The 278,832-nt window shown below is 45.3% G+C and overlaps 14 protein-coding genes and 1 long non-coding RNA gene across 35 annotated transcripts; 7 read left to right on the top strand and 8 right to left on the bottom strand.

The window, feature by feature from the left end:
• Positions 1-10,323: 10,323 nt before the first annotated feature.
• Positions 10,324-55,883, top strand: LOC147272427 (muscarinic acetylcholine receptor M4-like). Of its 2 annotated transcripts, none has more exons than XM_086216337.1 (7): positions 10,324-10,792; positions 40,795-41,393; positions 42,683-42,837; positions 43,213-43,414; positions 43,486-43,563; positions 45,065-45,334; positions 49,611-55,883. In XM_086216337.1, the coding sequence occupies exons 1-7, from the start codon at positions 10,738-10,740 to the stop codon at positions 49,854-49,856; spliced, it is 1,605 nt and encodes a 534-aa protein (XP_086072463.1). In that variant the 5' UTR covers positions 10,324-10,737; the 3' UTR covers positions 49,857-55,883. The 2 variants fall into 2 exon arrangements, with proteins under 2 accessions (XP_086072463.1, XP_086072386.1); XM_086216260.1 differs by having other exon boundaries at positions 43,486-43,575.
• Positions 55,884-61,352: 5,469 nt separating this feature from the next.
• On the bottom strand, positions 61,353-75,926 carry LOC147272426 (midkine-A-like). Its single transcript, XM_086215955.1, has 5 exons — positions 75,800-75,926; positions 66,795-66,871; positions 64,665-64,832; positions 64,065-64,226; positions 61,353-63,556 (listed from the first exon to the last, which is right to left on the bottom strand). Exons 2-5 carry the CDS (start codon positions 66,868-66,870, stop codon positions 63,528-63,530), a joined length of 435 nt encoding a protein of 144 aa, XP_086072081.1. The 5' UTR covers position 66,871; positions 75,800-75,926; the 3' UTR covers positions 61,353-63,527.
• An 8,183-nt stretch (positions 75,927-84,109) lies between these two features.
• LOC147272424 (diacylglycerol kinase zeta-like) lies at positions 84,110-166,073 on the bottom strand. Of its 5 annotated transcripts, XM_086215583.1 has the most exons (38): positions 162,685-162,789; positions 152,554-153,761; positions 149,746-149,854; positions 148,514-148,609; positions 147,299-147,376; positions 146,792-146,854; positions 145,555-145,611; positions 145,140-145,208; positions 144,965-145,036; positions 144,755-144,871; positions 144,596-144,667; positions 144,072-144,170; positions 143,671-143,753; positions 143,520-143,580; positions 142,743-142,856; positions 142,100-142,237; positions 141,371-141,449; positions 141,177-141,232; positions 139,887-139,949; positions 139,674-139,747; positions 138,168-138,279; positions 136,853-136,939; positions 136,616-136,728; positions 136,429-136,529; positions 132,921-133,000; positions 132,637-132,681; positions 121,795-121,861; positions 118,615-118,655; positions 117,144-117,286; positions 114,435-114,515; positions 106,413-106,511; positions 105,794-105,850; positions 104,131-104,180; positions 96,136-96,176; positions 95,635-95,755; positions 95,479-95,515; positions 94,859-94,958; positions 84,111-87,072 (listed from the first exon to the last, which is right to left on the bottom strand). In XM_086215583.1, exons 2-38 carry the CDS (start codon positions 153,558-153,560, stop codon positions 86,956-86,958), a joined length of 3,999 nt encoding a protein of 1,332 aa, XP_086071709.1. In that variant the 5' UTR covers positions 153,561-153,761; positions 162,685-162,789; the 3' UTR covers positions 84,111-86,955. The 5 variants fall into 5 exon arrangements, with proteins under 5 accessions (XP_086071550.1, XP_086071633.1, XP_086071709.1 ...); XM_086215664.1 differs by lacking the exon at positions 146,792-146,854; XM_086215424.1 differs by lacking the exon at positions 132,637-132,681 and having other exon boundaries at positions 84,110-87,072; positions 144,755-145,036.
• On the bottom strand, positions 87,102-88,767 carry LOC147272425 (uncharacterized). Its single transcript, XM_086204832.1, has 2 exons — positions 88,686-88,767; positions 87,102-88,475 (listed from the first exon to the last, which is right to left on the bottom strand). The coding sequence occupies exons 1-2, from the start codon at positions 88,765-88,767 to the stop codon at positions 87,361-87,363; spliced, it is 1,197 nt and encodes a 398-aa protein (XP_086060958.1). The 3' UTR covers positions 87,102-87,360.
• Positions 166,074-181,793: 15,720 nt separating the features above from the next.
• cryaa (crystallin, alpha A) lies at positions 181,794-183,926 on the top strand. The gene is made up of 3 exons (XM_086215847.1): positions 181,794-182,175; positions 182,497-182,619; positions 183,120-183,926. The coding sequence occupies exons 1-3, from the start codon at positions 181,978-181,980 to the stop codon at positions 183,327-183,329; spliced, it is 531 nt and encodes a 176-aa protein (XP_086071973.1). The 5' UTR covers positions 181,794-181,977; the 3' UTR covers positions 183,330-183,926.
• A 719-nt stretch (positions 183,927-184,645) lies between these two features.
• Positions 184,646-190,778, bottom strand: hsf2bp (heat shock transcription factor 2 binding protein). 9 transcript variants are annotated; one of them, XM_086215118.1, is made up of 10 exons: positions 190,690-190,733; positions 189,838-189,920; positions 188,404-188,539; positions 188,139-188,242; positions 187,638-187,787; positions 186,935-187,082; positions 186,639-186,756; positions 186,143-186,246; positions 185,575-185,774; positions 184,663-185,479 (listed from the first exon to the last, which is right to left on the bottom strand). In XM_086215118.1, the coding sequence occupies exons 2-10, from the start codon at positions 189,886-189,888 to the stop codon at positions 185,465-185,467; spliced, it is 1,026 nt and encodes a 341-aa protein (XP_086071244.1). In that variant the 5' UTR covers positions 189,889-189,920; positions 190,690-190,733; the 3' UTR covers positions 184,663-185,464. The 9 variants fall into 9 exon arrangements, with proteins under 9 accessions (XP_086071433.1, XP_086071244.1, XP_086071298.1 ...); XM_086215172.1 differs by having other exon boundaries at positions 189,838-189,917; XM_086215241.1 differs by lacking the exon at positions 190,690-190,733 and adding an exon at positions 190,425-190,616 and having other exon boundaries at positions 189,838-189,917.
• On the top strand, positions 188,421-199,921 carry LOC147272421 (ankyrin repeat domain-containing protein 10-like). 2 transcript variants are annotated; one of them, XM_086214773.1, is made up of 6 exons: positions 188,421-190,420; positions 191,393-191,545; positions 191,865-191,956; positions 197,876-198,114; positions 198,374-198,436; positions 198,546-199,920. In XM_086214773.1, the coding sequence occupies exons 1-6, from the start codon at positions 190,226-190,228 to the stop codon at positions 198,917-198,919; spliced, it is 1,116 nt and encodes a 371-aa protein (XP_086070899.1). In that variant the 5' UTR covers positions 188,421-190,225; the 3' UTR covers positions 198,920-199,920. The 2 variants fall into 2 exon arrangements, with proteins under 2 accessions (XP_086070899.1, XP_086070979.1); XM_086214853.1 differs by lacking the exon at positions 188,421-190,420 and adding an exon at positions 190,640-191,032 and having other exon boundaries at positions 198,546-199,921.
• Positions 199,914-205,102, bottom strand: ccdc14 (coiled-coil domain containing 14). Its single transcript, XM_086214651.1, has 11 exons — positions 204,322-205,102; positions 203,393-203,448; positions 203,244-203,319; positions 203,031-203,103; positions 202,737-202,841; positions 202,016-202,555; positions 201,772-201,904; positions 201,584-201,669; positions 200,982-201,125; positions 200,620-200,716; positions 199,914-200,551 (listed from the first exon to the last, which is right to left on the bottom strand). The coding sequence occupies exons 1-11, from the start codon at positions 204,343-204,345 to the stop codon at positions 200,095-200,097; spliced, it is 1,791 nt and encodes a 596-aa protein (XP_086070777.1). The 5' UTR covers positions 204,346-205,102; the 3' UTR covers positions 199,914-200,094.
• Positions 205,103-205,204: 102 nt separating this feature from the next.
• On the bottom strand, positions 205,205-212,356 carry ddx4 (DEAD (Asp-Glu-Ala-Asp) box polypeptide 4). The gene is made up of 23 exons (XM_086214526.1): positions 211,945-212,356; positions 211,189-211,215; positions 211,051-211,093; positions 210,839-210,886; positions 210,705-210,755; positions 209,936-209,953; positions 209,780-209,842; positions 209,430-209,477; positions 209,297-209,323; positions 209,136-209,180; positions 208,969-209,004; positions 208,851-208,886; positions 208,719-208,760; positions 208,498-208,640; positions 208,115-208,267; positions 207,631-207,785; positions 207,391-207,520; positions 207,124-207,290; positions 206,887-207,032; positions 206,591-206,690; positions 206,246-206,516; positions 205,742-205,846; positions 205,205-205,633 (listed from the first exon to the last, which is right to left on the bottom strand). The coding sequence occupies exons 2-23, from the start codon at positions 211,204-211,206 to the stop codon at positions 205,562-205,564; spliced, it is 1,917 nt and encodes a 638-aa protein (XP_086070652.1). The 5' UTR covers positions 211,207-211,215; positions 211,945-212,356; the 3' UTR covers positions 205,205-205,561.
• A 1,264-nt stretch (positions 212,357-213,620) lies between these two features.
• Positions 213,621-222,273, top strand: dhx57 (DEAH (Asp-Glu-Ala-Asp/His) box polypeptide 57). Of its 3 annotated transcripts, XM_086214122.1 has the most exons (25): positions 213,943-214,252; positions 214,582-214,604; positions 214,688-214,852; positions 214,960-215,235; positions 215,319-215,543; positions 215,665-216,530; positions 216,816-216,982; positions 217,072-217,193; positions 217,300-217,495; positions 217,769-217,893; positions 217,982-218,115; positions 218,205-218,259; positions 218,336-218,544; positions 218,626-218,742; positions 218,816-218,909; positions 219,094-219,267; positions 219,437-219,637; positions 219,767-220,043; positions 220,135-220,230; positions 220,323-220,406; positions 220,515-220,652; positions 220,906-220,980; positions 221,068-221,202; positions 221,291-221,491; positions 221,586-222,273. In XM_086214122.1, exons 3-25 carry the CDS (start codon positions 214,692-214,694, stop codon positions 221,727-221,729), a joined length of 4,272 nt encoding a protein of 1,423 aa, XP_086070248.1. In that variant the 5' UTR covers positions 213,943-214,252; positions 214,582-214,604; positions 214,688-214,691; the 3' UTR covers positions 221,730-222,273. The 3 variants fall into 3 exon arrangements, with proteins under 3 accessions (XP_086070326.1, XP_086070178.1, XP_086070248.1); XM_086214052.1 differs by lacking the exon at positions 214,582-214,604 and having other exon boundaries at positions 213,624-213,970; XM_086214200.1 differs by lacking the exons at positions 214,582-214,604; positions 220,906-220,980; positions 221,068-221,202; positions 221,291-221,491; positions 221,586-222,273 and having other exon boundaries at positions 213,621-213,970; positions 220,323-220,448; positions 220,575-220,641.
• Positions 222,274-222,427: 154 nt separating this feature from the next.
• Positions 222,428-223,765, top strand: smkr1 (small lysine rich protein 1). Of its 2 annotated transcripts, XM_086214320.1 has the most exons (3): positions 222,428-222,785; positions 222,908-222,955; positions 223,029-223,765. In XM_086214320.1, the coding sequence occupies exons 2-3, from the start codon at positions 222,953-222,955 to the stop codon at positions 223,275-223,277; spliced, it is 252 nt and encodes an 83-aa protein (XP_086070446.1). In that variant the 5' UTR covers positions 222,428-222,785; positions 222,908-222,952; the 3' UTR covers positions 223,278-223,765. The 2 variants fall into 2 exon arrangements, with proteins under 2 accessions (XP_086070446.1, XP_086070525.1); XM_086214399.1 differs by lacking the exon at positions 222,428-222,785 and having other exon boundaries at positions 222,802-222,955.
• A 1,661-nt stretch (positions 223,766-225,426) lies between these two features.
• On the top strand, positions 225,427-233,547 carry LOC147272416 (ubiquitin-protein ligase E3A). Of its 4 annotated transcripts, none has more exons than XM_086213933.1 (11): positions 225,427-225,591; positions 226,355-226,399; positions 226,929-227,187; positions 227,290-228,542; positions 228,659-228,803; positions 230,210-230,415; positions 230,533-230,697; positions 230,864-231,019; positions 231,096-231,169; positions 231,884-232,027; positions 232,693-233,547. In XM_086213933.1, the coding sequence occupies exons 3-11, from the start codon at positions 226,998-227,000 to the stop codon at positions 232,811-232,813; spliced, it is 2,454 nt and encodes an 817-aa protein (XP_086070059.1). In that variant the 5' UTR covers positions 225,427-225,591; positions 226,355-226,399; positions 226,929-226,997; the 3' UTR covers positions 232,814-233,547. The 4 variants fall into 4 exon arrangements, with proteins under 4 accessions (XP_086070059.1, XP_086069896.1, XP_086069811.1 ...); XM_086213770.1 differs by having other exon boundaries at positions 226,883-227,187; XM_086213685.1 differs by having other exon boundaries at positions 225,427-225,720; positions 226,883-227,187.
• A 3,979-nt stretch (positions 233,548-237,526) lies between these two features.
• On the bottom strand, positions 237,527-245,499 carry LOC147272415 (cyclic nucleotide-gated channel alpha-3-like). Its single transcript, XM_086213479.1, has 8 exons — positions 245,384-245,499; positions 242,705-242,758; positions 242,506-242,604; positions 242,336-242,386; positions 241,341-241,490; positions 240,946-241,047; positions 240,759-240,865; positions 237,527-240,681 (listed from the first exon to the last, which is right to left on the bottom strand). The coding sequence occupies exons 2-8, from the start codon at positions 242,752-242,754 to the stop codon at positions 239,324-239,326; spliced, it is 1,917 nt and encodes a 638-aa protein (XP_086069605.1). The 5' UTR covers positions 242,755-242,758; positions 245,384-245,499; the 3' UTR covers positions 237,527-239,323.
• A 1,061-nt stretch (positions 245,500-246,560) lies between these two features.
• Positions 246,561-248,908, top strand: LOC147272414 (uncharacterized). The gene is made up of 3 exons (XR_015117867.1): positions 246,561-246,766; positions 248,284-248,464; positions 248,597-248,908. It is a non-coding gene; the product is annotated as an uncharacterized LOC147272414 (long non-coding RNA).
• A 4,073-nt stretch (positions 248,909-252,981) lies between these two features.
• On the bottom strand, positions 252,982-259,308 carry atp1b1b (ATPase Na+/K+ transporting subunit beta 1b). Its single transcript, XM_086213359.1, has 6 exons — positions 259,070-259,308; positions 257,083-257,211; positions 255,272-255,427; positions 254,979-255,163; positions 254,531-254,614; positions 252,982-254,410 (listed from the first exon to the last, which is right to left on the bottom strand). The coding sequence occupies exons 1-6, from the start codon at positions 259,158-259,160 to the stop codon at positions 254,150-254,152; spliced, it is 906 nt and encodes a 301-aa protein (XP_086069485.1). The 5' UTR covers positions 259,161-259,308; the 3' UTR covers positions 252,982-254,149.
• Positions 259,309-278,832: the final 19,524 nt, after the last annotated feature.

Here is a 278,832-nt window from a genome sequence, read left to right as displayed (position 1 = left end):
AACTGTAGATGTTGACGGGGGAACTGGTGGACCCCTATTGCCGACTAGGTTCGGCTGATCCGCTCTGGCCTCAGATTGTGCAATCCTGTGAAATGGCAATTGCCGAATTACAGTCCAATCGCGGGACGGGCGGGAGGAGTTATGGGACCGACGGGCAGCGAAGTTGAGACAGTTGCCATTAAAAACAAAAAACAAAAAAAAAACACTTAAGATGAAAAAAATCCTAAAGTAAAAAAGTAGTCCAAATCTTTAGAGAGAGTTTCAATCATTCTTCATCAGCCCATCAGTGAACACCACCCTCCTCGACACACACATCCCACGCTCCAACAGGTGAATTGACTGGATGGCGATGGGTGTCTACTTGATTACAACAACAGATGTTAGTTTAACGGCCTTGTACCTCCATGATGTGCGTGTAACCGCCACACGTCTTACGCTAAACCGTGTCAAGCTAGCTACCCCTTATAGCACATGCAGGAGTGTCAGCGCGAGATGGGGCGAAGGCAAAAGGCCTGTCCCAAGATACTGAGTAAGAGAGTCGGTTCCATTTTACTCTGTAGAGAACAGGCGAATGAATTTCGATGTTCTGATGAAATATTATCATAAGATCCAATCGTCTTTGGAAAAAACAATCATGATACATTCATTCAGTCACTGACTAATGATCTGCCGATCTGTGGCAGACTGTTACTGTGGGAAAGGAAACATATTTGGCTGTTTGTTAGCTTAATATTCGGGAGTAAATGTCATGGATCACAATCAAAGTGAAATATTCAATAACTAGCGATGGTTACTTTCACCATTGTCACAAATAATGAATGTCTTTATACCTTCATATTTTTGTACTCTGCCAAAACGTGTCAAATGTGGGTTATTATGAGCTGGCGGTCCATCTGCAGTAACAGTGCTGGTTTTATGTTCAGCATCCATTGTTTTGCTCGCCGTTGTCGTGACATTAACGGTAATTTACAGGCATGCAAGTGCTGTTTCAATATTTAGTTGTTTACTTCAAATGTCATCTCATAACACGTATTGGTCCTAATAAAGAAGCATGAGGGAGTAGCAGGGTGAAAACCTTGAGTTTTACTTCATCTGTGCATTACCACAACCACAGGGAGTCCCCGTCGTCCCCAGGCTTCATCCTCTGGTCACCATGCATGTCTGAGGGGGTAGCATGATCCACACCCCCCTGGTGAAGTCCCTCACTGTCAGGTGAGACAAAGCTAACGAAACGTTAGCATGCTGTAGCCCTAGAAAAAAAGTGTTTCATCCCAGTCCCTTTCTTTGTAGCTTCTCTATTCACCTTAAATTATCCATTACATCACCCCAATTATCTCAACCTTTCTAATTTGTCTAATCACTTAATTGGCCTGGAATCATTGTCCTGCCCTCTGTGAGCTGAGCCGAGAGCCACGACCAGCTCTGTGTGTATGTTGTATAAATACTGTCGTTACTGGTGTCAAAGCCTCGTCTCCTTCCTCTTTCTGTTTTCCATTTCTTTGCACATGGTCCTCCTCCTCTTCTAATTGGATTAATTAACATGTTAGCTTTGAAGTGACAGCAGCGGTACACAAGAGTGTACTCTGTGTGTCGGTGTAAATGGCAATACTTTAGCAGAGTGCAAAGTGAGAGGCTGACAGAGAGCAGGAGATGGAAAACACTAATAAGGTTAAACATTCATCCGCATTTTATGATTTGGACTTCAATTTATTTGTGAAATTTTGCCCCAAGGTCTCCACTGATGTAGAATTTTCTATTTCATTGTTGTCTTTGCGGTCCAAACAACTTTTTGTGTCAATACTTTGTCTTCAGAATGCAATAAAGTGAATATTTCAGGGAAATGAATAATAATGACCCATTCCCTAACCTCCTAAATATGCAATATTAAAATATTACAGTGACAGATTTGGAACTCGATAGAACAGCTTGGAACTTGAGGTTGAGAGCCCCTATGTTTATTTTAAGTTGCCAAACAGAATGAAAACTAAAGCGTTACTCTCGTCAAGAGGTTTTTAGGGGTAGGAATGGCACGAAGTGTGTGTTGGTACCACCAAGCGGTGTTGCCTGATGTCACATCTACTGACGTTCGTTGTAAACACCAACAAACACAGAGCAAGCCTGCCCCTCCCCCCGTGTTTCTGTTTATGCAGTGAATGCGCGACGACGCGGAAAGTGGATCTGTGCTGCGCTAACGTCGCTGAGATGACTGAGTAAACTCCAACTGTTTGGCGAGTAGATTTCTATTCTAAGTCTTCATACAATATCTTTACGGTATCAAGTTCTGAGTTTCCACTATTATATTGAAAATTATTCCATGAGTTCATGTGAAAGAGACACCTCCTGTAGGACTTGTCCTTCCTTGAGTCGATGCTAGTAAGCTAGGAATAACAAACTATTACATTGAAAAATGGCTCACAAGTGTCATAGCAGGCGGCACGGTGGTGCAGTGGTCATCACTGTCGCCTCACAGCAGGAAGGTTCCAGGTTCTAGTCCCGGCTCCATCACAGGGTCTTTCTGTGTGAGTCTCCATGTTCTCCCTGTTCCTGTGTGGGTTCTCTCTGGTACTCCAGCTTCCTCCCACAGTCCAAAGACATCAAGTGGGGACGAGGCTGATTGATTCTCTAAATTGACCGTAGGTGTGACTGTGAGTGTGAGTGGTTGTCTGTCTCTATGTGGTGGCCCTGTGATGGACTGGTGACCTGTCCAGGGTGAACCCTGCCTCTCACCTGAAGGCTGCTGGGATAGGCTCCACCCCCATGACCCTTAACAGGAATAAATTGAAGAAAATGGATGGATGGATGGAAGAGTCATAGCTACCTCGCTACTCAATCGACTCTGCTTATTCCCCAGTGTATGCACGCGCACTAACGCCCCCATCCCCTACCATCTTGTCGGTGATTGGCTGGAAAGTGGTTTGTTATGTCTATGTGCACATTCTGTGCACTCAGTGTTAGTTTTCTGTTGGTAAGCCCTGTGTTGTCTCCAGAGACCAGACTTTTTCATGGTGGATTCAGGGGGCAGGCAGCTAGCAGGTGAAGGGGAGACGCCTACAATTTGAGACAAAGATGAAATCGCGCTGAAACCATGCAACAAGGCTCAGTGCACCTTTAAGACACCTTTGCAATGCAGTAAATCCAGACTTAAACCTGAAGTTACCTAACTAACTTCTTCATCCATATCATTCCCGCTTGTGTTTTGTGTGGATAAAAACGCACAATGGAGACAGCAGAGTTCTCACCGGTGTAGCTACAGCAGCAAGGGCGTTAAAGGGCTTGGACATCTTACGGATTGTTTATGTGGCTCAAGCACGGCGGAGTTTAATGCTACGGTCTGAAATAAAACTACAGCGGATCGAAACGACACCTTGCTGCATGTGCTGCCGGAGTTTATTTTCAAATGTATTGATTACACTGACGCATTATGGACTGTTGGATCAAAACTGATATTAAGAATCGTGTAATTCTTTTCCTGACTGACGCTATTGTCAAAACTTTATCCTCATGAAGTGTATGTACTGAAATTGTCATTGCTCAACAGATACAGCAGGTGTGTCATTTCTCTTTGCTTTATTACATTGTTATTGTCACATTTACAGGTAATTTGATATTTTAAAGTTCTCACAGCACCTGTAGGCTAGTTGAGCTGACATATCCCCAAACTGGTAAATCCGGCCGGATCAGGAATCCACTCTGTGATTTAGCTTGGATTTGAGACCAAAGACCGGGTACTTAACTTGGACTTGCAAGAAGAAAAAAAAAAGAGTCTTGTGAGCATCTCTGATCCCCTGGACCATTGTCTGCTCTGACAGAGGGTTCTCAACCACTGGCGATATTGTGACTGCAGAAAGGATCTGCCTCAGTCCACGGCATTATGATCGGCTCCTTCTCCGGCAGAGAAAATCTTCAAAGAATAATCACCAAGCAGTGAGACAGCAGTTATGAAGGAGATTCGGTTTCATGCGCTTCACAGTTTACAATGTCCAGAGATTTTTTTTAAAAAATGTCCCCCCCCCCCCCAAAAAAAACCTCAGATAGATTCCACCACTTGCAGGTTTTTGCAGTTGTTCCATTTCCTAATGCAAATCAGCTTTAGCAATGTTTAATTTACACTACAGCAACGGAGGAGTAACCTTCATCCGGCCAAATCGCGTTGGTCGTGTTCCATAAAATGTACATTCATTTAGTCGCTTTGGAGGCGGGTCATTTAAGAATCAATATTACGTTCATGCGCAAGGGTAAGATGTCAATTTTTTGGATTAATCCATGCAAATTTGGTATTTTAAGAGAAATGTCCCTCGCTGATGTGATTCTTAAAGAGATACTTCGCCCAGAATGTCCTGAGCTCACAAAGGCTTTAAATAACCGCGGCACCGCTTCTTTATGACTCCAGACTACGAAAAGAACACAGTTTATTTAGCTTGAAGCTGATGGAGCTCCACGAAAACTACAAAACAACTGCAGTTCTACAAAAAAACAACAACAAAAAAAACCCCAACGAATCATCTGCTATCATCACCGTCTTTTTATGCCCAGGAATCCACAAACACTTTCATCAGAGTGATAAACAAACTACATCAGGAGCGTGCCAGTACATTTTTAAAGGGTCCAGTTTGATAAAATGGCCTGAAGCCAAAGTCTGGTGGTAATACATACCTTCGTTATGTTGCCGTGCAATATTTATGTTAGGATGAATATGCTGTAATTCCCTGCAGCGTATGGTCAAGAGCAAAATCACTATGTTGTTGGGGAGGGAAAAACTGGGTTGGATCCACGTGGGTCGATCGTTCCGGGCTCTTAGACCGGATGTTTTCCGTCCCTCGTTCTGATTTCAGCATGTAGTTTTTTTGATCAAAGGCTTTGTTCATTGTTTGGTGAAGCTTTACTACTACTTCTTTTTTTTTTTTATAAGCGCCAAGATTTCAAATATAAGAGACACACAGGATTTGAACTCCCTGTGGGAAAAAAATGAACCTGAACAAGTCTGTTCATTCTTGACCGAATTGGCTAAAAACTGATAAACTGGTACCGTAACTGCTAGAAAACCTCTGTGTAGGGTAGTGTAGCGATTCTCAGGAAAAGTACAGCTTCCAGGTTCTGGGTCCGGACCCATTTCTCCACATATAGGACCATCATCCTCTTCACAATCCAGGTTCAGTGCAGGCTGCCGCTGGATAAGATGGTGGTTGCTATCGCACAGAAAATGCATGAGAAAAGCGTATTGTGTTTTTGCAAAACCATGGGATCAAAAGGTATGAAAATGAATAATTCAGTGAATTTCATCTGGGTTGTCAGTCAAAAGCCCAAGCTGACATTCTGGTAGTTTAATAGGGGGTTGTTCGGGGCACTGGTTGGACCAAACCAACACCTCCACAAGGACACTTGGATAAAAGTCCGTCACAGGCCTGTTCTTGGTGAGGAAGTGCCAGATTGAAGAATGTACAAATGAACCATTACCAATGACAGATGAGAGCCTTCTCAACAACCAACATGGATCCATCCTCAGAACTAGCAGTTCGACGTCTGTCCACTTACGCTGACAAACCCTTCACTTTTCTTTGTTTTCTGGCCCTCTCTCATGGTCTTGATCAGCACACCAGACGTGTCCATCTTATTGCCCGAGGAGCTCAAGTTCCTCATGATGATCACTGGAATAGAGGGTTCATGTCTCCTCTTTTTCACTCTCTGCTTAATTCCGCTACTGCAACAGCAACATCGCCTTCGCAGCTCCTCCGGGACTTGAGGCCTGAGGCAGTAGTGTGCAATCAGCTGGTAGTAAACAATGTCTATGTCTTGTGAAGTGACAAAAACAAAACGGGAAAGTTTGCAAGCCAAAGACATCAGTGCTCGATGGCCAAAACAAACCAGTCATAAAAATGCACACGTACAAGAAAAATAAGGGATAGAATGATGAAAAATGATCACAGGAGAAGGTTTATATCTCCTTTTCAAGCTTGGCTCAGTCGCAAAACGTCACTCGGCACGGCGCCAATTTGGTCAAAGATAATGGCGTCGCGACTTCAGCGATATCTTCCAGGGAAATTCAGATGGTGGCATGGGGCGGGCTGTTGTGCAGCCAAGTTTGTTGTGTCCTCTTACAGGCACCTCTGCCATTAGTACATGAACGTGTGTGTGTGTGTGTGTGTGTGTGTTAATGGATGAAGGTGATAAAGAACTTAAAGGGGTCTGTAGATAAGAAGAGTGGTATACATGTACCATTTTACATTTATGTGACTCGTATGTGCTTTTTTTCAAAGGTGGAGATTCTATAGGGAGACTCTCATCCAGTATCCCGGGGGGGATTTGTTTCAGCCTCTGACCCTGTGAAGGATAAGTGGTACAGCTAATGGATGGCTGAATGGAGACATGACGGAGTGATTTGCTCTTACATTAGAACATGGCTTGCAGCCTCTGCCATACTGTCATAGTATTGTGACCTTGTACGGTGAATGATTTTGAAGTTCCATCGAATAACGTAGGAGTGAAAATGGACAAAGCCAGGTCGGAGGGGTTTCTACGTCAGCGCTGCGGCGGCGGTGCATTTTGCCCTGTTGACTTGTTCGTGTCGTGCTCTTTTCTGTCTGGTTTTGGGATCTCTGTGTCATTCGAGAGGGGACTTCCTGTCTTGCCCGATCTGTTCTCTGGTGGTAGATGCAGCATCTATCAAAAATAGACCCGCTGTGTATTCCGTGAGAAGACGTGTGCCGAGTTGGTTCTGAGATGAGCCTGACGCGCATTTGTGTTGTAAACCGAGTCATTGGTTGGGGTGGCTGTGCCCTGGACAAATTAGAGGTATGAACCTGTGGGGTAGAGTAGAGAGGAAATCAGTGGATTCATTACTTCTTTCTATGTCTTTGATCATCTTCCCATCTTCAGCCAATCATTTTCTATCACTTCAGTATCAAAGCAGAAAGTCGCTCCTGGTCTGGCCTTTTGACACTGAACAGACAGTTTCTGTAGAGTTGAAACGGTCCTCTGAAAGAGTATTGAAAACGCAAGGGCCACGGCCACAGCCGAAGATCAGCCTAACCGAAAAACATTCTTCTTACGCTTCACCGTTTAATGCGAAAAAGACGTCACTGTCAAGGATGGCGTGGCAGGACCTCGAAGACCTCTGCCTTGAGGCACTACTTTCTCCATGGACAGTTGCATCGACTTTGGAGAACAGACATGCTTGGACGTCTCTCCAATCTTTACTGGACACGTTTGGTCTTGAATATTTGCAAGTGGCACAACAACCCTAACTACTTTCTGGATTCGCTTCGGGTCTCTGTAGATGTCTCTGTAGATGTCTCTGTAGATGCGCAAGAGTTCTTCAGCAGTGTATGGTAACTGTCTATGAGGCCTCAGACTTCGCCGCAACCCACAAAGCAGAATTTTTCCAAATTCATTTCATAATCGCTGAGAATTCTGTTCTGCACATGAGGGGAAATAGCAGAAGCGGGCAGGAGTCACCTCTGTTGATGCTGCGGGGACTGCAGTTCCCAGAGTTCTGTGTGGATTGACGTCAACCCAAACCACGGTGACTGCTGTGTTCGCCGCTTAAGTAGTAGATGTCGGGGTTCTCAAAGTTGAAGGGAGGCGTCTGTCTCACTGAGGAGGTCTGAGTGGTGGAGACTGGGTCTGGCAGGTGTGATTAGGTCACAGCAGAAGCAGAACCAGACCAGTTCCTCTGCTTGGATGGACATTCTTTAGGGCTGGAGGAAGGAACACAAGGAGGAAGTGCACCCAGGTCCTCATCCTGAAGGGTGAGAACAAAAAAACAGACAAAGATCTTCAACTGGCTCCCAAGGAAGCGATGTTGTGGCTACAGAGAGCATCGCAAATCTTAATCACCAGGTTTTTAATCATTGGAGAATCTCTAAATGGTGTCAGACCGAGGTCCGTCTCTCAACGCTGGTTAAGCCTGCACCTGGTCCCTATTGAAACCTTTAAGGGACAACATTACCTCAGCCGTTTCTCAGGCCAAGGGTAGTTTGGGCAGTGGAATAAAATGAGCCATTTTAGAGAAACCAAGACTATTAAAAAATTCTTACTATCAGTCAGTACCAGAAAAGGATGCTCCGCCCCCTCCAGCAAATGCCTCCACTCCTCCAGCACTATTTAATCACCAGCAACTCTGCAACCAATGTTGTAGTTTCTGGACAGGAAGGCTAGCAGATTCAACTTGCTGTCCACTGGGGAGTGAGTCAAGAAAACTGCCCCAGTGCAGAAGTGCGAGGCATCTTCCTCCACCACGAACTAGAGAAGAGGATGCAGGAGGATGACAATGAAGACGTGACCTCCCTTTCCCTGAAAGCAGCATTTCTAAGGAGTCTTCTGTAAAGGTTAAACCAAAGGAAATACTCGTTCTTTTCTAGTGGAAGTAGTCATCCACTTTGGCAGAATCAATCCATCCATTTTCTACCGCTTATCCTGTTAAGGGTCACGGGGGGGAGGGGGTGGAGCCTATCCCAGCAGCCTTCAGGCGAGAGGCGGGGTTCACCCTGGACAGGTCGCCAGTCCACCGCAGGACCGACACATAGAAAGACAACCATTGGCTGTCCCAGCCACGCCTACAGTCTGGTCAACCTGGTCCCCTCTTGATGTCTTTGGACTGTGGGAGGAAGCTGGAGTACCAGAGAGAACCCACGCAGGAACAGGGAGAACACGCAAAAAGACTCAAGAAAGACTCCAGCGGGGACTCAAACCCGGACGGTTGAGACACAGAATTGACGTTCCACAGCTTTAACTCCTTGTTGATGGTTGAGGAGGCGATGGAGAACCTGATGAACGTGCTCAGTGTGCGTCTCCTCATCCTGAGAAAAAATGAAAGCGTCGCCCAGATAGACAACGTCAAATCTGTGAAGAGGTTCCCAATTCACCAGGGCCCGGAACACAGCTGGAGCAGTGGTGAGTCCCAACAGCACCCCTGGATATCCGTAGTACCCACTGGGTGTGTTAAAACTGGGCTTCCATTCATTCCCCCTCCCTGATCATCACCAAGTCATTTGCATTTCTTAAGTTGAACCAGGTGAAACACTCAGCACTCATTCTGATAGTTCAACAGCCAAAAGTACAAGTTAGTTGGGATGTGTTTAGCCCCCGGGGACGCTGTCTTTTTTTTCTCCACAAAGAAAAATCCAGCCCCAGCTGGAGAGGAGAAAGGTTGAATGATCCCAGCTGAGAAGTATTTATTCATGATGTGCTTTCTTCTGTGGGAGCGGACGCTTCACCTCGGGGTGACGCGCCTTCGAAGGTCGATAGCACCATCGTACCGGTGAAGACAGGGAGGGTGGGGGCAAACAATGGTGCACCCTCCACTGGTCTACCTCCATGAGCCAACGCGATGAAACGATAAAGTGATCCTGGCACTTGGACTCTGAAGCTACATGTAGAATTTTCTGGATACTTTATTTATTTAGTCATTTGTTTATTCGCTAATTATTTGGGAAACACGACACAAGTCCGTCCAGAGATGGACTTTTAGGAACTAGAGATGTCCTGATCTCAAGTATCGGGTATCAAACCCATCGGGGCCTTTTTTTTAAGGTGTCGGGTCAAATTGGAGGCAAATTCACCTGATTTTGTTGCTGTTGTTGTTGTTGTTTTTAGTTTGAGAACACTTTTACTTTCAGCCTTGGTCTCCAAGCTGGGGGGGCTCTTTTATTGTACCCTGGGCATCAGATTCCTTTGCTCCGGCCCTGTGGCGCCCTCTGATAAACTACCCTCACATTCTTGTCCTCTAGATGTTATGTTTATCTGGAAAAAGACTGCGTGGTTGTGTATCGTTGCATCTCCACGCCAGGATTTGTGATGTGAAGGTAAGAGCTAACAAAGGAAGTGCAGGTTACTATTATTTGCTGTAGGTCTACCTACGCGGAGCAGAGGACCCATCGCTCTGAATCACAGAAGTGGGTCGATGGAGGTGGGGCGGTGTGGCACCGAGCCACGGCCTGATCCTCCGTGAGCCCGCCGCCGCCGATGTCTACAGGTGTCCTTCAGGTGATGATGGAAGGTGTCGCTGCCAGGGGAGGAGCTCGTGTTTGCTCGCCAACCCTCTGCCAGTCACACATCCGTCACATTGTATTGTTGTTGCTTTGTTTGTTTGTTTGTTTGTTTGTTTGTGTACCAGAGAGTAGAAATCTCCTCAGTGTTTATGGGTTCAATTAATGAGAAGTAACTGTATTACTCACCCAAAAGAGATTCATTAAGGAGTGATTCGCTAAGGATTGGCTGAAGAAAATGACATCACTCCTCCCCCTCTCTCTCTCTCTCTCCCTCCCTCCCTCTCTCTCTCTCTCTCCCTCCCTCTCTCTCTCTCTCTCCCTCCCTCTCTCTCTCTCTCTCCCTCTCTCTCAATGAACGCATCCTGCATGGAGCGCGGATTAACCATGCGGCTGAAGCCGAGCGCTCTATCATGTACAATGTCCTATTCCTGAGAATTGATGAGTTCTTAAGAAGTGGCGAACAGTCTCCCGGCGTCACGATGATCCACGTCCAGGTTCCGATGTGACACCCTGACATGATAAACCCCTAAGAGGCGCAATTAAAGGAGCAACTTCGGCGCGAAGAAGGCAGAAGAAGAATCCGCGGTAAAATAAACGCGCACGCAGAATTAAGGAGAGGTTTGGGTCAAACTGAGGAAGGAGGGAATTTTAGTGGACAACTTGGACAACAACAACAACAAAAAAAAGGACGCGGAGGAAATAAGGAGCGCAGATCTCAGGTCGGCTGTCGGTGCTCCGCTCGCCATGCAACATGAGTAACGACAGTAACGGAGTTGGAGGGCTTCAGCCCCTCTGGAACTTTAACGGTGAGTGAAATGAATTTGATTTTCTCCCAGGGTTGATCGGAACGCAGGTGGCGTGAGATGAAGGTTAATGACGCCCCTAAAATAAAGGAGGGAAGAAAGGAAAATTAAAAAAAAGAACAAAAAAATAAATAAAAAAACGTCATAATTGACGGCTGCAGTCACACAATAATACAATTAATATCATTTAATAAACCCGGGGTAGATTATTGTCACTTCATGGGTCATCCCGGTTTAACCTTCACTGTTAATTTCATTCATATTTTAGGTTTGAAAAAAAAAAAAAACAATGTAGGTGAAAATATTAAAAACTTAATGGGGAAAAAAATATATTTCAAAATAAACACAACCAGCCTCAATTCAGGCTGCTTTCTTTTAGAACGCAGGAAATAATTCAGCTTTTTTTTTTAATGTATAAATGTATCAGCAGGTAAGTGATAATTTCATATTTTAACATTTTAATGGAGGGGTAAACCCCCCCCCCCCCCCCGTAAGGGTGGAAATTTTTGAGAAAAATTTTTTTAAGCATTAAAAAAGCCTCCAAACTTGCCTCCTCCTCTTTCCTCTCTTCGCCCTGCTCTTTCTCTCTTCATCCCCCCCCCTCCTCCCCGCATCATCCCTTTTTTTTTTTTTGGAATATAAAAGGTTTATCTCGGCTCGTGTGTTTTTTGCGTGTTGTGGGGATTTGGCGGTGTTTCGCCGTGTCCGAGTGATGCTGAGAGACAGGAGGGTGGAGGAGAGGAAACATGACACATGGGGAAATGCAGTTCACTAAATGGCTTGATAGAGGTGTGTGTGTGTGTGGGGGGGGGGGGCTGAAGTATCACTCAGTAAATCCTAATGTAGAAAAGCTGCTGTGTCCAACTTTTCTGCTGTGTTTCCATATTCAAGGAAGGGTTTGCAGCCAGACGCCGCGACTGAACCACACGTTGAATGCACAAGAGAGTGACTGGCAGCTCAGAGTTCTAGATAAAACATCGGGGGGTTGATGTAATGTTCTCCCTCTCCTCCATTTTCTGTGACCCCCCCACCACCACCCCGTCTCCTCCCCCTCATCAGCAACTCCTCACCTCACCTCCTTCTCTCCAGCTCTCGTCTCCTCTCGTCCCCCTGCTCTCCTAATTTTATCCTATTTACATCCCTGCTCCTGCAGAGAACAGATCCCTGCGGTGTGTGTGTGTCTGATGAGTGTGTGTGGGGGGGTGTGTGTGTATACATGATTTCATACTGTGGACGGAAAATGTGTATTTGTATTCTGTTACTGTTGAGAGGTTTACACGCTTGCATCTCTCTGGCTAAGTCCTCAGACGGCGGTCCAGCATTGTGGTCGATCCCTGGCAGCTCCGCTCTCCTTGATTGGCTCAAAGGAGGAACACCATTTTTTTTTTTTTAATTCTCTCAAGGCAAATTTCAAACAAATCGTGAGACAAAACTGATCGAGTTCGATTTTGAAGGTCGTTTTTTTTTTTGGTTTTTTTTTTTTTTTTTTAACTTAGTGGAATTTCGTCACTTCATTAAAAAAAAAACACAAAAAAAACAAGGTGATGTATGATTTTTTTGGAACGCCGCGGGTCTCAAGACTTGCCGCGCATTTAACAGATGAGCCATGTGAAACTAAGCCACAGTGAGACTGACAGGGAGAGCCGGCTGGCCGCGAAAACAGCACTGCGGCGGCCAGATATGAGCCCGGGAAGCGGTCACGTTGCTAATCCTACTAGCATGGATGCTAACCCCAGAGGGGTCCTTCTCCACATCATTGTGGCCCTGAACTGAGAGATACTGCCCTGCTTGTTTCCTCCCAGTGATTCTCCTCTAATGACTGAGCTGCTCTCTCTCTCTCTCTCTCTCTCTCTCTCCCTCTCTCTCTCTCTCTCTCTCTGTCTTTGTTTTGTTTTTTTCTGAAAGAAACTCCTTCTAATTTACCAAGTCTGACTTCAGGGACAGATCTACCTCAGGCACAGTTGACTCAGGGGAGGGGCCCAGACCCCTGTTTACCCCCACGCTGCTGGGTATGTGCCATGTTGTATTTACCAGTTAGGAGCCACCATGAGTTGATTTAACAGTTACTGTAGTGTGTGTGTGTGGGGGGGGGGGGGGGGGGTGTTGGCTGCAGATAGCCCCCCAAGCACTGGAGAGCAGATGAGCTGTAGATAACTCTCATCAGTCTACCGAGCACTAATTAAGTCTCTTGCTTCCAAGTAGTTTTCCAAAAGCAATTCTTCGTCTTCTTTTTATCCAAATCACAACACGAGAAATATTTTTTGTTGTGCTTTGCGATTCGCGTTGAATGTTTAGCATCGCCCACACTTACAGACGTCGGTGACATCAGAAAGCCTTTTAACGCAGGGGGAAAAAAAGACACAATGGTCGACACAATGCTCATTTAAAGGACGTTCCCGCATCGACGTGTCTTTGATAGCGGCGTGGTACTTTCTGTGTACATGCGCATCACACATGGTGCCTTTAATTGCCTTCCGTACGATGAAAGATTCAGGAGGCACGGTTGCAGTGTTGCTGCTCGTAACTGGAAATTCCAATTCTGCTCTTTGGATCTTTGATGTGTTCGTCTGATGGGTTCTGACCCGACTAATGATCCATCTGCTTGTTCTTCACTGGTATTTACACGCAACTTCCTCTGAACATATTCCATAATTTGCGCATCAGTTTCCGGCTTCTCGTACCTCGGGGCTGTCTTTTTAATGTCTGTATTTCATATATAAAACTGCAGTTGGAGAAAAAATATCCTGGCAAAGCCTCAACGGTGTCACCAGCAACCCCTTTGCAACCTGTAGTCACGCTGTCATCCCTCCACCCTGCCATGGCCTAGTTTTCGAGGCTACCGCATTTGCCATGTTGTATGTAGCGTGTGATTGTGTATGCGTGCGTTGGTCCCTGATGAGTTTTACTGGCGAAGGGCCTGTGAATTGGCATCAAAATATGCACAGAGGGATGTAAAGTTGGAGAGAGAGAGAGGATGCAGAGGGGCGATAGAGGAATTAGAGGGGGGGGGGCGGTTGTTTGAGGAGCGGCACATGAGGATTCAAGGCTAGAAAGAGCAACGGTTGTGCTTATGAGGCTGATATTTTTGTTATTTCCATTACTTTTTTAAAAAAAGCAAACAAACTCTGAGAAACATTATAAGAAAAGAGAGAAAACGGTCTGAGGGTGATGCTGTAATACCCCCCCCCCCACACACACACACACACTGAAAAATAAATAATACAAAATACATACATGCTTATGCAGAAGCTGGTAAATGTCATAAATTAGCATACATTTATTTTAATGACAGTGTTGCGACTTGACAAATAAATAAGTGTGAAATGCTGGTGGACAGATTTCATCAAGCATGTGCTTTGTGGGCAAAATCTGAAGCGTCATAATAGTTTATTTACAAATGTAGGCGGAGCCTATGAAATCCCCCGCCTACATTTATCCATTGTTGCAGTCCTGCAGTATAAATATCTTCGGCGTAACGCACAGGTCAAGATTAGTTCATCAAAGTAGACGAAAAACTATTATAGGGCAATCTGTCGATCCAGTACTCCAATACTGCAGTACTGTCAGTTTATATTCATACTTGGCAGCCCTGCACAATGCTATTAACGTCATCGTGCTACCATAACTTTAAAGTTTCCGTCCCTGAGCTGCAGCTGAACAGACTGGAGCGTTTTCATTGCATCATAATCTAACGTGACTTTAATGAGCTTTCCAGGTGTTAGTCAGACCCCGACATTCGCGCGGAGACTTGCGTTATGGCTCTTTTTTGATGCCGACTGCAAAATCCTTTCTCTCCCCTACGGGTAGGGACAACGTGGGATAATGCCCACAGAGACTTCCAGAATCAGGAATTACTGGACTGCAGGGACCATCGTCCAACATACACCCCCGCCGCCCATTAATCCCTGATAATGGACACCTCCTCAAGCATCATCCCTTGCTTAATCCACAGTGGGTGTGGGAGAACATGAGAATGGCTTAATTTCTTTTTATTATCATTGAGTGTTGGAGTACTCATACGTATAGAAATATGCACAGACAGCTTTGGAAGACATTTGAGGACAGACGTGCCATATTTCCACATTTTCTGGATGAAATGAAGATAAGGTCAGTTTCACAGGAAGTGGATCTGTTTATCTCATGTGGAGGTAATGCCAGGGAGGAAACAATTAGGCAATAACGCAAGCAAAGATAATTCAATTCTAGTTCCATCACGATCTGCGATGATCAAACTGATAGCTCTGAACGTAGTCACAAGCGCTTGCTGTGCTCTCATTCCGAGTTGAAACTGAAATTTTGGGCAGAGAAATAAAGAAATCAAAAGTTTGTACCTCCAACATGGTGATCTCAGTCAAAACCAGTCACGAAATTTAATGTTCTACGGCAGGGGTGTCCACACCGGCCCTTGCTGGACCAGTTTGGACACCCCTGTTCTACGGTGAAACGTCACGATTGGTGGCTTCGCCATGGTTACAGTGTAAGGACAGTCTTCAAAGTAACCTGTCACCGAGTTCTTAAGGTGTTCCTGATTCAATTTCAGTTGGATCTGGTCGACCCGAAAGGGGGAGTACATCAAAGTCTAAATACAAAACATGTCATTTCCTGTTGCCACCTGGTGGCGCAATAAAAACCTTCCCCCAAGCGAAATGGATTCTCCTCAATACAGCTGTTTTCTAACTTTGATTTCAATTGTCTTTGGTAACAGTGATTATTTCCTAGCTACTATCAAAATCAAGTTAAATAGATTTGATTTGATTTATTATTTAGTGACTCCAACAACTTAAACTTTGGTCTGAATGAGGGGGGGGGGGGGGACAAAAAAATGTCACGCTTTATTGAACCTTTCACTGCTTGTTGAGCTGATCACTAAGGGCGCGTTTCCACTGGCTCACTTCGGCTCGGGGACGTCCCGCTACGGGCGCGTTTCCACAGGCGCCGGGTGCCACGTCAACATGGGTGGACTCACCAGCCTTGAGTTCCCTGGCGTAATTTGTGTGCGACACAACAACAACAATGGACAACATGGAGGCAGTGTGATGCCTGTTGCTCAGTCAGTGGTTCTTGCCTAAATAGACTCTGCTAAGCTATGACCAGTATTCCACGAGGCGAAGATGGTACGAAGTAGATGACGTAAGCGGGGAAGTTACCCAATCAGCACCCTGCTATATGTTTATGTCACGTTCGTCCCCGCTCGGCTGCGGTTCCAAGCTAGCCGAGCGGGGATGAAAATGGTAACGGTTGGGGCCAGTGGAAACGAGTTGACCCGAGCCAAAGTGAGCCAGTGGAAACGAGCCCTAACTTTATTTTGACTGTTTCCCTTTGAACTGAAAGCAGTGAATTCAGATTCATCCTATCCAGCATCATTTGTGTACACTGTGCTGTCTACGTTTGTTCAGTGACACTGACATACATCACTGTGTCGTCTGCATACAGGGGAAGTTTTAAAAGGGAGCATAAAAAGCTCAAATGCTCAATTAAAAGATTGCAGTTGGACTCCGCGCGTTGCTGTGAGATGACGAATATGTACCAGCTGATATAGAATAATTCAGGATGATGGCGAGGAGACCAAAAAAGGTCAAATAACCCAAGTTCCGTTCAAAATAAGGTCCTTCACGACAGCCTCTGTTATAGTGGGAACTCAAGCTTAACTGGAAATTATCACCAAGTATGGAAAATTGCCGAGTGACTTCAGTAACATCAGGGCTTTCTTCTCACGTCTTTTTTCATTTCATTTTTCATCTAACTATGTAACAGTTTATTTTCATTATTGATTCATTAAGCACGATGAATCTGAGTATTCAGGTATTCTAGGCTTTTATCAAGTTTGATTCCGCCGTGTTGCCCTCTTGTTGTTTTGGTTTACTTTGACCTTTGCAAAGTTCTCAGATTTTACTTTCGAAGTAAACGATAAAAAAAGATCGGAATTGATTCGGTTAACATATACGATGAGTAAGATACGTGAAAATACAAAATGCAGGCTTGTGTTTTTTAATCTTACTGAGTGTAAATGTCATTATGACATAAATTGTGTTCTATTTGGAGACCAACAGCTCCTACCACAAATCTCACCCAACATTTCTAGTGGAACTTCATTTTTTCTTTTCAAAGTGAACTCCTTTTTCCTATTTTTTTTTAATATTATATGAGTGTTAGAAATATTATAAATTTCTATAGTATGGAGTCAGGGCCGCAGCCCTAGAGGACGCTATAATAAAAGCCAATGGGGCAACTGGCCACTGCCAACCTTCGCCCATTTAAAGTGCATTATTTTCCAACTTTGACAGGCTCAGATTGTTACAATTATCTGACAGCTTAATGGAAAAGAGGTCCAGCGTATGTCCATTAATGTGTGTGGGACCAGACGTGTTGAACAACATTCAGAGATTCAGGGATTTTGAGCATGATTCAAAAGAAGAGAAAGCTCCTGTACCCCCTCCCACTTGACTCTCAAAGCAGGCCTTGAAGACCACATCCAGTCCTCCACCACAGAACGAGGTCCTCTGAGTGCAGATAAATGTAAAATCAAGCAGAGGCAGTTCAGTTAAAGAGCTGTAATGTTCGAGATTGTAATGCTTTGGTCCCAAAATCAGATTGAATAGGTTTTATTGGACTTAGTGGGTAGGAGTGGCTCAGTGAAACTCCGGACAAGTCATGGCTGTTGCAGAGGAAGCTGGCAGGCAACGCCGGGAGATGAGCGTCATTAACTTGATCCGTTACACTTGTGCTTACCTGCCATTTCCTATCAAAATGGCTGCTGCAAAACAGGCAACTGCAAATACCGGTGAGCCTGAAGATGATGTCATCATAGATACTGTGTGCTGATGAGAGGCGGGTGTATAAGGGCCGCTAGGTAAAGCGTCACACCTGCTGCATGGGCTGCGTCCGAATTGCCAAGTACCAACCTACGTCCTACTGCTACGACCTACCGCTACAGCCTACTTCTCCAACCTAAACACGGCAGCACCATTCGGACACCCTAGAAGACTGGTGGTGAAGCATGACCTCTGCTGGCAGAGCACAGATACCACAATTAGGTAGACAGCACCAACGAAAGCCCCCACCTGCTGGCCTGACTGTGGTACTGCACTCCACTCTGAACGCACCTTTCAGTCATTCTCTATTATTAAGCACATTAACGCACCTGTAAAGGTGTGTTCACACCGCGTCACGTTTGGTGTGAACACGCCTTTAGTCATCAACAAGGACTATAAATGTTCGTGTTGCATAAGAATGGGAGACTGTTGGTGGCGCACACTTGGCTTGTTGGTCCACAAGTTTTTAGGGGACGAAGAAGAAAACTGCAGTGCATTGTGGGCCATAGGTTGCTCCATAGGATGCACCTGAACCGACCTACAATGTGGGCGTGTTTAGGCTGGAATTTAGGTTGCAAAGTAGGTCGCTACTCGCGCCAGTTGTGGTTTCGGACAGCCTACGACCTACTCTGAGACCTACAATCAGACCTACTTGGCAATTCGGATGCAGCCGTGGTCTTGTCGTTGGTGGATGTTTCTAGTGGGAACCAGTGGGGTCTAGCGACAAGGTGAGGGGGAGCGGAGAGAAAATTAGGACTTGGGAGTGTGTGCATGGCAACTGTCAGTCATATGAGAGGGCCGCACAGCATGCTAGAGGTTAGCAGCTAGCATGACGCCATGTTGGGTACGCTCTCCTAGGGCCAGTGAATATGCTTGCATTCTTTGCCGTTTGTTACACATTCATCTCCTGCTAGACCAACCAGAACTGTGATAAAGAGCAGGAAGCCCTGGTGCGAGGGGAGATTTGGGGGGGGGGGGGTGCTGATGGAGTAGATATGGACGTGATTGCTTCCACAGCCAATGGGGGGGGCACTTTTTTTCTCCAGCTGGAGATTATGCGCAAGTCGGGAGATGGTTGGGAACTGGAAATGTAACCACCCTTCATGTTCTACTACAGGTTTCCTGATGCATTTTGTTTACATGGTTCTTTCCACTTCATTTTCTCTTTTCGGCCATGAATTTATTTTTCACTGTTGTTTAGTATTCATTAGCAAGATCTCAAAACTTATTTTTGAAAGTACACGAGGAAACTCCCCACCATGCCAGGAACTAGCATTTTGGCTGTGAGGTTAAGTAGCGTGAACTTGCAGAAGTACAAATGCTCGCCTATTCCCTAGGTCACGTGCTTAGTCGGTTGCATAGGATCCCACGTAGACACAAGTACAGTGTGTCCTATCCGAGGATCAATCGGGATGCTGATCAGAGGAGGGTTATCGGCAACAGGAAAGTTCAGGGGTGCAATTCTCTGAAGAGAGACGGCTCCAGCAGTAGGACAGGGTACAGTAGCACCAGGCACTCAGGCACAGTCCTTGTCTCTCTGCACTGGACTGAAGGTAATGGTATCCATTAGCAACTTGGCTTTCTAGATTTGTTAGAGCGTGGAAATTCTCCCTTCCAGCTCTTCAATCTTTTCAGCCAGGCAGACACAGCTGAAGGTGAGTGGTTGCCATGAACAATAAAAAAAGAAACAGAAATCAAATAAAGGAGGTCGGTCCAAGGCTAAAAGTGCATACAAGTGCAACAAGCAGTTGGAACTAACTTATGTTCCAACTGGAGGACCGGACGTGTAGATTAGGCTTCAGTTTGCATATCGCAAGCAAGCATGTCTTGCCCCTGTAGCATAAATTAGCACTGCTTTAGGTGCTGGGGGTAACAGAGATTCAAACTAGCCACCCCCTTTGTTAGAAGGCAAAGTCATGGACGAAAACGCTGCGTTGTCGTTGAGGTAGCGCCTGAGGCCGGTCTGCTGCAGGAAACATAAATCAGAGTGACCGATGACTAAAAGTTTGTTTCCATATTCGACCAATGTGAAAGTGGCACATAAAAGGCAGTGACATTGAGAACGACCAAGAAAAGAGAGGCGGAGGGTCTGTAATGAGTCAGTATTTCTTCATTTCTGAGATGGAAGTTCTTTAACAAGCAGCCGGCTCTGTGCGATCGGCCGTGAGGGGTGACTGTCCCGTACAGAAACGTCTCTGTTGGATAAACTGCCGACTCAAGTCAGTGGGTGTTGTTGACTCACCATAAATGTTTAGAAATGTGTATGTTGTGTAAGATACTCCAGAGATGCTCTAAAATTCAAATCACTGGTTGTTTAGGGCACCATTTTGACGCACGTTGAAATATCTGCCTTTTTTTTTTTTAGAATCTTGAGGCAAATCATGGCTGGTGACTTCGACAGAAGGCAACGAAGGAAAAAGAACCCGTAAACTGCCACTTATGATCGATGATGGACGCGTGACGAGATGGATTCATTCATTTTATGCTCTTCCACATTCCAGGGGTTTTCTGACCACGTGACAGACGGATACACGAAAATGTCTTGACAGATATTTTCGTGTATCCGTCTGTTACGTGGTCAGAAAACCCATAGAGGTGGAAAAAGCAGCGAGCAGGCCAGTGGTCAAATGAGACAGACAGAAGGAGAGAGAGAGAGAGAGAGAGAGAGAGAGAGATTCCATTACATCGTCACATACACATCCAAACTCACACAAAACTTTTCTGGACCTGCACTGCGTTGTATGGATTGGCAGGACTTTGAAATGTGAGAGAGCAGACTCTTGGCTCCCTCTATTTCATGCCTGGCACACACAGAGGCACCTGGTGAAGTAAAGGTGTCATTGCTAGTTTTCGGACTGATGCAGTTGTCATTTTGTCTTGTGCACTGCGTGCACAGAGTGCAAAGTGTACCCGCCACTGTCATACCGAACCCAAGTCTAAAGTCTAAAGTCTTTCCTACTATTTAAACAATGCAATGTTCTGACAGTAAGCCCGGGCGGGTGGAGACGCACATTCTGCTTGTTAGACACACATTGATGCTGCACAACACACACAGTAGACCCCAACTGAAACATTGCAAAGTTAAACACCATCTCACGTCCTCATCTCGAGGAGCGTTGGAGCTTCCCGCCTAGATGTTCTGTCAGGGCTGGGTGACGCTCATCGGGCTTCCTTCCCGTCAACGTGGCTAATTGCGCACGTGCGGAAGTCCAGTACATCCAGAGGCACTGTGAGAGGCAACACCCCTGTGTTGGTGGGAAACTCAACAGGCTGCTGGGCGCTGGACGAAGCTGGAGGACAGGGGGAACTCCCAGGGGACGAAGAATTCGAAAATCTGTAAATTACTCAAACTTGCCAGTACACAAAATAATGTCTCCTGATCTATGTATGCATCGGTGTGTGATACAGGTCCTGTGTTACCCAGTTTCAAACCAGGTGCTGGCTGTTGTTTTGAGCTTTTCCTTTAGCTTGATAAAGATTTCGAATCATCGGATGCTGATCCTTTGCCGTTTTAAGGACTTGAATTCTGCAGGTGTCCATACAGAAGCTCAAAACCCAACACCTGCCAATGTCACTCTCGCGGGTCCTGGATTACTTTTTAACCTTGATTTGTTTCCCCAACAAGTTTGTGCTTGGGGAAATATTCCTGTTCAGATATAATGACTGTGTGTGTGTGTGTGTGTGTGTGTGTGTGTGTGTGTGTGTGTGTGTGTGTGAGCAGTACTCAGTAGAGGGAGAACGTGGAGCACCCGAAGTCAGAACTTCAAATGAGGCCATCCATCCGGCTTTTAGCGCCCAAGCAGCCCACGTCACAGCGGGTTTCAGCCTCTGAGACCTCCTTTGCTTGGCTGCCTTTAGTTTATGCTGGAGGTTCATGGAGCCAAAGTGAGGGGTCATTCCTCAAACCTCTTACTGGATCCACCAGCTGATGTGGACTAGATAATCATGGGGTCCAGTGGTCCTGGAATTAGGTTGTTTGCACCCAAAGGAAGGACTTGATAAGAACAAGAGTTTTTCCATTCTCTCTCTGACCGCTTCACACCCCTGATGGATGAGTCTTCGGTCCATCCAGTTTTCTGCAGTCCTGCCTCAATCTGAGGTAGTGGACTCCACTCAAGCAGTGGCCCCTCCTGTCACCACTGTCACTGCCCCCATCAGACACTCGTGGTGTTCCTCGGGATGAACCACCCTCCTGAGCTGTAAGTCTCCTGCCCCAGGGCCACATTAAGCTCCCATCATGCTTTGTAGCATTAGCAGGGAAGGTTCCAGAATCATGGGGAAATGTGTTTATTCTGGTACTCAAACCACAGCAGCCCCTCCCCCCCCCTCCCGCCTCCTGCTGAGAGAGGACGAGCTGACCAGGATTTACTGCAGTCGAGAATCTGGGGAGGTCTTTTATTAACGCCGTGACAAGGAACACCTGCGTGGTGATCGTGGCACTGGATCAGGAAGCGCTCACTTACGTGAACACGTTTTGCAAAATTCAAGAGCAATAAGATCTTCAAACCCACAGAATAACAAATCTTTAAGGTATGATTTAATGATTGGTTGTGCACTTATGTTTTCTTTTTATATTCATTGAATGATATTTTGAGGGCTGCGAGGTTCAATCCACTGGCTCCCCATGAGACCAAGTGTCCTTGGGCAAGACGCTAACCCCTAACTGGCCCTGATGAGCAGGCGGCCTGCGTGGCGGCGTCTGCCATCGGCGTGTGAGTGCGGGTGTGAAGAGCCGAATGAGGTGATTATAAGGAGCTCTGAGCACCGTCACGTAGAAAAGGCACCATATAAATGAAGCCCATTTACCATTTAATGCGCTTTGTGTTCTGTCCTGTGTTGCACTGCTGCATGATTTATGGCTCTTTGGCGATAGATTAAATAATTCCTATATGTTCGTTTTTTTCCATGATCATTTACATATAGATTATTTCTCATAGAATTATGAAGTAGACGCGGGGACTAAAGGGATCTAATAGGTTGTTTTGTGTTTTTTTTTTTATCATCGCACACTTACACACACACACACACACATACAGATTTGTGCAGATATCCTTATTAGGACATACCATTGACTTCCATTCATGTTGACAGCCCTAATCCCATAACCCTAATCCTAATCCTAACCCTATCTAACTTCAACCAGGAATTCAGAAATTATGTTGTGCCGCATTAGGACCGGTAAGGTCTAGAGATCTTCATATGGTTAGAGTTTATACCAGAAAAGGTCTTCAATGTGTAACAAAATCCGGTACACACACACACATTCAGTCAACGTTTTGAAATGCGTGTGCATGGCGACACCTTGTAAACAAATCCAGAACTCCATGGTGGTTTGGTCCTGCGCTGACTCACCAATGCCTTGGGATGTTTTGAATGAGCTGCTGGATCTCCAGAATAAACTGTGGCATTGTAGCATGGACGCATACTCGACGCTAATCCATCAAGTATACACGGAGGAGGAGGACTGTAAGATTTGTTGTTGTCCTACTGCTTTTTGTAACCTAATTAGGTCATCGTAGTACTGATAATTAACTGTGTAAGAAGCAAAAGTACCCAGTTTTTGCGGACTCAGTCGCCATCTTGGCCAAAGGTACTTGTGTTGGCATGAGAATGCGGAGCCGGAGGAGCCCGGAGTACCTTTGACCGAGGCTAGCCGTTAGTGGCAACGGTGACAAATGAACCACAGTGCTGCTTGTTAAAATGATCAACATGCGCACAGTGAAGCAGATGACGTCGGGGGAAAAAATACTGCTCAGGACCAGGAGGACTTTCCTGTTTTAAACCTCGTAGATTTGGAAAAAACAAAATACACAATTGGCATGCACACGGAGCCGGTGTTGCACTTGAATAGCACTTCTACCTCGCCGTTGTGACGCGCCACACACGTGCCCGGCGTGTTCAGACGTAAGAGAGCGGAGGATTTATGCGAGGTGGTGTTGCTCGGACCTACTCGTGGATCATCTCACGGCGGAAAACTCGGACGGTGTCAGACCTGATCTACTGGGTGAAGACAGAAGGGGGGGGGGGGGGAGGAATAAAAAGGAAGGAATTGGTTTACGTGTCAATTCGGCCGAACTCCTGAAGGGAAAATTCACCGCTTTTCTATGTCCAATCAGTGTTGATGGTAAATGAGGTCAGTTGAAGCGATGCATTCCTCTGTGTGTGCTGTATCGACCGAGAAAGCGCCTGCTCCGGTCCTGCTTGATACGCAGCACAGCTACTATTTATATGTAGAAATCCTTCCTAATCCCTCCGATATCATAAAAATACTCTGTTTAGAAAGTTTCACCTCTTTATCTTAACATCACACAAATAGTAAAGGGAAGCTGTTGCGCTGCCTCCCTCAAATCCTCTAGATTCCTTTTACAAAAGCAGTAATTTAATCTGACGGACAGCTAATTAAACAGTAGCAGTACACCAGCTGCTACTGCTCTGTTCTGATACTTCAATACGTCACAGCAGTGGATATTCAGTGTTCATTAAACATGTCACTGTCATATTTGCGGTAGAAATACAAGTCGTTCAACCAAAATGGAACAACGCCTTTGCATTTATAAACCTGACAAGCAAAGTGAGCTGTCGTCAAGTTCCTCCTGGATATTTCTAGTCGTACATGTTCTCACGGTCGGTCAAAAACTCCAGTAGCGAAGGCGAAGGGCCCTACCAGGTAGTTTTTGGAATCATTTTCCTGGGCTCGTTATCTGCGCCCCCCTCAGGTGTGGTCAGGGTATTGTTGGCCACAGTGCAAATGGTTTGCATTACTGACCAAAATGACCGTCCTCCTCTCCTCCAAGAGGAGGGTTGCCACGGGATCTTTGAGTGAGATCCCACGGCCGACGCACCCGTGACGAACAAAAGACACGCAGGTGGAGTAGAGCCCACAGCGGTGCCTATAGGCTCTGGCAAAGCAGTGGTGATGATGCAGCTGTGCTACACATTTCACTGACATCTCTTTACAGCGAAGCACCGACGCGTCATTTTTATTAAATCCTTTCTCCTAACGCCTCCTCTGCTCGCTGGCGGCCGGGACAAAGGCGTTAAGGGAGGAGGGGAGAGAAGGGAATCGAGGATGTAAAGAAAGTAAGACATGAGAAGAAGAGGGGCGGGTTTAAAGTCAGCGGTATTGTATTTGAAATGTTTCATTATTCACACAGCAAAGCCCCATTGCCACCGGCTGAAACACCTGATCACACCCATCTTTTTCCTGTCATAGGAACACTTGGTATTCAGTCCCGGGGGAGTGAAGCCCCAAACCACCACGACTTTCTACCATCTCACCCACAAATTCTGCATCCAAGCAGAGATGCTTTAACTGTCGGTGCTGAGTTTGAGAAACTTCCTCAATAACGCCGTCGTCCGCGCCGCTTTTACCGCTGATGCAAGACTGTATACACCAGATACTACACTCAGGTGTGCATCCTTCATGTTACACACAAAGGGACCAGCAGCGGCACAAACAAACATAAGATTACAACTAAAAATCAAATATTGTGTCCATCTGCAGCTTCACCTCAGGGAAGTTTTTGTATCCTCTGTCCCAAGTGGTATTCAATTTATTTGATAACAGGGTAAAGTAATACCTAATACATATTTATGAAGTAGCTGCAGCTCATCCTCGCAGAAATTAGATGCACGTTTCCTCTTTATAAGAGGCTGCGCGCATTTATGCATGAGGCGCAGCAGCGTAGCTTCATCATTTAAACCTCAAACAAGCCAAAAGAACGGGTCAGCATGGGTGATAAATAGTCCATATTCTACACACACATACACACACTCTAGGATAACACAGAGAAATAGTTGGGAGTGAAGCAGCCGTCCTCCCGGTGTATCCTGAGCTCCATTATGTAGGACTGCGAGTTTTCCAGGTGATTAGCGAGGCTGTTTGCAGTCTCTGTAAATATCAGATTTTTTTCAAATGTTGTTTTTAAGGCCTGAAATCACAAATCAGGATTTGCCCGAAGAGGCGTAACAATCTGTATGAGATGTGACCTCCGTCCTCAGAGCCTCGATCCTGGTGAGGAGAAACTTCTCACTAATGTCTCTGCAGCAAATAACAAAGCAGAAACACTAACAAACTGTAGTTTTACTCAACTTGTCGGGAAAGAGGGGGGGGGGGGGGACTCCCCAGGAGAAGATAAATGTGACTTGTGTTTTTTTTTTTATTTTAAGACTACCCAGATAGCAGTCACATTAGGGCCCCGTTTGGGCCTTGTTTGGGCCACATTTGGGCTTCGTTTGGGCCACATTTGGGCCTCGTTTGGGCCACATTTGGGCCTCGTTTGGGCTGCATTTGGGCCTAGTTTGGGCCACATTTGGGCCTCGTTTGGGCCGCATTTGGGCCTAGTTTGGGCCACAAGTGGGCCTAGTTTGGGCCACATTTGGGCCTCGTTTGGCACTTCTGGCTCTGATGTGGGCCTGTTGTCTGGGTAGTGAGGAACAAGTTTCAAATGTTTCTAAATCTTTCTAAATCCATTGATTAAATAGGCATGGACCGAGTTGCAAGAGCGAGAATGGAGGTCGGGATGCATTTGTAGTCCCAGTCCAAAAGTCAGAGTTCTGACTGACACTGACAGACGCAGCTAACGCAAGCAATGCAGTCGACAGCACAGGTTCGCACACAAGTTAGCACAGTTTAATAGTTGCAACACGCACGCTAAAAACACATGCTATGCTAATTACCTGAATTCACGCGAGCTTCAGCACATTTTTACTAGCTAGCTAATTAGAACCACCAAGCATTTACTGTTTTTATAGTATTTTTTTGTTTTTTCAATTTGAAGAAATAAGTAAGTCCTGGGATTCCTGGGCATACCAGATGAAGGTGCTCATGTTAGCACGTGGTTAGACCCAATTATGTGTTGCGTAACTAATCTAAGGGGATTGCAAACACTACAAACTGACTTGCTCCACGGGGTTGAGACTGTGTCCTATTTAAATCAACCCCTTTGGCTTTTATCTCGTGTAGAAAGCTGCTCTTATCCATACAGTGCATTTACCAGCTGTATTTTGGATATTAATTTTTGCCAAAAAAGTGTAAAGGGTTGTGGAAAATATACATTTTCCAAACAGGAACAGAAAACATGTGATTAAACCCTGCAGATACACTACAGTACAGTAGAAGAAAAAATAAATTCAATGCAATTTGGGCTTGAATGATACTTATTACTGTGGAAAGGTTTGTGTTTTGTGGTTATTAAATTTCAGGAAACATTCTGGTTGTCAAGAGACCTGCCAAAGTTTACTGATTGACTTCCAGGTTTTACTTTGGCCTCTGACTCTTGTACTTGTACGCTCAGTTTCCCTGTGCAATGCTGGATTCATGAGCTCTGTCTCGGCACAGGCGTTAATTGCTACTTTTGGACGTTTTCTCACTCTGCGCCCACATTGTTTAGCGAATGCACCTGAGCCCGTGGGTGCATGTTAATCTGAAGTATGGTCAAGCCATTTGCCTTCAGGCACCACAAAGCTTGAGCACAATTAACCAACCGAAAAAAAACAGGTTTTTTTCCTGCTATCTACAGGGTGCCGTGTCCAGACGGCCAGTCGCGCTGACACACAACCGGACCCCCGCGCGTCTTATCACCTCAGAGAGCTTTGCTGGATTCCTGCATGTCCTGTAGGTGGTCTGAACGCTTCTGTCCCCCCCTGGCACATAGGATTAGTGAGTCTCCCCGTTAAGACTGACCCTGTGAACATTCAGGCACCAAACACAGCTGAAGAACTTCATAAACATCATGACTTTGTATAATTTCCTTTCTAATTTCTTTGTCAGTCAGAGAGGCGTAATCAAATTTGATCAAATGAGCCAAACTCGCCTGAACAGCGACGTGAAGGTGCAGGAAAGGCAGTGACGCCATGATGTAATAGGTGTTGATTTCATGAGCAGAAAGGTTCTCCGTCAACAGCAGGATTCATTTCTTATGTCCAGCGAGGGACAGACTTACTGGGTACCGACGCGTCACCAAAACCCCTCAAACGAGGTCATTCATGTGTTTTTAAGAAGGAGACTGGGCCTTTAGCAATTGATCCAAAGCATGCTTGAGGTCAGCCAAGGTTTTCTTTGGTTTTCCCTCGTGATTGGTTAAAATCATATTACACCCAAAACACAGCAGTGATTGATTGCAACTAAGTCGCTTTGGCCTTGTGTCGGCCTGCACGTCCAGGCCCTAATCTGAACTAGACACCCCCCACAGACAGGGGGTCAGTCTGAGGTGGTCCCGTGACTTCAGCAGATTGTCCATAGCATCTATAACCAATTAAAAAAATATCACCATTTTTTATGCTCTTTTTTTTGGGTTTGTCTGGAACTCTGGAATATTTTTTGTGTGTGTCGTCACGATAATCTCATCTCAACAAAAGAGCCTTTGTTAAGTCTTAGTGGATTCTTAGCCTTAACGAGCGCACAAAGAATCCACAACGGTCCAATAGATAAGGAGCCCGTAGGTTCCAGGGTGGGTCTGTGCTAATCCGCAAACACGAATACAGAACCCACAAGGGGCTCGTTCACCATCGCACAGCCGCGGTCGAGAAAACGCCATCCCAATATTCATGTGTTTCCACGTAAAGGTTTTTTTTTTTTTTCCTCCGAAATGTACCAAAGTAACCGGTGAACATCTACACTCGTGTAATTTTGAGAGTGCCAGGTGCTATCTGTTTTGTGTGTGTGTGCGCGTGCGCGCGTGTGTGTGAGGGAGAGAGAGAGAGAGCGAGAGAGAGAGAGAGAGAGAGAGAAATGTTGCAACAGCGTGCTGAGCTCTGTTGCTTGATTGCTCTTCATGCATACATGAGAAATATATGAGCTGATGGTGATGAAATCGACGGTAACGCGCCTCTCGTCTGCCTCGTTGTGTATTTCATAGAGAAGTAAATACTGTGTCATTCAGACAGAAATAACATCTCTTCATATTTTTAATAATTAGACCCAAACCATCCACTGACGATTTAATGGGACGTTAACCGACTCGCGCCTACTGACGCATGAAAAGTTGCGCTGATATTCAATCCCGCGCTGTGAACGCCTCTAAAGTGTGAACTCGCTGACTTTGTCATGTCGGCAATGAAAGTAAAATGAAACAATTTCCTCACACACACACACACACACACACACACACACACACACACAGAGTCAAATGAGTTACTGAAGCTACTGTATAGAGATGACAGAAAGTTCAAAGGGCCAACGAACCAGGAATTTCCCTGCTAAAGAGGATTTTTCGGGTTGTTCTTCTTCACCTCTCGAGGGTAAAAAAGACAAAGATGTTTCATAATGTTGAACAGATTTTAAAGCCTCTTGAGCCAAAGTGTGATTTCAGTAGATATCGATACAATTTGAACTGGATAGAACCACCACCTTGGATAATTTGACCATCTGCCATTGATGAGACAACGCCGGCAATTAATTTTTTCACGATCACGTCTGAAAAAAAAAAAAAAACGGTGAAGAAGAAGCAGAAGTGGGGAAATTGGAGGGTTGCGGGAGATAGTTGGATGTTCCGGTTCTCCAGGGGGCCTGTGGTGCTGCTCCAGGCAGACGTAGGAGCACTTTATTCAGGCAGAGGAGGCGCGTGAGTGCACTGGTTGTCTGGGTGTTGTTGCAGCTCCGCCAGGTCTATTCCTCCTGCGTTATTGTAGCAAATAACTGAGGTGACAATACGGGAGTGAGGAGAAAAAGCTCAACTAATAAACAAAAATATCAAATTGTACTTAAAATGCGTTTTTTTTCTGCTGTTTGTAAAGCAGACAAAATGTAAAGGGACCCTTTATAAAAACATATTCTTTCTTTTGATAGGTTTACTTTTGCGTGTTCACTGCAGAAAATAACCAGTGGGTTTGGGACACGGGGCAAAAACATAGGCCGATTTTGATGGACAGATGTGGTTATTTTAATCCATTTGTATTTATTGAAATCATTTCTCATCAATCTCACTCATCTCATGCACACCGCAGCTGGATGTTTGGAGCCTGTAGTAGGCGGAGCAGTGTAGCGGCAAGCTGCAGGTTCCGCAGCCATAGGCAGAAGCTGCTGCTCCGAATCTGAGGTTGACCCAAAAATGTTGAGGCAGATTAACAAACGGCTACTTGCGTTATAAACTTGACGTATATTGGAAATATCAGCGGTTCACATCGTGAAAAACGAATTCAGCAGAGCATTTTTTTTTCCAAAATCTCTGCTGTTTCTGCTCCAAGTTGCTGTGCTATTCATCACGGACCCTCCAAATTCCTTTAAAATGCGGCAGCAGCTTCTGTCTTCCTCCTAGCGAGCAATGCCATCACAGCGAAATCCAAGTTGGAAGCAGAAGTTGTTGAAGCAGTGAAACTCACTGTGCCTCTGACATATTTGGGACTTTTCTGAGTATTTCAGCAATGGTTGATGATGGGAAGAAATGGCACAAAGCAGCGCTGTTGGTATCCTCATTTGCAACACCCAAAAGTCTGTCTATTTGCATTTTACTCTTCTTTAGCTGTGAATTTTTTTTCTTTTACGAACGTTTCACTGCTCGGAAATAGAACACGGACACCCAGAGGAGCCTGATAGACACAATTGAGAATAATACAAGCCATTATATCCAACTATTTATAGCATATACAAGCAGTTATTCATTATTCAACCATTAACAGTGGAATATTCATAAGCACATAAAGTTGTGTCTTTTTGCCATCCAGAAAGTACGAGAGGAGCTCATTTTGTAATTTTGTCACATGTGTTGTGTTTGGAATGATGACAGCTGTTATGTGGACATATCCAATCAGGTTAGGAAGTAATCAGAGTACTGTGAAGAAGTAGTGTTGACGTTCTGCAGGAGCAGGATACGCATACATGATTCAGACGCTGCGGATACATTACATACATGTTTAATCACAGTCTTGCTAACAGCAGGGGAGCGTGTGTGTGTCCTGTGTGTGTGTGTGTGTGTGTGATACATGTGTGCCTCCATGTGGTTTACAGTGATTTGCTGGTCAGCTACTTTACTGCGTATGTTTGAGTATTTAATGCATCGTGTTGTGTTACATAACATTGGTATTTGGCTGTATAAGGTTATTTTGTCTGCGTTTCTAGATTCACTAGGGGACCAAAACAGTTGTGGGGAAAGTTGCGCTGGTGTAAACGGCACCGTGTCAGCTCTGACATCTCAGCTTTGCGAAGGCACCGTCTCATCTAGTTGCAGCGCTAGTAGCACACGCAGTTGCAGGTAGCAGGCAGTTGCAGCTCTAGCAGTTACAGGCAGTTGCAGGTAGTTGCAGGCAGGTGCAGGTAGTAGCAGCACTTGTAGTTGCAGGCAGTTGCAGGTAGTAGCAGCGCGAGGAGTTGCAGGCAGGTGCAGGTAGTAGCAGCGCGAGGAGTTGTAGGCAGTTGCAGGCAGGTGCAGGCAGTTGCAGGTCGTAGCAGCACTTGTAGTTGCAGGCAGGTGCAGGTAGTAGCAGCGCGAGGAGTTGTAGGCAGTTGCAGGCAGTTGCAGGTAGTAGCAGCGCGAGGAGTTGTAGGCAGTTGCAGGTAGTAGCAGCGCGAGGAGTTGTAGGCAGGTGCAGGCAGTTGCAGGTCATAGCAGCACTTGTAGTTGCAGGCAGGTGCAGGTAGTAGCAGCGCGAGGAGTTGTAGGCAGTTGCAGGCAGGTGCAGGCAGGTGCAGGTAGTAGCAGCGCGAGGAGTTGTAGGCAGTTGCAGGCAGTTGCAGGTCATAGCAGCACTTGTAGTTGCAGGCAGGTGTAGGTAGTAGCAGCGCGAGGAGTTGTAGGCAGTTGCAGGCAGGTGCAGGCAGGTGCAGGTAGTAGCAGCGCGAGGAGTTGTAGGCAGTTGCAGGTAGTAGCAGCGCGAGGAGTTGTAGGCAGTTGCAGGCAGGTGCAGGCAGTTGCAGGTAGTAGCAGCACGAGGAGTTGCAGGCAGGTGCAGGTAGTAGCAGCGCTAGGAGTTGTAGTCAGTTGCAAGTTTCAACTAGTCTTATAGTGAATCTTTGGGCTAAATAGGGCTCTACAGGTACACGGTATGTTAAACCTAGACTTAGGCAGACTCAGTATTATGGGCTACAGCTAGAGAGCAGGATACCCGTTTAAAGCGAGTGTCCGGTACAGATGTAGTTTTTACGACCTTGGGTGTCATCCATTCTCATCTGGTGAGTGATGCCGACGCCTACATCCACCGCTCTGCTCTCCGTCCTCCTCGGAGAGTTTTCATCCCATAACTTTCTTAACTTCCTCATTACTATCCTGTATTTTAATCCACCAGTTTGCCTCTACTTTGCCTCGGGCCCGCTCCCGAGCCCACCCCCCCCCCACACCCCCCATCTATTCACTTTACTCTTTGCCTCGGGTCGTTGGGTGCAGCTGAGGGGCGGCATGTTAAACAGTTTAGAAAAAAAACATCAAAAGATGATTTTGTTTAAATATAATTATAAAAGAAAATTGAAAAAAAGTTAGGTTGAGTGAAAAAAAAAAAAAAGTTGAGATACAGATAATTAATTTGAAAAGAGAAGAAACAGGAGCGTTGCTGGTGTCCCTCAAACCACCGGTGCTCATGGAGGGGAATAGTTCTAATTATAGAAAATGGAATTATGACCAAATATGGTCTGAAAAATCATTTCAATGGGCTTAATTTATGAACAACATCCCAGCGCATGTCAGCTTGTGGCTTCTTCAGGGTGTGAAGAACCAGCACAGTAATTATACTGCAGGTGTAAATATGTAATTTTCTCTCTGCAGCCGCTCATCCGTAGCTGCACCATCATCCATCACTGATGGTTACAGTAATGACCACATGATTTAGGTTAAGGAGCCCCGCCACAAGTATATTACAGCTCACACTAATAAATAATACAATGTGTGTCCACTCAAAAGCCACCTCCTGGTATTCCCCCTCATTAAAAAAAATCCTGACTATGCAAATTTCATAAATTGAACTGTTCGAGTTCACCGTAAAGTCCATTAAATCTAAGAATTCATGAGCAGTTCGAGGCGCGTCGCTAACGGAAGTAGGGGAGTTGAGGGCATCCTCTCGCTCGCTCGTAGCCCCGCCCACACGCGGCCCCGCCCTGCTGACTTATACACAGGCGGGACCGTGAACCGTAAATGACGTCAAACGCGGTAAAGACACAAATGTACTCGATAAGCAGCTTAAATGTAGCCTCAGATATACTTGAATACCTGCTTTTCAATGGGGAAACAGTAGCAAGTAGTATTTTGGTACTTCTGTGTTGTGAATAGCGCATCAATAAACGTCTACTGTTACTTGTCAGCCATATCAAAGATTCATTTTTGCTAATCTTTCCTCTCTGAGCTTCTTACGTTCCATTCTCACTCTCTAACAAGCTGCTGATGTATTATTATTATATTATTATTTTAGTTTTGGTTGTTAGTTCCATGAATTCTTTATCTGATATAAAAATGAATTTGCATCAATATGTCGGCTCTTTGAAATTTCACACGCAGCTTTTTAAAGTGTCTCACTATCGATGTAAAGAATTGTTTACCAAAAAAGAAGCCAGCCACCCGACAGAATCCAGTGTTCAGTAAATTTACATGGATTTGTCTCCGTCTTCCTACTTATTGTTACATTTATGAATAAAAGGTAAAGAGGAAGAGAGAGAGAGAGAGAGAGAGAACACGGTGAGACAGTGGACTTTGTTATAATGGTGAGGTTTTCCTTTGTCCACATTCACTCCAATGGACTCAATGTATTTATGTGATAAAAAAAAACAACTTGCTTTATTCATTTATTATCGGATTATATGTCATTTTCTAGCCGCGTCCCATTTGTTCCCGCGTGATTGTCAGTAGAAGGAAGGAAGAGAGGAATAGATTTGGGTTGTTTTCAGCCTTTACTTTCATTTCTCCTGCAGTTCTGCTTCATGGTTTCATCTGGTAAACCTACATTTATCTAAATTCAAGCCACTAATGGGAGTTTTTTCAAGGTCTGGAAGGATTTGCTGACATATTTAAGGCTGAGTAGCGGAAAGATCGCCACCGACATTACCGGGAAAGCTGCCGCTGCTATGGAATTGATCAGGAAGAGACGCGCCATGAGCGATTTAGAGACTGACAGGTTCAGCGTGAATTACTTTAATCAATCACATCCAATAATCAGATCCATTGTTAAGAAGCCTATTGATGACATAAGAACCGCTAGCTATTTCTCACCCACGTAACGGTACTGAAAGGACACGGCGGCGATTGCTTCCGGTGACCGGAGACTTCGTCAGGGGTTTGAGGTGGAGGTCCTTATTTTATTACTGCGCTTACCAGCTTTAGTTATGACAATTATACTTCCAGATCTGTAGAGGGATTATCAAAGTACTCAGAGATGCTTCACGTTACAAGAGTGGACATCAAATTCGACAAAATGCAAAGGAGTGATAATCAAGTGGAAATAGGATCAAGTGGGGAGGCCAGTCCAGGTTCTGGGGTTGGTCCCGATGGGTTTTTTTTTAGCGGCTAGATGTCCCCCGATCTGAGGGAGGGGACGTGATGGTGAAGGAGGTCAGAGAGGTAGAGTGGCGAGGGAAGGGGTCGGTTTTAAACTCCTAAACCGCCTGCACCTGAACCTAGCGGGTTCTCTGCTCACCTGTGACCAGTGATGAATCGCTGACGTCACACCTGCGCAAGAGTGTTTGGCAAGGGTTCCATGTTGGCCGGGTTTTTCTAGTTTGGAGCCTGGAAGACGGGACGGGACTGAGGCAGGTAGAGGTTTCCAGGGAGGCTGGACCTGACAGGGTCTGAACGGGTAGCAGGGGGGTGAGGCGAGAACCGGAAGAGAGTTTAGGTGCCTGAACTGATATTGGACCAAGATTTCGATTGAGCTCAGAAAAAATGTACATCTCTCCGCGCATCCTGCGTATTATTCCACCATGTGTACTGACAAGACGTTGCGTTATTTGCGCGTCTAAAGAACGTTCCGTATTTGTGCGTGATTCTTAACAAACCCCCCCCCCAAAAAAAACAAACAAACAAACAAACAAATCAGAACCTACATTGAAAGGAATGTCAGTGAGCTCCTAATCCAGCGGGAGGGAAGAACTTCCCAAAATTCACCTGGGAGTCCTCGGATGTCTCCGGTTTACTGCATGGGTTCATTCATCAACGTGCTCTACACAGCCCTTAATTTTAAGTTGTTGAGTTATTTAGGAGGTTCTTCATCAAAGATTCACAAACTGTCAAAGCACATTCCTCACTTGCGCATTAATAATAATTTTGTGTTTTGTGTATAAATCTTAGCAATGCATTTGTCATTCAATTTGGAGTACTTGTTGGTGACTTTACATTGACTTCTTCAACGTCGATGAGAAAACCACCCCATAACAATACAAATTCACTTTGTACATCATTTTCCCAAAAGCATTAATTCACTGGGGATGCAAATATAAAATTTGCTCTTGAAGCATTTACGGTCGTGCGAAACACATTTATTAAACCTGAAAATCAGCCCATAATGTCCGGCTACCACAATGAATAATCTCTCTCATCGATGTAATGAAAAAAGTCATGCAAAAATGATGAGTTCTGCTTTAATGTTTAAAAAATGAAGCTCCCCTATTCCCCCCTGCACTCCAGCTCTTGCTTTCTTTGTTCTACAGCGTTTATTTCCTCCTGCACTTAATACATCCAGTGAATGTTATCACAGCAAGCCAGTGTCTCTCAGTTAAATTAGTTTGAATAACTTGACTCAGCATGTTGCTGAAAGAACAATACACTGTATATTTAAACTGTGACCTAAATTCAATTCACAGCCCAGATTTGGTTGAAGAGTCGCGTTCGGCTTCGACGCGCTGCTTTGAAGTAGTGCCAGTAATAAACGCTTGCGCAAATATGTTGGATTAACGGTCTGTATTCATGTATCTAAAGGTGTCTGAGCATTTAATATAGGTCATAAACTGGTTTATGCTATCCTTAATTGTTTCGACGATAAAAACGTTTTTTTTTTTTTTAATTTTATTCTGTGTCTGGGTTCTAACCAACTTTCTCCCGCCAACCAAAAACATGCAAGTTTGGTTAATCTGAGATTTTGAAATTGATTTTTAATGTGAGTGTGAATGGTTTTTCTGTGACTAATGTGTTATCACATCATATTTTGCACCCTGAATACATTTAGATACATGTACTAAACCTGACCCCAACCTTAGCCCTAACCCTAACCCTAGCACCAACCCTAGCCCTAACCCTAGCACCAACCCTAACCCTAGCACCAACCCTAACCCTAGCACCAACCCTCACCCTAACCCTAGCACCAACCCTAGCCCTAACCCTAGCACCAACCCTCACCCTAACCCTAGCACCAACCCTCACCCTAACCCTAGCACCAACCCTCACCCTAACCCTAGCACCAACCCTCACCCTAACCCTAGCACCAACCCTCACCCTAGCACCAACCCTCACCCTAACCCTAGCACCAACCCTAACCCTAGCACCAACCCTAACCCTAGCACCAACCCTCACCCTAACCCTAGCACCAACCCTAACCCTAACCCTAGCACCAACCCTAACCCTAACCCTAGCACCAACCCTAGCCCTAACCCTAGCACCAACCCTAACCCTAGCACCAACCCTAACCCTAGCACCAACCCTCACCCTAACCCTAGCACCAACCCTAACCCTAGCACCAACCCTAACCCTAACCCTAGCACCAACCCTCACCCTAACCCTAGCACCAACCCTCACCCTAGCACCAACCCTAACCCTAGCACCAACCCTAACCCTAACCCTAGCACCAACCCTCACCCTAACCCTAGCACCAACCCTAGCCCTAACCCTAGCACCAACCCTCACCCTAACCCTAGCACCAACCCTCACCCTAACCCTAGCACCAACCCTCACCCTAACCCTAGCACCAACCCTCACCCTAACCCTAGCACCAACCCTCACCCTAACCCTAGCACCAACCCTCACCCTAACCCTAGCACCAACCCTAACCCTAGCACCAACCCTAACCCTAGCACCAACCCTCACCCTAACCCTAGCACCAACCCTAACCCTAACCCTAGCACCAACCCTAGCCCCAACATAGCCATATGTATGGGAGCTAATGCAGTTAATGGGGACACCAGTTAGCTGAAATCTATGGATGGTTGAATGGATATTGGTTGCATCTCTGTCATTGACTCAGTGTGTGAGAGTAGAAAATCAGGATAAAAATGGAGGTATCACATGGATCTGCGGCAACCAATCAGAATGTAGAATTACCCCCCCCCCCACAAACACACACACACAGCAGTCAGAAAACACAACCGCCATGATGGTTTCCCACTTATTTCTTTCTCCATATTTACACACAGCTGGTGTGATGCTCAAAGTGGCGCGTAAAGGAATGAATGACGGCGCGCGTTGAGTTTGATTGAAGGGACGGCGTGCACGCAGAAGTCATTCTTCAACATGGATTTGAGATTTTATAAGACTGATAATGATGGCAAACACGACGCCTTCACACAAAAAGGACTGGTCCTCAGTGTGAGGCATTAAAAAAAAAGAAAAGAAAAGCATCATCGGGATGCTTCACCGTACACATGAAAGCTGTCGTTCTCACATCTGAACTCTTCTTGCATAATGAATCCGGTTGAGGGGAGGCTGGGATGAAAGATTGATCGAGGGAGAGAAAAGATAAAAGACGTTTTCTTTAGCGAAAATAAAAATTTCACGCAACCCAAGTGAAGTCACGATTGGCACTGATCATCAGTGAGACTTTTTAAACAGAACCGGCTTGAATCATTTAATCTTGAGTAAAACAAACTTGGCCATCAGGTAGAGAGTGAAGTTTTTTTGTTTTTACTACTACCTGTCAATATTATAGAATATTTCAATGTTAATGACAAAAACTCCTCTCACTGTCCAGGGAGGAGTTTTATGATTATTCTTATTATTATTTCATACTGTGAAAAACACAAAGTCTGCATACAAATACTCATGAAGGGATATTGTCTCATCCTTTTTTTGCATTTAACGTGAAGTGAAGTTGCTTTTTATGTCTTTTTTAAAATTGAAAACCAACAGAGGCTAATGGACCGAAACGATCCTATTGACTTTATTGACAATACCTTCAAAACGTTCTGTCTAGCAGCCACAGGAAGGAAATCCCAGATATACTGGGATAATCTGGGATTGGTGAGTAGGGATTGTTGTTTTGGCAATTCAAGATCCAGATTCAGGAGTAGTCTGGATCTGGACTTTAGCGGTGTGAGTGCAAATGTGTCCTGGCTCGCGCTGAAAAACAGCCTCAGCAGCTGATGTCCTTTGTATAAGCGGGTTTGGTTTGTCAGGAAGACGCAGAGGAACAGAACCAGTCTGTATTGTTGAGGTCTCTCTCTCTCTCTCTTTCACTCTCTCTCTCTCTCTCTCTCTCACACACACACTCACACAATCCATAGCAACATGATACTGTATATACTGAGTCATCTCCACTATTTGAAACTCGCATCTGTAAAAATTACTAATACCCCCCAAAAAGTGCTGCAAGTGCGATGCAGGCATGTCCTCAAGCTACCCAGCCAGAGCAGAGCTTCAAACCAGGTCTAAACAGTTGCTTTAATTTAGATTATGAAAGGCTCTGGAGAAGATTGGGTGAAGGGTCGTGCATGGAGGGATGATTGGAATTACGAGTTTAACCCTGGTGTGGACAGAAGGAGGCTTAGCTCAGTGGGCGCTACGGTGTATACCCGTTCTTTTCCCAGGTTTTGTAACGGACAAACATCTTTATGAGTCATACAGGAGTGCACAATAGACAACGGAGACCTTATATAACACCTCAGCTTTTGTGTTTAGCAGCCGGTTGTTGTCAGATGCTGGTTCCGATGAAAACAAGCCTGTTGATCAGTTGTGAGGGTCTCATATGAAAACAGCCTCCTTAAATGTACACATCGCTCTGTAAATTCACCCAAAAACGAATTGCTTTTTTTTTTGTACCGCAGTCTTTAAAATTGTCTGTGGCGTGGAGGAATGGGAGTGCGCTGGTAATCCCAATCTCTAAAGTACACCTTTACTTTTTGAGCTTATATTAGCAAAGCTGAAATCATCACAAATACATGAGTCATGACCAGAAACTTCACTCAGGCTTATATAAACTGACACAGACGTCCTCAGAGGAAAACGTTCTCACTTTATCATTTGGTGACCGTTTTTTTTTGGTGTGCAGCACAAGCACAGCGGCTCTCTAGTAAGCGGGAGGTTGTTGGTTCTGATTCTGTGGTCGGTACCATGGTGCCCCTGAGCAACACTTGAACCCCTAATTGTTCCCGAGGGTTGGTTAGGCAGCGACTGCAGCGACTGCAGCTACGTGCAGCTACGTGCAGCTACGTGCAGCTACGTTCAGAAATCTCACTGTGGAGCCCGATCGTTCTTAGAAATTCTGAAATTTTAAGGCGCGTCTTTTCTCTGTCAAAGGACAGCAGGAAGTGCGTCATCATCGATGGCCTCTTTTTTTGAGGTGGGGGGGAAGGACCTAGTCCCTTGTGACTTGCCTCTTCGGGTGCTGCGTAAACCTAGCGCCGGAGCCTGGAGGCTGTTGAACCAGTTGACCTTGAGATGCCTGCTGGTTGATGCAAAAAAGAAAAAACAGTGCAGGAGAAAGCACGTTAAACGCAATGGGGGTCTTTAGACCAGACTTGAGCTTTAATAGCAATGGGACACACAGGAGCAAGAACTGGTGGAACTGCAATTTAGCACTGAACCAGCGTCCCCCTGCAGGGGGAGCTAAAGGCCCACCCGCAGCAGATTGTAGGTCCTATGTTTGTTTGGACACTGTTTTGTCCGACTTCCTTGTCACAGGTTAAGTAGAAAATTTTTTTTTTAAATTATGTAATCCGACTATAGAAAATCTGGGAAGTTTTTTTAAAGTTATCTGTGACATCATGAAGAAAAAAAAACACAATAATTGAGCTCATGACGTGACAAAAATCGTAGCGTAAGTTCAGAGATGTCTTTTCTAAGCACGGCAACAAATGTGCATTCTTTCTCAAAGCAGCAGGTCTCGGAGCTTCACCTGTGACATCACCTCACGGCGGCGACGCGAGGCTCCGCACGGTTCCTGATGTTCTCCGCAAATGATGACGATTATAAGTCTGAAGTCTTAATTTTAGATCCTTTTATTGCGACAACGTCTCATCTCACCTCTCAGCAACCTTCCCCTCCTTTCAAACAACATGAATAAAAAATGATGTAAATATAAAAAATATATATATTTATATATATAGCATAACAAATACTTAAATTAACATAACGTAAGAAATACTTCGATTTTTGTAACATAAATACCAACTGAGGGAAGTCACATGGTTCTCTGACCTCTTTGCGCTGCAGGGCCATTTTAGATTTCTGCTGAAGTCACCATTTGTAGTTCCTGCCTGGCTACAGAGCCGTTTGATATTTGGTTTCCTGTAGTTTTAAAGTACGAGTTAAAATTCTACCAAAAACATCCAGAAGAAGAAGAAATAGAATAAGAAATATTCCAACTTCCTCCTAACAAGATGTTTTGGGAAAGCGCTCCTAACAGACAGCATTTCCTGTCTTGATCTGTTCAAAATAAACCCGGTTCGCCTCTGCGGTGTTTGCAACACCACCCCGCTGCTCCTGCCCGTGTCCTTTTACAGACGTTCTCGCTGTGTTTTGACTTCAGAGGCCAAGCTTGTCTTCTTTGAAAGGATTTACAGCTGAGGTGGAAGACGGCTCCGTCTCGTTCAGATGTCGGGGGGTACCTTTTGTGTCAGTAGCAGACACGCGAGGAGGGAGAAACGGTGTAACTATCTGCCGGCGGCGTTATTTCACGTGCCAGGACGTATGGAACGACTGCTCTTGGTTCAGTTCTTCTGGTGATACTACGACCCGGTTTACTGAAAGTCTTCACTGGCGCGTTCCATGAGGAATACATTATTAGGAGAATGAAAATATACTGTACAGAGTTGATGTTTTGGTGTCTCCACTCTGCCCTCGTCACTCCCTAAAAGGAAACTGCAAGTTCAGCACAGCTGGGATTTGTGGCGTGTGATAACGATGATCCCAGGCTACAGAAACACGCTTTTATAAAGTTAGAAGACGTCTCAACAGTCGCAACTTCCCCTCAAAAGCCAGAGTTTAGAGCCGCTTTAAATATATGAACCTGCTTTAACACATTCTTACTCTGTTTCCAGGTAGAAGTACACGATGTAGGAGTACTAACAACTACCATGACTACTATATTCACAGCAACCCTCTCCTTTCCCCTCTCTCTCTCTCTGTCCGTCCTCAGGCTCATCGGTCAACCAGTCGGGTGACCCGTTCTCCAATGCCTCGTGCAACATATCCACCAACGACTCAACGTCCTGCTCCCCAGCGGATGATGGAGCGGGAACAGGAAGTCCTTATAAGGCTCTGGAGATGTTTTTCATCGCCTTGGTTACTGGATCTCTGAGCTTCGTGACTGTTACGGGAAATATATTAGTCATGCTCTCCATCAAAGTCAACCGCCACTTACAGACTGTGAACAATTATTTCTTATTTTCGCTAGCATGTGCGGACTTGATCATCGGTGTTTTCAGCATGAATCTGTACACTGTTTACATCATCGTGGGCTACTGGCCGCTCGGGCCGGTGGTCTGCGACCTGTGGTTGGCGTTAGATTACGTCGTCTCGAACGCGTCGGTGATGAATTTATTGATCATCAGTTTCGATCGTTACTTCTGCGTGACCAAACCCCTCACGTACCCGACCAGAAGGACGACTAAGATGGCGGGGTTGATGATCGCGGCGGCCTGGATTCTGTCCTTCATCCTGTGGGCCCCTGCTATCCTGTTCTGGCAGTTCATCGTCGGACAGAGAACCGTTCCACCTGGCGAGTGTTACATCCAGGTATGAGGTTTAGATCACATGATCACGAGTTTCAAACTGGGGATTTTTTTGACGTGTGGCAGAAGTATTTCTCAAGGTCACAGAATGAGCTGCTTTCAATGATGAATTTTAATTTTAAACGGATTATAGAAAGGCCTCTTTTTTTTTTTCTGCTGCACTGCTAAAGAATATGTCTGTAAACCTATGACCCCCTTCTGGGATGATTAGCCACACACACACACACACACACAACCTTGTACTTGTGTCTTTGTGAGGACCTTCATTGACTTTCATGCCCTTTGAAGTTGTGAGTTCTGGATACAACGTCCTCACTTCGTCGCACATATTCTGGTCCTCGATGTGTGACAAGAACAGATAACAGACTAAACACACACACACACACACACACAGCATTGTACTTACATCTTTGTGAGGACTTTCGTTGACATCATGCATTCCCTGGCACCTGACCCTAACCCGACCATAAAACCAAGTCTTGACCTTCAGAAAGCCCTTTAAAAATGTGAGGACCTGCTAAAATGTCCTCACATTCCAAAAATTCCTCACTCCGTTGGTTAAATATGTATTCCCGTCCTCACTTTGTAGCAAAAAAACACACATACACACACACAACATTAACTGCATTCAATTAGGAACCTCTCACAATTTTCTGTCTATATTTCAGTATAATTTATTGACTTAAATCACATGTTAATTAAGACTATGTATAATGCACCAAAACTTTGAAGAGCAGTAAACTGGTTACTGGAAGGTGTGTGTGTGTGTGTGTGTGTATGGGGGGGGGGGGGTCCTGACAAGGACATAAAAAAGGACATCACGTAGAACAGCATGAAGCTCTGTGATGGGAGACACAGTCGACCGTCTACGTGCTCAAATCGTACAACAAAGATCCTACACGAGCATCCAGGGACTACATTTTAGTAAGATAAGGACGGGAAGTGGGGGGGGGGGGGTCGCAGACCTGCCATCTCCAGTGCAACAAGAAGTGAAACGTTGCTCCTCGTCCTGACCACACGTCATGTCAACCACAAAGAGAAGATATCTGACTAGACAGGAAACGTTCCCCTCTGTTCTCACCGCCGACAGGTATGAAGAAACGGGTTCACATACGGTTTCTTCTTCTCTTTGTGATACCGCCCTCACGACGTCCCTCCCCGGCTGGGGCTGTCAACGTTCCTGACACGTGTCTCGTACCGATAAAAGACGAATTGGGCTGTTTGCTTGTCTGCTCAACTCTTTTCTTTCCATGTGTCTTTCTTTTCTTTTCTTTTTTTTTGTTCCCTCTACAGTTCCTATCTAACCCCGCGGTGACATTCGGGACAGCAATAGCGGCGTTCTATCTCCCTGTCATTATCATGACAGTCCTGTACATCCATATCTCCTTGGCCTCCAGGAGCAGGGTCTCCAAACACAAACCAGAGAAAAAAGAGAAGAAAGGAATTAAGTAAGACATCAAAATCACTGACCTTTTCTTAATTTGTCCTGTAGTTCGTTCAAATATGATTAACTGGAGCAGTGAATTATTATTATTCTTTTGTGTGACACATTTTCATTTCATTTAACGTCTTTTACTATTCAAATCTTATTTATCCATGTATTTATTAACCTTAAAAAAATGCCTTTAATAAAAGAACAAATTTGCTCAATTTGAGCACATTCCAGTAATTAGCTCTTATTAATGCTGGAAGAATTCTGGTTAAATTCCAATCAGAACCAGACGCTAATTACTTATCGCTCAATAAACCATAATATATGCACAAATTGGGGATTATTTGACGAGTAGTTCCTTAATGATTTTTTTATGTATTTTTTTTACCAGAACTCCCAGTTTAATTAAGAGTCACCTGCTGAAGCAGAACAATAACAACGAGACCAGTCCTCAGGCGAGTCCCCGCTCGACTCCCAAACTCAGTCTGGACTCAACCACCACTGCGGAGGAGGCCGTAAAGAACGGCAGGGTGGAGGAACCAAAACCAGAACAGCCGCAGCTTCTGGCCCAGCCCAGTCCGGGACTCACGCAGGTACCCTGCAGGATCTGGCGCTGAAGCTTTACGCTGCTATAATCCAATTTGTGTCTATTGTCTCTACCTAGGAGGAAAAAGAGAGCTCCAACGACTCGTCTACAGCTTTTATTCCCCCCACCGAACCCAAGGACAAGGCCAGTAACGAGGTGATAACGGAGGTACCAGCACGCAGATGTGGAAAAATGAATATTTATCATATTTTGTATGAATACAGAAATATCCTGGGATATTGTTTCATGCCAAAATTTGTTTTTTCCAAGACAACATGATAAATATTGAAGTCATTTTTATTAAAAAGGCCTCCTCCTCCAGCAGTAGGAGATAAATCACTGATGCAATCACGACAATTAAGAGGTGTCCATGTAGTAGTCGCAAACTGTGATTGGCTCCTGTGTATTAATGGGTGGGTCTTCATGAAAAAAACCCTCCAGGGGGAGTTTGGGGGCCTGTCACACCCACCAAGTTTGGTCCAGATCTTTAGACCTTTCTGTTTGGTACGAATACCAAACAATTGAAGACCTGAAAAGTTGGTGTGTTTGCTAGTGAATTTACAGATGGATGAGCAAAACCAAAGGCAACATAAATACCAAAAAGTTTGACATCCACCCCCCCCCCCCGAAAAGTGCATCTTGGGAAATGACCCAGCAGTCTAGGCCACTTTGCATTGTAAGCAAGGGATGTATCAAGGTCCTACATATGGGCCGGTTTTTAGTCCCCGTTCTGGATCGACCCTGTAGAGAATCGCAGGAGCAGCCTGATAATAACAAAGATAAGTAAAGTTAATAATCCAGCCTGGAAGTCAGAAATGCATGAACTAGTTTTCCTGCATCTTTCTGAGAGCGTCCAATATTTGAGATGTTATGTGGGTTACAAAAAAAAAAAGGCAATGCTTGAAGTTTGTTTTATGCTGGAGTTGAAAGACAAATCTCGATCAAAGACGGCGCCGAGGTTGCTTTTGATGGAGCCGGAGGGCAGAGCGATGCCTTCTAGACCCATTAAATCATTAGATCGTGTTTCACATGTGTACAAAAACTTCAGTTTTATCTGAGTTAGTAATCAAAAGGTTTGGGGTTCAATCACCGAGCTCCACCAGGAACGATGTCACCTTAGAAGATACTGGTCTAGACTCTCCGCCCCCCTTTTATGAAGTGGTCAGCTGTTTCTTGCTGGTCCGTCGTCTCAATGTGCAAATATAAGTCAAAAGAATTCATACAGCTTCCTTGGTTGTTTGTTTTTTTCACTAAATTGAGGACTTTTTCCACAAATTTAACCGTTTTTAGCACAACACTTCAAAAAGGCTTCATATAAGCGGGAATGACAAAGTACAGCTCTCAACTTTACTACCTAGATGCACTTTTACAGTATTAACCCAGCTGGTATGGGATGTACAGGGGAGGGCAGTGAGAATATTTGCCTGAAAACATACATATCACTGAATGAGAAGTACTGGTAATACTAAATACTGCATGAATAAGCAGTCTTTGTGGAAAAGTATTCCAAACAAACAAAAATAAGCACTCTGTGGCCCACAATGACTGGATGCTAATCCCCGAGTCGTTGGATTTAATGCACCAACGGATCAAACTGTCCATGACAATTCCCAAGAAAACAAAACAAAAACAAAAAAACCTCTTGATTTTATTCCAGGCTGCGACAAATCCCAATCCACTTACCATGACAACAGCCAATCCCTCGGTGGCAAAGATCAACCCCGCCTCCAAATGGTCCAAGATAAAGATTGTAACAAAGCAGGCCGGGGATGAATGCATCACAGCCATAGAGATCGTCCCACCTGTGGAGGGGGCGGAGCGCCACTCCATCCCCATCAGCAGACCCAGGACCGTTGCCAGGAAGTTCGCCAGCATCGCCAGAAGCCAAGTGAAGAGGAAAAGACAGATGGCTGCGAGAGAAAAGAAAGTACGTGTTTTGAAACGACCTGTTTCTGGATGGGAAATATGATTCGCATCGGTGATTCCGATGAGTTCGTTCTGATTTTGTTTGTAGTATGACGGCGTTTCTCGTCGATGGTTTCAACGCTTGCGTCAATGACGGATGTCGCACTTTTAATCAACAAACACAAAGCCTATCACGTGTCAGCAATATTGGAAAAAAAAAAATCAATTTTTACACGTATTTAAAGTATTAACATTTCTTTACGACCTCTTCGAATTAAGCCTTTACTCACAAAACTTCTAACAGAATCAAAAAGACTCAAAGCAACTCTAAATTTGTTGATTCACGGAAAACTCTTTCAAAGTAAGAGCATGTTAGTTTTCCCATCTGAGAGTATTTCATAAAGCATTTCCTCTCCTACATGTGTCAGAATGTCATTTTTGATTAAGCACGTCGTACTGCTACGGTATAATTATCTTTCTTTGATACAGATCCCAAAAATAAATCGCATTATTAGCATTTTAATGATTTTGGGTTTTTTTTTTTTAAGGAAAATGAGAGTAAAGATATAAAAGTGAATATTCTGTCTATAAAGACTCATATCGGAATAAAAATCAATCGGATTTTTTTTTTTTTTCTAAACTGTGCAGCTGATTGCTTTGATATTATTCCGGTTCCAAATGTTCCATTAGCGAAGTTCCTGCTTTTATCCACCACTTGTGGGAGATAGAGACGCTGCTGGGTTCTCCTTCATCGTAGCGTCTTATCAGCTGTGGTTCCGGTCCTCAATCTTGAGGCTGCTGACTATTACGGAGCTTATTGACGAGTCAGCAGGTTTATTCTGAGTTACTTATTGTGGCAGTTTTTATTGTTATTATTATTTATTTGAACGTGGCAACTCGTCATTCTCACTCTTTCCCTTATCAGCCAATCACTGCGGAATAGCTAGTGAGCTTTAGTACTTTTCACTTCCTACCAAGCTCCATTTAATCATTTACCCTTTAAAATATGTACATGTGTACAGTAAAATACAAATATTCTGCAAATACTCTGCTTATTAAGGTTTAAATATGTCACTGTTAAAAGATACCTACACTTATTTCAGCAGGAGAAGGACAGAAAATAAATCAATAATTCAATAAAACAGAAATAAATAGAAAGGTTTTCCAGGGAAGTGTAGCAGCGAGAAATGAAGCTCCAGTTGTTGCTGCTCACAGACACAGAACGAGTCTCATTTACCAGAGTTTAGCTCGGAAATTCTCACAAGACTTCCTCTGTACTGTAGTAGTAGTAGGTGTAGTAGTAGTAGTAGTAGTAGTAACAGAAGTTGTAGTAGTAGTAGCAATAGTTGTTGTTGTTAAAGTAGTAGTAGTAATAGTAGCTGAAGTAGTTGTAGTAGTAGTAACATTAGTTGTAGCAGAAGTAACAGTAGTAGTTGTAGTAGCAGTAGTAATATTAGTAGTAGGAGTAGTTGTAGTAGTAGTAGTAGTAGCAGCAGCAGCAATGACAGTAGTAGGAATAGTAGTAGTAGTAGTAGTAGCAGTGGTTTTAGTAGTAGTAGCAGCAGTAGTAGTAGTAGCAGTAGTTATAGTAGCTGAAGTAGTTGTAGCAGTAGTAACATTAGTTGTAGTTGGAGTAGAAGTAGCAGTAGTTGTAATAGTAGTTTCAGTAGTAACTGTAGAAGTAGTAATATTAGTTGTAGTTGTAGTAACAGTAGTAGTTGTAGTTTTAGTATCAGTAGTACTAATAGTAGCTGAAGTAGTTGTAGCAGTAGTAGTTGTAGTAGTAGTAGCAGTAGTTGTAGTAGTAGTAGCAGTCGCAGTAGTAGTTGGAGTAGCAGCAGTAGTAGCAGTTAGTTGTAGTAGTAGCAGTGGTTGTAGTTGTAGTAGCAGCAGTAATTGTAGTAATAGTAGCAGTGGTTGTAGTGGTCGTAGTAGTCGTAGGAGTATACTAGCAGTAGTAGTTGTAGTAGCAGTAGCAGCAGTAGTCCCTCCAGAAAAACGTGATTATGCGATCACATAATTCAACGCATCATCAGCCACACATTTATGAGGGGGCCACATTTTTTTCAAAGACGCCACACTTTCACTGCATAATTTGCTGATTTCCACACAACATGCGTGTGTGGAAATCATGCACGGCTTGCATGATTTCATAATCCCCACATAATGTTGAAAAAAAGGTCACACATATCCTTGCAGAAAGTTGAAAAAATGTTGCGTTTACTTCACACAAGAGCAGCCATTTTCCTCCTGTTGCCTTGGGAATGTTGTGAAGGGACATCACTCGAAAGCTGCAAACCCCGCGAAGAAGTCATGATGACGTCCACATAAACATAGCAAACCACGTTCAATCACAGACGAGATGGTTAGGGATGGGGGGAGGGGTTAGTGCGCGTGCATACATTGGTACTCGTAAGCCATTTTTCAATTTCATCGTTTGCTATTCCTAGCTTACTCTGTAGATCCTAGCTAGCACTAGCATTGATTCCAGAAAGGACAAATTCTACAAAAAGTGTCTCTTTCGCATGAGCTCATAAAATAATTTTCATTATATCAGCGGTAACTCATGACCTAATATCGTAAAGATATTTTAGAAAGACTCAGAATGTAAGTTTACTCACCAAACTGTTGGAGTTTGCTCACTCATCTTAGCAACGTTAGCATAGCACAGGTCCACTGTGCCATCGATAAAAGGGAGATATCAATACAGTTCATGCTTATCCAACCTGCTGGTGTGTTTACGTACTCAGACAGTGAAGTACTACTTCAGTACCTTTTTAATTAAGTTACTTTGACCTCATAAAAACACATTTTTGACCTTTCAAACACAGCCTTTCAAGAAGCTGTACTCAAGGAAACTTTTCAACACTTTCTTTGACTGCAGAATGAAATCAAAACGATGACGTGGCGTCTGACTTGTTGAGGACGCTACAGGATCGGTCGGGTCTTGGAACCGTGAATCTGTGCTAATTTCACAGTAACGCACCTCGTGTATCAAGTTTACACTGAAGTAGAGAGCCGCCGATGACAGAAGCGCCGCCGTCGAAGCCGTCGGTGTGAATATGTAGCTGTCGGAGTGACTCCCGCCGCAGGCTGCGTTCAGACAAAGTTGAACCTCTCATCAGTTGTGCAAATTGCGCTCGACACACCATTTATTTGCAGCAGCCAATCTTCTCTTACCAATCAAGCAGTGTGTGTGTGTGTGTGTGTGTGTGTCTTTATTTCAGCTTAGCCTCTGCCTGAACCCAGAACAAACCACTTGCCTTTTTTTTTCTTTTTTCAAACTTTTCCCTCTGCACGAGGCGTATTCATAAAAGACAGACGGGAAGTTTTAGTTCAACTTAAAACACGTTGGACTCTCTCAGACGCGTCCTGGTCGGGTTCTCATCATGTCGCTCTTTTCATTCATAATTCCACTGATGGCATTCAGGCACCGTCAGTTTTGTGGTTGTTGTTGGGTTTTTTTTAACACCAGCAAGATACTAAATGATGACTATCCATTTGTTTTAATACTGTAAAAATATATATTTTTATATATAAAAGATTGAGATTGAGATGATGGCAATGTGAATTTATTATACGCAAGAAATGAAATTCTGTTCATATTTATTTACCTGAAACATCACAATCATGATAAGAACATCGACTTTAAGCTACCGTTTCAAAAACGACTGAGTCACCAAAGACTCACTCCAGACTATAGAATATTATAATTATAATTATTTTATATTGATTTTCAATATTTCTAGCCAGTAATAAAACACGATGATAAACTACAGTTTAGTTCATAAAGAGCAGTAATTTAATAAACGTAAAAAATGTTGCTAAACTTTACGTATCTGGAGAAAGAAACTTCATTGAGGAAAAAAAAACTTAATTTAAATTTCATTTTTCAGATTTTTGTTTTTGTATGACTCAACTTTTATTGTGTAATTATACCGTTTTTTTTTGCAACCTCGATATCTTCCAAAAATTGAGAAAACTCGTCTTGTTTTACATGTAATGTTTTAATTTCCTCTCCTGTTTGTAATGTGTCTTTGATGGCGATTAATGATTTAAAAAAAACTTCGCTAAATTCTTAAGAGATAAATAACCGCGAGCTTTTATTTTTGTTGACGTGGCATCGCAGTTGCGTGGTAAAGTTACGAATCAGTCCGCTGTCGCAACCGCGGCGTGAAATATTAACATTTTTCGACTGGAACAATGCAGTATAAGATGTTTGCGGATGTAGTAGAGTAGAAAAGATGGGTTGTTTTTTTTCCCCTGGTCGTCTCTCTCATCTTCCTCTTTCTTCACAGGTGACCAAGACTATCTTCGCCATCTTGCTGGCCTTCATCATCACATGGACGCCGTACAACGTCATGGTGCTGATCTCCACCTTCTGCCAGTCCTGTGTTCCTGACACCGTGTGGGCGATCGGTTACTGGCTATGTTACGTCAACTCTACCATCAACCCGGCTTGTTACGCCCTGTGTAACGCCACGTTCAAAAAGACCTTCAAGAACCTGCTGCTGTGTCAGTACAAGAATATAGGCACAAGATGAGATGGGAGGAAGAAGACTGAGGGTATAGGATGGATGGGGAAGGGTAATCCAGTGCAAGGAAAATAAAAAAGGGGGGATAAAGGGAAGAGGAGAGGAAATGAAAGCTGAGGGAAGAATAGAGATGGGCTGAAGAAAGGAGGATGGCGGGAGAGGGGTTCTGCGGGGGATAAGCAGCTGTCTTGCAAATGAACGCCAGTTATATCAGTACTTATAGACTCAGAGCAAAAATGTGAGTGTAAACCAGGGAGACCTTAACCTGCCCCGTTTCCCCTTAAGATGGAAAAAAATAATCAATCAGCGGAAAAAACGTTTTCAGAGACGTGGGGAAAAGAAGCAGCTATGACGGGACGAAGCCATGAACGAGGAGGGAAAACGGAGTGATGCAGGCGGGAAGACAGATAGATGAGTAAATTAGCTTTAAAGATGGTGGCCACGAAGAAAATTTTCAGAAATCGATTTTTACGGAATCAGAGGAGGTAAATTTATAACAAAATTCCCTCAGGTGGCAGCTACTTGCTACCCTGCTCCTCTACTATTCGTGAGATGATTCCCCAAAGGCTGACAAAGATTATATTAAATATACACATTCAGACATAATCCCAGGAGTTAAGCTCAGATTAAGCAAAAGTGACCTGCGGTTTAAGGTAGTTCGACCAAATAACTCTGAACTTCTATCCTGGGTCTCTCGGGGACAGCGGTCGTGGTTGTGGGAAACGGTCAGGCTTCTGTGCGTCACCGAAGCTGGTACGTAGTTTAGCTGCACTCGCCATTTTCGCTCAGCGTGTTTGTGTGCTTCGATAAGTTTGCGTTGTGCTGACCACATAACAAACATCATTTGATTTCCATGAAATTTGCAGTTGAAGACGGTCATCATGGAAGATGCGCGTCAAAAGTCTCTGACCAGCCGGGAAGTTCCTGGTTATTGAAGAACGACTTTTATCACATTGATGTGACTTTTTTTTTTAGTTTTTCACCGCGGAAGTTGTTGAACTGCCTTTAAACCACTTATTTTGATATACTCATGTAATATCGCAGCATTTAATCCCGCCCAGATTTGTCTTAATGCTGCAATCCTGCTGCGATCTGACCACCTTTCTCCCATGACGCATCACCACTATCCTCACAGCTTTTAATAGCACGTTGAATGAGTGTTAAACTGATTTTACTTAAGGACATTATCTGAATTACTTCAAATTTGATCTCTCAAATTAGCAAGTACTACGTGTCTGACAGTAAAACTGCAGAGCTGTACTTGGGTCGGTCATGGCTGTTGTTGCTAGTCAACAGGAACATGAATAACTCAGCTATGCTTGATGGAATGATCTGATTGTTCCTTCGTTAGCTTTCGTTAGCACTCGTTAGCTCGTTGCTAACTGAACTAGACATTGAGCGTGGAGGAAGATGTTCATATGAAACCTCAGCAGAGCTCTTTCAGGCTAGAACGTTCCAGTCTGAGCTTTTCCAGTTCCTTATCGGAGACACCACTCTTATTTTATGGTGAATAAATATACGTATTTGGGTAATAAAACACACTATAAAACAATATAGGTAAGATAGGTGGATGTGGGATTAAAAGAGGAAGACTTCTTTATCTGGCCCTCTTTTATTTTTGAATCTGCATCCCATGTGTTCTTTTATTTGACTTCCTGGAGCTCTACAACTTGATTTTTCTTTTTTATCTTTTTGCGAATAGATCAGTTTGTATTTTAGTTTTCTCGTCAGTTGAGTCAAGTATTCTTTTTATTTGGATCCAAAGTAACTCCTCACACCAACACTGACGACCGGGAGAATTACAGATTAGGACACAGATTAGCAGATTGAGTGGTTTTAAGTAGCATTCCAACACATTATTGCAACTATTTGTGCCTTTTAAAACAACTTAATACAATGTTAAATCAGTTAAAAGGCCTAAATGTTGTGTATCCAAGCTGCTGGGGTGTTTGGCAAAATAACTCACCGTCAGGTTTGCTGAATTTTGTTGTTGTTGTTGTTGTTGTTGAAAATAAAAAAAGCAAAGCGAATGAAAGTGTGATTTCAAGAAATATGAAAAGGAGATCAAGACGGTCCTCTTGATTAGTTTCCTATCTGAGAGAAATCCTCGTTAAGCTGAGAAATGTATGTGTACCTTTTAAAAATGTAACAATATGAAGGAAAATTAGGTAGTAAAGCTGGCCTTTTTTTTTTTGGAAAGTTTGCCACTTGATTATTACATCACGCAGGCTCCGCCCCTTCTGCCAGGCTCATGGGGATTGACTCAGGTTCGGCCTCTGGTGGCCACTTGGGTTCACTTTCCACTTCTTGAGGTTGAAACTTGTTTTAGACGCTTTTCCCAAGCATTGAAAGATCTGACAATAGTACAGAACTGACTTAGGCAGCTATTTTACACGGATTATCAGTCCTACATTGTACATGATATTTATTTTAGTCATATTTTTTGCGTCGCTATTTGTTGTTGGGTTCACTGTGCAACAAGTGTAAAAGGTAAACAGGCACAAAGATCCAAAGAGACAGCTGGTTGCAGGGCAGGGGCAAGAGTTCAAACGTGAAAATTAGTGTCATCTAATAAATTAATTTAATTACATCACATTAGATTACAGCATAATTAATTGGTGTAATTAAATTAATTAACTGGGAGCTAGTGTGTGGACTCTAATTTTCATGTTTGAACTCTGCAACTGAGCCGTGGGAACTTAAGTGTGTATCGTTCAAAAAGTGATGTTCCGGACATTCTTGCAATTACGGTAATTATCTGGGGAGGAAGCACAAAATGTGGTTAGCAGGTTAGCATTAGCCACACTGGTACAGGAGTGCGGGACCTGCACCAGTTTTTTTTTAGAGCCCTCAAGAACTTTTATATGCCACAGAAAAGCCTGCATGCATTTAGATCTATTCTATCTATAATTTTGGTGTCATTTTTAAATATCTTTTAGATTCATATTTTTTTAATTATATGCTAAGTTTAATTTTTTTTTGTTATTGTTATTATTTCCAATTTTTTGCAATCAAATAGTCACTAGTTACATATACATTCATTCATAATATATCGTTAAGCTATCATTTATTTTGGGATAATTGTCTGGTTAAATTCATTTTCTTGCCACATTTTAGTAACATTTTTGCCAGAATATTCACAATTTCTTTCAAAAATATGGGCAACTGATCATGAGAATACTACTACTACCAATAATAATACAATACTAATAATAATAATAATTACAACAAAACAAAAGAAGAAATGAAAACCAGTTTTTAAGTTACATGTGTCTAAATAAACTTAAGTGAAAGTATTCCTGAATTTTTTAGTAACGTACTGGTTGAGGTGTTGGTTCGAATGTTTCCGTTGACGCGTCTCAGTGTTCGGGTTGAACCAGGACAGGTTCTTTCGCAGTCTTTAACGTGTGTATTTTTTGCTGTATCTGAGCCCTGGAGGAGAGAGAGCAGAGGTGTGCTGGAGTAGTGAAGACATATCAGGCAGAGTCGGAGCCAAAGGGACGTGAAGTGTTTTGAGGCTGTGGGCGTACGGTGGGCCCGGGTCGGACTAGTATGACTGAGGTTCTCTCAGCTTCCGACACTACTGAACTCATTACCTCCCACCTCCAAATAGCAGGTACACTCCTACACAGTACACTGCATTCATGTTTGTTTTATGTTAATATCTTACAGCTGCTTTTATTTGACCACGTTATAACGTCTATAGTTTTTAATTTTATTGCCAAGTTTCACTTTTCTGTGACAAAACTCAGGTGTTGCTGAAACTGGTCTCTGCCCGCGTCGTAGGCTGAGGTCTCAATTCAAGCAAGGAGTATTATGTTTTTGTGTGTGTGTGTGTGTGTGTGTGTGCGTGCGTGCGTAACCAAATCTTTGCAGTCTGTTCTGTGGGGTACAGTGCCGATGGGGGGCTGGAGTCCATCCAGACTGGGTAGCAGGACAGGTAGCCAATCCTGAGACAACCATCCATCTATCCTGTGCGTCTATTTAGAACCCGCGCAGCCAGAAAGCTCCCAAACCGGCCGGAGCCAGAACCTCCTTGTTGTGAGGTGACGGCGCGAACCACTGTACGCAACGCCAACACCTTCGCAAATCAAGGCCAACCTTAAAACGCGGATAATCTTTGTCAGCCCTCCGAGAATCGTGTTTTTGCACTGTTACATACACTGGCTAACTAGCTAGCTAGCTAGTCGTCGAGTAGCTCAAGCTAGCAACCGTGTGCGCACCTCAGTGGTGGTACATAACCAGCAGTCCCACAACGACAGCTGATGAGCAGCGGAAACGCAGGCCTGGAGAAAATGTTCCTACGATATCACCTTCAATTTTGTTGTATACTTTGAAACTTGGTCCAAATCTTTCCAACCTGCTACAGAGAGCTCGTGTAATATATAACACAAAAGGTGGAGACGTGTCACGAGCTTCCAATTACATCCGTTAGCACGTGTTCAAAACATCAATTCGAAACACATTGTGGTTAATAGACTTGACATGAATAGTTCCGTTCATTCCAAACCGAATCAATCCAAAGAGAGGAGACGTGTGTTCTATATATGAAATATCTTTACCTCCCGGTGTACAGAGCATGTACTTATAGTGATCTAAAGACATTGTGAATTGTACTCTTCTTTTTTTTTGTCTCAATATGGCTGTTCGAAGTTTCAATGGCATCAGTCAAGTGACAGCAAAAGATTTTCACCGTATCGAAGAGCAAGTAAACCGACTCATTTTTGTCAAGGGTACATACCTGCATTAACACATCAGTTTTGTATCGGGGGCGGGGAAATCTGTAATATATATTTCAAAATAAAGGAAACGATCTTTATTAGTAGTGTTTCCTTTATTTTGGAAGCCATCTGTATATGTACTGTATATGCTTTGTATTAAATATGCCAGAGCTGAGTTCCCAAAAGCATACAAGAAGCTCCAGAGTGACTGTTTAAAGGGTAAATCAACACTGACTGCACCTTAAGTTGAAGCCGTGACTCCCTGTAAGTGACAACAACAACATTGAACTTTGTACATACTTAATATAATCTACTGTAATCCACGCGGTTTCAAAACATCCGAGTCCTGTTCTTTCACCACGCAATGATTTTAAAAGGGGGGGAGGGGCAAAGTGACGTTAAATGGCGATTCTGTTTAGTTTCGGGTGTAAATGGTCACCAAGGAGGATAATTAATAGAAATGATGTACTCATGAGTTGGAAGGTTACAAGAGAAAGCAGATGGTTGTCGTCAGACATGACTATGGAAAGGGTATGTAGCCGTTTTACAGTCGCTGTCCCAAAGTTCAATATTGGACAAATTCTATTAAACATTGTCCCTATTAAACATTTAGACCAAAAAACACGAGATTGTTGGGTGAAGATTCAAAAATACCGACATGATCGCGCTCATAACTCGGAAATGTCTTGATTTTCACCTCGCGTTTTAACGCGGAAGCTAATCTGCAACCTGTTTTTTTTAATTTATTTATTTCTTTATGGAATAAAAAGCAGATTATACGGAAAAAAACTCACATTGGAGTTTTGCATTTATTTCCCATTTGGCGGCGTAGAAGCGAAAGAGCCATTTACTGCGAATCAAGATTGATTTACTCTTTAAAACCCAGAGTGCCATTTTACACCCTGATTCTTTCTTTCCTTTAGTTTCCAGTTGTAGCTTTTGGGAAAATACCTTTGATGATTTGTTTGTCTGTGTAATGCTTTTAATGCCGTTTGTTCTTTGCCTTTTTAATTTGTTCTTTTTTTTTTCGTGTATCATTTGCATAGGCATCATTTTCAAGCGCATTATCTAGCATTGCCTGGTACAATAAGCACCTAGTATTAATTTTTAAAAGAAAAACATGTACTAAAGAAATATATATATATATCACAAGCAACTTGTGTTACTACAGAACTGAAATGCTAATAAACACCTTCTGTTGCAAAGTTATAGAACGTGTTTTGTCTTGACCTTGATGCAGGTTGCAAGCTAACGGTATGACGATGAGAAAGTGTTACACACACACACAGAGGTTTATACCATATATATGATTCAATAACCTTTTGAATCAGAATTTGACTCTCCAATTTATTCAATTTTAAGCAGCTCAAGTGAACTTTGATAACCAGAAGTCGCACAGTCTTTCAAAGTTTACGCCGAGAACTTAGCGTGTCACTGCACCCGATTATTTGGAAGAATTTCAAGACAGGAAGTCGTATTTTTTACGTCCGTAAAATAAAAAAGATCATTTAAAAAGGAGATAAACGCACACAAGATGAATATCAGTTCCCTGTTCCGTTGATGTTTCATCATCGAGGTCACATGGAAGGTTAAGCCAAGTACCAGTGAGCGGACTTTGTTTTGTACGGAGTGGGTTTTTGAACGCTGTCGCCTAGGAAACGAATCAAAGCAGATGACGGCACTCGAAGAGCAGTAAACTACATTTTCTGTATTGTCATTACTGATATTCAATTCATTTACAGTATCTTCCCTTTAATTATTTAAACAACCTCAGAGACGGACACGCCTCCCGCAGACACTAGCGGTCGCAGACATCATGCTGTAACCATGGTAACACGGATAGAAACTACACACATCTTTTTTTTTTTTTTTTCCCAGTGTTGATTTCACTGAAAAGGAACACAGAGATCAGAACATCAGAGCTGACCTAGATTGGGAGGAGCTGATCTCCAGGAGTCACAATAAAAAAAATGGATCAAATGGGTGAAAAAGATAATTACACAATTTTGAGCAATGAAATAAGAAGAAATTGTCGCTCGTTCAGTTGAGTCCAAGTCAAATATTTTGTCTTGTAGCGTTGCTAAAGGCAGATGCCGCGTTTCGTCACCTGTCTGATGGAGAAGTTGGAGAGAAAGAAGCGACGCTACAATAAATCCTAACATTGGAAGTCACTTGTCTTTAGCAGTCCTGTGGATGCTCGCACAGAGAGAAGCAGAGAGGTGGTGGGTTGCCATGGTGAAGATGACGATCGCCATCACAGTCAGCTGAATAACTGCTGTCTTGTTAGGAGAATGAATAATCACCAGCAGGAAATAGTAACACTGAAGCGTTATACACACATGCACATAGTTCCACAGAAGGTCACAGACCCCGAGTGTGGAACTGCCGCACTGGCAGAGCGTCATGTAAAAACACACATTTGTACCTCCAATGAATTGCTTTCTTTTTTTATTCCTCAATTATTGAAGCTGTACTTTTCGCAAGTGGCTGAGACGCGTGAGGCGGAGGTTGGTTCAGACATCTTCTGCCTTTTCTTTTCGATGCGAGTATATATGACAGGAAGACAGAGAATAAAAGAACAAAAGACCAACGTGATGAGAAGAAGATGAATGGGTGCTGGAGCCCCTGCTCTCTGTAGAGCGGCAGGTGGAGCAGGCTTTGTGGAGCAGGTAAAGACTGAATTCAAAGGCTCACAACTTTCAAATAATTGAGTTTTATTTAAGTTTGACAATTAACACGATTAATACCGTTAAAAACGCGGAGCGAGCTAATGCTGTCGGCTAAGCTAACGCGTCCTCGTGAAAATTCCGCACAATAGCTGACAAAAAAAAGTCTCGCGTGGCTCTTGCTAATCTGCATCCGTGCCTCGAATCTCTGCCACTGGGTTCAGTGCTTTGTGGCCAAAATGAAACCAGCATTATGTTGGGGGATAAAACAACTTTTGTACACAGTTAAACAGCCACTTAATATTTAAGTTACAATGCAAAACATGGGGTACCCCATGAGATGGTCTTACCTGTTTGAATCATGTTTTTATGCTTCATTTTAAGTTGCTGCCAAGTGCGTTTCTCTTGCATCTAAACGATATAAATTAATGCGCTACCATGTAAGCAGCTTCCTCCGTAATAATCATTATTTCAAAGGACTACAGCGGCATTGCACTTTTTTTTTAACGCGTGTTGGAACTCTTCACGTGATCGCATCAAGATTTCCAACTCCACTGACGTAAAAAACGAAGCTCTCCTCTTCTCTGTCGCCACGGTGACTCGGTGAATCGGGGCTCCATTTATGCTGGCTTTTTAGAGTTGTTGTGATCGCGCTTTACCCCAGGTGAACCTGAGTTGATCAAACTGGATTAAATCCGCTGTTCTGAAACCGAAAATTCCGAGTTTTCTATCTCAGGGTAGATCAACTCGGAGATCAGGATTAAACTCAGGGTTTGATGAACCTGCTTTGTGTAACGGACCCCTGATGAAGTGTCGAAACAAAAAAATAAAACAAATCTGTTTATATGACATGAAAGAAAAGAATTACGGTCAGCGAGTATTACTCAAGAAAAACTCAGGCTGGCGGGGGGCGGTTGCGCCGTCGGCAGTGCTACCGTTAGCCGGCAGTGCTACCGTTAGCCGGCTACCGGCAGACGCAGCAGTCAGCAATGCAGACACACTGAAGAGGAGCCGTGCCAGTGACAAATGTTAGCTCAAAGGGATTTGAGACTCCATATTAGTGTGGCAACCTCTCATGTTGTAGTCATGAGCTTGAGCTCAGTGTGGCAACATGCTTGGTTACACACCAGAGATTAAACCTGCTTCTGCTGGAGATTCCTTTTTTTTTTTTTTTTCTCAGTGGAAAAATGCAGTATTTTTAGAGTTCTGACAAGCTTTGGTCTCAACACTTGGTTTGGGTTTTTAAAAAGAAAAATGTGTCAAAATGTTCCGCTTCTTGCTGAAGAAACAGAAAAACATCTGAAAGTGTTCTGACAATCAAATGCCATGAGTACAAGGATTTTACACAAATGACGGATTGTTGCTTTTCATAAAATCTTGTGTTGATTCGTACGAGTGCAGTGCCGTTAAGGCCGGGGATGCAGGAGCGCTGCCGTACTGAACAGCAGCAAGTGGAGGAAGTCGAGGAAAAACGATAGCAGGATCTCAAACCTTTCTGAAAAGACCAGACTGACAACAACAAGGGCACAACTGCGGGATCAATGTAATGTGTGATGTCACAATAAAGCACACGCGATGGCGACAAAGGAGGGGCGACTCTGGCGGAGGAGACCAAGGAGAAGCCCCCACCACCACCACCACCACCACCAGGGAGGCAGGTAACAGAGGTCTTTGGGGGTCAGTGACAAAGGCGGACCCCCTGTGGAGGATGGCGGCGAAGGATTGCTTTAATATTTCTGTTCGGTTGCTATATCAACTGAGAGCATCTGGACCTAAAATTGAACAGCGATAACCTGATTTAGTATCAGTAAAATGGGTTTCGGTAACTGCACACCTTATGAAAGTGTTTATTTGCCCGTAAACTTGCAGGTCCGTGAGATCAAGTTTACAAAACGTACTGAAAAGGTGCAGGATTGAGAAATGCGACGACCACCAAATACAAATTCAGAAATAAAGTTGCCTTCGCTTCTTCCCGCGACTTCCGTTCACACAAATGTAGAAATGCTGCTGCAGAATCTACAACAACAGCCTTTTAAATAATTGACAAGGTCCTGCTCATTAGTAAACGAGATAATCTGTCCTTTGGGTTTCTACCCTGTAATAGCGGGTAAACGCTGCCAGGCTTTCTCTGCGTCCTTCAAGAGGAGCGACTCATCCCTCTAGACTGCCTCATAGTCCCTCATTTGGGTTTTGATTTCTTTTTTTCCACTCTTCTCAGTTCTTTCTCCTTTTTTCGAATTCCACCGTTGTTCCTCTTTGTCAATGATTTATTGCAGGTTCCATCATCTCGGTTTATGTATTCTTTTTAAATACGCTAAGGAAAGCAACGGTACCCATGTAGCTGCGTTCATTTCTGCTGAGGAGAGAAGTTCATTTTGGTCTCGGGGGATTTTAAAGGAACTCGCTAGCGAACAATTTTTTTGTTGTTGTAATTTTCATGTTTTATTTTGTTGCCAGACTTGTATAAATCTGAGCCTATTGGTGTAAAAAAAAAAAAGGGGAAAACAAGCCATTTTTAGGGGGCGTAATTTTACATCGGCCAGTTGCCCCATTGGATCGCATTACAGGGTGCCCTGGGGCTCCAGGCGGCTCTGCCTTTCCTCTACAGTGGAGCGATTTCAAAACACGGTGACTTTCGTGACTCACTCAGAATAAAAATGGGAATAAAATAGGGTCCAGGTTGAAAAAACTGAAGCTACCCTTTAACTACCTCAGTTTAGGGTGTGAAAGGATAACTTGGAAAATCAAGAGTCGATGGCAAACCTGTATACTCACTTACGCCTTCATTATCGATGCGAAATTATGGGGGTCAACCTTATAAACAAGTGTTAATAGTCTGATTGTTCCTGTCAGATGCTAAGATGATTTGTTTATGTCTAGCTATGGTATGAGGTGTACTACTAATACCACTAAGGGGGGGGGGGGGCAACTTAAAAAGCCCACATCAGTTAAAACTACTCTTTTATTTATGCATAGCAGAGAACCGTTCCAATAATTGTGGTAGTTTCGGACCAAATTGCAAGATTTTTAAATGAGAATCAAAAGAAAGGAGCAACCTTACAGTTGTAAGAGGAAAGAAAACAGGAACAAAGACGGTCGAAATGAAACATCGATGAGACGGAGAAAGATTTCAAAGAAGACAAAGTAGTCTTCGTTAACATCCGCACACACTTCATGTGTGGCACCTCGACGGCGTGTGAATCAGTGGGTGAAATAAATCATTAGTGTAGGGGATCTGTTAAATTATTGATAAAGTCTTTCTTCTCCGACTGACATCAAAGGTAGAACGATTGTTAGTGCGCGCGCGTGTGTGACAGAGAGAGAAATCGTCAGCGCGTGTTCATGTGAATCCGACTGCGTGATGTGGGTGTTTTACAGTGACAGTTAAATGTGGTCATTAAATATGATCAAAGTCACATGACAGCACGCCATCACGCTCATGCTGGTTGATGTAAAAACAACAAATAAATCGAAGGTTTTGCCCTTAAGGGGGACGCAAATGGCAACTGAGAGACAACTGACATATTTGTTATGTCATCCATGTTTAAAGGGACCCGAACGTCTCTGTTTAGAGGTTTTAAGCGCGCTCAAATCCGTCATGGACCTTCAGTCTGTCATTTTAACTGATGTGGACGCTGCTGGAAAGGATGGTTCGGCCCGCAGTCGGACCCCTGATGGAAGAGGAGCGACGCAGCCTCCGTCCGGGTCGCGGTTATGTTGGAGTTGCAGATTGGTGGGCGCGGTTGTTGCTTTTTGTTGCTGATGTAGTCTTGATGACATCATCGGTCCGTGACCTTCAGCTTTCCCTGGATCCAGTGCGAGGCGGCCGTCCTCAGCAGGAGAATGACGGAGGGTCCACTTGGAACGGAGTTCAAGGATCCCAGGGTCCCGTTCTTGATTAAGGGGACTGTGGAGTGCGTGTGATGCTTTGTGCTGGAACGAACCAGCTGAAGTGGGTCCCCCTTGGTGCCTCCCTACGGTGACGTTCAAGGTCCACTCAGCTCGAAGGAGACCCGCATCTCAAGATGAGTGTATGGATGGATTGATATTTTTCATGAATATCCTCCAATCAAACAGCAAAAGCCCGAAGACGAAAGAACTACACAACACCTCTTGTTTGAATATGGTTTCGATCTTTATTAAGATTAGTTCAGTCCTTAAATGTTTAACTATTTGGCCATAGTTGCTCATAACACTTTACATGGTGACACACACTCGGACGCCCCGCACTCTGACAATTCACCCCACGTCATGTTCTTAACGGGAGATTCATGGGGTCAAGGTCCAAAAAGTCGTGGAACGATTGCACAGCGCAGCAGAGATGATGACCGCAAGATCCCGCGAATGCTTTTTTTCCGTGCGAGAACATCAACGTATCAGTAAAATCGATGGTCCGAACCAGTTGGGAATTATCAAACCACATATGTGCTGCAATAACAAGTCATACAAACCGTGACTAGAATTGTACGGCAGAGGACGAGCTGCTATTTTAACAAGGGTGGATGATCTTAAAACTGGGCTGAACATCGCGTGTTTGAAAACACGTGATGTTTGGAGCGCATTCGACTGGAGAGTCCATTAAAAACATTCTAAACTACTCCACAGCCGTGCTAACGTGCTAACAGTGCTAACGCGCATTGAAGCGTGCAAACAAACTTGCGGGGATCTTGATTTCCCTAATGTTAATGTTTTAGTGTGTTTAGCATATTAGTTTACGAGCATCTGCACAAACAAAGTAGTTGAGTTATTGAGCGTGAAGGAATTCTAATAAAATAAAAAACTGACAAACTCCAAAGTTGATTCAGTCATGATGCTGCACGAAAGGTAAGAACATCTGACGTGTTATAGCTATAGCTTGATGATTTGGTCCAAATCTAATTGCAGCCGAATTAAAATGTAAATATATTTCAGTACAAAAGAAGAAAGTTTACGTTGTAGAGGAAAAGCCTGCGGATCACAAAAGACGCCTTCAAATCGTGTTCTGAAGAGAAGGACTTTTTAAGCCGCGTTTGTGGCCGTTTCAGTTTAAGATGGTACCTCGATGAGTTACGTGGCCTTTAAAAAAACCACACATTCATTGTTCCTAAAAGTCTTGGTTCAGGTCCTGTCCCACAAAAACAAAAATAACAAGAATCAGAAGCTCAGCTTTTCTTCTTAGTCCTACGTCACGCGTCGCCTAACGTCTACACGCAACATTACACCTTCATCGTGTGGATCGTCACATCAGTTACTATGCTTCTTACAGATAAATAAAATCGCCATGGATGCGTCTTTCGCTGAAACAAATTTGTGAGCCGGGAAGAGCTTTACAACGTAAATGCAGTTCCCGTTTTGGTAAATACTGCAGTTTTTAGTCAGAGGGGCAAGTAAATTTAAGAAAAAGTGACACTTCACAGTATTTTCATCTCGCATTTGTTAAGATAGCACTTCTACACCTTAAAATTAGGCTGTAGAACAATTCCAAAATTATCAGGAACAGTCGAGTAAATGATATCCCCCCCCCCCCCCCCGAGCCTTCCTGCTTCTTTTGAGATTTGATGAATCTAACTTGAGAGAAAAGTGTGAAACTGGATTTATTCCTTCCAGCTCGCTAGCGACGGGTCAAAAGTCAGGGGAAGCCTTACGAAAAAGAAACCAAAAATGAATAAATAAAGTCAGGACATGAACCGAATGCATTCCATGTCTGGGTTTCTGAAGCTTAAATACCAAATTCTCTTTGATACAGAAATACGTAGCTAAATATTAACGTCGGAGGGACTGAGAAGGAATTCTTGGCTGCGATCACGGCGCTGGAATCTGCCGAAACGTGGTTAGATTCAGTCGGTGTCGCATCCGCCATGATTCAGACCCAAAGCACAAACAAACTCTAACAATTGAGGAGTTAAGATAACTCTTCTCCCCAGCGCAGAGCTGAAGAGATGGCCAGAATAATTTATTCTCTAAATAGTTTGACAGTTATGGGTCAGACATAAAGAATGCATCGCGGAGAGGAAGACAGTTGTGAATGAATATTCCAATTTAATTTGGAAACAGATGTGCTGACTGATTAAAATGGAAAATTCACATTATCAGACTCAATCTGGAGGATTATCTTGCATATTTGTGCTTGTATTTCAAAATAAAAGCCATATTCCGTGAGTTTTTTTTTTTGTTTTGTTTTTTTACATATAAGCCTGTGTATAGAAACCAGGCTATTCTCTATAAGTGTCGGCGCTATTGTCTGAGGGTCAAAGGTCAGTCGGTTCAGACAATTTATCTCTCAAAGAGCCTTTTGCGTCCTCATCAGCGTGTGTCTATTTTCCGCTGCCTTTTCTCTTCTTTCCTGGAAGGAAACATAGACACAAATATTATTTACCCACCAAACAATGATCTTATTTGAACAAGCACATGAAATGCAAATGAGCGAAGCGGCAAAAAAATGACAAATAACATCATCGGGTAGGCAAGAAGTGAAGGAAATCCAGAGAGTAGCGTGAGTTTACGAGCCTGCGGGCATGTTTGGGTCTTTTTTATATGGACAAAATGAAATTAAAATAGAGGACACACGGAGATCAAAGCCAGTTCTTTAAAGTTTGCTCTCTTTAATTAAATGAAGTTACGTAGTTCTAGACCTGTTTTATGTGTAAAGTCTCACAAGATCACTCCAGCTGTGATTCGGCGCAAACTTAACTTTAAAAAAAAAAAAAAAAATCCTGGAATTGGATAATTTTTGTTAAAGTCTTTTATATATCTATAGTCTTTAAATCTCGCGATAACACGGTTACATCATGAGATTTGAGGGGGGGGGGGGGGGTTTGCACCGGTGAGACGGTAAAACACCAAAGACTAACCTTTGTTTTTCGTCTTGTTTTTTCCGAGGCAGGGTTTGGTGACAGAGATAGTCTGCATACACTCTGCGTTATACAGTGCCCTCTTCAGTGTCCCAGTTCTGGTCCTCAAACCAGCGCTTGAATCACACTCTCCCCAACTACCGAAGCGATACTTACAGTCGGCTGGAAGTAAAAGACACGGGGAGAAGGACTTAAGAGCTGGAATCGAGTTTCAGTCAATCGCAGGTGGTGATGTAAAAACTTCATGCAGAAATGAGTCTGTTACTTTGTTGGGTTTAATTTAATATATGAAACCGCTGCTGAAATGTACCTAAATGATGATAAATACCACGAATCCTGCTATTTTGCGTTGTACTTTTATAGAATTTGTGTAGAATATCAGCAGATACATCAACAGAGGAATAATTTACTCCACTAAACTGAGTTGGATGTTGGTTGACTGGTTTTCGGCGGTTACGTTTAATAACTATGGACCAGAGCTGCAATGCGAAAATCAGCAAATCTTAAATTTTATAGGCCAGTGGAGCACTGCCATTATTTATGTGTGTGTGTGATGCTAGTGTGTGTGTTTGTGTGTGTGTGTGTGTGTGTGTGTGTTACCTCCAAAGTCCTTTTTCCAATTGCATGGTACTTTACATTTCATCTTCTTGGTCTGCTGGTCACATGACCCCTCTCTAAACCCTGCTCCACAGTCCCCGTTGCTAGGGACACAGTTTCCATAGCGCCACTCGGTGCATTCTGACCCCGACTGGGAGGGTTTGTTTTTCTCTGAGAACAGAATTTAAAAAAAAAAAAAAAAAAGATTAACTGGTTATATAAGATGTGCATGGTTCAATATCATTTCAGTATTTTTTACATATTCAGTAACAGGGCCACTGGTGCCAGGTTCCAACAGTGGGGCTGTGAGGCCAATTCTCATATCCTGATATGATGGTGGCATATTTTCCACCAACTCACGAAACCACAGTTTTTATTGAGGCCAGATGAAAGTTGCAAAAGCAGCTTTTATCTTCTCCCACCACGTTGATTCGTTGTCTTTGCGGTTATCTCTGAAGGACGGTTCTGAGAATTCGCACCGTACTGTTCCGGTGTTGTGGTTACGGTCCCCGGAATGGGTTCTAATCCCAAAAACCGGATTCGTTTAACAGAAGTAGCTCCTTATTTAGACACGAGTTCCTCCCTTTGTTTTGGCGGAGTTCTTCTTCTGTTTGGAACCTTCAGGTTTTATGTCACATTCACTCTCGTCCACATTTGCCTTGGAGCTAATTTCCTGTCTGCATCTGTGGCCCAGTTGATGAAAAATACTAACATGAGAGTGTGACTTGTAGTCCAGATGATAAAAACTAAACCAAAAACAAGATATATGTTTTTCATTCTCATATAAGTTGTCATATTGGTAAGGTAATATATGAGTCATTATTCTTAATAAACTATCGGTGTAATGCATCAACCCCTAATCTGCTGATAAAATAAGTGAAGATAATAAAAGTTAAGATAAAGTTGGATTAGATAAGACACATGAAGACGACATAAGATTAGATAATGTAAGATAAGTTAAGATAATGGAAGATGAGATAAGAAGGTAAAATAAGATAAGTTAAGATAATGTAAGCTGAGATAAGTTAAGATCACATAAGTTAAGATCATGTCAGCTGAGATAAGATAATGTAAGCTGAGATAAGTTAAGATCACATAAGTTAAGATCATGTCAGCTGAGATAAGATAATGTAAGCTGAGATAAGTTAAGATCACATAAGTTAAGATCATGTCAGCTGAGATAAGATAATGTAAGCTGAGCTAGGAAAAGATAACGTAAGATAAGATAAAGTAAGCTGAGATAAGAAAAGATAAAAGTTAAGATAACTTAAGATGAGAGAAGAAAATGTAAGATAACGTAAGATAAGTTAAGATAGCGTAAGATAAGTTAAGATAATGTAAGATAAGATAAGGAAAGACTTATTATTTTGTTTGGTACAGCCATGGTACCAAATCTTGCGATATCACCATGACAAAACACAATAACTGCATTTTGTTCATCAAAGAAATAAAGAGAAATAAAATCAACCTGCAAGTTCCTATTGTATTTTTGACGTTTCTGTTTACAGATGAATCGACCGTGCCGATTGTTTCCTTCTGTTTTTCCGCTTCATTCCCAGTCAGGTTAATCACGTCTTGATCTCAGCTCTCTGCCCAACACACAGAGAGAGAGAGAACTAAATGCTTCTGTATTCCCTTAAAATACACGCTGTCGTTCTTCTGTCTGCCGAGGGGAAGCAACTCTGGGGAGAAACCTGATATTACAGATGGTTTTCAGCGCGGAGCCATCTGAGAAGTCATCCTTGGAAAGGACCTTCTCGAGAAAAGGGCAGGCGCTCTTAAAAGATACTTGGCAGGTGATTGGATGAACCATCTGTCTATCACCATCTGAGCGGTCTGAATCACAGCGCTTCAGCTGGGAGCGCGTGGCTCGACGCCTGACAGAATCCGACGGTTTTGCGAAGTAAACAGAACCTCGCAGTTCGAGGGGCCTCTTTTAGCAAAACCGTTATTGACGCATTTTCATATTTTAAGATGTAAAGATGCAGTTCATCTCATGCGTATGGCGTTGAATCTGGAAAGGTTTCTGTATTTTGACAATCATGACAGTAAACGTTTGCTCCCCTTCACTGCGGGTGAATTAGTGCCAATAAATGTAAACACTTGAAGAGAAATGTGTGTGAGAATCTTTACCTTTGTTGTTTTTCCCTCCAGCTACAGTTTTAATGGTGATGTGAGTGACTAACAGCAACAACAGCAAAAGCTTCATCCTGTAGAAAAGACACATTCATGGGAAAATGAATGGCTAACGTACACCGCAACCGCTAAAACCGTTAGCTGCTCCTCCCGCCACGACCAGCACAGCTCCTCGCCTGTCTTTACGAGGGAGTCCTCACCATATGGAAGGAATTTTTATAATTTTCCTAAAGCAAAATGGTTTATGCAAAAAATTCAGGTAAAAGCTTCATCCTGTAGAAAAGACACATTCATGGGAAAATGAATGGCTAACGTACACCGCAACCGATAAAACCGTTAGCCGCTCCTCCCGCCACGACCAGCACAGCTCCTCGCCTGTCTTTACGAGGGAGACCTTGCCATATGGAAGGTGTTTTTTATAATTTTCCTAAAGCAAAATGGTTTATGCAAAAAATTCAGGTGAAAGCTTCATCCTGTAGAAAAGACACATTCATGGGAAAATGAATGGCTAACGTACACCGCAACCGATAAAACCGTTAGCCGCTCCTCCCGCCACGACCACCACAGCTCCTCGCCTGTCATAACGAGGGAAACCTCGCCATATGGAAGATATTTTTATAATTTTTCTAAAGCAAAAAGGTTTATGCAAAAAATGCGGGTGACAGACGAGTTCCTTTGTTGCGCTGAAAAAAATCGAGGATGAAATCACATTTGTGCGGATCCTGAATAGTCTTTTTTTTTTTTTTTTTTTTTTTATGCGCACGCTTGTCAAAAACAAAACATTTCACACAGATTCTCACACTGTTTTATTTTTTTTTCAAAGCCAGTAATACACACAGTGGGCAGAGCTGATGGAGCATGGCGGAGCGGAGGTTTCACACACCAAGCAATTATACACTGCTGCTCTAATAACTTGTCCAGGGACTGAAGTTGAAAAGCATCGCAGCAGCGTCCCGTGAGGAAACCACTCAAGTCTTTTCCAGGATCAACACTATTAACAGCAAAGGGAATAAGAAATATTATAAGGCAATAAACTTTGAATCATTGAAGAGCGCGGTCACACGGAGTCTAGCTAATCATCAGTGTGTAGAGGAGGAGGGCTTCAGCAATCATGTCACTGATTAGGATTCCGTGAAGCAGCCATGATGAGACAAAACCTAGTTTAAAGTACCGTTACAGTACTTATTTACTACCTTCTCTTCTATTCTACCTTCAATCGTTTTGGATATGACAGCAATGAAATGAAATCACTTCCTGCTCCCGCTTTGAACAACAACGCCTATTAAGGCTGAGGGTGAAAGGTCAGAGGTCGACATCAGCGCTGAGGGATGACCAGAGGTTTTGTCGCGGGTTAGAGGTCAACGATGGTTTGGTCGCGTGACGAAAAAAGCGGCTGAGCTCCATCGGAATGGAACCCACCTGTCGTCGTTCATGAAAATGACATTCACAAGACTAAATAAACCTTTTTTTTTTTTTTTTTTTAGAAACGTACAATAATATGTGTGATTTGTTCTTTAAATATGTAAACGTTCAGCAACTATTAAAGTATTTCTAGAACAGACGTTTGTAGTACTTGTAGTTAAATATGGTCATACTGTAAATACAAGTACAGTAATTATACTGTACCACTTCCCAACGAGTCTCCCCTTATAAATGACAAATAAAGGGTTGTTAGTGTTTATTAACTGCACTGTTAATGCTTCATAAACCTTTAATAAACAGTTGGAAATGACTTATAATTTAATCTTCCATGAATCCCATAAATCAAAGATGTGCAACTACTGCATTCTGGGTAAAAACATCTGACAGCCTGAGACAGTATTGCAGTATTGTTGGCCGATGTACGGTATATTATATTTAAAGTCATTAACGACTGGAAATGAATGGTTTATGACGTGTTTACAATGCGAGTAATAACATCCAACCACTCATTAATACCTAATTAGGTGGGATTTATTGTTAAGTGTGTGGGTTTTTTTCTATTTTTAGACGCTCTAACACAACAACCACAAGTTCCTAAAGGCGTGTGAACGCAGCCTGTCAGAGCTGAGCTCAGATGTGGCCCGCTGGCTCACGCGCATCCCATTCACCCACAGAACAGCATCGGTGGCTGGATTCCATCCCTTCGCCCACTTGTGCGCATCACAAATCTGCAATGACCGTTTTATTTTCCTCCCCAACTTCAGGAGGTTTACAGCTCTGGCAGATGGAGCGGTGGAGTCTTTCACCTTAGCTGCAGTTAACTTTTTAACTCTCTACCAGGGGTCAGCGCTTCCGTCCTCCAGCCTCCTTCGGCTCCTGGCTGGTAACACAAGACTCTGAACGCGCGGGAGCGGAGAAGAAAAGGCTGCACTCAGCCGTGTAATGATCAACTTACAGTACAAACCCAAATTCCTCATCTACTTTAATAAGTATTTTTACCCAGGGGGTGTAATGCTCTCCCTTGTTAGTTAGCTGCTTGCGGTGTGTGCTCGGATAGCATATTAGATCGCACGTAATGAATTCAGAGCGTTCTTTTTTCATTGAGACAATCATATGCAGCTTGATACCAAATTCTTTATGCCTTGCAATTAAATCAGGAAGGAGGACCGAGGTCAAATCTGCCCAACCGTGACGCGGGGGGCGGGGGGAGGGGGTTTACGATTGTTGCTTTTATCTGTTTTTGTTCCTCAGTGTATTTTCTTGGTTCCTATGTGGTTTGAAGGTGTAATTACTATGTAATTACAACTATTTTCATTCATCATTACGGAACGTATAAATCAAGAGCATTTCTATTGTTTACTTTGGGATCCTTCGCTCAATAACTGATTTGTGGATGCACATTTGAATTTCCAAACTCTAGCCGCGTCACACGAGAAATGCTTCCCGCACGAATGCGCTGCATTGGACTGAAGTCGCAATGCCGAGATACCTTGGATAGAAACTGACAGGTCAAATTGTAGGGAAAAAAAAAATGACATTCAGAAGCGGAATTATAGAAAAATGGTGATTTTCAATGATAGGGCTGCTGGGTTCCCCTGTGTGATACTGGATTAGACCGCGTTTAGACTTTAATAACGTCGGCCCATTGTGGTGTCAGTGATGGCTTTGTCGGCTCCTGGCGGGGAGCCCACACTGGGTTTATCAGAACTGGTTCAGGCGAAAAATCTTCATAAAGCTGCAGACTGCAGTGATTTCATCAGCACACACACACACACACACACAAAAATGACACGGTTACACAGCAAATTGCCTGAATTAGCATGAAAATCTATTTCCTCCGTCTGCTTTTTACTAGGAGTGATAACGCGGGTCAAGGGATCAACCGTTGGAGGCCGCCTCACTTCGCTAAGTGATATAGAACTGAACAATATGACGACAGTTCGCCCACTGGAAAGAAGATTAATCAAACTTTGAATGTTAAACCCTCTTGTTAAACACGCTTCAGAAGAACTGGATGGATGGTCGCAAGTTTCATGAGCGATTCGCCGGCTTTTAATTGGAGCTTGCTCTGAAACGCGCTTGATAACCGTCGTTTTGAACGCAGAGATCACAACAATTAAGATGTAAAACGTCCGTCTGAAGCGACCGCAGCAAGCATGTGATGTAAAATACTGTAAGTACCAAAAAAAAAAAAAAAAAAAAAGCCTGGTCAACCGACGGAAAGCTAAACTCCCTGGAGTGACTTCCTTCTCTCTGCTCTGATTATCTCTGACAGTGCCTGGAGGTCCATCTGCCATAAGACGCAAATAGGGGGAGCAAAAAAAACAAAACAAGAAAACAACAGTAAAATCAGCCTGAAACTGGATTCTGTCTTTCAAATGAACATGAGAGCCGCGGAAGAAAGAGCTTTCTTTTGGGTCACGATGATACGAGATATTATTTCCAGAGGAATGAACGTCTGAGGGAAACAAAATGAGCAAATCTTTTCCCTCTCCGGCGACTGCGGCGGCGTATTGTGACAGATGTGGAATCATTGTTGCAACTGGAATAATAATCAGGGGCCGACTGGCAAGACAAAACCTTACATTTGACAACATGAGATATGTTGAGAGAGTGACACCTATAACCGCTTTATGACTCTGTTATTACCGTTAATACATAGGTAGTGAATTGAAGAAGCGAAGGGGCGTGTGTGTGTGTGGGGGGGTGTTTTCCCCAGATGTGCTGCAGTAGCCATGTGCTCATGTGTGGTTTCTTCCTCCAGATGTGAGGGTGAAGCTGCCTGTTAATCTGTGTTCTCTGGCTCAGCATGGAGCTGAAGCTATAGTTTAACATGTGTTTCCTCCCTCGTGCGTAGGTGGAGAGGTGCAAGTGTGTTCTCTCTCCCCAGATGTGGAGGAGAAGCAGCCACGAGCCTGTATTCCCTCCCTCCAGATGCTGCGATGAAATTGTAAATATTTGTTATCTTTCTCTAGATGTGGAGGTGAAAGGTCATGTTGACATATAATTTCTCCATTTAGGCGTTTACGCCGAGCACTGGCATGGCGGTTTTTCATGATTTTCAGTCTCCAGATGTGGAGACAACATGCCAGGTTTACGGTTTTTCATCCTACAGGCTCGCATGGCTTCATCTTCCACATGTGGAGCTAAATCGGCAAGTTTAAGTGGTTTCCTCCTCCAGATGTGGAACTGAAGGGACGGGTTTACATGGTTTTGATTATCCAGATGTGGAGTTGAAGCGGCAGGTTTACATGGTTTGATTATCCAGCTGTGGAGCCGAAGCAGCAGGTTCACATGGCGTCATCCTCCAGATGTGGAACTGAAGCGGTAGGTTCAAATGGTGCCATCCGCCTATTGTGGAGCCGAAGCGGCAGGTTCACAAGGCGTCATCCTCCAGATGTGGAACTGAAGAGGTAGGTTCACAAGGCGTCATCCTCCAGATGTGGAACTGAAGCGGCAGGTTCACAAGGCGTCATCCTCCAGATGTGGAACTGAAGAGGTAGGTTCACAAGGCGTCATCCTCCAGATGTGGAACTGAAGCGGCTGGTTCACAACGCGTCATCCTCCAGATGTGGAGCCGAAGCGGCAGGTTCACAAGGCGTCATCCTCCAGATGTGGAACTGAAGAGGTAGGTTCACAAGGCGTCATCCTCCAGATGTGGAACTGAAGCGGTAGGTTCACATGGTGCCATCCTCCAGATGTGGAGGCAAAGCAGCAGGTTTACATGGCGGCACCCTCCAGATGTGGAGCTGAAGCGGTGGGTTTACGTGACTTCATTCACCAGATGTGGAGCCGAAGCGGCACGATCGCGTGACTTTCATTTCCAGACACGGAGGCGTGCTCGTGGCGCGCGTTGTACTTGTCTACAGATGTGGAGCTGAGGTGGCTTGTTAGCTGGCATGCTAATCCGCAGATGTGGCGCGGTGAAGTGAGAGGATCCCTCCTCATTGCAAAGTACCTTACTACTTTGTACCACGTGCCTGCCAAACGGCCTGCACTGGCGTCCGTCGGTGTACTGAGCAGTACTCCGTCCTGACAGCAGCGGCGAGCTGTTGGTTTTACGGGGAGGCGAAGAGGAGAATGAGCGAACAATGCAGTGATTCCTAACAAAGCTTTTGTATTAACTCTGAATGCACCTTTTGAATGTTTTCATAGTGCACAATGGTTTCCACGGTTACACTGGCACAGCAGCCAGATCCTGTGTTTTCTCGGTGAAGAGAGGATAGCCATTCCTGAAATAATTTAGACCTCTTCGTCATCTTTACAGAATATTAACGACAGGATTTCTGTATGCGGGCTCTTTTTCTTTCTTTTCTTTTCTTTTTTTGTCATTCGAGAGGACTTTCACTGCCGTAGAGGTAGAAGATTAAAAATGAATCAGCTCTAATTTTAACATTTGGAAAGCTGGTTAACAATCTGACAGGACCGAGTCACAGAAGATCGCTGAGGGGGGCGCGCGCACACACACACACACACGCACGCACACGCACACGCACACACACACACCTTCATTAATCTGCAAATCTAACCCTAAAATAACCATAAACTGCATCTTCTCCCTAAAATTTGACTTTATGATGACTCGCTTCCTGTCCTCAGAAGGGAAAACGACTCCCCGCTGTTTAATTTGATTTATAGAACGCAACACGCGCATGCTACCCACGCGCGCACTCACGCTCGCGCGCATGCACATGCTGTCAGCGTTTTAAAAGGCTGACAGCATGACTCTCTGTGGTATGTTCATATTTCTGCATCTGAGAAGCTAAGCGTGATGTGAAAAAGAGCGATTTTTCCTCCGCCCCAAGTTTGGAGTTTGGATTCTGACCAAATTATAACAAGTAAGGAGGGTTGGGGGATGAGGTCTTGAGAGCTGGTAAATATGTTTTTGTGTGGGCTTGTGTGTATTTGTGTACTGCTGTTGACTCTGTAATTGGGGATTTTGAAAAGCAGCTGAGCGGAAATGACTTTTTATTGGTCCCCGCATGACCTACTAACTATAGTCCAGAGAGGAAGAGAGGAGGAAACAGACCCACATCCATATAAATACACAAATCTTAGTGACATCCTAATATTCAGTTGATGCAAGACTCATCCCAGGCTTGTTCTCCAGCTGCCGTCTCTAATGACGGTTTGCTAGCCGACACGTGCGGCGCTGCTGCGGCAGAAAGAATCCAAGCTAACCGCCCCTATACTCTAGAAGCGGCGCGAGGTAAACTGCAATTGGCTGTGAGGTTACAAAAAAATAAATAAAAATAAAAAATATACCGCTCATCACATAAATGGAACGTGGCGGAAAAATAAAACACCTATTTTTTCAGAGGTCTTAGCGTTAGCTTAGCATCAGGCGCGGCCCGGAATACAGAAAAACGTCGGATTTTGTTGTACTTTCTTTGCTTTTAACAGTGATTAAGGAAAATAAAGAGTACATCAAATTTACTCGAGGTGTTACTTTGAGTTTCAGATGTCTTATGCGGGAGCGCTAACGCTAACCTGCTAGCTACAACAAGAAAGTCACTGAGTTGGTGTCTTATTGTTCTTCTTTGTTTTTTTTTTTAACCGTATGAACGTATCGGCGCTTCACAGGACAAAATTGTCCCGATTTTGCATTTTTTTTTCCGTCCCCCCCCCCCCCTCAAAATGCAAAAAGAAAAAGAAAAACGCGCTCGATGGAGGCGTGTGTGGCTCGTCCTCGTGGGATTAAATCCTGCTGAGTCGGCAACCTTGAGTTCAAATTGAAATGCGTCACGGCGGAAAATGAATATTCACCATTTTAAATGTTGAGAGGTTGTTTTTTTTTTGTTTGTTGTTGTTTTTTTTTTATTTTGTGTTCAAACACGATGAAAAGCATGACAAATAAAAGCCGGTCCTGGTTCCTCTCTACCGTCCTGCTCGCCCACGTTCTGTCGGTGGCCTCCGTCCAGATGTGGCTCGAACATCTGCTCGGGATCCGCTAGTTGGCAGCAACAGTTCTTGCTGTGCTGATGCAGAACTCAATGAAATGGTTACCAACTTTTATGTGTACTTCCAGTAGTACTTTTACTTGTAAAGACTGAATAATTCATATACTGGCCACTTATTTCTGGAGCCCCACGCCTACACCGACGGAAGTGAAACAGCTCTCTGTTTAACACAGAATGCATCAACCGTAAGTACAACTGAATCAATGCGTGGAGAAAAAAAACATCAACAACAAACATTTTAATTTACTTTGTTGTTTCTGATAATGGCGTTACCATGGAAACAGCCTGGATTACCAACCGTGCAAAGCGCTCGTCCCCAAGACCCCCTGAAGCCTTGGAACATTTAATTGTGTTTGGGAATATACAATAATCGTGCAGTGACATGATAAGGGCATTATTAAACAAAATAATGTGTTTGGCAGAGATCAGCTGGACACGATGGAGAGGGAATTATGGGAAATTGAGCCTCAAGTCACTCAGAAATTGCGTTGTAGCGCACCTTTGGTCCCCCGTGAGGAAGAGAGGTCCTCATAAGGTTAGAGTTTATACTGAAAAAAAGGTCAATGGGTTACAACAATCAGGTACACACACACACGCACACACACACACACACACACACACACACACACACACACACACACACACACACACACACGGGGCCCATTTCCCCTCATCTAACCCATGTTAAATGCCCAGCTCTAATTCTAAAGCTTACACTAAAACCGAGTCTTATCCATAAACGGGCTCTTTCAGCTTGTCAAGTCCAAGTATTTTGGTCCCGGTAGAGCAAATCGGACCCCAGTGACCCGCTGGGTTCTCAGACCTCATGAATATGGGGGGGGGGGGGGGGGGGGGGGAGATAATAATAAAACATTTTTAAAAAATCAGGAAATGTGCCAAAATGTTGCAGTACAAAAACAAACAACACCACTTGAATCAGCAGTGAGCAAAAGTGTGAATTTCTAACTTTTTAATCAAACTCTAAAAATATGTCACAATAGCTTAACTGCTTTGCCTGCACTCACACACACACACACACACACACACACACACACACACACACACACACACATTTTCCTATTTTCCATGCTCTCTCCAACAGTGCAAGCAAAGCACTCACAAAACACACACACACACACACACACACACACACACACACACACACACAATGTCTGCAATGAAGAGCTTTGCAGTATTTTAAAGTTGAGGCGGGGGCAAAGTGCCGGGATCTGGCACAGGAAATGGGACAATTACATAAAGGCAAGTAAGAGCGGGTGTGTGTGCGCGTGTGTGTGCGTGCGTGTGTGTGTGTGTGGGGGGGGGGGGGGTAACAGATGAAAATTGGAGGAGAAATGTACAGTAGAGAATTTTACATTAATGTCAAGTATCATTTACAAAGAAAACAATTGACCTGTGAGTGCAGTTCTCTGTGGAAACGGCATCAAAACATTCATTTCCATGACAAAAAAAAGAAATGATAATTAACTATTAGCTGCTAGAAAAACTTGTTTGTTGCGGTGAAGGGCCGGCTGTGTGAAACCACAGAGCACCACTAAGTAAAGGTGTGTGTTTAAGGAGGTTCCTTCCGTTTTGTAAAGTTGAATTTTAGAGAGCACTTACTTGTTTAGCAGGCTGGAGTTGTAGGAAGAGTCAGGGGGAAAAGTTCTTTCTCTCTGCTTCTATCTCTCACTCGCGCATCACCCCCAGCCCCTGCTTTTGTCTCCCAAACCAGTTCATTCTGGTTGCATTAGCCCCATTCACCCCCCCCCCCCCCCCACACACACACACACCCAGAAAAAAACACACATGCGCGCGCGCTAGCAACAGACACACGTTAGCTCTTCCACGTGCGCACACTCTTTACTGAGGAAGAAGAGCTGACTCATGCTACCGCGCAGATGTGGCGTCAAAGCGGCCGAATTACATTTTCAAACTTTCTCTATAGATCCGCATCGGCGAGTGATCAAAGCGCTGTTGTTTTTCTGATGGCTGTGTATCTTGTCTTATCGGACGAGGCCCAATCGATTCACGCCGCCGCTTTCATCTTACACGCATATCTGAGTTTATCTTCACCGTGGGAGACCGGCGACATGAAAGAAGCTGCAATAACGGCGGTGAAAATGACAAATTTTGGAAGCCACAATGATGCGGTGAAGCTTTGATGGTATTTAAACACGCCAGAAGGAATTTCTCTGTTTAAAGTGATACTCGATTCAACAAAAATGTATTCTGCCTTTTCAAGTACTCAGAAATACCTGTGGCGAGGCCTCCCGTAGTACTTCTTTTGGAATGCAGGAAGAGCCAGCCACGTATCCCTGGAGACCCTCTGGACCCGTCGGTAGCAACAGCCATCGGGTGTGACGATCGCTAACGCTAATGAGGCTTTGGATGTAGTCGACTTGCTGATTTGGTCATGTTCACTTTATTTTATTCTATTTTTCTGTCTATCATCGATTAAAAGTGTCCCTTATTTTGGAAGAGTTTTGAGCGGGGGAGGGGGGGGGGTGAAGAAAGAAATGATTAAAATGTAGGGATGTATCTGCCTCTCCTGAAAGAATGACCTGTTTTGGGAGTTTGACCACACTCATCTAAAGTTATGAATAAGCCGGGATTTTTGAATGCTCAGTGGGAAAACCGTCAGGAGCTAAAAGACAAGAGATGATGGTGCAGGAAAATTAGCACATACACCAATTTGGGAATTTGTGCAAGACGATTAACACGACCTAAATTAACGATTCGTCCAACAATGTAATCTCCCGGCTTTGTTGATATAATAACTCTGAAATTAAGGATTTTTTTTTTTTTTTTTTAGGGTGAGCTGCAATGTGAATTAAAAGTCTGGTCTCACAGCAGCATGTGTGCTAGTTTAACGTAGCGATTTATGTTTTCAAAGTGAGACTGCATGGACAAAATGCAGAAAGGGCCAGCCACGTACAGCTAGCTTGCAGCTAACGGGGACTGATGGCTAACGGCGGACAAAACTGCCCAAAACACAAAATGAGCCGCTCTTGAAGTACTGGAGGATGTACTTGAGAGTTTAGACAGTTTTACTGCTGCTGCTGTATTCGCTGGAGCTATTCTTAGCCATCAGTCGCCATTAGCTTCAAGCTAAATATATTCAGAAGAAGAAGAAGATGTCTTTATTGTCACATGTACATTGTACAACGAACTTTGTCCTCTGTGTTAAACGTTCCACGGAGCAGCTGGCAGCCATGGGGGGGGGGGGGACAACTCCGGAGCTTCTGCTAGCACCTCAGTCATTCACACAGACAGGAGTGATTAACCTAGCATGCAGGATTTCGACGGCGAGGGGGAAACCGGAGCACCCCGAGGAAGCCCAGGCAGGCACGGGGAGAACATCCTGGGCGGGGAATGTTGGAGGGCGATTGTGTACATTAAAGAGTCCATTACTGCATTACTCTTAGTTTATTAGGGTTCAAAATGGGTCATAACACCAGACATGTATGGAGCTTAAGGTGGTGCATCTTTGCAGTCACAAATAAAAGCACAAATAATTCAAATGGGATCAAGTGGCATGCTGCTGACAGAATGAGGCTAATGTTTGGAACACACTTCACTAGAATGCTTCCAAACCGATGGCAACATAGCGCTCTTCAACTACAGGGCGCATTTCAAGGAGCGCGGGAGATAGGGAGGAGAAGTGAGACGGCAAAGCGCGCGCGCACACGCGCACGCACACACACAGGAAATGAAGACAATCCAAGGAAATATCATGATCGAGTCATCACGTCATGCCAAAGACAGAAAAGGGTTAAAAATGCTCAAACTACTTCTGGTTTGTGACATCACAGCTTACAGGCTATTACCAAATGATTTTATGTATTTATGCCTCGTGTTTGTTCGAGGGTTTTTTTTTGCGTGTGGATATTTTATGAATTTATGCGTAAAGTAACAGTGGGGAGAGACGAGAGATACAGGAGAGAAAGGCGGGGAGAACCTACAGCCACTGCTGAGGACTCATAGCCACGGTACATGACCCCCCCCCCCCGCCCAAATATCATGTCCTCTCTCTAACAATCGTGAGTCACAACCGTGAAGAAGCCATGTCTCTGGTCTCACCACTTCCTGGAGCTGTGAATCGTGAGTCACGTGACACAAAAGGAGCTCAGAGGGCTGCACCCGTACTCAGGGAGCCTGGACTCTCTCATCACGACCCAACACTTGTGACCGTAACGAGGGTTGCGGCTTAAATCGAATTGGACCTTCACCTCAGAGCATCTAAGAAAATGAATTTCCTCGTTTCTTATAAAAAAAAAACCACCAACCAACACGCTGGCCCTTTTGGATCTGGCATGTGAAATATGCGCTACCTTTAAGTCCTGTTGATGCATCAACCCGTCCTTGGAGTGTGTGACATACTTTTGAGTGAACAAACAGAAAGACCCACAGTCCCGTGTTTCAAACAGTACTTACTCATTACACGGTGAACTGCTTCGAACCTCCAGCACCGTCGTTAGGAACCGCAGTTTTTGTTCTTCGTTTCTTCTACGTCGAATTCTAGCCGCGCCTTATTACCCGAACCCACAAACGAGTCTCCCAAGAACCCCCCGATGATCCAAAACACCGCCGCGCGCGTGCTGATATGAAATTAAATCCACTTGAGTTGTGGGAAAGGTTGGGCGCCGAAGAGGATTGAGAATCAGAAAACAAAGGGGCGGTCTTATGGGATTCTGTGCACAGAGCACATTATTATTACATCACCGTAGGACTCAAATGCAGCGATGAGTAACTCCAGACTAGGATGACTGTTTCTGGTGTCTTTATGATCATTGTTGGGACCGTAATGATCATTGTTGGGACCGAAGACTGCTAGACTTCTACTAAACCGAACCGCATACTAGATCTTGCTTAACGCCAAATAAAAAGCATTTAAAAAGAGGTAAATCGGCGCCTTTAAAAAGAAAAAAAAAATGCGTCGGCCACGTCTGAAAGCCTCGAGACGCTTTTCTCTGCGTCGGCCTAATTGACTGAGGGATAAGGGAGAGCGAAAAGGAGTTGAGATGAATCCAACTGCTGAAGCCGGCAGCTGAACTTGAACAAACAGTGAATACATTAAAAAATCAACCCCGAGTATAATATATCTCTACTAGAACTTGACTGCACGCTACAAAAGTGGAAGAACGACAAAGCGTATGAAGTTGGAAAATCTCGTTCGAGTCTTTACCCTTGAAGAGGGGAAGCGTTCCGCGCCTGGGCCTGGCGTTCCGCGTCTGGGCCTACGGCAAATGTGCTGTAGACGCAGGTGATTGGAAATGAGATGAAGTGGAATTGTCGCTTACGTGTTTACTGCTGTGGCGGGGTCATGAATTGGAGTAAGGCAGCGAGGTCGGCTGTCTGTAATCCCTGCAAGTGGTGGCGATGATGATGCATTTGCTGGCTCGCTAAAAAAAGAATTTAGAGTGCTGTGTTTGAGAGATTAGCATGATTAGCATGGTGGAAGCCTGAGAGAATTGAAGCGAGGTGCACGCAATTGCTGAGCGCTCCCTTTTTTGAAAGTTAGCGAGCTTTGGGTTGGTATCAGCAGAATCTGAAGCTTGAGGCCAAGATCTGGTGTGAAGTTTTTGAGTTCATAATGTTTTTGGAGTTCACAACGTAGAGGATTCTTCAGAGAATTGTCGAGATGCAATTCAAGGGTTCGCTCTTAATGCTTGCTGGAGGCGTTTCAACGTCAAAAAACACCAGAAAAAAAACTCTGAAAGCTTCACCCGTTGACAGTTTTGAGTAGCGGGTAGCGTGGTGAGTCAAATCAAAGATTGAGCGTTCATTGATTCATTCACGTTGGTTTATTTGCTCGATTCGGGGTATAATAAGACAACACTTGCTCCTAATTCTCATTTTGTACCCCTCAGACAAGGGTTAAAGAGGGTTATTTCTCAGATGGCTGCCGGCCCTGATCTGGGAGGTCCCAGAGTGTGCTCCACCTCAAATTAAGCCCTCAAATTAAGCCTTTACTGCAAACACAAGTGAGTGGGCATTAGGGACATGTTGGACTCACAGAACCTGTTCCAGTCCAGAGATCCAGCGTGTCTAATGATTGCAGTTTCCATGAAGTAGTTGGCAAATTACCGAGTCGTTGTAATCAAATCAATTTACCACATTTTCTAGTTTAATGCCACCATTGGTGTATTGTTGCGGGGCAAACCAGCGATGCTCCCGTTTCTCTCATCAGAACAGTCCCTAGATAGTCCACGTTGCACAGGGAGGTAATCTATTCTGATTAAGCTTTGTAAAATGTGTGTGATAGAAGTTGGCAGTGTGTCATACCCCTGATCAAAGACACCGAAATAACCTCAGAACTCACTCTTAAATTATGCACGAGAAATTAGCTTGCAGTTGTTAATGGGAATACATCATACCGCTGCTCGTCTCAGTCCTGCTAAACCAGAGTGTCACGATTGGTGTGGGAGAATACGGACCATCGACTATGGGTAGAGTTCTTTTGTTTTATCAGCTGATCGAACTCACATCACGATTCAGGAGGAAATCCATCAAGAGTCAGTCGGTCCTGAGATCTCGGCTGTGTGCTGGCTTTCAGTCTGAGAACAGCAACGCAGGCGCTAACGCAGGCGCTAACGCAGGCGCTAACGCAGGCGCTAACGCAGGCGCTAACGCAGGCGCTCGGTGTGTGTTGTCCTGTTCCCGTGCTGAACCGTTTCATTCGGCTGCTCCTGAGTCTGAGTGCGTGACGTAACGCGGTGAAAAGGTCTCAAACCATTGACGTTTGTCAGCTCGTCGACAGCCGAGTCTTAATGAGCCGCTTTGATCGAGTAGCAGATTTCTTTTGATTGTGGTGGTAGAGACATCGTTCAGTCGGGACCACTTTAGTTGAAAAGAAAACTTGATTGCCATTGTGGTGAGTTTCATTTGCTTTCGTGAGCATACAAGGAAAGCCAAAGGTGGGGAGCAAAGACCTCCATAGGGGACAGAACAGAGTCGGATACTATGACGACAGAAGGGACAAAGATTAAATCGGATACAGAGGAGGAGTCGGGTGGAGGAGGGTTGCAAGACGGCGCTCAGTGGAAGCAGCGTCAAATTGACGCCTTGATGTAATTTGCCCATAGGGTGCATGGACGGGGATCAGCTGACCTTGTTGAACGCGTAGTCGATCCCCTCTACCCTCTCAGTTGTGCTCCAAACTGTCCGCAACTCAAACGCAGCGATGCCTTAAGTTGCATTTTCAGACTTGAGGCTTCTTTGATCGTTCGGACAGTGGCTGATGTCGCTGATGATGTCATGTGACGCTGGATTGATGCTGAGAGTTGCTTTCTGTTTGCTAAGGTTGATGTCAGATATGACACGGACTGATGCGATACCTGCTAGCCTGCATGTATCGATAAGTGGGATGAAATATCCATACCGCAGTACTCTTTTCTTCCTGTAGGTGTCCCAGTACAGCTACTGCACTGTACTGTGCTGCATTTCCTGTAGTTCCGAGTGAGGCAGTTGGGGGCCAGTCAGAAGCCAACACGGCCCCCGAAACGGTAAACTTGAGGCACTTTGGCTTCCGCTCGAAAAGGTTGGACGAAGAAAAATACTGTTCACAAACCTTTCCTCGCCGCCGTTCGATTTGAAGGGAACGCAACTGAATTGAGAACTCACACCATACGTGATCCTGATCCTGAGGAATATCACAACACATCGGGATATGGGGATACTTGTCGTATCTTAATGTGTAATTATTTTGTTTTGGGAACCTTTGCCCGACCCCCTAAGACAATAAATCATTCGATTAATAGTTGGGACGCGTCCCTGGATTTTTCTCGACCCTACTGCTTCTGCTGTTCAGCCAAACGGAGAGAAAAAAGAAAAAAAAGAAAAAGATGAGCCGTACTTCTGAATGGTTTTATCAGCTTTCGGGAAGATCCATCTACCCTTCAAAGGGCCATAAATCCCATCACTATTTATGAATCGAGAGCCTACACATCCGCTCATTAAAAAGCCGAGATACAACACCCTGGGAAGAAATCACCCTTCCCAGAGACAGCTGCTTCATTCAGCACCACCCGGCAAAATGTCATCACGCCGCTTTGTCGGCGGAGCTATTTAGAAGAGATTGTTCGGATCGATCGGTCCTAATGTGTCAATGAAAAGCTTCAGTTTTCAGTGTGATCGTTCGCCGTCTTCCTTTTTCCAAAACTCTTCCCTGGTTGATGATGAACCGACAAATAATTCTGATGCATTTTCCGCACGGTTATCCGGTCCGTTATCCGTAATCCCTGGCAGAAAGGGTGACCTTTACCGAGGGTGATTCCACGTGAGGTCCGGAGTAATTACTGAGGAAGAGGGGATTGATAAAGTAATACGGGCCACTTGTTCATAAAAACATTCGCGCTAGTCATCAAATATACTGACAGCAAGTCAAAGCGATCCATATATTTGATCTTAAAGGGGCTATTTGAAATATCCTGATTGGACGCGTTGGAGCAGACGGCACAAAACCAAATGCCTTGGACTGAATCAATAAGATATTGATTGGTATTCTTGGCAAGTGGTATTTAAAGCAACGTTGTTTTTGAGTTATTCACAGTGAGGGAGCTCAAGGCTCTTCTTGACTTCTTCCTCAAATATTTTGAATATCAACTTTACAGGGACCTTCAGAGCACCTTAAAGGGTGAATTAGCGTGTTCTCAGTAAGTGAAATAAAGCACCAGGCGTTATACTTCGCAAATCCCTGTAAAATACGAGCGTAAGGAGGTTTGCACCGGTAAAAAAAGAATCGTTTCATGTGATACGGTTGAGAGGGAAGTCAAGAACGCTCGAATGAAAATCTACACGGCGGAGCACGAACTCCAAAAACCTCAGTCAGTCTGCAGTGAAAACTCTTCTCCACAAAGTAAAGAGCAAACAAGCCGTCATATTTGGGAGTGCTGAATGTAAAATGTCAGCTAAAAAAGTTGAAAGGGATTGAATTAGAAAAGGGCAGAACGTCTGAAACGATAAGAAAATACGGTTGGAGTCGATGAAGGGAGGAGTGTTCAGGGCCCACATACAGATTTACATTTATCCAATCATTATGTGATAAAAGTCTGGATGATCCACCCAAAAACCTTTGAGGGATCAGGTTTTACCTTTTCTGAAAATCCTCACTGAAAAAGTTTGGAATTGCTTTTTCTGTCGGCTCAAAAATCACACCGAGATTTATCACAAAAGATTGACCGCGAGAGACAAAAGGGCGGATCATCATGAACTCGGTTCAAATCCATTCCGGTTTTGAGGGTTGTTGTTTTTTGTTTTTTTTTTTAAAGCAGCAAAGCAGTAGATGGGTCTGGTAGATCAAATACAAACAACAGAAGGAAATATTGTGCCTCTTAAAAATCAACTCAAAGGGCAACAAAGAAAAAGAAATGAGGCCTGAAAATGGCCCCTGAGGGATCCCAGAAGAAAGTGAGTGCAAGTCCTCTCAGGGAAGACAGAAACAGGATTAAAGACTTCACCCTGTTTAAGATGAGATTTTTAAAAAAAAATGCAGTTTTCATCTTTTATAATGACACTTCTTGCCGATTGGGAGTTGAAAATATTGTTTGTGTCGTGGTTCCTCTTGAGTTCCGGCTTTCAAAATGCGCTCCCTGTTCCTGATGTTGCGCCGCTTCTAATTTTTTTAGGCGCGTTCGTACCAACATTAATGCTCATGTGAAGTGAGGACCGCCGTTCATAAGTGGCCAAAATCCCAAACTTGTTCTGTTTACTGAATCCTCCCATTCTTCCAGATTAGGTGCAGTGGTTCACACTTCTATCCACATTTTCTATTTATTTGTGTAAATCCTCCACAGAAATCAGAGCGAAAATTGGTAAACAAGTAAAGAAAGGATTGTCGCTAATTGGACTCCCTGTCCCGCTGCGACTGAATCCATCGCAATCAATACCTGAACCAATGCATATTCAGCTCCCAGGGCAACATCGTTTTAGCAAATCCTGTCAGAGTTCACGGTAAAAGAAATATAGCCGGAGCCTTTCACAGCCTCTCCGCTCCCGCACAAGCGTCACACACTCCGGCGCCTCATGAAATTACAACAGTTTTCACAGAAACGGAAAAAATAGCACCTTCAATGAAAGTAGATTTATTTGCAAAGTCGTTAAATGGGACGGTTTTAATTACACCTATGCGGACCGGATACATTGGCAAGTACGTGAACATCCTGAAACACTGATGAAACCGGCACGAACACAAATTCACAATGGCTTGTTATTCTTGAAATGTACAGCAAAGCAAGCTAATTATTCCGCCTTTGAAAAACAACAACAACAACAACAACAACAACAACAAAAACGCTGTGAAAAAAAAAGTTGTATCTTCTTTTATTGTCTTCGTATTTATCTACAAATATCAATCAATTTCAAACACATTCAGAAAAGGAGAAAAAAAAAAATCAATCAATCCAAAGGTCGACTATTTCACACCAGTGTATTTACCAGGACAAAAAAAAAAAAAGAAAAAAAAGAGAGAGAATAAAGACTAATTGGCCATCGATGTAAATAAAATTGCTCTTCACCTGCAGAAATGTCAGTGCGGAACCTCCGAAAACAGTTCAGATGCTAAATTTCACAAGCAAAACAATAAGACGTGAACATTAAAAGCTAGTTTGAATCTTCTTTTTTTTTTGGTTTTGTCGGTATTTGGCAGCTGCTGGGCGAGTACTCGCCGATGTGGAGTTCAAACAATTTACCAAGCAAATCCTTCCTCTGTCCGTGCAATCGGCTGTACGAGTAAATAGAATTTGGAAAAAAGAAAACCAAAAAAAACAAAAAAAAACAACCTTTAATCTGAAAATTCAACTATTTACAATTTATTCTGATCGCCCATCGTGGCGACTTTTATTTCATTCGCTAAGCTCGAAGGTAAACCCGCGGGAATCGGTCGTCGCGACGGTGAAATCTTGCTAGTTGGTGCAAAGGTATGTTTCTGATGCACATTTGCTCTTGAAAAATATCCATTTCTAGAGAATGTGTGTGCAGCTACAACTGGCGGAGATTGCCTAACACGCAAAAGGCATGGAAGTCTTCCTGAGTTCATCATACAACATGGCGTCTAAAGCGTTAGCTAGCCGCCGTTCATTTCTCGATGTGCTACTGAACCAAGGGGGCGGCGGCTGTGCCTGTGGTTCCCCCCGCTTCTGACGGGGGTTCTCTTGTGTTTTTTTAATTCTCCAGAGCAGTTCGTCTGATGGAATTTATCCGTTTTTCCGGCACAAATTGTAATTTTATTCGGCAACTCGAGCTAGTTTCGATAAACTCGGTTTTCCGCTCCGTTTAATGTTTGCTCCCTTAATGCTAATGTCTAGCTTTCTCTTACTAGGAGTTCAACTGGAAAACCTTTTCGAATCCAGTTAGCTACTAGGAATTTTGAAGCCATAGCGGCAAAAGTGTGTGTGTGGGGGGGTTCTGTTGATTTTTTTTGCCGTGTAAGCACAGTAAAATGCTACAAACACTGGCTGCTAGCAGAACATAGCAAACGGTCTCCCAGTGGAGGAACTGGGCTTCTTTGTCACTGGCTGGAATGTGAAACCCGTTTGTGGGAATTTGGGGAATGGAGTTATGGTATTTCCTTAATAGCAAAAAAATTCAATGAATGAAAAAAAAAAAAATCTTTTTTTTGGGTTGGTTTTTTTTGTCTTTGAAATACGAAAAGTCAGTTTTAAATGCTAACACCCCGTTCGCACCCCATCTGAGAGTGAAGCCAACTCACGCGCTCTCCCAGTCTGATAACGGGACACAAGACATTTCTGTGTTTATTCTTGTGTTTTGATTTTTGGACGGGCTGCATTTGACAGGAGACATGTTGAATTTGTGCCACCTCGGCCAAACGAACATTCGGTCGAAGAGGGATTTTTTTTTGTGGTTTTTCTTGACATCCGACGTGAATATGAACCATTTTGAAGAATGTATGAAGAGAAATCAACTAAATACAGAATGTGCGGATACTGAAGTGGAAAAGGATGGGATGGAAGCAACCGAGACACGTGAACTCTGAGGTCACGTCCATCTGACGGAGCTCCATGATTGATATTGACAGTCATTTGGTCCAAACACGTTATCACGGTTACGAGCTGGAATGGCATGGAATCTGACGCGCGGTCCTCGCAAACATTCCGTAAGTAAATGTTTGCGATTTTAAAGACATAAGCAGTAAATAATAATGGTCCCCTTTGAAGGAATTCTGATGGTTTTGACCCCCGTTGACCTTTCCTCTTAATACTGGTTGGGATTTACCCAGCACTTCAAACTCCTCCGATTGTTCTTTCGCCGGAAAATCTCTCTGTCTTCTGGTGAGTTCTCCGAGCCGAGCTGGCAGAAGCTTCTTAATTGACAGCGCAAATCATCGTTAGGTTTGCCGAGACATTAAGGCTCCGAAGGAGAGTGAATTTAATTCGACGCTGGTGACCGTTAGCTGCTCCATCTCATACCAGCAGCAGGAGAAACACACACACACACACACACGCGCGCGCGCGCCTCCCTAAGGTGTGTAACGCACATATCTGGACTCTGCTTCAGTGGTTTTTCTTTTACTGATTTCACTTTTCGTTACTGAGCTACGACGATTCTACAAATCTGACTGTTCAACTTCCCACTCATTTACATAAGCATCCACCGAAACTCATTACCATCGTCGTGCTCATCGTTACAGGATCAGATTTGGCACAGCTTCACTCTGCCTGCACTCAGTCTCGTGAAGATGGTGGCGAAAGGCAGCGGTTTGTTTTTTTGTTTTTGTTTTTTTCTCGATCCCCGTCGCGTTCGTAAAGAGTTCGACGGCGTCAGACCGCCGTTTCCTGGTCCTCCCTCTGTATCATCTGGTAATGTTGCCTGTTTTCTAAATAGGCTGCCAGTTCAGCGTCGTGAGCCTTCTCTGCCCGGTTCTTGGGAGTGTCACCCTAGGGAGGGGAGGGGGAGGGGGGGGGGGGGACGGAGAGAGAGAGAGAGAGATATTGATTAATGCTCCAATTGCAACAGTTGTTTAATTGTGTTGTACCGTCAGGAGTTGAATTCATGGTGTCGTTATCGGTATTTTTATTGACTGCTAATTTCTGATTGAATCGAAAACAACTACCACCTCCTTATCTTCATTTATTGGTGATATTTGGATGTGTTGTGATGAAACACTCACTGACTCACCACCTCACACCCAAGATGTGAGACCAAGTCTGACAGTTCAATTTTATTCAGAATGTAGAAGGAGTCCTGGAGTTTCTGGAGGTACTAGAGATACTAGAGGTACTGAAGGTACAGGAGGTACTGGAGGTACTAGAGATACTAGAGGTACTGAAGGTACAGGAGGTACTGGAGGTACTAGAGGTACTGGAGGTACTAGAGGGACTAGAGGTACTGAAGGTACTGGAGTTACGAGAGAGACTAGGCAGTAGAGGCACTAGAGATGCCAAGGGACCAGAGGTACTAGAGATAGCGGAGGTACAAGAGGGACGAGAGGTAGTGGAGGTACGGTAGGTACCAGAGTTACTGGAGGTACTAGAGGAACTGGAGGGACTAGAAGTAGTAGAGATACAGGAGGTACTAGAGTTACTGGAGGTACTAGAGGAACTGGAGGTACTGGAGGGACTAGAGGTAGTAGAGGTACAGGAGGTACTAGAGTTACTGGAGGTACTAGAGGAACTGGGGGTACTAGAGGGACAAGAGGTGCTGGAGGTACTGGAGGGACTAGAGGTAGTAGAGGTACAGGAGGTACTAGAGTTACTGGAGGTACTAGAGGAACTGGGGTTACTAGAGGGACAAGAGGTGCTGGAGGTGCCAGAGTGACGAGAGGTAGTGGAGGTACTAGAGTTACTGGCGGTACTAGAGGAACTGGAGGTACCAGAGGGACTAGAGGTGCTGGAGGTACCAGAGGGACGAGAAGTAGTGGAGGTACAGGAGGTACTAGAGTTACTGGAGGTACCAGAGGGACTAGAGGTGCTGGAGGTACCAGAGGGACGAGAGGTAGTGGAGGTACTAGAATTACTGGAGGTGCTAGAGGAACTGGAGGTACCAGAGGGACTAGAGGTAGTAGAGGTACAGGAGGTACTAGAGTTACTGGAAGTACCAGAGGGACTAGAGGTGCCAGAGCGACGAGAGGTAGTGGAGGTACTAGAGGAACTGGAAGTACCAGAGGGACTAGAGGTGCTGGAGGTACCAGAGGGACGAGAAGTAGTAGAGGTACAGAAGGTGCTAGAGTTACTGGAGACTGGAGGTGCTAAAGTTACTGGAGGTACCAGAGGAACTGGAGATACCCGGGGGGGGGGGCGACCCCAGAATATGTTAGCTTCTGCCGGTCGGAATAAAAGCACTCAGCTTAGATGAGTGATGTCATCATACATGGATCTCAGCTTGTTCAGCCGAAGCTGCTGGTTGGTGGGCAGCCAAAAGTCTCCCAAAATATCTGTCTTTTCACTACGTGGACGGAGGTTAGCCGTGAAGCTAACCTGGACTTAGCCTCACATGCTCTTACGAGCCGGAGCAGCCATTTTAGCGAGGAGCTAGGTTGAGCTTCTTGTACCTCCACTGTGAGCCGTATTGGCTGCTAGCAAACCCTTCGCAGTCGTAGCTCTGTTGGAAGCTCGACGGAACTGCGCTACCATGATTGCAGTTTTACGGGCCGCTTGATGCCTCGGCTGACGGGTTACCATTTGCTGTTTTTCGAAGATTGAAAACTTCTCTTGCCGCTAATGTAGCATCGTCTCTCCAACTGACAAAAAAAAAAAGAGGGAAGCTGAGAAAGAAATGATTTTTTTTTGTCGTGAAATAAACCACTTGCGTCCTTGAGAGGACACACACTGACTGGCTGTGGGGAGGGGCCATTATGCTAAATCACTTCCACAGTTTTGGACACACTAATTAGTTTAGTGTGTGTGTACAAGAATAAGGGGGGGTGTATAGGGAGAGTGAGATAAAGTAATTTCAGCCGTATTTCAGAAACGGATGCGAGCATGAAGCAAGTCCTCCTAAAGCCTCCAGTTACCATGAATCGTCAAGACAGACGGAGAGAGGAGATGCTGAGATAAAACGCACCACTCACGGCCCCAAATCATCGTCTTCTCTCCAGTTATTTACTTTCGTTTATTTGCCTGTCACGTGATCTCTCTCTCCGTCTCTGTATCTAGGTCACAGCAAAGTCTGGGCACTTTTTTTTTTTTCCTCCCCCAGCATTTTTTCCACGGTTCAAACAAGTTATGGAGGGAGCCGGCGGGGACCGGACGCACAGGGAGGGACCCCGCGACAGCGGTAGGAAACAGGAAGTGATGCATGATTTGATTTACGTCGCGCCCAAAGCGGCACCTACGATTGACTAAGAGATGAAGCACAGCGGGTATTAAGTTGAGTCCTGAAATATTTGTCCATAACATTTTCAATCAATTATCAAATCTATCAATTATCAATTTCTGAAGGCTGACCAGAAGTCACCCTGAACCTCTTATGAGTTCAAAAGTTTCAAAAACAGGATCCCAAAGCCGAACATACGCGTTCTAACCGTCTCTGACGTCCTTTGACAGCTCGCATTAGAGCGTGTTAATTAATATCAGTTCGCTATGATTTCATATTCACAAAGTGTGGCACGGAAAGGCAAAATAAAAGGGAGGGTCCCCCCCCCCCCCCACCACAGTTGCCAAGCGCTTGCTCACGGGGGAGTGTTTGGGTCTCTGTACATATATAATAGAGTGTGGTCTAGACATGCTCCATATATTCAGAGAAAAATCTGAAGCGAATTGATCTTAATTGAGCACACGGGCAATCGTACGCCATTTTGTCACAATGTGCACCCAGAAACCACCTTGCGCGCGCGCGCGTGTGTGTGTGAACCTGCAGAGGAACGTATCGCAGTCAGATTTCTTTAAGAATCGAGTGCGGTTCACAAATTAGATGTACGGACAGGAAAGAAAAAGATGAAGGCGGCGTTCTAAGCGCCCTTTTTTTTTCTCATGTCTACCGTGTATAAAGCAGTGTTTCTTTCCCCCTCCACATTAAATCAGAAGGTGGCTTCATCTGAATTTTTCTGACCGACAGAAAAGCAACTGCAGACAGAAATTCTCTTTTTTTTCCTTTTTGTTTTTGAATGTAACGATTTTCAAGTTTGTGCACTTCCCGCGAACTCCGATGTTGTGTTGCACTGTGTTTCTCGTGGATATTCCTCGCACGTCACCTGATCGTTCTCCTCTCAGATAGCGAGATTCAAAAAATGACCTGATAAACCTTTTCGAAGGCACACAAGAGGAAAACGCTGTCGTCTGGTAGATTGAGCAGAAGTTTACCATTAAAGGGACAGTGTGTAGGATTTTGTCTCATCTAGTTGTGAGGTTTTAATGTGCAAAAAGTAATAAGGGGAGAGCCTCTAGTTGTGTAAATTTGAGTTAGCAAACTTCTTACAACACAAACGCCTCGTGAGCATTTGCTTGCTCTCCATAATAATAATAAAACGGGCGAAACTCTCTGAACTGCCTCTTCAATATAAATGAATGTGTTTGCTGAAGCCATTCTGGGCTATGGAGAAAAAAATTCTTCATTTCAGGTTATTATACACTGATGAATACAACCATAATATTCTATTGTGTTTTGGCTCATAGATCCCTCTGAATCCTACTCCTCGGAACCTTTAGAACCCACCACCTGAATTTCAATAAATAATGACGGCGTCTGCCTGTTTCCAGTTAAAAAATGGTAGGTAAGCAGGATTTGAGTGGGGTTTTTTTGTTTTATTTATTTTGATGATTTATTAATTTGCCCGTAACGTTGAGTGTTCTGCAAACGCGGTGCTGTTCACCCGCTTTCACCCGCTGCCTTGATCAACGCCAGCAGCAGCAGCAGCAGGGGCTCAGGCCCTCATTTTGATTATAGATCAGACTTTAAATCCTGGATCCAGAACTGCTTTAGAGATACCTGCTAAAAACAGATCACTTTGTGTGTGTTTAGTTCAAATTCATCTTTGAATGTACACATTTGCAAAAACTATGGAGGGGCCTGGCTGGGAGTTGAAAATATGTTTTATTTATTCATGAGAAAAGTGAGTGGTTTACTAGGAAAGTGTGGCTGATAACAGCCAACTCAGCACGCTAATGCTAACACTATGTATTTTCAGAGGTACCGGCAGGAAGTCGTTTTTCTGATATTTCTGACTGCAAGCAGCAAAGATGGTAAACTACTATGAGAAAACAAGACTGAAGCAGTTTGGACTTTGCCATAAAACAGATTTGAAGGCACTAACAGGGCGTCCTAAAGTAATCTTTGTTATTTTGAGGTGGGGCTAAACTGTAGCTAACAAGCTAAATAGTTACAGTCGCGCTAATGACCTCTGCTAAGGAGGTCGTGTCATCAGCCGCGTTTGCGTTTTCAGAAGGGTCACTCGAAAAGGTCGATTTTCACCAAGAAAATGCGGGTCAAAGTGGAACCCATTCGATTTGTGGCTGGTCATCTTTAGAACCTTACGATGAGTTCCTGTGTTACTTTGGTGAGGCGTCCGACTTCCTCGTAGAACATTAAAGCGAAGGAACCGGACTCACGTGATCGGGTCTACACGGTTTTGTCTTCACTTGGTGTGCAGCGACATTTCATCCGCTACGTGTTTCGTCTTTGCACTTGTTCCTGCGATTGTACTCATGGGGTCATTTTTGGATCTTTTCTTTTTCCTCTTACATAAAATAACCCTCTCACTCTGGTTGCTCCCTTCAAACTCCCATCTTATTCAACATTGCGAGTTGTAGATTTGTTTTGGGAGATGAAGTTTCAGTTGCTAAAGGCAGACAGCGCAGGTGCACACGCCACCCTGCTGCAGTCTGATAACCACAGATATTGTATCTGCTGCTCAGACTCCCAGACGTTCTTCCTGTTTCTTATCAAACGGAACATCAGTAAGGATGCTGGAACTACCCGTCACTGGATTACGCACGTTGAGGACATGAGATCACAATCTTGCTCAGTCTCATTAAGAATGGCTCGCATATCAATCTGGAGATTATTCCGTGGTTTTGCCGAGGTCACGCGCTACTGCCTCGACCAATGCCGGCAAAGAAAATCACTCCGGGCCTTATCGGGGAAGGAGTTGTACATCAGAATCATTTAAGGCAGCGTATTAGATCTTTATTGCAGATCTTCACCTCTGAGATGCCCTCCCTCTGTTCCCACAGACAGCTGTGAGCCCACTAACACCGTTAATGGAGGGTCTGGCAGGCAGCACACGTGCTGGTGATGTACCGTGCAGCCGCGCTACACCAAGGTCCCGCTGTGATGTAAGAACACAGTTCAGAAGCTGTAACCCGTTCGAGCTGGAGTGCTTTGATTAGCCATACGGCTTCACACCCCGGTTCATTCCTCATGTGCACTTGTGAGGATTTTCATTGGCACCTTCGTGCCCTACATAGGTCGGCAGACTCATTCCACACTACTGGAGCCCTGATCTGGAATCTCTGGGAATCCTAAAGTAGAGAAGTCCAGCTAAGGCAGTCCTTCTCAAATAGCGGGGCGCACCCCGCAATGCCGGAGGGGGGGTGCGTGTGACCCCGGGGAACATGCTTCTTTATTTTGCTTTCCTTAAGTAAAGTGTAATTGCACATCTGCTACAGTAGGTGGCAGTGGCGCTCTCACTGTCAGAGTCTGCGCAGGCAGTATTCGCTCTATGGTGTAGGTTTTTTTTTTTTAGATTGAGCATGCGCACACACAGCACAGAGCGGGAGATATGAAGTGCAGTGAACAAACCCTCAAGAGACACCGTGGAAAAATAATTAACAGGGATGAAAAGAAAGGCGGAGAGAGACGGAGATAATGAGACAAACGAAAGTCCCGAAAGCTAAGACGAGGAAATATGACGAAGCGTATGTGGTGACGGGCTTCCCCGTGACTACGGTGGGAGACGAGGAAAGTCCGGTGTGTTTACTCGGTAAATACGTTCCTTCCTGAACTGATGAGTTCAGGAGTTTAAGAGAAACTTGCAGCAGTTAGCACGATGCTAGACTTCCCTCTCGATGGTCTGTCCATAACCAAGCACAGGTTTGTGTTTTCCAGTCTAATAACAGAAGCTAAACATCTGGGAGGCGGCTGATGGATGAGGCGTCAAGGGGAGGACGCAGCGGTCCTTGTTCACGGCACGACCTCACCGACTAGCTAGCGTCGCGTAAATGGAACAGCCAGCATTCATATTTTAGGGCCGGAATCGACACGACGTACCGACGAGGTTAAAATGTCGTCGGGATCAGAGTTCCGAGTGCGAGACATGAGAAAAACTAACAAAGCCAACGGGGGGTATTTGCCAGTTTTCATGTATAAGATACCACTTTGCCTCTTATTTTGGTTTCCTCTCCTCCTGCACTGCGGTGTCTCTGTGAGTGCATTCATGCTTGCTGCTGCTCCATCACACACACACACACACACACACACACACACACACACACACACACACACCCTCTCCACTTTCTTCTATTCATTTCGTCCAAAGTTTGCTGAGAGCAAAAATCTGACATCGCGCCACAAAGCGTTTAGAAAAGCGGGAGTGTGGATTAAGTTTATGTTTTTTTAAGAAAGATTGAAGACGTTGCTGTGAAACGTGGTGAAATACAGCGTCACTAATCTCCCGACCCACATCCAGAGACGGCCCGGAGTCACTGCGGGAGCGTGAGCGACACTTCTGCAGCTTCAGGCATAAAAGGTAGCGTCACGATCCTCCTCGGTGCGGTAGAACTTCATCGCCAGTGTGTATAATGTCATCCAACTCAGGGGTTCCCAAGGTAGGGACCTGGGACCCCTGATGATTTCCAGAAATAAAAATAGAGAAATGCTTGTTTCATGTCCGTTCCTGTGCTGACACCTACTGAAGTACAGATAAACAATCCAATCATTTCTCAAGATGAATACAGGATAATATTTTTTTTTTAAATAAAAATGGTTGAATTCTAAATTTATTTTAATCCCATGAGACTCATTAGGGGTCCTGAGCTAAAAAGTTTGGGAACCCCTAACTGTACGATTTTTTTTAAAAAGGAGGTGGTCGAGTGGTTAGAGCGCGAGTCACATACGCAGCTGGCGCCGGTTCGAATCCCTGGCGGGGGTCCTTTGCTGTATGTCACAACCCCCCCCTTGCTTCCTGGCTGTTTAAGTTAAAGGCGTCTATGACACAGACGTGTTGAATCTTATTGTATCATCTCGGCGGCTTGTTCTAAGTTTTTTCCGATGTAGGATTTTTCTCCCACGCGTTACCGTAAGCTTTTATTACGTGTGCACAATGTTCCACAACACCGCCTCCTTTTACGGCTCAGTCCAGGGCCAGCTGGTCCCTCCAGAGTTGTCGTCGAGTACTCAAAACTATCACGAACCTCAACTGTTGCATCAGCGCAACGTTATTTCTGGATTTCATATCTTACCAGACCATCGGGCAGATACGCTGGAACTGTCAGGGAAATTAATAACACCGGTTTTCATCTTGTCCGTCATTCTATGGACGGAATTGTGTGATGTTTCAGTCCAAAATGGCAGCAGCGCTCTTGTCCCTGTTGGGCTTCTACACAATCTTTGATATATATTTCAGCTCAGGGCTTCACAAGTAGTTCGACTCTTTATGTAATATCTTTGATAAGATCAGAACCCTGGCTCGTTATACAAGAGGCCGCGACGATCCCGGTTTGAAGGTTTAAAGTGAGGGTTTCCTGCTGATCCCGCGGGACCGACCTGACCAGGCTCCGCCCCACGTACCTGTAGGTCTGTCTTCATCAGCGAGGCTCCTGCTTCTACCAGATAATGACAGATGGTCCTGTGGCACAAAGACGCGGCTCGATGAAGAACCGTCTCCCCACTGGTGGGCCAGAACACACACACACACACACACACACACACACACACACACACACACACACACACACACACACACACACACACACACACACAAATATGTTAAAGAAAAGACAGAAAGGGGGGGGGATCAGATAACAACATCTCACATCTTCAGGGAGTCATGAAGCATTGATGTTCAGGCACCCTACTGCTGTTGTTTGGTGTCTTATGTTTATTCTCTTTTAAATCTGGTACACTTGTTAGCATGCCCAGCACATATAGAAGCCACGCGGGGCCCAGTGGAACCACATCAAGAGTGAGAATACAATCAAAGGACAAAGTTACATGCTTCAACAAAACTCTCTCTCTCTCTCACACACACACACACACACACACACACACACACACACACACACACACCATGGGGCTACTGAATAGAGGGATCAATTGTGGTTAAAGGGAAGAAGAATATGTAAATTAATCACACGATTAAAATTAGGACTGCTGAATGTTTTAGGAGGAAGGAACAAACGTGATCTCACGTGATTTTGTCGGTGACGTCGAGCAGGTCACTCGGAGCTGTAGAACAGAGACGGATCAAAGCGGGGAGACATTAGAAACCACGCCGTCTTCCGACAAATGCTCTGCTCCGATACGGTTACGTTTCGACGGCGAGTGAGATGATGGGTGCTAGTTACCGTTATCGAGGATGTAACGGACCACCTCCTTGCTCCCTGTGCTGGCAGCGTGGTGCAGCAAGCTGCAGCCTGATTGGTCCAACGCTGTGAGGTCACACCCTCTCGTGTGCAGCTCTTGGAGCTTAGTGTGAAAAACGAGAGTGTCGAAGTGAGTTTGGAGATAGAAAACAAACAAAAAAAATGCGTTTTCAAACTGGAAGTATCTGACGCGGGTGAAGGTTGCCGGGGGAAAATGGCTGATAGCTAACAAGCAAACTGAAAACCCACTTGTGCCTTCTTCAAGGGAGTTACAGTACCAATACTCGTACCAATACTACTCCATATACTTCAGATAGAAGGACCTGATTTTTTTTTATCTTTGATCTTTGATCTTGATCTTTAACCGATTTGAGCGGTAACCTTCTGAGCTGCATAAACAGGCTAAAGCTTTGGTACAAAACCGCTACGAAGGGTTAATTTTCATGCACAGCTCCCTGATTGGCTGCTGAAACTCCTACTCACCTTCTTCAGATCTTTGTTCTTCACGCACTGGATCAGCATCTCTACAACCAGAGCAAGAGATTACGATTTTATTCTTCATCGCAATACAATATTTGAATATAAACCTTCTCTAGCCAGTGGCCACTGTGGCTTTCTCAAACACACACACACACACACACACACACACACACACACACACACACACACACACACACACAAAACCCTCACATGTGACAACATCAGAAAGGAGCCAGCTACCCACGCCTGGAGCTAAACCCAGTTCTCACATTCTGTTTACACTTCTACTCGCTGTGCGTTGCTCTCTGCCGTCACGTGACTTTACCCCGCCACCGGAGCGGCTCACTGCCACATCTGGCATATAGAAAACAATTCAAACTTTTAATTCCGTGGGTTTTTGTCACGATTAATTTGATGCATTGGAAGCTTTTGATTTGAGAGGCGAAGAGATTTTCAGATCTGGGTCACCGCGTTGGGAAAATAAATATGAGAAAATATGTACTATGAAAAAAAGCTGTTTACCTGTTGTTAATCAAGATGAAATATGGCGGTTTGTGACTTGGAAAGCCTTTTGAAATATTCATTTATACACTTGTTGGATTTTTTTTTCTTCTACTATTTTTGTATCTTTCTTTCAATCCAGCAGTAAATATGATGTTGTATATTCAATTTTTAAAGAAAAAAAAGCCCATGATTTTGGCGGTAACCTACCGCATGGTTAAAATAGAATCGGATGGAGCACAAGCGGTACGAATACAGACGATCAAGATGCATATTTAGTGGAATAATAGAGTAAAAGGTGTGCTCATGCGGCGTACGCGCTCTGCCTTTATAAAGATAATAATGTGCAGTTATATTGTCACTCTCAGAGATGGATTAGAGAGAGAAATATACAAACATGCAGCCGGGATGCAGTAAACAGTACACAATGGCTGAGGAATTAGACAAAGCCTACATTTACGCGTACATCCTCAAGAACACGTTTAAAGCAAACAAACAAACTGTTAGTTGGGTGTTTTTCGTGTCACTGGATGAAACGTACGTTTGCGTACGGCTGAAACCGGGCGAGATATGAGATGAATGTTTATTAGGTTGACCTCAATACTTGCTCTCACCGCCCCTCTCTCTAAATAGCTGAGTCCTAATCCAGTTATGTTAGGTTTACTGTGAGAGAGTGTGTGTGTGTGTGTGTGTGTGTGTGTGTGTGTGTGTGTGTGTGTGTGTGTGAGAGAAAGAGAGAAGGGAGGGGAAGGGAGGGGGGGGGGGTGTAGACATCAAAAACCTCTCAGAGCTTTTGTGGCTGCAAGACAAATCAAGAACAACACACACACACACACACACACACACACACACACACACACGCCACAAAAACCTGACACACAGTCTGCACATAGGAATTAAATGAATTTAGCCCAAGGAAGGAATTAAGCAGAGAAAATGAGAGCCGGTCTTAAGACAAAAGAGAAGGAGAGGAGAGGATTTATTAAACCATAGGTGCGATGCATAGACCTGTCTGCCTCTATCTGGACTATAAATTGGGCAGAGCTCTCGCTCACACACTCACACACACACACACACACACACACACGTCACTTGCTCCACTGAACTCCTCAGTTTGATGCAGTCAACCTGTCTGACCTCATGGGAGCCGCCGGTTTGCGCGTTAGAAATAAAAAACACATGAAAGCCAGACAGTGTGCGCTGAATGTTTTTGTTATTTTTTTTTTTCCCCCCTGACATTTCCCAAACTAATTTGGCTTCTGTTCACACGAATTATGCCATTAATTAAAAAAATTATCCGAGCTGTCCACATCCTAGCCACCCGGCATCCAGCAAAGAGTCTCCACAATAGAGAAATTATTTTGCTCTCTTTGCTTTAAATGAGTCAATAATGTCTGACACAACCGGAAAAACTAGAAAGTTCTGAGAGCAAACTTTCCGCATCCACTTGTTGGCATTACAAAACATTTTGTGTTACCGTACATCAAGTGAGGACAACGCTTTCATTTTGTGTAAATAAAAGGATTTGCTCCATCGGGCTCACTTCCTGTAACCACCGGGTGGCGCTACGATTAAATTCAGCTTATTTAAGCCACAATTCGACTCAAATGTGTGCAGGTCGGAAAAAGATCTGACCGTGTGGAGGTTTTCTGTTCTGTGGACAATTATGGAAATTGGCCGCCTTGCCACTGCGACGCCTTTTTACCAAAACTCACAGTCGTCCAAGTAACCCGTCACCAACTTCTAAAAGAGTCCCTCGCCAAATCTGAAGCTGATTTGGTCGTCCCACTACAGGTGGTACTTCAAGGTGTAAAAATAAAGTAATTTCCTGTTGGTACTGTGACGAATGCTTCCGAAACAGTACCGTTTGCGAGCTGACAAATATAAACAGCCACAATCCGTGATAAACACGACCGCTACAGCATTTCCCTGCCTATTAGCATGTGCGCTCACATAGAAGGGGCGGAGCCGGCCCTTGATGACAGTCGCACACGTGTCGAGGTTGAAAGCAGTATAGTTCACTCGGGAGGAGTTGCTAAAAACCTAAAACGAGGACTAAAAACAGATGCTACGAGGTAAAAGTGACAATGACCCTGAATGTCCTTGACACCAAACTGGTTTTCGAGTGGCGTTGGTAGGTTTTGAGCTCTTATCTGATGTCTTGGCCTGCTGTTGAGTAGTTTAAGTCTGACAGACTCCTCTGAACCACCTTGAGTTGACCCCTCTGGACCTGCGTCCTAGTACAAGCCCCTGGTTCACGCCGCCCGAAATACCCACTTGCCCGCTGGTCTCTGCATTCGCTCCCACCTGCCTCCACACCACAGTTGTGACAGTTGTTCTTTTATGTTGGGCCAAACCTGTTGCTTAAGCCAAGTTTTAGTGGCTTTAAGCTTAATTTACACAGCCATGGCTGACAGGCCACTCCTCTATATATAACTCAACAGGCCCGTGGGGGCTACTATGTTGGGACGAGGCGCTGAGCTCCGTCTGAGGCAGAAAATCTTCATCGACGTTTTATTTTGGAGCCTGAACAGCAGATCAGGACTCAAGCTCAACTGGGGCGGCAGATCCGTCTCCACCTTCCACAGAACCGGATACCATCACCACATCTTGTTAAGGTAAAAGCATTCAAATGAGCAGATGATGCCCGAGAAAGGCTTAAAAATTAGACACAGGCTTCCAGAAGTAACCTTTAAATATATAACTTGACACATTTGATTTTTTTTCCCCCCTATTTTTTTTTAAACTGTTTAACTTTATTATTCTAACTTCCTGTTTACTTCAAGGTCATTTCGAATTAAATCGTGAATTCTACTTTGACGTTTTTGGAAGAAACCGAGTAAATTTGATAGGGACCCCCGATTAGCAAGATGCAAAACATTATCAAGGAATTGGAGATTTAAATCACATTAAATGAGGAATCAGCAGCTTATGAGTCAATTATGGCATCAAGAGTTTAATTCTTCGAATCCCAACGCACATGATTATCTTTTTTCTGTTTTTCACTAGCGCATCTCTCTCTGACGCACTCAAGGTCGTACGTAGGGTCCAAATCATGACTTGAAAACCCCTGAGTTAAGCCCACTTTAGCCTCAATACCTTCATAGAACCGTGCAAAATACAAAGGACCTGGTGTGACCCCCGTTTTCCTCGCCAAGTGCCGCATCTCCTTCGCCTGTGGGATGCTCGTCCACTCGGAGAACGCTTCTCCAAAAGCGCCAGACGTCGTTGGAAGTGAGCGTTTGCCCTCTCGAGTCGGTTACGCGCCCTCAGATCAGCTTCCCTGACGTGCTGTCGGACAGTTTTTGAAGGCATGCAAACCAATTGTCTGGTCTCAGGTGATCCCACCGGATGTGGCGGTCCACATGTGTGATTACACGTGGCCTGAGGTTGTGATGCCGGTTGGATTTCCTGCCAAATTCTTGAAAACAATATTGGAGACAGCGTAAGGTTGTAACTTTAAACTTAACTTTAAAACCTCAGTCTGAAGCAAAATCCGGCACCAAAATCTCTCTGGAGGGAGCGTGGATCCGTCTCAGTGGACCGAGCACGACCTTTTCTGGCTAGTTCGGCTTTGGCGGAGCGAGCGGGCCACTTAACCACGAGGGTTATGGCGCTAAGATGGATCTCTTTTGCTTTTTCTTTGTCTCGTGAGACTGCTCTCAGTGTCACCTAGAGCAGCTCAACTGCGCCACAAGCTGAAGCCTCCGGAATGATCGCGACATTAAATCAGGAACCTGAACATTTTCAATAAAAACTGATTGTAATGAAACATTATAATTCTCCACCTTCATTAAATTGTACCATTTTGAGCTACGGAAGCTGTAGCGGCATCTCAGAGCGTTGCTGTTTTGACTGTGAGCCTTATTGAAACAATCATTTAGAGTTGTGGGAGAGGTTTATTATTGTGTTCAAGTCGTTGTTTGTCTATTGAACCGATAAATGACGGCTTTATGATCTAATCCTCACTTCAAAAACTGAGATTTGGTTAGATTTGATTTAGGATATGCTGACTGATCCTTTTAGAGCAGGACAGGCGAAGGAGTGCATTCGAAACTTACTAACTAGCAGTTACTTGGTGTAAACTGATAAGTTTATCGGTAACTGAGTAAATTACAGTTACTTATCTGAGGAACGAGACATCACCATCGCGTAATGTTGTCGCTACAGTGTTGTTGTTGTTTTTTTTGTCATCCAAACTGTAAAAAGTAAAGCTTTTTTTTCCCCATGACATCTGCGCGACTTCTAAGGCTACTACCATAAAAAAGTGGCTAGCATGGCCAATGAATTTCTCAACTGGTCTCTGCAGGTAGACGGAGCCGGAAATTCTGAGAATAAAGAGAAGATCTGCGACGGGCCGCGGCAGCCATGTTGAAGTTCAAAACACAGCTTAGTTGGGACTCGGGAACAGAGATTCTGCTGTTTGTTAGGGATCCTGGCCTCTTTGCTGTTGGGTAACATGATGTTAAAAGACAAATGGGCACAAGAGACTGAAAAAAGATCGCTCTCTGGTTAGTTTGGATGTTAAACTGAAGGAGTTAAGATGAACTTTGTGTCTGTGGCGCGATCAGCTATGGATGCAGATGAAGAATCAAACTAATTAGTGTCAACGTAGCAGTTGCCTTGCACCCGAAGGACAACTTCTGATTAGCTGCTGCAACAGGCTGCAGGTTGTCTGGCAGTAATCAACCATCCCAAACGGGCATGTTTTTAACGGCCACTGCACTGGTGCATTAAAATTCATAATAGACTCAAGGGTAACTATAAAAATCTGGAAAATTAAATAAACTCTCTAGCTTAATAACACCACTGAAGACATGAAGCAGCGGTGATACTACTTCATTTTTAACAACTGATTTTTCTCCAAAATCATGACGGCAAACGATGATAACCACAAGATTCCCTTCGAAATCACGGAGTCTCTTTCTCCTCTACTCCGCATATCTGCATTCAGCCCTTTCCAAATGCGCGCGTTCAAATGCATGCGCTCAAACGCGCCAGCCCGAGGCATAAGCGAACTAAGCAGCTGCTTGGGGCCCCATGGCCACCAGGGGGCCTCCAATTAGGTGTGTTTTGTTTTTTCTTTAAACATAATACCTGAAAGAAGTGACAACATAATTTCATGAACGAGTGAATAATTCGACACGAGAAAAATTCTGATTTCATGATCAATAGACCTGCCATCGTTTGAGTCGTGACTCATGTGCATCCACCCCCAGACCCCCCATCCGGTTTGCACCCGCTCTTGAACAAAGGGCACCACCCTTTCCTTATGCATCTGTGGCCCGGGTGACCCCAGTTCATAATCCGTCTGCATAAATGCTTGATAATGTAACATTATAGTGTGACATTTGTGTCAGCATTCGTCCAGCACAGTTTGCTCCACATGGTGATGGCGGTGTTTTTTTTTTGTTTTTTGATTTTCAATATTTTATAGGCTGTAATTATGGGCAAGAGTAACTACACCCCCCCCCCCCAAAAAAACCCCTACTTTTCTCAATTTAAAAACGTAATTACACAGGTATTTAATAGTATTGTTGAATTCATTTGTTGAATTCTTCATGTGGTGTATAGAAGTTGCTCTTCTACTGGCTATTAGCTGATTTGGAGGCAGGTGATGTCATGGAGGCAGGTGATGTCATGGAGGCAGGTGATGTCATGGAGGCAGGTGTCATCACCAGCCGCCCTTTAATTGAATCTGCGGCAAGTATAGCAGCTGCTCCTCTAATCAGAGGTGCACCGGTGTTTCTGCTACGCTGCGAAGAACCTCTGTTCTCCGTCTTCTCTTTCATGTACGCCAGAGAGAACTCGGGACTCAGAAGCCATTTCAGGCTGCTCGCCTCTTTCGCAAAACCTTCTCTATGCAGGAAAATTATGCCGCTGTCAGGCCTCACTGTCTGAATAAAAGTAGGTTACACAGAGACAGGGTGGGTGGGGGGTGGGTGGGGGACCTTCTGATCCGACAGAGGAGTTTCAAACAGCGCCGAGTCAGCGTCTGTGTAAAACGGACAGGTAGAACCTCGCTCAAACCCCTCTGCCAGTGAGTCGACACGTCAACGTGCTACATGTGGAGATTCACACAGCGGAGCAACATTACACGGGCATTACCGGGGTCTGTGCGAACATTTTTATGGCGCTATGGTGTGAACTGTGTAAAAGTAAGCGATATACTGCACAGCGAGCGCTGACGGCGCATTTACTGGGGCTGCAGCCAACAGCTGGAGTTGATAAAATAATCTCAGCTTCACAGGATCCTGGTGGAGAGAAAGCCCTGCGTCTAAAAGCACCGTCCTGCGTTGCTCTCTCTGCTTTCACCGGGCCACATCGCGTCCATCGCACCCACTTTGTACAGCTTTTTTGTTTTTTTAATCACAACTCCGCGCTGGGCGGCATTACGCGAAGATCAGACGGTTTAGTCTCTCTTTTAGTCCTCTTTATGAATCGGGGCTTTCTTCAATGGCCCCTCTGACCCATATTCTCATTCCTGACCCTATTTCTATTCAGCAGAAGCTGCCAGTGGGCCGTATCACACAACATCAAGCACTGATGAGATCGGTGTGTTTTTGGCTGTTGGGTTCAAACATCAACAAGGGAGGGAGCCCCTCGGCAGAGGGCGAGAGAGAGAGAGAGAGAGAGAGAGAGAGACGGGACGGCGAGATTGTGCAATCCTGACGTAACGCTACTGAAGGGTGAACGCAAGCATTACAAGATATAAATTGCTACATTTCACTCAAGTTGTGCTTTCGGAACAAGAGGCGATGACAAATCCCAAACAAGGAGGGAGTGGAAGAATTAAGGAAAAATATTCTCGGAGATGCTACAAGTAGGAGAAAAAAAAGGAATGTTTGGAGCGCTGCTATACGAGCAGTGAGAGTTAATTTATGGATTATATGTCAGAAGATTAAGTGATTACGAGTGTTTTGCTCCGAGGCAGTTGGCTGTCAACATGTCTCTTTTAGAAATCCCAGCACTTTTGTATTAGTCGCAGCAGAATGAGACTCATTTCCATAGCGACTTTAGGCACCGATGGCAAGAAGCGGGTTGTGCTCGATTCGCAATACAAATTACCAAATTGGAATCAAACGCAAAACGTGCCTGCAAAACTCATCACTGGGACAGAAACGCGACTGAACCAGAGCACGAAGAGAGGAGAGGAGAGGAGAGGAGAGGAGAGGAGAGGAGAGGAGGGAGGGGTTGGATAAAAAAAAAAGTTCCACAGAGAATAAAACCACAGTGTAGCTGACAGGAAGGAAATCCATGCGCACTCGACTCCCTCGTATGCAAAGTGAGAGCCAGGAGACGGAGTTTGAGAAAATATCTGTCAGAGAAGAGAGGAGCTTGTCTGGAGACTTGCGCTCCGACACAAACGCTAGTCTCGCTTCTCTTTCTTACACACAACCGCCGGATACAAGGCTCAGGTCTGTGTGTAACGTAAAATATAAATGAATTTATGAATCAAAGCTATATCAGCAAAGTGTGTGTGTGTGTGTGTGTTACCTTGTTCCTTCTCTACACCTGCTTCACTCGTCTTTCGACCCTTTTCCTGTCTGGAGACACACAGATACAAATGTTCAGCCACTTTCTGTTTCCAGTCACATTTCTACCCATTTAATAACCTAAAAAAAAAACCTATTCATAACTCTGTATCTCTCGCTCTCTCTCTCACACACACACACACACACACACACTCGTCTAAATATCTCAATCTCTGCTGCACCGTGTTCTTAGTATTTCAATGTACGAACGTTAAATACACGCTTGATATCAGCTGAAAGGCTAAACATTGATGTGACGTCACTTTTGCAGTGTTACCGGGACAACTGCTGTTTCTCGTGACTTCCCCCCCCCTCCCCGGATGAATCGGAACCTTTTGCTCTCTCGTGTCCGCTCTCGTCTGTTGCGAGCGCCGAGCAGCAACAGCCTCGGCAGCCCCTGCGGATGCGCGATCGAGGGCACCCTCAGGAGCTCCATCACTCTCCGCTAGCAGCACACATCGGTGGGTGGTGAGGGCACCGCAGTCTATTTCCGGACCCGTCCTGCCAAGAATGGGCAACATCTACCAGCCCGGTGTCACCTAGAGGGGCGGTACACAGGGGACGCGCGGCTCCCTCCTCTCCCTCTGTTTCATGTTTTAATTGTAGTCGTGTTGGACCCCAGGAGGAATAACTACACCGCAGCTGATCCTGATTAAATCCCCTTTCAACAAGTATATTCTAAATATAATCGCACGTTAAGAACACTTTGCTTGCTTCATTGGCATATTATTTGACTTAAAACTAATGCCAGCAGGGTGTATTTTGCTTCTAAAACCTAAAATGTGCATTTCCTGAGGAAAATGCTCTTTTAGCGCGCTTGGGACCACAGACTTTTTCTTCTCCTTTCACTCACAAGTCAGCTTTTATTGTGGCTGTTGGTAAAAGTCCGTCCTTTTTGCCTCTCAAACGCTGAAGTGGTGGCGGTTTCTTACTTTTATGTGGCGCCAGAAACAACCGCAGGAGCGAGGTACATACAGGAGCCACTGGAAACCTCCGAGCACGTCGCGGGATAATGCAATCTCTCGAAATGTGACAGTAAATGGGAGCTTGACGGCAGGCTAACGGGAGCCTCAGTTGATTTTGAGGCTTCGACTTCACACCGTTTGGTCACGTGACGCTGATTTAAAAGAAAAAAACTTCTTCCAGTCATTTTTAGCAAACGTAAAGAAATCTGAAAATACTGTACGCTATTGAATCCTGATTCCTTAACCGTTTTCAACGAAGTCCCGTCATCTTACTGAGATCTTGGTGATTGTGTCGAACAATGAGTGAAGGTGTAACACAAACTCGACGACTCGGCAGGAGCTTGGTGTTAGCATGCGCAATCTACATACAAAACCCGTGTAAAGACACCAATGGATGCGCTTGGAAAAATTGTGTTTCGTCAAACTTCCCGTTGCCGAACCAACCAAAGCTCCATTAAAAAGCGTTTTAAAAACGTTGCCATCTTGTCGCCCAACCCGATGAAGTATTTTCTACGATTCCCCGGCGTGATGTGATTTCAGCGTCGTATTTGTGATCTGTTTAATGCAAAGAACATCGAGCTTCCGAGAACGGGTCAGAAGCAGTAGAGACCACCTAGCCTCTAATGTATCAAGTACTCCTTTAAACGGCAGTAAACTGACCTCGGTCTTGATTTAAAATCCTCGTCAGTGGTGTTGGAGCGATGGATGCAGCCGGCCCTGCAAACACAAACAGCCCGACAGCAGGGAGGAACAATTTAATTTAATATCTACTTCAGCTCCAATAAAGAGTCCAAAGTCTAAGGGTCACAAACGTTCGGTTGACACAGAGCCTTGTTTTCTGCAGTGATCAAAAATCCGATGTAAAACTCCCAGGAAGAATTCCTGGAATCTCTGCTAATTTTAAAATTGCTCATCGCTGCAGTAAAAGCAGTACTTTGTAGCAAAAAAGTACTTTGTGGAAGACAGTGATAGCGAGACGGCTACTATCCATCCTCACCGTCACTGTATTGATTGTTTGAAGTTTTTTTTTTTTGTTTTTAAAGTGATGAAGTCAATGAAAGATCAGGTGAAGTATAAGAACTGCAAAACACAGACTTCAAAATACCATCGGGTATGCACTATTACTACTTGATTAAAAAAACATTTTAAGTTCCAGTCCCACAACAATATATAGCCAGGACTAGGGGTAAATGGCTCTCACCCTACTTGCTCCTACATATGTCAATACGCACGCGCGTGTGTGTGTGTGTGTGTGTGTGTGTGTGTGGAGTCTACCAACCTGCTGAGTTTGTTGGCTACAGGTGTTGCATTGAGAGTCAAAGGTGTTAAAGCTTCGGCTGCAGAGCTGTCACTGTTCACCCGCGGCCTCTGAGAGGAACTACACGAGAACAAAGAGAACAAAGAGAACACAGAGAACAAAGAGGCTCAGCTAAAGACAGCCAGGACTAGATGCTAGCGTCAGAGTGCTAAGAGTCAGAGGTCAGATATTAGTGGAGGTCTGCAGTGTGGACATACTGGACAGGTTATCTAGAAATGGTGAACCTTGCGTTCTACATTTATAAGAAATGTTTTCTACAGATGAATCTGTAACATTCTTTTTAAAAGCAATGTGTCAGGCTGCATAATCAACTTGGACCATATAATGCGACCAATTTTCATAGAACACATTCAGAGATGATAAGTGAAATGACCATTTTACTCTCAGTTTAAAAATAGACCGTAGAATACACGCAGGTAGATGAGCTGCCTTCATATATTCCATACATTCTTTTTTTTTTTTGCAGCCTCTAGCCTAGCAAGTTTGGAACTTCCACCGGAAAAAAAAAGAAAAAAAAAAAAGAATTTGAACACAGAGATAATGAGCATGAGTGAGATAAAGACAGTGGTAGATAAAAGGAGAAAACAAGGGGGAGGAAAGAAGGACAAGCTGCAACTAAAGCAGGAGGAGGGTACGGTATGTAAAAGTTCCAGGATGCGAGGAAACTGCACAGCGCCTTAAATACCTCAGTCCTCTTCTTTAGGGCTTATTTTTACATGGTTTTGTCTCGTGGGATCTGGCAACGCTGACTGATACACCGTCGCTCAGGCAATGTTTACTACATAATTAGGTCGTATCATCTGCCATTATGGTGTACGTCCCCGTAACTGTAATTACGTCCTTTTAGACGAGTGAGTAGACCCTTTGTTTCTAGATTCTCTTCATTACGCTCTTTAATTCTGGTTCTGCTCCAGACTTCTTCCTGCTTCTTAGAACGGTGCGTGGGATTGAGAGGAACCTTTTGGCAGGGATACAATATTAATACTGTATGTTTTCATTTTTTCGTGCTTCCCTCTGGGTGTTTTGTCTTCCTCCCAGAGCTCACAAACAAGCAGGTTAGATTAATTGGTGGCTCGAAATTGGCCGCCGGTGTGTTTTAGTTGTCTGTCTCCGAACATCATTCCCGGTTTCCTTGTGATCATTTCCGTATTTCTTTTTGTCATATTTGAAATGTTTACCGGTAGTAACCTATTTAAGCTGCGCCATCTCTAAATGTTCTTCTCTGTTTGTTTGTTTTTCTTTTTCATGCAGATACATTTCACGCTGAATTCCTCTGCTCAGGAACCGCATGGGGCTGTTGTTTGTACTTAAGATCAAGTGAGCAGAGGACGGATGCGGCGGCCGCAGCGACGGACGGATGTGTCGCGGTGACCTTTGACTTCTAAAATCTTTTACTTCGAGACCTACTGGACGACATCTTTGAAGTATTTTGGAGGTTTCGCTGTGACGAAAAACTGCACGGACGGACAAACAACCTGAAAACGTAAAGTCTCCACTCTGTGGTTGTCATCGGCGTAGTGTGCAACAGCTGAAACAGCGGAATGCTCCTTTAAGCCTTTCCTCCAGAACGCCGTGACCCCGGTGGAGCTCTACTTCTCTCTAGGACTATGATTTGATGACGCAATGAGCGTTTACTCAGATATCTCCGTCCTTTGTTTCACTCCCAAGCTCCATTTCATACTTTTAGCTAATAGATATTAGCCTCTAGGAGTGATTTTACGGCCCTCCTGGTGATGTACATTACCAATGCAAACCGAACATTTCCTGCTGGTGCTTCCCTTTGACAGATTTCCCCAAAGAGCAACTGCAAGGGTTTAATTGTGAAGCTCCAACACAAAATTCTTTATTAGGTTCTTTTATCGGTTGAACTGGTCTACGCAAGAAAATCCAGTATAGACCAGTAAAGCATTGGTGGTTGACTGCTGCATTTATACACTATTATCCTTGTATCCGTAGCATTGCCACACACACACACACACACACACACACACACACACACACGCGCACACACACAAACAAACACACTGACAGGACCAAGCAATTGGCCCTGCCAGTTTGAGCACTGGGCAATTAGGGACTCAGTGTCTTGTCCAAAGCCTCTGACTCGAACACACACGGCTAAACGGAGGATGGCTGGTGGTTTTTGAGCCACCGAACAGCAGTAATATGTAGGTTTCATCGCATCCACACCCATGTAAATGCCTCATTAATTCTTTCCGTAGACAATGTTACAGTACGTGACTCACAGCCAGAGCTCAGCTTGGATCAGCGTCAAACTCCCAGTTGAATCATCGTTAAAAATGATTGAAACGATGTCATGTGCTGTGTCAGAGTCGCAGCCGCGGTCACTCTGCTGGAGGGGGGAAAAAAACTGTCTGGCTAGTTCAGTTTTACATAAGTAATTACGAAATTTTTTTGGGGTGGTGCTACGGCCCGGAGGCGATGACAGCGCCCAGTAGTAGGCTAATAACCCCCGTCCACGTCTGGTGAGTGAGACGACAATAACATTCCCTTCGGAACACTGTTTTATAGTCATTTTTTCAGGAATAAACATGCTTTTTAAAAGATATGACGGCATTTTACAACGGATTTGACCGATAGCTGATTTGTAAGCTCCAGTTATTTACATGAAAAAACGTGCAAAAACGTGCAAATCTGAAAATACATTAGGAAAACCCAAGAATCATATATCGACCAAAATGTTTCTTAAAGACGAAAAGAAGAGAAAATGACAGCTTATCCGTTACGCTGATGTTCTTTTGCATCACCGGTGGTTTAGGAAGGCAACGTTACAGCCTGATGTGCTCACGCGCATCTACGTTACGCCAGCAAACGTGTCTGGCCTTTTACCTCCCACGGGGAGAGAAATTTTATCCGAATTCCAAGTCTCATGGCAAAGTCGGATCTCCAACAAATGGCTTCTCTCTCTGTGGTGAGACTCTTTAAACAAACTTGCAACAATTGGCACAAAGAGCACGTGGACAGCTTGATATTTTCCTGACCTTAAAATTTTGTGTGTGTGTGTGTGTGTGTGTGTGTGTGTGTGTGTGGTATTTTTTGTGTTCAGTGTAGGAAGAAGGTCAGAAGAGAGGAGAAAACATGAAGGTTAATTTAGATGAGAAGTTGAAGAAAGATGTTGGCGTTTTTGAAGAAAGAGGCTCCTTAACACTGAGAACAGATGTCTCTGAACCATGTGGAGAAATCAATCCCGTAGAGGTCAGATTTAAAAAGCAACATCTGACCAAAGTGCTTTTACAACAAGATTTATATGGGTAGACAAATGAAAATCCATCAATACGAGAGGACGACGCAGCATCAGTTGAAACAGACACCGCAGCTACTTTAATAACAAGACGGGGGATAAATAAAATCAACTGAACGTCCCACAAATGTATAAAAGCTAGAAAAGCAAGAGAAATGGACCACTGAAAGTCAGTGGACTTGGGAGAACCTCAGGGAAAGACTGAAAAATGTCGGATCCCCTCAAGTTCTGAGCTGATATTTGGAATCGGGAACCGGACTTGAGCGGGTCGGACGGTGGAATTGTAAGACCTGGGCTGTATTTCGGTGCCAGCTCATGCAGTGCTCTTTTACAAATGAATACAAGAGTTGTGGGATCAATAACTTGTGAACAGACAGCAGCACAGAAGTGATGTGGTCTCTCTTCCGAACTGAGTCTCGCAGCTGCTTTCGAACCACCTTGCTAAGGAGATTGTGTGGACTGATTGATTTCCTCGACAGAGTGAATTGCGGTAAGCAGTGCTAGAAGAAATGAAAGCATCAGCCAAGGTCTCTGATTTTTTTTGCTGAGTCGATTGTCCAATTTTTCCAAGATAACCGCCAAGAATTTCTTGAAAAAAAGAAGTTGAGAATGATTGGATTCGGAGCACAGATTGAGACCTCGCTTTTGCTTAAGCTGGACAAGACTCTTTAAATTAGCCGGGAAATTAGCCGTATAGCTTGAGCTCCAAAATGTAAATCAAAGCTTCTTTCGCTCCTGTATGTTGAGTTTTTACGTCATGCTTACTGCAGCCATACACACATGGACTCGGAAGCTACACTGCAAGCTGTGCCGTAGGTGACGCGCGTCTCCACACACACACACACACAGCTCGTACCGTCATTCGTTAGCGGCGGCTGCTGTGTTTTGTGAACGTTCCCGGTGGTGGTAACGAATGTTGACAGTGAGAAAATGATGCAACCAGTGCTAACTAATGACGGTACATGTTGTGCGTGTGGAGATGCGCGTCGCCTACGGCACAGCTGTACACAGCATATGAAGCTCAGTCCTTTCCGCAGGAAAAAAAACCTGTACGCAGTGCAACACCTTCCATCATCAAATGAACATAGAGACAGACAACCATTCACACTCACAGTCACACCTACGGTCAATTTAGAGTATCAATCAGCCTCGTCCCCTCTTGATGTCTTTGGACTGTGGGAGGAAGCTGGAGCACCAGAGAGAACCCACGCAGGAACGGGGAGAACGTGGAGACTCCTGATTAAGACGTGCAAATACTCAAAAAAAAAAAGTCCCATATTAATTGCTAAAATTCAATGATAAAAGAAGATGGAGGTCGCAGGTGAAAGGACGTAAAGGCGGCTATAATTAAAGGATGACGTAACATCGTCTGGTGCTCCTACCACTGGGAGGACTCCAAATCTGAGGTGTGTATCTAAACCTACGCTCTGGGACTCCCGCTGAATCATCCATAAATCTGACTTGATAAACAAACGATATTGCCTTTTTAAAAAAAAAAATGGTGACGACGCATGAGCAGATGTTCGCTCGGTTTATTTTGGGCGCTCAACCAATATCTCATGCCTGATTAGCTGGAAGCAGTTAATAATTTCAATCTGAATCAATTTAATGGTGTAGCCAACTGCGAGGAACCATTTATCAGAGGGAATAACAGCCGGCCTCATCCTGAAACACTCAAAACAGGCGAATTCTTCTGTTCTTTGTTTACTCATTTACTCAGAAATTTCCTGACCTGTCTGCTTAAACCGATTTTCACCTGCCGATGAAATGTAAAGTGACTCAAAAATCATTTAGAAAAAAAAAAACCCAACAACAACAAAAAAAAAAACAAAATGTTTTGTGTGTAGGTGTCTTTCAGTGTGTTTTCCAGAGAGACAGAGAAGCAGAAGAGAGAGAGGTAATTATAGTGGGAGGAATAATGTTCACCCTTGGCCTTGTGTGGGCTAACTGCTACACTGTATGTGTGTGTGTGTGTGTGTATGTGTGTGTGTGTGTGTCTAAGTACAGTAAATTGGTATGACTCAAGTGCTCTGACATGCATTCCATTTCTCTCTCCATCCACTGTTTTTCTGACTCTATCTTTCTCCTAAACCCATCTCCCTCACTCTGCCCCTGCCTCTCGGACTCAACTCACCTCCTCGTCCGCCCACTTGGTGCACTCAGCATTGCAAATCAGCCCGCCAACACACACACACACACACACACACACACACACACACACACACACACACACACACACACACACACACACACGCACACACACAGTAGCCAAAGGGGAGTGTTGTGTTAAGATCAGCAGGTTGTGTAGCTCTATATTCCCGTTGTATCTTGCTTCTTTCTTCTCTATTCCTGTTCTGTATGTTAATTTTCGTACATTCACATTTTGTATTCTACATCCATAAAGCAGCCAAATCCCAGGAAAGATGCAACACATTTGTTTTTGCTGAGTTTAACTCACTCATCTAAGACTTCTTATGAGCACTCAAGAGGGTTCTTTCTCCCAAATTTAGTCTACAAAGGCGTGAGGAAATAATCTGTGGTCGGGCCCTCACCACCCAGCTGTCCGACGCCATCAGGGCGGTGAGGGCCCGACATCGCCTCACATGGTCAGGTTGTGTAGGCAGTTCTTGGGTGATACAAACTCTGATGCCATTAACTGGTCATGAACGCTGTCGTCCACACGGATCCAGAGCATCCGAACGCGCTCAATGAAAATTGGGACATTTTCAGCTTCCAGGAATTGTACAGAGATCCTCGTAAACATAACGCTGTACGGATGATGATGGCGGATGAATGGCACAACCATGGATGTCACGGTACCTCCGTGTACTCAAACTGGTATCAGTGTTTGTTGCCTGTGGCTTTTGGCCACCTATACGTTACGCCCCGCCGCCACTATCTACCAGGTGAAGACGCTGGATGTGGTCCTGAGCTGGAGGGGTTACAGCCAGCCAGAGGTTGTCAGCTTATGCTGGTAAAATGAACATCCAACTTACTGACGGGGAACGGCTCCGGTGGACATTCCTGCAGTCAGCACGCCAATTACAGGCTTCCTCAAAACATGCGGCATCTGAGGCAAACTGTACCTTTGAGATTATTCTGACCAGTCAGAGGAACACCTGTGCAATAATCCCACTTTTTAAGCAGCATGCTGACATGTCACACCTGTCAGGTGGAGTAGGGGGTTGGGGGGTTGGGGGGTTGGGGGGGGGATTTTCTAGGCACAGAACAAAATTTGTGAGAAAAGAAACTTTTTCTGTGCAAACTGATGGTCTCGGATCTTTTACTTGAACTCATGGAAGGTTCCAGACTCCAACAGCTGCTAACTTCCATGGGTGTTAGCGTGACTCAAGTAACATTAGCAACTGCCAAGAGTATTCCACTAACACACATATTCACGAGCCAAACGGTATTTTCTGACTATACACGTTGTTGACTGAACAAGTAATTGTAGTACTTCACAGTACTAAACTTCAGTGAGGTGGAGAGTCTGGAACCTGCCTTTAGGAACAAAACTAACCCCTGGTTTGCTAGCATGCCAGCCAGATAATTACAGCAATTTTTTGTACTATATAGTACAATAAAGATCAAAACTGTTATGTTGTGAAGGATCTGAGCCAGTGATTGCGCAGTGACCTGACCTCAAACTGAACAGCAGCTGGGATAAATTATAGTTAAATACACTGTTTGGATGAAGAACGGCTGTAACGTAGAAAACTGAGGACGCCATTACTTTAAATGGTGAAGATTTACCCTTCTGCTGGTTAGATATTCGATTATTTTCTCCACATCGTGATCAAATCCCCCATAAAGACATGAGACAACACTGAATTTGTCAAGTAACAGTATTTTGGTGCGTACATCCAAAGACAAATTAGATTAATCTGCTAAAAACCTCGAAGAACCGGGAGAAGAGGGATTAAAAAATTATTGGTTTGAGCCTGCACATGAAATTATTTAACAAACGAGGCAAATGTAGAGTGTCACCAGTATTATCCTTCAAATCAGCCGACAGTGACGGTTCTTCATCTCTGTGTGAGAATCTTATTCTGCCTGACTGACAGCTGTGTTAACAGGTTCCAGTAGGTGCGAATTTAATCTGCGTGTGTTTGTGTACGGTATGTAAATGTGGTTAAAAGGATTTCATATGGAGGCAAGGGGGGGGTGGGGGGGGGGATGTGTTTTTCACACACACACACACACACACACACACACACACACGCCAAATATCATAGTTGCACTTAGCTTTTCCTCATAAAGACAAACGGTAAAGAAAATGTCAAAGGATCCATACATTTGTGTATACACACACCTACGCAGATATATGCACATAGGCACGTACAAATACAAGAATTGTGTGGGTCTACTTCATGGAGGCTTTGCCCTCTAACAGGCTGCGGGATTGACAACTCCAACTGTGAAGAAATGCTCTTCCTCCACCATTCATAGAGCCAAGCCCATCCCACGGCAGCCACCATACATACACATGTATAAAACATCATATATCGTGTGTATGAAAGCTAGCTTCGGTTCGTCTGCGTGTGACACTAAATTTACAACGTTCGTCTCCATCACGACTGTGTTACAAATGTAAGACTGGTTAGTTTAGTCAAATTGCACGTCATTATCCATCAAACCCTCTGAATTTCTGGACCAATAAAGACAAGTTGACACACGAAGGACTTGGCAACGTTGCGTGTTTGTGTTCAGTGTGTGTTTACCTGGGAGCAGAGGGTGATGGTGAAGCAGAGGAGGAAGGAAAGACAAACATTTCGCCGGAGCTCTGATTTGAGCTGCTTTCCCTTAAAGATCACCAGAAAAAGGTTCAGTGTTACAAACTGAGGCAGACAGCCGAGCGTCCCCTCACTCTGGACAACAACCTCTCCCGAGCACTGCTGGAACCTCACAAACCCGCAACATTCCCAACAGAAATAATGTTAGAACTGGTCAGTGGTGCTGATGTTACCGATTAGAAGATTTTTACAATGTTTTGGCTGAAAGAAGCTGAAAAGCCGCGGGGGTTTTATCTCAAATGGCCAGCAGGGACCAGAGCTGTAGACAACCAGTGACCCGGCGGTGCCCCGGTTTCCCTCTGGAGCCAAACCCATCACAGTCACTACAATGAATTTCAACAAGAGCAGGTTTTTCTAGTGGAAGTCTAACCTGAAAGAACCTGCGGGTGGGAACAAAGGAGAGCCGGAGACCTGCTCGAGGGTCCTACAGGCAACGGGCGTCCCAGCCCACCAGAGCCGTGAGGACTCACGACTATTTAATGGGTAGTTCTGTTTTGGACCCCGCCTTTTGTCTTACAGGACGCTGCGGTGGATCTACTTCTGCCCTGATTAGGTGATTACATTAGTTGGGATCCTTCTAACGCCTGAGGGGTTTACTGAGACCCTCCTACGAAGGGGACTCTCTTTTCACCTGGCTGCCAAGCAAACCTGCTCAAAACTGATTCATGGTCAGCTCGCCGTTGGAATGTTTGGAACCATGATGGCTCAGTGGTTATCAATGATGCGGAAAGGTCCAGGGGTTCCAGTTCTCTTCAGTTTCTGCGTGGGTTCCCTCTGGCTCCCACCATCAAAGACGTGTGCTGGACTGATACGCCCGTGGGCGATCCTAACCCTCTTGAATTGGTCCCTGAGCGCCGCATGTGTTGCTCCCTGCGCCCTCAAGGACGGATTAAAGGCCAGTTTTCGTTGAATCTGTCAGGATTCCTCCCTTGTCTCCTGATGTCGGCGTAACCTGACTGATCTATTTCGGCGTGGAAGAAGAGTCCAAAGACACAACAAATGCCCCTGAGTGTATACAGGAGCTAAAGAAGAGAGCCGCTCCAGTGACGAGATGGTAACCACCATGATCTCCCACTGAGGCACCGGGTTTTTTCTCGTTTCAGCTCACACAAAGAAAGCTCGGCTCTGTCTTGCTTTGTAGTATATCTCTCTGTATTCTGAGAGGCTTTTCTAAAAGGAGTCTCAGGGCTTTGAAGACAGCAACATAAAGGCTTCGGCTCCCTTGTTTGGAACCAGAAGCTTGTTGCACAATGCATCTCGGTGCATGTGGGCAATGCCTGCATGGCACCTCACGCAGGACTGAAGCAAGAAGGAATTCTATGCTTCAGCTGACAACAATTACCATCAACGCTAAACTGACATACCCATACAGTAATGCAAATCTCCCCTTTAAGTACGAAGTGACACAGACTATCCTCACCACCGATGATCCTAAATCAGCTAAGGGTGCATCAGGTGCTCACGGATGACTGCCGAGGAAAACCCTCAGAGGTGTATTTAAATCTATAATTGTATAGAAACACATTAGCGTCCATTTACTGAAGGCAAGGAGCAACCAGGGAAGGGACCCGGCGATCGACTCGATGGCAGGAAAAGGACATCCTCACTTACTTAGTCAGCTAACAAGGGAGCTTTAACGAAGTTCAACATAAAAAAACCTAAAGTCCAAATTGAAAAACGGCCAGTGGCACGGTGGTTATACATAGCAAGAGGGTTCCAGGTTCAAGCCCCAGCTCCAGCACAGGATCTTTCTGTGTGAGTCTGCATGTTCTCCCTGTTCCTGTGTGGGTTCTCTCTGGTACTCCAGCTTCCTCCCACAGTCCAAAGACATCAAGAGGGGACGAGGCTGATTGATACTCTAAATTGACTGTAGGTGAGACTGTGAGTGTGAATGGTTGTCTGTCTATAGGTGTTGGTCCTGTGATGGACTGGTGACCTGTCCAGGGTGAACCCCGCCTCTCGCCCGAAGGCTTCTGGGATAGGCTCCACCCCCCCCCCCGCGAACCTTCCCAGGATAAGCAGTAAAAAATGGATGGATGGAAAAACGGCCCGAACTTGGAAATCCACCTCTGAGGGTCAACACAGACAAAGTCCAAGAAAGCTTGAAGGGAAAAGAGGAAGTCAAGGTACTGAGAGTGTGTGTGTGTGTGTGTGTGTGTGTGTGTGTGTGGGGGTATGGCTGGCTTCGCTTGGCTCCATTTAACATGACACAAAAGGGCTTGATAACAATCATTTGGCGACTTGATATGCGTCTTAACGTGATCCAGCTGTTTGTTCCCAAGTAAGCTCGTGGCTCTCCGGTGTTTTAACATTTCCAAAAGAATGTCATGTTTTTTTGTGTGCGAAAAGAGTTGCAAGAACACAACCAGACAACAGCCAACAAAGGTGTGTGAGAAGGAAATGATGCCTGGATGTTTAAGCAGGTACTAAAGCTAGCTTAGCAGATACGACGCAGTTTAAAGGATTGCTCATTGTTGGGAAATGATGTCACCAGTAAGTTCATAATGGTACAGCCCAACCTCCACGGTGGGCCAGACACAAAAAAATCAATTCATTGGGATTCCAATAATCATCCACCTTTTGCTGGTTGGAGTTCAACTAATGGTTAAACTGAGAGGTTCTGTGGTATAAACATACCTGCTGTTTATCAGGCTGGACGCAGGATTAACCAGGTCAGGTATCGTTGTGGGAGATGTCGCCACTGTCGTCATGACGATCAGTTCCGGGTCCAGAATGAAGATTTCTTCATGGGAGATTTCTGATACGTAGTTTAGATGTTCCTGATAAATATATATATATATATATATATAAAAAAATTAGACATTTTAGAAGCAGACAACAAGACCAGACAGGTATCATAGTGCATCTTAGGAGGATAAGACACTTGAAAGGCAAGAAAATAGATGTGAAAACCTGATAAAAGCTCAATTATATACATCAATGTTCTCTTGGCACAAAGCAGCGACAACCTGGATCAAAAATCTCTCTTTGATTCTCACAAAAACAGAGACCCAGAGTTGTTTTTTTGCTCTTCTCGGCTATTAAAAAAAAAAAAAAACCACAACAAAAACAATTAAATTTGATGAGCTAATTATCACAGACAGCAGCCACAGAGCCGCCGCGGCTTTGTAAATTATGTGTTAGGCTCAAAAACTCGTGAAAGCTTTGGAGCCGGCGAGAGTCGAGGCTCTTTGTGTGTGAACCAAGTTACAGGAAGTTGGGAGACTAAACCAGTAGTAGTGATGGTAAATCACTTTCAAGGACCAGGAAGTCAGTTTTGAGGCGATATACCGAGCTACACTGACTTTTGTAAAATGAAATATGCTGGTCACATGACAAAATGTGACAACTAATGTGCAACCGCCTCTTTCTATGTGCCGTAACTGAATTTTGTCTTGGTTTTATACTATTCCTTCTCATTGCGATAAACCCAGAATAAACCTCTGCGCTTTATAATCTTGTTTGAGTCCGAACGTCCACTTATATAATCAGAACATGGTGTCTGATTAGCTACGAATGGACAGCTGGAGCTATAAATGAGCAAGGCTTGTTAGTCTGACTCAAGGGCGGCGTGGCTCGGAGGTAGAGCTGTCTAGAAACCGAAGGGTCGCTGGTTCGATCCTCACTTCACCCGGTGACCACGTCCAAGTATCCTTGAGCAAGACACTCAGCCCCTAATTGCTCCTGATGGCCCTGCGACGGACTGGTGACCCGTCCAGGGTGAACCCCGCCTCTCACCCAATCTCAGCTGGGATAGGCTCCAGCTCCCGCCGCGACCCTTAACGGATAAGCAGCATAGAAAATGGATGGATGGATGGATGTTAGTCTGATACGCTGGTTCAACTCTCTGTGGATTCCATTAAATCCTCTGTACCAGCGGTGTATGAACCACTTGTCAGACTTCTATGCCCAGTAAGCCGTCACTGCTCCAGTAATGGGAATTAATAAGCAGCTGGCAAGAAACTTGATTCAGTTCCTACTCAACACACTGCCTCCAAAGCTTAAATTCAGCTCTCACCGACGCCACGTCAAAGGTACGTTGAAATCAAGCGAGTGTGAGGGTGCACAGATTTATACCGTCAGTGTAGATTAGTTAGGCAGGACTAACCTGTGCTCTGTCTATCCGGTAAAAACGATCCGCGGTTGTTGCTGTGGAGGAAAAAACAAAACAAAAAAGAACCACATTTATTTCTGTTGTTTAATCTGCGATTTTAAAGATAGTAAAGCATTTATCTTCAAATCCGGGCCAAAAAAAGCCCCAAAACACTGACTAAACTTTACCAATGCAGCAATTAGAGATGAGCAGACAGTTTCTGAAAGAGTTAAAGTGCTTGTCGGATTTTGGAAGGTGGAGAGACGTAACTCCCGGTGAGAGGGAGCAGACGCGGGAGCTGAGACGGCAGCTTGGGTACGGCATTTAAAAGCAAAGGCATGTCAGGCCTTTCAGGCAAACCTAAACTGCCTTGTCCGCAGTTTAGTCTGCTGCCACAACAACTGTGGCACCGTAGAGCGCGAGATGCATCTGTTTCTACGCTGGAGCAGCTGGATAAAATGATTAGCTTTTACAGAAGAAAGAGTTTAGAAGGGCCTCGGTTTGTCTCAGTAATGTTGCCCTACATAGAAACAAGATTTTTGGAGGAGCTCCCCCAGAACAAGGATTAACAGAGGAGTAAAGCATCAGCGTGGGGGGGGGGGGGGGGGGGGGGGACTGAGCATTTGAACTTTAAGACAGAGATGTCAGCTCTGTTGCTTCCAAATATGAGGAGACTGAGGAAAATGGTTTCATTTCCCCAGTGGCCCAGGCAGCATGCTAGCTTGGAGGTTGTAGAGCTGGTTTTTGTTTCCTAGCACGTTAGCTGTCGGCCGTTAGCTATTACATTTCTGAGTATATCTGGATTAATTTCATTTGGCGGGTAGTAGTAGTAGTAGTAGCCGTTGAATTTAGACCAGGTGCAACTAGTTTAATACTATTTCTGTGTTTGTGCATCATAATAACAAACATTCATTTAAGGGCAGATTGAAAGTTGCAACCTACAGTTTCCTGGTTTTTCAGTTCATTAAATCAACTGATTCAACCACTCAACAGCATTTGAAAGTATATTTGTTTTCCAGCAAGTTACTTTAACACCTTATCTCTTTGGTCCTCTGTAAAATAGCTTCTACTTTCCCATGGGCCCCCAAAAGCAGGGGGTCTCGGTTCGACGACCAAATGTTGGAAGTCGTCCAAAAAACAAACAAACAAGAAAACGATGAATGTTATCGGCTTTTGTGTGGGTGGCAGGTGCCTGTAGAGTTCCAGCATGTAATTGTACATGGAGTATTTGCTGGGTTCAAAAGAAAACAGAGCCGAATGAAAAATGCTAATAAAAGAAAAAAAAAATTCAGCTCATTCCATCGCTCTCTCTCTCTTGTTGGCCAAAATTCAGTGGATGGTGAAAAGAGGAAAAGAAGAATGGAATTAGGGCCAAAAGTAAGCAAGGCTGAACTGAAGTGACGTGTTTTGTCTCCCTCCTCCGCTCCATTCAGGACCGAGGACAGCGCCACATGATGTCTGAATGTATCTGTCTCCTACGTTTGAAAGAACAGCGCCGCGTTTTGTGCTTCGAGTGTTTCTTATCGGGAGAACTTTCCAGAGGGTTTGTGATTGCTGCTCTCTCTGCGGCTCCAGTGTAGCACAGAGAATGCCGGGCTCTCATTTATCTCATAAATCTCATAACTTGGGGGGGGGGGGGGTCATCAGGCATGTGAGTCAATGACTGAATAACAGTGATAACGGTCGACGGAATCAAACTTGAAATAGTCAGTTAGTCGGCTATCGTGACATCCCACACGTAGCCAGTAATAGCACCTCATGTAGAAGCTGAGACTTTGGTAGAATTGTAAATGTATTAACACATTTGATGAAGCTACTTGTCAAGTGCAATAACGACCTAACACGCGACCTAATCACACCGTCCTCTGAGCAGCAATTATTACACCGGTCTCTGACGGGTGCGTGGGGACTCGACAAAATGCAAAAAGATGCTTTTTCCTATTTATTATGTGAAAAGACCTAATTAGAGGAAATGAGGTTTGTACTCATTTTTCGATGTGTCATCTTTCCACGCAGTCACAAACCTCCGTGTTCCTCCTGCTTATACCCCTTACATCAAGATCACGCACATTTGCATTTGTGACAATGGTTAATATGCTTTGTTGTGTGTGAAATGTTTCTAAATCCATTGCTGAATGCGATTCATATTCATGAAATTAACCGTATGGATGGTTCACGTAACCTGATGGAGTGAGAATGTGAACAAATTTGAGTGAAAATTCAGATTTTTCAGTTTTCCTTTTACTGGTCATTTCTGCTGTAGATGGTGACAGCGACCCCCCCCCCGCCCCTCCCCAGGGGAACCATTTCAACTCTTTCCGGCTGCAGTTCAGCCCAGAGTTCTACAGCGTAAGTGATTTCTTGACTCAAACTCACACTATTTTTTTATTTTTTTTTTTAAATCGTGACAGTTTACAAGTATCAGGAGACATCAGGAGCGGCTGCAGGGAGTGCGAATCTGACGGTAACGAGACCTGAAAATAACGAGCCGTGTGGGTTGCCCCTCTAACAGCAGTCGGAGCTACTAACGCCGTGAACCCCGTCGCAGTTTAACCACAGTTTAGCTGTAAAGTCTCATTTGACAAGTGAGATCCGTCAGTTTCCAGATGAGCTAATGAATAGAAAGCTGACTGCTACCGCCTGTGTCTGCGGCGCCTCAAACCCCGGATGACATGTAGGGAGTCTGCAGTCGAAACTCACTGTGAATTCTGAAAGTTGAGCAGTATATCAGACAAAGAGCTTCACTTAAATGTAGTTTTACGCGATCAAACGGGGGCCATTTTGGAACTCACTGACAACAAACGGGGTTTTTTATGAATCTATAAAAGAAGCAGCTGGGAACGCCGGGCGGCGATAGAGAACGCAAGAGCGGTTGGAGCGGTCAGAACCGACCCGACACGTGTATGATGTGCCACATTTAGATGTGAAAATGAGCGCAGGCCTCTGATTGGAGGAGCCGCTCGCAAGCTCGGAGGTTGTTGAGCTAGTTATCGTTAATTAGCACGTTAGCTGTTAACCGTTAGCTATGACATTTCTGGATGGCTTTCATTTGTTTTAAATGTTCTGTGTGGCTGAATATAAAATAGAACCTGAGGAGTCTGTCGAAACACTGACATCTTATAATTTAATCCTACATTTGTGAGTTGAATGGTTAAAAAAAAGTATTCGAATTGTGATAAACACCCTGATACTTACAGTCGAGGAAACACCATTTTGGAGACAGTCTTTGTGAGGAAAGTATCTTCGGTTTGTCTGAGTCCTCCTGATGGCAAGAACACACGGAGAAGGAAAGGGTGAGCGATCCGTCTACGTAAGAGAAAGGACAGATTGACAGGCCCGAACAGCTCATTACAGACCAGAAAACTGTGTGAGGTGTTTAGACTGGCAGAAATCAATAAACCCGGGGAGGAGAGACTCCGGTTGTGGCTCTGGGACTCCAGGGGCCATGTTGCACCATCAGGGTTGCAACTGTTTCCACGCAGGTCTGTGTTACTCCAAGACTGTTCTCCGTTTGTATATTTGAGCGCTTGTCAATCAGTATTTCCTTCCCCTTCCTGCACAACTCTATTAATTCCTTATCCACAAAGTTTCCTTCACTTTCTACTTTAATCTTCTGCGAATAATAAGTCGTAAATTAGCGTCCTCTCGAAGTAGGACGTGCATCTCTAAAACCAGGTATAGTTAAAACTAAGCTCGAGTTTAATTGATGCCACCGCCTCTAGCTGTGGGAAAAAAGAAAAAAAAATCGCTGATGAATTATTTCCGAATACATCCATCAGAGTAAAGGACACTTTGTTGTTTAAACGCTGGTATTAGGATGCAACTAAATCAAGTAATGGTATTTTCTTTTAACCGCTGACTTCATTAACATTCCTCACAGAGCTGAAAGTGAACATGAAACGGTAAAACAAGGCAGGTACCGGAGAGTTCAAACAGGGACACGGGAGAGGGAACTTCAAAGCGCAGAGATTCAGTTAGAAGCTACCAAAGTACAGAACACAAAGAGACTTTAAAAAATAGTCTCTCGCCGGTCCGCTGCAGTTGAGTCTCGCAGCACGCGCTTGTTGAAGGGAGGAAGGAGAGCAGCCGCAGGTCTGCAGCCGCCGTCAAGACGGATCACAAGAGCCTCGGCCGGAGCTGGAAGATCTCCACATGGTGTCGGCGCCTTTAATCATTTTGGTTTAATAGGCTCTACGTAGCCAGTTCCTGTACAGTTATTAGCACTAGCGCTGGATCATCCCTCCACTTACACACACATGCCCAGTGGGATGAGTGTGTGTGAGAACCTGCTGAGTGAAAAGGCTCAAATTAAGACACAAGCCGCATTCAGTAAGTGAACGTTGTCGACGGTGCGGCGGAACTGACGAAACTGAACGCGCCGCTAACGCTGCGTCTCGCTAGCTAAATTTGACCGAATGGTACCAAAAACAGGCGTTGTTAGGAGCTGAATACGATTTCATAAGAGGCACAAATATGACGCACGTCCAAAAAAAGAAAAAAACCTGCATGTTTAACTCATGACGAACCGTAACGTCTCAAAGCCTTAAATGGCTCTTATTTCACTGTCACTGTCAGACCACACGCACACACGGCGAATTTTCTGTTAGCACGTTACGTTTCAAACATCTACTTTGCTTGTTCCTTAATAAATCATGTTCATTTTTAAATCATCATTTGGATTTTCAATGAGACACCTTTTCTAATGTTAATTGTGCGACTTTTTTGTTTCAAATAAAGATGTTTTTTCACAGTAAGTCTGGATAATTTAATATGTTTAGGACATTTTATTCAAAGTGACACTAGAACGAATATTGCACCTTCCGCCAATTTTGAAAATGGCAGACTAGAGCTTATTGTGTTTTACAATTAATTTTAATTTATTATGCAGCTCTCGTGTGACTCTGACAAAAAAAAAAAAAGATCCAGACATGAGGCGGTTTTCCTTTTTGTTTCCCCACCGGTTGAGTATTTTGGTTCCTGGATCCGCTGTGTGGAGACTCTACTTCCCTTCCTCTCTCAAGGAACCACAAGCGGGATGAACTTTAAATGTAAATATGGGAATTTAAAAAGCAATTTTAACAGACATTCTGAGTTTTCTTAAAGCTGATGGTTTTCTTTTAGCTGTTTGTTTCCAATTAGCTTTGAATGCTGCAGCCATGCTGTTAACAAGATCAGAATAAAAGAACCCCACCAAATTACATCCCTGCCTCCCTCCTCTGGCTGCCTGTTAGCGGTAGACTGGAGGTTAAAACCTTGTTCTTTGTTTACAGACATCTAACTGGTTCTGGCCCTGCTTGTGTCTGTAAATGCCTGCCCCCGTACTGCACCATCAGACGGCTCTGATCCTCCCATCAAAGGCTGCGATGACACGGTGGAGCAGCACGGCTTCCTGAGCAGCCCCCCCCTGAAAAAAGCTGAAACTTTCTTCCTCTATCAGTTGGTTCTTCTCACGTTGTTGATGTCATCAAATGAAGTCAACACTCCCGTGAAAGAAGCTGACTTTTGGGATTTTTTTTTGGGGGGGGGGGGGATATTTTATCTACCATTAAGATTTTAAAAACATTCAAATATCGAGATGTACTTTATGTTACCATGTTTACATGAGGACGGCGAATGTTTATTACGCTGCAAAATGCTGCGAAACTGTCACTCAGGTGTTTTGGTGAAGTCCTTTATACGTACAGGTGGTGTTGTGGTTCTTGAGCTAACAATAGTTCCTGTGATTGGCGGCTTCAATGGTAACACAAAAAAGTTGTCGAGTTCAGGAACTGCTGAAAAAGAAACGAATGTAAAAAAAAAAAAAAAAAAAAAAAAAAAGTCACCTTCCAATAGATGTGACAGGAGGAAAAGAAGCCAGAGAAAGTAAAGTTATTTTACTTTCAAACTGCAAAAGCTTTCATGCAGACGGTGACAGAGAGGCTGCCTGAAGTAAACACTTCTCCTACTCTCCCCTCTGCATTTGTCTGTACTTATCTAATCCTGCTGTTGTGTTCCACAGCAGTCGCGCGCTGAGTAAAATGCCTGCAGGCTTTTACAGCAAACCTACAAACACCGACTCAAAAGCTGAACTTGTCTGACTGCCTGACTCCTCTCTTCTCTTCCTCACCTTCTTTTCTTCTCCTGTCTGCTCATCCTCACTCGCATAAAGTCTTTGCATTCAGTCGCTGTTAAAATCACTTCCGCTGAGCCTCCTGGGCCTTATTTCTCATTCATTCTGTTCCTGGAGTTGAGAGTTATTCGAAGCATCAAATGGGAAGTCCGTTGGCAGAGGGATATCTCCTCGCTGCAGATTTTTACAAATAAAGGGGGTTATACGGTTGCAAAAGGTGATTATTACGCATTGTCCCAACACATCTGGTGATCTGGCAAAGGTTTTAGCCCTTCTACTGATACCATGAATTTGGAGATTTTCCCCCGGCACAAAAATTAGTCAACGCCGAGCAAATCTCGATGCGTATCATCAACCAGAGTCAAAAAGCCTGCCCTGCTATGAAATTTGAAGAGCTACAGTATCAAGAGTGGCTGCAGCCCTCCGTCCCACTTTTTCAGACGGATATGTTGAGCAAAGATTCGAAAAACATAAAAGCAACCGTGGTTAAAGGGGAGAAAATGATACCTGTACGCCGATGACGTCCTCGTAAATCTCTCTGATCCCGCGGAGACGCGGACCTCGTTTCAACGGGCTTGTGGATTCATTTGGATTTTATTCGGGATATATAACAAATCCAAACAAACACAGAAGCTATTTCATTCCGTGAAGTGCTCGTTCAGTCCTTATTACTAGTGAATATCAACTTAAAAAAAAAAAAAAAGGCACGGGAGACGGAAAAAAAAATCTCCACATACTATGTAAGAATTGCGGATGAATGCATTCGTCTTAACATAAGAAATGGAAAGGAATTTTTAGTGTTTTATGATTTCGCCCGCTTCTATTTATTCTTCTCTAGTTTTAAGAGAAGAGAGCTGCTAAAACATTAGCTTTTACCCTGTTAAGCGCCACGTACGTGCCTCACATCGGCCTACGACATCAAAATTTGACCCACTTAATAACATCGATATAAATCCACATATTTATTTAAAAGGAGCCTGCAAAATGTCGCGGTAGAGTACAACTAATGTACTGAATTGGTGGTGTTGTTGCCTGTACAAAGTTATCGACAGATAGGAGCTATTTTCTCCTATTCAATCAACAACAGAACCGGCGAGCATCGTCAGTCACCGGAGAGCAGGAGATCAAATGGCGAAACCAGCGTTACATCACTCCAGTTGCTACGCAACACAAAGTCTCACAACAACTTTTGAGCTGTCTTCCTAAATTAATATCACTGATCTAACCTATATAACGACAGGATAGTGTTGTTCAAAATAATAACATTTACAGAGGGTTGCGTTGCTCTGCTTGCTCCTGAGGTGGAAGATTAAAAGGGGAAAAAAAAACAAAAAAACCTCCCTGTCAAAAATCGAGAATGCCGGCACGTGACATCCAGGAGAGCAGAACGCGGGGTTTTAATCTCATCCGCCATGTTTGCCTAAATAGAGCCGAGCCACTTTCATATTCACGGCACCTACACGGCACGAAGTAATGGGATTGGCTCAGGTTTCTCATCGCCATCTGGATGAGGCGTCACGTTAAGCGGAAACACACTTTCTGGCCGAACAATTAACGCAACTGCAATTTTATTGCAAAAATAAATAAATAAACAAATACAAATTGCAGGATGAACTGGATTAAGTGGCTATATATGCCCTTTGCGTGGGTTGCGCTCACATTTAAATGTCACGACGGCAGGGAAGATCATGTGTCGTAGCCATGGGACCTGGACAATGATATTTTAACACAAGTTTCTCCAGTAATTAAAGCATAACTTCACACCAGAAACTCCCCGAGGTTCGAGCCTGACCACACCCAGCTGTGAGGTCCATAAATGATGAAAAGAGGGGGGAAAAGTACCTTGATTTGTATTCACAAGTCATTTCAGCAGATCTGAATCGATTAATGACCCAACTATTACCCAATCGCAGGGCTGGTTACTGCAGTTAAGAGGATTTCAGTCCGAACCGCGTTGCAAACAATTCAGGTGGCGATGGGCCAGCATACTGTGAAAGCAGAGCATCCCCTCGATCGCACAAGTCAGGGTGACAGAGCATGACAGTACAGCATCCCGGCAGCCAAATCCCCCTGGCCACCGAGATGAAAGACAGACAAGAAATAGAAAAGCCAAAAACATCCATGGGAGTGACTCACAGGAGGGATGAGCCACCCAGCCTCTCTATATTTCTCTCCTCTCCAACAGTTTTTCTGTTAAATGTTTTGGGGACATTTCAAAAAAAAGAATCACAGCGAGCTTGTCTCTCATTCTGATTTATGCTGAGCAATTATAGCGGATCTGTAGCCGTTAACGCATCGATATAAATCTGAACGCGCAGGCTGTGAAAAAATCTTAGAGGGCGCTAAACCGGTAGCGTCCAGGCGAGGGGCGTGCATGCTGGAATGTACCCGGCATCTTCAGGGTGGGTTTGCTGACATCGGGACCAGTTTGATCCGGTCTTTCGGCACCATTCCTATTGTTCTTTTTGTTCCTGGAGTGGAGTCTTCAGTTAAATGCCTGGCGGCGTCACGGCTGTTTACTCCGGTTAAACCTCACCTCATTTTCTGTGTGACCGACGACGACAAAAATGAAATTCGAGCCGGAGAAGCTGCAAACAACGTGGTGGAATCGAATCAAGTTGGTGTGAAATTGCACCGGTTTTGTAAAAATCAATCATTCGGGGTTCTAATTTCATCACTCCAACGGGTAAATAAAAAAAGGCAAAATATTACATAACGCGCCGACGACTTTGTGGGGCTTTTCTTCACTCAAATCTGTGCCATTGTCGCACTTTCATTTTCTGATTGGCTGAATCCCGTCGTACGCTCAAATCTGGAGAAACAAACACGAGTCATTCATTAAAATCTGTCATTGACAGAATTATGCCGAATATAATCATTTCTAATGTGGTAATAATCTCGGGGCAGAAGTCATTTATTCACAAAACTGAAGTTGGACTTTCCTCATCAAGAGTCTTATATGACTATTACATCATCTATAGATTAGATATCCTGTATTATCCACAAATCAGAATTCCTGTTGCTCAGGTCAATATGCGGGCAGAAAAGAAAATACAAGCCCAACAACGGCACAAAATTCACTCCGAAAGAGAAGTACTGCGATATATTGCAGTAGCAGTATTTTGTCCCGCCTCCTGTGGAGATAAATCTGTGCAAAGTGTGTTGGACAATAACATTCCCCTGAATAAAACTTGTCAGGAGGTGTGATAACCCTGTAATTACACAAAAAAAGAATAAATACAAAACTATTTCAATCAGATATCTTGATGTTTTTAAGATTCGGAGCAGAATAAATCACCACCGGAGTTCAGGACGGATTCATCGCACAAAGGAGCAACAATATGACACAAATGAACTTGGCCGTGCACACGGTGGCTGATCTGAACAACAACCCCCCCCCCCCTCCCCCCCCCCAAAAAAGCACACAGAAGCGCAGGCGCTCGCAGACGACAGTCCATGCATCGTGCTGTAACACAGAGGGGCAGATGTGGCGTCGTATTCAGAGCCATTTCGCGAAGGAGTACGCGGCAAATAAACATGGCGAAAACTACATCCAGGAGCGCTCAGAGCTAGAACATGGGAGGAGACGCTCCAGGAGAGAATAGTTGCGTTGCGTTGCGTTGGTGGAAACTGCGGGGGCGAAGAGCGCGTTTGCCATCTTGTAAATGTCTCCGACGTACGCACATCTGCCCCAGAGACACATCGGAGGGAAACTAATCTCTCTGGAAACAAAGCTTTATGCGTTTATGAATTAATAGTGCCAGGTACACTCATCCCAAAGCCCAGAAACCAGGTTTGTCCACGTCATCCGACAATTCCCAAAATCCCACTGTACATTTCAAGAGTGAATTCACTTTACATTTCTGTTTTGATATTTTCTACTTTTAATTTTTTTTTTTTTTTTGGCAGACCAGGGATTGGGAGCGCATTGCTGCCTCCCGCTGGTTGAAAACAAAGCTCTACTCAGAAAAGCAATCCAGAAGGCAAGTGGGAAGAGCTGAAAAGATGGGGACAATCTGTCCCCAGGACAACTCTAAGCCCTGCATTCCACAAAGCTGGGCTTTATGGATGAGTGGCAAGAAAAAAACCCATTGCTGAAAGAGTGAAATAATAAATCCGGTTTGGGATTTGGTGAAAGACATGTGGAAGAAGGTAATATGATAAGACGAAGCCAACGTTTTGGTATTTTTGTGCAACTATCCATCTATTGGTCTTGCTAATTATGTGAACATACATGTGATAAATGGTAAAAAGCTGAATGTGAACCATTTCACTCCGAGTTTAAATGAATTCTACGTCATGTAGCTGGGTCTGAGGGGAGTGGATACATGTGTGAGGCGTTGTAGATGCACGGGGTTAATGAGTAACCATGCGAGGATTCATTAATGCTGCCTGAAATAAAGCAGGTTCGGGGGTCAGTAACCAGTTTCCTGCGGGGAAAATTCCTGCTTGGTTACACGTCTGTCTTTGGCTTCATTTGCATAGGCATTGGCCAAAGGCATCGCTAACTAGTTGCCTGAGGTAAAAAAAAAAAACGACAAAAAAAAAAAGATTTCAGAGGGAGAACAGAGTCACGTGTAAATTGGGTGTGATGCTTTTCTCCGGTTTAATTGCAGTGCTTGAATAACGCTGCGCTGCACTAGAGGCAAACGCTCCATCCCTTGGGTGGCTCGTAGCCAGCGATGACATCACTGCTCGATCCCAACGCCACCCATGGGCACGGTGGGATGAAGCACGGTGAGTCCAGAACCCGAGTATGCAACCAGGGGTAGAGCAAGCTACCGTTGATTGCCGGCTGCTGGAACTACCTGTTGCTCCACTGATGGTGGCTTGGAAATGTAGTCCAGGGAGCACCCGGTGCACTTCTGACAACCTCGCCCAGAGGGTGGTGGTTGCGGTGGAGGCCAAAACACTGCACCTGCTAATTCCTGAGCGCAACTGCAGCAAAATAAATGGATGTCGAATTACCCAAAACTGACATCCTTAAAAGCAATCGCTCTCAGCAAGGGAAGTTTGGGGGCATGTGCAAGTGGTTTTAGGGGCGTGTCCATACAGAGCAGTGACGACTAATATTGTGGGTGCCAGGTGGTTTTCATGGATGTCCAGCCTCAGTGTCCCTGGCCCTTTAAGAGACACGTGCGCTTCCATCCACGTGTTGCTGTCCAGGTGGCACAACCATTGAGTCTGAGAGGCAAGGCGGTTTTCAGATGGAAGTGTGGGGGAAAGGGGGGGGGGGGCACCGCAGGTGTAAGAACACAAAGACCCCCTCCAGGAGCAGCAGGTGGCCCAGACCCTCATTTACCTTCATCTTAGCCGCCGTCTGATCTGAGTTCAGCCGAACGCTGACTGTAACGTCGCTGCTATCGTTTATCTGTTGAAGTACACGCGGCCTTTCAAAATCCAGGTCTCCATTAGGGAGATGTTTCATAATGACTGTTCAAACATGAAAGGAGCGTGTTAGTCAGAGGGATACTCAGAGTCCAACACATCACCGTCATACACACCTAAAGGCCTTTTTTTAGTTTTCTTTTTTTTTTGTTGCTATGTATTCTCTCCCAATCGGTGTCACAGAGGTTCATTTTGCAGTTAAACTGAAGCCGGACAGAGTTCACATCTTCTATTTTACAGTTAAAACCCATTTTGTGAAAGCGGATTCCAATATTTTTGACTCAAAATGTGTTTTTTTTTGTTGTTGTTGTTATAATCCTAACAACGCGGTGACAAAATTCTCTTTTTTTTGGGGGGGGGGGGGTGGTGTCTGGCAGGTGGATTAAGAGGGAAAAGCTCACAGATCCATCATTGATATTGACTGAAGTTAAAAAAATAAGTCAAACTGTGCCAAAATCCCCAAGTCACATGATCGCTCCGACACAAACTCTCAGTTATTATCGATAAATTCGGAGTCTAATTGTTGGGTAAAAGAGGATTGTTGGTGATGGGAACAAAGACCAGCAGCTACAGCGATTAAAAACCAGAGTTAATGGATCATTTTTGAATAAAGAAATTAAAAAAAGGGGGGGGAGGCCAGCAAACTATTTCCTGTGTTCATTCATACTGGGGAAGAGTCCAAATATCCCAGCGGATCGGTCGTTTCCATTTCAGCTCAAATTCAATTCGCCTTTGTTGTGGTGCTTTAATGAGGGCTAGAAAGTTAACTGGAATGACTCAGGTGTGTTTCTCCCCTGATCCTGGTTGTATTTGTGTACCTGTGTGTGCCTGCCGTTTTGTGTAACGCAGTACTGACTGTGCTACCCCCTCGAGTGCAGAATCTCTTCTGTTTTTTTGGCGTGTGGGTGTTTTTGGTTTACAGAAGTGTTTGTTTGTGCACCGTCAGTGCGCTGGTGGAATCCAAAGCAGGTTATCAGCGAAAAAAATGTAGTTTGTTTTGTTTTTTTCCAGTTGTCAATCATTCACGCTGAGCGTTCTGCACTTGTTGTCCATCAGAAACCAGCTCGGCACCGCAGGAAGCTTAACTCATTAGTCTGATTGTTGGAATTCAGAAATTGACAAATCTGAACGAGCCTGAAAGAAGGTCAGCGGTATTAGCAGAGAGGTCTGCTTCTGTCTACTAGAAGATTTCTCTTAATTGCTGCTGTGGTTGAATGACCTCTGAAAAGTGTCTGGCTTCACATCCCTGAACTAATTGTGAAACTGAATACATTGTATTATGAACAGCCTAATTGTAACCCCAGATTCGTGAGGACAGCGGAGCCATCAAACTCAGCGGAGACTTTACTTTTTTTTTGGGCTTGCAGCCTCCGAATTCATAGAGTAGCTTGAGTATCATGGTGAGCAACTCCCGCTTCCTCTACATGGACTCTACACGCGTGTGGATGTGTAGTATTTGTACGTGCTGCGAAAGAAACACTGTCGTGTGACGCACACAAGACGTGTTGGTCTTAAAATCAAGAGCACCAGTTGTGTCACTGCTGTTTTTCGCATCTACAGCTGATGACGCGGCTACGATTCCCACTACCGAAATGCTAACGCTACGCTACTCTGCTAACGTGCTAGTTTGGAGCGGAGAGAAGCAGAGTTAATTCATCTGCTTTTTAAAAAAAAAAAAAAAAAAAAATTATTCAATTCAAATCTACAAGGATGACTTAAACAGCACTTAAGTATAAAACTGCAGTTGTTTCCTTCATACTGCTTTTCAAAGAAAACGTTTCAGGTAAAGTTTCCTGAGGTTAGCGACGAGGGTCATGATGCAGCTAAAATTAATTCATGCAAAAATAGTACACGAAGTATTCTTACCATATTAGTCTGACTTGCTGCGTTTGTTGTTTTTATTCTTTATTTATTCTGGGGTTCCGCGCCAGAGCAGGCGGCGCTAATGAGGGAGGAGCAAGCGCCGCCCCATCACTCTCCTCGCTGAGTTTTATCCTGTTGAACCGATGACCCCTCTGGTCACAAGCAAGCCACCGCGCAATGACCCGCTTCAGATACCCAAGCTGCCCCCCCCCCCCCCCGGCGTGTTGCGCTGAGTCGGTAATTTGAATTCTAATGTGCCCAGATGGTAGCACACCTGCTCTTAAAGTGAACCACAGATGACACCGACACTCTGTTTAATTCATCCCTCCCATGATTCATTTTGAGGCTGATGGCACCCAGATTACGCATCGTTCAGCTAATCTGGATGGATTACAAACACCCCTAATCCACTTGCTTTGCTCTGAGACCATGAAACTGGAACAAAATATGTCATCGGTTAAAAAAAGTGGTCCGGGTTCGGCACCCGCGTTGTGAATAACTCTAGTTGAGGTGGAGAATGTTATATGTAATTGTTATATGTGGTTGTTAAATTACTGTAAACGGCTGAAAGTAATAAAGTGTTGCGTTCAAGGATTTGAAAGCTGTTAGTTTCCCATGTGCCTCGAAGCAAACACCACCACCACCACCACCACAGACTGCAGCATCCAGCTACCAACCTGCAGGCCCAAGCATCTGAAGGGAGGGTGGACAGAGCAGAAGTCCTGGAGGAGTGGAAGTGTAGGAGAGTAGAGTGGCGGCAGGCATTAAAAAAAAACTCAGGTACACACACACACACACACACACACACACACTTGCGCCTTCATTATTTTAAAAAGAGGAGCTGCCCTCTTCCTCTCACATTGTGTCGCCATGTTTCTCTCTTTGACACTGAACCATGCCCTTTTCTTTTCCCTCCCTGCTTTTCCTCCTCCCTCCCTCCTTTTCCTCCTCCCTCTCTTACCTCTTGCAAACGCTGGATGTGTTCTCTGCAGGTCTCTAAGTCGCTGTCACCGGGAACCACGATTAATCCCAGAGGAATGGCTGGTAATACAGAGGAACAAGACAATTATCCACCATCACTTTGATATCCACATCCAGAATGCAGTGGTTCTCAACTTCCTGCCTCTAGTACCCAGTCGGTACTGCGAGTTCTAATTCTGCCAGTCTAGAGAGGAACTCGGGAGGACCACGTGAATATGGACGGGAAACCGTGACCTGGACACGTCACGAGAAATGAAATAAGGACATACATGCGCGCGATTAATTCAAATTCTTACTTTTGTTTGGGTTTTGAACCCACGGCTGGAGTCTACAGAGCTAAAAGCAACACAGCCGCGGGGTTTAACCTTAACTCACCTAAATATGATCTTATTCCTGTATAACTCATAAAAAAAAACAAAAACAATTTTCCTGGTGTTGGCGTCTTGTATATTATGAAACGTTCCTGACCAAGTTGGCATGTTATCAGTGAGCCGACTGGCTGCCGGCCGCCGCCTGCTGCACCAACGTAACACTCCTGGCTGAACATCACATAGCTCATTGTGCTGGAAGAGCTGTCAAACCGAGAGATGCGCACCCACTCACACACACAAACACACAACTCTCATTGATACAACAACAACCCCCCCCCCCCCCCCCCCCCCGAGGAAGGAAAGGCAGCTACCGACAGCAAGCGGCGGCGGCTCGGAGGAACTAACGGGGAGCCAGTCAGATTGTGACAGATTCTAATTGTGGCCTGTTAACCTCCTCGTCTTCATTCTGCTGACTGCTTTATTGTTTACTCGCCCGGTAACAAAATCCTGTTGTCAAATTTTTTTTTGGATTTTTTTGGATTTTTTTTTTTTATAAATAACCTCGATTAAAATATCAATTGATCCACCGATTCGTCGAAAGATAAACGGAATTTAGGAGGTTTGATTTATCGGCCAGAGGGGCGGATGAGGTATTTATTTCTTTTATCCGCTGCTTTTGCCGTTCTAAATCGTACGTTTGCTACGTCCATAACTCGCTGACTTCGCCGCGCAATTCGAGCCAGACGCTTCACCGGCACAGCAGGCGACGCCGTCATGGCGTTTGCTCGTTTATGTCGATTTTACCCGCGAGTTCCTGCCTCAAAAGCCCTGTTATGAAATGTCCGGTCTCTGTATTTTGACCACGTTCAGGCAGAAATACAGACGCGCAGCCACACGGACGGCGTGGAGATGATGTAACCGCTGAGCCGCGGGGTAGGAAACTTATTTTTACCATCTCCCCAAGTGTGACATCCACAAGTTGATTGATTTGCATGATGAGAAAACAACTAAAACTTCAGCCTGAGAGAACAAAGACCCCGGGCTATAAATAGTGAGCTGATCAAAATAATACAAAATTAAATTAAAAAAAAAAAAAAAAACAGCTAAACATTATGCTTTTTAAAAAAAAATGCGGTTTATGAATGTTATATATAATCGAATAGGTGTTTCAACAGTGGGTTCCCAGGGCGCCGCACAGAGCATACAAATGAGATGCAAATGACTAAAACAAAAGGAAACGTGTCTCATTGTTCACCAACGTACTGGAACAGCATTATTAGAGCGCCACCTGCTGTCAACAGGCCACTGACGAGGACTGTGTGTGTGTGTGTGTGTGTGTGTGTGTGTGTGTGTGAGCGGTGAAGCCGGTTGAGTGTAATTGTTCCTAATGAGAGAGACAGATGGAGCTTTCTCTTCCTATATACATGAAGGACAAACAGTGCGGGGAGAGCTCGCTCTTGTGTCTGTCTGATTCTTTCATGAGAACGCGCGCGCACACGCACACACGCACACACACACAAACACACTCGAAGCGAAGCGGCGACAAAGCACCCGGCGAAGAGTGAAGGGTGACTGGGATGAAGGGTGGAGAGGCGGCTGAAAAATTATCTTGTTGACCTTCAAGTCACCGCTCGAGCGTCAAATCACAGGGGAGTTTTATTCCCTCTTCGGGGCTGAACAGGCTGCTGTTGTTCAGGTACCTGCCGCCACTCGACCCTGGTCGGCGCACGCCGAGACATCTTGACCAGCACGCCGACAAACTAGACGCGTCTGCTTGAATGTGATCCGGTACATATTCATCCCCACGGAGCAAAAACAGACATCTCATGTTGTTGATTCTCTGTGTGTGTGTGTTCTTGTACTTGCTACATATTGAGGACTAGAATACGTAATTAACCCACAGAGTGAGGACATTTTAACAGGTCCTCACGTCTTCAAAGGGCGTTTGAGGGTCAGGACTTGGTTTTAGGGTCGAGGTCAAAATCAGGTTCAGGTTAGGTTCAGGGTCCAGGTTAGGGTCAGGCAGTCAGTTGAGATGGTGAGGAGAAGAGGGAGGGGCTAGGGAATGGATTACGTCCATGAAAGTCCTCACAAAGATATGAGCACACACGTGTGTGTGTGTGAGATCAAACGGCGACACAGCTTCCGAAGCGCGTGACTGCTACGTTAACCCTGAAGTCCGACAACCAATGGTGTCATTTGCATCAACACCAGGAGGACGACGATCTACATCGGGGTCTTTTTGCGTCTTTTTCAACACTCCGGATGTTAAATTGTTGTTGTTTTTTGTTCGGATTCTTCCTCTCCTTAATTGACGCTGATCCTGCGTCACGCCCCAAAATGGCGGGAGAGGTCGGAAATCAGAACTAGCAGCAAATATATCGTCTTTTTTTTTTTTTTTAAATCACCACAGGGGGAAAAAAGTGGTGGAACAAGGGATTATGTGGGATGTGACACACCCACAATGATCCTAATGTGTACTGGTACCTTTGTGGTGAAGGTACCAGGATGTGGACGACAAGAGGCGTCACATCTTTCTGGAACTGCATTGTCAGAATACTTTTACTGCGATTTGTTGTTTTTCATTTACTAACTTCTCTTACATCCTCGTGTTTTTAAACGTCGTTTCATTCTTTTATTCATTTGGTCATATACGGTGGGGGCGGGGCTTGTATCTACGCGAGACGCTAGCACAACAGATGCTCTATGCTGCACTGCTATTGCTGGTATGACCTGTAGAGGGCGCCAAATACGACAGTGAAGTACAACCTTAAGTGCTGAAACACTCTCAGTACAGCCACTGAATCGTGACAAAAGTTGATCCTACTGCAAACTGGCTGTTTTCGAAAATTCTATTTGTATATTCACTTTATAATTTAAAAAAATATATATGCTACATCAATACTGAGTCACTGAACAAAGTATTTCAAAATAACGTTCTCCAGGAACATTAAATATCTAGAAGAGGCATTTTTGTTGTTGTTGCTAAGTGTTGGATGATGTAACTGTCAAAGTTTGAGGTCAGGCATTCTTCTTGTAGTCCTGTTTCCTGGGAAACAACAAACATGAAACTGAGTGATATATGAGCGTGTTTGGTCCTTGACAGCCCCGTAAAAGCAGCGAACATCCCATCAAACATGACCGCTTCCACGGGTCTGAGTTCTGTGTGTTTCTTACACGCCTGTCGTAGTTTGTCCTTGTCGTAGTGCAGCGCCTCGTAGTCCGTCATGCTGATCCTGCTGACTCTGATCCTCAGCCTCTCTGGGACTGGCTGCTGGCTGAGACACAAAGGGAACCAGAGCAGTTTTAAACAGGTGACGGCGGTCTTTGGATAAAGCGTTTTCCCCGGGTGCGTGAAGCTCACTCGTTGAGGTGCGGCAGTGACGTCCGCCGTTTCGTTTTCTGGACCATGTTGGCCTGGTTTCTGAGGCTGATGTGGATGACGGAGGGAGCGAGTCTACATGGCTCACCATCCACCTACGGATAAATACAGTTGACGGAGTACAACGAATCAGTCGCTCACTTCAGACGCTCTAGAAAACAGTCTAGACAAGAAACAGGAGTGCTTGTTCCGGATCAGTCTGAATTATTATTAACGTACCTGCACTGGAAGAGGTTTTGTAGTGGTGAGGGTCACCTCTCTGCACTGGTTCAGCCTCTCACCGTGACCTCCGACCTGAAGAGTCGCCTGCACGCACGCAGAATGAATATTAAGCACTTTACTACATTCCTTCTTACTCTACTTCTTTAAAGGATCCTTAAAGTGATGGAATATTAACCCTCAAAGTACTCACATGACTGTCTATATGTTTATTTTTCTGTTGCATCACTTCTTTGTGAGTCCGGAAAGCAGGAAGAGCCAGCAACATATATTTAGCCTGAAGCTAACGGCAACGATTAGCCGCTAGGACCGTAACTTTTGATTTGAAGTTTGAATATTTGTTTGCAGGTGGGGTGAATTGTTCACATTAATAATGCGTTTTTAGTTCCGTCTTTACCAGCTCAGACAATTTTGAAGTTGTCCCCTTCTTATCCAGCAGAAGGAGCTCTAGAAGTTCAATTAGCTTGACCTCTTACACACCCTTTGACCTTTCGATAATCCAAGCTAAGCTAGCTATCAGCTAAGAACGCTAACGGCCAGAGAAGCGGCATGTGGAAGAGTCTCAGCTTCACCGTCATGTTTGTCACCTTTCCTGAAGGCAAGAGTCTAAACATTCTCCTGAACAGCAACATGCTAACGTTAGCTTAGAACTGGACCGAAACCGCAGAAGCTAAACAGACCAGAGGAGCAGCAATGAGTGTTAAGCCTCATTTGACTGCATGTAACTGGGAACGCTCGGCCTCAGCTGGCACCTCGACAGAGGCTATCAAGTGCACAGTCCCAAGATTCTGTTACACGCTTCTCCGGGCAGGAATTGGTGAAGTTATTCACCACAAAGACCAACTTAATCAGGCTTACAAAGATGGATTTAAATCGCCGCCATTAACGTACAATTTTTTTTCAAATTCAACAGCAAAACCGCCCAAAAATATCTGTGTGCACACTCTCAAGTGCATCTTGCGGTGTAATCCTCGTCTTCTTCATCCGGCTAACCGCTACGTCATCCGCAAACACTAACATCAGGCTAACTGTAACCCCTGCTGGTTCACCGCTACATGAACGAGTGTGAGACGTGACACCCTTATGGACCCTGTTAGTAGTCAGGGTCGCTGATTTTATCACGCTTTTAAACCTTGACGCCACCAAAATACACACACAACAAAGTGTCGCTTTCAGTCAGTGGCACTAATACTATTACAATACTTACTAATCCTTCTTGAGTGGTCTTCTACTACTATGACAGTACACACTCCAAGTAGGAAAACGTGTACATGTACACGAAGAGCTGGTCACTGTCGACCCCTTCGTTCCATACCAGTGATGTCATGGTGAATCCGATGACCTCCATGTATCCATCGTCATGGCGCTGAGGTTCAAAGTCGTGATGTTCACCAGGGTTTCCCCAAGGTGTCGTGCCCGCACAGTACCTGAAGCACACGACATACACACCTCATTACCATCGCGCATGCACAAACACACACACACACACACACACGCACACACACACACACACCGCCATCATCAGAGGGAGCCTCAACACTCATCATGGTCCGATTTGATTAAAGCCGCTCGCTGCTGCTTCTGGAGAGAAACACTCGGCAATTAACCCTTCAGTGACCGCAAAAAGCTGGTAGAATATGAGATCCCCTGCATGAGAAGACAAACGGCTGTTGAATTACACATAATTGGACTCATTTTGTTGCAGAAACAACAACAAAAAGGGTTAAGAGTGCAATAGCCTCATCTAAATTATGAGCAAAGGCATATTCGCATTCTTTATGGTTTATCTTTTTGGTTTCCAAGCGTGTAATAACACACCGACTGTAAAACTCCTGTTACCGGATCATTTGAATGATTACTTTTCAAGGGTTTTATCAACTTCCCTACCGTGAAGAATGTGCATTTTACTTTTAATTCACGTTCCATTTGACGAATAGCCTTTTGACAAAGTAGTTCCAAGGAAGTACAGAGCAACTGTTCTAGGCCTGGAAGTAAGAGCCCCCCTCCTCCGTGTTACTGGTGGCGTAAGGAACAATTCGCAAACATGGAGAAAGAAACACACCGGTTTCAATGATCTGCAGGTGTATTTGGGGTACGTGTGATCAATTTAAAGTGGTTAAATGACGCGTTCACCGGCGGTCAGTGCAATTAGTTTGGAAACTCGTGGATGTGTTTCGGGCAAGGCCACGGAACTCCCGTTCCTTTCAAAAGCCGAGAGGAAGAAACGGTTTGCTGCTGAGGAAACAACTTGTTTTTCACTTGTCAAAAAAACTAAAATTCAGAGGCTAAAAATTTAATTGTGTTTTCCCTGCTGCTTCGGTGTCCCTTGATATTTTGCTGCCGGGACGTACGAATACTCCAAACAAGTTCACTGTATGAGCTGTGTGTGTGTGTGTGTGTGTGTGTGTGTGTGTGTGTGTGTGTGTGTGCGTGTGTGTCAGACCTTTGGGATGAGTAGAAGAACGCGGAGCATTAACCGGCATTGGATCCTGACTCATCCTGTCCGTGCCATGTTAATAATCAGCTTAGTCAGTACTCAGTCAGTACCATATCATCACATGTTCTAGCCACTTGTTCCATACATACGTGTACAAGTACTTCAAAATAATACAGGAAGGGCAAGGACACTCGCTTCTACTGCCTTTTGTGTAGAAGACAGTCCCTAAAACAGGTAACAGCCAGGAGTAAAAACGCCTGACTAGAAACGGTACAAGAAAGGTGGTGTATTTGTACAAGAAGGAGTGGAGAGTACTACTGTAAAGTGGTGTCAGAAGAAGTAGTAGTACTAGCAGTTTTGTCGCTATTACTACAGCTAACAAACCTGGGGATGTTGAGGAAGACCAGACACTGCAGCTTCAGATCCTGAACCTTCGATGTTAAATCTGTCCCATCACACTGGAGAGACGTGCGCGCGCGCACACACACACACACACACACACACACACACACACACACACAAACAACAAATGTGTGACTCATTATTTTCACACAGGAGTTGACTGAATGACTGACTGCTTGATTGACAGCTACTCACCACCACTTTGATGTGCTTAGACAGGTCTTTGGAGCTTCCCATTAGGAAATCTGAGAAGGCTGTCTGCATGAGGCACGCGCACACACACACAGACACACACACACACACACACACACGCGCACACACACACATACGCGCACACACACACACACACACACACACACACACACACACACACACACACGTAAGAGGGAGCAATGCATCATCAAACCCGCAGTGGTGCAGCTCCATCATCGACTGGCTCCAGTCTGAGAGTGATCATGCAGCAACGTTTAATTCCGAGTATATTTTTGGTGGTCACATGACCAAGGATGATGGAATACACTTTGTTTACATCATGCTAAACATCACATTTGATGTTCAATATCCAGACCAGGCTACAAACAACGATTAGCACAGCAGATAACGTTGCTAATCCACAACCGCACCCGGATCTCACAGTTACCAGGACTGAAAGATGGAACACATCCCGGGAGGTACTTGTTATGACCTCTGACCTCAAGCTGTCATATTCCCTCCACTAGCTGAGGGCCCCGCTGCATTAGTGGCACAGCTGCGATGACAGACACTAATGCTGGACGTTTGTCTCTTTGCAAGTCGAAAAACCGGGCTCCTCAAAAAACAACAACAACAACAACAACAACACCGCGCCAGCCTCCAGTCTCAACTTTTGATCGATGTTGTCACATGTCAAAGAAGAACATCTTGAATAGCGTTGATGGACGTAACAGCTTTGCTTACTGATCTGTCGGCTCTTTCAATCGGCACAAAATATTAATGCCAAAAAAAACACACACACACAAAAAAAAAAACGACTGTGCTGGAAAACTTAACAAACACATTTTCAGGAGAAACTCGCGGCTGTTGAACACTATTACACCTTTATTGACTGTTTAGTAACATTAACTAAGCAATAACGGACTGTTACTAATGTACTGTTTGTGAAATGTTACCGACTTGAAGAAACATGCTGGCTATTACACATTTATTGACCGTTTATAAACATTAACTAAGCAATAACGGACTGTTACTAATGTACTGTTTATGAAATGTTCCCCAGTTGAAGAAACATGCTCGTTGCAGTGGTTGTCAGCGCTGTGCGTCAGCTAACGGTGAAACAGCTAAGTGATTTTTTTGTTTGTTTGTGAAAATAAATCATAATTTTTCACATTTTTCAACGTTATCTGACCTTGAAAGGATTATTACCCTCATTCACTTCCTGAAGTGTACGGAAATACACACACACACACACACACACACACACACACACACACACACAGGTGCACTCACCCCGGCGTAGAACATTTTATTCCTAAAACGGCTGTTAAACTTCTCCGGGTTGGCTTCTAAAACGGCGACAGACACAAAGAAACAGGATATGGACAGAAAAATCATTTGTTGAGTGAGGAAAGAATAAATATAAAACCTTTGATCAAAGTTAAAATAAAAAAAAAACAAACAACTTTTGTTCATTTGAGACGTACCTCTGGACTCGTGGAACTCAAGCGTCACGTGGGCGTCGAATCCGAGACTGAAATAGTTGTTGAACACATCCAGTGGAAGCTAACGGATAACGCAAACACACACACACACACACACGTTACAGCTCTCATTTATTCCCTTTAATTTGTATCGGAACGTTGTAGCAAAGAAGAAAAGCAGTACTTGAAGGAGCAAATGCAACAGCCAAGTACCGCTGCGATCGCGCCATTGCGGCCGTGATTGGCTGCCGCGGCACGATGTCACACGCTTGGGTTTGTCTGACTGACTCCCTCTATGAAATATACAGCATGTGAATTGCGTAGATGCAGGTTGTTGTGACGCAAAGCTCCGTCCGGCTGGAACAACCACATGTTTTTTTTTTTCGTTGTTAGCTCTGTTAGCTTCCAGTGCTATGGGCCATTTTTAATGTATCATTTTTGTGATGTAATGCTGTTCTTGTCGCCATTTTTTTCCTTGTATGTTGCCATATTTGTACCTGTAGGACCGCCTTTGAATAGGAGTGGCTCTAATTCGATTATTCATAAGTCAGTGGTGGGACACGGGCGCAGAAGGCTGCTAGCAAGTGAACACACATGCTTGTATGCTAATTCACCTGAATCGACCGCACAAACGCGAGGAAGGAGATGTCCGTGCGTTTTGGTGTGTGATGATAATGTCACTCTAAAGAAGAAGTCTTCGTTTGCGAGCGTGTGGCGTATACGCGCACTGACCTTATCGGTTTGTTGCTCATCCACTTCAGCCCCTGCGCCACAGTTTGGTTCAACCTGTAGATTCCATCTGTCCAGCTGCACTACAGTTCCGTCCTCGACGTGAGACAAGATCTTCGACAGGGGTTCGTCCGTGTAGCCCTGCAGCTCATAAAAAAAACAAGACATTTCCCGTGTCTGATGGATTGAGCACTTCAGAAAAATTGATATAAAAAAAAAAATGTCTTGTGACGTTAACGTTGCCAGGATTTGCCCCCCAAAAAAAGCCCAAATTCCGCCGTCTAACACAAAAATGACGCATGAGGACGAATTAATCTCTCCAACTCTAAGTCAGCAGATGTGGTAAAAGTACACGAACCTTTTCATCAAACACAAGTACAGATTACTGCTGTGTTGAAGAAAGACTGCGGGTAAAAGTAAAAGTATTGATTTAACCCCATTACTCAAGTAAAGAAGTATGCAATCTCATATACAGTACTTAAAAGTTTCAAAGTAAAAACTTCTCCTCGTCCGTTCCTGACAGGACGCGCGTCCTTCACTATGACGTCTTTTACGTTGTTTTTCCGGGTTTGTATTGGAACCGGATAAACAGAAGAGTGTGTTTGTGTTTGTGTGTGTGTGTGTGTGTGTGCGTGTGCGTACACACCCCTCCCCAGTTGAGGGTCCTGGCGAGGTCGTTTCCGGTCCCTAGTGGTAACACGGCAACAGGAGGTTGAGGGTTTAAAGCCAGTTCATCAAGGCAGGACAGGATCCAGCCCACCTAGTTTGTTACAAACACAAACACACGCACACACACACACACACACACACACACACACACACACACACACACACACACGGGGTGACTCATTTCGTGCGTTTATGGCATTAGGAATAAAGGAGTTCTTGATAATGTTTCGGTCTGCCTCAGGCAGTCGGTAGTAGTTCGAACACCTTCTGAGGAGGGTGAGACGGGTCGTTTACAATTTTGCTAGCTTTGTTCCTAAGCGCTTCCTTGTAGATGCTACCTGGCTGTTTTTGGTGGTTTTCCTATGATTTTGGGGATTTTTTTTTTTTTTCAAAATCCCCTTCCTTCAATAAAGCAACCACGGCCGTGTCGTCCGCATATTTAAACAAACGAAACGTTTCCTGATCAGTGTGGTACTCATTTGGAAACTGATGGAGAAAAGTAAGGGGGATAAAATAGTTCCCTGCAGAGCTCCAATGTGTCCGAAATATACCATGAAAATATTGAAATGAGTACGCAAATATTCTTCACTTCACACGTTTAACTGCCGGACACGAGATGTTTCCTCTATCAAGTTAATTCTCACGGTTCGTGACCTCAAGCTTCAAAGATTCCACATGATATTTGTGTGCGTGTGTGTGTGTGTGTGTGTGTGTGTGTGTGTGTGTGTGTGTGCGCGCATGCGCATTAACTCACCGTCCCGTCTCCTCCACAGGCCAGAATCCTCAGGTTGTGAACTTTACGGTACAGTTCCAAGCTGGAAGATTTAACCTGGTTAGTAGTTCACTCACCTGCGAGTGTGTGTACGCGTGTGTGTGAGGTTATTGAGACGTTCAGGTGCGTTTACCCCTCCTTCGGTCCTCCTTGGCTCAGGTCAAACACCTGTCTGGGGTTCAGATACCACATGAAGGACTGAAGGATCTTTGCACCCTGTCGGATAAAGAAACGAGGCTCCGGTGAGATTTTAAGACACTCAAACCCAAATGTTTCACATCTGAAATGAAGACCAATCCTTCCAAAGTCACCTTTGACATTAAATACAGTGTCTGGGGGGGTGGGGGTGGGGTCCTGGGACACGAGAAGCAAGTGCCGTCATATTCTGAGCCCTCGTGTCAAATAATTTGATGAATTAAATGACCTGAATCACATTAATAGATTATAAATATAAATGGTGGTGAAACTCTCTGAATGGAGGGTTTAACCAGTGTGTGTGTGTGTGTGTGTGTGTGTGTGCGCGCGCACGTTCACCTGGTTTCCCCCACTCTTGGGGTTAACAAACACCACCAGCGGTTTCATGAGCGGTGAGGGGATGGGTCGAATTACGAAAGGCTTCCACTGTCGTCCTTCCTGTGGGAGAGAACGACAACAACAACAAACAAAACAACACTGATGACATCATTGACAGGAGGAGACTCATGAGCGTTCAGGCCTCCGCGAGAAGCTCCTGATTGACTGAGGAGCTTCTCAAAGCATAACACCCCGGACGGGCTGAATGATCAGAAAGGCCCCAAAGGTGGAGAAGTTTCTAAGCCTTCCTCCGCTGATTTTCAAGTTTTTTTTACTTTCTTCAACCCAGAAAAACACGTGTACCTCCACCATGGTGTGTGTGTGCGTGCGTGTGTGTGTGTGTGAGATCAGAATCTCTCAAAAGAAGGATCGGATTGTGAGGAAATTTGGTGATGAAATCGTAGCTCCTGAGAACGTGTGCTCCCTAACCCGCTGCGGCGGGTTCATATTAATAACGGCGGTCGCATGGCGTGTGGGCGACTGACCTCGGCTCCTTTCTTGCTGCTCTTCCTCTTGAAGGACGTCCTCTTCTTCTTCTTACTGGACTTCATCGAAGACTGAAAGATGAAAATGTGTTGCAGCGTCAGCATTGGCGTCTCTGCTGAGGGAGATTTAAAAAGGCAAGCGGGAAGTCAATCGGGTACCTGATAACGTCGGACCCGAATGATCCAGGTGGGCGGAACTATGAGGGCGGCGTGAGCTCCTATCGGACAAGCCTCCTCGATCTGCTGCAGCATGAAGCAGGAAACCTTGTTGTGGTACTGAAACGGAGACGATGAGAACAAAAAGATATTAGAAGGAATGAAAAGATGAGAGTTGGTATGGACGGCGCCGAAGCCTCCAGACCTACTCACGGCCTGTTTGCACCAGGAGCAGCTGATGGCCACGATCTCTTTGCTGTGGAACGCAAACTTCTGCTGGAAGCCCTGATGGACACACGCGTTGTGATGCGACGGGGATTCAAAACAACACACGTGTGAAGTCGACAGAAAAAAAACGCCAACAAAAAAACGCCTTCGCGTCACCCACCTTCCCACATTGTTTGCATTTGCCCTCCTGCCTCCTCCGATGGACCCAGTGATGATGCACCACATTGGGCTGCAAACACACACACCACGAAAACACACATGACAAGAAGCGATCGCTAGCCCCTCCTACACAACATTCCAGGATTATCTAGCCCGCTGATCGTCCGGATCGCCTGGCGATTGGCTACAGCGGCACAAGACCCCGAGAGGGGAAACTTGGCTCAGTTATTTGACTTACAGGACAGAAGCCGGAGGTGTCAGGAGGTTAATCGGACACTAGCCTCTCTGATGCTAACACCAGGCTTCAACTAGCAGCTGAAGAGGGTAACAGTAGCTAACGGCAGCCATCAGAAGTAGGGTTCATCTCATAAATTAGATCGGAAGTTTACCCTCGTCAACAGGAAGCCGGGACTCACCTCTCGAACGTTCCTGGAGACGGATTCCCTGAAAGACGGTTTACATCTGAAATTAATCTGGAGGACAGAACACGGGTAAATACACAGCACACGTGGAATAAGACACTCTGAGGGATTAGGAGGAGGAAGAGAAGAGGAAACGTTCAGGTTAGACGGTTAATCATGATCAGCCAGGGTGAGGTCGGCGGAGTTTGAGGAGAAAAAGTTGTCCGGCGAGAGAAGTTCAGACCTCAAACTCTCGAGGGAAGACAGTAAAGAACTAATTTACTCTGTTTGGTTCTGAAGAAGCGATGGAGCCTTTAACTCACGATTCCTCGACCAGATTGCAGATTATTGTTCATTCCGGGGAAATTCCGGTTTAAAATCCGAGCAGCACGAAGCAACAACACACACGTTCCCTTATCACCGCATACATGATGAGGAAAAATGAAGAGGACGCAACGAAACACGGCGTTCTACGATTTAAAGGTTATTTCCCGTTGGCACACCGAAACAAACACGGTGACTCCCGAGGGCAACAAAAGCGTGGGAAAAATCCAAATTCCGAAAGCTACGATCGAGGCGACACGCAAAAAAGTGTAAAAAAACAAACAAAACAACAACAACAAAAAACACACACAACGCAAATAACACAACAAAAGCCGGAGCTTCTTCAAGTGAACCCTTAAAACAGGGAAGTGCAAAAAAAAAAAAAACCCAGCTGCTGCGAAAAAGTCAAAACAGATCTGATTTCTCTCTCCTCCCCCCGAGACGTCCATGAGCCGTGACCTGAGAGGTCAAAGGTCACTGTTCTTCTTCTTTTTTTAATCTGCTGTTTCCTGCGTCCAGACTGGCGACCGGACCTCAGGGAGGAGCCAGAGATCCTCGCGGCCTTTAACGATTCGCTGATGATCAATGATGGAATTCGATCGATTCCGACGAGGTTCCGCTAAATTTAACCAGGACGGGCGAAGGGGGGGAAAAAAAAAAAAAAAAAAAAAGCAGCAACCTTTTCACGCGGATGCGAGGTTAGAGTTTTCAGAGAGTCGGCGACGCACTTCCGCATCCCCCCGTAAAGACGCTTTTTTCACTTCTCCCCCGCACACCGGCGTACATGTGTGCTGCCCGTCGTGTGCCGGCACCGTGATGAGAGGATTGGAGAGAGTTCCAAACACCAGCCCTGATTATTTGACTCGATGATTTCAAAAGGTTAGAGACCAGGAGGAAGGAGTGAAAGCAGGAGTTTGATGTATCTCACTCTAAAGTTGGGGTCATTGAGGGGCGGGGCGGCGTCCAGCAGAAGGGCCCTAGAGCTGGGAAACTGCAGGTCAAGACAAGAGGGATGACATCATTTTTTTTTTTTTAATTCTTATTTTTTTGAATGTGCTATCCTCCGTTCCAAATAAACTGTGTTCATAAAGAGAATTTGGAGATGAGGGTTTAGACTAATCCTTCTTTTTACTTCTCTCCGATGTCAAACTCATCCTCGAGGACTTAAAGTTTAATCCTTCTTTCGTTTTTTGTTTTTTTTTTGTTGTTTTTGTTATTTTTACCTGCATCACCTTTTGTCCCCCGGCGAACGGCGGTTTAAGTAACCCTCTTTAAGCTTTCTCTCTCAACCTTTCTCAAGCCGTGCGTTTTCACAGCCGCGTCGCTACGGTTTCTGGTCTCCTTAGGGCCGGTTTTTAAAAAAGGGTGGACTTATTCGGATTGTAGGCTCCGTCCCGCTCGGGTGGAGGTGCTGCGGAGGTTTCGGAGGAGTTACCTTCTCCAGCTGTTCTATGCAGATGGTGTGGGCCACGATCTTGCAGGCGGCGCACTTTCTTCGCGTGACTGATTTTTGCTGTGGGGAGAAGGAAAAGAGAAAACAGTTCGTTTTGAAATTGAATTTTTCTTTAACCAAAAAAAAATAAAATCACATTTTCAAAGATTGAACAATGCATATTTTGATTGACAGCAATTTCATGAGCTGAATGAGGAGAATCTGCAGCCGTAGTACCGTCTCCAACCACCAGAGGTCAGTCCTAGACTAGTCAGGGACTCCCAGGGATGACAAGCTGGTGTGTGACCTACACAATGATGTATCTGTGGGCGTGGGCGCGCGCGCGCGTGTGTGCGCGCTCGATATGACAGACTTCTCATGTGTATGAACGTGATACGAGCTGGCATGAGTAAAAATATAACATGACCATGAGTCACGGCTCTGTGTGACCGGGTGTCACAGTGCAACAATAACGTGTGATGTTGTTATTAACCGAGTGGAACGTTGCACATCGGCGTCCTTGTACTCAGAACCATGTCTGGAACTTAAAGCTTCTGCTCCAAGGTGTCTTGATTTCACATTCGATTCAAAAATGTCTTATTTAAATGCACATTTTTTTAGAAAACCTGACACACAAAACATAATTTTCCCCTTTGTGCTGACGTCTAAAATATCATTTTGTGGTCTAAAAACTTCATAGAGACTTTTTCCACCATACTTTTCATTCAGAGCCAAAAACCTTCACTTCGGTTGCACGTACAGACACAAGTTTTAGTCCTTATTTATACTTTTTGTGGAGGATTTTTTGGGGATTTCTGCTCTAGAAATGAACGTCAAGTTAATTTTCACAACATTTGTGACGTGACAAAGAACAAAAGAAGCAGCGGGTGAACTGATATCTGTTAAGTTTAAAATGTCGCCCTGTTTACCTGGAGACACCTACAGGTCACAAGTCTGGTTCGTTTACAAGTGACTCCAACAATGAGTCCGGATCCTGACCTTTACCTTTGACCCTAACCCTGCTTTAATAGGCCTGCGTCTCCCCCAAAACAACACATTAAAAGCGTCACGCATCGCCGTCACTGGCAGCTGCGGTTCATCTATGTGATGTGTCAGTTATTACACGGATTGAAGGGAGATTTTACTGACGGTGAACATTTGGCACACGCAGGTCCATCTTACCCAAACACGCTGCGTACGAACGAACACGATACGTACCAGCGCTCTGGCAACACAGTGCTGTTCTCCGACGTAGCAGTAATCTCCAGACACGTTGGTCTCAAACCAAATATGGTCACCGTACACTGCCGATTCCTGCAGAGAGAGACAGACACATAGGTGCGAAAGGTTAAAAGTCACTTGCTGTGATTGTGAAATCACGTGAAGAACTTCTAAGATCGGCATTATGAGTCACAACAACGGATTTACACAGCAACTTTTGCATGAGGTCATAACCCCGAATAAGCATGGCAGGAAGTGACTATTTCTGCAGCTTCTGCGTACTAACAGGGCGCAAATATAGGAAACACGAGTGCAGCTGGTTTATGTTAATGTTTATGCAATCTAGAGAGAGCATAGCGAATTAGCAGAGGGGCCCCTTATACTAATAAATCCAGAGCCTATTAGATAAGTGTTGTGTCAATATGTTGAAAACAACCCAGATAACCAAATTTGGGCCACGATTGGGCCTTGATAGGGCTACATTTTGGTCATGTTTGGGCCACATTTGGGCCAAGTTAAGGCCATGTTTGGGCCTTGTTAGGGCCACATTTGGGTCTCGTCTGGGCCACATTTTGAGCATGTTTGGGCCTCGTTTTGGGCATGTTTGAGCAATGTTTCGGCCTTGCTCGAGCCACATTTGGGCCTCATTTTGGGTTGTTTGGTCCTCGTTTTGGGCCTCGTTTGAGCCACGTTTGTGCCTCGTTTGAGCCTCATTTAGGCCATGCTTGAGCCACGTTTGGGCCTCGTTTTGGGCATGTTTGGTCCTCGCTTTGGGCCTTGTTTGGACCTCATTTGGGCCATGTTTGAGCCCCGTTTGGGCCTCGTTTGAGCCCCATTTGGGCCTCATTTGAGCCTCATTTGGGCCTTGTTTGAGCCAAGTTTGAGCCTCATCTGTGCCTCGTTTGGCACTTCTATCTCTGATGTGGGCCAAATTTTGGCCAAACATTAATCTTTATCTGGGAACATCTGCTAGAAGTTTTACATTCTTTAAAAAGTCTTTTTTTAATGAAAAAGGAGGTGATATGTGCCCTCTGGTGGTTTCATTAGCAAAACAAGAAGACACACAAGATGAGTGTTAAACTGTGTGATATCTGCAGTTGTAAAGACGAGGCCTGAGGAGGAGTTTTGCACAGTTTGTTTGTGTGTGTGTGTGTGTGTGTGTGTGTGTGTGTGTGTGTGTGTGTGCGCGTCCTCAAGCTCAGTTGTGTCACACTGATACTCCGACTCACAGTCCAGTCCACGGAGCTGCGGATATTCTCCTCTGGGTCTGCTCTATTCAGAGATGACGTGCTGGGCTCACAGGGCAGATGTCGCAGGCCAGACTTGGCTATCGCTTTTCTGGAAACACACAAGAAAACAGAGGAAGAGAAATCATGACTGCTGCTTTTATCCTCCGGACAATGAAAGCTGACAGATAAGAGAGGAGGCAGGGACGCTACCAATCTTTCACGCCGTCGCGAGTTGTGGAGATAATTCGACTGAGCTGTCAGGCAGCTGGTAATGGAGGATCTTTACTCGAACGTCTAATCTTACAGCTACAATTAAAGATATATAGAGTTTCATAAAAAATGCCTTCCTGTTACTTGTTGTAACCAAAGATGAGAACAAAAATAAATAAATAAAGAGTTGTATACGCACAGTGTGTGTAGCACGATTGTCCTCTGCCCAGTTTGGAGGTCACACGTTTCTCATCACGCCAAACTTGTAAATGTCAGAATGACGCATTTGCGTTGATGCAAGAATTCGTATTAAATAGCACCGTCTGTAACCACCAGAAACTACAGACGAATCAACCAGGACTTGAATCTTTAGGATTGTAGGTTCAGCATAATGGGCCGTAGTGCACAACAGTGTCAGGTTTGTACCTTTTTTTTTTTTAACTCGGCTAGCAACAAGTCAGACACCGTCAAGAGAAGATGCTTCGGTCCTGCAGCTCCGCCAGACACGACCGAATGAGTCAAATTGTGATGATGAGCCGTGTGACTTACGTCATATTTGTAATTACACGGTTTGGCCACTGTGTAGAATTGGTTTCAACACCCAGCTCACTTCCTGTACACAGTAGTTGTTATGGTACGCGGTCGGAACGTGTTTCCTGGTATCTGGAGCTGAAGTTGACTTGTTCGTGAGGGTCACGAGAGGAAGAGGAAGACGCATACCATGTTGGCGGATGTCAATCAATCTAGCCTCTGAACTTTTCCATTCATTTGATGTGGTGTGTCACCACTGCCAAGGATATCCAGCAAAGGTACCATGCTCGTCTTCAGACCGCTAGTCCACCACCTCTCGGGGCTACGGATAGTGATAAATATCATTGCACACAAACTCTATGACAGCATGAAGGCCATATTGAAAGATTTGTAGAAATTTATAATCCAATATGGCTGCAGGAAATTGAGACATCGACAAATATGCCGGCTGATACACGGGCCCCTACCCGCCTATCACAGGCAATCCCAGATGCATTTTTCCCACTATGCCAGTATTACATTAATATTTAAAGCACGTGAAATGCAGGAAAAAAAACTGCCTGTTGTGATTTCAAGATGGCGTGACGTAATGTATCCAGCAGAGAGCGCTCCAGGGCCTTGATACGACTCTCTGATCATCAGTTTACTGGAAATGACCATACTGATGTTTAATGTAATATTTTTCTTATTCATGGTCAGCAGTTGTAAAATATCTTATCATAAAGTAAGGTCTTTGTTCAGTTAAAAATTAGGCTCCTATCTGTCGACGAAACTGGTGCACAATGAACACAGAAATCACCTCTTTTCAGTCCAGCGTAGAAATTCTTTAAATCGGTCGCACATATAATTGATTTTTTTTCTGCTCTAAAAATCAGGATCAGGTTCCAAAATCAGGCCCTAATTTAAACATCGAAACCCAAAAATGGTAGGGGCCCGGTTTAGACCATCCTGAAAGTTTCACTGGATCTGAAACAGATCTTGAATTACAGTCTGGACTGGGTTACGGGGTCCGAAACGCGTAATGCCTGAAACACGTTCTGGCTGACACATGCTGAGTTCCAATGTGTAAAAACAAGAAATGGGAACAAACTCACTGTACAGCAAATCGATTTCTGAAACAAAGCAGAGAGTGAGTGGCCAGATGTTAACAGCTGTACTGGAAGAACTACCATAATGCCTTTCAGAGCAGAAATATTTAACCCTCATGGGACCCGGAATGTTCTAAGGACCTTCAAGAATATCTGCCTGCAAGCACATAAAACACACATATCTTTTGTGTTTGGTTCGAATGTTTTGCCCGTTGGGAATGCCCAGGGAAAGGTCGAAGGGTCATCACACAGCGTGCGGACAACGAATATCCACGGCAACGGCCATCAGCTGACTGACAGGCCTGCTTCTTATGTGGAACAAGACTTTCTTGTCGTCATCCACATGCGTAGTCACAGCCAAGTCTGATGTTTGTATCAAATATCAGTCCTTATCTATTTGGAGCAGTAAAAATAAATAACAGTCATATGTCACTGATTAAAAAGCTGTGTTATGAAAGTTTGGACTCCACCACTGAAATCACAGGCTGATCCCCCCCCCCGCCCCCCGAAAAGGCACATTAACGAGCCAACATTGACGTGTCCTTCATTTGGAATTTGCTCCTTTTTCTTGGAAGACGTCTGAAACGAATCAAATGCGCTAAAACATCACCAGAACCATTCCGGTCAGACTCTCCTACAGGGTCAGAACCACTCACAACACCATGTGACAACACCATGTGACAACCCTGAATCACTGTCAGCAAAGACCCCTGAATAAACACTGGGGAGAGGCAACATGTGAACACAAGACCAGAACCACGCACATTATGGTTTTCTCACTCACGGAAGCGGTCAAAGATCAAAACCAGATTTCATCTCGTTGCTCAGTACGTTTTTTTGCAAGGAAAGACCAGAACTACTAAGAGAAGTGCAGAAATAATCCACAGCAATGATTTAAGTTTGATGAGCGTCCAGCTCCCTTGTCTCAGACTCAGAGGTTTTTTGTGTGTGTGTGTGTGTGTGTGTGTGTGTTACATACGACAGGAAGTTCTCCCATGTGTCCAGATAAGGATCATAGTATATCATTCCCTCAGGCCCCCCCAGCGGTGAGGAACAGCTTTTATGGAGGGTAGACCCAGAGGAGGAGGGCGCATCAGTTCCTGAAGCTTCAGGATCAGACCTGGGACCCGCTGAGGCCATCTGACCCAGACTGATGCTGGTGGTGGATGTGTGGATCGGTTTTTGTAGAGTCCAGGGAACTTGACTAGATCTTCTAGGATAGACTCCAGAACCTCCTTCAATAGTGTGGTAGATGGAGTCTGGTGGAAGGAGATGCGAAGAGTTGCGTCTCAGACAGCGTGGAGGGCGGAGCAAAGGGCGGGCTTTACTGGTCACCGTACCGATTTCTTGGGAGAGTCTCGGATCTTCAATTGCTCTACTTTTGTTCTCCCCTTCCTCACTACTCCGTTCATCTCCGTCGAACTCAGAGCAGGAGCACAGCGAGACATCCGATTCGTCCTCTTGCTTCTCTTTCGCTCCTCGGCCAAACTGGACGACGCTTGCGAGCAACATTGAGGATCCAAGTAAATGAGGTTCAATGGATTTGACTTTCGATGGGCGTCGGTATCGCACTGCTAGCCCTCGATGTCCATGAGAGAAGGTGGTGGGGGAACGGCGAGCATGGTGAGGTTTATACCGAAAAGCCCTCCCTCCTGTCTTGACGGCTCCGTCTGGTCTCTCAGCTCCTCTTCCTCCGCCTTCATCTGGTTCGCTGGAGTTTGTTACTCCCAGCTCTATGACGGACTGCCGTCTTTGTCCGCTGGCCACCAGAGCACCGACACTCGGTCGCCTGTGATGGTCAGAACAAACCGGCGGTAAACCTATAGAGGACCGTCTACTCTGTAATAACGCTACAGAGGGCAGGCCGGCACTAGAGCGCCTCCTGGCTTTACTAGCCTGAAAAGCAGGACCAGGATGGCAGACATCAGCAGAATGCTTTTGTCTTTTCTGCTTTCGACGGAAACGACGCTGGAAAAAGAAATCCATGGGGTCATCTGATTTGTAATATTCCCTTGAACATAGCAGTGTCTTTTCCCGGTCAAAAAAAAAACAAAAAAACCCAAAAAGGTTAAATATCAATTCAGACGACGTGACAGGTGATGGTTAAGGTTAAGATGATTGTCCAGCTTCTTCTGGTCACCCATTGGTCCGCCTCCTTTCCTTCGATCCAGTCTTCCTTCGGAAATGCTGAAGGGGCAAATACGCTGTTCTGTAAATCCGACCCCTCGGTGCAGTTCCAAAAATGATGACATCAGTATAACATTGACACTACCAATAGTTCCTTTGTACAAAATACTCAATCATGACAGACAAAATCAAATCTTGTAATTGCTCTTTCCAGCAAATTCAGTAAGTCAACGGTTCCCATTATAAATAATTTAACCATGACTTCAACAAGGTAAATGGATCTCTGATGCAGTGCTGTTTTGTTCATTTTATGATGAATTCATTTACTTCCTATTTTGCAGTCACGCTTGCGGGGGCGTCGTGGAAGGCTGCCTGGCCCTGCGCTGACACAGAAACAGGAGCGCCACTTAAATTTGAGAGACACTTCGATAACCGGTATACCTGTAAAGGGTGATGCAGACAAGGACAAGAACGGGGACAAAAAAAAAGGGGGGGGGGGGGGCGGGGGTCCATGTACTTTTTGGATTCAGCTTTTTCAACTTGCTTATTTTCTTTAAAACAAGAAAGTTGTATGCCGGCAGTAAGAGATAAAACAATGCGTGCCAGTGGGTTTCTATCCAGAGGGACAGGGGTATGAAGTCGGTCTAAATCCCTACTAATAATTGCTCCCAGTTTTTGGCACATGTCCTCTTTTCAGCTGCATCAACCTGGTTCAGAGTGGCATCGGGAAGCTGAAAAGGCTCTGATAAATCTGTTCACTGCCTACTCAACACCAAACGGCGGACAGACAAAGTAGATGACGAGCTTATGAACATGGTGGAGTATTTAGCAGCTGAAAACTCAGATATTTTCCTGAGAAAGGAAAAGGTTTGAGGCTGGTCGAGTGACTCCTGGACCAAGTGCGTCACAGACAACAACACGACGCCAAATAATTGACAATGTCGCTTCTTGGCAAGTCGGCAATTGTTCACTGCCATTTTTGGCCGGGCAGTTTCTTAAGTTGATAAGAAGTCAACAGTTCCTTCCTCATGCTTGAAAAAGGAGGTCTGATAAGGTAAACAACACAGGAAGTAATGACTCCCCGACCGTCTCTACTGATGTCAGTATCTGAAGACACACGCCTGGCAACTGCTTCGACTTTCATGTGCAGCGTTCAGAACAGCGCCACACCACTCCCACGTCTCCACACAAGCCTCCATCAAGCCTCGTCGCGTACGCCTCGAAGCAAATATAGTTTCGCCTTCCCAGGAATTTGAAGAATTAGCGAAATGCGACGGTGCGTTGTCTCACTGAGACACAAAAGTACGTCTCGCGTAAACCTGCTTCTGTTTTATTCCATCGAGCTGTCGTGGCTCACGATACGTGGATCGCAAAGACACACGTGCTTCGTTGCTTTGTTGTTTCGTTTGGTGTCGTTCTAACAAACCTCCTAGTTTTCGAGAATAACGCTCTTCAGTTCCCCGTCCTTCATCTCCTTAGAACTCAGAACAAACGGCCCCTAACATGGCGGGTTTTGTTGAGTCAATACTGTTAAGATAGCGGTTAACCTGATAACATACGAGCTGCTCTACCTTTACGCCCCGGTGAGACGCCAGCATAACTTCGGTGTAGTGACTTATTACGTTTTTTTTTTTTAAATATATAATTCACAGTTTGGTAAACATCCTCTTCCATAGCCTAAGGTCTAAGATTTTTTTGGTTTTCATCAAAAAAAAAATCTATCTGCTACCAAAGCGCATAAAAGAAAATGAAATGAAGTTTTTTTCCTTCACATTTTCAGATTATTTTTTCCAGGTGTTTCATGTCAGTGTAGAATAATCCAAAACCTGTGGAACTACAAGGCTGTAGAGTTGTATTTTTACACATTTATAGGCCCAGTTACCACCGTCATATGAGAATGTTTTCTTTGTACATGTACACATGTAGTACACATGTTGACTGTGATGGTCCAGTTACTTCTATAAATCTAGCCGAGGCAAAAATGGAATTCATTACTCAGTCTGCTGGCAAGGAGCAGTTAGGAACACAAGCACGGACTTGATTATTCTAAGAGACTACGACCCAAAAAGGTTCAGGATCACTGCTTAAAAAAACCACAAAGAGCCCATCCTGACCAGCTGAACCTCCTCAACGTCACTGAAAACTAAACAAAAAGTTGCAAAGGGAGTTGAGTCTGTTTTGTTCCAATCCAAAGTGAAACACAGAGCAGCTTTATTGTGTAGAATAAATACCTATAGATGCCAATTTTGCCCACGGTAGTTTGTATATGTCTCTAATTTCATAACGGAACTTAGAAGTAGCAGAATAACGGAGTCAGAATCGGGTCGTACAGCAGACCACACCACCGCAAACCAGCCCGAGAACGTCGGATGAGACTCCGACAGAAAACTGACATGCAGTGCGCTCATTGCTTTGCCGCTGCTGCTGCCGGCGTGTGTAAAACTGAATATATCAAATAAGAAACCAGACATGAACAGCACCGTTTCCCACTTTGATAACGCTGCTACTGAAACAACCGTACCATCTAACAGGAAGTCCTGCTGCAGAGAAACACGAGCCCTGAAACCTCACCCAATCCCACTGCTGACATTAAAAAGGCGAGAAATGTCAAAGTTTTAACAGTGATGACTCATTTTCTTTGAAACCACACTCTGTAGCTGACAGCCTGGTCACGTGTGATGCAAGATCATCAAATATAAATGTCCGTTTTTCTCTTAACAATCGAATAAGTGAGGATTTCAAGATCGCTCTCCTTTAAAAGCGGGGTCACGGACACGTTTTCGATTCGCTTTCAAACAAAGGAGTTCTAGCCACTCATGCTGACCTCGCTGGAAGAGCAGTAAGAGGTGAATCTACCTGCGATCAAGGTGGGAGACTGTTACAAGACAGAAGCCACAAAAAGAGTCTGCTTGCTTGGCAGAGTGGGAGAAAACCTGAGCACAGATATTGATTGAGTGGTTGTTGCTGAGCTTCTGGGAACAAGTCTGTCTCAGCTTACCCAGATACAAGCACACCGGGGTCAGCGGGGCTCCAGCATGGAGATCGGTGGACTAATAACGCACATTCAGCAGTCTGGTAAACGAACAAAAAAACCCACCAAATAGGGAATTCTGCCAGCAACACATGGATGAGTCGCGTGGTCTTCCGTACGTACTATCAGGCCACCGCAGGAGGTTCTGCATGAGTTTAATGCATTGTCACCTTCTAAATATAGAGCCAGAAGTTGAGTCTGGATTATATTTTATCCCTGATACCCAGTTTTTCCAGCACCGATTACTCAAAGTCAATCACCGAACCTCTATCCTTCTTACATGGGCTTCACTTATGAAATGTTCTTAGACAGAAATGCGTTCTTAGGACTTATTAACCCCAAATTTAGTCTTCAAACGGGAACCAAATTCTGATGGCTATTTATAACATCGGCTGGGTTCCTCTTTTAACATCAAGGGCACTATTAGAGTGGTCTGTCGTACCAGGGTGTTGACGGATGGCCCTATGTGCGCGCTGTGGGTTCAGCTTCGTTTCGGTGCTTGGAGGGCGTATATTCAGAGCGCAACGCACGGGGCAGAAAGGCCGTCATTAAACACCTCATTAATCACAAGAGGGTTTCAGGCGTGACATCAATCAAACCAATCAGAGAGCCTGGTGTAATTTCCTTCAAAGCTCACGTGGCACCAGGACTCTGCGTGTTGCTTTTTCAGTGGCGCACGCATTTCATTTCCGGAGAAGTGAACAGTCCTAAAGGACCTCCTCCTGTGCCAGGTGAGTACGCGCGAGCGTGTCTTATGTGCACAGTATATACGGGAGCAGGAGGCATCCGTCGCATCTGTTCTTCGTAAACCCTATGCCGATCTTTGTCGCCGTGATGAGCAACTGTCATCCAACAGTCCGACACAACTGGTAGAAACAAGAATCAAACACGAAGGTATCAGTTTGTCCATCCAACATGGCTGATTGGCAACCCGCACCTCATGTGGATAGAAGGGGCTCATTCTAAGATAACAAGGACACAACCATTATTATATTTATGTGTCTGCTCATGAGTGAAGATAAAGTTATGAATAATATATCAAATTTCTCCCAAGAGATTCCTTTAACTACATCCCGCTACCGCTAAGTAAATGATATTGCCAATAATCTGCCTTTCCTATTGTTTAAATTGCTTTCCCATGATCCCTCCCTCCCTCTGTCACCCTCCTCCTTTGACTATGTGCTTTTCCTCACAGTGTGTCTGCGTGCGTGTGTGTGGGGTGTGTGTTACCGTTACGCAACAGCCTCTTTCTACATTGATAATCCCCGACCATAACGGGGGAGAGTGAGGAAGATGTGAGATGAGAATACTCAGTAATGAAACATTACCCTCTTGAGAGCATATTTGCATGGCAGCACAGTTACGTACATTTTTTGGAATAACAGAGGAAGGACTATATAATTTCTCCGGTTCCAGAAATATAAACTATCAACTGGATTGAACTCCTTGATAAGAACTGGAATAAGTAATCCAGGGCTGAAACAAGACAGGAGCGGTGAATTGATAGTACATTGTAAAATTTGATGGACAGCTGGTATGGTAGCATCAGAGTGTACTGTATCAGCTCAATGGTCCTTTTATCAGGATGTATGTAAATCCATATCACAGCTTCCATGTCCAGATTAACATTAAGTTCAGGGATAAGACAGTTTTACAACTGGGCTTCATCTGAATGGGTCAAAACTGGGCAACTTAGTCCATCTTAGTCCAACCTGCTAGACTGGTTGCACCGTCTTAAGTTTCAAGCCTTCTTCTCACTAAGAACCAGTGCAGCAGCGGGGGCAAGGAGATGCCACTTCCCTCTCTCCAACAATATCGTCAAACGCATATCTCAATGACTGTGCCCAGATTTTGGCAACATTGAGACGTAAAAAACCAACAGAATAAATCCCTCATTCATATCAGCCATCTCCCTGCCTATCGCTGATAGCTAAACAAGCTATCGCCTCTGAACGGAGCTTCCTCTCCTGAGCCACTGTGTGAAACGCAGCAGTACTTCTGCATGAGTTGCCATGGTTGGGTTTTAATGAAGCATCTTCAAATGTGTGTTAGGACTATTTCACTGCTAGCATGCTCTCCAAAAAGCTGCGGGATTGAAGTCAGGGGTTTTAGGAATAAAAGTGGTGTTCCGCAAAGTTCAAGTTTAGGCCCACTGTTTTTCCACGGTGGCGACGCGGTGGTCAGCACTGTCCCCTCACACCGAGAAGGTTCTTGGTTTGAATCCGCCGGGGCCTTTCATTTCCGTGCTAAGCTTCCATGTTCTCCCTGTGTCTGTGTGGGTTCTCTCCAGGTACTCTGGCGTCCCCCCACATGCCAAAAGCATCCTCATCAGGTTAAATGAGGACTCTAAATTGCCTGTAGATGTGAATGGATGTCTGTCTCTGCATAAGATCCCTGCAATGGCGTTGTGACATTTCCAGGGTGGCAACGGCGATAGCCATCCATCCCCCATCTACCAGTCATTGATTTTTTCATTTTAAATGAATCTATGACCACATTTGCATCTTTCACAAGGTCAGGAGAGTGCGATTCTTAGGCCTACAGTATTTATTCACTGAATATAGCCCAAATTGACAGTGTTGCAGACGACAAATAGCTGCACATCTGGCCTGACGCTGAGCACACTTTCAAAACTCATATTCTTGAGCTTGCAAAGAAGGAGACAATAAAACTAGGTGTATTGTCCAGGATCCAATCTTGCTTATCATAACAATCATGGCATTAACAGCCAGTAATTATGCTTATATTGTATTTACGTACGCAGTCGTAGCACCATTAAACGCTGAACGGTGTGTACTTGCATTTGCAGAATTGTACACAATTGGAATTTATGTTTCTATTCAGTTTCTTGTATGTTACTGTTTTTGCTGTACACCCTTTTAAGAGTTTAAATTGTTGCCATGATAGTTTTTTTTATTGCTCCGTATCATTCTTGTCTGATTTGATTCATTTTTTTTTTTTTTTTGCCATGAAAGCGTTAATAAAATTGTCGCTACATTGTACATCTCTGTACTTTAACTGTGAACTCAGGGCATTGCTGTAAAAGAACTCTGTGTTCCACCGAAAAAGTAACATTTTGAAAAAGACATACCACATTAAAAAAAATTCATCACACTGGTCCAGTTCGGTGTTTGCCTCAAAACCGAAGCAGCTTGAACATTCTTACACCCACCCCAGCCTGGCAGAGCTGTAGCCAGACTAGCCAGCCACAACACCAGATCAAACCATTAAATAAATATCAGGCTTCTCAATAAAGGCCTGTTGGCATATTTATCATAAATTGCGTTTCAGTGTTAAGCAACCGGCTCAGGTGGAACGAGGGTTTTGTCAGCAGAAGTGTGCGAGACTTTCCAGAGCTCTGCTGTTGGGTTAAATATTTACACGAAAAATAGTGGAGCGCTATGCAAATGCACGGACTGCAAAGTGGAGTTCTGCTACTGGGCTGAGACTCCAGATATGAGTAACAGTGACCCGTATCCAAATATATACAAAACACCGATGGAGATGAGTGGCTGTTTTTAGTCAAAACAGGAGGGTTCTCTTGGTTGAATGTCACACATAACATTCCCGCATAAACTGAAGTGCATCTGATCATTAATATTTGGCGAGCATGCTTCCACCTCTGCAATAATAACTGTATTCAGTCATTGCCAACAACTCCCAGGATTCTCCCTCAGCTCTGGTCGCTTCCTGCGTCCGCTATCGTGACTCTTCTCCTTTCCCATAAGCGTCTTCCTATACTGAGACTGGTCCGCAAGCCAGCTGTTGGTATCGCCACCAGAGCTCCCTCCATAAATCAGATACCTGCTGATGTGCTCCCGGTAAATATCTTCAAGATTCTGCTTCTCGCTCTGAAGGGACCCCCTCCCCTCGCAACCCTGCAGCTACTTGTCCTTCATCACCGGCACATCCTCCCTCTCATCTGCCATCAAACCAACAACGAGCTTGACTGTCACGGTCGGCCCCCCACTTCTTCCGCGATATTGATTCGCACCCCATCTCTACATCCTCTCTTCAGACGCATCATTTCAGGTTAACATGTTCAGTCTGATCTTATTTCAACGGCTATACTCCTTTTTACGCTGATGACGATTGCGTATTCAGATCTAGTTTTAACTTACATTGTAGACAACTGTTCTGTTTTATGTTTTCTGCCCGTTTTATTGTGTTTTGTAAGGTTGAGGACAACATCAGATGAATGCAGCATCGCCGTATCATCATTCAACCACCCCTCCTCCTTCTTCGCCACTGTATCTTACAAGATGCTAAGATATGAACAATTTCTTATAAAAATCAGTAATCCACAAGAACAACGTATGCAAAGCAACATGAAGCAACGTGAGTGAGATATTTAAGATTGGGGGAGGAGACAATAATGCAGTATGGCTGCCACAGGATAACCACACATGGATCCAGCTCATTTCACAGGATTCTGTGAAACTCTTACTTGAGTTACAATGTGAACACAAGAGGTGGTGGCAGCTGTTATGGGGGTTGGGGTGGGGGGGTAACTCCAGCAGTACCGGCTGGGCCTCCATTAGCGTGTCAGTGCCGGGCCCTGGGAGGCAGGCGGTAAGCTCACGGCCTTTGTCTTGTCCTCATTTAACTCCAGGAAGTTTCGGCACATCCAGCTACTGATAAAAAAAAAAATCCCCAGAGTCAACGGAACCGTAACTGTTTGGCAGCACGGCTGTAAACTGTATATCTGCAAATCATCTTCATACACACAGTAAGACGGTACAAATGTTTGAGTACATCTGCCAGCAGGAGCATTAATTGAGCTCCAAGAACGGACCCCTGTTGGACACCTTTCACTTCCCCATGTGCAGCTACAGTCTAGGACTTGGAGCTGTTTAGGGCCGTGTCAGAGACTCAAATAGTGTTCAAGTGGATCTTGTGATCAAAAGCATTAGTTACATCCATTAACAAAACTAAAGAGCCCCCCCCAAGTGGCTTGAGTGCTTCTTTCAAGGTTTTGGGGGGGAAAAAAACCTCCTTGTGGTCCGTCATTCTCAAGAAGGGCCACCCAGGCACATGGACCAACAGTTCTACTACAATTGACCCCTGCTGACAGCGTGTCACAGGCCGGAGGTGTGGAACTCCTGGAGTCTCTCTGACGCTCTGCTCGCTCTAATAAAGCGCCAGGATTCTGTCATTCCTTGCAAAGCAAAAGTTACTGTCTGCTTTCTTCGTGCGCGTTTTAAAACCCGCGGGTCATAGTTCACACACTGAGGGGTCTCCGGGTGTGAGTGGGTGCCGAACGGTGTGAAAAGGCACGTTGTTAGAGAGAGCGTGGCTCCCGCTGAACTCTGCTGAATAATTTAAAAAAAGGTAAAAAAAATTAAGTAAAAAAGCAAACAGAAAATAGCACGTGTGTTTTTTTTTAACTTGATGTTACTAACAGTTCTGCCCTTTTATAGAAAAAAATGAAGTTCCTAAAAAGTTACTGAAAATCACTTTTGTAATAAAGTTGAGTGGAATAATAATAATAATAATAATAATAATAATAATAATAATAATAATAATAATAATAATAATAATCAGACATTTATTTTCAGGTGCCAGTACAAAGAATCGAGAAATTTACAATGAATCCAACTTCAGTCAATGGAGCTTCGAAACACAAATGAACCTCTAGGGGTGAACGGACCGGTGCGTCATAGTTGGCCCGGTTCTTTTACATCCACATCTTTATCTTTGTGTTTGGTTTGACTGACAACGCATAAGAACACAGCACTGCATCGAGCCATTAGCATCCCTGAGTTTAGTTTAGCAGAATTCCAGGCCAAACTACTAATAACACTTTCTTCATTCAAACCCACGCGCATAGAAAAGCTACTCAAGCAAGTAAACGGTGTTGCAATATTCATACTCTACATTTCTACAGTGTTGAATAAACAGTTGTCATACCGTGAACATTCTAAAAATAGAAATGGTAAATTATAAGCCAACCTGAAAAAGGAGACTATCCATTCATTCTTCCCCTCCTATCTCTCATCTGTTTATCAGCAGAAGCTCACACTAAACCTTCCACTATAGTGACCGCTAATGGGGAGTGAGAGAGAGAGAGAGAGAGAGAGAGAGAGAAAGAAAGAGAGGGGTGGGGTGTGAGGGGTGGAGAGATATCAAGAGCCTGAGAGAGGACAAAAATAAACTTGTACTTCCTTGACAAGCTGAGTGCAAAACTGTCCAACACACACACACACACACACACACACAGAAAAAAAAAGAGGATATGTGTCCTTCCAACACGAGCGAGTTGAGCACTGCACCTTGACAGTCTTAAGGCCACAACTGCTTCCAGACTATCAAATATTTGAAAAACTTCTTGCCATTAATAAACAAATTTCCATATCTGGGGAGTGAATCACCAAGTTGCTGTTTCCTGTCAAAACCACAGTGAGCAATAAATTGCTAATGTGCTGAAACATACTGCACACCATCCGTTTTTGGCAGAAGAAGTTAGCATCGAATTAGCTCTTTAGCCGCATAAAAATGCTGCTCACGCGTAATCATCGTTCATCATCACCAATCATCAATAAATATATGATAAATAGGTCTACATTGATCTTTCTATAGAATGAATAGTTTTACTTTTGATACTTGAAGTACTTGTGAGAATCGGCCGGTTCCGTTCCAAAATGAATGTTTAAATACAAAATACGTAACATATTACCATTTTTTTGTGTCCTCCAAATGTTAGTGTCAACCCACCACCTCTCTGGTTTTACGATAAGTTGTGTTTAACACTTCAAAAGGACAATTCCGCTCGTTCTGACGGTTTAAACACGACCCGGATAGCTGTGACATTTGGGCCTCGTTTGGGCCACCTTTGGGCCTCGTTTGGGCCACCTTTGGGCCTCGTTTGGGCCACCTTTGGGCCTCGTTTGGGCCACCTTTGGGCCTCGTTTGGGCCACCTTTGGGCCTCGTTTGGGCCACCTTTGGGCCTCGTTTTGGCTTCATTTGGCACTTCTGGCTCTGACGTGGGCCAAATTTAGCCAATCCTTATCTGGGGAAACTTTACTCAAGATACACCAGCAAGAAAAGCCAATACGACATGAGTCCAGCTTCAAAACCAGCGTTGGGTCAGCAGCTTAATGAGCAGGACCCTGGTTGTATCGCTGGTGCTCATCAGTCAGGTCGGCAGTTAATGTATCTTAGAACGTTCTAATGGGTTCTGCGTGTCACTATGATTCTACTCAGATACACAGTTACAGTGTGGTCCAGGAGACGGGCACCAGGCAATCCCAATGAGCCGCTCGGGCTACGCCGTCACCCCCGTATCAGCTGTGTCGAGCAAAGCTGGAAGGCGCTGCTGTCATCCTTGTTTCTGTCGGCATGACAACTACAGCCCCTGTTGCCGTGGGAATCAGGCCCCCCCCCCCCACCCCCCGTATACATGATGACTAGTGACCCACTAGCAAGGTTACACACACACACACACAGTCACTCACACCTAAACACACACACACACACAGAAGGAATATAATCCTGCAGTGACTCACCAGGACAACAGGAAATAGCGCTGGCTAGAAAAACCTGTATTCTTTCCAGAATGTGTGAAGTCCACCTTATCATAGTGTGTGTTCTGATGTAGATGCGGTTTGTGTGTGAAGGTTGGGATTTCTTCCTTATCAGAAATGTCCAGTCCAGCAGTGTGTGTGTGTGTGTGTGTGTGCGTACATAGATTATGTTTGGATGCAGCTGTGACTTGTCAGTGTGACATAAGTACATCACATCTGTCACATTGAGTCTCATCGGGACAGGAAGTGCCGCGTTAGCTTCGACTATGAGGCAACGGCGCCGCCTGCTGGTCAGTGCGAAGTCTTACACTCATTCGGTCACTCAAGTCTTACCTCCTGGTGAAGAGTTTGAGTCCTGTGAATGACTTGGAGCAGCCGGGAAGCATCTCCTTTTCTTCATCCGTGTAATTTGTCGTGAAGTAGGAGGAGGCTGGAGGGAGGGAGCAGGAGGAGGAGGAGGACGCGGAGCTCAGTTCGCCACCTCTGTCTTGAACATATAGTAAACCTCCACCTTCTCTTTCAGTCTCTCCGTCCGTAGGAGCGCTTCCGCGGGGCTCCATCCTGTGACTGTCATCCGTGTCCGCTCCCGGCTCAAGATCCATCCCAGACGTCAAGTCCTGCGGTCTCATGCCCCGCGGCGTTCAGGGACACGAGCCACGTGGCCTCTGGGCCTCTCGCTGGTCTTGATGAAGTCCTGTTTCCTGATGTTATCTGAATGTACTCCAGATTTCCCCTGTGTAGTCCAACACTCCCATAGGAGGACTTCAAACACTCTCTGAAGTATTCCAAATATTCCCAAAGGAATGCTCAGAGGAATGCCATCCATTAAATTCCTCCTGCCTGCAGCTCACTCAGGCCCTCTATGAAAGCAGTGACGTGTCCATTCAATTTTCCTTAAAACACCGTGAAATCAAGCAGGTTGGAGGTGTGTGTGTGTGTGTGGGGGGGGGCTCTTACAGTCCCTGGTCACCTAATGGGTGAGGATCTTTGACCCAGCTGCTTTAACGGGGGAAATCTGGTGGGACAAAGACTCAGTGAGCCCCGGCAGCTTCCAAGCGACACTTTTAGAAGAAAAGAGAAAAAAAATCTGGCGTGCACAGGAAGTAGCACTGTGTAAATGTACTCTCTTTCACCGTACTTTTTGAAAGTAACCTACAAAAAGGTATTCTGGTAGAGTAGTGGCGGTATTTACTGTCAGAGTAAGACTCACCTAGAACTGACAAATACTACAAGATGCATGTTTAAACAAAGTAGTATTCAGTAGTCATACAAAACATACCCAAACTGTTCTAGGACTTCAAATATGGCTGCCCAGCAGAGGCTACAAAGTCAATAATCCACATGCCAAAGGTCTCTCTATAAGACAGACAAGGTGTGTGTGTGTGTGTGTGTGTGTAGAGAGAGAGAGAGGGATTAGTGTTGAGTCCTGGGGGAGAGATAATCCTTCCAAGCATTCCTCTCCATGTCTACTCCTCAGTAGTAGCAGCAGTAGTAGAAGCAGTACTACTGCAGTACTACCTGGGTTCCTCTCTGCTTCTTCTGAGCCTGTCCACACCTCTGTCTTCCTGCTCTCTGTCTTCTTCCTTCGTTTAGAAGTTCAGACTCTTTGCTCCTCTTCCTCCTTTCTCCTCTTCCTCCTCCTCCTCCTCCTTTCTCCTCTTCTCTAGTTTCGTGCTGAGTTTTAATTACGCTCCCCGTGAGGCCGACACTTGACATACATTTAGCAACCCGCGCGTGCACACACACACGCACACATACACGCGCACACGCCGCTCCGCACACAGTTTCATGAACACACACTGATCCTACACTACCCGCCCGGCTAAAAACCAGGAAGTGGATAATGACAACAATCAAGTCTTGCCTGTTAGCTGCCCAGTTACATGCCTGATTGAAACTCCTGCTGCTCACTTCAGATTTTTCCATATTCTTGTTTTTGTTTTTTTGTTTTGTTTTTTTTAACTTTACCGTTGAAACGATCTTACATGTTTAATGTGTGGCACAGGCTGAAGAGAGCTGACAATCCAAATGTGCATTTTATTCAACTCATGAGTTCGTGTTCATGTTTTTATGACGGTTCAACTGCCGCATCGCATCTTCTGTGGTTACTCACAGTGTTGTTTTAAAACATGCACCAAAAAAAATTAATAAATTACACCCGGTATCGTTTTTTTTTTTTCATGACTGAGTTAAATTAAAAAAAAATAAAAATAAAAAAAACTCTGAAAAGGGTAAAAAGTGTCTCGCTTTTAAAAGTAAAAAAAAAAAAAAGCTTTTTTGGGAGGACGTGCCAGGAGGACAAGCAGTTGTGATTTCTGCTTTATTTTGAAGGCACATTACAACCTGAGTCAGCCTCCTCCGTGCGTGCCGCTTTACATGACCACTCGGGGGCGCCGTTTGATAGGCAGACGGGCCGGCGGTTCAGTGGTTGATCTTCAGATAGCAGCTTTTTTTTTTTTTTTTTTTAAACATCTTACAGCGTCTTTATCAGAAGGCTGTGCTGACTAATTACCATGATTCATCGTTTCTTTAAAAACATTTAATTAGAACTCGGCTTCACCGCACAAAGCCCGTTACCAAAATCTGATTCTTTCCTGTGTAATATTCAGGCCCTAAGGGGATCGCAAATGTCTCCTCCTTAAGAAAGTGGATCTCTAGAGGGATCATGTCACCTGTCAGTGGTCCGTCCCGGTTGTTACATACAAATATTTCTTATTATACAGAAATATCTATTTATATACTTTGTATAGAGGTATTGAAATCAGGGCGGGATGAAAAAGAAGCCTCATGTTGTTGTTACGGCGCTGTGGCTTCAGTCCCTCTAACGGAGGGAACATGCCTTACACACACACACACACACACACACACACACACACACACACACACACACACACTCACACACACCTGCTCATCTCCTTCCTGTTAGCGCTGCTCCCTTTCATCCGTCGCCCACTCAATATTTCCATGACAAATAAAATGCCACTCAACAGCTCAACGCACAATTCTGAGAGATCCCTCTACCTTCCGAACACCCACAGCTGACCCATTTTCTGATTGGCTCTAACCAAGGACTCTGATTATACACTCCAGCATGAATCCTAAATCCGACCCCAAAACGAGCAGTTCTCATCGTGGGTACCAGAGAACTCTCCGCGCACGTCTTGAGGGGACGGTTTCACAGCCCAATCGGTGCTTTTATGGAACTTTGGTGCTTTTCCGTAGGGGGGGGGGGGGGTAGGAGACTGTCACGCTTCCTCGTTGGGGGCATCAAAATTTTGGCTGCCTACTATTTTAATTTTCTAATGATAACGAGACAAAGTCTGTGTATTGGAATCAACCAGAATCGGACGGTTCAGTTAAATCCCCTGTAATCTGTCAAAATGACAGATGGGCCTTCAGATAATGTTAAAAAAAAAAGAAAGGGGGGGGGTTTCAGTCACGGAACATATTTGGTTAAGTGACCCTTCGGTGGGATTGGACATGTTTGGGTAGTTTAGTTGAAAAAATACAATCAAAACATTTCAACATTTTCTTTAGCTGAGTCTTCGTAATACCCACAAGCTCAACTCGGTAAAATCACGATTCTGATCACGCGGTCCGGACATCAGCGCTGACGTCTGTGTGATGCAGGAAGAAACAACCACACAAACTGGTTCATCTGTTTAAGCCCCTCAAGGTAAATTGTGATTTGGTGCTTTACAAATAATATTTGCTGAAACAAACTGCTGTAACCTGGAGAAGGTCAGTGGAGACGGTGAAAAGCAGAGGGCCCGATATCGATCCCTGACACCTGAAAATGGATGGAGATCTCTACTCTACTGGTGGTAACAAGCAGAACTGATTTGCGTCTTGAACTTGAAATGTCTGACAGTCCTTGAATCAATCACGTGTGACGCTTCTGTCGAGGGGGAAAAAAATGATGGGGCCCATCTGACTGTCGCCTCCACCAGTGGACGGCTCCGCGTGCCGAGCGCCAGGTACATTCAGACATCAGGAGCTTTTACTATCTGCTTCAACCCACAATCCTTTGCTCTATCTGGATGAACCACAATAATACCGGTCGTTCATGCAGGGTATTTCTTTTTTCATCTTAAATGTGCAATCATGATTCACTGTTCTGTTTAGATGTCAATTGTTGATATTTTTTAGATTTCCTCATGTAGAGTTTCTATCTTATATATTGCAAATATTTTTGTAGTTCTTGAACTATCTATTGCGTATTTGATAGGGCGGCACGGTGGTGCGATGGTTAGCACTGTCCCCTCACGGCAAGAAGGTTCCAGGTTCAAGCCCCAGCTCAAGCACGGGATCTTTCTGTGTGGAGTCTCCATGTTCTCCCTGTTCCTGTGTGGGTTCTCTCCGGTACTCCGGCTTCCTCCCACAGTCCAAAGACATCAAGAGGGGACCAGGTTAATCCAGACTCTACATTCCATCCAGGGTGAACCCCGCGAAATACTGATTTTCTACACAACTTTTAACTTTCCTAACGCTGCTTCGCCAATAAGACATCAATAACGTGACCTTCTCTCAGATATTATTTATGAAAAACGCTGATTTACTTCTGCACGCAAACACGACAGAACGGCAAAGGAGGGCAGCGCAGGAGAGGAGAAGTTGGAGGAGAACAATCCAGGTTCTCTCAGCAGCGGAGGAGCTGCCATCATCAGTGGCATTGATTAACCTACTTGCTGTACGTGACCCGGCCCACTGATAACCAGCAGCCGCTCAGCTGATACTATTGAATTAGTTGACTGGCAACTGTGGCAGTGTGCAAAGTCGTTACTGCCTTCACTGCACGGCGAGGCAGATTCTCACATCCATCCGTCAACGCCGTTCTGCGTAAATCCGCCCACATCCCTTTTAAAGGGTTAGGGTTGATTATTCCCGACAATTTTATAACGACAGGCCTTAATTTGTTTGGCCAGGCTGTTAATTTGAATATGCTTTTAAAGATACGATAAGAATTTAACAAGGGGGGCAACAAGGGTAGCAACACTTCAAATTAAAATACTTCAAAATCCAAGACCTGTTCAAGTCGTATTTAAGGCACTTTATTTGATTTTCGATTTTTTTTAAAGACATTTGTATCAGGCCATAAATTCTGCATTCCATGTGCATTTATTTTTTAAACCAGATTCTACCCTGTTCCTGCACTTCCTGTCTTCCCTCTTTAGCCGGACCAGTAAGAGGCCAGTACTCTACCTCCACCAGCCAGCCTGGGATGTATGAGCCACAGTATCTAACACCCCCTAACAGTCATTTATTCTCTGCTGCGTGTTTTTGCCTCCATCTGGTGTGATGAAGTGCTACATTACACAACTTTTTGGCTTGATGGCACGGAGTGCTTTGTTCTTTCCTCCCACTCCCTCAGCTGGTCAACTTAACACCCCGGCGCTCGTCAATCACGGTCACGGCATCGGAGACGGTGATAAAAAGTGTAAAAAAAAAAAAAAAAAAGCCATTCCAACCAACATTACACAAGATCGAAGCAAGCAAAGCCTTTTGCTTTTGCTGGAGAATTAAAATAGCGGCATAGGAATGGCCGACTGCTTTCGGTTACCATTCGGTGTTACCAGGCTGGACCCCCACCACCCCTGGAGGTGGTTGAAGCAGGCAATACGAACCCATTCAATTTCACATTTGGTTAAATCTATTAAGACTATCTTCTGCGCAACTATGACAAAAAAACCAACTACAACATGATTTCTAATCCTTTCAATCTTGATTTTGAATTCTGGAAATCTTCTGGAACCCCTGACCTAGCCAAACATCAAGAAGACCACTTTGTAACCTTGTCCAGGTCGGACCTCGATTCTCTCTGCCTCACTTCCTCTAAAGGGGGGCAGTTGTTTTGGTCTATGAAATACAAAACACGCAGGTGCCCCTGGTGTGTTCTGGGCTATTTATATCACCTTAATTGTTAACCCTTTTCACTCCACGCTTGTCTACTTTGAGTCCTTCAGACTGACATCACGCTGTCCTCAAAAGTGACGACCGCGTCTGCAAAAAAAACTGAATAACAAATCAGCAAAATGTTATCAAAAATGACACATATGATCATCAGATCGGTAAACCATCACAACGTTACATAGCCCAGCAGCATGGAGTTCTAGACCTGATAGCACCAGCTAGATGAGTTCCCATTCGCACTGCCTGCAGAGGGGGTCACACGGGGTCTGCATACCAATCAGGAATGAGGCAACTGGTGATGTCAGACCCTCAGGAGAGAACCTTCCACCCTCGTGCTCTCCTGTCTGATATAATTATGCGAGTACCACTAATACTATATGTGTCCTCCCTTCCTATATTCTATTTTTGGACCGTTTTACATTTTTCTGTAATAGATCATCCTTCCTTAGTCCTGAGACAAGGAAGGATGACGGCCGCCATGAGGGCGAAGGGAGGACCAACTACTGAAAATGAGGTTTTTCTTAACTGTAACATTAACTGACTACACGATAAGCTGTTTACCGTTCGCTCCGATAAGAAGATATTAATATTTTCCTAAATGGGAGCCCAAGACCACCAAGCCAGGAACACAACACACTGATACTCAGTTCTTCAGTTCATCCTCATTTTCTCTTTTTCATGCTGCCATTTCCACTTGCACTTAAAATAAACCATTTCTTATTGACAACAACAGCTGTTCATATTTGTGATCGGTAACAGACAATTACTCATGCCTTTTTATGGGCGTCAGTTAGCGATTAGCAATTAGTTGAGAAGTGGCAACGCACTAGATAACAAACAGGGAAATAACAAAAGGTAGCATGGCTCAGGGGTAGAGTGGTTGTCTAGCAACCAAAGGGTCGCTGGTTCGGTCCTCACTTCCCCCGGTGACCATGTCAAAGTCTCTTTGAGCAAGATCCTGAGCCCCTAATTGCTCCCGATGGCCCTAGGAAGGACTGATTACTAGTCCAGGGTGAACCCCACCTCTCGCCCAATGTCAGCTGGGATAGGCTCCAGCCACCACCACCCCACACACACACACACACACACACACACACACACACACACACACGATCCTTAACAAATTAACGGTAGAAAAAGGATGGATGGATGGATCTTCTGCAGTAACTACAGATCTTCTGGTGTACCTCAGGGCTCAGTTTTGGGACCCGATATATTTTCTTTACACATGCCTCTTCTTTCTCATTGTTCATAGACTCGGCATCTCTTTCTCTAGACCTACAGAACCTGGAACGTTAAGTTGGCCCTCCAAACATGTGACAAAACTAATTCTGACCTCTATCAAGCGTGTTGCAAAAAACTTGCCATCTAATCTGATATTAATTTAGGTTTTGAGCAGCACACCGCAAAGCATATACCCTGGTTTTATGGTTTCTGAAATATTTCTAAAATATTGCTGAAATCCTCCTTAAAACATATTTTTTTGAAGTCTTTACCAGCTTAAGTATACTTTTATCCTGTAATAAGAGTAATTATCATCATTAGATGTAGTAGCAATGATAGAAGTTAATTTTCCCACTTTGGAACTTAACACGAACTTCTAATGGGACCTAAAAGAAAAGTTAAGGTCACTGTTGCAGGCACACATGAAAAAGCAAGAAAAAAAAAGGAAGGACAAACGAGGAAGTGCTTCAACTACCGAGTCTTATCACACACTAATGATTCCAAACACTCATTATCCATACAATATAGTTTACCGTCATTTAATAACCTTAGATGAAGCTCACTCTTTTATTTTGTTTTTTAAGATGGAAGCTAAAGACTAATAAGATATATGAGGTGAAACACAGGTTTGTAGTGGTCACCTGTGAACAAAAATGTGAAAAAAGGAGGAAAAAATATCATCTGACGACCTTGGGCCCTTGTCCAGCCACCTCAGGTCTATCAGTAGGTGCGTACGTGTCTGGTTCTCTCGTTCTTCACCTGTCGGTGCGTCACTGGTGGTATCATATTAGGACATTTGAGGTCCTATGGGTCCTTCCTGAGACTTCTTTGAAGCCCTTGAAACCTCATAATGAATATATATCACTTCTGAGAAAGAGGAAAGCACACACACACATTGGTGGCAGCCGATCCTTACATAACTCCTCTGTTGAGTCAGGAGAGTTGACAGCTGCGCCAGCCTGTCCCACCCCCACGACACACACACACACACACACACACACAAAATCCCATCTGTATTACTGATTACACTCAATTGTGTTGAGATTATGCTTGATGCAGCCAGTAAGGAGCTGTCTTACTAGCTGACCTCTAAATGCGGGAATGGAAAACATCCCTCCTCTCCTGAACTGGTGAGCATGAACTCAAACAGCATCTCATATAAAAGCAGAGGATGAATGTGAACGAGAGCAGCAGTACATCAGCATTCATTACGTGTCAGCCCTCTGACTCAGATCACCTCAGCACTCTTATCCTCCACATTCTCGAAACAAGTCTCAGGATTAAACTTGGGTTCATTATCAAAGTTGCAATTTGAAAAGGCTAGAAAATCGTTTTAATCAAAAGAAAAATTCAGAGTTTCCAGAAGTAGGTGGCGTGCCAAAATCGCCCATATATAGCATAGCGCACTGCTACGCACTGCTCACGAGAAGCTAAAACTACAACCCAACCGACTAGCTTATCTACAGTTATCGGCCATCACCAGCTGATCGCAAATATATCGCATCGGCTTATTTGTTTTCCAATAAATGCCGATATCATAAAACTCTACCTGGTTGACTTTACGATTTTATTTCATATTAATTCAACAAGCTAAGTTATATGTTTAAGAAATTAGCCTTCAGAGTAACTTTACAAGGTAATATCAGCACCAGATTGGTGCACAATGAACATAGCATATCAGTTGAGCATTTCGTTAGCTAGTTTTTGTTTTTTTGGATTGGTTAGTGAAAATGTTGGCTGTTTAACGAAACATATCTTCTGTGTAAATAATGACAACCTAAACATTAACGTTTGGGGATGAACCCTCCAGATGGCGCGATGTCACCATCCCGTCTAGTGTTGGCGACCGTTGCTAAAATGGCGCTAAGAAAATGAAGTGTTGAAGTGTAAAGTTACTCCACTTATGAGGAAGCCAGTATTACTTGGCCAAGTAAGAGTTAATTTAGCACATTCTTGATCCACTGTTCATTAGGAGTGTTGTTACTGGACCTACTGACTGCTAAAAAACTAAGATAAAAACATTTCACGCTATTTACATTCAAGTTAGCAGAGGGCTAACAATGTCCGCGTCCCCTCAGGTCCCCTCTCATTTAAGTGTGTACCGGTACTTCCAGTTTTGGACTTTTAGTTTGTATTTGTCTGTTTAGCTCGAGAAGTGGTTCTTAAGTTTCACCAGTATGTTTTCTAGTTTGTGTTCCTACCTGTTCTAGTTTGCTAGTGTTCATTTCCTGTTTTATTTCGTTAGCTTTTGTTAGCGGTGAGCTAACTAGCAGTAGATATTCAGCCAGCGTAAGTCTTGTGGATTATGCATATTCGTTACTAAAACGATAAGTAAACAAAGTTCCACTTTCACATCACAATTTTACAGGAAACAAGTAAACACACAGAAACAAAACTGACATTTGTTTCACATCGCATTTCATTATAATCATTCCAACTCGTGCGAAGTGGGTTTACTACAATAAAAGCCCCTTTATAAATAAAATGTATGATCACATCATGATATTAAATGTTCCGCCTACATCTATCTTTTATCAATACAGCACAGGTTTTCACAAATACACATGGCAGGTGTATTATATCAAGGCTTGGGAGATGAATAACCTACTATTGTGATGGATATTTTAAAATAGCACTTGATTTCACAACATGTTTTATACTCCTTATCAAAAAAAGGCATTACTAACAAGTTGTTACACACAATAATATATATATATATATATATATATATATATATATATATATATATATATATATATCGTGACATCACATCCTGAGACAGATTGTCTTCAAAGGGTACACTTGTCAGTTAAGGACAGAAGGGAACACATCCAGGTACCAAGGGTCAAGCCGTATTCTGAGTGTTTGCCTGGAGCAGGGAGGGGGCAGCTGTTTATGGAGAGGCCTGTTTACGGACGAGGAGGGACGCCAATTTGATTAGAGACAACCAAGCAGCGACCGTTTCTACGGTAACAGATACGGCCAATATTTCATCCAGAGGGGAAGCAACTGCGCCTGCCTTCTTGTTGACTCTAGTGGGGGACTGTAAAGTGTCGGGATAAAAACTATAAGGGAGGGTTGATGAAGTCACTCTTTCTAGATTATCTTGCAATTGCCGGCAAGACAACACATCCCACATGACACCTACCAGGAAGTGAACTGTTGCAGTTGTGGGCAAAAAGAAAAAAAAAAACACAGTTTACTTCTGTTTCTAAAGTAGTTCAGTATGTGTGTGTAACTACACTTCTTTCTTTTTTTTAATCACTAAATGAATCCACAGCCGTAGAACATGGATCCCCACGAGTCCCGTTTCACTTCATCGCCACTTTGGCATCTCCGGTATCTCTCAAGTTGCCGGGAAATTTGCGAGCACGTGGAATGAAAATCTGGTTCCAATTCCTTATTAAAGGTGTTGTGCGTGTGGTCAGGAAGCTATAAAAAGAACAAGAACTCTGGTAGTACAAGGAAGAGAAATTTGCTAAAAATGCAGTATCTGGCCACACAAACCACGAATGACAGTTTCAACTGCTATCAAGCACAGAATTAAAGGCGCTGTCAGTGATAAAAGTAACATTTCTTTTTCTGTAAATATGTGTTAAACGGTCTTTTAAAGATACCTTTAAGGAGCCTCATGCAGCTCCTCCGCTCTGTAGTAAACAGAAAAGACATTTTTTGGTTTCCCGCTTTCAGCCAGTAAGGAGAGACGATTCCACAAATGAGGGGTTTTCTGTTTACCGCAGAGTGGCGGGTATAGGACACCAGTTAATGACCGAATACTCACTCAGTGATGGCTGCCCGGATGTAGAAGTAGAGAGAATGTAGAAGTATGGAGAATGTAGAAGTACTCAACACTCAGTATAACAATGTGGAAATCACTTACGACACCTTTAATAAAATCCCGACACAAAACGATCAACAATTGTCGAGTTTTCGGTGGGATGAAGTAACGGCATCGAGAAACTGGATTGAGCCGTATAAGTACTTCGCGTTTGTAAGACAAAAAAACCTGCTTTTCACAGAGAATACTGCAATTTCAGTACTCTTGAAGCATATCAGCACCATCTCTGACTTACGAGTTTCACGAGTTCCCGTGACCGTTTGATAAAAACTGGCACCAGGAAACACAATTTCCACTTCTGGATTCTCTGACATCAGTGACAAGTTGCCTAGCAACAATAAAATAGCCAGTTGGTCAGAATATTATTTTAATCAATTCTGGGTCAGAAATATCGTTTGCAGTGCACCACGGGATAAGTAGTTCCTTAAAACAATTATGTAAACAGTCCTGCACACTTGAAATGTCAAAGGAGTCACTGTTGCACGTATAAGTTCAGCAACGTCAGGACATGAGCAAGAGGTCAAAGGGTCATATCATCCAGGGGTCGGTGGACAGCTAAAGAAAGACCAGAGAGCTGCTCCTTCATTTCTACGAAAGTGAAACTCACCAACTTTCTCTCTGTCACAAGATTCCACACGCATCAAAAAAAAAACAAAAAAAAACAAAACACCACGCTGCTGTTGTCTGTTCAGGGCTGAGACCAACGCAGCACAGTCAGAACCAGGTTACAGTGTCAAATTCAGGTAAAACTGGTTAGAACATTCCAGGTTTTTTTCCCAGCTGGCTTTGAAGGGGAACCGTGAAAAGTCACGAGCAGGTTTCCAGTTGTTTTTTTTGTTGGTTTGTTTCAGCATCCTACCTGTAAGACACCTGCTTCCTGAAGGTCATCTGGACAAATTCTGCTTCCATCTGAGCAGCGGACAGCTTGGCCTCCTCCGCATCGACCTCCTCCTCCTGAGGAATGAATACATTCATTACTAAGAAATGAGGGGAATGTATAGCTGGGGGGGGTGCATGCTGGGAAAATGTTGGAAAACCGGAATAAATAGAAAAGCAATCTGGTTACTGCAAAATATTAGAGAAAGTATTTAATCCGGGTCATGTGATCACCCCCCCCCCCACTCCCCCGACCCTTGGCTGAGGCTTAGAGACGAGACCACACCTGTACTATCTTGCTGCTTTGACTCCAACATTTGTGCGTTTTTAGGGTTTTTATCACGCATCGTGTATCACTTTAACACCGCATTTCCATTTGACACAAAGAATCCTGCAAGTGCTTTTTTTCAAAATTCAAATTATTTTATTTTTAAAAACCACATTTTCTTTGTGACCAAGTTTTAAAAAAAAAAATCTGTTTCCTGCTGGTCGTTTTGTATTTAAAGTTTCTATAAATGTTGTCTGGGAGTATGATGATGATGTGTCTTCTTCTGATCTCATCTTTTCATGGCTGATTTAGTTCATCCGGTTTTGTGTTCTTTTTGCATCTTGGTCTGGTCTCTCCAATAAACAACAAAACCACAACTCCAAACATGGTCTTAGGTTTATAGAATATTTTAGTAATTAAGATTATGAACCTGGGTGAGCTGTTGCTAAACTAAGAAAACGAGGAAGCACTTCACACACACACACACGCACACGCACACACACACACCTGGAAGCTCCTAGGTTGCAGCGTGCTCTTGCAGCTCTCCTCTACCGAGAACAGGTCTTCCTCCTCGGCTACGTCTTCCAGCCCAGGCCGCTCCACAACCGGATGAGGGGAGTCTCTCATCATCCCTGCGGTCTCCTCGTTCTCTCTGCGGGGTTGTAGGGTGGTAATTACCGCTACCTGTTTCCAGCTGGGCTCCTGCTGTTTGAGAAGTTGCTGTTTAAATGGAGCTGTTTGGTCTCATCGTCCCTCTGAGGTCCGTGTGTGAGCTGCGAGTTAATCGGTGTGAGCGCGCGCGTGTGTGGTGTGCGTGCGCGCGCGTCCGGACACTCGCTCAGTCAGACACACAACGGACAAAACAATCTATATGCATGGTGAAGGCTGTGTTGAGTGAAGGGGTGAGAGGAAGTAGTGTTTGTTAGTGTAGTTTCACTATAAAAGCGTCAAATCTCCCTCCCTCTCTCTCTCTCTCTCTCCCTCCCCCCTCCCTCTCTCTCATTCAAATAAGCTTTATTGGTAGGAGTGTTAAACTGGAGGCAAACCTAAACTACTTGAAGAATTGTGTTTTGCACAAGAAACTCCAAGTGGCGGTGACAAGAAAAATAAAATAGCACATTATAAATCAAGAGTTTTCACAGTGGCGTCCCCCAGGGGTCCCCCATGGGTCCTCAGTAAATTAAGTTTCATAAGAGTTTTATTTAAATGCTTCTAAAGTGATTCTGCCCACGGCTATGTTCAGTATCACTGATCTGATCTTTAAATATATATAAAATTTTCATCCAAATTATTATACAATAAAAAAACGCCTTTTGTTTTTGAGAGATAAAGAAAATGTATGAATTATCAAAAAATTAAAAAAAAAAACAAAACAGCAAATTATATTCCCAAATATTTAGCCGTGATTCTTTTGGAGGGTCAGATCATATTGATAAATCTGAACACGGGTACCTGACCTGAGCTGTAGATATTACTATAATTAGAGTCAATATTATGTCATATAATCAGCTTCGAAATGGTGTTATTCCCATGTTTCGGAGAGAATTTTGCAGTTAAAAAAAAAAAAAAACGAAATGATGACGAAAGAATAAAATTATTTACAACAAAAACAGCTAAATTATGATTAGACGGCTCCTTGGTGATTACGTTTATAAATTATGAAAATAAAAATCATCTCCAAAGGGTGAAAGAGTTGATTTAAACAAATTCTGATTCAGTAAAAAAAAAAAATAACTCCGTGATATTCATAAAAAGATATATTAGGTTTATGAGGAATTATTATTATTATGGATTATTGCATTTATTGCGTTTGTATTGTTCCGCATTAGTATCACGTGATAAATTACCCAGAGGGAGAACTACGTATTTTCACTTTGCCAGTAGCAAACTGCGGTTTTCCTAATTTTTTTGGTTATTTCTTCACGCTGATGAATACTGGGAGTATTTCTGGACACGTGACGCTACTTCAGAATACTCGGTGCAGTCAGTGAGGGAGTGAAGCGGGTATTTAGTAATATTTTGGTGTTTTAGTACTTCGTATCCAACCTGTCAAGTCACTTTTCTTCCCTCGTTGGAAGTAACCTGCATTGTTATACACAATAATCCCATTTAGAGCACCTGTAAGTGTCTTTTCAGCATTTTTGGTCCCGTGACATTGATGCAAGTGTCACAGCTTCATTGCTGGTCCCACCGGAGGAAAGTTTTATTGTGGTTCTTGAATGAAGATCCCCTTTTTTGATGGTGTGACTTGGTTTTTTTTCTCCGACGATGAGAGAAAACCTCATGAAAGAAAGCCTCATCTGTTTGAGCGCAGATCTAAAAAAAATTAAAAAAAATAAACCCGACAGGGATTCCACCTACAGCTCCTCTCTGTTGCTAAATCAGTCCGTAGCACGGAGACGAGACGCTTTCCGGATTTAGATTTAAGTGGGCACCCACAGCCACACAGGAAGTGTATGTTTTTTTTGTCATTTCGGTTGAATCATAGGTTCCTGTTAAAGCTCCCACCTTTGGAGCTTATATGTGTTAACAGTAAGGAACCATTTCTACAGCCGTTGATCCTGCCCCGAGTCTATTTCAGCGACAAAAATATGTTTTCAGATCTCAGAAAACCGGCAAGTTAGGGCTTGTTGGGCACAACGGGTCCATATGTTCAGACAAATGTAAACACCAGACAAGAGGCCAACAGTTTCTGCAGTTCCCGTCTTGAAAAATGTGTCAAAAATGCTGAAATGAGGAAGAAAAAAAAAACAGATAATTGTACACATTCAGATCCTGCTAAACGTTTTTTTTTTTTAGGAGTTTCTAAGTTGAAGCAGGTGATATGTCACTCCACCAGAGGGCAGCAGAGATCAGCCCCCCCTGCCTGAGAGACACTACACCAGAGTCCAATACGCCGCGTCTCCACTGAATCATGAAATCAAAATGTATATAAAAATGATTAGGAAAATAATCTGCAAAGTCATAAATAGTTACATTTAAAGTAAACGGATATTTGAATGGGTTTGGCGAAGCCTGTTGGCGTTTGCGTGGGGTAGAGGGGGGTTATGGGACCTTTATATTAGGGGTCAAGGGGCTGAAAAGTAAAGGGACTATACTTCATCGGGGTCGACAGTAACGCCGGGTTCTGCAGCACCATTCGGCAGGACGTTCGTCCGCTCTCACATTCTGTCACCTTACACCTTCCAACCTTATAATTCAGATCAAACCCAGCCAGCCAATACGGGCATGTGTGCCGTGCCAGAAGCAGAGGTTGCCGGCCAAAACGGCTTTTCAGAACTGCGGAAATACAGAGCACACAGGCATTGTCTGAACCATTGATAAAAAACCCAGAATGCTGACTCTGCGGAACTTCAGCCAGTCTAACCACATCTATGTCCGGTCTGCAGCAGCTAGCCGACCCCGAACCCCAACAACCTCCACCAACTGCCCCCAAAACAGCCCCAACTGCCCAGCTCAGTTGCTCTTGGCCTGTGAGTGCAGGGAGCGGCTAAGCCCCTTTGCTGGCTCTCCAAAGCCCTGCAGGATTAGACTAATGCAGGTGGCTGGAAGCCACCGGTGGGGAAACAACAGGCATGGGAAGTAACCCCTCCACTGTCTTTACATCACAACTCCCTCTGAACTACAACCTACGGCCTCAAAATGAACTACAAACGGTCCCGGACGCTTCGAGCCGCGGGCTTTTATCTCCAGTTGTATTGAATTTTACAAATATTCTTGAGCGTACTGCCAAAGAAAAGCACTTTTTTCTTGGTTATTATCGCCATCATAGTTGTTGGCTGTATGTCATGTGCTAAAAAAGCCTTTTAAAGGTCTCAGCCTTGTCTCGGAATCGGCCATATTTTTACTGACTCTTGGACCCGGTGAACTCAAGGTTCCATGTCAATGGTGAAGACCAAAACCATGGCGATATCGCTAAATTGCCCCAGCGCTTTTTGCGTGGTTATAAAAAATTCCAACTTCAAATGCAACCAATAACTTGATCGATTATTTTGAACAATAAATTGGTCAGTGGCTCCTCCCCCTTCACCCTCCCCAACCTCCTTCATACGCACGTCAATGGTCTCCGAAAGGAACTGGGAGGAAGATGTTGGCCGACTCTTTTAGAGTTAGAATGATACCAAAACCGCATCATGGCTCTGGTCTAGACTCAGTCTTGCCCTGCTTAGTCTTGGTCATGACTTGGTCCTGAATTAGGTTGTCATGACTACGACACCGGTAAACAATAAAGAAGTCACGTTAAGAATAAGATACACGGATGGATTCTGTTGCAATGTAGTCACAAGTGACTCGTTTGTACTACGCTTACGGATCAGTGGCCTCGTGTGCCGCGAGTATCGATGCGTGGATCCACACCATCGCCCAATCACCCCAATCAGGGTCGGCACCAACGCCCATACTCCCAATCCAAGAGTTCTGATTATTCCATGTCTGACAGAAGGTTTGATTCATTCTTCCACAGCTCACCGACAACCCCAAAAAACCAAAAAAAACCTCTTCTTTACCCTTTCCTTCGTCCTCATTGTCTTTCCTTCCTCCGCACTCTTTCCTTCCAGCTCATGTGTAATTCCGAGCTGCTTTCCTGTCGCTTCCTAAAGTCAAACGCTGTCTTCGGTTATTTCAAGAGACGTTGAGCAAATTTTAACTTGAGCCAGTGGCACATCGCAGTAGTTACCGCCGGTAAAACATCAACAACAACAATAAGTTCTATCGCCTGCTGAGATCTCTAAATTAGTTCTAATATTTGATGCACTTTGACTAGAATTTTGACAAAAATGCTTGATCAAATTTGGGGTTTTCACTGCGTCGACACCAGTGTCAGCTTTTTGACCCCCAAGACCTCAGTGGAAACATCGCAGTTGGCGTAAATTCTTTCAATAACATGAAGCAAAACGTTCCCATTAACACGTTTGCACCCTGAACCATGTTTCCTGTCTTTTTTGGACCGTTGACCCTCGTCCTCCCCCGGGCTAAATCTGCCCTTGGTCCACACGCACACACACACACACACACACACACAGACGGAACACAACAGCAGCATTATGTCAGTGACTGACTAGACCATCTATCGGATGCACTACAGCACAAGTGTCCCTCTGTGACTCCATCGCGCTTCCTGGCCTTATTGTCTCTGCCGTGCTCTCCTCACCATCCAGCAGGGTTTGTTTTGGCAGCCCTGGGTGTCTGGTGTATGAGTGGCTCTGATTCGCACCAGGGTCTGGACCCATTTGGCGGCGAATGGGTGCCCCCCCCCCCCCACTCCAACCCCACCACCCCTCCCTCCCTCCCTCCCTCCCTCACCCCCTTATCCTCAACTCAAATTCTGCTGACTGGACCCAGCCCACCATGAGATAATGCCATTCCAGAGGGATCGTGGCTAAAGCCTCTCTTTCTGGCTCTCAGGTATATAAAGAGGAGGCAGCCGTGGAGCCGAAAACAAACGCTCTGGAACCGTTATTCATTCACTGCTTTTCATCGTCACTCTGGTCCCTCTATCTTGCCTCTATTTCCTCCTCTCCTCACCTGCTGGACTCTGAGCTGAGCAGGTACTTCTGACAACCTGAGCCAAGGCAACCCGTGCTAGACCAAACTGTCTCCAGTCACTATGGATATTGCCATCCAGCACCCCTGGTTCAGACGCGCCCTGGGCTCTGTCTACCCTGCCCGGCTCTTCGACCAGTTTTTTGGAGAGGGCATGTTTGATTACGACTTCTTCCCCTACACCACCTCTACCATCAGCCCCTACTACAGACACTCCATGTTCCGCAGTTTTTTGGATTCTTCCAACTCCGGCATGTCGGAGGTAACGAGACTGAACTCAGGCTGCTTCATGTTAGGAATAGACAAACATTCACGATGGGAGAAATGTTTTTCTGGCACACGATCATTTCTGAGGACAGTTAAGAAGCTGAAGCTCATTTTCCAAACCCTGGAATTTCAGTCATTGCAAATAGCAGTGTGTTGCATTTTGAATTCCCCCTTCGAAATGTTATGTGAAAGCTAACAGTTCAGAAAGTTACGGGACAAACCCAGCCAATGCTCTGCGCTATTGTTTAATGAAGTGTGTTTCTGAAAGTGTTGCTCAGTAACCTACCGTCTGCCTGTGCTTGTGTGCCTCCCTCAGGTGAGGTCTGACAGGGATAAGTTCACAGTCTACCTGGACGTCAAGCACTTCTCTCCCGACGAGCTGTGCGTGAAGGTCACCGACGACTACGTGGAGATCCAGGGAAAGCACGGGGAGAGACAGGTGAGGCGCTCGCTCTCCTGACGCGGGCAGTGAAACTGTATTTCTGGGTTTTATCCCAATTCACTGTCAATCAGCTGGATATGAAAGTTCAAAATTTGTTAAATTCAACACCACGCTGTCATTGTCAAAAGCAATAATGTGTCAGGCTGTGATCACCACTCCAAACCAACAGGGGGCGGTGTATTATGAGACAGTTGGTGCGTAAACACCTCCTGCAAGAAAGAAGAGCTTGCTAACTTGCTTAGCATGAGCTGAAGGTGAAACCGCTGGTCCAGAACTTTCGGTTTCGGCTAAAAGAATCAGATCGACAGGTTGTTGTGGAGACCGCAGTGACTTGCTGTCACCAGGTGAGGGGCTGCAGTTGTAGCTCCGCCCATTAATAAAGGTTCAGCCCTCTGGTGCGTCATTCATGCCTCTGGAGGAGCGAAGCTGCATGATAGGACGGGAAAAACAGGTGCTTGTTGTTCAGCCTCTCACAAAGTGTCCCTTTTTTTTTATAGGATGACCACGGTTACATCTCTCGTGAGTTTCACCGCCGCTACCGCCTCCCCTCCAGTGTTGACCAATCAGCAATCCTCTGCTCCCTGTCAGCTGATGGTCTGCTGACTCTGGTCGGGCCAAAGGTCAGCGGGGGGAGTGAATCCGGCCGCAGCGAGCGCAGTATCCCCGTCACCCGTGACGAAAAGCCCAACGCCGCCGCGTCCTCCTAGAGGTTGAGTGGCGGGAGTGGCGGGCGCGCCTCCGCCTGCCTGCAACCTAAATCGACCAAATGGGATGGATGACTATTGCATCTCTGTCCTCCACTCCGCCGCTCCTTCTTTCCCTTCGAGGACATCTGTATCCTCTCCGCTTCCGTTTCTCCTCTGTAGATTATTCTTAGCACACTCTTACAGTATCATTAGTATCTTTGTTCCGAGTTTAACAACAACAAAAAAATGTCCCCATGAGGATGGTTAAGTAAGGGTGCAGCTGAGCTTTTCAGGAGAAAACTCATGTAAGGACAAGACATTCACATGACATGACACTTCATTCTGCTGATTGTTGGAACGTTCCAGAGCGAGGCCTCTGAAAATGAAGACGGGCGGGCTTGCAGGTAAATGTCACACATGTCTTGTCCCAGATTTTCCAACAGTAGAGTTCTCTGAGCCCTGCGCTGCTTCCATTCTTGTGCTGACTCTCTGAAACCCTCTCCTCTCTCGTCTGGAATATATCCTGTCTCGTAGTCTAGGTCTTGTTCACTGGATACACGCTCATTAATGAGAAGTCCACTCTAAAGAGACACATAATAAAGCTGTACAATTAACAAAAAGCAACTCCTGCGTGGATGTTTTCTTTACTCCTCCGTCTGGTGCCGCCCCGGGAATATTTTTCGTCCTTGTCAAAATAAAATAGCAGGTAATAACAAGGCGGAGGCACTGGAGCGCTCTCTGCTGGACACACCAGGTTACACAGTTCTAATTTTACCAAATGTGATGTTTTCTGCATTTTATACGCTGTAAAAAAATACTTTTTTAACATCGGTACATATCAGAAAACATATAAACCAATACGATAGATCTGTGATTGGCCCGTGATAGGTAAATAAGGACTGATGAATTGATTCGGTCCCTGATTTTAAATGAAAACGTTGTCAAAATGAGCAAACTTCAGCAAAAGCTGTTTCTTTTGAAAAAGCATCAAGACAAGAAAGAACGTCAAGAAAAGATGAATTCCTTGATTTTTAGATTTGGGCTCTTAAAAAAGTGTCACTACCTGTTTTATTTTGAAATGTACTTCACACAGGAGTCTTCTACGTCTTTCTTTGTCTGTTTTCCTTCCGTTTTTCTCACCTGTTCACCTCTACATCCACGTTCTCTCTGTTCCTACCACTATCTAACACCCGCCATTATTATATCGTTTCAATCCCAGCATAACTTTGAAAAAAAGATTTAATTCGAAAAAAAAAGAAAAAAAAAAGCGGGCTCGCTGGCTGAGGAGGGGCTGAGAGGAGGGGAGGGGAGGGGAGGGAGGGGGGAGGAGTGTCGGCCCACTCCGTAGACGTGTTAGTGATGCAGGCGGGTTCTATGACATCACCTGCCACCAGATCAGCCAATGTCAAATTATCAAGCGGTGATCGTTGTCACTTAACGTGTTTACTATATCGAGATTTGCACTGGAATGAACAAGATTAAAAAAATAAAAGTATTATTAGTATAAAATAGTATTTAAAGTACTCCTCTAGTTTTTCTCATGGTAACCACTTAGATAATACTCTTACATAATACTGCTTTTGGTTGTCTGAGTAAAATTAAAGGAAACAGTTGGTAACTCAGCCAACCTCTGTATCCAACGTGATACATTTTAATCATGGAATTGAAAACCTGCGAAATGTTTTCATTTAACGGAGTTTGTGGAACTGAATGTTAGGTTTTGATCGTTTGCCACGCGGCTGTTGTTACTGTTGCATCGTGTTTTATGAGTTCGTGCAGGTTAAAAATGGACAGAATCAACCGATCAAAGACTATTGGGCCGGAACCCGCAGGGCTCTGATTGGCTCCGCCACCCTGAAGATGTCAAATGAAACTCAACAGTCTTATTCTGTGCGAACAGCCTCTTTAATTCCCACTAAGAAACGAGTGAGACGTAATACGATAAACACGTCTAAAGGCTCGACGGTTAAAAAAAAAAAAAAGAAGAAGAAGTAAAAACTGCTTTTTTTTTAGCGTTATGAAGACTATTAACACAAACTTCCATCATGGCGCTGAGGCGCAAAACGTGACGTTGTGATAACAGATCACAGAGGGACGTGCTGTGAAGTGAAAGGAAGATGTGAGGAGTCTAGAGACCACATCAGAAGGGGTCCGGTTTACACCCCCTGACCCTGAAAAGACACAAATACCTCATTTCGTCAGATGTTGACTGGCATTAAAAAAAAAACGATCCGGTCGTGAGCGCTGACGTCTGGGATTGTGGTACCTGTGGAAGCGCCTGCAGGTCCTCCAGGGTCTGCTGGGCCGCCAGTCTCAAGCTGGGATGTGTGCTGGAGGTTAGCCGGCTAACAAGAGCCTGAAGGTCAGGATTCGTCAAAGAGGAGCCCAGAAGGAGCAGCGCCTCCTCCTCCAGCAGCACTGACTGCAGGAGTCGCAGGGAGTGGAGACACACCTCCCAGTCTCCATCTGTCACACACACAAGATTAGTTATGCTGGGATTAAATTAGGCTCAGACTGAGGTTTTAGTTCATCTGTAAGAACAATGGAGGGTGTTAGATAGTAGGAACAGAGAGAACATGGATGTAGAGATGAACAGGTGAGAAAAATGGAGGGAAAACAGACAAAGGCAGAAACAGAAGACTAAGTGAAGCACATTTCAAAATAAAACAGGAAGTGACCATTTTTTTAAGAGCCCAAAACTAAAAATCAGGAAATTTCTTATCTTTTCTTATCCTCAGGATGATTTTTTTTCTTCCCCCCAATAGAGTCAGCTTTAGCTCAGGTTTTGCTCATTTTGACGACATTTTCGTGACAATCACGAGGTTCCATCCTACCATCCAGCAGGGTCCAGACTAGAGGCAGCAGTCCCGGGTTCCCACTGATGTACTTCAGCCCCTTCACGTTGATGCTGACGTTGTACAGAGCCATCAGCATCAACCTGCAACACAACGGCGGCAGTCAGCAGCTCGGCACTGACACCTACTGACCGTGTTGACACGCTGCAGTCGACTCAAGCTTTATGATGGCCACTAACACGTGTGTGTGCTTCCCCAGGTATGCAGTAGGTGATGTTTTCTATTAGTTATCGCCTTTAAAAAGCAGATATTGTATGGAAACAACAGTCACACCAACTCTCTTCCTCTGTCATACTGAATTTAACGCAGGAGGCTGGTGTTTCTCTGTGTGTTTGATATCGGAACTCAAAAAAAATAACCAAAAAAGGCAATGCGAGGTTCCTCTGGGCTCATTTTTTGGATTTTTAACATTTAAATGAGGCTTAACGGTTTATATTTTCTCAGCCGAGGTTTTCTTTTGTTTTCTTTCCCGTACACTTTCAGTTTTGGGAAGACGCCCGGCTTCATCAGCTCCAGCAGTTTCATCAGAGTGTCCAACAGAATGTGCGACGAACTGGATAGGAAGTCCCGCCCACACGCCACTGCTGCGATATCTGATTAACGGGAGATGAAGGCAATAAAAAGGGAGAGGCTGATAAGAGGACGCCTGACAGTGTGTGTGTGGTACACATAAAACAGGGTTGTTGTTTTTTTTATTGATAGCAAATAAATGCTTTACAAAAATGGCAAAACATTTTATTTACATACGAATGTATGAAGCTGTGAACTCACTGGTGATGGTTCCAGCCAGAGCCAAGACAAACTGGTGCTCCTGGGAGTTGTGGTCCTCAGTTTGACTCCTCGCCTCCTCATCATCCAGCGACCTGACGAAGCTCTCCAGGGTCTGAGCGGCTACGAGCAGGAAGGACCGGAGCTTCCCCTGCGCCGTCACCACACGTTAGCCTCAAAACTAAACAAACACGTTGCCAGTCGAATCTGACTGAGCTCATGGTCCCCTATAATCCTGCTAGAACCCTTCGCTCCCAGGATGCGGGGTTACTGGTGGTTCCTAGAGTTCTAAAAGTAGACTGGGAGCCAGAGCCTTCAGCTATCAGGCTCCCCTCCTGTGGAACCGTCTCCCAGTTTCAGTCCAGGATGCAGACACCCTCTCGACCTTTAAGAGCAGACTTAGGACCTTCCTTTTTGATCAGGCTTATAGTTGGGCTGCTTAGACTGGCCCTTAGAAATGCTGCTGTAGGCTTAGGCTGCTGGGGGATCTCCCATGGTGCACTGGGCTTCTCTCTCTCCTCTCTGGTGGTACTAGACCTGCTCTATTTGGAAAGTGTCATGAGATAACTTTTGTTGGGATTTGGAGCTACACAAATAAAATTGACTTGAGTATCAGTGTCATATGAGGTAGATTTGAGAAGAGCTACACTTTTGGGATGAGAGTGAACACACAGACACACACACACACACACACACACGGCCTCACATCAGCCACCCAGAGAGTAACCGTGTCCTCCCTGGCAGAGCAGCTCCACAGCAGGCTGCAGGCTGCAGATCCCAGACCAGAGCAGAACTCCGCCTGCTGTCGCAGCTCTGATCCACTCTGCCACAGCTGCTCACGCAACAGCAGCTTCTCCTACACACACACACACACACACACACACACGGAAACACATGAAAAAAGCTCCTGAAAACAATTCTCTAACAGAAGAGATGATGATGAAAACCCCCACAATCCCTCTAGTGGTTCGTTCTATACAGGGGCTTTTTTTTTTTTATCAGTGTTGCTGTTCAACATGTCGCATTTTCATGTTGTAAGCTTTACTTATGTCTCCCAAGGGATAATTCCTCCTGATAAAGATACAAAACCCACAGTGACATCATAAAAAGCACTTAGACAAATCCAAAAACGAGGTAAATCACGCGTGACGACCATTTCCCCCTGCTCCTTTCAGGGGAGGTTAAACGCGCGCGTGATGAGCGTCACCTCTCTCTCCTTCTGACGTTCAGCCTGCGCCGCATCCAGTCGAGACTGAAGATGAAGACACTCCTGTCGCAGCTGCTCCTGTTCTTGGGTGAGATGCTCCTTCACTACACACACACACACACACACACACACACACACACACACACGCAGGCGCAAAAAAAAGTACCAGTTCAAATGTCTCCAGTATTTCCACCTCCACTTTAAACACTTAACAGCTGGATTGATCATGACACCCCCCCCCCGGATAAATGGAATAAACACTCACTCGTCTGCGCCGCTCGAGCTTTGCGCAGCGTTTCAATCACGTCCGCGTTCAGAACTCTGGGTAGGAACTCCCTCAGCTGCATCACCTCGGTGGTTAACTTCTCTAAATCTCTTTTTCTCACTCGAACGAAACCGTCCTGCAAGACAAAAGAGGATTCCCGTCCGGGCCGATTTACCGAATTATCAGGAATGTGCCTGAGTTTATTAAAAATAAAATAACACCAAATAAAAATGACCAAAAACACCCTCTTATTTTTGATACGCCCACCCAAGACTATGTAACTTAGGAACTGAATTATTCATGTTCATATTATCTTTGTCCCTTTGTTGCTATTTGACGGAGCAGCCGTTTTCCTTAACACGTTTATTTTGGAGCAGGCGAAGCGTTTCCGGTTCGTTTTACGACGCTCGTTTCCCGCGTTTTTGTGTTTGTTTTTTTTGTTTTTTTAACGATCCAAATTAACATTTAAAATTTAAATTTAAGATGTAAAAAAAAAAAGAGAGAGAGAGAGAACGTTTATACTTTTCCCGCATCACGTGACGGACGATGGAGCTTCATCCCCAGGTGAGGGCTCAGACTTTAGTATGCATGGAAAAAAGTGACGACATGAGAAAAGATGTTTAGATATATTTTCAAGGAGATTTAAATAGCTGATGGCCCGCTGACGTCACCGGTTAAAAACTGTCGATCCATTTTTTTTATTTTTTTTTTTACACACTAGAGTTTTTACAAATTACAATCATCAAACCCTGAATACAAGGTACTGAGGACAACCGCCAAACAACAATCTGGATGAAAAATTCAGGATGTGTTTGTGGAGATGTTTCAATCCGGACCGAATTAGTGTTGTTTGCCTCTTTTTTTTGTTGTTGTTGCATTTATTCATTTTCCAGAGACTGCAGATTATTGCAGGAACGTTGCAGTGGATTGCATGATATTACGTGGCTAGCATGCGTAAAAATGATTGCCTCCGAATAAATACAGGTTACCGGGGCTTTCCGCTCAGCTGGTGCAGGCTGAATGGGTTTGACCTATTTAACAGCCAGAGAGAGAGACAGAGAGAGAGAGAGAGTACATAAAAGTGTGTTTTTAAACCAACGTGACGGTATCTCCTAATTTATATGTTCCGCTAAGGTTAAAAACAGGTCAAGTATACGGTAAATGCCTTGGCAGCTTTTATTTTGCGACGGTACAATTCGAAACAATGGAAAAAGTCAAATTGTTCAATTTTATGTTTCAGTTCCAAATCCTTGACCTGCTCACGCGACCTTTAAATAGTTAGTTTTATCTTTGATAAGGGAGTCCTAAAACTTGGAAATACTTTGCATTTAATGAATTTTACACAAAGCTCCTTTAATTCTCAGAGTAAGGAATTAGCATGGAGGGATTTAATTCCCGTCTAAAGGACTAAAGGTCAAAGGTCGCCGTGTTTACCTTCCCTCCATGACGCAGAGCCGCTGGTTTCCCGCCAAAGGAGGCTGACATCTTCTTCTGCTGTTTCTCTCCCTGTAGTCCTGCTGGGGAAGTTAGCATTAGCATTAACATCGACCAGTTACTCTCTTGTGATGCTTAAAAGGCATTTATAAGGGTTTAGATAAGTGAGAAAGGTGCCAAACACGAAGAGGGCGGGGCAGTGATGGCGTGGACGGTAGCAATCCGAGTTTTAGCCACCACCGTCCGGATAATCCAGTCCGGGTTTTGCGCCTCTCCGTTAGGGTCGAGAAGCTAATCGCTTCCTTTGTGTTTGAGGCGCGTTTAAACTGCTCTGAGGGACCGGAGACACCTGAGGAGACCGTCCTGTCCCTAACTTTGATAGTTCCTAATGTCTGAGGGACTAGAACCAGAGTTCTCCAGCGATGAAGCGTTCACTAGGCGCTTTCCCATCCACCGCGCCTGCCGGGATGGGGATGTTGGAGCTCTGGTCGCGCTCCTCCAGCACCTCCAGAGCCTGAGTCCGCTGACTACCGAGGACTGCTACGGATGGACCCCCATACACTGGGCTGCTCACCACGGACAGGTACCTTAATGGGATTAAGTTAGTGACCCAGATGTCGAGGCTCCGTTAAGAGGGGGGCAGGGAGGAGGAGGAGCGGGGTTTTTTTTTAATGTTGTACCGCGAAAACCTTAACGTCAGTTTCTACTTAATTTGAGCCTTTTTCAGTTTTAATAGGCAGCTTCGCTAACTGTTACAATAGTCCCCGGCTCAAACATGGCGGTGGGCGGCAGCGGCTAGCATGAACCCTACCCACAAAAGTTCCTTTATAACTGGGAGAAGTACCGACAGACCAGCGGGAACCCGACCGCTGGTGACTGGCTGCTCCTCTCTTCGGCCGGATCGCTGGCGTCACTGTCGAATCACCCACCGCTTTGGTACAATAAAGTTGGACAGAGGGGAAAAAAAAAACAGCACCAGGTTACAGTGTTTTCATTGGCTGCTGGGGAGCCAATCACCATCCAGGCGCCAAAACTGGTTTGAAAAACATCCGGGTTTGATTCTCAAGCCTCATTTAAGAAGACGGATGAATAAGAGTTTTGCTCATTTAAAAACGGATTTTTTGGGGGAGGGGGACAGGAAAATATGCTTCTCTGATTTGATTCACACCATATAAGCAAGAAAGAAGAATGTCAAGTGTGTGTGTGTGTGTGTGTGTGAGAGAGAGAGAGAGAGAGAGAGAGAGAGAGTGATCACAGTGGTTGAGTTGAAGAAGTTTTATGTGTTTAAGTCAAAAATCAACTGAGAAAATTTCAGTCCTGACATCTTGAATCCATGCTTTTGCTTTGTAAAGCTGTGAATATTTCATTCTTTTTTAGTAAAATATGTTAATATAATGACGTGGATATTTTTCAGTTTGTTTTTACGCATTTATTTTTCATGTATTAACACTTTTTTTTTTATATTCGAAGTGCAAAAGAGTTGAGGTGTGTGAGTGAAGCGGCCGCTCTAACCGGGTCATTCTCACTCCCGCCCCGTGTCTCTGTGTCCGTGCAGCTGGAGTGTGTGATGCGCCTGGTGCAGATGGGCTGTGACGTGAACACCGTGACCAGCCGTTTCAACCAGACGCCGACGCACACGGCGGCGTTCGGAGGACACCCTCACTGTCTGGTGTGGCTGACTCAGGCCGGAGCTGACGTCAACCGGCAGGTTGTTATGCAATTCAGCTCGACCTTTCGTGTGTGGAGCTGTTCTTTTCTAATCTAGACAGGTGTTTATGAAATATCTGAAAAATCCAGTCATCGATGGCAGAAAAACTGTAACACACACGCGCGAGTTTAGTGTGGTGAATCATCTCTACACTGCAAAACTGTCCTGAGATCTGCCACTTGAAGGTTGTGCTGTTGGTACATTGTCGCTTCCCAACTCTGGCGTAATCGGGGCTAAATATGTGTGGAGTGGGAATACGGTTGGTGATCCAGCTTGTCATCGGTGCCTCAAATAACCGGCTTCTCCGTGGTGTTTTCAGGATTTCGTGGGCGAGGCTCCCATCCACAAGGCGGCCAGGTCAGGTAGTTTGGAGTGCATCCAGGTCCTGCTGATAGCAGGCGCTGAACCACAGTAAGTAACCCGCGGTCGGACCTTCTCGCGGTAGCCGGTCCGACTGATGCTGAGCGCCAACTGCTGCAGCAGAGTTCAATCCGTCCACTGGGTTGGCAAAAAAATCCGTCTGTAAAAAAGAAAAAGGTGACATTCCTGATTTCTTACGGCCCGGTTTTTGCTGCCGCTCTCGTGCTTCCCAATGGAAAACCGCTGCGTCAGCATTCCCAAGCTCTGCTGCTGCTGCCGCTGCGGCGTTTGTTTCTCTGTCTTCCATTGTGTCTCCTTGTCACACCAGTCGTTTGGCGGGGAACAGGATCGCCGCCGCTGGTCGCGAAGACGCCAAAAAAAAAAAAAAGAGCCGATTGTTAAAAATTCCCTCCGCAATCACCGGGGTCGCTTTGCTTCAAGTGAAGATTTCAATCCAAGCGCGAATTCAAAATTAGCGGCTCTCTGTTGAACCTGGTGCTAAATTACAGGAAAGAAGACGCGGCGGAGATTTCCAGGGGGAAGAATATTCCAGATGATTCCTGTTCCCTTCCAAACCCTGCTGACTGAAAGTGGATTTATACAAGAAAGTCCTATTTTGAACATAACGATGACTTAATGCTCTTTGGTTTGACTGCTACTTGTTCATGTGCCTTGTTTTAACAGCTTCACAAGTAAACTCTCTGTATTGTGTGAGGCCGTAACGGCGAGAGAAAAGCTCACGTTTGTGCTCACGAGCGCGAGAGTTTACGATTGAACGGGAAGACGACTTCATGGCTCCGAAAGACAAAAAAGTCAAATTAAAGATCTATTTTTGCCTGAAATGTTCGGTGACAACGCCCTCCCCTCCCTTAGAAGCGCAATTTTGGTGGGAAAAAGAGAGAATCATGAGGGACGCTGACTGTGCATCTCCTCTCTACTTCCGTCCGTGAATGTTGCCACGGCGACCAGTACATGATTATTTAAAACAAACGCTTCAGATGTAATTGCTACCTGTGACCTGTGCTGCAGGTCAGGCAGCCACCTCGGGTGGAGGGGGGTGTATTGCTCTTTCTACGCTGCTGCCTCCAGGTGGTGAAAAGAAATAATGCAGCCTGGTGGAGCTCAACCCAACTGTGAATCCACATCGTGAGCTTTTCTGCATTCTAAAGATGGTGCTTGTGGTACCTGTTACAATGAATTCTACTGTTGTGTTGGTCATATGCTACATTTCTTTTATTTTTAAAGTTAATATTCTGATTAACAAATGCTTTGATGTGACGAAAGGCTAATAATAACCCTTGTAAACCTGTGCTGGCAGAGACAAACCCCCTGCACATTCTGATGTTTTCCAGCCGTTGAATTTGAACATGATTTTCTCGAGTAATCCCAGAAAGGGGGAGCAATCCAAATAGACACCTCAGAATCTGCCACACGTGCGTCAGCGAGCATCTTACAGTTGTGGCAATGAGTGTTCACTATCGCTTCCTACAGTTTCTGCAGCTGGCAAACTGGCGAGGTATTTCCTGAAGTGATTGGTTTCCATGCTAAGAAGACACTGATTTTTCTATGTCATGTCTAGACCTGCATGCTTAGCTTACAGACTGCCTGTTATTCTGCTGACTTCCTGGAGGGCTGGAGGGAGTGGTGCGCAGTAGGCGGGAGGTGTTTTAGTCAGGCAGTCCAAGCACGTCAGGTAGACGATAAAATGAAATGCTTCTTCCAACAGGTTCTTCTCCGAAATGCAGGATTTAAATATCCAGATACAAATGAGGGGACTCTGGGTTTCTTGGGATGTTTGCGGCCATCTACGTGTAGAAAAGGTGATCATTGGTGATCCTAACAATCGTCTCTACGTGGCCACTTCTTGAGTTAGAGGGAGCTGGCAAGTATCATTACAAACTAGTTAAACATGTGAAGTATAACCAAACTTGTCCACTCGGACCTAGAAAGTAATATTACTGCACTAGAGGTGATGATGCTGTTGACTGGACGCACCGCTAAACCAAATACCCTTTCACCGCAGCTGCGGTAGTCGACGAGAGGCTCAGCTGCTCTAAGATAAGGCAGATCAGCATCTGTATGCTAAATTAGCTTTGTGGCAGCAAAACAAACAAAGGGGGCAGAGTAGCATCTATGTGCTAAATTAGCTTTGTAGCACAGCACTAAAAATTAAGAAGATACAAAGTAGCATCTATGTGCTAAATTAGCTTTGTAGCACAGCACTAAAAATTAAGAGGAGGCAAAGTAGCATCTGTATACTAAATTAGCTTTTGGCACAGCAATAAAAACTAAGGAGGCGGAGTAGCATCGATGTGCGAAATTAGCTTTGTGGCACAGCAATAAAAACTAAGGAGGCGGAGTAGCACCGATGTGCTAAATTAGCTTTGTAGCACAGCACTAAAAATTAAGAAGATACAAAGCAGCATATATGTGCTAAATTAGCTTTGTGGAACAGCAATAAAACTAAGGAGGCGGAGTAGCATCGATGTGCTAAATTAGCTTTGTGGCACAGCAATAAAAACTAAGGAGGCGGAGTAGCATCGATGTGCTAAATTTGCTTTGAAGCACAGCACTAAATATTCAGTAGATACAAAGTAGCATTGATGTGCTAAATTAGATTTGTAGCACAGCACTTAAAATTCAGAAGGTACAAAGTAGCATCGATGTGCTAAATTAACTTTGTGGCACAGCAATAAAAACTGAGGAGGCGGAGTAGCATTGATGTGCTAAATTAACTTTGTGGCACAGCAATAAAAACTAAGGAGGCGGAGTAGCATCAAGGTGCTAAATTTGCTTTGAAGCACAGCACAAAAAATTAAGAAGATACAAAGTAGCATCTATGTGCTGAATTAGCTTTGTGGCACAGCAATTAAACTAAGGAGGCAGAGTAGCATCGATGTGCTAAATTAGCTTTGTGGCACAGCAATAAAAACTAAGGAGGCGGAGTAGCATCGATGTGCTAACTTTGCTTTGAAGCACAGCATTAAAAATTAAGAAGATAAAAAGTAGCATCTATGTGCTAAATTAGCTTTGTAGCACAGCACTCAAAATTAAGAAGATACAAAGTAGCATCTTTGTGCTGAAATATCTTTGTGGCACAGCAATAAAAACTAAGGAGGCGGAGTAGCATCAATGTGCTAAATTAGCTTTGGCACAGCAATAAAAACTAAGGAGGCGGAGTAGCATCGATGTGCTAACTTTGCTTTGAAGCACAGCACTAAAAATTCAGAAGATACAAAGTAGCATTGATGTGCTAAATTAGATTTGTAGCACAGCACTTAAAATTCAGAAGGTACAAAGTAGCATCGATGTGCTAAATTAACTTTGTGGCACAGCAATAAAAACTAAGGAGGCGGAGTAGCATCGATGTGCTAAATTAGCTTTGTGGCACAGGAAGAAAAACTAAGGAGGCGGAGTAGCATCAAGGTGCTAAATTTGCTTTGAAGCACAGCACAAAAAATTCAGAAGATACAAAGTAGCATCTATGTGCTGAATTAGCTTTGTGGCACAGCAATTAAACTAAGGAGGCAGAGTAGCATCGATGTGCTAAATTAGCTTTGTGGCACAGCAATAAAAACTAAGGAGGCGGAGTAGCATCGATGTGCTAACTTTGCTTTGAAGCACAGCATTAAAAATTAAGAAGATACAAAGTAGCATCTATGTGCTAAATTTGCTTTGTAGCACAGCACTAAAAATTAAAGCCTGATTTATGCTTCTGCGTCGTGGCGACGCCGTACCTACGCCGTAGCCCCTACGTCGTCATTGTGCATTCATAGTTCTGCTTCGAGGGAACGCGTTGCTCTGTAATTCACCGCCAAGCCACTAGAGGAGTGTGGCTTTATCTTCGTATGGTTTTGGGGGACTCTTGTCAAATTCCTTAGTTTTCTTCCGGTCATAGCACATGGGTCAGAAGAGGAGTTGTAAAGGTGGTCATACTTGCGAACCTCCTCGATAACTCTTTTTTCGGCTTGGTCCATTTTTATTTTTGCGTGTTGCTCTCACCACAGAAACTTTAAAAATGGCGGTGTTGTTGTGCTGAACCATAAACGTCGTGTGAGCGGACCAATCACAGTCCGTTGACGTTCACGTCACTACGCGGCGACTAGTCAGGATTTTTTGGAGGTGCACGTCGGGCTACGGCGTAGGGGTCTGCGTTGACGCGTAGGTACGGCGTCGCCACGACGCAGAAGCATAAATCAGGCTTAAGAAGATACAAAGTAGCATTGATGTGCTAAATTTGCTTTGTAGCACAGCACTAAAAATTAAGAAGATAAAAAGTAGCATCTATGTGCTGAATTAGCTTTGTGGCACAGCAATAAAAACTAAGGAGGCGGAGTAGCATCGATGTGCTTAATTAGCTTTTTGGCACAGCAATAAAAACTCAGGAGGCGGAGTAGCATCGATGTGCTAACTTTGCTTTGAAGCACAGCACTAAAAATTAAGAAGATACAAAGTAGCATCTATGTGCTGAATTAGCTTTGTAGCACAGCACTAAAAATTAAGAAGATACAAAGTAGCATCTGTGCTGAATTAGCTTTGTGGCACAGCAATAAAAACTAAGGAGGCAGAGTAGCATCGATGTGCTAACTTTGCTTTGAAGCACAGCATTAAAAATTAAGAAGATACAAAGTAGCATCTATGTGCTAAATTTGCTTTGTAGCACAGCACTAAAAATTAAGAAGATACAAAGTAGCATCTATGTGCTGAATTAGCTTTGTGGCACAGCAATAAAAACTAAGGAGGCGGAGTAGCATCGATGTGCTAAATTAGCTTTTTTGCACAGCTATAAAAACTAAGGAGGCGGAGTATCATCGATGTGCTAAATTAGCTTTTTTGCACCGCTATAAAAACTAAGGAGGCAGAGTAGCATCGATGTGCTAAATTAGCTTTTTTGCACCGCTATAAAAACTAAGGAGGCGGAGTATCATCGATGTGCTAAATTAGCTTTTTTGCACCGCTATAAAAACTAAGGAGGCAGAGTAGCATCGATGTGCTAAATTAGCTTTTTGGCACAGCAATAAAACTTACTACTAGCTGCTGTTCCAGGCAGGTTTTAATATGCTAATGATCCTGCCCCCTGTTGGTGTAGACAAGGACTGCACCTTTTGATCAAGCATCTAATTGCAGTTTATTTCAACTGGCACGGAGGGTGGGTTTTTGAAATTATCAGGAATGTTTTTTTTTTAACATCATCCTTCTCATTTTCACTGAAACCCTCATGGGTTTTTTGTGGCGGGATTTTCGTGTTGATCTGAATCAAACGAAGATGCAGGCAGAAGTTAACAGAATATAATTTGAGGGTGGAACATCACTGCAGCATTTGATTTAAAATAGTTTTATGACTCTTAATCAACCTTTAAAAAAGGTTGCACCTTCCTGCCATTTGGAAGCGTCGGGAAGCCATTTTGGGATTCATTTCAAAACAATAATTTGGAGTGTAAAATATGAAGAATGAGTTTGTTCACATCCCGTTTCCAAAACATTCCTTTCACCAACCTGCTGCTTTAGGAAATAGATTATCACCCATAAAGGAATCCAACTTCTTGGCCCGGACTTTGTTTAGTATCGACCGAACCTTTTGTCAATCCTGAACCTGCTAAGAATCATTTCATTTTATCTCAAATAGTCTATAAATGTAGAGAGAATTATGTTTGTGTTAGATTCATTAGACTTGACTCTAAGCTTTAGATTAAATTTAAACTGTTAATATTATGGTGTTTCATTCATTGAGATGTTCTGAACTGGAAAATGATTCTAATGTTGTCTTGAGTTATTTTGAGTAACAAAGTGAATTACAGGGACAGCCTGTCCTAACGGACCTGTCCATTGTTGATGACCTCACATTGCAGTACTGGAGTGAAGGTCAAGCCTTTATTCAGGGACTAGCGCAGGCTGAGATAGAGCCAGACTGTTAGAGATGTGGACGTCCGGCAGGAAACCGTCTCCTCTTACTCACTTCTCCTTGTTCAGTTTAAGGAACGCCAGCGGGCAGACGGCGGCGGACCTCGCCAAGACTCACGCCTCCCGTGACTGCTTCCACTTCATCTGCGACGCACAGAAACACCTGCTGCAGCTCAATGAGCTCCATGTGAATGGGGTGCAAAATGGAAATGGCGCCCCCTGTGGCCAGGGCCTCCTCAGCAGAGTAGCTAGCAGGAAGCGGCTGCTGGCTGCCAGTGAGAATGGTCACATGAAGAAGGCCAGAGGAGGTGAGACTATCTGGAGTTTGACGTAAACAGTGAGCTGCCAGGTTAGCATGTATGCTCTTAGCCCAAACTGGTTAGCATGTATGCTATTAGCCCAAACTGGTTAGCATGTATGCTATTAGCCCAAACTGGTTAGCATGTATGCTATTCGCCCAAACTGGTTAGCATGTATGCTATTCGCCCAAATTAGTTAGCATCATCTAGCACTCACCGTGATATCATCTCCCTCCAGTTTGATGAGACCCGACTGTGTATGTTCCAGATGTGTGCGTGCAGATGCAGAGCAGTGGGGTGGAGGAGCCAGACAGCATGAACATGGACCCAGGTGAGACCGGAGCCTCAGCCAATCGGATCGTTGGACACAGGCTGCTCTTCTGCTGCAACTGGTCAAGTGATTAACTCTCAGTCACTTGTTTATTCCGACTTTTCTTCAGACACCAAAGCCATCACCAACGGCCATCAGCAGCTGCCGCCTGCTCAACAGGATGACGGCGCGTCACTGACAAGCGTCTCTACACGTGACAGAGAAGCGTCTCCTCCAGCCAGCCAGCGGGCCTCTGCCGACATGTGTGGCTCCCTGCACCTGACGGGGAGCCCCAGCAGCTGCGTGTCCCACCGGCCGGCCTGGTGGGGGCTGCTGGGCGCCGACAACGGAGACCACCTCCATTACGGATATTATCACGGCTTTGGAGACACGGCGGAGGAGCTGACCGGCAGCAGCCGCCTGGACTACAACAGCAGCATCCAGGCGGAGCAGAGATACAACCAGGCAATGAGCAGCAACATCCACCTCTACCACGGCTCCTAGAGGGGCAGGCCCGTGCCCTACGGGCTGGGTCTTGGTTTTAAAGGAGTAGTCTTTGAGGTCCAGGACAGGTTTAGGCCTACACTCGTCCCTTTAGTCCACTGGAAGGACAAACCAGTCCGTCCTATGACCGTGTCCAGTGTTTTCAACATGAAGACTGACATTTTTTAGTTGACTTCATTGTCTCATTTTTTCAATATGAAAACACTACCGAGCCACCGCCATTGGCCGCGCCGACATTCTAGAGTCCTGCCCTGGGGGCTCGTTTATGAAGGTGCCTGAATGCCTGCACCTCATTCCTAATCCAACCTGACGGGAGAATTCACGCTCCGAGCTCTAAGCGGTGCGTATAAAACAGTTTCATTAACGAGATTCCTGGTTCGGACCTCCTGAGATCAGCCCCGAAATATCAGACTGCTCCTTTAAGGCCACGGTGTTTGGCGTGTTTACACAAACTTGAGGTCAGAGTTGAAGTGTTTAAAAAAAAAAAAAAACCAACCCAAAGTGACTTTGAGGTGGTTAGAATTCTTCACAGCTCGACACATCTGAGCTGTTGCCGTGGTTTCCATCTTCCACGGGATGGAACAGGATCAGAGTAGAAGTGGCCATCACAGTATGATCTCCGTCCTGCGGTGAGGAACGCGCGTCCTCAGCACCGCTCACGCCGCCTTGTTTGCACTACACGGGCTTCTACTCTTCCGATTCTGATTCCTCTGCGCGTGCGATGGGCCCTGAAACTCCTCGTAGCCTTGATCTGCCAAAGGGAACCTACGGATGCTTGTTCTTTGACATCCTCTTATTTATGCGTTCGTGCAGGTGAATGATACTCAGAGCTGTACTGCCATTTTGTAAAGCTTTTTTTGTAAACACTACGCTCGGTTGTTCTGAGAACGCGCACTCGAGTGCCAAAGCAGGTGGACGCCGGGCCCTGCGGCGTCTGACACCTGATTGTATCTTCAGCTGCGGCCTCTTCACCTAATAAAACACTTTTTACAGTTTTGTAACGGAGTGTAACGCGTCTTTTATTCACTGATGTTTTCCGGTCAAAGTCTCTTTGGAAAAATCTGAATTGAATAAATCTTTATTGTTGCCAGAAGCTTATAATAACCTATATTATCATTTATTGAATCACATAAAACCCTCAAAACAAGCGAGCCGCTCCCGGGAGGGAGGAGCCTTCACCTCCCCAAATCCAGCTGGATGGTCCTCTGCAGACTGGCTATGCTGGCGTCCAGAGCTGCCAGGCCGTCCCTGAAGGCCGCCTCGTCCCTGGTGTCAAAGGTTGACCCCGACCTCACGCTCCAGTCAGAGCAGACGGACCCCTCGTCACACTGGGACAGCCGGTCTGGACCGAGGTGGCGAGATTGGTTCGGGTGTCTGAGGGTGACGGCTGACGTCGTCGCGGCCGGCTCGCCTCCCTCGTGATGTTGTGACGTATCTGTCGGCGGGGCGGGGCTTGGTTCCTCTCTCTCCAGTGTGTTTGCGTCTCTCTCTGCGGGCACGCGCTCACTGACGTGAGGGGGGCCCAGCTGCCCCAGAGACCTCAGGTAGCGGGCGACGCACTCGGCGGAGGCGTCCCAGCTCTGCTGATGCTGCTGTTTCAGCGGCACGGAGGACCCGCCTGACGGGCAAATCCTGAAGAGGACGGGCGGGAGGTGAGCGGCCACGCGATGACACGGAGGGGAGCAACAAGTCTACGCTACCTGCACAGGTCCTCCTCCAGTCTTCGCCGGGTGAACGACAGCAGCTCGCTCCTCTCCTGCTCACAGTGCTGCAGCTGGGCTCTGATGAGCTCCACGTCTACACACACACACACACACACACACGCACCATTTCAATGTTGCATGTACATCATCATTTATCGAGTAATCGGATGAGAAGTATAATTTCTGTCACATGCGGCTTCCTGCTGTGAAAACTGATGAGGGTGAGTTTGTACAGTTGGGTTTAGGGGCGACTTTATCAAACAAGTCAGCAGATCAGACAGACAGGCTGAGAGAAACGCCCTCAACTCCTGTGTGTGTGTGTGTGTGTGTGTGTGTGTGTGAGAGAGAGAGAGAGTGACCTGTCTTCATGAGAGCGCTCTCTGCCTCTCTGTCCCTCAGCTGGTTCTGTGTGTCCTGTAGAACCCGCCGTAGTTCCGTCAGCTCACTCTGGACTTCCTGCACGCGGGACTGAGCAGAGGTCAGCTCCTCCTGCAGAGTCGACACTACACACACACACACACACACACACACACATTTACAGGCCCCGTACCAAAACCACTTCCTCCCACTGTACCAAAACACATCTAAAATATCTAAAACATGGTGAGCTGGTGACATCATGCAGTCCTGGGTACTGCTCAGGTGGCAGGGGGGGCGGAGTCATAATGATGAGGACCGTTCCAGGTGCTTCCATGTTCCTGTGAGGTCCCGCCCCCTTTTACACCATCAGAGAACTAATTACAAACAAAATCACCAGAAAATCTGCACGGATCAACATGATAATATCATGTAATGATGAATTCAAATGACAGCCGGTCACCAGAGCGCCATCCAGATGTGTCGAGTTTACTTCAGGGCAGCGCTCACAAGCCTAAACTTGACGCTAAACCTTAAACTGATCCTAAACCAAGAGTCAAACCCTCAAACTGCCCCTTGAACGCATCACGAGAGGAAACTTTACCTTGCGAGTTGCAGGCGTCCTCCGTGTTCTGCTGGCGCTCTGCTTTCTCTCGCTCCCTCAACTGCTGGTTCAGCGTTTTCACACGCCTGGAATACACACGCCAGAGTTGTGAGGCCTAACCCGGGTCTAGCTTCAACCCCTGATGCTGAGCTGCGTCACAGAGGGTGGGGACCGTGTGTGTGTATCACCTGAGGAGCTGCGTGTTCTGGACTTGTAGCCTCTGGAGGTCTGCTGGGCTCCCAGCCTGAGTGGTAGAACCCCCCAGCGGTGGCGCCGACAGCGTCTGCTCCAGATGACTCAGCAGTTTCTCGGCTACACTCCCTGCACATGACGAACAGTTCCCCCGATGACACGGGTAGAATACGAGGCTCCGCCCACATTCAAAAAGTCAAACAAATGAGTGGGACAGAAAATGGTGATAGAAGAATGCACCTTGTCCAGCAATCAGAGCCCTGAGTTCTCCCAGCAGATACTGAATCATCCTCGGCTTCCCCCCCACCTCTGCGGCCCCGCCCCCTTTGTGGGCATCCTGGGGGACCTCAGCCTGACCAGGCTCCAGCTGCAGGTGGGACATCTTCTCCACATAGGTGTGTGCGGCAGTGTTCGGGGTACTGACGTCTCTCACGGGAAGGAAGTCCTCCTCTCCTGCACCGGCGCGGTTGTCACCAGACAGAGGACCAGGCGGCTGCCAGCCTCCCTCGCCACTGGATGGCCGGTGTGTGTGTGAGGGGGGCCAAGGCGGTGACCGGGACACCGACAAAAGCACTGGGGTCTGGGGGGCTTGGTGTGTCCGGCTCTCTGAGGCGGGGAGGGGGAGTCGTCTCTGAGGCGGGTGGAGCTTCACTCCTGAGTGTGCAGCTGCGGGAAGGTGCGGCGTCCTCGGCGTGGAGCCGCCCGCTCCGCTCGGGACCACCTGTGAGCCCTTCTGTCCTGCTGGAGCCGCTTCGTCACACACGGGTCTGCCAGCTCGAGCTGTCAATCAAACCTCAGTCATATCATATCATTCACCTTTGAACCTTCATGAATCTCAAATGTTTCAAAAACATGTTGGCCCAAAATGTTGAAATGTCATTTTTTATGTGTGTATGCATAGATATACCATAATATCATCCTAGACACACACACACACACACACACACACACACACACACACCAGTCTTTGTCGGTGCTTTCTTGCCGACCTTCTTCCCAGTTGAGGTAGATGGTCTTGGTTTGGCTGCAACTGCCTTCACTGGTTTATCGGGACATAGTGAAGTATCTGCACACACACACACACACACACACACACACACACACACACACACACACACAGGACCTCAAAGCTGTTTCATTAACCAAAAACAATACATTTAATTTAATCAAACAATATTCTGTCTGAGAATCGTCAGCTGAGCTCGTCGGTTCTGCTCTGGCGGGATGAGTTCAAAAAGAATCTACTCCAGTTGACCTGCGTTCTCTGCCTGGAGGATTCCGCCCAGCAGGGCGGCGCAGCGGTCCAGGCCCTGGTGGAGGCTGGCGACCTGAGGACAGACGAGAGAGCAGAGGGCGCTGTCACACTTGAGCCACCTAGCGGTACACTTAGCTAGTGCTTTGTCACACAAATGGGGGACAACAGCAAGCCGCCCTGCTCAGGTGGTTCTAAGTGGCCCCGGTTCACTACCTGGTCTCGGGAATCTGCGGAATACAGGGTGTAGCCAGGATCCCGGCAGACCGCCGCTCCTGGATTTGGAGCGACTCTGGGGACAGAAATACTCAGGAGTTAGCGGAGTGCAGGGAGGACCTCTATCAACAGGCGAGTCATGTGCTAACCTTCTTCTGGCTGGATGACCTTTGACCCCTCCGCTCAGCCTCCCTGATGTCAGCACCTGTCAGTCAACAGATGAGCTGTTTATAACAAGGCGGATCTTCTGAGGCGCGTCCTGTATTCTTGGTCTTTGATGAGCCTCCCACCGGTTCTGTTTCTCTAGAAAACACCGCTGGTTCTGTCTGAGGCTTCGAGGCAGAACCAGGAACTCAAGATCAGGTGTTCGAGGGTCAAACTGGTCGCTGGTAGCCAGAACCAGATCTGTGTGGACAGACTATTGGATCCTGCTGCATTAAAATCACTAATATTCTACAAGTAGAGTGTTCTACAGTACCAGCAGAACCACTTAGAACCGGCTGGTCGTCCAACAAAGCAGAACTACAACTCCCAGCGACTTCAGCCATTACGCTCCTCCATGTTAGAACAGCCTACACTTTTAAACCCAAATTAAAAACCTGTTTATTTGACATTTTGTTAATAAAAACATGAGTCATCAGTAATGCTCATATTTTAATCACGCTGGGTTAGTATTGGTGTTCATGATTGACAGGCGCTCCACTGATACAGACCGACGAGTCAAACCAGTTCCCGAACGAACCTGTACTCCATCAACACGTGACAAGCTGTAAATTAAGATTGCTGAGGACGTTACCGTCACTGCAGTCGATGCTGACGTCATCCTGGACAGGACCCCCCCCCCCCGAGCTCTGTCCTCCTACCGTGACACACTTTATTTACCGAGTTCGAGTCGGCACCGCTGCCGCTCTTTTAGCTTAAAAACAAAAACGGTTTAATTTAAAATGAGCAACGCTCGTTTCGGGCCCAGTGACCTGCACACTGACCGGATAATGAGACTTTATTCAAATAAAAGAACAAGTCGAATGGTAAAAACGTGACATTTCGGCGTCAAATTAAGTGAAACTCGGTTCGTTACCTTGCGTTTGGCGGTTCCCTTCATGTTTCACGACCGCGCCAGCCGTTGGAACCTTCAGCCTTCGAGCCGAACTGGGTTTTAGCAGTACCGAGGTAGCGTAGTTGTACTTTGTAGAACCGCTTCAAGTTCTGCAGGTTCCGGTTGCGACGCCAGTTTGAATGTGTGACGGAGAGGACCGCGTTCTAGCACCCTTTCGAACGAGTCGCTCAAAAGGATCGAATCTTTTGGGTGTCGGACGAGTTCACTCCCCCGTACGACCCGTTCATTGCGTTTCGCTGAGGTTTCTAGGTGTTACACATCCAGTGACGGCACGATGGCGCCACAAAGATCGAAGCTCACTCGTTCATCTTAAGTCATTACCATAGATTGTGTCATCATCCAATCACTTCCCGTTTAAAAATACCTTCCCGCTCTTTTTCGAATTGAAATGAACACGATTCTAATCGGACATAACTGCGTCACGTGACCCTTCACTGCACGACTTCGTGAACGGATCTTTTAGGTGAACTGAGCCGACAGCTTCAGCGCCACCAAAACAGGAACGTGAACTCCCCCACAAACACCACCGTTGACCAATCACTGTCCTCCGGTTCCAGACTTCTCAAAACCAAGCAGGAAGTTTGTTTCCATGTCTGACGTCACCGCAGGGAAGGAGAGGCTCTTGATGCTCGCATCTTGGTTCCGACGCAGCAGCGGTCCGATTTATTTGAGCCCTCTCTGACCTGCAGAGCTGGCAATGACACATCTGTACACGGATCAATGTTGTGTTCCGTGGACCCATCAGGTTTCCCTCTGTCCCTGCCTCTCATTTTAATCGGACTCAAATCTCTGATCACCTGCTGGCAAAAAAAAAAAACCACACACTAGATTGACAGGTGGGGACTTTGCTTGGAACAAATATTTATCAAAGTACAAAACTAAATGTGTGTGGAACACAACAATCGTGTGCCGGCAGCTTCTCCACACTCGTCGTTTCCTCCGTCATTCAAAGGCAAGTGCAGGTTGAAGCAATGAAAGAAAGCAAAACAAAACTTACAAAGCATGCAGCTACGTGTGGAATAACGGAGAGGTCGCACGCGGACCCCCCCCCCCCCCGTTCAACATGTCACCAGAGATATTCAACCTTCTGCCGCCTGAGGCAAACTTGGCTCTCTTTAACTCAAAGGAAACGGTGATAAAACTGCGGTAAGCAAACAGCTGAAAACTAAAGTCTTGGTCCAACAGTGAGGCCGCCGTCCTTCTACTCCCAGTCCTCGTCGTCGGCCGTCGTGGCGGCAGCAGGCCGGTTGCTGGCGCTCTCTCCCGGTTGGATCTAGGGACGCACAGAGAGGGCGGTGAGGACAGACAATCACTCACGTGGCACAGACACTTCAGAGAGTAAATGAAGGTGTGGGGGGGGCGGGGCGGGGCGTTCAGGTACCTTCCTGGAGTCCGAAGAGTTGACGTTCCTCCTCTGCGAGGTGAATCCGGAGGCAGAACCGCTGAAGGCAGATTCCTCCAACCAAGAGGGTACCTCCTGCTGGGCCTGTCAGACCCAGACCACACAAGCACATGAGGACCAGGTCCCCCCTGATGACATCATTACATTGCCCCTGCAATGACTTGTAATAAGTGAGTCCCTTTAACTTTCATTTCACTGATTCATTCTGGAGGATTTCTCACATGGAGCTCTCATACAGAAACAGTCAGGAGTATTTGTAAAACGTCTGGAGAGGTCTCCAGACGTGGACACAGCAGTGGGTTTCACGGGGGCCAGGATGGAGGCCTGCTCTCTCCCAGTTCATCTCTCATGGCAACTTTACACCGCTTGGGCACCGGCCCGGACCACGACCTGCATCTCTATCTGCTTCTCGGGACCTGTGTGTATCATTCACACGTGGTTCTGTTTCTGACTAGAAAGGTCAGGACAGACAGGTTCTCCTACCTTGGACAGGATAGTGACCAGGGAGCGAGCCAGCTGACCATCAACGTCGGGGTCATAGAAGGACACTGCCCGCCCCGTGTTACCGCACCGGCCGGTTCTCCCAATGCGGTGGACGTACTCATCGATGTTGTTGGGGAGGTCAAAGTTCACCACATGCTGCACATCTGGAATATCCAGACCGCGGGCAGCTACAGACGTCGCTACCAGGACCGGACATCTACCGGTACGGAAGTCTGCCAAGGCCTGCTCCCTCTCCCGCTGCTCCCGGTCACTGTGACACGTCATGACAACACATCACTCTGCCCTGCTGCAGGCTGACATCAGACCCCAGGAGACCCCACCTACCCGTGAATGCTGGTCGTCAGAACTTTCTCTTGGCACAAGAAAGTGGCAATGAAGTCAGCTTGTCTCTTGGTCTCCACAAACACCATGGTGCGCTCAGATCCTGCAAACCAACCACCACAGCCCAGAGGGTCAACACAAGTGACGGTTCCACTTCTCAGCTTCGTGGCGGACTCATCAAAGAGCTGCGGTGACGCCTGCCCCAGTCTTCCACAGGTGTTGTGTCTATGTCAACATGTGCTTGGTGTCTTAGCGGCTACAATTAGCAAACACACACACACACACACACACACACACACCGGTGGTCTTGAGGATGTCCAGTAGTTGCTCTCTCTTGGAGAACTTTGTGACCTGGATTAGTGTCTGCTCTACGTCACTGCAGGCTCCGCCCACCACACCGACCGCCAGGAACAGATAATCGGTTTTGAGGAAGTCAGCTGCCATCCTGTAACCCACACACGCAAATAAATCACCCAGCTCACTCCCGGGTCAGTGGTCTGATTACCAGAACGGTGTGGTTGACAAAGGAGCAGAACCTCTGGATGTCCTCAGGGAAGGTGGCGCTGAACATCAGCGTCTGGCGGTTCTCTTTGGAGGGCAGTCCAGGAGAGCCTACCAATCGGCGCATGTCTGGTTCGAATCCCATATCCAACATGCGGTCCGCCTCGTCCAGCACCAGGTACCGTAGCTTACTCAATCCGATCTGGAGACCAGAGGACACCGTTAGCACCTTCCACTGAACCCAGCTGAAGTCTCAGCACGGAGCGACTCCAAACTCAGGCCGTATACAGGAATGTCACTACCTTCCCTCTTCCAATCATGTCCAGCAACCTGCCCGGTGTTCCACACAACACATTGCAGCCTCGCAAGATCTCTCTTATCTGATATCCAGTTTGGACTCCACCGTAAACCACGACTGGACGCACACACGTCCTGCAGTATCAAGAGGAGAGAGTTAAAGACCAGGCCCCTGTCGGAGGGCGCTCGTCACACTCCTTGAGGGGTTTCCTGATCATTCATCAGAACCACAGTTTCAAACACACCCAAAGGCAAACTTCCTCGCCTCCAGGTAAATCTGGTTGATGAGCTCCCTGGTCGGCGCCACGATGACGGCTTCAGGCTCCTGCAGCTCGCTGAAGCTGCTGGCTGCAACGCCGTCTGCCATCAGCTGCTGCAGGATAGGGAGCAGGAAGGCAGCCTGGGGAGCGAAACCCACATTTAGGACAGCGCGGCACCTTCGCACTGCGGGAAGAAATGAGGACGACACGGTCCCGACCACCTCTGAAGGAGTCCAGCGTCCTCTTGACACTCAGCTGCTCAGGACGCACGTTTTGCCCATCATTTATTTCTACAGCTTCAATCAAGGTGGGCCTTTTTGTTCTATTCTTCTGATCGGCGCCATGGGGATTTTTATAAGAATGCTCACTGGTATCAACACACCGGCATTCAAGCGTAATTATGTGCAGCCAGGGACTTCAACTCCACGCAGCGTTTCAGAGGTGGTACACATGACGTCACGAGCCTCACCGTTTTGCCAGATCCGGTTTGGGCGCAGGCCATGAGATCTCTGCCGGCAAATATGATGGGGATGCCGTGCTTCTGGACGGGAGTCAGTTTCACATAGCCGGATTTGCTGACATTTCTTTTCAGAGATTCACACAACGCTGCCTCCTCGAAAGACTGCGGGGGAAAGGTTAGCACGAGGAACTCAGCCGCTTCAAACACAACACCTTCAGCAGACGGTCGCACGCGTTCGACGATTGCTGCTGTCTGGTGTTTTACAGGCTACAGGCACCTGACTGTTGACTGACCATTCAGGTGCGCCGGCTTGAGCAAGGTGAGTCCACCTGCCTTCACACAACGGAAGCTGACAGAAAGCATCAGAGTCAACGTATTCCAGCAAAGCTCACCATGATCGCCTGAGGCGGGTTGGATCCGCTGACGTCCACCGTGATGTCGTCATACTTGTCGAAGTTGATCCCGGTCTTATAGTGGGAGAAAACAGAGTCCTCTTCCTCAGAGAGGGCCGGGGGAATATAGGTGACCTTCGGCCCTGTCAGTGAACCAACGTCATGTTTTTTTGAGCAGCGGACCGTTTCATATCTCGTCAATGAGTAGTTCACCGACTTACTTTCGCTGCCGTCATCCTTTCTTCCGTCCTCTTTTTCTTCCCCTGCATCGAATACAGACACCAATCACATCGGTGGGGATACTCCACATAACACACGGAGGTTAAATGATTGCCATCAGTGTGTGTTCCGACCTCGAGGGAAGACCTCCTCGTCTTTTCCACGGTACCCTGTGAAAACACCAGGCGCAAACCTGCGGCTCAGATCACGGAAGGACTCTTTCCAAAAGACTGACCAGTGACGCAGGTTTACCTCCGCCAAACCCTCCTCTGTCTTCCTGGTTGCCTCCTTCAATAAAAAAAAAACTTACGTTCACTTCACGTTTTCGAGCAGGACTGCCTTACTTCAACCACGACACACGTCACTCCATTATGGAAAGCCAATAACTTCCAACAACGCGAGTAAAAATCCGGACGTACCTCGGTTGAAACCTCCTCTGCCCCCGCGTCTTCCTCCTCCAAATCCTGCTCAACGAGGTAGAAATCCAGTAAATATGAACCCGCTGGTGCAAATGCACATCACGGTGTGTTCCAACAGCCACTACGAACGCAACCCGGTCGTGACGCGAGGGTCCACCCACCATTTTCACTCAAGGCACCGTCGTTCCCTGTGGAACCCAACAGAGTTCCTATTCAATCGGCTGGAAGTGTGCTCAGGCAGGGTTGGAGGAAACGCTCCAGTCCAACGGGTAATGACAACATCAAAATAATTACCATTGAAGTAGTCAGCATCGTCCATCCTAGGAAATCCCCGGCCTCGTCCTGACAGGGCACAGGGACAGAGTCTGAGTGCAAGAGTAAATAACAAGACACATCCATCGAGTTTCTTTTTAAGACGTCCCACTTCCTGCTTGGGGACATTAAATGGGTGTCCAGATATACGTTTACGACTGAATCCTTTTAAGAACATGAAGCTCAAACGTCACCGCCTTTCCACCGCAAAACAGAAGCCCATCAAGCCAGTTACCACCCAAGATTCACGACGGCACAAAACTGTTGCCGCGGTTCAAGCCGGTGAGTTCCAATGACGCGAGCAAGTTGCACCTGGTTGATTCAGGCCTCACCTCGGCCTCCTCGACCCCTGTATCCACCTCGTTCTCCACCGCTGCTGTTCAAAGCGTCACCAGCTACGCAGCACGGAGGGGGAAGAAGGGGGACCAACAGTCACCGAGAAAGAACAACCGCCGGGTACCAGTTGAGACATCGACTCCGATACTTACCAATCCCATTCTCACCACCTACGAGAGGAGAGCAATGACATTAGATTCTCTACTAGACCATTGACAGGCCACATTAATCAACTGTTTAGCAGACACCATAAATAAGTCAACGTGGTTGCTATGGAACAATGTTAGTGCCCCCTCGTGTCCATTTTACCGTCCTACTACACTTCTACTTGACATATTTAATGGAGCCAGTTTTAACTGACAGGCTACAGCTAAGCTTCCCCTTCTCTGCACCTCCCTCCCTCTGCACACGCGCACAACTGCGCGAGCACGCTGAGCTAGCACGCTGAGCTAGCACGCTGAGCTAACTTGGCACAGTGTTGATTTTGATGAGACGGTGGTAGATCTGCCAGAGAGACCCCCCCCCCCCCCCCCCCCGGTCTGCGCGATGACTCACTCGCACAAACAGACATGGTTGACCAGACGTCCTCAGTCACAACCGTTTCTAAATGCGATGCTTTCTAATTTACAACAAATCTGATGTCGAACGGTTCCTGGCTGTTGTTACATATGAACGTATTGTACATTTGTAGAATAACGCAGTGTCACGTTGCTTCTGACACGCTCCACACTCCTGTAAGTATCAGTCATGGGAAGAATAAAGCAGAACCCAGTTTATTTTTCAAGTGTCTTTCTTCCCCAAATTACAAGAGGCTCCCACCATCACTACAGCACTCAGAAACTGCCGCGACTGCATATCAAATGACGATAGATTCTGTTTGAAATATTTCGGTGACAAAGCAAGCGTTAGATGCCAAGACACCTGTGAAGCTTTTAAATCCTCCGCGTCTTCCTCTGCCTCTTCCACCGCGACCTAGTAAAGAAACAGAAACACGTACTTAGGGTAGGGTAGGGTAGGGTGGGACTTCAGCCCATGCTGGTCTTCTTTTCACCTACCCCTTCCAGATTCACCATCATCCGTGTTCCAGGAGTCACCAGGAGAGGCTGAAACAAATGGAAAATTTCCAGCCTTCATTAACTGGATCGTCTTACCTTAAAATAATTATCAATTAATTCTAATTGTTCCCTTTTCCTGCCACAAGAAGATAAGCAACCACCGTTTAAACTGAACAGTCTATCTGAAGATGAGCATCAAATAACACAAGTACCTTCACTTGGAGCGTAGCTGGTCTGTTTGACAGTTGAAGTTTCCTGAATAAAGGGAATAAATTACAATCAGGGTGAGGGGGGGCCAACAAGAGCCGACAAGTCCTTCAAACTGGCATGCAGACGCTGTACTAGCTTACCTCTTCCCACTCATCCATATTGTTTTACTGAGAAGAAAGAAAATAGCAATTATGACCATTCAGATGTTAAGCCTGCATCTAAAAAGTTAAATTCAGTGTTTTAACAGCGGAGTGTAATTATCAGTCCTAACAACTGACAGAAAACCTTTAAGCAGTTTTAAGAAATCACGCAATACCGAATCGCCCCTTAAATCACGCACCGGCCTCGTGCTTCTCAGCGTGTGGGAAGTTAACTTAGCCGTTAGCTGGAGCGCCCGATTAAATTCCAGAGGGAAACTCCGACAATAAAGAGTAAGACCTTAAGAGCGCTCGGTACACCAGACATGTTCCAAAGACACTTACTCGCCCCTTAAAGACCAACCTTTCAGGACTATGTGGATGTTAACAGCGAAAATGTACACCAACTTTCCGATTCTTTGCTAGCTAGCGAGTGTGCTAAATTAGCTTGAGCTACTTCTGCTAATACTGCCGATGTCCTGGGGGAGCAATTGGACCACACCCTCTTAAGAAAAGGACAAATATCCCAATATTAATGTATACATGTCTTAATAGCGGCCTCAGGACAAATAAAATACATATTATAATGTCAGTGTCTGGTGACGGAGGAGTTTGTGGTTAAGCTAGCTGACATCCGGGACATTCACAATTGTATATGAGATGTTTAACATTATTTTTGGATCAGATATCCTGTCTGAACACGTGAAGTGTTGAACAAACTGTTCGCAGGAGTCAAAAACATGGACGGGATGAACATACCCTGTCAATTCAGTCTTGAGTTTGTGTTCGGTGAGCCAGTGACTCTTCCTGCAGCTTCCCCTTGACCGCTGGTACTGGATCGGTCAGCATCCCGCCCGCTGAAGGCGAAGGTTGCCAGCTCCGCGGCTTTCCCGCTCCGGGGAACCGCTTCTAAATTAACTTTACGGTATGAAACTAACGAAGTTTTCAAAGCTCAGAGGTGAAGATGTTTCGTTTATGCGTGTTTGTAAATGAACATTAGGTTTGAATTGTCCGTTTATTTAGTAAAACTTCAACCGGTTCGCACTTTGGAGCACAAGTGCCGCTTTTTGAGGATCAATGTGTTGTTTCTTTTCTTTTATACTGGTATATTTTTGGCAGTTTTACTGGTGATTCTTGTGCCATCAAAACAGGAAACAAGGAAACGTAAATTCAGAAATTGTAATCAATCTGAAATCATTGTTATGATTGTAATTATCGCGCAGCACAGCGCCCCCTGCTGCCCCAGATATGATCGCAGTCACGACACCCAGCTTCTACACAGGACGCCATTTTAACACTTAATTTCTCTACATTTTCTTCACGTTCCTCTGTTCTCAAGCTTCACGAAAGCTCAAACAAGATACAATTTAAAACTGTAGTTCTTTCTTTGCTACAAAAACATATAGTTTAGATATAAACAGTAAGTATATTTGTATACAGTTTGTCCATTGTACTACCAAGCTTGTTTTATGAAGTATCGTTTGCTCTGTTATGCTTTTTTTTCGTGACACCACGATTCTACTGCATGTGTTTTGTGTCTTACGCTCTCGGTGGTTGACAGTAACTGAGTAGAAATACTTTCTTATGTGAATTGTTGTTTTTTTCTAGAGCCCGAATAAATTCAAATAAAAAAAAATACTCTGGAATGAAATTGTTAAGGGGTATGCATGATTATAAATTGCATTATTTGCTCCAGTGGCCACGAGCCGAGTCATCCTGCAGAGTTACGGGGGTGGGATGCTTGGTCACACACACACACACACACACACAGTGAAGGTCAAACTGACCACACATCACAACACAAACCTCCTCGGGCCAATGTTCTACCAGTTGAAATGCAGCTGGCGTGGATGGGGACTGGAGCATATGCCTTCTGTGATTGGCTGCTGGTGGCATGATGATGGAAAGCCATCCCGCACTCGTCCTTCACCCTAATAGGGTCGAGACACATCGTGGTCGGACGAGCTAAACATTTTCACGGTTCTAGTGGAATCACAGGTTTTAATTCGAATTTAGGTACGTTACAAAATGTGTCCGGTCAAATAACACGAACGATTGTGAGTGAAATCTATCCTCCCAACCTAGAAGCAGCGCCACACATCCAAAACCTTATATCTGAGGTGGGTACAGCCAAAAGAGGCAATGTGGGTTCCTCCTCCAATGGGGTCACCACCCATGGGAGGGGCAGAAGGGGTGGGGTACTGTGAGATGGGTGGCAGCAGGGGTAGTCCCCCTCCACCTTCGGGTGGCACTTGGCACCAGGGCACCCTCGGCCACAGTTCGATGGTCGACTTCATGGTTGCGTTGTCAGACTTGCACGGTCATGTCTTGGACACCTGGGTGAAGAGAGGCCGGAGGGGCCAACCGTGTGTGTGTGTGTGTGTGTGTGTGTGTGTATATATATATATATGTATGTGTGTATACAACTATAATTTTTTTGGACATGGAGCATCTCTCTTGTAGATGTGTTTCTTGTTTTGTGGGTTTTTTTTTTTTAATCCTCTCTCGTCACGCTGTGACGTGATGACGTCAGATGGTTGAAACCTGTCGGCTGTTTTTTTGAAACTTGCCTCCGTAATGAAGTAATTTTTGTCAGTGTCTTTAAAACAATTTTCAGCGACTACTTTTTAAATCACATCTTACTCCTATTGAATAATTTCCCGATAGTGTAATTAATAAATAAATAAATAAATAAAGCTCCGTTACCGGAAATGAAACTTTGAACTCTCACTTTCGACCAATGAAGGAGCTTCATGCTGCTGGTGGTTCCAACAGCTGGTTTGGGGTTTGTAGATGCTTTTATTTTCCTAAGTTTAGACTTTGTCGTCGTTATGTGGGATATGGAGTGTAACGTTGTGTGTTTCCATGGAGCTGTTAGCACAACTCCACTTTGACTCGCGAGGGCGGCTCCTCGAGCTTGTTGAGCCTGTTAAACTAGGAGTGAGTTTGCTAGCCGCTGCTAGCTAGCCGCAGCTAAAGGCTGATATTGGATGCAAAACTCACCGAATCGGCACTCGTGACTGACATCATCACCTCTATCGCGAGCTGTGACGCGCGTAACTAGACGGTAACGTATACTGTCAGGCATCCGAGCGCGGATCTAAACGGTCATGTCCCCCTGGCTGGGTTGTTGGTGTGCATGCTCAGTTGCATAATTGTAGCCAGCAGGGCGCGCGCGCGTGGGTGGGTGTGTGTGCGCGCGCGCGGGTGTGTGTGTGTGTGTGTGTGTTTCTGTCTGTGTCTGTCTATCAGCCACCATCTCATTGCTCACACTTGGGCTGAAGTGCTACAACCAGCCAGCCCCCACAGACACGTGCGACTCCGATGAATCCTGAAGAGCAGCATAATTAATCCGAACATTTCTTCTTCTTCTTTTAATTTCATGTTTATTTGCAGCTATGAAGGCACGCTGATTGAGTGTGAGTATGCTACGGTGATGAGAGCGAGGTGGATTTGATGCTTTGAGCGTCATCATCTCTGACTTAACCATCTCCATCCACAGAGAGATGAATTCCAAGAGAAGAGGTGGGAAGCCCAACAGAGGAGGGGGGAGGTTTAACAAGCCGAGAGGTGGCGGTGGAGGCGGCGGGAGTAAGAAGGCAGGAACAAATCGCTGGGAGGATGACGATGATTTCAGCCTCGATTTTGGACCCCCTAAATCTGTCAGGTAGCACAGATCCTCAAAAAAAATGTTCATTCATATCTGGGGTTCTCGCTTTTCTCGTTCCTGCTTCACTCATTTCCCCGCTATTTCTTCTTCCTGGGTGTCTCCAGACGTGGAAAAGGACGAGGTGGCGGCGGCCGTAACGGAGACAGGGATGGAGGTCAGGGGGGTAGGGGCCCGGATCGAGTCAGGCACAGCAGAGGAGGTGGGATCAGACCTGGCAAAGCTCTCCCGAGATCCCTCGCAAGCACTAGGACGTACCCGAAGTCTAGTGACGGCACAAGACGGGAGATGAGCGCCATGCCCCTGCAGAGGATCTTCATGACCAGCGAGAACCAAGAACAGCTGAAGGAGCTTCTACGAGAACTGCAAACCCTCGATTTGGAGTGAGTACGTCGTTCTAAACCCGCACCGGGTCGGTTTGATGACGGGACCGATTGAAACGTTTGTCTTTATTTATGTGCCTCAGTGAGTCTGGTTCCGATTATTCAAGAGAGGAGGCGGAAGAGGAGGAGGAGGAGGGAGCGTGGGACGAACACGACGAGTTAGACCACCGTGAGGAAGGACAGTTCTGGACTACGAATGATGAGCCAGTGGAAAGAGCAGAGAGCCCGGAATATGATCCAGAGTCTGATGAAGAACGGCCCGCCCCTGAGCCGGTGGTGTCCTTGTTTGCTGTCGGGAAACTCTGCAGGTGATGTCCTGATGCGTCTCTTACTGCAGATTTGATCCATTTAATCTGCTTTTGCTCTTTGAGAAACAAGGTGAAATTGTTCCTCTTCTTCTATGTCACGTATGTGTTTGGCCCCTCACAGGTACGGGTTCGATAGGGAGCGCAGCAAACGGGCCCTGGAGTCTGGCGGAGGAGAGTTTGGGGCAACTTTAGAGCAGCTTCTCTACCAGGTTTTCACCGAACGTTACGGCCGGAAATTGGTCTCCGCTGATGGCTTGGAGGGGGTTCCGATGGATGAGTGTTTGAGCCAGAGGCAGGAGGAAGCTCTGGCGCTGTCGGCTATTTTCGGCGAGCGCTTCAGTGAGCGCATCGCTAACGCAGTCTGGGCGGTAGAGCTGGATCTGTCTTTCCTCTCACGTGGTGCTGTCAAGAATGACGGCGTCGCCGGGAGTCGATATGACGGGGTGCGAGATGTCTGCCGGTTCTTCCTGAGGGGCAAAGGCTGCCGCTTCGGGGACAAGTGCAAGTTCAAACACCAACTTCCCGCCAAAGGGAGGTCGGGGGCAGGTTCCCCTGAACTAAAGGGCCCAGGCCAGCCTGGCATCAGCAGCTTTTCCCCTCTGGAATATGAACTCGAGATTCGGTTTCCAAAAGGCAACCGTTACCCCTTCCAGGCGCCAGTGGTAGCCTTCAGCACCAATAACGAGTCAGTGGGAGCCGCAGGGAGGCTCAGCGTGACCGAGAAGTTGTTCGAGGAGGCGTTGGCGGCGGCACAGAGCGGCGTACCCGTGGTTTACACTCTGATCACCCTGTGTGAGGATGAAGCTACCATGACGGAGCTGTTGGCTGTCGGCCATCACAAATACAGCACGCCACCCCCCTTTGTGGTGGTTCCTCCTCCTCCTCCTCTCAGCGTGGCGAAGAGTGGGAGGGGCGGCGGCACCAGCGCGAGTACCAATCCCGGTATTAGGAAGACGGCTCCACCAAAGAACCAGCGACAGTTAGACTGTAAGTCAAACTTGTGTTGAGTGTTGGGTTTTTTTTTGTTTATTTTTGGGAAACAGAACCCAGTGCTCTTTACTGGCTTCATGAAAAATTGTGGCATTTCATAAAATATTAGTTTCCAAACCTGAAAAATAGTTTTTGAGCATTAAATAAAGCCAGACTACTTGGGGGGGAGTCACAAAATTTTGCTTCCCCCATAGCTGCGTTTCAAGCACGGCATGTTGGTCAGTTTAGAAAACCCTATGGAATTTGTACTTCTGTTTAAACTCCCGTCTTCTGTCTGTAAAGTGAAAGAGGCGGAGAAGCTGGACAGGCGGGACGAGGACAGAGCCGTCCCTGTGGAGTGTGAGAGTTACGTCAATCTGAGGAAGGAAATGGCCAAAAAGCACAACTTTAAAATGGACAACGTTCTTCAAGAGAACGGCAGGCTGTGCCGGGCGTTCGAGAGGAAAACGGTAACCAGCGCCACGTCTTTAAAAGAAACCCAAACGTACGAACAACTGTCCGCCATCTTGTCCTGCACTCACACGTTACTATTCTGCAGTCATCCGCGCGCTTCAGGTCCATGATGGAGCAGAGGAAGAAGCTGCCAGCCTGGGATGAGAAGGACAACATCATGGGCGTGTTGGAGGGGTGTCAGGTGCTGGTGATCAGCGGGATGACCGGGTGGGTCGCGTAGGCAGCGGCGGCGAGGACAGAATCGATATTCGTCTGTTGTGTAGGAACACTTGGGTGAACCGTTCCTGACTTTTCTTCATCATCCTCCCCGCAGGTGTGGGAAGACCACCCAGATCCCCCAGTTTATTCTGGACGCTTCCTTTAGCGGTCCCGCCGACCGGGTCGCCAACATCGTCTGTACGCAGCCGCGTCGCATCTCTGCCATCTCTGTGGCTGAAAGGGTGGCGCAAGAGCGGGCGGAGAGTCTGGGCAACTCCGTGGGCTACCAGATCCGCCTGGAGAGCGTCAGGGTAACGTCAGACTCGTTACACACGCCCCTGCTGTGACATCAGAGAACCTCGAGGTTCTCGCTTTGATACCACAAGTCAGTGCTCTGATCACTGCCATCGTACATAAAGACAAGAACATCAGTGAAACTACCAAAGAGTTTCTTCCTCCGCCTGTGGTCGGCCAGGCGCCCCAATGAGCCACATACTCTCGCCGTCCTCAATTTCCACGTAATTTCCTCATGTTCTCGTCTCGGTTTACGCGAACATCTCCCACTCTCTTGTCTCGTCTGTCAGACGTCGGCCACCAGGCTGCTGTACTGCACCACGGGCGTGTTACTGAGGAGGCTGGAGAGCGAGGTGGACCTGAAAGGCGTCACGCACGTCATCGTGGACGAGGTGCACGAGCGCACGGAGGAGAGGTGAGATCAGTGCGGAGCAGTCACGTACGTCCTCGTCCCCTGTAAGTATGTAAATGGAAAGTCTTGTCATGTGATGGTTATTTTCCAGCGACTTCCTGCTGCTGGTGCTCAAAGACCTGATAATGAAGAGGCTGGACCTGAAGGTCATTCTAATGAGCGCCACGCTGAATTCCAGCCTGTTCTCTGAGTATTTCTATGACTGTCCCGTAATCCACATCCCTGGTAATGACCCCCGCCTGGTCCGTTCCCAATAAGAACGTTCTTAAGTCCTACTTGACGTTCTCAAGGGTTATCGATACCTCTCGTTCCAGGGCGAACATTCCCCGTCGATCAGCTCTTCCTGGAGGATGTGATTGCTAAAACCAGGTCAGTAAACCTCCGACTCCTCGCCTGCGGAAAATGCGGTAGGACTTACTGAACTGTGCAAACGGAACGTTCTCAGGTACGTGATCGAGGACGGCAGCCCTTACGCGCGCTCGGGGAAGCAGAACCCCACACGCAGCCAAGGAGGCAAAATGCAGCCACGGGTCATTGCGGAGGACCCCAGGGACGACGAGTGGAACTTCGCCTCTTTCTGTAGGAAAGACTTCGTCAAAGACTCGGTCCCGGACATGCAGCTCAGCCTGCAGGAGCTCTCGGTCCGATACAAAGGTGATTTGAGAACCCGCGTTCTGGATGGCTGCCTCTTACCCGTTTGCACTCATCATGTTTTGGTTACACCGTTTGGTACAGACACTAAGACGTCCGTGCTGAAGACCATCGCCGCGATGGACCTGGACAAGATAAACATGGACCTGGTGGAGATGCTGCTGGAGTGGATCGTGGACGGAAGGCACGGCTACCCACCAGGTAGGCGTCTCAGTTGCCCTGTTAAACGGAATCCAGGTTGACTGCGACTTACGGTCGCGCGTGTGCCCTCTAGGTGCGGCGCTTGTGTTTCTGCCGGGTCTGGCGGAAATAAAGATGCTGTATGAGCAGCTCCAGTCCAACAGGCTGTTCACCAGCAGCAACAACAGGTTGGTGTGTTTTTCTCCTCGTGTCACCAAGACTCCTCGTGATCCAGTTGCTGCGGTGACCTTTTGACCACATTTACACTTCAAACCAGATTGTTTATGTGGGTAGAATAACGTGTGTTGTCTGTTTCAGTGCTTTGTGGTATTGTTATGAACACACATGGCTAACTGACAGTTCCTAAACCAGGTGTGTGGTGTACCCACTTCATTCTACCCTGTCCAATGAGGAGCAGCAGGCTGTTTTCAGCCGGCCCCCGGAGGGTGTCACCAAGATCATCATCTCCACCAACATTGCAGAGACCTCGGTAACCATTGACGACGTGGTGTATGTCATCGACTCCGGCAAGATGAAGGAGAAACGGTAACCTTGCGCTTTCTGGAATGACAGCAGGCGGTTACTCGGTTATGAGGCCGTATAAAACATGCTGTTGTCTGGTTGGACGGGTCGTAGCGGCGCCGTCAACTTCCTGGTGTGTGTGTGTGTGTGTGTGTGTGTGTGTGTGTGTGTGTGTGTGTGTGTGTGTGCTCAGGTACGATGCATCTAAAAGCATGGAGAGCCTGGAAGACGCGTGGGTATCTCGGGCCAATTCGCTGCAGAGGAAAGGGAGGGCGGGTCGCGTGGCCTCGGGGGTCTGCTTCCACCTCTTCACCAGCCACCACTTCCAGCACCTGCTGACTGAGCAACAGCTACCTGAGATCCAGAGAGTGCCTCTGGAGCAGCTCTGCCTCCGGTACGTCGGTCCGTGTGGCAGATTTGTGAATGTCAAGACTTTTAGAGTGAGGACGGAAGTGTAGCTGGTTTGCTGCGTGTGTGTGTGTGTGTGTGTGTGTGTGTGTGTGTTACCGTCTCTCCCTGACAGTATCAAGATCCTGGATGTATTTGCCGAGCAGACGCTTGAATCCGTCTTCTCTCGGCTCATCGAGCCCCCGGCTACAGGGGGCGTGGACGCTGCCATGCAGCGTCTACAGGACCTGGGTGCTCTAACCGCAGAGGAGAGGCTCACCCCGCTGGGCTACCACTTGGCCTGCCTGCCCGTCGATGTGCGCATTGGAAAACTCATGCTGTTTGGCGCCATCTTCCGCTGCCTGGATCCAGCACTCACCATCGCTGCCAGCCTGGCCTTCAAATCGCCCTTCGTAAGGCCACTGTTGAGAGACCATATGTGCGTGTGGCTGCTTTTAGAAACGTTCCCTGCCTTGATCTTTGTGTCCCGTCCTCTCCTTGCAGGTATCTCCGTGGGATAAACGCCAGGAAGCGAATGAGAAGAAACTGGAGTTTGCGCTGGCCAATAGTGACCATCTGGCTTTGTTACAGGCCTACAAGGTAGCGTTTACCGTTGGTGGAAGAGCAAGCACATCATCCTCAGTCTCCCATGTATCCAAATGATCAATGTGCTCGGGAAACCTCTCTGTCAGGGATGGTGCCACGCTGCGAAGAACGGCAACCGGGCTGGCTTCCTTTACTGCAGGGAGAACTTCCTCTCTTGGAGAGGATTACAGGTTCGACAGACCTCCAAACACAACATTTAAGTAGTCCGGCAGGTCAGTTTGTCCCCTCTTTCTTTTTATTTTGGAAACAAAAAACCCTGTGACTTGATTGGTGTGCAGGAGATTGCCAGTCTGAAGAGGCAGTTTGCTGAGCTGCTGTCTGACATTGGTTTCATAAAGGAAGGACTGAGGGCCAGGAATATTGAGAGGATGTGCTCTGCAGGCTCTGATGGTGTTCTAGAGGCTACTGGTCCTGAGGTAACACACACACGCACGCCTGCATGCGCTATTGGACTTCCCTCTCGTGGTAACATTTCAGATGCACAGCGCTACGTCTTCTCGGTCATCTCTGTTTACCTCTGTTCTCCATATTTAGCATTTATGCTAATTTCCCCCGATTGCCTTTCTCAGTCAAACGTGCGACTCAGTTCTCGGTCTTCTAGTCGGGACCGACGCTTCAGTCGGGTGCGAGTTAACGTCTCCTGTGTACGACCTCTCCCGTCCCTTCCAGGCCAACCTGAACTCTGACAACATCCAGCTGATATCTGCCATTTTATGTGCTTCCCTTTATCCCAACGTGGTTCAGGTGCGTTGACATCGTCCCTCACTTTTGGATTTATGAGCTTTAACTCGGTCACAACCTTCACCAGCCTGCTCTTTGGCACTGTACCAGGTTCAAGCTCCTCAGGGGAACTACCAGATGACCTGCACTGGAGCCGTGAAGATGCACCCCAAAGCCAAGGAGCTCCGCTTTGTGACCAAGAGTGACGGCTACGTTCACGTACACCCCTCATCCGTCAACTTCGGGGTGAGCTGAGTAAAACGGAGGGCGGTTAGCGAAACACTCAACAGCGCGGAACAGAAACGAGCCCTCGGCCCTCTCTTCTGCGCTGCAGGTGTGCCACTACACCAGCCCGTATCTGATCTACCACGAGAAGGTGAAGACGAGCCGCGTGTTCATCAGGGACTGCAGCATGGTGTCCGTCTACTCTCTAGTGCTGTTCGGAGGCGGGCAGGTCAACGTGGAGCTGCACAAAGGAGAGTTTGTCATCTCCCTTGACGACGGATGGATTCGATTCGCCGCCGCCTCTCATCAGGTCAGAGATAATTTACAAAGCGAGTCAAATATTCAGGTGGATTCGAATAGCTTGCTTCATCTAGCCAGGTGTATGAAGTGTGTGTGTTACCCAGGTGGCCGAGCTGGTCCAGGAGATGCGTCTGGAGCTGGATCAGCTGCTGGAGGACAAAATCAGGAAGCCAAGCACGGACCTGTGCAGCTGCCCCCGCGGCTCCCGCATCATCGACATGATCGTCCACCTCATCTCCACCCAGTAGCGCCGCCGCCGCCGCCTACGGAGAGCCTCTATAAACCTCCTCCCGCACCCGCGCCGCCGCCACATCACGGTTTTAACACGTCACTCTTCTAATCCCTCCGAGGGAGGCCGGTCAGGGTACAAAACCCTGGATCTTTACGTGCCGGCGTCATCGTCGGGCCCGCTGCCGCATGCCTGCGCGCACTCGCCACACCACACACACACACACACACAGCTTCTGTGGCGCCGCACTCGTGTTTACGAAAGCAAAAAGGTTGCCTTTAAGAAAATACGCAGACGATCCCAGGACCTCCAGCTTTGTAACGGTAGATGTAAAAGCACTTTCTGCTTCATTTATTTCTCCTCCTGGTGTCTGTCACGCGCAACCATGGATGTCTTACGTGACGCTACACCACTGCTGAACGTGGAGTGGAAATTTGCCACACACTCGATTGTTAAATCATGCCGGACAAGACGTCAGATACGATTCGTACTGACTGCATTTTTTTTTTTTTTTTTCCTTTTTTAATTTTACATTTTTATTTTTAAATTTTTGAGTTGTGGGTCTCACAACGGAAGTGTTTCTGGAGTCCATATTGGATATGTGATACCCGGCGGCGACTGCGCACTTGTGACCATTCGTGATGCATGACTGGGAAATCCAAGCGCTTCTGCACGGTGTTCGGTTTACATGAATGTAACTTCGATTCTACGGTGATGTCAAAAAGTACATTTTCACAATGTGAACGAAAAGGGCTTTGTAAATCCGAATTTTACGGGGTCTGCCAAAGAAATGTCTTGACGGGTCATGAATTCTACTGCACTTCGAATAAACAAGTGACTTCAGCTGGTCCTCGTCTTCATTCAGCTCCCGCCTCTTGGCGTTCGACCTGTTTTTCAGCTTTTTACGTGTTTTGTCGAAGCCCTTGGATGCGACAGATGAATTTATAGGCTTGTGGGTGAGCCCAACCCCTTTATTCAGGAGCCGGTGTGTTCCGTCTCTATGACAACAGGTCGTAAACATCTTACTGCCCCGGCTGAAGCGGTTCAGATGTCACTTAGAGCGCTGCCTTGACCGGTAAGATTTATTTAATTTTTGCTTTTTTTTTTTTATTATTTAAGCGTTTTGAAAATGTTTGACTCATCTTTTAAAACAAGCAAATTTTCGTCTGTCATGATTTCATAATTTCAATTTCACAGAATGATAGAAAACATCCTCCCTCGGGAGCTGGTGCTTCTTTCACCATGGTAAAGCAAACTCAATAGACTGACAGGTTCTGAATACAGTCGACATGTTGTAAGATTTGTATTTTCCTCAAAGCCGCCTAAATCCAGAAAATCAAGATCCAACAGTTCTAAACCTGCCAAGAAGACTGGAAATACCAAAAAAAGGTCCTCAAGCGCCAAATCCATCAAAACTGAGCTGGACCTCCTGAGCCCAGCAGCCATGGAGAACCTCTACTACATTTCCCACAATGCAGGTGACTGCTTGGCGTTCAGAGGCTTTGGGTGGCCGAGGAAGAAGAGTAAGAAAAGAAAGAAGGGGAAAAAACAGAAGAGGACAAAGTAATGTATCAATACAACCATTTTTCTCTGTTGAAACGCCTCATGTCCTGTTATTGTCGCCACCTGGTGGACAGATTTATAACAACGAGCAATATTGACGTTCGACGCTCGCTCCTCCACAGATTTATTCAAGAATATTCAAAGAATTCGCCAGAAAATCTTGAATGTAAATGCCAAAGTTCAAATGTGAAGGATTCAGGATTGTGAGGCTTGTGAAGGATGCGCTTTAAGAACTGTGGGACACAAATTAAGAGCTTAAAACACTTCCTAAGGTCGTGAATGTGGCTTGTAAAGTTTAAACATTAAAAAAAGGCAAGTCAACAATAATATTGTCATGGACATAAAATTGCAGGATTTATCTTTCAATCTATGCATTTTATTTAAGAAAAAATACCACCTAGTCAGTCAATATTCAATCATATTTTACATGATCAGTAAATAAAGGAAATGTACACAATTTTTTTCATAAAACTGTCAAATAAACATCTTCTCTGTGGAGTCCACTTGTTCTTTCTTGCAATATTGGACCACTTTTATCACTCTGGGGGCTTCATTCATTCCTCCTCCACGTCTTCCTTGGATGCTTTGATTTTCTCGGCTATGTCGGGAATCTAAAAGAGGAAAAAGCAGGTTAAATCTGGACCTGAAAGGAGAAAAGGCAGGTCAAATCTGGTACCAATGCTCTGTACCAGGACCATCTTCAAGAAAAGTAGAATAAATAACTCAAAAACTCTGTAGACATCATGCCTTTGGTGGTAAAAGGTACATTGAAAGACTTAGAGGCTCACTGTTGTGTGGTGATAAATACTTGAAAGGCCCGTGTTAGCGCATGGCTAGCAGATAAAACCACACCAACACTGTCAGGGGAAGTGTGAACGGGAAGTGACAGACAGCTTGAGTCATTACAGAGACTTAAAACAGCTGATATGCTGAAAAAACACACACAAGAATGAATAAATGCACATTACAGACGAAATTATCTGACTACGTTTAACGATAATTAACTAAACTGGGGATGATGGGCTGGTTTAGGTGGTGATTTGGCTCTGTGTCCGTTTGTTCTCACGGGAGGGGGTCGGTCCGCTTCTTCCTGTTAAGTGTCACGGGGGGGGTGGAGCCTATCCCAGCAGCCTTCAGGTGAGAGGCGGGGTTCACCCTGGACAGGTCACCAGTCCATCGCAGGACCAACACATAGAGACAGACAACCATTCACACTCACAGTCACACCTACAGTCAATTTAGAGTATCAATCAGCCTCGTCCCCTCTTGATGTCTTTGGACTGTGGGAGGAAGCTGGAGTACCAGAGAGAACCCACACAGGAACAGGGAGAACATGGAGACTCCACACAGAAAGATCCTGTGATGGAGCCGGGACTGGAACCCGGAACCTTCTTGCTGTGAGGCCACAGTGCTGACCACTGCACCACCGTGCCGCCCTGTGGCAAAAACATCTTTTATAAAATCACTTCCTTTAATACGCCAATTTTTTATTGATGCCATTTGGTACTGTGCTGTAAACGGACACGACCAAAAGGAAAATACAGCAGGAATTAAGTGTACAATTAATGTTAAATAATCTATTAGATATAGCGTCGATCTTGACCTTTGACCTTAGATTTTTAGCTTTAATAGAATATTTACTGGAGGGTTGGTTTTTTTGTTTGTTTGTTTTTACATCTATGGCACTATTTTATCCAGGTATTTCTACGCTCACTCGATTAAAATTGTTACAAACATCAAATTCACCTGAGATAAGATCCACCGGAGAAATCAAAGCATGTAATTGACACTGTTTTACCGATCGATAACCCATCGTACCCTTTGATTTTGGGCTGTGTCGTCCTGTTTTATTTCTGTTTTTTTTTTTTCCTTTAATTTGTCAAACTACTGCAATTATAAGAGCAATGCTTGAAGGATGGGCAGGTCCAGGCCTGCCGCGTGAGTTTAAAATAAAATTTATTTTGATAATAATTAATTGATTAATTATAGGCAAATGTAGAGGTAAAAAGAAACGATGAAAATAGAGAATAAATAAGATGTATGAGGAAATGTGAACTCTCCAGAAGATACGTGCATGGTACGAGTCCAGGTCCAGTTTAGAATATCCATCCATTCCAGAAGGTATTGTAGCTAAGTCGCAATGCATTGTGGGACGTGTACTGACGGCGAAGTCAAGATGGCTGTCAACTTCAGGCCGAGGAGAGAACCTGCGGCAGGAAGCCCGTGAATGAAGTTTTAAACGGAAAATAGTCCGCTGCTTCCCGCGTTTACTTGAATTACCTCGCCGCTGAAGTTGTACTCCACCCGTGCAAGACCCGGTACATTCACGAACAGCAGCAGAATTACAAACAACTGAGGTTAAAGTCTCGTATGAATCCCGACGAGAAGGAGGACTGTGAGTGTGCGCCACCACAGGCCGAGACCAGCCCCGCGGGAGGACGCGATAGGTAGGCGAGGGCGAAGGAAAGAGCCGGGGATGCCGGGATGCTAGGCGGAGGGTAGCGGGTTAGCTTGTGTTGTTAGCCTTGTGGATGAAATTCTCCCTTTTTGTATATGTATATATACTCTTTAAACAGACTGAGAGTTAACAAGCATCGATTGGTAATTAACCTAGTACGGTTTAAACCAAGTTAATATTACCGCGGTCATGTAATTTTATCAGGAATAATTATTGAAATAGTACCAGCGGGCTAGCTTGTATATGCTACATTAGCTTGCTAAAGTCAGGGTCAGTCCCCTGACATTCCCCCTGCCTGGTTAGCAGTACTGGCCCCGTTAGATCGGAATGTAGCGTTTTTGACTCACAATATTGTGAAGAAGTTAATAATTTTCTTGTTAATTTCGGATTCGGAACACACAGACTGTTACAGTAACCACTGCAAGGCCAGCTTGCATCTGCGAGACACCGGCTCTGGTGGTGGCTCTGTCATATATATATATATATATATATATATATACTAATAGGAGCCAGCACCAGAACCTACATGTTAATTTCTAAATAATAATAATAATTATTATTATTATTATCGTGCAGCACATCATGACCTCTGCTGTTCTTATCATTGTTTGTCTTTTAATTAGAGAATTCGAGGAGCCTGAAATAGAAAACCCAGAAGCAAGCCGAATGTAAGTCCAACTCAGCCTGCATTCACTGATGTGTGTGTGTGTGTGTGTGTGTGTGTGTGTGTGAGAGACACAACTCTGTCTCTCTGACAACTCTCTGTTCCCACGTCTTGTTTTCTATTCACTGTAGTTTCTGCCACTTTTCTTGAAGGTTAAACGTTTCTGATAGTTGACTCAGTTTAAATGTAATTTAAAAGAAAAAAAGCGGTGACCTGTTTTCATCACACCTAATGAAGTCCTACATTTTCATTGGTGGCACCTTCTCACGTTGAACGTTGGTTGTCTGTATTTTATCATGTAGTTTGTATGGAAGCTACTGTCATTATCTGTGGAACCGCAAGCAACTATGGCTGCTTCATGTCAGCTCACTTGAAATGTTTCAACTCATACCAGCCACTCCAGACGTTGCACTGGCCTTAGCAGATCCCGCAATGAGTCGTTTTTCGCGCAGGGGTCGTAACCTTTTCTTCTTACCTGCGAACACAGGAAGCGAGCAGCTGCCAAACATCTAATAGAGCGCTATTACCACCAGTTAACAGAGGGCTGTGGGAATGAGTCTTGCTCCAACTCGTGGTGTGCCTCGTCAGTTGGCTTCAACCGCATGGATAACAATGCAGCAGCAGTCAAAGCCCTGGAGTTGTACAAGGTCAACGCTAAATTATGCGACCCCCACCCCTCCAAGAAAGGCACCGCCTCAGCCTACCTGGAGAGCAGCGCTCACAGCAACTCGGCATGCAGTAATAGGAAGATGAACCATAAAGATGTCCACTCTGTACGGGACAATTTCAAAGGTGAGTCCATGTCCCACAGTTTCACGTTTTTCAGTCATTGCTTTGGAGAGAATAATCGGCCCTTTTTATATTCAACCGCTGAATGTCTGATTCTTTGCATAGATGTAAATTACCTGACAGAGGACAAGGTGTACGAGATCTTGGACATCTGTGGGGAGAATGAAGATTACTCCCCTCTGATCAGAGTAATAGGCCGGGTGTTCTCCAGCGCCGAGGGCCTGGTGCAGAGCTTCCGTAGGTCCAAACCTCACACCAAGGAGGAGCTCAAGTCCCTCCAAGGAAAGGATGAGGACAAAGATGAGGATGAGAAGGAGGCAGCTGCCTGCTCTGCGACAGCGATGGAGGAGGATTCTCCTTCCTCCTCTTCGTCCTCGCGGCTTGGAGAAGGATCATCGGGGGAAAACGATGTCCAGAAACTGGCTCCGGATGAGGTGTCGGTGGACATTGAAGCCGTGCGGCGGGTCTACGAGCGCCTGCTGTCCAATGAGAAGATAGAAGCTGCCTTCCTGAATGCACTGGTCTACCTCTCTCCTAACGTAGAGTGCGACCTGACGTATCACAATGTGTATTCACGAGACCCAAACTACCTGAACCTGTTTGTTATTGTGATGGAGAACAGCAACCTCCACAGCCCGGAGTACCTGGAGATTGCCCTCCCTCAGTTCTGCAAAGCCATGAGCAAACTCCCGCTGGCCGCTCAGGCTAAGCTAGCGCGACTGTGGTCCCACTACAGTGCCGAGCAGATCCGGCGCATGGTGGAAACCTTCCAGCAGCTCATTACCTACAAGGTGATAAGTAACGAGTTCAACAGCCGCAACCTGGTCAATGACGACGACGCGGTGGTGGCGGCCACCAAGTGCTTGAAGATTGTCTACTATGCCAACGTGTTGGGCGGCGACCTTGACATGGAGCACAACGAAGAAGAAGACGAGGAGCCCATCCCGGAATCCAGTGAGCTCACCCTGCAGGAGCTGTTAGGAGAGGAGCGGCGAAACAAGAAGGGCCCTCGAGTAGACCCACTGGAGACGGAGTTGGGGATCCGCACCAACGACTGCCGGCGGCCTCTCATCCCCTTTGAGGAATTTGTTAATGAGCCTCTGAACGAAGTGCTGGAGATGGACAAGGACTACACTTTCTTTAAGGTTGAAACTGAAAACAAGTTCTCTTTTATGACGTGCCCCTTCATCCTTAACGCTGTCACCAAGAACCTGGGTCTGTACTATGACAACCGCATCCGTATGTACAGCGAGCGGCGTATCACTGTCCTTTACAGTTTAGTGCAGGGTCAGCAGCTCAACCCCTACCTGAGGCTGAAAGTGCGCCGGGACCACATCATCGACGATGCTCTGGTCAGGGTACGTACGCCCCGATGCGTCCTTCAACACATGAACGCTCCATGTTTCCTACCTGTTGTCACTTGGGGGCCCACTGCATAGATTAATGAGGCATTCAATGTCATCCGTATCTGTAGCTGGAAATGATAGCAATGGAGAATCCTGCAGACTTGAAGAAGCAGCTATATGTGGAGTTTGAAGGAGAGCAAGGTGTGGATGAAGGAGGTGTTTCCAAAGAGTTCTTTCAGCTTGTTGTTGAGGAGATCTTCAACCCAGATATCGGTAAGAGAACGCAGACGGCGTGTTGCAGAAATGAGCGCGTGAGCGCGAGGCCACCAGAAAGATGGTGAGAATCACCCTTTCACACAAGGCTGCTCGGAACCGCTCGCGTTAGATAATTACCTCATTTTCCTAAAGCCTTTTGAATTTTACCAATAATTACGGCTGATTTTGATCTCTCGGGATTAACCCCAAATGATATTCACTTTTTTTTTATATTTTTTTTTTTAGAGGCCATAAAACCCATGAAGCAGTAACAGTAACAGCTCTGGCCCTGAAATTCAGTAACGCGTCCTCACCCCGTGATGTCACAACGACGCGCATCAGTTGTCCCACTACTTGTCAGCATTCCGCGGCGTGAGGACTGATGTCATTGCTACGTTATTACCAGCTGTGACAGTGGAGCTTGTTGTGATTTCAGTGTGTGTGTGTGTGTGTGTGTGTGTGTGTGTGTGTGTGTGTGTGTCAGGATGGCAAAAAATGATGGCCAATGCCAGAGTTGGTTCTCAAACTTCGCTGTGTTTGTCTGCAGAAGTTTTTACAACTGCGCGAGACGCCGTCTAAAAAAAAACAAAAAAACCCCTAACAGTCGAGGAGCTGAGTTGAAAACGGAAGCATCTCTCAAATAGAAAGTGAAGCTGGAAAGAACAGAAAAACCGCCAGTTTTCTCAGAACCGTCCTCTGCTCGTCCCCACGGCAGCACGACGCAAACTCACAAATGTGAAACCCAAACGAGTCACGCGCTCTTGCAGCTGGTAAAAAGAACATAAAAACGGCCGCCGCCTTGCTCATTTTCCCGTCTTAGGATACGAGTCGTCTAAAAAAACCAAAAAACACAAAACCCCCGGAACAACAAGGGTTCCTTGGGTTGTTGTCAGTGTTTTAACTGTTGACAAAGGTCCAAATGAGTCCACCGGTGTTCAGAAGCCCCGTATTTCCTCGTAGCACGCCGCTGTTTGGAAGTTCTGGATGTGTAGTGGATTATTTTAACGCGGGGCTCCGTGCTACTCAAACCTCAGTGCCTTTGGCTCCTGTCCAGTAAGCAAAAACATCCGATTTTCCTGAGGTCAACGACCGGAAAGCGCATGTCGAGATTTTACTCCTAGGATTTAAATCCAAGTTAATTTCAGCGCGTGGACCGCCTGGCTGCTGACAGCTGTCCGACTTGCCGGGAAATGGCAGCGTCCTGCTCTCCCTCGGAGCCGTTATTCTTTCTTTTCTGTCTCATCAGCTGGTTGTTTAGAGACGGGCTTGCTTTGCCTGTGTCACGGCGTTCAATGATGTAGCAAAAAGAGGGATGATGAGGTTGTGGTTTTAAGGGCAGTTCCAATAGTGACACAAGCCGGGGCGGCCATGCTGGATTACTCTGTATTTGCGCTCTTTTCACAATTGGTGTTCTTCTCCTGCAGGCATGTTCACATATGATGAGCGCACCAAACTTTTTTGGTTCAACCCGTCGTCGTTTGAAAACGAGGGCCAGTACACGCTGATCGGCATCGTTCTCGGTCTCGCTATCTACAACAACTGTATCCTGGATGTCCATTTTCCCATGGTGGTCTACAGGAAGCTGATGGGCAAGAAAGGAACGTTCAGGGACCTGGCGGATTCCAACCCAGTAAGAGCTACATCCGCTCCGGTTGCTTCTTGGTGATAGAACTTGGAACATTCATATCCCGCACTTCATAAACCTTCCTGAATATTCGATCTGTGTTCTCCTGACTGTGTCGGAAAGGTCCTGCACCAGAGTCTGAAGGAACTGCTGGAGTATGAGGGTAGCGTGGAGGAGGACATGATGATCACGTTCCAGATATCTCAGACGGACCTCTTTGGGAACCCACTTATGTACGATTTAAGGGAAAATGGAGACAAGATTCCAGTCACAAATGAAAACAGAAAGGTGAGCGGAACCGTGCCCTTCTCCCCGTAATGAAATATTCCACTCATGTAGAACTCTCAAATATTTAGGACTCGGGGCGAGAGCGCAACGGGTGAACTGGTGTCTCCGGAAACCAGCAACCGGATTTGTGACGTCGAAGAGTAACCGCGCCTGTTTGTGTGTGCAGGAGTTTGTAGCTCAGTATGCAGAGTACATGCTGAACAAAAGTGTGGAGAAGCAGTTCAAAGCATTCAGAAGAGGCTTCCACATGGTCACCAACGAATCCCCGCTCAAATACCTCTTCAGGCCGGAGGAGATCGAGCTCCTGATCTGTGGCAGCAGGGTGAGATGTCCGCACAGACGCGTCAACACACGGTAGTCACTTCAGTGTACTGAACCCCGGCGTTGTGTCCCTGCAGAACCTTGACTTCCTAGCCCTGGAAGAAACGACAGAATATGATGGAGGTTACAACAGAGAGTCAAGAATCATCAAGTAAGGGAACCGTGTGTGTGTGTGTGTGTCTGCAGGTGGAGTGTGTGTACCAAGTAATGCATGCGATGACGGAGCGGCAAAGGGTTTCTTTGACATAATAATTAAATACCAGCCTTTGCAAAAAGGAGATTGAACGCCATCCCGCAGTTTCACCTCAGCGGAGTCGGGCTTTCGTTCACGTTGAAGTCTGCTTCAAATGATTTAAATCATCTCCCGTTTCAAATTCAAGTCTATTTTTGGGCGTCATGGCCCTCATTTATCAAACGGGCATAAAATCGTTCGACGGCCATCTCGCATTCATCACTACAGACGTGAGGGGAGAAGCGTTACCATCCCTCGTCAGCTCTGACACCGTGGACACGGTAAGAACAAAAAAAAAGACAGCTTCGGGTTATTGCAGCTGCACTGCTCCACATGCAAGTAGTGGAAGTACTCCGTTACTCTGACGGAGCAGGAGTGCAGGTTCAACAGCGCGCCGACACGCCCTCGGGTGACAGATGGCTCTCCGTTAATTATTAAAACATCAGCTGGCGTTTGATTGACGACGGCGAGCGCGTGGACCGTGCAGCAGCAGCAGCAGCAGCAGCGATCTCAATCAATCAGTTCCTCTTCGCAGCCTAGTGCCGCTCCTCCGTGCCGGAAAACCCAGAAGCGAGGCTTCTGAACACCTCACACACACTCTGACCGCTGGTTCTGTCCATTTGCCTCGCGAAGGGAGTTCTGGGAGACGTTGCACTCGTTCGGTGAGGAGCAGAAGCGCCTCTTCCTGCAGTTCACCACCGGCACTGACAGAGCACCCGTAGGTGGGCTGGGCAAGTTGAAGATGATCATTGCCAAGAATGGCCCCGACACAGACAGGTGAGCCCCAGATTCCCTCCTCTCATCGTACTCCGACCACATGACTTCATATCATTCTATCAGGAAGCGTCTTGATAAATGCCGTGTCTAGTCAAAGCCTGGCGCTGTGCGAGACCAACTATATTTCTTCATATCTGTTGTGATTTGGGGCAAAACCCAACAAACAGCCAAATGGTTCCTCGTGGAGAGTGAATCGCACGACGCTGGTCCCTCCAAACTCCCTCCGAGGTCTCTAGGGCGTAGTGGTCGCCTGTGGCTCGCTGGGCTCTGCCAAGGCCTCTGCGGTTTGAACGCGGGATTAGATTCTTCCTTGTTTGCTCCCACAGAGGAACTGGAGCGGACGTTTGGACTTCACATCGATATCGTGGCAACTCTCCCCGTGAAGGATTTTTCTCCGCTCCCCCCCTAGTCTCACAGCTACATGGTGCATGTCATGAACGTGGTCACGGGTGAAGCTCAGGGAATTACTAGTCTCCCAACAACCACCAGGGGGAGTCATGAAATCAGCCGTTGGGACCCGCAATGTTCAGTTTGCTTCGGGGGTTTTTTCTTGAAAATGTAGATTTCCAGCTTTAAAGGGGGGGGGGGGGGCGCTGTTGAGCGTACATTTGTGGTTAACGCACGCGGAGAACTGACCGCCGTCGTGTGTTTGCTTGTTTTTGCAGGTTACCGACATCTCACACTTGCTTTAATGTGCTGCTGCTGCCCGAGTACAGCAGCAAGGAGAAGCTGAGGGAGAGACTGCTGAAAGCCATCACCTATGCCAAAGGGTTTGGCATGCTCTGAGCCCCCGCTCCAAACACACTGCAAACAGACTCCTCCTCAGCCCATCAAACCCTGCCCCGCCCTTCCTTTACCAGACACACCCCAAAAGGTGACAAAAGACCGAACAAAGTACGTTGCAAGGCAAAAGCAAGGAAGTCATGACAGAAGTGGTTGGGATAGAGCGCTCTAGTAGTCCTCCTGCTGTGCCTGCATCATCCCACGTCAGTCAGTGCGAGCACAGAGACCTCATGATCAAAGTACCCACATCCACACCACGTAGATGTGCTGCAGCCTCCCCTTCCTTTTTCTATGTACAGAGAGGATCATTTTCCTTCTTATTTATTTTAAGGTTAAAATGTTTTTTTGGGTTTTTTTTTTCATGCCTGCCTGTTGTGATAGCTTCCCTTCTCAGGGAAAGGGGGGAGGGGGATTCAATATGAAACTGTAAATTGGGGATGAGGCGTCAACAAGTCCCTAGAAAGCCCCGTTAACCAACACCTTACGTAGCCCCAAACTGCTGTTGACAGCTCCCTCAGAAAGTCTCGTTGAGAGTAGTTCAGAAGCGAACGTCCGGCGCCGCCGGAGAACGAGCACTCGCTGACCATTCCACTCCCAACCATTGGATATTCCTCTCAAATAACCCAGTTTGGATGAAGGTAAGCACCGGGAACGTCGCCGTCATCGATCCAAAATGGCTCCTCAATCATGTAGCCTTTTTTTTTTTTCTTTCTTTCTTTCTTTCCTCGTTCGTTTCTGGGCCTTTTTTTTTTTTTTTTTTTTTTTTGATGTTGTTGTCGTCGTGGGGGGGGGGGGGGGGCGCAGGTTAGACTAAGATCTTGTCAGAGCTGTGTAAGTGCACTTAGACTTTTTCAGAATGTTTGTTTTTTGGCCACAGGTTGCCACGATTGTCTGAAGCATTTTATTTCCATGTCTTCCTGTGTTGACGATTCTAAATAAAAACAGTATTTATATATCAGTGCGGTTGGAACTACAATACCGTATTGTGCACCTTCTCGAGGATGTATACTTGTAGACCACTGATGACGATCTCAGCATAGAGCGCTTTTGTTTTTTTTCTTTTGTGCCAACCAATAGCAGCCAGTCGAGAGGTTAAACCCCAGTAAGCACTTTGTGTTTATCTTTTTTTTTATTTTATTTTTTTAGCCTTATACGAACAGAGGGCTCACACTGCAGAGGCTTTGAAGAACACAACCCCAGTTTGTACCCAGCAGGTGATCTTTAGTCCGCCAAACGCAGCCCACGGTTACACCTGTCAGTTTGAGTCGCGCTGATGTCGGCCTCGCCAACGTCTGAATCTCACCCATTAGAGTTAGCGAGACATCGGGAGAAAATTCAAACGCCCGCTGTGAAATTAAAGGGTTAATGATAGTTTTAATTGTTAAAAGTAACCCATCGGCGTCTCACTCACCCGATCATGCACACTGCAGAAATATACCTTCACCACTCCGGTCTCTCTCATGTATCCGTTTAAAGTTTAAATAAAGATGAGGCTAATGTTTCGCCCCCTTTCATCTTTGTGTCTTCACATACTTGCCGTACATCCTGGACGCAGAAAATACTAGAGATCCGATGAGGAGTTTCTTCTCAAACGTCTCCCAAAGTGTGTAAACACGTTCGAGGAGAGTGAACAGGTGTAACCGCCACAAACGTCGTCCCTCGGGATTGGATATCAATCACCCGGACAGAACAGGCAGAGTTTGGGATTTTTTTATTTTTTTTTTTAGTGATTATTTTCATTTGAAAATAACTTGGGTCAGTGATATACTCTCTCTCTCTCTCCTCACACACACACACACACACACACACTGAACGGATTCAAAACATTTGTCGAACAACCTGGCTCTCGTTTCTTTTTTTAAAAAAAATTATTGCTATTTTCCAAGAACTCATCTGTCGTAACATTTTTGGAACAGCTGCAGTTTTAACTTGGAAGTGCATCTCTGTCACAAATGAATTCCCGCTTCAAAAACCACATATTTGAAAGTGAAAACAACAACAACAACAAAAAAGGCCTCCGCTGAGATGTCGTAAGATTCTGGAGTTCAGAATAACAATCTATTCATCGGCTAATGACGATATCCATGTGTTCTTTTTAAACGTTAGATTTCAAAACCACGGCCATCCTCCGTCAAACACCTTTTGAACGAGCACGAAATCAAATAAACATATTTGCGAAAGCTTTGGTCCTTGAACGCCCACCCTGACGCTGTATGTGAAACGACTAACAATGTGTCTTGAAACACTTCCTTGATTAACAACCCTGAATTTACATCAATTTCTATTTTACATTTCCTCTCCCAACATTTCAAACCCTGCACTGTCCCACAATGGATAAAGAACGGTCAAAGCTTAGAAATCTTTTCGGGAAAAAGTCACATTGTAAAGCTGATGGTTGTGGAATCTGGCTAATAAACAGAAAAGTGACAATTTGGAAGGAGCTAACGCTCCACGCTTCAGACCAACAGAAGGCAGCACGTCACCAGGAACTTGTAGTCTGTGAATGTAGAGTCTCTGAGTCGCGGTGACTATTTGAGGAATAGCCTGATACAGAGTGCCGCAGAGATTAGGTACTTTTTGTAGTCAAACAGCAAGTTAGCGCCTCCGTGGTTCCCTAAGCCGGTGAGATTGTTAGGCTGGATTTTGGAAATTGCAGAAAGTCTGCTCTGGTGAACAAAAGTTGATGAGATTTATGTATTTTGTTAAAGGAGATCATCTTCACTAATGAACGCCACTTTTTAATATCTTTTGAGACACAAATGCAGTGGTTGGAATCGCCAAGCTAACGTCAGGCTAACGGGCTAGCTTTGCGTTTCTTTTCTATTCAGCATGATGTTTGATTTACCTGCCACCACTGATTCGAAGAGACACAGAAGCTTCAAAATCCACAAGAGTTAAAGTTTTTTTTTTTTATGCTGTAGAAGAAAACATTTAATTGTAGTTACCTCAGTTATAATTTCAATTGCAACCCCACTGACTTAGCGACCAGGCTACTGGACGTTTAACAAAGCTACCAGGGTTTCACGACTCCCCTGACGTTGAGGTGCTTACTAATTGCCTCTCAGAGACCTTCAACATACATTCATTTATTGTATTACAAAAAAAGGGAATTCAAAGAGCTGATACCAAAGTATATGCAGTATTTTAGCCTAAAAATATAACATGACCGATATCAAAATGATCCTTGTTGCGGCTCTTGCTAATATATTTTAACCTACCTTTGGTAAAATTACGCCTCATCTAAAAACCTAGCGCATGCCTTTTGAAATAGAAACAACTCTGTTATGGTCAAAGTTTTGGTTTCACTTCTAAGTGTGTGGTTTTGGTGTAAAATCGGCCATTTTGAGTTGATCATGCACTGTTAAACTGTGTACTGTTTCTCTATCGGGCCTCTTGTCGACACCTGAGATAATTGTGTCAGTATTAACTTTGAAAAACCCCAAAACCGAGGCCGGGATTGTTTTTTGAAACGTTTCCCTCAACCGAGCTGAAGGTGGTGGGCGACGCTGTGAAAGTGACCCTGAACCTAGAAGGTGTCCAAGACTGCAACTGCTAATCACCGGCGGTTCCTGGGAGCTGACGGGTTCTCAGTACCGGTGTCATGGATGCTCCAAGAGCGGCTGTTGGTAGACAGTTGGACCTGTGACCTCTAGCGCTGGTGGGTCCAAGAGGTCCAGGTTTTATTTACCTGCTGAGTAAGATGTGCCCACAAAGTACCACTAAACCGCGGTGTCTGGACCACTCAAGTACACAACAACCCTGAGCTGATATTTCTGTTGCACTACTTTCATTTTTTTTTTCTCATCTTCATGGTTTTAGCCAGACTTGGGCAATATGATGTTTGAGAATACCTTGTTTTAGCCTTCATTGGAACCCCTTTGGACAGAGCACAAGGAGTGCCTGAAAATGTGGACAAGCACTGGACTGCTGTAAGGTCACTGCTGAATGCAATATGTTGGTGGGAATTGGAACTGCAGTAAATCAGTCCTACTGGAAAACTGCAGGTAACTTTCATGCGTTATTGAGCCCAGGTCTGGTTTCAGTGTGTAACATTACTTTGTACCTCTGTTTTCTAAACGCTGAAGATGCTGCTCACCTTGACATGTGGAAGTAAAAGATGAAAGCCAATCGGATTTTTAGGATGGGAACCAGTTTTCATGAATTGGTTTTTGACTCAACAGTTACATTCTAAAAGGTACAAACTGATGAAAGGTTAAAAGTATTCAGTGTTGTGAAAACATGCTAAATAAAGACGACTGCTTTTTTCCAACTTGCGTCGCCTTTATCCTGAATGAAGGTCCAGTGGGCCTTTGGCGTCTCGGCAATGGTCTCGGTTGACTGGTTCCAGTTGATCCCAGTTAATTCAGCTCCGGCCGCGGTCTGAGACACTGGAGTTACCCTTTCACACACAACTACAACATGAGTCCATTATGTAAGCTTTGACCAAATAAACATCGAGCACCATATTTGTTTAGTCAACCCAATAAATAAATTCAAATTATGGCACAAATGCGCAAAATTTGTCCTAAATGGTGAAACTTTGAGGGAGATGGCCCAGATCCTACCGCGTAGTCGTCGCTTAGCTTAGCTTTTTTTAATCTGGCAAGAAAAGAGCCGAGTCTGGAAGGTGACGAGGACCAAAAATAAAACGTCTTGCTCCTCTGAAAGCAAACCCGACAGACTGCGTCTGCCATTTTTATTTACTGTTGTCGTAAGAAAAATATATAACCTGTAAAAGATTCACTTTTTTACAACACGTTACAACTTAATTGGGCACAGTTTATGTAGTATCCTGTAGTATTTTTTTTATCAGGATGTGTGTGTTGTAATGCTTTTACACTTACGAAACGATGCCTCTAAAAAAACAAAGGGATCACGTAAAATTGCACATCCAAGATCTCGAATGAAATACTTGAGTCGAGAAACTTTATTGATCACATAGTTTAAATCCTTGAGGACAAAATAATCAATTCAAACCGAAGTCATTGACCACTGAGGACTGGATACAGAACCAGACTGAGAAGTGCTCGACTGGATTCAGGTCTGGAGAACAGGCGGTGGAGTCAGTGCCTTCATCATCCAGGACCTGCTGACACGCGCAAACCATGTGAGGCCAGGCATTGTCCTGCACCAGGGGGAACCCAGGGTCCACTGCACAAGTGAATGGACTGACATTGGTCTGGGGATGGGCGGCACGGTGGTGCAGTGGTCAGCACTGTGGCCTCCCAGCAAGAAGGTTCCAGGTTCCAGTCCCGGCTCCAGCACAGGATCTTTCTAGGTGAGTCTCCATGTTCTCCCTGTTCCTGTGTGGGTTCTCTCTGGTACTCCAGCTTCCCCCCACAGTCCAAAGACATCAAGAGGGGACGAGGCTGATTGATACTCTAAATTGACTGTAGGTGTGACTGTGAGTGTGAATGGTTGTCTGTCTCTATGTGTTGGTCCTGTGATGGACTGGTGACCTGTCCAGGGTGAACCCCGCCTCTCGCCTGAAACCTGCTGGGATAGGCTCCACCCCCCTCCCCTGACCACCTCTGACCCACCACCAAAGCGGTTGTGCTGGAGTGTGTTGCCGGCAGCAGGATGTTCTCCAGAGGTCTTGGATTCCGCTGTCTTCCAATTCTGGTGCTCTTTGGAAAATGCTACACTCCCTGAGCAACCTCTGTGGGCTGCAGATCCTCCCCCTGCTGCAGAAGGCTTCATGCATGTAACAATCCATGTGTGTATGTATGCACATCATGGTCATGACACAAAAAAAAACAAATACAAGGAACTAGACCCATCTGTCATTGGTCTTTCTCTCGTTAGACCTCACATTTAAGGAAGGAATAAACTGTGTCATCAGCAAACACGCGAGGTTTGTCGTGTGTGTGTGTGTGTGTGTGTGTGTGTGTGTGAACATTTTCTTGTCCACTGTGCTGCAAACTCAAAGGGCCAACCAATTCGAGGCCTTTGTTCTCTATCTAGAGGAGATACTTGAGTCTGGAGGAACGGTCATGTGAGCAGAATTGTAGTTCATCCTTGGTCACCTTGATTCACTGGTAATAGTTGACACCAGTCTGGACACGGTGGCCAACCAGTAGAGGACAAAAGCAAATACAGAAAATATGGACAAACAAACATATGGAAGGTCAAAGGGGGGAAAACTTCATCGTTGAAATATTAGTAGTTATTTGGTATTTATCACTTTACATAGACACGAGGAACATAAAATGACTGACTTTCAGGATATACATATTTTGATAAAAACATTTTGTACCACGTTACAGAACTTCACAATATAGTTGTTTTCAGCAGTTCCTTTGGTATTGTATAGAACCCAGGAGGTAGAACTAAAAACTGGAGCCTCGCCTTTCCGAATAGTTTTAGTTCCCACAAAGTGTTGCCAGTTTATGTATTGTTTATGAAAAAAGTTCAACATAACACTGTCCAGGTCTTCTAATAATATCAAGTTTTCTGGACTCCCGTGTGTCCTATAGTAGAAGAAAAATAGTCCTTCAGGGGCCAAGCCGAGATCTACTCCCGGTACTCTCTGAGGGGTCGGACTTCGTTCGACAAATTGCAGAGGCGTTGCTTGAGTTTCCGCTGGGAGGATTCGTACTGATCCGACAGCTTCCTGAATTTGTTTGACATAATTTCCAGACTGCTTTCAATCTGATTAACTTTAACCTCCAAGTCTCTGGCGTCAACGGCGGTGACCAGCGACTCGTCTATAAGGTTATCTTTCATCAGGATGGCTCGACCCTTCTCCTCCAGGGCATATTTGGCATCAGGATACTCGGTCAGTGCCTCCATCAGGTCGTCCTTAGACAAAGCGAACAGATCGGAGTAGCCCACACTGCGGATGTTAGCCGTTCTTCTGTTTCCTGCCTTGCTGCCCTTGATGCCGAGAATACTGATTTCTCCAAAGTACGCCCCGTCACTGAGGACCACGAACTGGGTAACCCCGTCATCTGCTACCACGGCCAGCTTTCCCTCTTTTATGATATACATTTCCCTGCCAATGTCACCCTTCTTACATATGTAGTCGCCGGGACTGAAAACTTGAGGCTGAAGCTTCAGGACCAACTCAATCAGCAAACCTGCTTCACAGTCCTGAAAAATACGAACTTTACTTAAAGTTTCGAGATGCACATTAATTGCAATCTCGGCCTTGAGCTTGTCCGGAAGGTTCTTTAACACCAGCTTTTCGTCGCATGTTTTCTCTTCTGTCCAGAGGTAGTCGAACCATTTCACCACTCTTGCTTCAAGGTCTTTGGTGACTTTCCGGAATTGCATGTATTGCTTGATAGAATCAATTTTAGCCTGGAACTCCACGCGCGCAGCGTTCATGTTGGATATCATGGCGCCGACATTACCTACAATTGTAGCAAAGATCAAAACGCCAGTGAGGAAATCTGCTACCACAAAGAAGTATTCAATGTCTCGCACTGGTGGCGGTGTCTCTCCAATTGTGGTCAGGGTAAGTGTGGACCAGTAAAAACAATAAATGTACTGCCTGGCCAGACGAGCGAATTCTGCATTCTCCATGGACGGGTAAACCCAGGTGTCTGAGCCGAAGCCGAGCACCTTTGAGATGGCAAAGTAGAGGCAAGCGTTCCAGTGGATGATGATGATGATGTAAAGTACAAGATTAGCAATTCGGAAGATGTTGGGGAAGTTGGTTCGAGTTTCAGTCCGGTCAAAGAACTCGAAGAGGCGAGCCAACCTTAAGAGGCGGTTGAACCTCCACTCTGGGTTGTTGATCCCAATATAGAAGAAAATGATATCCGTGGGAAGTATGGATATGATGTCTAGCCGGAACTGACGTGTTTTCATGTACTTTTCCTTAAGAATTTTTTCGTCCTGGACGAGCAGTCCTTGCTCCAGAAAACCTGTTGACACATTAGAATACGATTAGAATTATGACGCATCATGTTGTCTGTTGCTCAGCACCGTTGTCCTCTCTGACCTGTCCTGGCTCGCACAAAGGTGTCAAGGTAGTAGAGGGCATCCGAGATGTAGTCGAAAACCATCCACAGTGTTGAATTAGCATACTGCAGCTCATTAAAACAAGCCCTGCAGTGGAGCGAAAACAAGATTAGCCGCCAAGGAGACGAAATGCTAAACGTAAAATGCAAACTGGCATGAATTCAGACCTGGCAACCAGGAACATTAAGTTGTAGAAGACAGGAATGGCTATGGTAAACAGCCAGTAGTAGTACGTGTCCGTGGCAGGGTCCATGATCCACACCTCCTTTCTGAAAGAGAAGAAGTGTTCATGTTGAAAAGCACATTCACACACTTGAAACAGGAGCTGTGTACTGAGGGGAAATTTGTGGTACACGACAGAAATCCTTTCATATTCCAGAGGAATGGAGGTTTCATTGGGCTCATAGTCAACATTGTGTTTAGGGGTACCACAGGGTAGTATCCTGGTCATTGGTGGGCCGACTCATGTTGCTAGCCGTAAATACTAGTGGGGATTTCACAAGACCGTAGGGACGTGTGACGAAGATTCGAATTAGGACATAAATTGTTTTTTGGAACTTACGGTTTTTCCTTTTTATCATCTTTCTTGTCGTCCTTTTTGTCGTTCTTCTTGTCGTCTTTTTTGTCGTCCTTTTTGTCGTCCTTCTTTTCGTCCTTTTTGTCATCTTTCTTCTCATCCTTTTTGGGTTCCTCTTTCTTGTCGTCTTTTTTGCTGTAAATGTCAATAAGAGAGAGGGAAGGTTATGGCTCTGCTGTCATGCAGTAGAGTCCAACGACCTGAAGTGGGCGCTGTGACACAGTACACTGGGATATTACTGTTCAGTTCCCTTTATGCCAAATGTTCTCACTAGGATCAGTGAGTGAGAATGTGTCTGTTTACACTTAAACACTGGGACATTGTTCTAAATTCACCCCTTGGTGGTACTTACGGACTTATTTCTACACATTTTATCCTCATCAAACTCAAACTCGACCTCAGACATGAACTTAAACTTTAGTTCTTATCAGTTACTTTTGTCCCCAAAACACAAAATAATATGGCCAAAGTCGAAAAAATAGGTAACTTTAAAATCCGTGCCATGTTTTTTTGTTTGTTTGTTTGCTTTGAAATCGCCATGTTCACAGTAAAACATGGAATTGGAAATGTAATTTCAGACATTTTGAATTAAATCTCTGCCTTTAAAAGGACAATGAGCTGTCTGTCTCGTCCTGTAACACTCAGGATGATACGGTTCTGTTCTGATCAGCCCAATTAGCAATACTGAGTCACTGAAGCGTGGCGGAACCCTATTTTAGCCGCTCATTTGTCATTTTGTTCCTTTAGTTAATATGCAAACCTTGAGAACGGTGGAGAGTCTGTGATCATAAACTGATGTAGAGAAAGTTTGATGTTCCATCGAGATGGATTATATGCTGCCCTAGTGGTCGGGAGTTAGGCAGATTACCTACACATGGTACCTTTAAAGTTAGATCTGACGTTAGCTAGGTTCTCAGTGTTGAAGCCTCCATCTGAGAGGCGACTGTGGTTCATGTGTGTGTGTGTGTGTATCATCTTACCCGTCATTGTTGTTGCTGTTGTTCATGTTTTTTGCAGCCAAGCGAGTGTCACTGGAACAAAAATCCACTGCATCAGCAGAATGTCAAACAGAGTCGTTTTTTTTTTTTTTTTTTTAATTTTTTCACGTTTCAAACCGAAAAAGATGCGCGTTCTATCACAGCCGGCTCACCTGCACACGCTCCTCCGGTTCTCCTCTCCTCCCTGGGCGCTGCAACTGGATTCTGCAGGGCCAATACTGTTCCTTCCGGAGCGCATCATGTGGAACCGCCTTAGAAAAGAGAATGTGGATGAGCAACCGCAGTCGTCAGGGTGACCTGCGTTTAATTTGACATCAGTTCCCGCTGCTATGTGTTAGAAGTGAGGCTGACCTGGATAGCAGTCCTGCCCCTGCGATGGGACTCTGGTCCTGTGTCTCCATCACCCTGGAGACACAGCACACACAGGAAACTCAGAACATAGGAATCAAAGGACAGTTCCTCCAGTTTCAGGTGTCACAGTGTGTTTCCAGATGTTGTGTATCATAAAGCCTTTTTTTCTGTAAGGTAATTAAGAAGAAAGTGCATCACATCACCAGTTCTAAAGGTTCTTAATCTGGTGTTTTTGGGTCAAACTACATTTGATCCTGGTGTGGAACCATCTAGAACCCTGGGCTCATCAAGGACATGGGTGTTCTATGTTTCCAGTCAAACTAAACACAGATTAGCTCCACACATCTGGAGGAACCAGCCAGAGACGATCAGGTCTGCTGAAGCATATTTGAGGCTGGGGAGGATTTGTGTTTGTCAAAATTCCAAAATAAAATCCAACCTGTCTGCGTGAAGTAAAGATATACTCTATATACACAAAGTACATGTATACTCAAAATACACTAATATATACTCTATAGACACTAGGTACACGTATACTCGAAATACACTAATATATACTTTATAGACACAGAGTACATGTATACTCGAAACTCTATGTACACTGAGTCCATGTATACTCTATATACACTCAGTACATATATACTGCATATACACTGAGTACATGTGCTCTGTATACACTGAGTACATGTGCTCTGTATACACTGAGTACATGTATACTCTATATTCACTGAGGACATGTATACTGCATATACACTGAGTACATATATACTCTATAGACACTGAGTACATGTATACTCTATATACACAGTACATGTATACTCTACTGAGTACATGTATACTTTATATAAACTGAGTACATGTATACTGCATATACATAGAGTACATGTATACTCTATATACACTGAGTACATGTATACTCTATATACACAGTACATGTATACTCTACTCAGTACATGTATACTTTATATACACTGAGTACATGTCTACTCTATATACACTGAGTACATGTATACTCTATATACACTGAGTACATGTATACTCTACTCAGTACATGTCTACTCTATATACACTGAGTACATGTATACTCCATACACTGAGTACATGCATACTCTACTGAGTACATGTATACTCTATATACACTGAGTACATGTACTGAGTACATGTGTACTCTACTGAGTACATGTATACTCTATATACACTGAGTACATGTGTACTCTACTGAGTACATGTATACTCTATATACACTTAATACATGTATACTCCACTGAGTACATGTATACTCCACTGAGTACATGTATACTCTATATACACTGAGTACATGTATACTCCACTGAGTACATGTATACTCCACTGAGTACATGTATACTCCACTGACTACATGTATACTCCACTGAGTACATGTATACTCTATATACACTGAGTACATGTATACTCCACTGACTACATGTATACTCCACTGAGTACATGTATACTCTATAGACACTGAGTACATGTATACTCCACTGACTACATGTATACTCCACTGAGTACATGTATACTTTATATACACTGACTACATGTATACTCCACTGAGTACATGTATACTCTACTGAGTACATGTATACTCCACTGAGTACATGTATACTCCACTGACTACATGTATACTCCACTGAGTACATGTATACTCTATATACACTGACTACATGTATACTCCACTGAGTACATGTATACTCTACTGAGTACACGTATACTTCACTGAGTACATGTATACTCCACTGAGTACATGTATACTCTACTGAGTACATGTATACTCCACTGAGTACATGTATACTCCACTGAGTACATGTATACTCCACTGAGTACACGTATACTCCACTGAGTACATGTATACTCCACTGAGTACATGTATACTCTACTGAGTACACGTATACTCCACTGAGTACACGTATACTCTACTGAGTACACGTATACTCTACTGAGTACATGTATACTCCACTGAGTACATGTATACTCCACTGAGTACATGTATACTCTACTGAGTACACGTATACTCCACTGAGTACACGTATACTCTACTGAGTACATGTATACTCTACTGAGTACATGTATACTCCACTGAGTACATGTATACTCTATATACACTGACTACATGTATACTCTACTGAGTACATGTATACTCCACTGAGTACATGTATACTCCACTGAGTACATGTATACTCCACTGAGTACATGTATACTCTACTGAGTACATGTATACTCTACTGAGTACATGTATACTCCACTGAGTACATGTATACTCCACTGAGTACATGTATACTCTACTGAGTACATGTACTCTATATAGACTAAATTTATATAAAATCTACTGGCTGACTTTCTTGGTGATTTCTGAATTGCGACATGTCTTAATTCCGTGTCAGTGATGACATCACACTGACATCATCCAGCTGGAGTTGTCCTGATGTAGAGGACGGTCGACGTGGGTCTCCATGATTTCAGGAACAACAGACAACCAGGAGGCGTTTGTGCTCCTTCCTCTCTAGTCCCGTTAATTCAAATCCCTCCCAGATTACAACCTCTAAAAATAGAACCGGCAAACCAGCGTCACTTGTTACTCTCAAGATTCCCAGTTGTTTTTGTTCATCTTGATCATCAATACGACTAAACTCTAGATTAAAGGCAGCCATGAGTGGGATTTACCTGAGTGGGAGGTGATGGGGGCTTGTGTGATGGCGAGTCAGAGGGAGCTCTGCTTTAATCCCATGCCGCTCCAGCTCCTGCTGACAGGAGCCGATGAATCCTGCTCTGAAATATGAATATTAATATCAGGACCTCCTGGAACCTTCCCGGTGATGAGATACTCCCCGGCTGTCAGGTTCTCCTCTGCTCCTCCACTTTGCTCCAGCTCCCCAACCAAAGGGTGAAGGGAGGGGCAGAGGAGGAGGGGGAGGAGACATTGCTATCAGTGCTTTTAAATTAAGTACCTGAGTATCAGCTAGCATGAGAGGACACACCAGCTATACATCGCTCTGGATTATATCATGGCAAGAAAGATGGGATTATCTGGGAATTAGGGTTTTAATTCCTTTTAATTCATTCACTCACTGATTCAACTGGCGTGTGAATACTTGACAGTGTCGACGCGTCAAAATGTTGTTTTCAGTGTCAAAAAAAGTTTCAATAAAAGAAGCCGCACTTTTGCATGTTGCATCAATCATGTTGTGGACAACACAAGTCGCCCTATATGGCAGGGGGTTCTCAAAGTAGGGGTCGGGACCCTCCAGGGTCCATGTTGAACGTGAGTTAGAAAGATTTACAAAAGTCTTAAACATGAATGAAAAACCTTGAAATGTTCCAGAACAAAAACGTAGCATTTAAACTATCATAAAATCAGTCATTCCATTTCATACCCAGTTTGGTTGTGTTTGGAATAGCTATTAGCTAGAAACTGATAGTTAATAGCTAATAGCTTAAATAAATAGCTTAAAGCTAATAGTTAAAAGCTTAAACAAATAGCTTAAAGCTAATAGTTAATAGCTATTAGCTTACAGTTTAAACAAATATCTTAAAGCTAATACTTAATAGCTAACAGCTTAAACAAATAGCTTAAAGCTAATAGCTAAAAGCTTAAACAAATTTAAAACTTTTTAAAATATTAGATTCTGCTATTATTATTATAGAAGTATTATTGTTTATATATAACATGTAGAGTCAGGGGTAGCACTGATATCACCATGGCAACAGTGCTAGCACTGAACTATGATGATGGGATGCTACTGTAGAATGCGTTGGTGCTTTTCTGTTTTTGCCGTGACGGTTATATCTTAGCAACTATTGTTTTGAAATAAATCATTTTAAATCCTGAATATATAAATACACGTTGGTTTGTTTTTGTTATTATAAGTCATAAATGGTACCGTCAACAGGTAGATAAGCAGGACTGATTTATTTATATCCCTTCCAGTCGGCGTAAATCCTCTTACGGCTAAAGTGAGACATCGGACTCCACCTCCGGCAGCTTCAGCTAATCTGAGCACCGCTTCAACTTCTGCTTCCCAGAGCCGGGGAGCGGTGGCTTATCTGGTGAGGGGGGATATCTGTTAATGTTCCCTTTTGGGTTCTGATGGTTCTCGGTTCCCCGAGGCCTCTTCTAGCTGTTTATTTTGAATTATAATACATTTCCCCACTGAAAACACGCCTGTTTTTGTCAGACGGGCCACATTCGATGTCAAGAAACAGTACAGAAAACAACATGGAGGCCAGCGGTGGCGTTTCTGTGCTCTTTCCTATCTTTTTCTGTACCCATCTTCTTAGCCAGATGGTGGTGGGTATTAGTTACTTCACAAGGTGGGTTTAAATGATGGATTTTTTTTTTTTGGCTTCCTGTGGCACCCTGGTAAAATATTTTCAGAATAAAATAAATAGGAGAAGACGCAGACGAGCCACGAGAGACCAGAAGAACAAATCTATGAGGTCAAATATGTGTCGAAACAAACGCTAAAGCCTGTGTAGCAGTGAATTTAAAATTAGGATATAATCCAGGTAAACGCTTGTCGTCTGATTAAGAAACAGCTTTTTGACACCTTTGTTAGATTCAAGACTTGAAGCCCCCCATGCTGCTCAGGTTGTAAATGGTTGTACGACTCCGTGCGACAGGAAATGAATCAAATGCGGCGCCGCTGTGGACACACCACCGCAGGGTCAGATTGCAGTCGCTGCAAATGAGATTAACGTTAATCTGTTGGTGCTTGTTGAGCGAGCCGGCTGAGGAGAAGTGACGGATCACGGTTCGCACGTGTTCTTGAGAACGGACGTCCGTCGCCGGGGTAGAGACGCTCACCAATGACATCGATCAGAATATGAGTCCAAACTGGTATGTTTTCAGAAAGTGTTCACATTATTCGCTGGCACATGATTGGATGCATGTCTTTGGTGTTTACCAAAACCAGCCATCCTGTCATTGAGGATAAACATGAGGTTCGAGGTCCTGCCAGAGGGCCGTCAAGCAGTTCATTTATTGTTTACAAAACCGGTAGCTCAAATAAAGCGACTAGATTTGTTCATCGTCATTCTATGACGGGAGTACGAATTTACACTCCCACGCAGAGATCACCTCCCAACCCAAAAACGTTAGCTTGACAAACCGCCGCTGCTAACGGTTAGCTAACGACATTCGGTAACAAGATGGAAGCTCCAAGTTAAAAAAGAGGCCAAATTTAGCCGAAGAAACGGTGAAGTGCATTTGGCAGTGGTGTAAGGGTAAACACACACTCACAAACATGCACTTATATATTTATATATATATATATATATATATATATATATATATATATATATATATATATATAAGTGCAGGACGTTGGGTGGGGTGGCATTTCTTTGGGGGGCCGCACAGCCCTCCATGTGCTCGCCAGAGGTAGCCTGACAGCCATTTGGTACGGAGATGAGATCCTCAGACCCACTGGGAGACCATATGCTGGTGCGGTCGGCCCTGGGTTCCTCCTAATGCAACACAATGCTGGACCTCATGTGGCTGCAGTGTCAGCAGTTCCTGCAAGACGAAGGCACTAATGCTATGGTCCGGCCCACCCGTTCCCGAGACCTGAATCCGACTGAGCACATCTGGGACATCATGTCTCGCTCCATCCACCAACGCCGCGTTGCACCACAGACTGTCCAGGAGTTGGCGGATGCTTTAGTCCAGGTCTGGGAGGAGATCCCTCAGGAGACCATCGGCCACCTCATCAGGAGCAGCCCAGGCGTTGTAGGGAGGTCACACAGGCAGGTGGAGGCCACACACACTACTGAGCCTCATTCTGACTTGTTTTAAGGATATCCTTTTTGAGCAGTGTGTGTGTGTGTGTGTGTGTGTGTGTGTGTGTGTGTGTGTGTGTGTGTGTGTGTATTCAACAGGAGGGGTCTGTTAAGCTGCTGTCTGGAATGTGAAGGACAAGAAATTCACTTCGTTCCAGTAAAGTGGAGTCAAACAAGACGCATCAAATCTAGAATTCCACTTTTCTCTTATTTGATTCAGTGTAGGTCACACAAAAAACGACCTGCTGAACCTCACCGTCTCTAAATAAAACGACCAGGACATGAAATCAAAGCTGACAAGAGCCATTTTTTTCAGTCGTTGGTCACGTCATACGCGCCGCCCGCAGCCTGCGCGCGTCCGTCCCTCAGGATTCAGATCTGTTGGTGCTTGTCTCCAGGCAGTGGCGCCCATCGATGACACGGATAACTACGGGCCCCATGTGCACCCGTAATTGCCAAAGCTGTTATGGGTTTGTCTCGTCCCCAAAGGGCTCCGCTGCCGAATCACACGTCAGTCAAGACCTCGGCGAGCGTGCTCATCAAATTCTTCATCACTTTGAACCGAACTCTCCTAAAAACACGCGGACGGGAGCGTAAATAACCTCTGAAAACTTGATTTTACTAAATACACAAGCAGAGATTCGTTCTTTCGATGAAACGCAGGGATTAAAAAAAAAAGAATAAATGTTGAATTCCGTCTGTTGATGATTTAAAGCGTCTGACTGTTGAGCATCAGAGTGAATCAGCTGCTGCTAGAAGAAGGCGAGCGAAAGAGGGTTTCATTGTTGGCGTCTATTCCCGGCGGTGCTGACGTGTTTAAAAGGTGCTGACAGCCACCAGTTGTCTGAGTCACCAATTACATTCATTACACACACACACACACACACACACACACACACACACACACAGGCGTGTCACCCAGCTCTCCCCCCTCATCCCTCATGTCCCGGTTCAGCTCAGTTCACCTCTAACAACGAATCCTGCTAACGGGCACATGAACAGCGACCACGGGTCACATGATCAAACATCGACGGTGATGATCCGTTCTACCTGTTAGTGTGTAAATATTTGTATGAATTAATTTTATAGTCGTTGGCACTACGACTTCTTTTGGAAGCAATCACTTATTTAATTTGTGTTGTCTCCACCCGCACGGGGTTTTTCTCTTTCTCTAAATCGGCTGATGTTTACGACCGGTATCGCCTGATCCGCCGAACACCTTAACACAAATACTATAAATATAAATACTTCATGGCTACAACCTGACCGCTCCCCCGCGCGTTACGTCAACGCATCAAGTCCTCTGAGGTTCCACCATGACATGGGGCTACTGTTCTCATGTTCTCTCTCTGGTGCGGCACTGCTGCCCTCCAGTGTTCACATGCGTTCAGAGGGAAACTCCAGGTAGAAAGTGCTGGATTGGACTCATTCATTCATTCATCGTCGTCGTCTTCCGCTTATTCCTTTCTATTAAGGCTCACGGGGGGGGTGGAGCCTATCCCAGCAGCCTTCAGGTGAGAGGCAGGGTTCACCCTGGACAGGTCACCAGTCCATCACAGGACCAACACATATAGACAGACAACCATTCACACTCACAGTCACACCTACGGTCAATTTAGAGTATCAATCAGCCTCGTCCCCTCTTGATGTCTTTGGACTGTGGGAGGAAGCTGGAGTACCAGAGAGAACCCACACAGGAACAGGGAGAACATGGAGACTCCACACAGAAAGATCCTGTGATGGAGCCGGGACTCAAACCCGGTGGCGGTCTCTCTCTCTCTCTCTCTCTCTCTCTCTCTCTCTCTCTCTTTCCCTCTCTCTATATATATACATACATACATACATGTATATATTTATTTATTTATATGTAGTATGTCATAGTAGCGGTAGTCACAGCACCAGCAGCAGTAGTAGTAGTCACATTAGTAGTAGAAGTAGCCCCAGCAGTAGCAGTGGTTGTAGTCATCACCACATCGTAGTAGTACACCACACCACACAGCACCAGAAGTAGTAGAAGAGAAGTTGTCGTAGTAGTAGTACCAGAATAGTTACAGCAACAGTAGTAGTTGTAGTAGTAGACTGTGACTACGAGTACTACTACTGCTGCTGTGATTACTCTGCTCTACTGCTGCTGCTGTGACTACTCTATTACTACTACTATCACTGTTACAGTGATAGTAGTAGTAATAGAGTAGTCACAGCAGCAGCAGTAGTAGTCAGTAGTGTATATTCTTGTATATTCTGTGCATTTTCTTATATATTCTATGTATATACTTGTATATTCTGTGTATATACTTGTATATTGTGCATATACTTGTATATTCTGTGTATATACTTGTATATTGTGTATATACTTGTGTATTTTGTGTATTTACTTGTATATTCTGTGTATATACTTGTATATTCTGCGTATGTAAGTACTTGTATATTCTGAGTATGTACTTGTATATTCTCTGTATATTCTTGGATATTCTGTGTATATACTTGTATATTGTGCATATACTTGTGTAGTTTGTGTATTTACGTGTATATTCTGAGTATGTACTTCAGTTTCTAACGCTTTTCATTGTGATTACTGTGTTTTTAGAAGTGTGACGTCCCTCCTGTCAGGAAGAGGGGGAAAAAAAAGTCTTTCAGAGGTATGAAAACATGATGAGATCATCACATGTGCTTCACATGTGGAATCACATGTCTGTTTCCATGCACGTGACGCCAAAACCATGAGAAATTCATGTTTTGTTTCCCCGTAAATGATCGATGTGTCTCTGTTGGATTTAGTCTCCTATCTGGAAAGATCAGTTAGTTCTGCATTTTACACGCACACACACACACACACACACACACACACCTAAAACTAGCAGCCTGACACCTGAGCTGTCAGGGTAGTAACAGGAGGTCACCGTGAACTGTATCTAAAGGTGGACAACGTGCAAGAGAAGCAAACACACCTCCATCATCAAGTAGCCCTTCTCAAGTGTTGATTGGCCCAACGTTGCCAAGGCAACACTGGGCTGATGGGAAATGCACCCAAAGACTTTGAGAGGAGGCGGAGCTCTTGGTTATCATAACTGGTCGTAAATTCATAAATCTAAATAACGATCCCGCAGTTAATTGCCCGTTTGAGTCAGGTGAGACACAGGTACAGCTGCTCCCTCCCCCCCTGATCACCACAGGACTCCAGTCGAGTGTGCAGTTTTCATCTGTGTACAAATACTTCATTAGAAAGTCATGAAACATTTTCAAACATCCTAACAGGCCACCATATTTCACAAACTTGTTTTGTCTCACCGGCACCCAGACAAGCAGAAAATAGGCCTGAAAACATAAGAGAACTTGATCTTGTGTGTGTGTGTGTGTGTGTGTGTGTGTGTGTGCGCATGTGTGCGCTTGGCTAGCTGTAATGGTCCCTCTGTGGCTCCGGGTGACTTAATACCTATTCTCTAGTGACAGGACCCTTGTCCAGCCCAGTGTGAAACAACATCCCTCTGTTAGCTGCTACTTCCTGTAATTACAGAACCGCGTGCCTGCAGCTGATTGGCCGGCCAGCAGATCTTATCACCGCTGCGACTCCCGAATCAACCAATAGCTCACCTGTTCTCCCTTCTGGTAAAAAAAAACAAACAAAATAAACAGTTTAACATTAAAGATTTAAAAAAAAAAAAAAAAAAGGAAATGATGCCAAAGTTGCCGTTAGCGCTATGCTGCATTATTGTAGCAACGCAACAAAAACGTATACAAATGGCTTTAAAAGTTTTAGCGCTACAACTATCGCGTATCTGCATGATGTCACAGTTCATCACCAAAACCTTGCCGGTCGTTCCGGATCGAGACATTCATATTATCAGCTATCATTCTGAAAGATTTGAATATCAAAAAGAGGTGAAGAACTAGATGTCAGGGGCAACTAAGGACGCTCAGGCTTCGGTTTCCACCTGGAAGACGAAGTTGAGGGTTAAAAAAAACAACAACAACAACAACAACAGAGAAAACAGAGTTGCGGGTTGATTGTTCGTTTTGAACACAGAGATCAACGCTTTGCATTTTCGGCACCACATCGGAACGACGGTAGACAGACCCAGGGTGCCTGAATGTGAGGGAGTCACCGCAAGAAAGACCGACACAAGAAGAAAGGTCCAGGATTTTATTTGTTTCTCTCTTCAATTAAATGACAAAGGTGGATGAACCGATGGCAGGTTGACTGAAGTTCAAGTCAAGCGTAACATCAACATGATCCTATGGAATACTGCCAACATCATTAGTCACGTGAAGCCACCGAGCTCTTGTGGAACTCTTATCTTTTTTGGAACTGCATGAACGTCGGGTCAATGTGGCGATTAACCGCCTGTTACCTCTTTCGAGACCAAAACTACAACCATGGCCGCAAACCACTAAAAATCGAGAGTAAACCATTTAAACGGTTGCTAGGCGAAACATCGCGCGAGTACTGCATTGATTCTGATAAAACACCCTCTTCAACACGTCACTTTGGTATTGCGTTTATACATTACAATATCTTGCAAAGAAACAAAAATGTACAACTGCATAAATATAAAATTCTTCCGCCATTCTTTCCGATGGCTTAAAAACATTCAGAGAGTCACACCGCAACGGTTGTGACGACTTCCGGGAATAATGAGGAGAAAACCACAAAAAAAAAAAAAAAACACAAAAAAACAAACAAAAAGAAGCTCTTTTGAAACACTCAAGTTAGCGCCGTTGCTCGTCCAGGAAAGGCCGGATGCGCAACTCTACGTAATATAAAAAAAAAAAAAAATCCCCCCCAAAAAAAGGTAAAAAGGCATAAGATCAAGAAGTAAAACCCCGTCACACATCGAAGTGATTGGACAAAGCGTGAAAAAAAGAAAAATAAGGCTAGAGTATTAAGATTTTCCTGTGATCGGACGTAAAAGACAAATATAAAAGAGGAAGAAGAAAAGAAAAAAAAAAAAAAGTTCCCTTGGAGTGCAGCCGTTTCATTCAACAGACCAGAAGAGCGCGAGGCTACTTTCGATCGATCGATCAGAGGGCGCGCGTTTCTGTCAAACGTGCGCCCTCGCACGCGCGCTTCCAACCGCTGAAGCTCGTTCGCGTTAGAAAAATAAGGAACAGCGTTGGTTTGGAGGGACTGGATTTTTTTTTTTGCAACTACACTCCAAAAACTACGGACTGGAACCACGCGAGGCAGCGATACGATGAGGGACGGACAGACGGGGCAGCGGGTTCCGCCGCCGGTGGAAATCACACTTTTGCGTTTGGTTGACGAGCGCGTCCAGCGGCTGGTGGGAAAAGTCTTCTTCTTCTTTTTCTTTTTTTTTTTTTAACGGCAGAATAAATAATTTGATCGAGCCTACTGCTACTTGTCCTCTAAATTTAAGTTGCTAGACCCTAGAGAGGTGGAGAAGCTTGTGACCAAAGCAGACGATTACATGTCGGTCCCGTTGAAGGTTGGTTTTTTTTTTTTGTTGTTTTTGTTTTCGTTTATTTCTTTCAGACTAGTTGTGCTTGACTTAACTGCTAGAGCCGCCCCCCCGCGCCCCCCCCCCCCCCTTGACTTATCTCCTACATGATGTCATATTTCCCTACGGACAAAAAGGGGGTGGTGGTTGTTTTGGGGGGCGTTGGGAGGGGAAAGTGCTACGGTCCTGATGACGGTCATAAAGTGTTAACCTGGAGCTTGATGTCGAAGCGTCCCTGGTAGCGGTCCTTGTCGCTGTAGTGGATGTTGTCTCCAAACACTTTGCACTCGATGCGCACTTCGGTGTTTAAGGTCAGGTTGGTGAACTGAACCGCCACCAGCGGCTGCAAATACTGAGGGTGGAGCAGTTTGCCGTAGTAGGGGTAGTACTGCAGGGGGAAGCCGCCGCCGATACCGTAGTACTTGACCTCGCCGACTTTATCGGCGTCTTCCTCTTTCTGGAGGAAGGAGGAGAGACAAACATATCACCGAAATATAGTGCCAAGACCAAAAAAAAAGGGATATTCTGCATTTGCCCTGTGCGGGGTAGAGAACCCACATGGGGAACCTGCCAGTACCTTGCTGGTGCAGTAGAGGGGGATCACGTTGGGTTGCACCTTGTACTGAGCATCTTCAGGGATACTTTCATTCGAGGTAGGAGGCTAAAAAAAAACAACAAAAAAAACAAACCCACAATGAGGCAGGAAGTGAGCCTACAATCCACACAGCAACAATCTGGTTCCACGTCCCAGCTACGTCACGCTGGTCCGGTTACTGCCGCAGATACGCAGTTCGACACGGAGCGAACATTTAAGTACATTTCAAATGGCCGATGCAACTTTTGTCTCGGAAACACAGCGGTTGGACCTCATGCGAGGGGCCTCGGAGGACTGGTTCAACTCTAGGTCAGGCTGAGGGTCAGGACCGACAGCACCAGCTGGTGGGTCCAAAGACATCGTCCCCCCTCGGCTCCCTTTCCCCAATCCTTTGAAATATGTTTCAAAATGAATCGGTGTGAGGGATTACCTTTGGACGGAAATTGACGATCCGGTTGAGTTTGACGATCAGGCAGGGTTTACCCTGCTTGAAACCGAAGTCCGGGTCCTCAATGCCAGAGCAAGGTCCCAGAACGGACCTGGGGAAACGGCAGGCCTTCCTAACCCCCACGTCTATCTCCAGGTCGCCCCTGTTTTTGTACTCGTCGGGTTCATCTGAAGAGAGATTGACATTCATATCAACACAGACAGAGTCCAAATATTTTGCTGGTTACTCCTGGAAGAAGAAGATGGAAGTGGGGGGGGGGGGGGGGGGCGGCGTACCTCCACAGTTCTCGTACTTCATCTGGTCCAGCTGCCGATCGTCGCTGTACTTGGACAGGAATTCTCTCATGGGCTTGGTGAAGGGTAGGTAGGTCTCCATATCCTTCACCTTGAAGGAGAATTCGGACTTGTCCGATCGTGGGGTGTGCGTGAGGCCTGCAGAGATGACAGCTTAGTCTCTGAACGGGTGAAAACAGCTCACCTGCGCAGTCAAAGTTAGGCTGGATACAAGAGCTTAGGGTCTAGCTAAACTCAGGCGGACTGATCTGGGCATAGGTATGAACCTTGAGGCTCACTCTCAGTCTCTATGGCACTGAAGTTTCGCTAAAATTGAAAAAGCATTTCAGATTATATCAGTGACGGCACGGTGGTGCAGTGGTCAGCACTGTCCCCTCACAGCAAGAAGGTTCCAGGTTCCAGCCCCGGCTCCATCACAGGATCTTTCTGTGTGAGTCTCCATGTTCTCCCTGTTCCTGTGTGGGTTCTCTCTGGTACTCCAGCTTCCTCCCACAGTCCAAAGACATCAAGAGGGGACGAGGCTGATTGATACTCTAAATTGACCGTAGGTGTGAGTGTGAATGGTTGTCTGTCTCTATGTGTTGGTCCTGTGATGGACTGGGGACCTGTCCAGGGTGAACCCCGCCTCTCACCTGAAGGCTGCTGGGATAAGCTCCACCCCCCCCCCCCCCCCCCGGGACCCTGAACAGGACTAAGCAGAAGACGATGGATGGATGTTTTATGTCATGTTTCATCTCTGGGTTCCCCAAGGTTCTACGCTCTGACAATCACGTGCGATAAGTTTCACTTTTCACACTCGTCACCGCATTTACAACTGCAGTTTAAAATACTTGTTATCATACCGAAATGTTACAAGAAAGAGTCCCCTCCTTCCCTTTATCAACAATGACGAGAATTGGGTCACATTTTACAATCGCATGTGTCAGGACACAATATCTTTATACGATTGATCAGAATGATTATCAGAGACGAGGCAGGGAGTCGTGATCGCGACCGCGCACGGGAAGCAACACGGCGTCGACTTACTGACAGACGAAAAGAAAACATTTACGGAGTCAGAGATCAATCGTTGCAAGTCCAGAAACGCGATCAGCCGATTGGTTTCAACCGCACCACAGGTGGTGGTGGCGTTGGGGGGGGGGGGGGGGGGCTGTCATCAAGTTACTGAGAGAATTAAGAGTAAGTGGTGACAGCTGATACGAACCAGGTCTGACAGCCTGGGGCAGAGCGGCGGCACCAGCAGGCTCTTTTTGTTTCTTTCACCTTTTTTGATTTGAGACAAATTAACACTTGTCGTCACGCCGACGCGCGTCTCCTGTCCTGCTGCTGCTGCTGCTGCCTCACACACACACGGAGCCTAGGAGAGGGGGGACACCTCTCCACCATCAGTAAGACTGGTAGCTCGTCACATTGAGCTAAAATTCAACAATTCTAAACCAAGAGGAAAAGGTATTCAGCTTGTTATCACATCTCAGGAACAAGACGATAACGGATCAAAACCGTAAAATGTTTATCAAAACAGTCTCTGCTGATGCGTACCGCCCCTCGGACTGAAGTCCACGTTCTCTGGGAGATCCAAAAAAAAAAAAAAGAAGAAGAAAGAGGACAAGCAGCAAAGCAGGTGACGCCGGCGATACTGATTAGCGCTCCTCCGTTTAATCCCGACGATCCGGTGGAACCGTCCCCCGTGGAACCGTACTGATAAGACGCTGAATGAGCTAACAGAACAAACCCAGACCCGGTCCTCCGCGAGAAGGCGGGCACACAGACAGGAAGCGGTTGTGGCTTCTTACCAGGAGGTGCGACTCTGTCCTGCCAGGTTGGCTTGTAGTTGCTGAGGGTGAGGAGCATGGCCTGGATGGTTCCGATGAAGATCCCCGCCAGGCAGCCGTAGAAAATCACGTAAAATAAAAGGATTTTGACTGCAGAGAGGAGAGAGAACGAAAGGTCATCGCAGCCCGATCTACTATGAAAACAAACCCACCGGTTTGCTGATCATCACATCAGAGGGAGGGGAATAAAACTGGTTGCCAGCATCGTCCGGGGCTTTTCTAGAAGTTTCTCCTCTACAGCAGGAATAACAGGTCTTACAACGACGACATTTCTAGCGCTAAACACTGATAACGCGCGGCGGCGCTGGGACAGTCACCCCGTTTGTTTGTTCACACACCGCCGCAGTCAGAGGAGGAGGAAGAGTGTGTGACGGATGACTGCGTGTTTGAAAAAAAGGAAAAATAACACTTGCGCACCAGAGAGAGAGAGAGAGAGAGAGAGAGAGAGAGAGAGACGTGAGGCTCAGCTTCCATCAGACTGAAAATTACAGTCACTCAGTTAGAGCTGCAATTGCTAGATGTCACACACCAAGGGGACACACACACACACACACACACACACACACTATTTCAGTGTGATGCCTGCTGGTGGCGACATCACACTGAAAGATTTAAGAAGGTCCAGTCCTCCCAAAACCAGGAGCAGTTCTCAGTGTCCAAGAGGGACTTGTGTGATGTCATCTAGCCGGTCTGGATCTACGCAGGTCTGACAGCCCCCCCACCCCCACAGATGGAGGAGGCTACAAAGGGGTATTCACCCCCCCCCCCCCAACAATACAACAGTGGCAGCTATTGTCTTTACAGATTCACAGGACTCCAACTGGTGTGTGTTACCCAGAGCCGCTGGGATCAATTCTAGCATGAAGACTCCAGGGGGACGCCGGTGAGCACCCTCATGCACCCTGGGGTGGGTGTGGGTGGTGGTGGGGCAACCTGTCCGCTGGCACCCTGCTCTGCCGCCCCAGTGCCGGATCCTAAAATCCACCGTGACTAAAAAAAAATACCTCATTCATCTTTTAATCTCTGAAGCTAAAGTTGCGATGTCAAAAGTCACGGCGGCTTGAGCCGCTTGATGGGAGGACCAGGAGGTCCTGAGGTCAGAGCCCGGGTCCTCCTGGGGGAGGAATGAACGTTCCTGGGTACCCACGCCTGATTTTCCCAACAACACCTCATCTCCCACCCAGGAAGGTGAAGCCAGGACATTGAAGAGTCTGATCTGATTCATCCCATCACAACCTTCAGCCCAGCGCTGCGTCTGGCACACCCCCCACCCCCCTCCACCTCCACCATCAGCAATTCTGATGACCTCCGAAGGACAAACACAGCCCGGCCAGAGGCAGCCTCTCACACCCGTAGCTCCTGCGATAGCTGGGCCGAGCTACCGGAGCCTCCTCTAGCCCAGGTGAGAGGAGGCTCCTCCGGGTTGAGGAGCCGCGTGACATTGAGGGGAGAAACAAGGACATGCGCAGTGTCGCCTCGGAGGAAACGAGAGAAGGAAGGTCGGAGGAGTTAATCAGTAGTATCGTCCGGTGGATGACGGCGACATCTGAGAGCAGGAACCCGACCCGGATCGATAGTCCACCCCTCCAGTCCCGAGCGGGCCCTTTCACCTTGACTCACCTTGGACTCTGATGCAGTTTTAACCCTTTGACGACCCATTAAAAAACTTCACACTCACCCCCCCCCCCACACACACACACACACACCACACAAAACAACCACCACGCTCCTCCGCGCCGTGAATGCGCACGAATGCAACAATGCGCATGTGAATTCAACTGAATATATAAATAGATGTATTTGTAGCAATGGCGCAAAGCAGAGCCGGTGCGTTCCTGAATGCTGCAAAGTCAAATCAAACAGGTGGTAAAGAAACACGAGGCAGCCGGTGCGCGCTCCCTCTAACCGTGGGCGCGCGCATGCCGTTCTGCTGTCAGCGGGCACTTACACCAGCTGCCGCCGGTGCGACCCAGCAGCTCTCCTTTCTCCGAGTTCCACAGGAACTTCTTCCACCCGCCGTCCTCTTTATTTGCAGGCATCTTGTTGTTGTTGTTGATTTTTTTTTTTTAAACGTATGTCCCGTTAAAGGTGAGTTCCGGTTCTCCCGCGGACCCTCTCCGTGCGTTCACTAAATCCTGAGCCCGACGCAGAGGCACCCAGCTCGTTCCTTTGGAAGCCTCCTTAATATAAACCGTTCCTCCGAGACTCCGCCCGAAACTCCCAACAAGTTACCTCGTGGATGGGCGGAGCGGCGCGAGCCAATTAGGTAGCGGCGAAGCGGTGCGTGGTTGCGACGTTTGCGGCGAGCACGGATGGACCACCGGCGCGACACACACACACACACACACACACACACACACACACACACACACACACACGCACTGAGAATGAGCTCTGCAGATTTTGTCTGTGCAGGTCGGAAATCATTCTTTCGCCTAAGTATGTCATTAATTCGCGCACCGGTGACGTCACACCGCGTCAGCATTCTGAGAAGCAGTTCAGTTCCTCAGAACCTGCACTTGTGCGGCACCTGCAACACGGTAGTACTGTGTGTCTGTTTATATATATATATATATGCTCTAGCAAGGTAGGGATAACAAATATTGCATTTTATTCATGTTCTCATTCAAACTAAGAAAAAACTACAAACAGGTGTAGTCCATCTGAGCAGGAAGGATAGGGAGAAGAAGCTGTCCATCAAATGGCTCAGCCCCCCCCCCCCCCCCATGTTGAACCAGATTTTACTAGAGGCGTAATCCCACCAACCTCCACCACACCTCAAATACATTTTTCCCAGATCAGCATAAAATCCTACAATTATCCCAAACTTTTGGGGTTTTCTCTCCTGACCAAAGACACAAACCGCATGTGTGTTATGTAACATAAAAATGTGCAGCACAATCTTTTAACAAAATTGGTTTAAGACAAAAAAAAAATCTACAATTTTTGACTGAGTGAATGAATGAACTGAATGAGTGGTACCCCTGGGCCAGGTTCTAGGACCACTTCCATTTGATAGGAGTCAAATCTGGTTTTGCTGTTCCGGTCAGGGGTTTGTGCTCATCATCGTGGAGCCACTGACAAAAATATTTCTCACGCTGTAAACTTTTATTTGTTCCTGAGCCATGATGCCCCCCCCCCACCCCCCACAGGAAGAGGAGTGCACTGATTGTCATCAATCTGTTGTTGTTTTTTAAGTGTCCTAGACAACAAAAGGGGGGAAATTAAACGTCTGCTCCGGCACAAAACTCCCCCTTAGACTCCTGACAACTGAATCTGAGTGGTTTCACCCCCAGTTCTGTACCCACTGCACTTAAATTTGGACTTTTCGTACTAAAGAGGACGGTTGATTTTGAACTTGTAAAGTAGGAAAAGTGCAAGATTCTGTATCTGCTCGATGCCAGTTGCTAGGTGAATGACTAATAAAACAGGTTTGTTTTTCAAAAATATGTCCGTAAGTGTTGATGTGTAGCTCACACACACACACACACACGCACACACACACACACACACACACACACACACACACACACACACACACACACACACACACACACACAGGATGCTAGATTACAGTGCACCAACCTGCAATCGGGGAAGAAGACGGTTCCTCTAAAAACAGCCATTATGTCATTATTAACAAAAACATGATTATTTCACTATCAGCACTGAAGCCGGTGGGGTTCAGTTAATCTGCCCCCACCCACAGGGATGATAAGCTCTTGTTACGCAGCACTGCCAAGTACACACACACTGGAAACCTGTATATATCTGGCCTTCCACAGCCTGCAACCCTTCACTCATGCAAGAAGGACATTTCTCCTGCTCCTGTGAATAAAACACTCCTGGTTTATGCTCTAGTGTGGAGTAATTTCATGTCAAATGAGTTTACACTGCCCCCCCCCCCACACACACACACACACAAACATGAGCTCACACACGCATGAGCCCGTGAAATCACTCAGCAATGCGCTGCCATCTGAATCCCTTAAGCTATGTACAATTGTTTGAATGTAAACACGTGTGTGTGTGTGTGTGTGTGTGTGTTTCAGACCAGGATTACACTCATAGGGGTTTTGACCTTAAAATATCACCTCAAGGACAAGATAGCACACTGTCCAGACCTCACCGTCAAGGGGAAGAGACTCACCGGACCCTCTGCTGACTGTCAGACGAGTGTTTTAGTATTCATGAATATTCAGAAGGATCCTGAGACTGAAAAACATCTTTTTTTTTTTTTTGCATATGGTGATGCAAAAATGACCCAATAAACTTCAAAGCTGGTTTATAGTTCATGACAGTAGTGCTCATTGTTGGTGACTGCAGACTCTCCATCTCACTATTTTGAAAAACACACAACAGACAGATGAATTTGACTGGCAGGGTTATATTTTCTTAAACATTTTCCTGTATTTTACAATAATTTATCAATCTTTTGGCCACATTTATAATGTTGTAAAAATATACCACACGTGACACATAACAAAGGTTATTTAAATGTTTTGTGAAAAGATTCTGTGGAACATTATTTAGTTAATGGGGACACAAATGGTTGTTGAAACATCCATCCATTTTCTATACCGCTTATTTGTTAAGGGTGTGTGTGTGTGTGGGGCCTATCCCAGCTGACACTGGGTGAGAGGTGGGGTTCACCTTAGATGGGTCACCAGTCCATCAAAGGGCCATCAGGAGCAAGTAGGGGCTCAGTTCCTTGCTCCAGGATTCTTGGTCATGGTCACTGGAGGAAGTGAGGATCGATCCAGCGACCCTTCGGTTGCGAGACGGCCACCCCATCATAGAAACATGTAACACTTAACTCGGTTTCATGATTGATGAGCATGCGGCTAGATAAAGAAGATTAGGATTTATACGGGATGATGCCCTTGAGAGTCTGTAAAAAGACGCTTTTAGTTAGCCTTGATGTAATTAGTCCGCAGTCTCCATTGGCTACAAGCTAAATATGTGTAGCTGGCTCTTCCTGCGTTCTGGAGTCATAAAGAAGTAATACTGGAGAGACAAAACATCTTCATTAGCTTAAATAAAAACTATTTGTGAGTATCTGAAAGGACAAATACAATTTTTGTGGGCGAAGTTTTGCTTTAATCTGCTTTGTTAGCACGTTAGCTGGAAGGGAGCAGCCATCCGCTCTTCTAGCCTGTATGCAAATGTGCACCTGAAACCATCACCACAAATGGTCGTAGAAACATCACTGGTGTACTTGCTAACCAGCCTGAGTCTAAACATTAAACACCTCAAACATCTCGTTGTTGTTGGACCCCCTGAGAGAATTAGAGGAGCTCCATCTGACATAAGTGGAAAGAAAAGAAACCCACAACCCAATCAGCTTGTTCAGTTTGTGCATCAATAGTTTGTGCAGAGGTTGGAACTAATTTTTATTTTGAAGCTTAGTCCTACCCCAAAGCGTTGTTCTGGTTATAAGCTTTATTTTCTTGTGCTCAAAACCGCAATTAATGGATTATCCACAAGAGAACTGTTATGTGTATGCTAAGACTTCCCCACTGTGAGAAATATTCATTATCACAACTACACATACTGTAGTTTATGTGGCCTCAATTTCACATGAAATAGAAAATATGATTGAGTACCAAAATGATGCCAACAAAAACGCATCCTCTTCAGAGGCTACTGCCCAGCTAATCGTAGTAGTATCAGTATTATAAGTAGTAGTAGTAATAGGAAACTGATAAAATCGGTATTCACAAACCTTTTGTATTTGTTGACAACAAGAATTTGCAGAACACATTTTAAACTGTTACTCGTAAACAGTGAATATTTCTGTATTCGTGTTCTGTCTGATAAACTGACAACACACACTATCTACTTCACGTTGGATGCCTCCCAAAACATGTTTTATAAGTACAATTAAAGTAATATTCACCCAAAAAGTGCATTTTGCCTTTCAGATACTCACAAATAATTGTTTTGAGTTCAGAAAGGAGTTTTTTCCTGTCCTGTATAACTTCTTTGTGGCTCACGATTCAGACAGAGCCAGCCACGTATATTTAGCTTGAAGCTAATAACAGCTAACAGCTGCAAAACTGTCCAAAATAATGTCTGTTTGCTAACTCTCAAGTGTATTGTCTGATACAATCCATATCTTTGTCATCTTGTCACACACAAGCACTTTTATTTGATTAAAACCATAATATAACATGTTCAAATATGGTGGCACTGACCTGCAGTGTTACTCTCCATTAGCTACGAGCTAAATATTTGTAGCTGGCTCTTCTTGCATTCTGGAGTCACTACGAAGTAATACTACTAATACAAAACATCTTCATTAGTTTAAATAAAAACTACTGGTGAGAATTTGAATATAATTTTTGGGCAAACTATTACTTTAACCTGCTTTGCGTTAGCACGTTAGCTGGAAAAGGGCAGACCTCTGCCAACTCTTTAGTCGACCCGTACGCAAATGTGCACCTGAAACCATCACGTCTGGATATATTTCCAAAAGTATAGCCAGGCTTCTTTCTCCTGAGGGTCCATGTTGTATTTCCTGAGAAAAAGAAGGGGGCCCAGAAAAAAACGCATAGAGAAAAATAGCCTCCCTGGTGGAAGCTATTACTTCTTGTTGCTTCTATTCCTACTAATCTGCTGCTCTGAACATAATGAAAGCAACTGTACTCGTTACTGAAACCGTGCTGGTACGGTGTGTTTGAAAGTGCACGACTTCCTCTGTTTACATGTCTGAGTTGCGTGAAGCAAAGAATCACCGAACCAGTGAGATAAATCCTTCCATGTCTATAATGATACATCTCAGTGTCTGTCAGTGACCAAGCCCTGACAATTACTGCCTTTTGTCTGCGTGTGTACACAATAAACAAGCACTGTGTAAGGGTGCTGGAGGGGGGTTGTGGAATGGGGGGGGGGGGCAAGGTGAAAGTGACTCTTCCTATTTAAGGTCTAACGCTAACGGAAGTTTCTGTATCACCTCCCACCATTTTCACCTTCTCTGCTCTGTGGTTCTGTTCATGATGTGGGAGTGTAGCAGAGGGGAAACTGTTAGCAGAAAACAATGACTGGTTTCACCTCTGTGCTGGGACCCTGCAGCGTCATCAATGTCATTTTTTTGCATGTTATAAAACATTTGATTTAATTCTACACATTAAGGCGCAACAATAACTGTCTCTCTAGGTATTTATCTCATTTTGTTCTCCGTAAAATGACCCGTTTCAGTGTATTTTGCTCCACTGAAACATCGAAATGTATTTCTAGAAGACCACTGAGAGTTTTAGAGAGTTTTCTGCTGTGCCAGCCAGGCTTTTACCCTCTGAGCTTTTTCAGCCAATATTGAATTCAGATCTTCAGTCAACCAGCACAAAGAATGCAAGGGTGTATTTTACCCCTTGAACATCAGCAGTTTAAAGAAGAGAAAAACTTTAGATCTTTTGGCAACAGAGGACACTGGTAAAACATGATATCGAGTCAGTGTGAACCGAACAAAAGTACAAACGGGTGCTGTTATTTTTGCGGCCATTTTTAATGTGTTTATAAATAAAACTTTACATGTGAAATATATTTATTCCGTGATCTTCAAGATTGAATTCTGCCAACCAATGTTTATGAGCACTTGAGCAGAATATCAAGGTGCTGATTCAAAGCAATGACCCCAACACAGTTGTTCCTAATAAAAGCGACAAAAAATTGTTGCGAGTCCTTCAGATTTGGCACGTCGTGATGTCTCACCGAGGGTAACTGGCGCACTGCAAGCCTCCATGTCAGTCTGATAAGTCTCTCAGCTGGGAATGTTCATTTTTCAACAGTAAGATGTCACGGAGGTCAGCTTCAGCAGCTTGGTGCCGTCACAGCTACTCGACAGGAACATTTGTCCATAGCAGTTACAGTACCAGAGAGAACAGAGCTGGAGAACCTCTGACTGGCAGTTTAAGGGTCTCGTCTTTGTCACTCAACATTTCAATATAACAATGCTTTCATAGGCTGTCAACAACATGGAAGCTGAACACATCCCCGTTTTCCAGCCACTCCCTGTTCTCCAGCAGCTCCCTGTTCTCCAGACACATCCTGAATTGACCCCATTCCACAACCAATTATCCTGTTCTTCCTTTGTGAAGGAGTTGAGCTGCAGTACAAGATGTCAGGGGTGGCATCTCTGAACAGTGACTCCCTTCTATCTTACAGTGACCTTTGACTTTTGACCAGTTGAGTTTGACTTTCAACATTTGTCCGGGTCCTCCTCAGAGCTGAGACGGCTCATTATGCTGTTCTATCTTTCGCTGCAACTGTTTCGTCTCATTGTGAAACCTTGGTGTAAACTTGCCGGCCTTTGTTCATTAGGAACTGCTGTTGTGTTTCATAGATTGAAAAGCAAATCGATTCATTAATTAAATGATTTTTTTAGGAGTAAATTGGATTGAAAACCAAAAGACATGAGAGGTGGATGGTTTTGGTAAAAGAGCAAGACGGTCATTTTTGGCCGACATTGTAGAAGACATCCATCCATTCATCTTCTTCTCAATAAAACTCAGGAACACCTCAAGGACTAACTAAAACATATTTTGGCAGACCAACATTAAAGGGCAAAGGTCAATATCTGTGGAACCCTTTGAGGATATCTTCTTCAGTTATAGTACAAACATCCACTGGGGAGGTGGCACGGTGGTGCAGTGTTCAGCACTGTCGCCTCACAGTAAGAAGGTTCCAGGTTCCAGTCCCGGCTCCAGCACGGGATCTTTCTGTGTGGAGTCTGCATGTTCTCCCTGTTCCTGCGTGGGTTCTCTCTGGTACTCCAGCTTCCTCCCACAGTCCAAAGACATCAAGAGAGGACGAGGCTGATTGATACTCTAAATTGACTGTAGGTGTGACTGTGAGTGTGAATGGTTGTCTGTCTCTATGTGGTGGCCCTGTGATGGACTGGTGACCTGTCCAGGGTGAACACCCCCCCCCCCGCCTCACGCCTGAAAGCCACTGGGATAGGCTCCAGCCCCCCATGACCCTTAACAGGGATAAGCGGAAGAAAATGGATGGATGAATGGATGGATGGACATCCACTGGCACTCAAGGATGACCTGATGGTGGTCAAAGGTCACAGTGACACAAACAAGTTAACGTAGTAGGCATACTACTGTAGTGTGGCATTTCTAGGTATATAACAGATATTTGTGTACATTTTCTTGCAAAGTATTTCCTCATTGTTCGTTCTCTTTGGTCTAAATTAAAAAGACATATTAAAACTGGGATACAGTGACTCTTTTGCCTTCACTGCTCCAGATGTTGGTCCAGATTCTGCGCATAATTTCTAGGCATTTGTTCTGTATTTTTATAGCCAAACATCTGTACTGTAACATAAAATAAGTGCCTGCAGGAAGTGCTTGGCCACACATCACACGAGCTTGTGACAAGATTTAAGAGTCTGGCTACACTAGTGGTTGATTGTGGTTGTGTTTAGAGGCATAACACTGCTCCGAGCAAAAAAGCTAGCAACAGCATGCTACTAGCCTCACAATGACAATACTAAGGACAAATAACATTTTGAATTGAGCAGGGTGTTGGATGGAAGGTCAGGGAATCCCCAGAGTCATTAGGATTAACCCCCTGAGGGCCATGCATGATTGTATCAAATGTCACAGCCTGTCATCCAGTAGTTATTGAGATATTTCCGTCTGGACCAAAGTGGTAGACAGACGGAGAAGCCAACAAGGCAACAGAGAGACGTCACCCTTCACTGAGCCAGACTGCTAGACTAGCTAAAAATGGGCACCCTGCTGGGTCCAGCAGGGTCGGAGAGGTTAATTACTAGTTATCTTGACCTGTGGATTAAATCAAATTTGATTTGGTTTTCGTTTCTACAAAGTTTCACAGGCAAATAAAGGATTATTTCTCATTGTGTGTACACCCTGAGCGATGTAGCTTCAGTACAATCAACGTTAGCGGATTGGTGCAATTAGAAGATCCCATTATAAATGACAGGTCACAGAACACGGCTGACCATTCTAGTCGAGACGAGAAAATCTCTCCACATTCCAAAAGAATCAAACGAGCAGACATGGCAAAGCGAAGCCTGAAACTTGCTGTTTTTAAGCTGTATTCACACGATCTGTGGGTTCCCTCATTCATGTGATTAGGGGAAGAGTGTTGCAGCTGCGGTGGCCACAGTGGAGCTACAGCCCCCTCCCCTCAGAAATTTAAAGGGGGGTTGACGTTTCAACCTAAAACCAAGCTGTGAAGGTCAGTCAGACATGGAGACGTGGGATGGGTTGGTTTTCAACTAGCTATACCGGCATATTCCACACAATAGTATAAATCCATCTCGAGGTACGAGACGTTTTTGTAGTAGATGTGACAGAAGAAGCACCTATTGGTCTTATCTCTCACTGCATCTTTAGTTGTAGAGTTAATAGCTTTTCTTTGCTTTAACCAGTACACTTCCAACCAAACTAGTTGCTTGCGAATGCTGATAATACAGGTATTGCATCTCTTCATGGCTTTTATCTTTAACATGACCAAAAAAATAAGTGGATAGAGCATATAGTTTATTCATGCTTCCACAAGATCACGTTTCAGGCTCTTGACCTTGACCATATCATGCACCTATGGGTGAGGGTACGGGGTAGTTGTTTACAGGTGAAACACAGAAGAATGCAGTAGTACATCTTGTATCAGTACATTGGCTCACGGTACCGCAGCAGCAGTGCGCAGCACAGGGGCAGGACCGGATTCAGTGGGCAGCAGTTTGTTTTGGGCAAACATGAGCTGAGGAAAGAGCTCATGGACTGCGGGACGCCTCATTTCAAGAAAGTCTTTTACTCCCTTTCCACCGATACAAACTTTGTGCAAAGTTCTGCGCTGGTGTTGGTTTGAGTTGGTACAACTTCTGAAACTTTCTAAGTACAAGTTTGCTTCTCTCCAAGCTGGCGGGCCATCGTACGGCCAAGTTGTTTCACCTCTGTATGTGTCTCTGCTTTTCCGTAAGCAGTTTTTCTAGACCAGCCAAGTGTTGGTGCCACGATGGAACCAGTTTTCCTGGCCGAGAGCCAGTTGGTTGACTGTTAAAATGCAAAGAACTTTTTCAAGTCAATTGGCCTTCGAGCTGCCTTGATGGAAAATCAGTTAAAAAAGCTAGTTTTAGTTGGAGCGTTCACACTGGCCAACGAGCTGCTAATTTGCCTGTCTTTTTTAGTGGCTCGGTCCGAGTATTCAGACAGAGTGCAGCAAATTGGGGGTCAGTTTTAGACCAGCAATATTCCCCCTCCGAGGGTACACGTATTGCCGCCTCCATTGCTATGTAAATCCAAGCTGTCAAGGTGGGCAGACACGGCGAATGTTATGCAAACTCGCAAACATTACGATCGTGGATAACCACCTCACGGGACTGTGAAGGGTCGTAGAGGAGCTTGGTCGACGTGGCTATCGGCTATCGAATGACGGAACATCGCCAGCAAGTTGAAAAACTTACGAAAAATGTTCCACCAGGTCTGTGACCACAACAGCCGCAGCGGCAGAGGGAGGTTGGACTGAGACGCTACGAGGTTTGCCAGACTGTCGCGGGGCTGAATATTCTCTCAACGTGTATGTTGTGCATCGCTGTTCACATGCAACTACATGCTGCACGTCACATGTTCACACCCACACAAGTGGCCACTTTTTGGAAAGAGGAATATTACGCCTCCATTTCGCACAGACAAGACAGCAAATTCCCTCCACTACCAGGCCGCAAATTTGCCGCATTCTCTGTCTAAAAGGGCTCTTATGAAACGTAGGATGGTAACGGACTGGAATCAATGATGTGCCAAACGATCGTAGTTCGTGTAACATTCCTCTGAAACAGTTCCATCAAGAAAAGAGGTCAAGAGGAAGTCGGCAGAACAGACCATGAACCAATCAGATCAGAACGTTAAAACTCCTCCTCAAAGCTAACGTTTTATAAGCTACTGCAACGCTGCAGCTTGTGAAGACAATACTGGCCCACAGACTCTTAATGTTTTCCCAGTGGATGAAAACTAATAAATTCCCTTAAATTTTTTTTGACATTTTTAATTTGATGTATTGAGAGGGACCTCGAAACGAAATATTTTGCATTATTAGCAAGAAAACGTGCAAAATGTATTAACATGGAAGGGTTTTCAGGTCTTTTCCAGGAGGAAATGCACATGTAGCCTGTAGGGACACAACGTGAGCGTCCTCCCTAATTAGCGGGACTTTGATCAGTAGCATGTGAACAGAAAACATAACTAACCCATATATCATAGCCAGTGCCATACAAGCCCTTATGGCTTTTGTCTGCTCTGAGATAGGCCTTCATTGGCATTCATTAGCGCTGATGCACGACCCACTTCTGCTAGCAACTTCAGCGGCTTTTTGTCACCTTGGCTACAAATTATACACCTGATTTTACACGAAAGAGAGCGAGAAGGAGGCCACTATAGCTGGAACTGCGGGGAAAGACAAGCAATGGGTTTCAAATACGTGAGCAGGACTAACTACAACTACGCCAAGGTTAATCAGGTTTGAGCTCCAGCAGTGAAACATGAAGTCAGGTTATATACACCAGTTTTTCTTGTGATTGTTGCGGGCAAAAAAAATCCTTGATTATGCAGCATGTTGCCTAAAAAAATGCGATGGAATATGGGGGGTATTTATGCGATGAAATTGCGGGAATTTGCAAAAACTGTGGTTTGATGAATCTGGAAAAAAATTACCCCCCCCCCCCCCAACTCTCTGTTCTCACTAGGCTACGTCCTTCATATAAAGAGTCATTTCTACTGACTTCCTATGCTAAATACGCATGCTACGTCACCGACAGTGCTGGGACGAATTAAGTTCTCATCTTGCTTTATTTAAATCTAAATAAACCCATGGCTCAAACTGACAAAACCTTGATGAGTCAAACAAGTTCCAAGCTTTTTTTTTTGTTTGTTGGCAAATGAGACCGATATGCGGACTACATCACGTCTTCTTCGCGGGGTTGGCAGCTTTTTGATGGCGTCACTTCACAATGTTCCCAAGGCAACAGGAGGAAAATGGCTGCTCTTGTGTGAAGTCAACGCAACATTTTTTTCAACTCTCAGGCGAAGATTTGTGAGACTTCTTTGCGGCGAGAATGCTAGGATTATGAACTCATGCAAGCCTTTAACATTTCACGCATTCTGTGTGGAAATCTGCAAATTATGCGGCCAAAGTGCGGCTCTGACATAAACGCGGCTTTGGCTGACAATGCGTTGAATTATGCGATCGCATAATCGCATTTTTCTGGAGGGACTGGTAGGCTATACTAGACGCAGTGTACTTCAATATCCTAGCATTACATCGAAGCTTTAAGGTGGTTAGCATTTGCTACAATGAGGGTGGACACCCAAGTTTTTGAGCACCATACTGCCCCCTCTTGGTTTGGAGGTCTGTACATGAAGCGCTAATTTACTCAGATCTCCGTCTAATTGTACCTTTAAACTGAACTCGCACCAAATGTGTGCAGACGGTTGTAAAAGTTTGACAGAGAGCTGAAGCGACGAGTGGATGTGTGAGTTTGGACTCAGCTAAAGGGCACACACGACTAACGCTTGAACAGTAGTCACCTTTTTTTCCTCCTTCACCATGTTTAGACACACAGCTGAACATGTTGGTACTAAATCTTTCACACTTTTGTCATACAGAATGACTGAAGTCCTTTTTTTTTTTTTGCAGTCACAAGCCAAGGCCGCACTATAATGCCAGAGGTCAATAATTGACAGAGGACCATTATGGAAAGTTTAAATGCCCTCTCTCAAAGGCACTGGTTAATGTGTAGCGCTGAGAGAAGAATGTGTGGCTACTTTTAACTTGTTCTAAGAGGCTGCAAAAAGCTGGAATGTCTGGAAAAAAATTATAGTTGTACCGAAGAAAAAAAAAAAAAAGCTTTTGGTAAATCTGGATAATTCCGCACAAAGGGCAAAACAATTAAGATAGTCGGGGATTAAAAATGGCACAACAAACAGTGTGGAGGTGTCAGACTATTTTGTTGTTGGATTACAAAAGTGGGAAAATAGAAATCACCAACGGAACTCCATCATAAAAACCCCGAAACAAAGAGCAGTCAGGGTCGACTTCTCTGTTTATCACCTCGGTAATTTTCCTGATAAGTTTAGGATCTGAAGGTTGGAAAAAATATGTAGCTTCAAGCACGTTTAATAAACCAAGATCTCAGTTCTACCCTTTTCGCACTGCAAAACGCGCGTCAACGCGGGTTTTTGGACCCGCGTTTGCTCGGCATTGGGGCGCATTCAAGCTTCCAGGAGACCCGGGTCTGAACTCCCGCTGCGACGGCTGCGTGCCTGTGTTTCTCTCTCACGTATGTCATCGCGCTGACAACGTCATCATTACACATAAATGTCACGATCTAAATATGGTCACTTCCAGTTGATGAATGTTTAAAATGCTAAAAAAAAAAAAAAGGTTGAAATCTGAAATCCAGGAAAAGAACTGGTGACGTCACATGGCCATGCCCACTTATTTACCGCCAACTGTGTGGCGTGTCGGTAGGTGAAGGTTTGACCTGATGATACGATGAGCGAAGAGTCGGATTAGAGAAGATTGGGCGGTCGGTTTATTTTCTTCTGTTCCTTCTATTAACCATCCCCGACGTCAGAATCACAAGAGATGGGGAGTCTTTGATTTCTTTCAATAAACATTCCGTGTTACTGATTAAACCGCTTGTGTCTCGTCGTGTCGCTGCACTCGGGGAAGATGTGTGTGGGGTTTTTTTTTTTTTTTTTTTGGTGTTGTTGTTTTTTTTTCTGTGTGGGACCCGTTAGCCAATCCCCCTGAAGCCAAGCCGTGATGTCACACCGGAGGGTAGGTGGGAACCAGATAAGGCTCGCTTACATTTCACCGGCTTCGTCACTGACATGTAACAACAGGGTTTGAGGTTGCAAATGTGTGTGTGTGTGTGTGTGTGTGTGGGGGGGGGGGGTGTAGAAGTGATTGACAACAACCACGTTCACAACAAAGTCAAGATTTTCTATCTTTTTTTTTTTTTTAATAATTGTCAGCAGTTTTCTGTGTTGTAAATCAGTGTTCAGCTGCTGGCGTCCACTCTGTAATTAATACTCTCCTTATGAAACTTTCATGGTCGCTCTTGTCTGAGCTGCGTCGGGCGCGCGTCACGTATCCTGACTCTCCTGGCGCTGGGGTGAAATACGCTCTTGCGAAACTTTGCACTGGTTACAAATTAATCCGCATCTCACTCATATTTCGCTGCCGCTTTCCCCAAGTACAAAGTTTAGCGCTCGTTCCCTCCAATAATTCATGTGATGGTTAATATTTGAACCAGATAGATGACCTGATCCACTGAAATAGACTCCTGCTCTCTTCTCTGAACTGGGGACAATTGAACAACACGGTCGCACAAGAGTTAAGACACTCCACCACCGAAACCTGGCGCAAACGCTGTTGTGAGGGTCAGGTGACTGCGGTTTTAGCAGTAAATTATGGAACAACAAGCACCGCGCGTCACAACAGACCCGTTCTGTCAGTGGCTACTAGGTTTAAACCCCGTCCGGACTCTGAGGCCGTGTTTTTTTTCTGATCCCGCCAGAGATTTTTATCTGTCTTGGTGAAGCACGTTCAGAGTCGGAGAGCACAGCTTCATCTGGCTGAAGCATCTAAAACTCGTTTGAGCTACAGCCGAGCCAAATAATCCCCCGGGGTGCGGCGTGGTTTTTGAAGTGAGAGATTTACATGCTCTCTCCTCGAAACATTACAACAATGTCAAATTTTTCAGAGTTTGATAAATATCCTGGATTATGAACGACTACTTTCTATTAACGCTCCAGCTGAGCCTCGGATCTAGACCGGGAAGCCAGACCTACACCAAGATGTTGGTTTGGTGACACGTCATTGGCAGGGCTCTATCAGAGAGGCTGGACGAACGGCGATCTTTCCAACTCCTTCTGCACGCAATAGGATAGCGCTACAACCAATCAGAGCGACGGAGAGGGTGAGTGACGTAGGACGGAATCCGTGGAGGCGTTTCACGGCTGGTGTGTTGTAGAGAAGTTGGAGAAATTCTCAACTTATGGAGACCGATGACGGATGCCGTTTTTGCGGGGGGGGGGGGGGGGGGGAGAGAATTGCGGGCGTGCTTCAACATTCAACAAGACTCTTCAAAAACCTGAGGAAACCCCTAAGCGTTGCCGAGAGATTACCGCATGTCGGAGTGGCGGTAGCGATAACACCGGCAAAGGAGAACAGAATTTGTCGGCGGTGTCTTGACTTGTAGCGGCGAGACAGTAGTCACAAGCGGGTTCCTACTGATTCTTTAATATCAGTGACTTAAGTGCCGTTTTGTTTTTTTTTTCTTCCATCTAGGAAAAGTTTAACTTTACATTGTTGATAACTGGGACCAACGCAGACTCGAAGGACTGCTGTTCGCCTGCAGCAGAACATCTTCCTCCTTTACAGGAACTTCCAAACGACAACAGCAAAACGGTCACGAATCTGGGCGTCATGATACTGAACCCGCCTACTGACAAGCCCGCACGATGTGATTGGCCTCACCTGAGTTCGGGTTTTGCTGCAAATTAAATTTGCCACCACTGGGGGCAGTCTAGGTTTGTTTTTTTTTTTTTTTTTTTTTGCGAGCATCGAAACACAGGAACTCGGACCCACCAGCCCGATTCAATATCATTTTCTATACAACGCGTTCGTGCTGACTGCTATTAGCCAGCAAATCACTTGGTTTCTTTCAAAATATGTTGAGAGACATTACCGGAAAATTAGCGACAACAAAAATCAATAATTAGCGAATAAAAAAAACACCTCTTCTGTTATTAGAATGAAAATCTCTAAAAAAAAAAATTATTAAAATGATGTCATCCAAGGACGGACGCTTGGTGGAATTTCTTTAATCCTTACGGTAGAGGTTTGAAACAAATACTGCATAGACTGATTCTACTATTTTTCTATTGTTGTTACGCTATGAACAACATTTGTAGGGCCGTTCGTTCATCTGCAGCTATACTGTACTGTGTGCGCGCTCGCAAGTATGTTTGTGTATATATTTTAAGGTGTAAATGCAATTCTTTGACATAAAAACACTTTGAAAGTCAGGCTTCGGTACACGAAAACAATCTAAAATGTACTTTAATAAACAAGAAGGTGTGATGGATGGGTGGATTTTGAGTGAACGGTATAAGTTGACCAGAGCTGAAATTTAAAAAAAAAAAAAAAAAAAGCTTAAAAATTACATTTTCCGGTTAATTTAGTCCCAAGAAGAGCCGATGTAGTAGAGTACAAATACAATACAAGTAGATTCATGGGAATACTTGATACATAGGGTTTATCTACTTGAATTTAACTCGCCCCTGTTAGATTTTAACCTTCAAGGGTTACTGATTTGTACTTTTTTTTTTTTACTTCCTCTTGTTCCTGTACATTAACATCAGACTTCTCCAGCCCGTAGCAGAACCTGCGGTCCCACAGGGGAGTACCGTGACCCTGTATTAATACCCGTTGAAAGGTGGACGCGTGTACTCGGCCAAACTCGAGAGACAAAAGGCGAGACTGAAGCCAAGATGTCCTTGAGGCACAAGGTGAACGAGACAAAACACGCCCTGTTACGGCTGCTCTGACCTGGGCTTGTAAAACGCACAACCATTGACAGACTCTGGTGGATTGATAAGACAACATTACGCAATACATCAGACTCGATTCTTATCGGTGAAGGAGCCGTCCCTACTGTTTGGGACGGCTCCTTCACCGCCATTTCAATCTTGAAAGCTGATTGGGAACATGGTGGTTTACGCACGTAAAGCGCCGTAGCGTCTATTGTGACGATAACAGGCTCGTCGTTGTGGATCACAACTCGGTTGCACGTAGTGTCAACAAAGTGTGTTTCTGGAGGACAATCCCCCACCGCCCTGCCCTTCACCTGTCTGCTCCCGCTTGTCCGCGGTACGACACGGCTTCTCCATTTGTTTGCGATTGTTACAAAGGCCGTGACTGGAATGATTCCCAGCCGGGATTCCCGCTTCATGAGAGGAGGCCACTGTTTGTCTTTTTGTGTTTTAGCTTTGCCCGTAACGCGCCACAACGGCATCTTTCATCGGCTCTTACGTGTTTAATTCCACGGTTTAAGACTCTTTCCCCGGACATGCCAAAGCTCCTTCAGGGCGACAGGCCTCGGTTTCATGAGCTGGCTGTATGGGACGATATTTCTGATGTAGAGAATATTTTCCATTATTAGCATATTTTACCCCAGAAAAATCCCGAGATAGAATCCGGAAGGAAGGCTAACGTACAGAAATGGCTACGGGCAAAAAAAGAAGCTGTAAACGGACAACCAGATCGCTACTCTTTGAACTTTCCTGCTCCTCATTTACACACCGTTGACAGTCGGGGGAATTTCGCAACTCGACGTGGCAACAAATAGCACGACTGTGACGCAATCCAAGTGTGAACAGATGGCAGCGTCACTGTGAGCTCTCTGGACCGTGATGACGGGTGATTCGTCTTCCTCAACCGTGCCACGGTTAAGTTGTAACATCCGAGTGTCTAATGACTATCATAAATACTTACAGACCGGAATAGGAACGTTTGTGACCGTTGTGGCTTGTGTTAAGAGTTACACACGTGACAAAGACGCGTCCCAGCCAGGGTTCCATCACACGGAATGGTGGGTAGGTAGCGTGAGACGGGTGACGTGGGTTACGGGACACCCGTGGGTGCAGTGTTTGATTTCAAGGGCTCTGACTGATGTCAAAAGATAGAACAGTTCTGTCGTAGGCCGTTTCGCTTGCATGAGGGCTCGGCGGGGTGACCGGCGTCCTCAAGAAGCTTCCAGAAGCACGGCAGGTGGTGATTTGTTAGGTCAGGACCTTGAATCCAGCGGGGGGATTGTGTTGTTCCACGCTCGCTGACATCACCAGCAGGTTATTATCTCGGATCCAGCTGGGATGCTTGGCACCCCCCGCAGGACGCCCAGCTTCCTCATAGCGATGGCGTCTTTACGGGAACCCTGACCTCAATGCACCCTTCTGCATCCAGCCGGTTGAGCGGGTCACGGGGCGAAATGTGTTCTCAAGATGGCCGACAAATGAAGGGAGTTGGAATCGTGGCTGACATCATGGAGGTTACAAACCGGCGGCGCTACAAGTCGACAGTGGCGCCCGGTGAGTCACTTGAGTAGGAAATTCCAGTGGTAAAATGCGGCAAAAGCGATTCCTACTTTACTCATTTCTGGTTTCTTTTGCAGTGGCAACGACTGGATGATTGATCATGAGTTCTGATCCGAGTCACTGTGAGGATGGACTTTGTTCAGGGATGGAAACTTGAGGTTTGACTCATTAACACGGCAGTCCTCCAGGAGTCACCTTGTCCCTGCAGAGCTTTACATCCCTTCCTCTTCCTGCCTCTGAGTCCGGCCCCCTCCGTATTACTACTTCCTCTCCCCATCCGCAGACTCCATCCTCACTACACCTGCACAGCCTCGCCGACCGGCTCAGCTGATGCTGCCCGGCCACGCGGTCGCTGTGACGCGCCACACTGACCTCTGGAGGTTTGACGTAGGAGCAGAGGAGGTCACTCGTGTTCCCACGAATATGCATCTACAGGACATTGCAGTTTTCCTCCGCAAGGCCGTCCCCTGAGAGGAGCTGCAGTTATCCCCGCCCCCCACATGGATCACCTGAGCAGTGAACCAGGAAATGAAGACTGCGGCAAGTGTAGTGTCCTTCATGTGTTCACCTTCAACTTTAGACAGCGTCAGCCGTGCCCGCGTTCTTTACATCGTGGAAGATAACACCTGACAGGTAGATGGTAATAAGAATGTCCTCATTGGCCGGTTGCAGCGAGTCTCATTGTTGGGACTGAGGAAAGAGAGAGAGAGAGAGAGAGAGTCTACCAGACTGTCACTGTTATAAATATCCTGCACACACACACACACACACACACACACACCTGCATGAAAAGTGTTATGAGTCGCAACAAAACCTTTGAGGGCTCGAGACAGAACACGTGCACAGAAGGAGGGAGAGAGAATATCCGATTGCAGTGGGAGCTCCGGAAGGAAGCTGCATCCTCCAGATGTCACCAGTGATGGAAAAGTACAGTCCCACCCATCAGAGAGGGGGATTAAGTGATTCACTCGTCCTCGCTTCCATTCCTTCTACTGCTCTCATGTTCTGCTGCTGCTCGGGTCTAAAAGAAAAATGCTGATCGAGACTTTTTTTTTTTGTGGGTTTTTTTTTTTTTTTTTTGTATCAGCTCGCGCAGCAGAGAATGAGATCCCTGCATCCCGGAAACGTGTCGCGGTGAACCCGCGGCACCGTTTCGGCTCCCTGACACCGAAAGCACAAACAGCACTGCATACGTCCTCCTACAGCAGAGGTGACTCGGCGTTTTTGTTCAGAAAATGCTGAGTCGCTTTTATCAAGTTGAGGGACATGCATGAACCATCTGAAACTATCACACACACACACACACACACACACACACACTTCTGTGCAGTAATCTTTATTAGGAGCTTCCATTGACTTCCATTCATGTGGACTGCGGAGAGCCTAATCCTAATCCTAATCCTAATCCTAATCCCAATTCAGACCAGAACTCTAACTTTATCCAGGAATTCATAAATTATAAAGTCAAGTTTATTTATACAGCATGTTTAATATGACAAATGTAAATTAAAAAGTAAAAAAAAAACAAAAAAAAACAAAAAAGGAAAGAAAAAGTGCCACATAAGGAACGGCTCTCTGTCCCCACGAGGATTAGGGGTCCTGATAAGAGTTTGTCCCCCCCCCACACAAAAAAATCTCAATAAATTACAAAAATCAACAAATACACTCACACACACACACACACACACACACACGCCAAACAGGACGCCGAATCCTCAGTTTAAGTCCCAGTAAAGCTCCAAAAAACACCAATACTTCATTTCCCATGATGCAACTTCACAACTCCTCAAAAGTACACTCACAATCTGCTTTGAGGAACTTGTGCGGCTTTTGTGCAAATATATTTATTATATTACCACCACATGGAAGACAGCGCATTGTTTTTTTTCTTCCCTCAAGGAACGAACTATTTAATCTGGCTGTGGCTTCACTTCGAATCTAATATTCCCCGAGACTTTGGAGCGTTTCTATATTTTATGAACGAATCGGAAAGGAAGGCAAGAAAAACCTGGTGGAAGGAAAGAAGAATCCAGCGCTAAATGTAGCGTCGACCCATAGCTTTGGACCGTCAGTCACTGACGCAAAGGCAGCATTGTCGCTGCGTGGAACCGGGACTTTCTGACAAACGGGATTAAGTGATAAAAACAGGGGCTCGGGCCTCACCGGGGGTGATGGTTTGGTATTTTTGATTTAAAAAAAAAAAAAAAAAACATTCTAGAATATCCTGGCGTGCCCTCTGCAGCAGAGAGAGAGAGAGAGAGAGAGAGAGAGAGAGAGAGATTTTCAGCATGTCAGCAGTAGCATGACAGCTGCTGAGGTAGTTGCCTGCCACCTAGTGGGTGTTAACTAGTACTGCATGTAACCAAGTGAAGTCAGGATGAAAAATACTACATTTTCTTGTATTCTTACAGAAAGCTCAGTAGTTGGGGGTCGTTTTTATCAAAAATAACTGCAAAAGAGATGTGTTGGCACACAGTTGGACATGCAGTTAGATTTGAATTGAGAAGTGATCAAAATTATCACTCGTAATTGCATGCAAACGTGCATAAGCACCTGGATTATGAAAATACTGACAGATTAC

This window comes from Aulostomus chinensis, chromosome 1, assembly GCF_037954235.1.
Source record: "Aulostomus chinensis isolate RoL2024-O1b breed Wild chromosome 1, RoL_Achi_v1.0, whole genome shotgun sequence".
Classification (NCBI taxonomy): domain Eukaryota; kingdom Metazoa; phylum Chordata; class Actinopteri; order Syngnathiformes; family Aulostomidae; genus Aulostomus; species Aulostomus chinensis.
This window is presented reverse-complemented; position numbering and strand designations above follow the sequence as displayed.

Excerpts from the sequence above, each read along its gene's own strand:
- LOC147272425 (XM_086204832.1), bottom strand. The coding sequence starts at position 88,767 with ATGGTAGCGCAGTTCCGTCGAGCTTCCAACAGAGCTACGACTGCGAAG. Across the intron at positions 88,476-88,685 it reads CAATACGGCTCACAGTGGAG|TGCTTTTATTCCGACCGGCA; the intron begins GTACAAGAAGCT and ends ATCTAAGCTGAG.
- LOC147272427 (XM_086216260.1), top strand. The coding sequence starts at position 10,738 with ATGAGTAACGACAGTAACGGAGTTGGAGGGCTTCAGCCCCTCTGGAAC. Across the intron at positions 42,838-43,212 it reads AAAGAGAAGAAAGGAATTAA|AACTCCCAGTTTAATTAAGA; the intron begins GTAAGACATCAA and ends TTTTTTTACCAG. Across the intron at positions 43,576-45,064 it reads GTAACGAGGTGATAACGGAG|GCTGCGACAAATCCCAATCC; the intron begins GTACCAGCACGC and ends ATTTTATTCCAG.
- ccdc14 (XM_086214651.1), bottom strand. The coding sequence starts at position 204,345 with ATGAAGGGAACCGCCAAACGCAAG. Across the intron at positions 203,320-203,392 it reads GGTCATCCAGCCAGAAGAAG|AGTCGCTCCAAATCCAGGAG; the intron begins GTTAGCACATGA and ends TTCTGTCCCCAG. Across the intron at positions 202,556-202,736 it reads GAAAGCACCGACAAAGACTG|CTCGAGCTGGCAGACCCGTG; the intron begins GTGTGTGTGTGT and ends TTTGATTGACAG.
- LOC147272424 (XM_086215424.1), bottom strand. The coding sequence starts at position 153,560 with ATGGATTTCTTTTTCCAGCGTCGTTTCCGTCGAAAGCAGAAAAGACAA. Across the intron at positions 145,209-145,554 it reads TCTCCAGGAACGTTCGAGAG|CCCAATGTGGTGCATCATCA; the intron begins GTGAGTCCCGGC and ends GTGTGTTTGCAG. Across the intron at positions 87,073-94,858 it reads TGATGAAGACAGACCTACAG|GGTGACACTCCCAAGAACCG; the intron begins GTACGTGGGGCG and ends TCCCCTCCCTAG.
- atp1b1b (XM_086213359.1), bottom strand. The coding sequence starts at position 259,160 with ATGCCTGCAAATAAAGAGGACGGCGGGTGGAAGAAGTTCCTGTGGAAC. Across the intron at positions 255,428-257,082 it reads GGACAGAGTCGCACCTCCTG|GCCTCACGCACACCCCACGA; the intron begins GTAAGAAGCCAC and ends TCATCTCTGCAG. Across the intron at positions 254,411-254,530 it reads CCCTCTACTGCACCAGCAAG|AAAGAGGAAGACGCCGATAA; the intron begins GTACTGGCAGGT and ends TCCTTCCTCCAG.
- ddx4 (XM_086214526.1), bottom strand. Across the intron at positions 207,291-207,390 it reads ACATGATTGGAAGAGGGAAG|ATCGGATTGAGTAAGCTACG; the intron begins GTAGTGACATTC and ends TCTGGTCTCCAG. Across the intron at positions 207,033-207,123 it reads TTCCCTGAGGACATCCAGAG|GATGGCAGCTGACTTCCTCA; the intron begins GTTCTGCTCCTT and ends TGTGGGTTACAG.
- LOC147272426 (XM_086215955.1), bottom strand. The coding sequence starts at position 66,870 with ATGAAGCTTTTGCTGTTGTTGCTGTTAGTCACTCACATCACCATTAAA. Across the intron at positions 64,833-66,794 it reads TGGAGGGAAAAACAACAAAG|AGAAAAACAAACCCTCCCAG; the intron begins GTAAAGATTCTC and ends TTCTGTTCTCAG. Across the intron at positions 63,557-64,064 it reads AAACAAGACGAAAAACAAAG|GAAAGAAGAGAAAAGGCAGC; the intron begins GTTAGTCTTTGG and ends GTTTCCTTCCAG.
- hsf2bp (XM_086214970.1), bottom strand. The coding sequence starts at position 189,888 with ATGTCAGCCTCCTTTGGCGGGAAACCAGCGGCTCTGCGTCATGGAGGG. Across the intron at positions 187,083-187,637 it reads TTACTCTCTGGGTGGCTGAT|GGGAAGCTCCGGTCCTTCCT; the intron begins GTGAGGCCGTGT and ends GTGACGGCGCAG. Across the intron at positions 185,775-186,142 it reads AGTCTGGACCCTGCTGGATG|ATGGAGACTGGGAGGTGTGT; the intron begins GTAGGATGGAAC and ends TGTGTGTGACAG.
- dhx57 (XM_086214052.1), top strand. The coding sequence starts at position 213,939 with ATGCTGCTGGTGGTTCCAACAGCTGGTTTGGG. Across the intron at positions 215,236-215,318 it reads CTGCAAACCCTCGATTTGGA|TGAGTCTGGTTCCGATTATT; the intron begins GTGAGTACGTCG and ends TATGTGCCTCAG. Across the intron at positions 218,116-218,204 it reads TCCCGTAATCCACATCCCTG|GGCGAACATTCCCCGTCGAT; the intron begins GTAATGACCCCC and ends CTCTCGTTCCAG.
- LOC147272415 (XM_086213479.1), bottom strand. The coding sequence starts at position 242,754 with ATGGAGACACAGGACCAGAGTCCCATCGCAGGGGCAGGACTGCTATCC. Across the intron at positions 242,387-242,505 it reads AACCGGAGGAGCGTGTGCAG|TGACACTCGCTTGGCTGCAA; the intron begins GTGAGCCGGCTG and ends TTTTTGTTCCAG. Across the intron at positions 241,491-242,335 it reads AACAGCAACAACAATGACGG|CAAAAAAGACGACAAGAAAG; the intron begins GTAAGATGATAC and ends TGACATTTACAG.
- LOC147272416 (XM_086213685.1), top strand. The coding sequence starts at position 225,644 with ATGAATCCCGACGAGAAGGAGGACTGTGAGTGTGCGCCACCACAGGCC. Across the intron at positions 230,698-230,863 it reads TCACAAATGAAAACAGAAAG|GAGTTTGTAGCTCAGTATGC; the intron begins GTGAGCGGAACC and ends TTGTGTGTGCAG. Across the intron at positions 231,020-231,095 it reads TCCTGATCTGTGGCAGCAGG|AACCTTGACTTCCTAGCCCT; the intron begins GTGAGATGTCCG and ends GTGTCCCTGCAG.
- cryaa (XM_086215847.1), top strand. The coding sequence starts at position 181,978 with ATGGATATTGCCATCCAGCACCCCTGGTTCAGACGCGCCCTGGGCTCT. Across the intron at positions 182,176-182,496 it reads CCAACTCCGGCATGTCGGAG|GTGAGGTCTGACAGGGATAA; the intron begins GTAACGAGACTG and ends TGCCTCCCTCAG. Across the intron at positions 182,620-183,119 it reads GAAAGCACGGGGAGAGACAG|GATGACCACGGTTACATCTC; the intron begins GTGAGGCGCTCG and ends TTTTTTTTATAG.
- LOC147272421 (XM_086214773.1), top strand. The coding sequence starts at position 190,226 with ATGTCTGAGGGACTAGAACCAGAGTTCTCCAGCGATGAAGCGTTCACT. Across the intron at positions 190,421-191,392 it reads GGGCTGCTCACCACGGACAG|CTGGAGTGTGTGATGCGCCT; the intron begins GTACCTTAATGG and ends GTGTCCGTGCAG. Across the intron at positions 191,957-197,875 it reads ATAGCAGGCGCTGAACCACA|TTTAAGGAACGCCAGCGGGC; the intron begins GTAAGTAACCCG and ends CTCCTTGTTCAG.